General features: G+C 42.5%; 1 protein-coding gene across 2 annotated transcripts; it reads left to right on the top strand.

The window, feature by feature from the left end:
* Window positions 1-8,988: 8,988 nt before the first annotated feature.
* On the top strand, window positions 8,989-243,422 carry LOC311503597 (cadherin-12-like; the record flags this gene model as incomplete). Of its 2 annotated transcripts, XM_084566411.1 has the most annotated exons (11): window positions 8,989-9,201; window positions 16,184-16,478; window positions 18,276-18,395; window positions 19,685-19,852; window positions 19,978-20,159; window positions 21,046-21,299; window positions 22,119-22,255; window positions 22,336-22,457; window positions 22,604-22,712; window positions 23,499-23,750; window positions 27,441-28,171. In XM_084566411.1, 11 exons carry the CDS (start codon window positions 8,989-8,991, stop codon window positions 27,929-27,931), a joined length of 2,343 nt encoding a protein of 780 aa, XP_084422537.1. In that variant the 3' UTR covers window positions 27,932-28,171. The 2 variants fall into 2 exon arrangements, with proteins under 2 accessions (XP_084422537.1, XP_084422538.1); XM_084566412.1 differs by lacking the exons at window positions 8,989-9,201; window positions 16,184-16,478; window positions 18,276-18,395; ... (6 more) ...; window positions 23,499-23,750; window positions 27,441-28,171 and adding exons at window positions 174,466-174,510; window positions 197,942-198,236; window positions 204,529-204,696; ... (5 more) ...; window positions 238,693-238,944; window positions 242,497-243,422.
* Window positions 243,423-288,358: the final 44,936 nt, after the last annotated feature.

Here is a 288,358-nt window from a genome sequence, read left to right on the forward strand (position 1 = left end):
CGCAACCATATTTCTACACCTAGCAGCAACTTCCGAAATCTGTCAAAAACTGCAGTTCCTTGAATGTCCACTTGAGGGTTGCAATCATTTCAAAAACGTAACAACTCTACTGTGAATATTACTCACTCCTTTAAATTGTATCAAGGTTTAAAGCTATTCCCATTACGTCGATCGCGATTGACCGTTAGCTCGCGAAGATCGTGTGGGTAGATTGCGGGCCATTCTTACCCCTGCACTAGAGTCACGTACTACTAAGATGGCCACAGCCATAGCTACTATAATGAACTTCAAAACTCCCCTTTGAGAAACCTTTGGGTCGCAGAGGGTTAGTCTATTTTCATATACAGTCAATGGAGCAATAGAATCACACCACTCTTCAGCAATCTTACGGTTGGCTTGCACATATCATTGTTTTATCTTGAGATAGGACCTTAGTCCTAATCCTAACCTTCTTTCATGGCACTGAGCGCTGTAAAATGATACGCAATAGCTTAAAATGCACAACAGCAACGCATTAAATGTCCTGGAAACGGTATTCATACGCTACATGGAAGTGGTAGAGTAAGAAAAAAAAATACTTTCCTTAAGTTTCTCAAAGTTGACGACAATGAGTTAAAGTCAATATGATCTTAGAGAAGAAAAAGGTCAGGACTGCTGTAAGAAAACTTCAAGGGGTACATTTATGTAACACGCAAATTTCACATCCTCACTACAAGTGAGGATGTGAAATTATTTATTATTAAATATTTAATATATTAAATAGCACTCTGTATCTTTAAACAAACAAAACAATGTCAAGATGAGATTGAAATTCTGGCTTTAGCGTAAACAGACTGCAGTCTTTTGATGTCAAACGGGTAAACAGCATGAGACAGAAATCTACCAGACCTATACCTCTTGCAAGTTTCCAAAAGATCTTCAAGTGACCGCTAAAAGCAGCCCCCAGGAGACGGGGATTTGCGCCTCCAGTCGTCGACGAATGCGGTCTCGTCATTGTCATCCGGAGAGCTGTATCAATAACCTATCAGCGGCTGCATTTGTTATGCTAGCATGGCAAACAGTGGGTAGACATCCGCACTTGAGCGATCCTCTGGGAAGGCATGGGAAATCAGAGAGCTAATCAGCGGCAGCTAGGACTGTGGAGGTGAATGCAAGTGCAACAAGCCGGTGACGCTGATGGGAGCTGACACGGGGAATTGGGAGAGGATCGGGAGACACCCTTAGTTAAGGAAGCTGTTTCCTCCGCCTGGAAAACTTTGATTTAATGTAATGGAGTCCTCATCAGGAGGAGGAGGAGGAAGAAGGGAAAAAAAAAAAAACAATGGGAATTTGAAAATGTGTGTGCCTGGAAGGCGTGTGAAATTAAGATGGGGGGACTGGGGGTTTTGTTTGTGTGTCTTTATAAGGTAGAAGGGAACTTTGACTAGGAAAACACGTCTCTTATATTTCCTGAACCAGTTGGGTACAATGCTTGCTCTTGTTCTCTGATGTTTGCAGAGTTGTTTGGGCTGCGTAACAACGGCGTAATTAACGTCCCAGGGGTGTAAATAGCAAGTAAATTAATACTAATTCTATGCAGAGATGTACAAAATAGCCTCCTTTTTTATAGCGGCTTGTTAGTGAGCAACACACACAGGCGTACGCACGCGCACGCCCATCCGACACACACATGGGTATAAGTAAACATGACACACCTCTCTTCCCTCAGTCACACGTACAAATAAATCACACAAGCCGACCCGTGCACACGGGAGCGAACACAAGCACACACCTACTTCTTAATCTCCCAGCACCGCGGAACACAACGAGGGAGTGAATTATGAAGTGCGAGGACTTGGCTTGGTATCAGAGGGAGGCTACCTCGCTGCTCGTTTGGATGTTAATTAGTTTGGCCTGTTTGCATTTTTATTTATCTGGCGCCGAGAGTTTGAGCTGATAATCTGTTCACACTGATATCGGGGAGATAAAACTTGAGCTCGGGCGAGGTTGGCCAGCGAAACGGCTGCTTTTTTTTTCTAAATTATTCATCGTCAGCGGCACGGCTCTGAGTGGCATCCCGCGCATTTCAAAGTCACTCCGTCCGACCGTTTATCCGCTCAAGGTACATGTTGGGGGACAGATATCGGCATCCCGTAATGTATCGCTCGCAGTCCGACACTGCCTCAGCCCTCGGCATCAAACGGCTCAACGATGTATTATTCCCCCTTTTTTTTTTTTCTCCACCCGCCCCCCCCTCAGTTGAATTAAAATGCCATATCACCCTCAATAGCACGTACTATATGGAGACGTATTGATATGCATCCAGCATTGGGCATGTAATGAGAAGAGATGACAGAGTGCCGGGGCTGCATGTGCACCTGCCACACACTGCCGGCCAAGTCAGCGGGACGAGAGACGAAGATGAAGACGAACAGGGCAAAATTGGACCCCTCACCCCCCCCCCACCCCCCCCCCCCCCCACCTCCTCTTCCTCTTCCTCCTCTTCACAGCCCTCACTGTGCGGCTGATTTACAAGTTATGGCCTTTTTCTCCTTCACTCCGCCGCCATTGAAAGAAGATTAGATGGGGCCGATTGCTTTTGACATCAAACGCCATACAGTCGATCTGTCACTTTTCAGAGCAGCCTCTTATGTGCGGAGCTTTCTGGATGCATTCACAGAAGGAGAAAAGGGAGGGAGGGAGGAAGAAGGAAAAAAAAAAAAGTGCCATCCCAGAGTCCACCCTCTTCTTCAGCCTCTAACCTCCTCCGTTTCTCTATTCCTCAGTCAAACTGATGCTCACTGGGATGTAAGGGCACTATTTTCCTCCTTACCCCTCCCCTTCCCTTCCCCCTCCGTTTTCCTTTCCCACTCCTTTTTTTGTCCGGTTTTATTTTTTTTCCTTTCTCCCCTTTTCTTTATCGCTAACTTGTGAATGGCAGCCAATCAGGGGCAGAGTCGCCTCCGCTTCAGCCTCTGTGACATCCACCGCCAGAAGTGATGCACTGCTAGAGAAAAGAGAGAGGAGGGGAGAGAGAGAGAGAGAGAAAGAGAGAGGGAGGGAGGAGGAGGAGGAGGAGGAAAGAGGGAGAAGGAGACAGAGGAAGAGAGACGCGGGGAGAGCGAGAGGAGATGATAGAAAGAAAGTGTCGAGGAGGAAAGGGGAGAGGAGCCAGAGAGCGGGGAGGAGAAATGGAGCGAGGGAGGGAAGAGAGAAAGAGAAGCACAGAGTGAGGAAGGGAAGCGAGCAGGAGACTCTCTCTCTCTCTCTCTCTTGCACACACACACACACACACACACACTCCCGTACACATTCGCACCAGCTGTGCTGTTGTCAGTCTTGGAATGTAAGCACTGCCGCGAGGAGTCAGATTCTCCACCGCTAAGCACTGCTAAGGAGTAGGAGCACAGCACCGTGCACTCTGTGACACAGATGGATGCTAAGCCGTGAAAAATCAAAGGTAAGGGCTTTTTTATTTATTTTTTATTTCGCCCCCCACCCTCCGCCGCCCCCCCTCCCTTAATGTTTAAGAGTATATTTCTATTTTGTCTGCCTCCAGACTCCAGGGGATGATCTGCTCCTTGCACTGTGACAGAGCCAGACTAAACGCAGCGATGTGAATGTCTTGTGAAAAGAAGAGTTGCAAGTTCAAAGAGGTGTTGATAACGCCTAAATGGGTTGCAGTAGCTAAAAAAAAAAAGAAAAAAAGATTAGATTTGTGTTTTAATATTTGTCCCTGTGATTTATTTATGGGGTGCACTTGGAAATGAAAGAAACTCTATGTTGCGTCAGTCGAGCAGATTCTAAATCACTCAGCTTCTGGCAAATTGAACTTGAGGCTCATTAATGGCTCTTAATAGATCAAATCTGAAGTATTTTATTTATTTATTTTTCTCACTATTTTAACATTTGCATTAACATTCGGCTCATGACACCTGTCACACACCGGATAGGGCTGCATATGTAACTTTAAGGTGGCTTGGAGCTCAATGCTGTGCTTTGACTGGCGTTAACTTTGTCACCGATTCCGAAGTGCCACATCCAACTGTTCTCCACGATGTGCACCAATACACGCCTGTGGAGACTGTGTGCAGTAGATGCACGCCTAAGCACAGATGTGCAGCATGTGTATACATACGTATAAATATATATCTGTGTGCACCTGCATGTGTCGGTGCGTGCGCCTGTTCCGGTGTCTAGCTGTGTGATGCGTTCGTCTGTGTGCCTGAGAGGCGGCGAGGGCGAGTCGCACTTGTGATGTGATGTGCTGTGGGCAGATCTGATGGAGAGGCACCGCGCCGTTCATATCTCCAAAAGAAATATATAAAAAAACGCACGGAGGTGTTTACCGTGGCGCTCGAGCACCGCGACAAGAGCGGACGGCAGTGTTACAGTGTGCGTACATGTGCATATCCTCCACAGCACAAACTTAATCCTGCCCCGACTCTCTCTCCCTCTCTTTCCATCTCTCTCTTCTTTCTTTTTTTTTTAATTTTCTCTGCGTGCTGTCTCACACACGGGCGGCTTTAGTAGCCAAAGTGATATATGAGGGGTTTTTGTAGCGTTCACCGGGTCATCCATGTAACGCCATTATTGTTTAGTGCAAATTAGCCACTAACATGCTCCCTGAATTATTGTCAGATATGGAAGTGACCTTTCAGCGGTAAAATGAAAAGAGGTGTAAATCCATTCTCCCACACAGGCAAAGAGGCTCTCATGAGCATTCACACTGCTGGCTTTAGAGGACTAGACATGAATATTTATTTGGGAAGCATTATAGGGTGGAAATAATAAACAGAGAGGAGGGAATTTGGGTATTTTCTTCCAGCAGAATAATGAAAGTGATACGGATGTTTGAATTAAAATCTTTGGACAGGGTGCTATTCCTTGTAGTGTTGGTTCACTACCTGGGCAGGGTGCGTTATTACTTTAAGATGCGCCCTCCCAAAGGCATCCCAACATAAACGATTTTTAAACAATGTGAAGCGTGCACTTTGCCGTCAACATCCCCTTTTCAAGAAAGAGCCACCCCATCCCTCCTCCGCTCCCGATACCCCCTCGGAGTAGCTTTTCAACAAGGAAGTGAGCACTGTATCACAAAATTGCTTTGAGGATTTCAAAACATGAGTAAAGCTCGCTGAGGTTTGCCAAAGACTGCAGCCGGGCGAGGGGGCCGACTTGGGAAGGTCTAGGGCTCCACCAAGTGGAGGCTCGCACCGGTGCTGCAGCTTGGTGCATCAACGCCCCTCATGCTAGATTTATACTCTCTGTCTGTGGCGGCCTGTCAATACCAGCGAGCAATCACTGGAGCCACTCAAACTGCCAATCAGACAACGCTGCTTTCTAGCCCCTCGCTCACATACATGATCTGCGTTTGTCATTGGGGGGGATTTAAAAAAATTAAATAAAACACAACATCTGCCAGATATGAATCACGTTACCGGACAAACCGTGCTCCAAAACATCAAGCGGGACTAATCACGACGGCGGTCTGGTGACCTTGCAACCTCCCCGCGCCCTCTTGCCACCCCCCCCCCCCTTCCCCCGATCACTGCACCTCTCCGCGTTTGTTTACGGCTCTCTCAGACAACGCACTCACTTGTTGAGTTCTTTGATCGTGCGCCGTGAGACTAGAATTTAAATGGCGTTGGAAAGCCAGCAGTTTCAAACTGGGTCGATATTTGTGTAGGAGGTTTTGGATAGTCTGCGGTTAATTATATCGTCCCACCCTTACGCAACACTGCATCTGTGTACGGGTGTGTGTGTGTGCGCGTGTGATAATTTGCTCGGCTCTAGAGGATTGTGCCAGCATGATGATGTGCATTATAAATTCAGACTTGGACCTTAATTCAGTTCGGTTTACTTTTATAAAAACTTGGGTTTTGCAAATCCTCCTGAACGACGTTTGCTTTTGCAGTAAATAACAAACATACTCAGGAGCCAAAGTTTGTAGAATAGGCATCGCATTTCTGAATTTATAGAGGATTATTCTCCCTTGCATCAGTTTATCATGCATACATTTATTGTGCTGAGATTTGCCAACCAGGCTCCTGCTGCATATTGCACCTACAATTATTGTCCTGCTCAAGTCAGAAAATCCACAAAAGTGCTTAGTGCTCTCTTCAGGGTTTGTATTTTTGTTTTGTTTTTTTTGGAGGGGGGGTCCATTCATTTCAATTTAGGGATGCAGGTGCATGGATTTTCAGCAGACGAATGTGCAAGGCCGTGCTTTTCTAGGAAGCATATCCCTATGAACAGCTAGTTCATATCTGATCAAGGATATTCTTATTCAGCAAAACAAGAATGTATAATTTGTAAATTGAAGAAATGGAGCACAGCGGAACTGGTGCCAGCGTGCGTCTGAGCCAAGATTAAGGATAACAACCCTAGACAACACTTAAAAGCATATTTAACAATTTCGCCCCTTCACAAGTGTGAGTTTTAATATAAAGCCATATAAGCTGCATAAGACTTCATCTAATCAAAAACTTTTTTTTATTTTTAAAAAAAAATAAACCCCACTGTTTAATAGGCTGAATAAGTTGAGTTAATTCAGCTACAGTCTAAAGCCTCTGGCACGGATTCAGCGTGCTTGCTCATCCTTTAATGGAGTGTTTGGACGAAATTTTGAAAAGAAACACTGGCCCCGGCGCTTAATAGGCGCACCGCATCAAAGATTAATATCCAGAATGCCATTAAAACTCAAGGACAGGCTGGAATGATAATTAGAAAATGCAATCACAGGCATCAGACTAGATTAATTGCGAGGCGGCGTTTCCTGATTTCGGCGACGCACGTGCCGCTCCCGGGTCACATTATGAGCAGGGGGGGAATAAATAAATAAATAGAAACGTGGCAACTGATCTGCAACTTTCAGCAGATAAAACGGCGGGTGAAATTTAAATCAGCGTATTGTTCCAATTCATGCGTGCAGCCTGCGCCTCCCCATCTCAACGGACACCAAGAGGGGGTTATGTGGTTTGCTCCCAACAAGACTTTGATCAACTCGGATATTACTGCGATCACGTGAAAGAGACTGAACTGAGATATTAAGAGTAAACACGGCGGTTTAACGCTGAGATCTCGTTAGCTGTACGTTTTGATTTTCTACTAAAAGGATTACGTTCATTTACATTCGCCACTTCACTTTTATCAATGGAGGCACAACGCTAATTCCTTCATAGACAGTCGCGGGCCCTTTGTGCGCGCAAATAACCCCGCTGACGTGACGGCCCTCGCTTTGGCGCTCCGAACAAAAGCAGAGGGATCGCTGAACTCGCGTGGGCCTGCGCCACAGCAGTCCCCGAGGTGCACGCTGAATGCTTGTCAGGATAACTCTCGCGCCCTTGCCTTTTGCACAGAAACCCTTTTTCCGAGTGGGTTCTTTTTGGAAAGAGGGGGGGAAAAGATTTATTAGGATTAACTTCCAAAAGAACATAAATTATGCATGCACACCCAAATTACCTATCAGGGCCGGTCCTGGTGGGGACACAGCCTCGGTGAAGACTGCCAATAACGCAGAACGCCTTATCACTGGCACAAAGCTCGACACATACCTGGGGATGATTCTGCTGGTTTTTGGCATTTCGCTACATGTCTATATGGATTTGCTCTTTTTAGAGTACATCATAACATCCTAGGGGGATAGAAAATCTATGAAATTAACCGTCAGTAATGGATGCAGAAAATGAAGTGCTAAAGCTAAAAATTGAGAAGTGGGTAAGGGGGTGGGGGGTGGGGGGGAGAGAGAACTGGATGGAGGAGATGAAAAAGACATACTTCCCTGTAGCAAGACAATCCATTTCTACATATGTTAGCGGAGATTGCTCTGCAGCTTTGCAGAGAGGCGAAGCAGAGAGCATAAATCTAACATTTCTAAGCAGAGGTTCGGTCTCCTGCTCGTGTCAGATCATCCCACAGACGCCAGTATTAAGCTATTCAAACACGCTCACCGGCTCTGCGGCATGTCATCAGTGTTTGCATATTATTAGTAATGCAACTTATAATTAGCGGAGTGCCGCCCACCCCTTTGTAACGCACGGATGTGGGGGAGAGTCGGAAAGTAAGTTTGGGATGCGATTTCCGCTGGATTTACCAAACCGAAGCGGCCTGCCTTTACAAACATTTGCGGGGAGGTTCTGATCAGCACGGTTAAACCGATTCAATTCTGTCAGTGGCAAAAGAAAAAAGGCCAATGCACCAGAGAAAAAGGGGTGCAGGGTGGCTCAGCAAATAAGTAAGACACAAAGAATAAAATGGTGAGGATAAAACCCTAGCACATTATGTCAAAGTGAGACTATTTTAATACAAAACGCAGGGCATGAGTGATTAAACTTAATTTGAATATGCCATTCACTCTGTTGGTAACGCAGTCGGATTATTCAAGTCTTTGGTGACACATTTATATTGCAATGGCTTTAACCATTATCGCCACGTTAGAAGTTTGTCTAATGACTTCTGCTGCACACTTTCTTCTTATTAGTTCATTTAAATAAATAATAATAAAAAAAGTACATCTAAGTAAGCTCCAAAACGGGGTCGAAATAGCTCCCCCGCAGTTGTTACTTCATCAGTTTTTTTTATTTTATGATGACTGCATTTTAATCCATCCTCGACCTCACCTTGCACAATGCACGCACAGAGGCACTCCTGTTTGCTGATTGCATGATTCCCGTAGCTGCTGCACGAACTGAAAGAAAGACACAGCAAACAGTCGATCAGCGCCCAAGCTGCTGCGTGTGCAAGTGAGGCCCCCACTGTAGTCTGCATGTTTTTGCACTTCTTCTTCTTCTGTGCTAGGATTTAAAGTATATTACATTAAGAGATGCATGAGTGTCAGAACGCGCCTCTTGACCAGCGTTTCCTCTCTTTGCAGGGACCCAAAGGACGTCAAAAGGAGGGAATACAATGTCTGTTCTGATGACACCACCTTCCAGTCTTCACCCCCTCGCAAGCGTGTCGCCATAACTCAGAAGTCACCCAGGACATTCCCCAGCTGACTTGGATACCATGATAACCAATCGGGCTCTGCTTCTCCTCCTGATGCTCTCCGTCCCGTGGCCCAGCGCGGCCCTTCCGTTCGCGCCTGGGAATATTGGGAATCTGTTTGGGGCGGCGGAGAGCGATGGGAAGGTTCTTCAGCGGTCCAAACGGGGATGGATGTGGAATCAATTCTTTCTGCTCGAGGAGTACACGGGAAACGACCATCAATACGTCGGCAAGGTAACGTGTCCGGGCGCATTGTCGGCGGGCTAATTATGGAAGGTTTAGCTCGTTGGAGTGGTGTTTGATGTAATTGGCCGAAGACGGATGGGCCTGCCAGGAAACTGGCTGATACAGGCACGGTTAACAGGAGCAATCAGCCATCACTAGAGCAAATGAACTCCCTCTCCCTTTCCACACGAGCCTTCCACAGCCGCGGTCGAGGAATTAGTTCTAAGATTAAAGTTCCGCCGACACCAAAAACAACGCTTTATTAACAGTCATTTACGCAAGAAAAGCCTCATAATCACTGATCAAATCAGCCAAGGCACGGGCCAAAGGAGCTTAAGTTTCCTTTGGACAACACTATGGAGTCTCCTTCTTCTAGTCAAAAGTGACGCCTGGAGGAAGATGGAAACTGGTTGGCACACACAAAAAAAATAAATAAATAAAAAATCAACAGAAGCTAAATAAGTAGACAGTGACACCTACTGCTCGGCAACTGAAACACTTGAATACATATTCTGTCAGCGTTTTCTCACAACTTCACACGTCTTAGAGGTGGAAATATAATTGCAGGAGCCCAACTCTCCGTAGCTGCTGCCGTTTGGCGCAAGCTGTAATTCCGCGCGTGATGAAAAGCACAGCTAAGGTGCAAACTTAATCAGTATCGGGTCAAGGTCGGGGACAGGGAAGTGGGTAAGGGGGGGGGTGGGGAGAACTGCAACTAAAATCAAGACGAGTGATTTGAAGGCTGAATTAAAAAAAAGCCGCAGCTCAACACTATTCCCCCCTTAGAGTCCCTAAAAAAAAAAAAAGAAGAAATTGATACTTTTGGGACAGCGCTACCTCTCTCCAACTCACCCAGATCAGAGAGGTTCTTGTCAGCTCACCCGTGCCAGCACTATAAAGACAGGTGTGATGAGCAACGCTACAGTTATCAACTCGAGGGAGGGAAATGAGGTGACTGTCGACAGCCAATTTTCTCTGAGGAAGCTGGCTTTCATCACACACCTCATTCTCTGGAGTAAACAAGTGTCTCGCGCGAGGTTGAGTAGGGGGATATGACAACTTCTTTTTGCAGGAACCATCATCCTGATGTGGCGAAGAGAAAGGAACGGTGGAGAAAATAAATGGAAAAGGCAGAGGGGGGGGGTGGGGGAGGTAGAAAACATATCAATCAAGGAGGGGCCAATGAAATCCACCTCGCCGTGTTATGTGATGAAGCAGCAAAGCAAATGCTAACTATAAATGGGGCCATCCGGTAATATGTCACTGACTGGTGTCTTTTTTTTTTTCTCTTTTTCTTCTCTCTCTCTCTCTCTCTCTCTCTCTCTCCTCTTTGATGCTTTCTGGCACCCAACTTCTGTGGCATGACAGCGATCCCATCCGCCAGTGCCCCACTCTTCTTGGGTCCAATATCATTCACTGTTAAACTGTCAGAAAAACACGAGGCTGTAATAAATTACCGGCGGGAGAAAATAGGGCAGGCGCTAGCTGCCATTCTGCTTTCACAGAAGAAGCAGCGGCGATACAAATCACTAATTCCATCAGTTTGACTTTGGAGGTTTAGCGGCGGAGTCGGACCGTGGCGGTGACAAAGAAGGCAGACGCGCCCGGCTGCGAGATGGTTTGAAATATCGCACAGCCGGCGCGCGCACAGTCACGGGGTGAAAAATCTGAATCGCGGTCTTTCTTGAACTCGGAATTAAGTTCACGGTTCTCGCCAGCGCGCACCAAGGACAATGTAAACCTCAATCATGGTCCCTTTTAGGTAGCCAGCTGTCAAATAAATCAACTCCGAGGCACGGTTATTTATTCCTCCTACAACCCGCCACGGTATGCCGGTGCGAAATAATAGTAAAACGCGAGTGACAAACTGTTTATAATTCTCAGAGCAGCAGTAACGTATCACAATCTGACATATTTTTCTCTTTGTTTCACACACACACACACACACACACACACACACGCACACACACTGGATTCATATTAGAATCTTCTCCGTCTCCTTGCGTAAGTCTGTCATTTGTAGAAACGGCTTAGGGAGATAAGGGAGCGCTTAATTTTAGGCAGCGGGCCTCCCTGCTAATGCAAACACGGCAGAATTGTTGCACACGTTTGTTAAAAGAAAAAGAGAATTTAAAATTGCTCAGTCGTGCAGAGAATGAGTTAAGGGATGGTTTGATAGAAACAAGTACCTGCAGCAAGGATAAGTTATTTAATCAATCAGCTGACGGTCAGAGAATTAGAGAAGAGCGAGGGAGAAGGGAAGAGAGAACAAAAGAAAGAGAGAAAGAAAGAGCACTCTCATGCCCAGCACAAAGCCATCAGAGCACCGATGGTCTTCCACATAAAGATCACTTAATGGCCTTTTGCAGTGCACTGTGGGAGACCTTGTTTATTTCACATTCAATCAAACCTCTCCAATCAGCCCACACACACTCACTGGCTGTCACTTGAGGTTGATTTCCTGATTATGGCAATCAAATAGGATGTAAAGAACAGTCACACTCGCGCGGGCCCCCGCTTCTTGAGCGCGCGCTTCGGCGACTGCACCCGCAATGAACGCGGCTCACGTTGCTTATCGAGGTGTTCAAAAGACCTGCTCGCTTTGAGGCTCGCCCCCCTCCCCTCCCCCCGAACAGTGCTGACTCAGAGAACGACGGCGACAAATAACTTCATTATTAAAAGCCGGATACTCTGTGCTTACGCCGGTTCAGTGGCAAATGTCAGCGCCGGAAAACAACATAGTGTGTTTTGCGACTGTAAATATTCCATGCCGTGCAAGTGCTATGGAGTGCAAGTGTAAAACCCCTCAAATCTCATTTTAACTGACTTTCACGGGGCCATTAATGAGTGTGAGCACTCGCTGTCTGCAGCTGTGCTGCCCTACTTCTTAAGCAGGGCTGTGAAGTGTGAACACTTGCAATGCTGAGCAATACAACCACAAACTTTGGATTCTGGAGCATCTGAGTGGAGTGTTTGAAGTGAACTAAATCCTATTAAATTCCCGGTACACTGCATTGTCTCCTGCCTCGTAAACAAAATGAGCTGCCCCAAATTAAAATATTCAAGGTAGCGCACTTTGTTGTGTTAATATACTGACAATAAGTATCCTTGGAATTTTGCAAGGCCCTTTCAAGATACTCTTCTGCATGAATTTTCGTACGAAAGTTAAATGCAAAGCACATTAGAGATACAGTAAGCTGGAACTTTAACCTGCATATTGTACATTACAGTACAGTGCTCCGGTAGTAAAGAATCTTTGCCCACGTCTTCAGAGACAGAGGCAGAGAGGAGGAAGAGTAATTATTCTGTATCCGTTCTGCGCTCTATTTTGCTATCTCCTCTTTGCAGCAGCAAGCAATGCTTACCAGAGACCTGACAAGAATTGCCAATGATTTCGCTGCTTTCCTGACAATTCCTCAGTGTTTGTGCAAGGCGATTTAACTCATCAAGGCTCTCTTCTGTGCTTCTGTTGTAAGGCCTTGAAAAGGCTGTGTTTGTGCTGCAAGGCCTTGAAAGGGGAGCCACTAAATCTCTGCAAATATAGCGTGCTAGTGCTAACATTTGATTTTGTTAGTGCTCTGAGAAAACACTTTGTGCCACACTTACTCAAGAGTATCACTGCTGCTTTTTTTTTGTGTGTGTGTGTGTGTGTGTGTGTGGATGTACCGGATTTATATTACACGTTAGATGTTCTGCGATGAAAAGTCCATTCTGGCATATCTCGGTAAAACCCTGCAGTACATTACCCTGAAAGCCTTACATTTTACAGTATACATGGGATATATGCTGCTGGCCCAGTGCCTCACTGATATAGATGACCATAAGCACTATTATTTTTAGGTGCATGTTCTCTCAAACTAACATTGCTTACTTGTGCAAGAATCCCTCCTGATTTACAGTACCACTCAGAGAAAAAAATAAAAAATGCTATGTAGATATCCTGTTACTGCCACAAGTGCACGGGATTAAGTGCTTGCAGGCTTCGATCTAGACGAAGGGAAATATGTAAAATACAAGCTGCTGCAAAGACTGTAAAATTCCCATTATCTCGCAGACAGCTCGGCTGAATAGGTATTGGCTCCTTTGATGGCTTGTTGTTTGTTATTCTTGCTTCTCAGATTCCTTTTTACAGGATTAACGACCAAGACTGTGGAATATGGTAATAATCAGATAAAAAAAGAAAAAGAAAAAGAAAAGAAACTTCCTAAGGATATAATCAAAGGATTCCGGGGAAAAAAAAAAAAATGGAAAAAAATCAGGTGGTATGACTTGGTCTGAGTTCACGTTGGCCTAATTATTACTCAGACGCGTGTTTGAACAGTCACAGCTCTGAGTAAGAGTAATGAAACATGCGAGGAAGAGGAGTTCAGTGTTGCAGAGTGAGCGTGCAACGTCTGCTGCAGGCGGCGCGACGTGAGGAGTTGATTTCGAAGTAGGGGGAAATGGTGGAATTACGCGAGATTTAGTTTTTTTTGAAAGGGACACGGCTGTAGAGCCCGGTGGGAGGCGTAAAAAGTATACATCATAGAAACAAAATTAGCCTGTCATCCACAGTCAATAGCAGTGGAAGCCTTCACATCCAGCACGTCTTAAATCCTAAGGTTTGCTTGTCCACGGTTTAGCGGGGAATCCGTATTCGCAAACAGCTTGCCTCAGAACACAAATATATGTAGGAATTCAAGCCGACTGATATTCCTCTTTAATAGACTTTGGATAATGGAGTTCATCTGCATGAAAATATTCTCAAACGCCGTGCCAAGCGCCGTTGTTCATTTGACAGCATCTTGTTTTCGCAGGCGTCCCTGTTTTTTAAAATTCTGCCTGAGAATAGCTACCACCCTGGCAATACGTTTCTGATTTCCATCCAAAGTTTGCACTGTTGACATCACTCTTCTAACTGCGGGGAAAAATAATTAGTTTCCTCACAGCATGCAGACATTAATATTAATAAGTCGCTGACGTACTTTCTGTGTCCCTAACTACTTGTCATTTAAAATGTGAGCCCGTGAGATAGTGCTCTAAATATATCTGCTGACAGATCCAGTACAGTAATGAGCTTGAATCAAGTGTCTGTCACAGCGAGCCGCCATTACTCCTCGGTGACGCTCGGAGATGCTTCAAGGTGATGGATAGGTCAGAGGTGACTAATTTTAGCAATTGTTGCTGTAGGTCAGGTTTTTATCATTTCTCAAAGACACAATCTGGAAGAAAAATCTACGACTAATTTGATCTGGAGGAATGGGGTATGCCACGCTTGACGCTGGGGGCGTTGAGGCACTGCTGTATGCCAGAGGTCCTGGGACTGGAACAGACTCCTCTCTGAGTTTACACCATTATTACATAGACATTGCTTCTTCAACCCAGCTGAAATCATTCGGATTGGAGATTTCAACTCAAATGGTTATATGGATACTCAGTAAAATGATCTGTTCAGAACACAGACTGTATATAAATATGGACAATACGTCCCCACTTCTTTGCATTGGCCAAACCAACACTGTTATCCCGGGGACTTCTGCCAGACTCACTTGCGTTTTTGTTTACTACGAATACTACGCTCTGCTCTACTACCAGTTACAAGGATATATTGGATTATACACCGTACTTATTTATTTAATAAATCTGCTTTACGGAACGGTTGGCATGGCAACTGACAACTAAAACGAAACTTATGCAAAAAAAAAATGACACTTGGACATTATATCAATGACCTAAAACAACAGAAACCATCCTTGAAAAACATTTATTTGACGTGTTTTTTTAGTGTTTTAGTTTGGCCCAAGTCCCATCCACTAACATGGAGGAGGTGGAGCTTATGACCTATGCTGCAGCCGGTCACCAGGGGGAGCTCTACTTGCTTTGGCTTCACTTTTGAGAAGTTGTTCCACCGTCCATCTTTATACAGTCTACAGTACAGATATATGTGTAAAGCTTTACGAAAAGTGGCCCCACCCACGCTGGAGCATCAAATCAGCTTGAAATATAACAGAAAACCTGAATTCATTCAATTCAAGAAGATGACAGAGATGGACCCAAGTTTTCAGCACTGCTACCAATATCGATTTTGGCTTTGTCTGTCTTGTGAAACACTTGTTCGAACAATTCGTTGTTTTTCTAGCGCCACATTTCTGTCCCTCTTGGAAACTCGTGCCCTGATACCTTTACCTCACATGGAGCAAACATTTATTCCAACAAGAAAGAATAATTTACTTCAACAAAGTCATAAAGGCTGATATTTTCCTTTTGAACAGATAATGAAAGGTTTAGATCACCCTTTTCAATCCAATTGAAAAGGGTCAATCCGAATGGGTTTTTTGCTCTCGTTGAGGCCAATTTTTAATTAATATTATTGTGATTAGTGGAATAAACCACGTGACAGAACCAATGTTCACTAAACTGCCACAGCTTTTATTCATAAAAGGTGTAAACGTAGTCTGTAAAGCATACGTCTCCATTAATCCTTGGAGACCAAGTTCCATTAGGAGAAAAATAAGGAGGACGTAAAGCTGGCTGGCTTAATGCATGCGACGAGAGCACAGAGTTAAAAGTTCACAGCTGTAACGCAGCAGTGCTGCTTCTAATTATTTAATTCAATTTATTTAATTCAAAAGAGGATAGAAAATTGGTAGCTAGGTCGTAAAACGACACAGTTCTTTCAATGTTTCCTCAATACTCTTAATACTCCTGTATTAGTTTTGGAAAGAGATTTGATGTTGGGATGCAAGGTTTTGTCACTGTGTAAAGACATGTTCAAGGGCAATTACTGCTTGCAAATATTCTGTGTAATTGTCTTTCTTTCTTTCCAGTAGAATTTATCTCTAAATAGCTATGTAGCGTTGCCACTGGTTACAAAAAATTGAGGTCGGACTGAAAGCCGAAGCTGTGTGTTTTCAGCCTCAAGAGCACGGCAGAAGATTGCGCGCAGCCTCCAATTACAAACAAAATTTGTGCGGCTTTATTTCTAAACTGGGTCTCTTTTTTTAAACTTCAGCTGCACTCCAACATGGACAAAGGCGAAGGCAACGTGAAGTACGTCCTCACCGGAGACGGGGCGGGCACCCTGTTCCTGATCGACGAGAAGTCGGGGGACATTCACGCCACCAAGAGGCTGGACAGAGAGGAGAAAGCCATGTACACGCTCCACGCCAAGGTTCTGGACAGGAACACCAATGCAGAGCTGGAGCCCGACACTGAATTCAACATAAAGATCCACGACATCAACGACAACGCGCCGAAGTTTGCGAAGGAAATCTTCTTCGCCAGTGTCCCTGAAATGTCTGAAGTTGGTACGTGGTGGTTTGTTTTGAACAGATTAGTTGATTAATAGTAAGAGATTAATCATCTAATATTAATTTGCCAAGTCTCTAATGTGATGACTGTGATCTCTCTCTATTTTTGTGGCATTGTAAACTGTTAATTGGCTTCATTTAAACATGTCACCCTAGGCTCCTATTCACGCACAAAAGAATAAACTGTAAATCAAGAAAATAATTAGCACACGGACCTATAAGGACAGCCATTACCCCTTATTTATGAATTGATGCAATTATATAGTCAGTTGAATGCAACAAAAAGACTTTCGAGGCAATAAAAAGCCAAAAAAATCTGTACTGTGTTGCTCGTTGGCCTGCCGGACCGGCCTTATGTGGTGGGCACGTTCACTTCTTCAAAGTTGTTTGCTGTTCTGTGATTGTTATTTGTTTGGTCAGGCTCATTGGGCATTCATAACAAGCTATGCCATTTGCCATTTTTTAATAGGCAGTAGAAATATTGAAAGTTTAGATTGTCACAATCTTTCCAATTAAGGATTTGCTTCATTGCGCCCCCCCCCCCCCCCCCCCCCCCCCTCCTCCCCCCTTTCAATCCATTCAAGTAATATAAATAAACCAGCTGGCATGAATATAAACAAAGCTCATGAAAGTAATGCATGCGACTTGAAATCAATCCGCAATTATGCAAGCACAAATTAATACACGGGAGCAATCAAGGGTAAATCAAAACCCAATTGCCTATATGACAAATAACAATACTCTGTTCGGGATTCATAATGCATTGGCCTCCCCGGCTGCATAGATTCTAGTTGGCGAAAAATGGGTTGGGGTCAGCAATACCGCATTAATAAACTGCCCTATTCGTTAAAAGTGAACGCAGTGCTTAATCAAGACAGCCAGTCATGAGAAATCAGCAACCCCACCTCAATTTTTTTTAATTTCCTTTTTCTTTTACTATCAGTGCTGGGACTAAGTGGGACAGATGTTTCAAGGGTTCATTAGTATGCACGGAGACGGTCAGACCCAAACAGGACACAGCAGAGGTCTCCTGAATGCCAAGGACAGTATCCGCAGTGAGGCGTTATTGAAACGCTTGGTGGATTATGCAGGACTTAATATGTGGGTGATTTGAGAGGAACAGGGCACTCTTTTTTTTAAGTTAAGATATTTATTACTTTTTTAACACTTATTCAAGCACCTTGGTGTACATTTGCTGGTGTGATTTTTAGATGTGGTTTCACATACTGCAGCCAGATAACACTGCCGGGTCCAGCTGGAGGTGTTAATAAGAAAGGTTGTGTCCATAAGAACATACTTACGTACAAACATGCTGTCCATAAGCACAGAAGAGCTAAAGGCAAAAGACTGATTCATCATACCTATAGCCCAGTGATGCTGAAGGAGAAAGAATCATTTAAATTCTTGAACAAACATCAATTGGACTGAAAATCTTTCAGTCTAACTGATGTCTAAAAGAGAGCCAACACCAGGGTTTCATCAAACAACCATTTGCACTCAGGTGCCAGAAGAGACGTAGCCACGGTCTGAAAGTCAAAGTTTAGTAAAATGCAGCAGCTACCTTTGCGTCACTGTCCTTTTGTAGCCAACTGATTAGATTTTTCTTCATAGAGCCTTTGGTTCAACATGAAATCAAGGCTACCAGTAAAAAACCAGTGATGCCAGGGCACGGCTGGCATTAAAGGAGCCGCTGCGACGCTACAAAAACATCCTCCGTGTAAATGGAAATTGGAAGTCTCGGGCTGAACATGTGCAGAATCACAGTCAATTAAAAGTGACTGGTTCTTTTCGCAGGTACATCTGTTGCCACCGTGACTGCCACCGATGCCGACGATCAAACGTATGGGAACAGTGCCAAGCTCGTATATAGCATCCTACAGGGACAACCATATTTCTCCGTGGACTCCGAAAATGGTAAGCCAAGCCCAGCGGGAAGCGTTGGACGCGGTGCCTAATGTTTTGCAAACAGACCTCTCGCAACGCTCCGGAAATATGTTTGCGAGAGTTAAATAAGCGGAATAAGAATTTATTTATCTGATTCCAAGTCCTTTTCATCTTACTGAAACCAAGATTTTATTTTCCCTTTAGGAGCACATCAAAAAGATTAATATTTTTAGCATCAATTTCACATCCCGATGCATTAATTCTCAAAGACTGTGGTGCTTGTAGTCCTGAAACTTTCATTTCTATTAACCGCACAACAAGCCACATGAACATTATCCACCTTTTTGATGTGACTATCCACATTATTTAGTTACAGCGGGTCCAGAATTCGAAGCAATATATGAACTTTTCTTAAGTGAGCTGAGTGGCTTGTTTTAGCAGGAGGAACGCGGGATGATCATTTTCATCTCCAAGCATTCACCGTTGATTGCACATCCTCCATTATCAGGAAACAGTAGCCGTGTTTACATGGGCACTAATACCCCATTAATAATCAGAATAATAGCCCAATCAGAACGAAAAGGGGCCTCCCGTAACCACAACAATCTGATCAGGACCATTGACTGGCCCAATCAGGAGGAAATCAGAGGGGTGGGTGGGGTGTGGCAAGCCTGTTATGATGACCCCGTCATTTCTCCGTGATTGGAATAAATCCAATCTCTCTGCACATGTTTGCCCCCGAAAGGATGGAGTTTCCAGGAGGGACGGAAAAACGGAGGCAGCAAATCAACCAGTTGTTCAAACAAGTGAATGGAGCCGAAATGAGTTTGTTTTCAGATGTTGGTCCATCTTGGTCATCTTCTACTACTGAATGTTGTCAGTATATCCCAGCCCTTCTACACATTTAGAAGAAAGGAAATTATTGGGGAAAAAAAGCAGATGACTGCTTGGCTCCATAAAATCGCCAATTCCATACTTCTGAGGCCCTAAACCTTGAAACAGCCACAAATATCCCTAAATGTTACACTGTTGTAGTTATATATCAAGAACAAAACTCAGTAACAACTAACTCCAGGCCAGGGACTCCGAACTTGAGCTCCAAATTGTATGTGGTACTTAAATGTTGCATTGCCAGGAAGCCTATTCCAGCCACTGTTTAGGTTTGCCTTCACAACGACACTGGCATACTAAGTCAGAAGTGTTTAAATGTAATTTCCTAGGAGGGCTGGGAGGCAGAATTGATCTTAGACAGCAAATCATTTCCCCCCCAAAACACAGTTTTTCTTTAGGGCGGTGAAAAGCTTGGTGTTTCTTTCCAGGGACCATTAAGACAGCCCTGCCCGGCATGGACAGAGAAGTCAAAGAAAACTACCAGGTCGTGATCCAGGCTAAAGACATGGCCGGACAGATGGGCGGGCTCTCAGGAACCACCACGGTCAGCATAACCCTCTCCGACGTGAACGACAGCCCGCCACGCTTTGCTAACCGTAAGAGACCGCTTTCTCCCCGCATGCCGTATTGATTCGTATTAGGCTTTTCCGAAAGACAAATCTCCACATTACACGGCCAAGCGAGCCTGCCATGAATCCGCCGCGTTCGCTGTCATGTGCAGATTCGTTCCGCGTGACCACCGTGGAGTCCACGGAGATCGGAGGCGCCATCGGCCGCATCAAGGCCGACGATCCAGACGTGGGGCGCAACGCCGAGATGGAGTACAGCATCGTTGGCGGCCATGACACATTCAACATCATCACCGACCAAACCACACAGGAGGGAGTCATCATAATCAAAAAGGTACCTCACTTTCTTTTTTTTTCCCCCCCTTCTTATTCCATTTTCTTTTATAGACCGCAATCAGCAACACAGACACTGTTAGCAGTCATGTAACTTGACTGATAATGGCTGCGTAATCAGACAAACACGTCTTGTGGCAATGGGTATGTTTAGAAACAGCTGTAATTAACACTCCTCTGTATCTTTATTCAAACTATCCACATGGAAACCCAAGGAAATAAAAAAAAATAATCCATTATTATCTGGAATATTCATTTTGACAGATGTGTAAAAACTATGATTTTTTTATTATTTTTTTTAAAAAAAAGACCCAGCTCCTTTATTATTATTTTTTTTTTTATCTCAGCCATAACCTGTTATCATTGTCTTTAACAGGTAGTTTAAATACTTCAACCTGTCACAGTTGGAAAATATGTTCAACATGAAGTCCAATTTTAATATACGTTTTTATTTAAGCTAACTCTAGCTCCGTCTTGATGTGTTAAACCTCTCTTTCCCAATTATAATACTTGAGCGGAAAGACAGAACAGCGCAGTTCCAGATTAGAAACATCCCCGTGATAACGTTTATTCATGTAAGAAAGATATGACAGACTTTATTTTTGAGCTGTACTGTAAAATCAGATACCCTAAGCCTGTAAAATGAATTATATAAAAGATTCTTTTGCTAGAAACTCTTTTTAGTTCTCCCCTAAGATCTCCCCAGATCAGTATTTCTCACTTGGATTTGTAACTTAGAATTTAGAGTATGAATAAGATAAAGGCAGACAAATGAAATGCTATGAATTGCCTATCAAAATCCTGGAGGCGGCCTGTTATTTTCTTTTTTCTTTTTTCTCTTTATGGAAAAGTCTACAGCTTGACTTCTGATGCTCTTTCATCTTCAGGCGCTGGATTATGAAAGCAAGAGGGACTACGAGTTCAGAGTGGAGGTGAAAAACACCTACTTGGATGCGAGGTTCATCCACGGTCTGCAATTCAAAGACTACGCCACGGTCAAGGTGACGGTGGAGGATGTGGATGAGTCCCCGATTTTCACCAGGAACCCTTACATCATCGAGGTGCATGAGGACACGGCGGCCGGCAGCTTCGTCGGGGTGGTGTCGGCCAGGGACCCCGACGCCGACAACAAGCCGGTCAAGTACGCTACAAGTGACGCGGGAGCAGCGTTTAGACCTTGGACTGTTTAAAGCTTCCCAGCATTTTCACAGCTAATTCATTGGGAATTCAATTCTCGCCGTTTATAAAACTTAGAAAGGAACCGATGGCCTGTTGAGCCAAGACCTCACCATACACATGCTTTTAACGCTTTTTTGTAGTAATATGATTGTTAACACATGGTAGAAACACAAAGTCTCCTCTTAGTTTTATAGAGTGTGGACAAAAATGTGCCCACTTAGCTAAATCTAATACATCAGTCACGCCATGTGTCAGGGTGGGGGTGGGGGGATATTATTCACGGGTCCCTCCTGGTGATTTCCCAGCGGAAGATGGCGGCGGCCGTGTGAAGTGAATACAGACACTGTTTATTTCCCGCAATTATGTAAGCCCTCTGTGGCGCTGCACAAAGTCAAAACGAAAGAGCCCAATTTGCCGTATCGATTCACACAGCTCAGCGCCCGCCGCTCCGCACACACATGGCGCCCGGGCGGCTCGTCTCCGACGCACAGATACGCCGCTCTCGGCCCGTGCCGCGCGGAGCATTGCGTTGCGTATTCAGATTTCAGGTGGGTGACCGTGACAAATGAGCAGGCTCGAGGAAAGATGCATCATCTTTTGACAACGGAGAGCACCGAATACATTTTCTTTTGGGGAGAACAAGTAATGCACTGAGTGAAACTGTTTTTTAAGTAACAATGCACTTCATGTTTTTAGTTATCTTGTATGTGCCCTTGAGAGTGTTTGTAAGGATCGGAATATATTAATGAATTAGTCACAATATCTTGTGATCTTCTTGCAGATACTCCATTGATCGACACACTGATCTTGAGAGGCTGTTCAACATCGATTCCGTGAATGGCACGATCACGACACTGAAAGCACTGGACAGAGAAATGTCCAAATGGCACAACATCTCCGTGGTGGCCACCGAAATAAGTACATTGGCATCCTTCGACCGTAATTGACTTTTATCAAGATGTATATCATCATTTTAATTCCGTCTTCATTTGTTTTAGACAATCCACGTCAGACAACTCGAGTGCCTGTGTTCATCAAGGTGCTGGATGTCAATGACAACGCCCCCGAGTTCGCCATGTCCTACGACACGTTCGTCTGTGAGAACGTCAAAGCGGGACAGGTGACTGAAATTCATGGTTTACAATAAGAAAGTCTTAAGAAGAATTAATAAAAATCAGTAATTATCATTTAAACAATTAGAAGAATTATAAGACGGCATGTGCTTCCGTAAACTTAGCCTTCATATTTGTTGTTTGTTCCTCACAGCTGATTCAGACAATAAGCGCCGTCGACACAGATGAACCCCTGGTTGGACACAAGTTTGTTTTTAGTATAAGTGCCACCAACCCGAATTTCACCATCATTGACAGGGAAGGTAAGACTTTTGCATTATTCCTGCGAATCCATAGCTTGGCATTGCCAAACTACTGGATAATTCTACAACCTGTCAGAGCCATTTTGATGTAAACTAAGTCAACCCAAAGGTGCTCCTGTCCATCGCCACATAAAGCCTGTCCAACTACTTAGACTGGCCCATCAGATCTTTGCTCTCCTGGCCAACTTTCCCCCACAAACATTTTATGAGTAGGGTAAATTTGGGCTGGCGTTCAGGTCAATATTCCCACAAAATCCCAAACTTTAGGATTTAAAGATGGATGACATGACAAAACCCTGACTGTCCTGATGATACAGGTTCTTGAAGAGATCTAGATAAGCTGTGAATTCCTCTTACAGAATACCATTGTGAATATCAGCCTATATGCTACCATTCCTTGTCTGTCTTACCATAAAGAACATTGGTTTCACAATTGCTTTTTCAAGCAAGAAATGCCATGGTAGTTCTGCAGCCTTGCAATATCAGGCTGGGAAACTTCAGATGCTGGATCTGTATAGTCCCTTTTTATTTAGGCTGATACATTAGTATGCTTAGACCTAGGTTTAGCCCAATAAATAGTAACATGGTATGTATTTCAGTAGGCAAAATGAAAAGACTCGAGCAGAGACTCCTGATGGCGACTAAAAAGCCTGTTTTAACCCTATCATTACATCTGAATGGTCCTGCATATCAGCCAGAACACAGATTAAAAGAAATAAAGATGTCATTTCGCTAACTCAAACATCCCATCTTTGACAAGCTTTGCCCATCTGCATGTTTCCGCAGATAACACTGCCAATATCCTGACGCGGAGGGGAGGTTTCAGCCGGCGAGAGATGAGCATGTACTTCCTGCCCGTAGTGATCTCCGACAATGACTACCCCATTCAGAGCAGCACCAGCACGCTGATAGTGCGCGTGTGCGCTTGTGACAGCCGTGGAAACATGCAGTCATGCAACCCCGAGGTCCTGCCCTTCTCAGATGGTCTCACGACTGGGGCTCTGGTGGCCATACTGCTCTGTGTCATTATTCTCCTCAGTAAGTCCCCTCGTCTGTGTGCATGTGTGCGCCCTGTTGTTATTCTTGTGATGTTTGGTCCAGCCGTGGAAGCAGTTGGTGATTTTTTTTTCGATGTATAGGAACAACTCAGACCTTCTACTCAAGCCAGTTTAATTTATATAAGTCACAAATTGGCCAAAGTTGTGTTTCTAGTTTTTATTCTCAGACATTCAAAACATTTCCTACGTCCTGCTGATAATCTGCAAATGCAATGCGATATGATGCATCCATTACTGTGATGCCAATATGGGGGGCTAGTTGCACAGATATAAAGAGCAGATGGCACAATTGAGGGCTGACCGTTACACCAGGGTGGAAGAAAAGCGTGCAAGAGAGGAGATGTAAGCTGGTAGTTAGAGAATTGGACTTGCGACTGTAGAGTCACTGGTTCAAATCCCCACTACATCCATGGCTGAACTGCCATTGAGCAAGGCACCTGCGCTCCAAACTGCTGCTTGGGAGCCGCTTGTGTGCTCACTGCTACTAATGGATGGGTTAAATGTAGAGAACTCATCCCTTGTATGTGTGCATACTTGGCCAATAAATAAAGTTGACTTAAATTGTACATTGTGTAAGAGCAAAGGAGAAAGTATGTAGAAAATATAATGGAAATGTGTTGTATGTGTTTGTTTCCTGTCTTTTAAACAAACATCTTGTAAAAGAGGTTGAAGCATCCACTTCGTGCCTGCGTACTGAAGCTAAAGTCCAAAAAGTCACTCATTTTATGGCCCCTCTAGAAAATGGGGATACAAGGAGTAGCCCTGCATGGCTGGTTGGCAAATCAGGCTATTTGCGTTAAAAGAAATACAATGGTTCGATTTAAGCTTTGTTGTCCATATTTCTGTAGAGCCTTATGTTCTGACTTGGGCTGCTGCAGAATGAACTCCCAAATAAAAAGCAAGACATTGCAGTTAATTGCCATCTACATATAGGCTCCAAAACATCAATAACAACGTCCCTTATTTTGTATTGTACCCCGCAATGCCACACATTAATGCAGTTATCTAAAGGTTAGCCATGTGGCTTGGAAGTACCACTGTGTTCTGAATGATTTGCAGCTTATGTTAGAATTGACATAAACCATTTAATCCACCCCTCACACTATGGCTCCGTGTTTATGGTCTTAGAAAGGTGATTATTAAAAGTCTCTTAAAGCCCTTTTGAGATAGTTAATATTGCCCTTACTAGAGCCCAATGCACACGGCTATGCATGGATGCAGATCCTAATTTAAGTTGCTCGGCTATGATTGGAAAATTATTCTTCGGGGATGGGTTTTAGTGGGCTGTCACTTCTGTCAAATCAACAGAGATGGTGCCACTTCCTATGACAGAGAGTTTTTCCAGACAGATTCACCAGACCTTGAAGTCACGCACCAGGGCCGCACATGCTAAGCTATCCATCCATACCACGCCACTGGATGGTCCTTTCACTGTTTTAGCATAGCCCCTGGGCCTCGGTGGAACATAAGCCAGAAAAACTATCTCAGTGAACCCACTATAGCATCTGTTGGTAGGGACACATGACAAAATACGAAATTCCCACTCCAGTCATATGCTTTGTGCTGCCGCCAATTCAGGCTGAAAAAAAGTCAATAAAATAGACCAGAGTGACTCGCTTGCTCAAGTGCAGGCTCCTGAGGAAAAAGAAAAACAGAAAGAAAAAAATAACTGAACATATCTGCTATTACAGGGTCTATAACAAACAGGTCATCGATTAAAGGCCTGGACTCCCAGCTCACTTCAATCAATACAGAGTTACTGAAAAGATGTCATTCTGTCAGTGGTCACCACTTTGGCCGACGGCAGTGGAGCATCTCAATATATTAAAAGAATGATTAAAACAGCATCATTGTTGATGCTAAAATGACCAATTCACAGGGAATGACTGTGAGCCCTTTGTGATGTCAGTTGACCATCAAATGGCAAAAGTTTTGATATGGATTTGCCTTTGAAAAAGCCCAATAGGGCCATTAGAGGGATGACTCATGTGAGCAAATTATACTAGCAAAAGTACCTCAGGCAAAAAGTACACTGCAGCTGGTAGAAAATGAGACACAGACTTAAGACACTTTGTAAGGCAAACTATGCACTAAGTTGTGACACAAAACGTTGCCTATTGGGAAACCAAGGAGTTTCTATATTTGGACAAATGTCAGATGCCGTCGGTGTGTCAATAAATCAATGTCAAGGCCACGGCAGAAACCTTTAATAACGACACAACCTGCAGCCAAGCGCCGCGGAACGTCTTATCGCGTTCCTCTTAACGTGCTGGCAATCATAATTATCTTCAGTCAATGACAGGTCAAGGTCAGTTTTACGTCGGGAAGTGGCGCACCGGTTCTAGGTCCCTTTCGTTAGCAAACACATCCACTTAACAAAACGGTCTGTATTGCCTTTTCTTAAGTGGGTCACACGTGACAAAGCAAAGCACCGCTTCACGGCAGGAATTGAGGAATAACAGCAGCAGCAGCGCCTAATGTTTCAGCCAGCAAAAAGCAGAGTCCTTTGGGGCTTATGGTCAGTGGCATATCAATAAGTCATATCGATAGTTAATGTGTTTCACTTGTCGTTGAGGCCTATCTTGCTTGGGCAAGGATAAATCTAGGCAGGAAGCATTTTAGGCTTACTAAACACAGTGAACTGCAGACTGCTCAGGGTAATGCAATAAAAAGAAATCCACTAATGAGTTGACTCGTATAAGAAACCCTAACCCTTTCCATGTGTTGAATTTGACCCCCTGTCCATCTGCCACAATGTTGCTTGGGACTAAACTAAACTACTGGTACAAGCAGTGTAGTAGCGACCAGCTTTTCTTCCATCTGCTTGTTTTAATTCCAAATTTCCAATCCTGTGCAGATCTCCTCTCACATATCGAGCCTGCCGAAGGTTAAACTCCGTGATCTCCTCTTGAGCAAAATATCATGACATCTGCTCATTATCTGACGCTTCTCGCGCTTGAACCCCCCCCGACAGACCATCTCATTCACCTCTGCTTGACTCCGACGGGCAGGCGCTGAGCTGTAACGGCTCGCCATATCTGGTCCTCCTCACTGCAGCCCTCCGAGCGGGCTGAAGCCATGGCACTGGTCGGTCACAAATGTTCGTCAAGAACAGCCACCCCCACCCACATCCAAACCATGTTGAAGGGGTTGTAATTAACGCCCAGGTGGGAGGCAAGCAGGCGACTGCAGAGCCTGAAGTGAGGACAAAAAAAGGAAGCAGAGGAGCACAGGTGGAGCAGGATTTTGTGCTCGTCCTAAATAAGATACAGTTTTATCTCTTTCAGAAAAATTCCGGGTTTAGTGCCACTCCCTGAAACATGCTCACTCTGCAAACCCTGATTGTCTTTAACCACTGAGAAAGAAAAAAAGGAGGAGACAAGATATGAGGACGAGAGTTTGACAGCATGAAAAAGGATCCTCCAAACGTAGTGCTTTCCTTGCAGTGAATGTGCCATTCAGGGGGAGAAGAAAGAAAAAGCTTTTTCTCTGAATCTTTAATAATGGGAGGTGAATGCCTGAGGCAGTGTTGGGGATTTGTCACTGGCAGCAAATATGTCTCCCCTCTGCGCCTTTACTCCCCTGCGCACTTTAATGCATGACACATGTTAAGAGACGCACATCTTATGCTGCACTTTCTCTCTCTGCATATCCCACTGTTTTTGTGTAGTGATCGTGGTGCTGTTTGCTGCCCTGAGGAGACAGAGGAAGAAGGAGCCTCTGATCATCTCCAAAGAGGATGTCAGAGACAACGTTGTCAGCTACAACGATGAAGGGGGCGGAGAGGAGGACACTCAGGCCTTTGATATCGGCACACTGCGCAACCCGGAGGTGATGGATGCCAACAAGCTACGCAGGGACATCATACCCGAAATGCTGTTTCCCTTTCGGAGGACATCACCTATAAAGGATAACACGGATGTCAGAGACTTCATTAACGGGAGGCTTCAGGAGAACGATTCAGACCCCACGGCACCCCCCTATGACTCCCTGGCCACGTATGCTTATGAGGGCAGCGGGTCATTGGCAGAATCCCTCAGTTCACTGGAGTCCGCTGCCACTGAGGGGGACCAGGATTATGATTACCTCAGCAACTGGGGACCACATTTCAAAAAGTTAGCGGAGATGTACATAGGGAGGAGCCCTGACAGAGAGACCTAGACAGAGCCATGACAGTCTCTCTTTTTTCAAGCCCATTTTCTTTCCGTCTGTTTACCTAGCTAGCTAGCTAGCCAGACAGCTGTTTGTCTAGTTAGTTAGCTGGCCAGTTAGTTGACTGTCTGTCTGCCTATCTATCAAGCTATCTATCTGTTTTTCTGTCTAGTTTGCTAGCTCGCTAGTCAACTAGTTGTCTATTTGATTCTCACGCACAGATGCACAAATACACTCGCACACACACACTTGCACACACACGCACTCAGACAGAAAACTCCACAATCCACGTGTGGATGCTGAAATGGAAATTAAGACTTGAACCGAGTTGGATTTTCTCATTAACGCAGATACAGTATAAATCTCAAACTTTTACCGTTTTTGGTCATAATCAGTGAAGATGCCTTTGAATTTTAGGATTTTTTGTGAACAATGGTGTGGACAATGTGTTTTGTAATTGACCTGAGAGATAGTAGTATTGTATACTATCAATGTTTAATGGTACTGGACTGGGTTTGGTGGGGGAGGGGTGGGGGGGGGCAAGGGAAGGAGTCGAACGGCTTTTCCGGCCAACTCCATTAAATACTGTACATGTACATAGTTGTTTTTAAATGATGGACATCCTATATATACTATTTGCTATCTTCGTTTGGCGAGCAACGTCCACGTGAATGGTTGGTGCGGTTTATTTGTCAAACTGTGAATTCATTTCATCATATAGGTGTAACATGTAATGGAAAGTGTATGTCGTAGGAAAAGTGTCATACACACGGAATTCATGCTGTTTGAATGCGGAGTCATATTGTTTTATATTTATATTTTTATACTTATTTTCTTAATAAAATGAATGGAAAATGAAAAAAAAAAAAAAAAAAGTAGCAACATTTCCAGTCCGTTGCCTGCTTTTGTGGTTGCCGAGAGGAATTTGTGTGAAAAGAAAAAAGTTTGCAAGTTGGGAACTTTTGTGTTATGTTAGATATTGAAAAGCTGCCTGAATTCAGAAAATACATGAGAGGTGGCGAAGTGTCAGAGGTGGAATATGAGAAAGCCATTTATTTGATATGAAGTTTAGATTGTGTATGAATATTCAGGTTCACCTCAGCTGTATTTCTAGCAACATTCAAGGTCCAGGACACAGCACACCATCCTCTACATCTCACTTTTACAAACCTTTAATGATATTTTGAGCAACAACTGTAATGTTCAAAGGTCAGTATACTTTTTTGAGTGTGAAGTGTGTGCCTCCTACTGTAAATACGGTTTTTAAGTGGAATGGTTGCTAAGGTGTTTGAGGCGGATTTGCTAACCCCTTTTGGACAATACAAATATTGACTGAAAAGCAGCACAGTATTTCTAGACCACATCAAAGGATGAATCTCTATCATGTGCTCCATTTGTGCCGAAAAGCCCCGTGGAGAATTCCAACAAAACTACTCATCGGTAGAAAACGGTATTTCCCATCTTAAACTCCATGTGGCAAATTTCACAGTCATCCGCAAATGTTCCGTTAATCAAAACAGAACGTGCTGATAAGTGGGCGGCCGCGGAGATGCCTCGAATCAATGCCCCCCTCACGTTGCTTCAAATCTAAACACCTACTGGCTCGCTGCTGCGGCGCTTGACATAGTGCCGCTTTTAATTCCCAAAATACATTTTTAACTCATCAAACCTGGATTGTTCCGGTGTTGTTAAACGCCTGTCAGCCGTTCACATTTCAGATAAAGTCGGTGAGCGCTTTTACAGTATTAGTTTCTTCTTCAAAAGGAACATTGTGTAAAACATATCCACAGAGGACTGCGGAACAGAGAGTCTAGCCGAAGTTAACAATAAAAGATATGAAAAGACAAGCTGCTGCGGCACACAGCAGTTCCACAGCAATGACTGCTTCATACTATGCATCACTAACAGCTATCCATCATCACCGCCAGAGCACAATATTTCAGAGCTCACTCCACAACAGAACTAACAGGAGGTTGAAAACGTTGTTGTTCGAAACTTTTTGAAAAGACATGTCTGAATACGTCTGTACAAGTAATTAGTCTACCTCTCTGTCTTAACTCTGTACTACTAATCAATCAGCAAGTGACACTTGATTTTCAGAGTTGAATCATTTGTCTATTGACTGCAATTTATGGTGTAATTTAGAGTTAAGTGGTGGCAACGCGTAGAATAACAGCCAGGCAGCAACTCGGCCAACAGTAATGGGCAAGCATGTGTTATGCGAGGCCACAGTGACTTTGTCCACCAACATTTAATCGCGTCGTCCTTCAGTCCAAGTGGACGTTCGTGCTAAATTGAAGGTATTCCTGCAAGGCCTTCGTGGCATATCTGATATTCTGTGTTCAGAAAAAATGGGTGGGGCGTAACGTGACAGTGGGCTCTGACCACTCGCTTTTCATCAGTTCGTCTTTCAGTCTAAACAGACGTTTGTGCCAAATTTTAAGAAATTACCTGCGAATGTTCCTGTGATATGGCGTTCACAAGAACGGGATGGACTAAGGGTCAAAGCTGACGTTGGCAGATGCATAATTAGAGATAAGAAGTCCGATACAGTATGTTTTTCTGCCGAGATTACCTTCATGAGATTATAAAAATGCTGAAATACATTCACTTTTCTACTACATATAATGAATTGCACATTCCGAACCGTGCTTCTTCCCTCAGAAGTGATTTATTCTGAAAGTGTGAGCAGACAGAGACCTCTGGAGCCTCTGGAATAGGAGCTCTGTAACGAACCCACGGCATCTCCATGTCCTGAGGGTGCTATATCGATGTCCAGGAGCCGCCACAGCCTACTGTACAGGAGAGATTATTGTGTTTCCTTATTGATCTTCTCTTAGCTTCTAATAATGGTGAAGGTTATTCATGATATTATGTATTTCAGCTTGTTGTCGTCTCAAGAATGGCTGGTCAATACCTCCGATGAATGTGGAAATCACAAGCCGCTAGAGTCTTAACCTTACCATTTTATATTGTGACATTTACCCCAAAACCTGGCAGTATAATTAAACCATAAATGGTTTGAACAAACCGGTCATGACTAAAAGTGTGATGTTTCATCCACGGACACCGTTATTTTGAGTGCCCGTGAAGAATCTTCATTGGAACTTGTTGTGTTGAGCGGCAAAGAGGTAAGACCCAAAATGCAGACACAAGGGGAAGCAGGAACGGGAAACAAAATAACTTTCATGAAATTTCTAAGAATCTGGAACAAAAAGCACCGCAGGGTAGGCAGGGTAATCCAAAAAAAAACTTAAGGCAATACAGCAACTCGGGAAACAAGGAACCACGAGGAAAAGAGCAGAAAGAGTAGGAAAAACGAGGCTACGGGAAACTCAGAGAAAACTTTGCGGACATAAGTTAACGGGGTGATTTACAGACGGCTTGGCAAAGGCAGGAATATATATACGTACACACAGAGGCACTGATCATGGCAGCACAAGAACAGGCCCTAGATACAAGAGCCATAGAGGCCAAGATCTACAAGAGTAGATCAGACCCAAGGTGCAGACTATGCAAAGATGCCCCTGAGATAGTCCAGTCCAGCACATAGTAGCAGGGTGTAAGATGCTAGTCGGGTCAGCATACATGGAGAGACACAACCAAGTGGCTGGAATAGTGTACAGGAACATCTGTACCCAGTATGGAATAGAAGTACCCAAATCCCAATGGGCCGCACCACAGAAGGTGGTTGAGAACAACAGGGCCAAGGTGCTGCGGGACTTTAGCTTCCAGACTGACAAACAGGTCCTGGCTAACCAACCGGACATAGCGGTGATAGACAAAGAGCAGAAGAAGGCGGTGGTGATAGATGTGGCGATATCAGCTGACGCCAACATCAGGAAGAAGGAACGCGAAAAGGTTGATAAGTACCAAGGGTTGAAAGAACAGCTGGAACAGATGTGGACGGTCAAGGCGAGCGTGGTCCCTGTGGTAGTAGGAGCACTCAGGGCAGTGACCCCTAAACTGGGGGAGTGGCTCCAACAGATCCCAGGAACATCAGAAGTCCTAGGTACAGCTAAGCTACTGCGCAGAACCCTCAAACTCAAGGACCAGAGCTTGAGAATGATACAGATACCACCCCAAGGGGGTGAGAGGGGCATTTTGATAGAGATATATATATATACACACACAAAGGCTGAGGGGTAGACGAGACACAGGTGAAACCAATGAGGGAGGAGCACACAAGAAGAAACCAATCATAATCAGACGGGAAGCACAGCCAGGAAGCGAAGCAGGCCACGGAACACCGAGTAAAAGCTTACAAAATGCAAACAGGAAAGCCAAACAGGGTTACAGCAAATATATAAAACTCAACACCATGACAGGACCTCTAACATGTAAAAATAAGCTGCAACGAAAAAGATTTGGTTCTCTGTCCAGTGGGATGATTCAAAGGAAATGTGAGTCTATGTGACTTGCAATGCGGAGATTCATGTATCCAGTGAAAAGGGATTATTCATTAATAGTGTATCACCACTATGTTTCATGTCCCTACACTGGTTTGCCCACAGTGAGGTCACTGTGGTCAAATTAGCCGAGCGCTGAGCCTCCTTAGGGCTTCTGCTAGCTTTGAGAGCTTCTACTCACATGTAACTGCATGATTAGCGCTTATATGGAACATATCCCACTTGATACAAGAAAGGCATCAGGATGTCACATGGAATAATACATCACAAATAAGGCTGGATAGCAAAGCAACTGTGAGCTGCCGTGGCTTTATTGGTTCCAGAGTTGTTCACATAAGACGGGAAGCATTTCTGACGTTTCTTCTGCGACGCACGCTGCAAGCAGCCACTGCAGCCAGGAGCCGAGGTTAAAGGTTGTTCGAATGCCATTTACAAGACTTGAAATAGTGAAGTCCGTGACCTTCTGCAGATGGTTTCCGAATGAGTCATTTCAGCTCCGACTTGCCGAGGCTTTGCCTCGAAACCGGTAATGCACAGCTGCTCTAAGATTATCACAGACCGTCTGCAGGCGCCAGGTTGCAACTTCAAGACTTTGTTTGTGTGCCCCCTGCAAGGCTCGAAAGAAAGCAGGCCTCATGTCACGATTCATAATGCATGCTGGTTTTTTTCATGGGTCTATTGTGTCTGGAAAACACTAAAGGATGCAAAGTACTGCAATCAATAATGCAGGTGAAATATTGGTATGCAGACGAGACATGACAGCGCCAGCGGACCGCCTGTGGCTTTTTTTTCCTTGTCCTGTGCCTGGACTATTTAAAACAGTCTGTCCTTGTGCAACATTTCCCCCAACAAGTTGCAAGCACATACCCAGTTTCTTATTCCCTTGATAACAGCTTAATGTGGCTTCATTCAGAGGGTTTTATTTTTAACATGCATTGCTTACATAAAGGACCGTTTGGCTTCTTGTAAAGCCTTGGCTTTTTTTTTTTTCTTTCATTAACTGACCTTTAGCAATTAAAACACCCACATGCCATCATAGGTGGACTCCAGAAGGCAGTCTGAGAATAAATCATGTTATTTAAAGCTAGCGCTGGAAAGCTGACCTATAGTCACTGTATATACCTTAGATCTTCTTTTCATCTTATTTCCGTTGCTTCAAAGCTTACCGCTTTACCTTACGTCTGACAACGGCGAGTCCGGATTATGCCAGTTTTAGCCAGGCTGGACACCTTAGGACAGACTGTTACACGCCTGTGAGCCAAAGAAAGTCGCAGCATGGCCAGACACCAGATCAGTACACCGCGAAGCTTAGTTGAATCCTGGGGTCTTGACATGCGATGACACCTGCTTTGTTCGACACTCCAAGTGTGATGAGAATGTGCTTCTCGGACAATGGACCACTTAAAGAGGCATCTAATTGTCAGGAGAGGAACAAAAAAAAAAAAAAAAAGATTTCCACCACTGCACATGTGTCATAATTTTATGACATGAGCACGTGTGTAATGGTGGAAATCTCTGAGCCACTTGCCCAGGTTTAAAATGATTTCAGTGCTCCGCTGGCTAGTGCTTACGGACGTGAGTTGAACGTAAAAAACAAAACAAAAAAAACAACACATTGCAGCTTTTTTTTCCCCCCCAAGGAAAAGAAAATTACTTCTGAGCACAAGGGAATGCATCAGTGACATGGCATGCTGCCTAGTTTGTTATAATTACAAGCAAAAACAGCTCTGAATAGGCATCTTAATGACCAAACAAATTGTTGCATATTTCAAACCCATCTGGATAATTTTCTTAGGGAAATCGTAATTGCTGCTCAGAAATGGGTGGACGCTATCTTTGTTGCGGCGGGAACACACACGCGCGCGTATAGCTGCATACGTAGGACCTGAGATGGCGCATAATGACACTTGACACTTTTCCGCTGCCAATGAAACGTTGCGCTGCCAGGTTTCATGTGATGCAGGTGCATGTCGCTATCTTCCTCCTTCCCTGTCGATTGGGCCCGTGAGGGTTCATTAAAGCACGGTTTGAGAGCCATTATATATGTATCTGTGGTACTGCAGGCTACACTGGGGCAAGATACAGCTTTATTTAAGATTAACCAGTATCATGAGCGAAACTATTACAAAATGTTGCGGCTTTTTCAGCTGCCACCTGCTAACAGGTTGTTCCATAGTGTGCTTTAAGAGTAAAGAACATGGAATATTACCATGAGAACAGGAGACTTCTTTCATTAGTATCTGGCTCCATCTCCTGGAAAACTGAAAACATAACATGCTGCAGTACCTCTGTTATTTGTCGTCATGGCCATGAATTACACCGATCAGGCATAACATTATGACCACCTTCGTAATATTGTGTAGGTCTCCCTTGTGCCTCCAAAACAATTGTGACTCATCAGAGAATGGACATGGGCCTTCTGAGGGTGTCCTGTGGTGTCTGGCAACAGGATGTTGTTGGGTCCTATGGGTTGGGGAGAGGGGCCTCTGTGGATCAGGCTTAATCCAGTGCACACAGATACTTGATCAGTTTGGGATCTAGTGAATTTGGAGGTCAGGTCAACATCTTGTGTTGTTCTTCATGTTTTTTTGAGTTGTTCCTGAACCGTTTTTGTGTGTGTGCCTGTGTCAGGCTGCATCCTGCTGGGGATGGCTGCTGCCATCAAGGAGTGTCATTGCTATGGGGTGGGGGTGCCTGGTCTGGTCTAGGTGGGTGGTACAGGTCTAAGTAACATCCACACAAATGCCAGGTCCAAATGTTTCCCAGCAGAACATTGTATTGTCACAAGATGGTCAATGCTATTCATTTCTACTGTCAGTGGTTTTAATGCTGTGGCTGATCAGTGTAGTATGATTACTTAAATAATTAAATAATGGCTGAAGTATAGTAAAATATACAGACCTGACATGCAATAAATATCCTATGCATATTGAGAGACCTATATGGTGTGCAGTTAGGAGCTGAGTTAGCTTCTAGTTGACTTTTTACATTATGCAATATTAAATTCATACATGAATATTGTTTATTTCATGCATTTTGACTGCAAAAGGTTTTATTCATTTATTTATTTTTATCCCAGGAAGGCAAGCCGTCAGCAGAGGGCAGCAGAGCTCTTTCGACGTGGAAAGGGGAGCAGCACCAAGTATTTGCTGCCACAAGCAGATCAACACGCACTAACCCAAATCAGCTAAAAAGATACACGTGATTTCAAAACGACAGCATCTACAAACTTATGATTGAAAATAACGATGCGTTACATTGCATTTTCTCCATATCTGTTCCATATACTGTATCAAAGATTGATATTTAATTTTAGCCCTCATTTATAGGTTAAACCTTTATTTATTTCATTATTTTAATATGTCAGACTGTTAAGAAGAAATGCTAAAAGCTGCAGCAAAAACATGTATCATCTGTTCAGACTGACAACTGATAAAATAACTACATGTCTGCTATGTGAAACGAGTTGCTGGAAAAGATTGACCCACATAGAATTGTCATAAAGAGTATTTTTGCAGCTTCCAGCTCAAGGTTGAGGTTTTGATTTCCAGACTATAAGAGGTTAAAGGTTCTAGCCACGTAACAACCCTGCCTACAATGGCGACGGAACGGTGCATTGAGATTTTTACTCCTCTGACCTTACTGGTGCTCGTAGGTAGATTTTGTCACCTTTGGACAGAGCGGCTGTTTCCTTTCCTGTCTTTACGTGAAGCTAAGCTCACCGCCTTTCGTCTGCAGCTCCGTACAGTATTTACAGAGTGGTATTGATCACCCCGTCCAACTCTCGGCAAGAAAGCGAATAAGTGCATATCCTATTCCTTTAACGGATGACAGCTGTTTGTCAGGTGTGATGAATATCAGGCGTACAAGGACCCGAAAAAGGGCTTTGGCGCATTTTCGAATCCCCGTATTCAGAGGACCGTTGCTCCACTGGCGGTGATCTAAGCTATACCTGCATGAATTCACGCTTCATTAGGAGCATGCTTCAGTTAGCAAACAATGACAAAGTGCTGCCCATACAACAGGAGGTGCTGAGACTACTGCAACAGTACCGGATGCCTTTTCATTAGTTGTGTTACATGAGGTGCAGCGTTTAGCCTTTATGATAAAGGACATTTTCTTCTCAGGTTGCACAGATGAAACGCTCCCAAAACCTTATACCCTTGGCGGTTACATGGGCGATTGCATTTCCTGATTTAGTTTTGCCCTCTCTTTCACCCTGCTTACTGTCAAAATAAACAAAAGGCACAAGTTCATCAAATTTTTTTTTATGTGAGCTCTCTGGATTTTCCTGGAAGCCAATCCTTACTGACCCACACTTAACCCCCAGAGATCTACAATGACTTCATATTTGAGATCCTTCCATCCATCACAACACTTTGTAATTCGGCAAAAGCACGGAAGGCAAAGTAGAACAGACCGCGACATATTAAGGACGGCCATCAGGTTGGTGTGTTTTGCTGCGCCGGCATTTGACCGATTACCAAATGCTCATTCCACCCTCTTTAGATAATCTCTGCGACTGCAGCTTCTAGCTTTTGTGTGCGTGGAGTGTGATCCAGAGGTCAGCTCCGATCTCATCTTTTATTTTCTACATTCGTTAAGCTCCATTCTGCTAAGCGCGTCCAAATAGGGTAATTCTGTGTTCAATTAAGCAGGGCAGACACAGGACATTCAACACAATGTCAATGAGATGCCACGAAGAGTGAGCTATCAACTTGATAGACAGGCAGAGAGGTGGATAATAAGCTGTTGTATGTCCCCTGATTCTGCACCACCCAAGGCCATCGCTACAATTGAATTACACCGGTGCCTTGGTAAGTCACAGCTGATAGGGCCTCATGCATTGCAAAAAGCCACCTTGCAGTGAGTGACTGGCTATGTTGTATAATTGTGCGGTTGTCTGTAGCTATCATGGCACTGTCTTCCCACCAGCCATGGCCATGAAGCCAGTATAAAGAGACCCGCTAGGACACACAAAGCACTGCAGTTGTCCTTAGGCAAGTGGCCAGTGAGCAAGAGTGAGAGGGAGAAAGAGAGAGAGGTAAAGAAGGGAATTAGGGGGATGGGGTGATTCTGCTACGCGCGGAGAGCCAAATATCCCTGGGCCACAAGCCAAGTGGCCAGTCACAAGGATGGCATGCCAAGAGAATGCCATCCGGCCAGGTTGCACAGCCAGATAAAATGCTCCGCGGGTTGCCTGTAGCTCAACACAGACATCCCACGACACGGCAGTGTCTTCTCTTCTCTCTAACTAGCCTCCTTCACAGCCCCGCACGCTGCACGCGCCGCAATTGCAATGAATGACACGCGGGAAAATAACAACCAAATAACAGAACATTCCTATGATCCCCAGGAAACCGTGCCCAGGTGTGAAAAAGAAAAGGAAAAAAAAAAAAAAACAACACAATTTTATCCCAAGGTTGGCAAAAAGGAAACAACACGATTCAAAGCTTTGATTTTGTTCAGACACAAAAGCCCAGAGACGGCACACTGACATTTCAGTTGCTGAGCTTCTGAACTAAAGTTCCTTGAGGTGTTCAGCATCTGCCTACTGTACCTCGGAAGATACAGTGGAGAGATGGATGGATAAAATAGTTCGGGGAAAAACTTTCACTGGAGCTTCTTGACCTCAGATGCCCCGTAACCTTAACTCTGGAGCAAACTTTTGAAATTTGGCAAAACAGGAAAAAACAAAGAAAAGGAAAAGAAGTGTGAACAGAGTTTGTTTCCCCAATCAGGTTTGTAGGGAATACACTTAGCTGTGAAGTGCTGTCTGACATTGGTGAGGCTATGTTATGTATGGTTGTAAAGATTGAAAACCAAGACACTAATTAAAGCCTTAGAGAAGAAGAAGAAACCAAACACCTTTGCCATTATGAGAGAAAAACAAGAGTGTGTCATGCTTTATGGCAACGACAGAGACCTTCTCTGATGACAACAATGGGTAAAGTCTGAATTATTTAGACAATGTGTCGCCATAAGACACATGAACTTTTTTTTTTTTTCTTTTTTCAAAAAAGTCAAATTTCAAACTTTGCCATTTCTATCAAGTGGTTGATTGGTTGAGTAAAGACTAGATTTAGGTATAAAAGTGATAATTATCCATAACCCATGATGGCGTCTTCTGGATACATTGTTCGTCTTGTCAAACAGCTAAAAACCCAAAAGATACTCTAAAGGTTTCCACCAATCAGTGTACAGTATTTACTGTAATGCAGAAAAACATGCAACAGTAAAACGTGTAACATCACCTTACACCACTCGGACTTTATATTATGACCACCGTCCTAATATTGTGCAGCCCTCCAAAACAGTTGTGACGTATCAGAGAATGGATATGGGCCTTCTGAGGGTGCCCTGCAGCAATGTTGATAGCAGGGGCCTTTGGGTCCTATGGATTGAGGGGAGAGAGTATTACCTTTGTTGTGGATCAGGCTTGTTCCAGTTCAGTTTGGGATCTAGGGAATTTGGAGGCCAAGTCAACACCTTGTGCTGGTCTTCATGTTTTTTTTGAGTTGTTCCTGAGGCTGCATCCTGCTGGGGAAGGCTGCTGTGATCAAGTAGTGTCATTGCTATGGGGTGGGGGTGCCTTGTCTGGTCTAGGTGGGTGGTACATGTCTAAGTAACACCCACATCAATGTCGGGATCAAAGGTTTCCCAGCAGGACATTGTATTGTCACAAGATGGCCAGTGTTTTTTCTTCTTTTTTCAGTGGTCATAATGTTGTGGCTATGGCTTATTCAATCAAGCACTTCAATTTTTTGTTTGAAACTGCTTCTGAAATCATCTTGTGTATTAGTGAATGGCCTAGCCTTGGTGCACGTATACAGTATTGTGCAGGATGAGTCCTGAAAGCTCCTCCTCACTGCTAAATCTCGCCATTACACAGCTAACCCAGTGCCTAATCCTTTAGCGCCGCCCACTGATTTAAACAGCGCCTTTAAACAGGACATTAAGCCTAGATGTTTACCTTTTTTCTTTTTTAAGCGTCGGCTTGCTCGGAGAGAGGAAAAGGTGGCATATGAGTGCCAGGATGATGTCGAGGAAGCAGCTCGAGGGTGGCAGGGGGAGCAGCAGGAGGGTGTAATGACAAAATTGGGAATGACAGAAAAGTGACAAAAGAGACGTAGCAGGGCGTCGGAATTTGCCGCTCACGAGGCTGGCGCGCTCGGAAAAAAAAGTCACGATGCAAGTGCGGGAAAAGTCAGAACAACGCAGCTCCTCACTCTAAAAGGGATTATGCGAAGACACGAGGGGAGGGAGTAAACTAAGGAGCATCCTGCAAAGTAAGCAGACAAACGTTCGCATCAGCTTGTTCAATTACTGCATGTGCCTTCTTTGCCTACTTCATTTGTTGCTATGGGAGATCATTATAAAACCTACATACTGTGTGGCATTTTGACATTTGTGGATATGTTGTATGGCAGAATATAATCATCTGTGTTGCAGGGGGAAGAAGGAACGCTTGCAGCAACACTAATGTATTTAAAGGATTTACTTTTTAACAGTTTTTAGCATACTTTATTCTAGAAATAGACCTCCACCAGATAATACAAAAATAACAATCAACAAAAACCCAAAAACATGTTTAGATTCCAATGGCAAAGTCAGTGATTGTGTCTGATAGATAAAAAAGGAGGGCAGGGTGGATGGATGGGTCAACTAAACTGCTATTCATTTATTACGCTGTTGCAACCCTGACAATAAAGCACTCAAAACGTTAATAAAGCAATCATTGGGTGCCCCATTTAACTAAACACTTTAACTATAACCTCACCAACTGGTTGTTGTTGTGCCGCAACCTACATTCAATCACAGGACAGCCACGTTGCAAAAATGATTCCTCCTCCGCTTCCCAGCCCCGCAATGTTCCGTAACAGCCGTCCTGTTGACAGGAGTGTCAAATCAGACCATTACTTCTGTGTGCTTCCTTGGACAAATGCCGTTGTCGTTAAATTTGGAGGTCTTTGACGCTGCGGAAACTCGGAGACGATTATATTGCCCGAGCACGCGGTCCACCCGCATTACCTTTGCAATCTACCGGTCGATCGCGATCGACTTAATGGGAACCCCTGGTGTATGAGATTCATGTCATATATCAATATAATTTGAAAAAAGGTGTTTTTCAAACGGTGCAGACGCATGGAAATTCATTCACTGCGATAAAAAAAAAAAAAAAAAAAGACTGAAACTGAGGCTTGCATAGTGCCTGAAAGCCTGAAAAATAAATCGCAATAAATATATCATAAGTTTTCCTCCTTCAAGGCAGCGGCACTATTTTTTAAATTTTTGTGCATTTTCAGACTGATACCGTTATCCTGGTCTATAAGTTTGTGTCCCAGGTTTGAAAGCTTGTAAATGGTTATCCGAAAATGTCTGTGCATGCGCCTTTGCAGGCTTTCCAGTTGGGAGTTCTCTTGCGGCTCTGGTTGGAAACCCTGAAACAGATGGCCTAAAAGAAAAGCCAGGATCCTAAAGGCGGGTTCATTTACTCTCGACATATTGGTCACTCTCCGGCGGGGCGCAGTTCAATCGCATTTCGCATTTGCTGTGTACCGACATGTGACAGATTGGCTAGTGCAAAAGATCCAAAAGTATGACAGGATTTGGATTGTTCTTCTGCTTATTTATTTTTTTTTTACATGCGACCCCCCCAAAACCGTCTGCGCCTATTGGCCTGGATGAATATAAATATATGAATATGAATAAATGTTGAGCTTCCAAATTATGCACAGAATGTTTCTGAAGAAGAAGAGCGTGCATGAAAATTCCAAAATTAGACGAGTGGAGAGTGTAAGCCAATTTGGGTCGCTGGCGGACATTAAAACAAAATTGCCTCATATTTTCTCTGACATACAAATACCCAAAGGCACTTTACAGTTACCACTAATGCGCATTAAAAGAATAAAAAAATAAATAAAATGCATGCCATGCCAGTGGCGGTCCTGTTTAGCTTCCACCACCAGCATATCAGTGCCTTTGTATTCTTTCTAACGGGCCTGTAAACAACTACATCTACAACCTACCCAATATTCCTTCCGCATGCTGTTTGCATGATGCATTCTTCATTATTTAATTAAATGCTCCAGATCGCTTGTAAATTCCAACGTGACCATTAACGCTCCTTGATTCATTGGACAGGCAGTTATAGGCGCTGAGCTCTGTAACTAGGCTCGGTTTGTGGACCATTAATCTGGCTTTACATGTGCCCCCACGAGTAAAGCAACTCTCCGGCTCTGTGACTGGAATCGTCCGGGCCGGGCGGTGAAATATCATCGATCCAGGTAACAATTATCTCTTGAAGGCAGCTCAAAAACCATGGCAGCTCCTTGAATTCAAATAGAGTCCTATTCCCTTTCCAATTAAAAGTATCGAGCAAGTATCCGGCTGTTACGTTTATTTTATTTTTTTTAATATTTGATAGCCATGATAAGACAAAAATAAAAAAATTGTCAGCCAGGTTGCTGTTTACTGTATTAAAACAGACACACGGGGAAAAACATTCATATATTACTTGATATCTGGGGGCATTTACTGTTGGCCATTATGAAGATACACCTCATTCAGAATTCCCAAAACATACCGTGGTTTGAAGAGAGAATCAAATTACTTTATATTAATCACAGAAAGCTGCATTTGGCAAAAAGCACGATGTGTGCAGATTTCACCTTCCCCCCCTCCTCAAAAAAAAGTGCATACCTATGTGACTTCCAGAGGTCCTATCCAGGAGCAGAGATGATAGAGGACACTTGTCTGTTGTTTCACGGGAAGCTCTCCTGCTGATGACGGGTGCCAGCTTGGCTAGGACTTGTCAATACAACTCATATGTTTCATATTTATAACCTCCTCTCCTTTTTACCCTAAGAGCCTTAATGCATTATTTATGCTGCCAAGACGATTTATCGAATTTTTCCCCAACACTTCAATAAGATATTGTCTATCCGACTTAAGAGGGATATGGAAAATCATAACATTAATGTTTACGATGCTCAGTCCCTCAGTTTTTGTTGTAAACTGTAATAGGCGGAATTTCTGACGCTGATTGAGTGCTTTGCTGAATGACTTTACTGCGGTTTTCAACACATACTGCGCGCCATGCAGTGTCCTATTGTCCTTTGTCATGTTTAACATTAAAAGTCCATGAATTTTTAATCACCAACATGGTAACAGTTGGGCGTCTTTATTGGCAAAGTGCTATCTTTAGCGCTCGGCTCAGTCGGAGAGGCAGATCGGCTGGAGGTAGGTAATATGACCTTAATGTGTCAGACCCGGAGACCTCTCCTGGCTCAGCGCCTGTCAATATTACATCAGGATCAGCACTTTTGAAACACCGTCGAGCCCCCCCACCAGACTCTCTGCTGCAGCGTAAGGTAGAGAGCTGTCCTCATTTACTGTTTACAACCTCTAGGCTATATTTGTCTCTGATTTTGACGCTTCTTCGAGAGTGTGTGTGTTTCAGGTCGGCCGCGATAAGGACGTGTCAATATCAGATTCACTGGATGCAGGATATAAAAAAAAAAAGGTGGTGCAAACAATAAGTCAGATGATGCGTCTTGGCACATGCTATACATCATGTCTCAGTTATCTCAAACCACATCAAATTGCCAGTTAGATATTAAAAGCGCAATATTAGGAGCGGCCATATGCTTTACATTGAAGGTTCGACCTTGGTTAAGTTTCAGGTGTGTTCCTTTAATGCATATGTTATCTCGTCGAGTAATCAGAACATGAGCAATCTGGTCGCCTTTATATTCATGGTGATGAGATGTACCGCGAGCCGCAGCAGTGTATTCATTTCAAGACCGACTGACACACGTGGACAGATTATGAATGCTAATGGGTCTCGCAGCCAAGGTCTCCGTAATGCATCGTGTTTTCTTGCGCTCCTATCAGTCTGCTAATATCTTGCTTTTAGCCGGCACAACGCGATCCGGATGAGAGTCGAGCAATATTTATGTGCATGCAGAACGTTTGAAGATTTACACAGTCAAAGCATGTGTAAAAGATAAGGGTGGTTGTAATGCCCATTAACTGCTGAAGAAATTTAAATATCTAGCTTGAAAAACTGAGTATAAATAAATATATATCGTCTATTGACGGATTTGATAGAGTCGTCAGATCTAAAATCCCTGATATGCAGCTACACCGATCAGGCATAACATTATGACCACCTTTCTCATATTGTGTGGTGTCCCTTGTGCCTCCAAAAGAGTTCTGACTCATCAGAGAATGGACGTGGGCCTTCTGAGGGTATCCTGTGGTGTCTGGCAACAGAATGTTGTTTGAAGTTGTGACGTTCGCGAACGAACCGAATCTACTGACCAGCTCTTTAAAATGAACGACTGTAACCGAGTCGCAGTTGCGAGCTCCTCCTTCGCTACTCAACTGAGCGAGGCGGAGAACAGGCACAAGGAGAGGAGTGCAGCAGAGTACGCGTGCGGTGCTCATTTGATATGCAAATATCGCACGGGGTCGTCCGAGTTGTCCATGCTTACTTCACGTGTGTGTGCCTGAGTATTCAGCGGGCTAAAGAAGGGCGAGGACACGCTTCATTTGAAGTGGTTGGCTGGCGACTCAAAAAGACGAAATGAGCCAAAGAAAACGCGGCAGCATCTGGATGCGCTGGTGGCGAGTACAGCAGCGTTTTGTTGACCGGGGTTAGGTTCTTGGTCAACGCGAAGGTCTTTACCACTTGATAAATAAAGTATCTATCTAGAATCAATATTTCTGAATAATTCAAACTCAGATATCCCACCACAAGAATATATATATTGGTGGTATGTCTAAGCTTGAACCATCCTGATCCAAATCTTACCCTATCATTCCTCGCATGTGATTATTTCTCAGATAAAATGAGTTACCCCCACGCTCTTTAAAAGGAACTGATCCACAAGATCCGGCTCCCTTCAAAGAGCCATAAATCCCATCTCTTGTCAGCGAGGGCCTTTGGGTTGAGGGGAGGGGTCTGTTTCTGTGTGTGTGACTGTGTCAGGCTGCATCCAGCTGGGGATGGCTGCTGCCATCAAGGAGTATCATTGCTATGGGGTGGGGGTACCTGGTCTGGTCTAGGTGGGTGGTACATGTCTAAGTAACATCCACACAAATGCCAGATCCAAACGTTACCCAGCAGAATACTGCATTGTTACAAGATGGTTGTTTAATTGTACTGTCAGTGGTCATAATGTTATGCCTGATCAATGTATGTTGACTAGCTTTACAAAGAGAAACATTCCTCTACTTGGAAATGACTTGACGTGATTGACAACAAAAGCCTCCGCTTAGTGCATTTAGAGAGCAGCGGTGAGCGTAACAACGCTGCGACTGTCTAAGAATTCAATAAAACACGCCGAGGCATTTACTTGCAGAACTATAAAAGCAAACAAAATGGATGCCTACCAACACTGAACCTCAGGAACAGGCATGTTTGCAGAGACGGTTTATTAATAGATGCGTAAAGGCTGCGAGTCTGAGGCAAAGACGCCGGCAGCGGCAACAACACCGCCTCCCCAGTAAGTATTAAAACAAATAACATCTGCTTCTGTTAACACCACCTTCACTGCAGCTGTGTTGATTCCCGATAATCCCCGATGAATATAACCCAACGCTGCTAACGCATTCACAACTGTCAGAACTGTTTCATCAACACCGAAAGCATTTGTTTATCCTGAACCTGTCATTTTCTTTTATTACAGGTGACAATGGAAACACTTAATAACCTGCACCGGGTAAAAAGTTACATGCCATTTAACCCTTGTAGTGAAAATGTGTTTATTACAACTAAGAATATTCACAATGACAGACTAAAGTCAAATCTATATCTAATCTATAGCAACAAAGTTACTCCGTTATATTACGGGACGTCAATGATGCACAGTCTACAGCTGATGTCGGGCAAACACATTTTATTGACAGTGACCCTACTTGTTTTTGTCAGGTCATATACAATAAAGTATCGAACATGTCACACAGCTCTGAAAGGATATTGGAATATTTAATGAAAAAAAAGGCTCATCTGCCAAGAATAGCGGCAGCTGATGTATTTGAAGACGTGATGGCCTAGATAACGGTGACCATTAGGTACAGTATGTATATTCCACTGAATATAATGAGAATTCACTGTTGGCCTCGTTGTGCTTTAATACAGACACAGACTTTGTGATTTGCCACGACATAATTAGAAATCTGTTTTAAAGCTACTTTCCTGGGCTGTCGCATCCACAAAGTTCAACAATATGGAGTGTTTCTTTAAACATCTAGGAACAGTGATGATGCTATATCTGTCTGCACAAACAAACTCATTAACTCGCACAGTTTACAAAAAAAGAGTAATTTCCACCCAACGAATGTCAAGATTCAGCTCGTGTTTATTGTCACTTCTGCAAATTGTTAATGAAAACAAACATGGTTGTGAAATCCTCTTTCGGCAGTCTCTAAGTGCTTCATATGTACTAATGACACAGACAATTACCACATCTGAAGCTACTGCAATAAAAACCGCGCTACCTTTACAACTATAATTACTTCGATATTGTGACTGTGAGTCATATGTGTGTGCGTTGTCTGTGTGGCACTGTGCTCCCTCCCTGCCTGCAGGCGTTGCTGTTTTTCCTCCTTTGTTTCAGCCTCCTGTAGGCCGGCCAGTGATTGGAGGAGACCTGATGAAATGGTGCCTTTTCCTGTGACCAACCAAGAGCTGAACCAGGTCTTTTATTTCTGTCATTTTAGGTAGTTAATATGATACTGATGCATGTTCAAGTGTCAATTTTTTCTTATAAGTTTCTTTTTAGTTAGTTATTTGATGCTATAGACACAGGATGTGACATCATGATGACTACAGATTGCCATGCCAAACACTTTTAAACCATGAGAGTTAAAAAGAAAAGTCAACTAAATAAGTACAATGTATAATCCAACATTTGTTTGTAACTGTTGGAGGTGGAGCAGAGTGCAGTATTAACTAAATGAAAATGAGTCTAGAGGAAGTGTGGATAGGTCATCGATAACGTGACTCCACCAAGGTTCCACTCTTGGACCGTACTGCGCAGACTCTGGCTCCAAACTCTCAAGATGGAGCCACCCCGTAACCCGGGAGACTATCTTCAGATTGGCCAATGCAATGAAATGGGGACGCTTTGTCCATATTTATATACAGTCTATGCTCAAACCACAATAGGCAAGTGAATGGACTGGGCAAAATCCATGCACAAAATACAAGCAGCGCACCTTAACTGACGCTTGTTCCATCAACCAGCGTTTACCTTTCTGCCAAGGGTGGAAGCAGAGCCAACACAACTATTTGTGAAGCAATGCATTTAAAGTTAAATATAGCTATGGCAAAACAAACCGAGAAAAGTCTGATCACTGTCATACTACTGTTAAGGAGGCGAGGCTAGGTGCTAACTGACAATCACACAAGCAACTTTGGGAAGTGAGGTGTAAAAAAATTTCTCAAATACACTTCTCATCCTTGGTGTTGCTAAAAAGAACGAATGTGAGGTCTTTTGGGTTGTCTTCTTAAATTACATCTACAATTTCATGGGCACACTTTAGTGACAAAAAAGTGTGCTAACAAACTGAAACTCTTCATGAGGAATTGGTGGATTTAAAACATTTTTTTAAACCAAAATGATTCTGTTCTTACCCAGTATTTTAAATGCTATCTATTGTGTGACAGTATATGTGTCAGGGCTTACACTGTGTGTACAGTATCAGGTTGCATCGGGAAACTCATAGTTGTTTTCGGTTCACTCACCTGAGCCACCAAGGTTATTCGACTCTGACCTCCATTTCTACAATCTCCAGCGTGTGGATATTGCCCCTGCTGCCACAGTGGCTTTCTTTGGAACCCATTTTTGCCCGTGCTCGACGCTGCAAATAATTTAATGTGGGTGAATCCCAGCAAAGCTAATCTCAGATAAACTCACCGTTTCTGTAAAGTGTGAAATATTCTGGTCATCAGATACAGTTTCCTGTACTGGCTTTCTGCTACGGCTTACCTCAATGAGGAATGCAATGAGGACGCCCTTAAAAAAAAAAAAAAAAGAAAAAAAAAGAAAAAGGGTGGAATGCATCACTGTGTGATGCCCACAGCTGATTGCACCTCACTGAGCATTCACCTCCTATTTGTGATGCACTTCCGTGCCTCAACAAGCAGTGAGATCCCAGAGCACTCTGTAAATTGGACAATCAGTAATGCTATTTGATGGCATTAAGAGTGGAGATGAAAGGAAGGACACTTCAGTTATCAACAGGATAATGGGGCTGCTGCCTTGCACTTTGTGTCCAATGAAATGGGACTCAGTTAATTATCCTTGCCATTAATTAGGCCATCCTATCAAGGAGAAAGGGGTTACTCTTCATTGACAATATACCGCATTATATTGAATTATTGGCCCCCAGAAATGTGGCCTCTTTTGTTCTTTATTGCATTTAAATTGGCATGCTCTGAATGAATCTTATAGGAGTGCCCACACGAATAAACCCAAATAAATCCTTGATTCAGTTAATTTTATATGTATCAGTCCGGGATACTAAGCAACTGGTTCACCATAATGGACCTGTGCGGGAGTAGGACAGCCGGAGTGTACCAGTGGTTAGCTTTGTTATGTTTCTGTTCACAGGAATTATTTAATGTCCCCTTAACAATGTTTTTTTCTTGAATGGTCTAACCTCAGTTTTTGATATAATTTATGGTTGCTTTCTTTCTCAGTATTAGGGCGGAAATTACACCTAATTGATTGGTCATGGGAAACAAAACAAAAATGCCTCTTGCCTGTGCACGCTTTCAATAAGGGTAGCCTTACTGGCTCAAACTCATTAAAGTAAGCATAACAAGCTAGTGCCTGCAGCATGTGAAATCCTCTTCCTCAAACACTGCCTGTATTAAACAGATTTATCCTGGAAGACCATTTACAGAATGTCACAGACGGCATGCTGCACAGTACTGGTGGTGCCATTCCTGCATTTGATTCAGACGAGGTGTACAGGTACACAAGATTCATAAGAAATAATGCATGCATGTCCTTCCATCATGCATTTTGTAATCTGACAGGATCATGTCCCCGTTGGTACAAAACAAGCCTTTCCTCATACTCCAGCATCCAATCTGTCAACCACTAGGTGCATTTTATTGTGAAGCAGCCACACACACTGATCAGGTATAACATTGCGACCACCTTCCTAATATTGCGTAGGTCACCCTTGTGTCTCCAAAACATTTGTTGTGACTCATCAGAGAATGGACTTTGGCCTTCTGAGGGTGTCCTGTGGTGTCTGGAAACAGAATGTTGTTAGTGGTTACCTTTGGGTCCTATGGGTTGAGGGGAGGGTCCTCTGTGGATCAGGCTTGTTCCAGTGTATCCCACAGATATTTAATGAGTTTGGGATCTAGGGAATTTGGAGGCCAGGTCAACACCATGTGTTGTTCTTCATGTTTTTTGAGTTTTTCCTAAACCATTTTTATGTGTGTTTTGAGGCTGCATCCTGCTGGGGATGGTTGGTGCCATCAAGGAGCGTCAATGTTTTGGTGTGGTGCATATCTAAATAACATCCACATGAATGCCAAGTCTAATAGTTCCCCAGCAGAACATTGCATTGTCAGTGTTATTTACTTCTCCTGTCAGTGGTTTTAATGTTATGCATGATCGGTGTATAATTCATTTGTCATCAAAGCTAGTGCAGACTGATACTGAGTAATAACAATTCAGTCAGTCACTGCAAGGTGTCAAAACAGGACTGAGATCTTCAGCATTATTACTATAAGATACTTTGAAACACTCTTCACTCTCACCAGATCAAAATCCTACCTGCAATATGCATTCCTTTAACCTCTTGATGAGCTGTCTATTTTCAGACAGCTAATACTAATGGGCTGAGGGGGAAGGATGCATTAGCTGCACTTATTCCTTATATGGAGGCTCTCTATATCCAAAATAATCCCAGTTCCACCAACAGAAGACCATAAAATGAAGCAGTGTTTATTTGAAACAATACATTATTACAGTGTGTAGCTTCATCTGTATTTATCTCCCATCACAGCCAATAGACAGGGGTGACTAAAACCAAAAAAAAGCAGTATTTGATATTGCAAGATACATAATAATCTTGTTAATCTCATCTTCTGCTTATTTGACTCCTTATGTGATTGTTTCTGTTGGAATAATTGTACTTTTCTACAGTCACAATGCGCTCAAATTATCATAGAACACAGGAAAAAGTTAAAAGTGTTGGTTTTTTTAGACAACAGCGCGAGGGTTACAGTAGCTAATGTTGAATAATACGCCGTAGATTTAAGGGTATCTGGTTATTACACCGAGAGCCACAGTGATAATCCTCATTTCACCCTGATTGTGCGAGTACATTAGCTGAAGGCAAAATATCTTTATGCAAATCACGTTCTTTTCTTGTCAGCTGAAACAGCACGAACTACACAAAAAGCCGACTGTTAAATCTGAGCTGGGTGAAGTTGGAGCCTAATGTGACTGTGTGCTTCAAATGGAAATGCGCATTTTTTCCCCCTCAAGTTGAGTCGCAAGCAGTTGTGCAATGCGAGATAATGTTCTTTAGGGAGTGACCGTGTGATGGACAGACGTGGCAATTACAATAATGAAAGGCTCTTTAGAGGACTCCAGCTCCTGCGTTCTCAATCCACTGACGTGCATATATGTTGCCCCAAGTGGGTTGCCAAACATGGGAGAATAATTCTTTTTTATTGTCAGCTACCATAGGGGGGTACTAAAGGTGTGTGCTTTAAAGTCTCCCTTTATGTCTTCATTTTATGAGATAACACCGCTGGTACACAGCCTAATGAAGCAACATGCAAATGAAATATATAATAAGCGCTTCATTTTGTGCTTTGCAGGATGATGCAGTGCAGCGTGAACTTTCCGACAAGGTTCGACTTAGGAGTTGTAGCAAATTAACACCACAGTTGCTTTGAATTTAAAACCACTAGGAGTATGCTAATTTAAAGTTAAATTGGCCCCAAGAAACATCATAGATTGTTTTTCTAATCTGTTCTGCAAGAAACCATTCTGCCAACCTCGGGTCACATTATATCTTAATTTGGCTGCATGACAGAATCACATTATTGAGGAAGATGGGAGCAGCCATCGGCAAAAAAAGGGGCAGACAGATTTACCGTTATATGTCAACTTTATTATCCTTTTTGCTGGCTAAAAAGATGGCTTAAAAGGCCATGGTATAGCTCATCCATGACTGCATTTACCAAAACTTAACAGTACCGTTTCACAGCCTAGAGTCATGACTTGATAATTAATGTCAATTTTCTTTAAAGACAATGTTACACTGCCTGGCCAAAAAACAAAAAAAAAGTCGCCACCTGGATTAAACTAAGCAAATAGGTACGAGCCTCCTATTGGATAATTACTGCATGGGTGACTATCTTTCAGCTGGCAACAAGTTATTTAACCCCAACTGATGCAATGAGTAGCTTCCCATTTCTTAAACAACCATGTCAAAAGAAACATCATGTGGTTGTGGAAAAGATGTTAGTCTGTTTGAGAAAGGTCAAATGATTGGCATGCATCAAGCAGAGAAAACATTTAAGGAGATTGAAGAAACTACTAAAATTGGGTTAAGAACTGTCCTTAACGCATTATTAAAAACTGGAAGGATAGAGGGGAACCATCGTCTTCAAGGAAGAAATGTGGTCGGAAAAAAATCCTGATTGATCGTGATCTGTGATCACTTAAACGTTTGGTGAAATCAAATGGAAGAAAAACAACAGTAGAATAGTGAAAGTAAGAGCATGTCCACACGTACAATGTGAAGGGAACTCAATGGATTGGTACTGAACAGCTGTGTAGCCTTAAGAAAACCACTAATCAGTGAGGCTAACCTGGAAAAAAAGGCTTCAATCTGCTAGGGAGCATAAAGATTGGACTCTGGAGCAATGGAAGAAGGTCATGTGGTCTGATGAGTCCAGATTTACCCTGTTCCAGAGTGATGGGGGCATCAGGGTAAGAAGAGAGGCAGATGAAGTGATGCACCCATCATGCCTAGTGTCTACTGTACAAGCCTGTGGGGGCAGTGCTATGATCTGGGGTTGCTGCAGTTGGTCAGGTCTAGGTTCAGCAACATTATGTAGCCAAAGAATGAGGTCAGCTGACTACCTGAATATACTGAATGACCAGGTTATTCCATCAATGGAGATTTTTCTTCCCTCATGGCACAGGTATATTCCAAGATGACAATGCCAGGATTCATGGGGCTCAAGTTGTGAAAGAGTGGTTCAGGGAACATGAGACATGATTTTCACACATAGAGTGGTCACCACAGAGTCCAGACCTTAACCCCATTGAGAATCTTTGAGATATGCTGGAGAAGGCTTTGCGTGGTGGTCAGACTCTCCCATCATCAATACAAGATCTTGGTGAAAAATTAAGGCAACACTGGATGGAAATAAATCTGGTGACACTGCAGAAGCTTATCGAAACAATGCCACAGCGAATGCGTGCTGTTTTCGAAGCGAAAGGCGCTCCAACGAAATATTAGTGTGTGTGACCTTTTTATTTTGGCTAGGCAGTGTAGTATGTGCAAAATTGAAAACCAAATCTCCGGTTGGCTAGATTCAATTATCTGTACGTACTTTGTGTTTTATTATTTTTCTATTATAACCACTGTTGCCTATTGATAACAAGTTATTTCATTTCAGAAGCTACTCAGAGTTTCCTTTAACATTTACAACAAATGCGTGCAAAAAAAAACTTCATATGTGTTCGTTCAAATTTCAGTATAGAGTCATTTCAAAATGATCCATGCAACAAAAGCAGAAGATCTCTAAAAGTAGGCAAAGTAGTTTGCTAATGCGGCTGACATTTTAATTGCCCCTCAAAAGATCGTGCACTTGAGCAAATGCTCACATTAACGGGAATAAAGTTGGAAACCCAGACAAACAGCCTAATAACAATAATCGGAACAAAAGATGTGCTTTCCTGCTATTAAAGATTCAAGGTCCTTATGAAAACTAACTTCTGTAATCTACAGCAAACAATGAGCTTTCATTGTTCTCAACACAGACATCACCACTCTCCGCTGATAATTAATTAATTCACCCGTTCATCTGGAGACGAGGTGATCAGCTGCCTTCATTTGCTCTGTGGAGAATATGGCAATAGGGTTTTGAGAAAATCTAAATTTAATGGCATTCTTTAATTACACTGCAGCAGCTAAGGCTCGGGAAGTAACATGCATTTTATCACAGGATGGGTGGTTTGATCCCCCCCCCCCCTGTCCACTTGATCCAAGTGGCCTGAAATCTCTCTTGATGGTCAGGTAAGCCACTTGCCCGGTCCCTCTCAGCCGCTCATGTTAGAAGTGAGAACAGGTGAATGAGACGCAAACTGTGAAGCACTTTGGGCAGAAGTGCTTCGTAAAGGCAGCTATTTGCCGTTTGACATTTTGCAGGGGAGCCACAAATCTAAGGAGCTGCTGTTTCCCCAACACTTGTGAGGAAAGCAGCTCAGTCCCTACCACAGAGGATTCATACAGAAGGCTCGGCGTTGCTGTGTTGGTCGTTCGTCTGAGATATCAAAATCTCAGGTTAAAAAAAAAGTTAACACTACACTACAAGTGACAAACAGCCAAGCATGGCCAGCTACGTTGTCATGAAGCCAATAGTCTCTATTCCTAAAGAGTACTCTTCTTGAATGAATGTTTTGCTGAGAGGAAGGTGCACATTCCTCTTAGTCCAAAACAATCATTTAAAAAACAGAAAAGCGGAAACACGCTACGACAAATCACAGCTCTTGTGCTCTGCGTCGCCGCGGCACGTCAGTCACGGCGCTAGGCTCTGCGAAGACTCCGCGTAGGCGTCTGCGTTGTCGAAGTAGCCTCTGCGTCAACTTAAAGCAGAAGCGTAAACCGCCTATAAGAATTAAACTCTTCACACTAATCCAGCTGTAGGGTCTCTCGAATAACTTCAAGCTCTGCAAACCCATCTGACGCCGGTCACTGTACGCTGGCCGACTGCTCTCCTCCAAAGATTCAGTCGCACATGCTTTCGCATCATCTTCTGGGTGTGAATATGCCTTAGGGGTAACACACCGGGATTTTTTTTACTGGTGCGTGTCAGCCAGTCCTTACACAGTTATGTTACTCCTGCTCTTGTCAAAAACACTGAAATGTGGAATACATTTACAACAGCTGACCCTTCTGTCAGTTCACCTGCTACATTTATTCCACTAAACGGCGCCGAATGAAAGCGTCCTAGCAGAGAAGCAGAGCTTTCTCCCTTTGCTGTACTATTTCCATCTCTCTGCAGGAACCGCGTGTCGCCGGGGTGAAACAGTTGAAAGTGTCCTAGTTGTTCTGTACACTGTGCAGCCTCCCTCCCGCTGTTTGTGTATACCTTGGCAACATCTGCCACAGCGCAGGGAAAGAATGACACCTGACTGCCTCCCCAGACCTTTCGCAGTGTTATTTGCCGCATCCCAGGGACAGCTGCATAGCCACTGCATAACACCCCGACACTGGCATTCCTATTTAAACGAATAATGAATTATCCCTGCATTAAACAGAAGGCGCCTTAGGTTCCTGCAAAAACCACCGGTGGATTCTTTAAAAAAAGAGAGGAAATTGGAAAGCCTTCAACGCCGGTGGAATACGGCGAATATTTCCGCAAATGAATCCTGCTCGCTGCAGCCTCGCCTGTCCGTCCACCTGTCCGTCCGTCCGTCCATCCCACTGCAGCCTTGGAAGTGTGTTAGTACGTGCGATGAATCATGCACCCGGCAGCAACTTGCAAGGCCATTGCCTAGATGATGTGAAATGTATTTGCCAAACTAAACGGCACACACCGGTTCAGGTTTGACCCAGCGGAACTTCCGCGTCGCCGGCATTCATAACGAGCAGCTTGGAAAATGCAACAGGAAAAAGGGAGACCACAGTGTCATATTTGTTCATTACGTTTCCATTTTTCAGAATTGATATTAGTGTTGTTAGTGTATGAGTTGGAGCTTTTGGCTCTTAGTGATGCACAGAATATTTTGGGCCTAGCTGCCAAACGTCAGACAAAATACATAAATCACTATAAATAACAAACATTCTGGACAAAGGCTCTTTTGCGGTACAATTTTCATTGTTACAAGTTTGTTCAACTAAGATTTTTGACTGTTTTTTACATATCCATGCTTAATTAATTAAACTTGAATTGAAATACCTTTTGCTTTTTTTCGTCCAGCTACAGACCGGTGTGTCAGTGAAAACGCAGGATGTGGGAATCAGAACTACGAAACTGCACTCAGCAAAAAACAATTTTTCAATAAGTGCTCAGGGAGAACAATGGCTCTGCATCCTGAGTTTGCTTAAGAAGCGGACATCTGTAGCTCATTTTTCTCCTAATGAAATGATATGTGATGACTGCAGGTTGCTTATATAAAAGGTCAGGTTCTTAGAATATTTGCTTCGATATGAAGAATATGAAACCTGGACATAACATTGTGTCTAATACTGTAGGTGGGAGTATGATGCTGTCTCAGTGTATTTTTATTCTTTCCCTCAAACTACCAAATGAAAGGATGTAAAGTATCTTGATAACTCAAGATTTACACACACTTGACTTAATAAGGAGTGATACATAGATCAGAGACCACAGTGCACAAGGCTCCCGATGGCTTCTTGACGGTTGTCCAATAAATCCAAAGTTCCCGTTCTTCCCGGTGGTCTCCATACATTGAACCGAATTTGTCTTGGTTGTCCGCCAGTGCCATTGATTGAGGAGGACATTAGAGTGAAGGGCATCTTTAATTGTACATAAAATAAAGCTCCCCGGATTGTCTACCCCCCCACCCCCACCCGAAGTACGTCATTGGATGGGAAGGGATTAATTAAGCCCGTCTACGACAGGCAGGGTTGACTGTGCAAGCAGTCAGTGATTATCTGTGATGGGTGTCGAGACCCGGGAGGGGAATGACTGGATAGCTGTGCGGCTGACACAACGGTGGAGACTTTAAAGAATTACCTTGTTAGTTCGCTGTTAATCTTTCTCCACGTTAATTTGTATTGTAAACCGAGCGCTTCATGAAAGGTTCGACTGTACTGTCATGGGATCATTTTGCTACGGTGCGCATGCATTAATGGCAGTATGTTTAAAGTATGTTTCCAAAACCAAGACAAAATCTCAACTTTTGTTCAAAATTTGTTTGAATATCCAAATATTCATTTTGCCGTTGGCATATCTTTTTACTATGTTCTGCGCTTACCTCTACGTAGGCGCTTGGCATCCAGAGAACACAACACTGTGACATGTTAAGTGCAGACAACATGCTGAGGACCTCAGTTTTTAATTGGGCGATGACAAGACAGAAGGAGGGCGCCGAACATGCAGTTTGAAACTGACCATGGCGCGACAATCACGAGAAGTCACACGAAGTAGTCTACTGTGTTGTCTGATGGTGTAAAGAAACCAAGAACTTACAAGCTAGCAAACTAATAATGTCTGTTGTCCAGTCCACAACCGACTGGCATTTTGCATATATCTTTCATATTAATCCTAGAAGTATGTGAAGATTCTCATTGACCAGGTCATTGTGTATACAAAACAAAGACAACTGGACTTCTTTGAGGTTCCATCACTCATTCAAGTGGCTCCTTTGGTTCTAACCAACTTTTGGAGAGCTTGGGTTTTGTTGTTGGTGCCCACTCCACGACTAAGGTCTGTAAACAATGGTAATAAGCCAGGAAGTCTTAGGACTCAAGACTTAAACAGGGATGAAAAATGTTGGTACAGTTACCCTCGTTTGAGTTTGGTTCATTGTAGAGAATATAAGAGTTGCTTTGGCATTTCAGGTACTCGTGGCTGCAGACAAACGCGGGACTGCAACCACAGTTGCCAATGAAGGCATGTCATTGAATTAATTACAGAGATTATGTCACGCTCTTCTATCTCTTTTTACCTTTCATTTTACTTATTTACAGATCATTTGTCAAGATGGCAATGTGACGCCGCCGCCGCATGTCCTCATGAAACAGACAGAGAACCGACACCTCCGCTGCACACTGGTGTTAAAAGTCCCCCCTGCATAATTCATCACAAATCATTGTATTCCAACGGCTTTGATTCTCCAGCTGCCTGTCAATCAGCATTCCCTCAAATGCATTTCGTTCCTCTCATGGCGCCACAATGACAATGATGGCCTTGAAACGGTTACCCTGCAGTATTTCAAATGTGCACGTGGACTTAAGTTGTTTGACAATCTATATGATAAGTCTCACCTTATTTAATTTTCCTACCCCTTTTCTTTTTTTTTTTCCAGCTCTTTTTTCTTTTTTTAATCTCAGAACATTATGCCCGTGGCAATATCACAATATTTCACCTTGAGAGAGGCATTCTAAAAAAGACAAAAATGAAATTTCACAAGATGAACGATTGTGGCCCGCAAACCACTTCAAAGTCACATACCTTAACGTGAAAAAATGAGAACGGTACCCTATCAGTGGAGGATGACTTATTGCTGCAAGGGAGCCTATAGACAATCTGTCCTGTGGTATAATATGTGTGTAAATGATAATGTTAAAGGTTATTGTCATGCTTCGCTGGTGACTCAAAATACATTGCCTCTGTGGGAGCCGGCTGATCATTAACTCAAGGTGTCAGGAGACACACATTTGCTCAGTGGCATTCTCCAAAGCCAAAAAGGTATGTAATGCTTTTCCTCTGGAGAAAGGCACAGAGAAAGGTGTTCTGGTTGTCTGATCTATATCAGCGCTGAATACCTCAAAACCAGTCTTTGGAATATCTGAAGATTTTGGTTTAACCTTGAGGATGCAGTGTTCTATCTCTGACTGTCAATAACACTAATTCCTCAGTGCCGGCTCAATGCGGTGTTTCACATTTTGTGTCTTACTATCATTAATCTGGTAGCTTCTAAATGTGGTTCCCAGATAGCAATGTATCTAAAAACACAAGAAGGATGGTTTTGAACCCATAGATCTCTCCTCTATGCAAACATTGATTTAATGTGTAACAGGGACACTGATCAACATCCGAAGGTGAGACGCCGACATGAACATTATTTGTCAAAATCAAAGCCAATGAGGGAACATGGTGTAAGGAACAAGGCACTGGTAATTACAGAACACAACGTAGCTTTGAGCTTGACCTTACAGAGGTGATGAATGGCGCAAGTTCTATCCATGACATGCACGCAGAGAGTCATCAATGTTTGTGGGCAGCTGAAAGGTATGAGGTAATTAATCATGCAACGTGGGCCCACTCCTGATTTTAATTAACAGCTAAACACATGTTCTTGTCTGTCTTTGGGGGAAGAGGGAAGCACTGGCCTGAGCCCAACTGTCTCGGCCTTTGCAATATTTATGATCTGACCATTGCAGCTTTTTGACTGCAATTTGTAATACTTGACCAAGGACTGTCTACACGGTTTGACGCGGAAAAAGGCCCCTCTGGGTTGTGCCGCTTCCAGAAAACAAGTTCAAACTTCAGTTCAAGGTATAACAAAGCATCCGATACACATTTCCATGCAGCACATAGCAAGTAGTGCGACTATTGAGGTTCACGTTAAATCAGTGCTTTCTAGCCACAATGCAACTTGACTGCAACTGTTCTGCCACAGATTCTGCAGCTATGCTAGCAGCTGATGTAGCCTCGATACGCAATCCTCAATTTCTTCCTTCTAGCCCAGCAATCTCAAATTTCTTTTACGTTGTTGCAGAGGTTCCGTGCAGCCCTTTTCTTATTTGTTACCACAAAAGGCTTAATATTCCCCAAACCCCCCCCCAAAAAAGATGAAGGCCGAGCAGAAACCCCAGTCCACAATGGTACGGTACGATAGAAAAGAAGAGAGCTACGTTATGAAATCCATGACAAAGAAACCCAGAGGCATCAAACAGAGAAGACATCTTATTATATCTGCACTGATGAGACGGCACCCAACGTGGGTGACCTATTACCCAGAGCAGGCCTTAATGACAAATGTCAAGGACCAAGCAAAAAAAAGGTTGAATGGATTGTCCTGATTTTAAAAGCAGCTGTAAAATAAGGGCCCAAACTCAAAATACGGTCAACTCAAAAATAGCACAATTAAGGTTTAGGTTTGTCTAAATACACCTGACCTAGCAAATGACACTCTAATTAAAAAAAATGTCCTCTCTAAGCCATTCTCTGGCCTTGGTCGACATAGCTTTCTTTAGAGGAGAATGCACAATTCTCATAATAAGGATATGAGAATGTTACAAATTGCAACGTTTGACCAGACTCTCTCTCCTGATTTGCTGGAGTCTTCTATTTCTTTAGTCCAGACGACATATGAACATACTAAAAAAATGCTTGGATGAGACTTTCAACCAAATTGTACACAGCGGCACACTAATGAGCAATGAGAATCCTTATTGTTCACCTGAGCAGATGCCAAGAGCATGCTTCGGCTCCAGCATTCCTTTCATTCCTTGTGCGACAGCCGGGATTGGTTCGGGTCCAGGCAGGCGAAGGATCTTCTGAATGTCCCTCTGCTTGGCAAGACGAGAGTGGCGGAATTGTGTAGCACACTCTTTTAGGATCACAATGATGTCCGTGACTGCTCTCTGACTTGACAGTCCATTGTTCTCCACCAGCCGTAATGAGTGCGCTGTGCAGCCGAGGTTTGGCATATCGGCGAGATTCGCTTCTTTCGCCAAATTTGCTCGGCTGTCTCGGAGCACAAGTTTATCTTACAACCCTTACCCAGCAAAGCCTAACATTGTGGAATCCATGCATCAGCCTTGTATTCCGAACCACCTACTTTCTGGCCCATTCACTGTCAATACAGTGGTATGTTTGGATTGTCACCGACTCTGTTGCCTAAGACCAAAAATCGTAAAAGAAATACAGCGATTGCCCTTTTCTATTTCATTTATTTTTTTTACCTCCAACATTGAGGTGAATATTTCTTGGCATTTCTTTGTGGTAATACTGTTTTTTTTTTTAACAGCGAGTATCTTGGTTTAGCTGCTAGCCCTAAAATCCAGCACAAGAAATATTGTAAAAAAGTTGGTTTTCTTTTCATCTGATCTTGGCCGCGCTTGCTAGAGTATCACTTATTTTATTCGAGGCTTTATTTGCTTCATTCTGTTTCACATGATACAATGTGCCCAATCCTGGGTGGCTGAAAAAAAAACAAAAAACGGTTCAGACTTTGCTTTTCGTCCGACACTGCCAACACATCTAATATGCACAAACACGGCCTTACTTTTCCCCATCACCCACAAATATTCTACCCGAAATCTCTCATTTCCAAAAGTGCTGCAGCACTCCAAAATGTGGCAGGACGTCTGCTGTTTATTTCTAATAATCCTTGAGCTGTGTCTAGACTCTGACCAGATTGACAATTAACCAATGAAGAAACTGGTTAGTCGAAACCAAACGATGCGTGCGAATGTTTGTTTCAAGGCGGAGTGTGCAGCACTTTCCGTGGCACATGTCCTACTCCCCAACAAAGCATTTTCTTCGCGAAGAAAGCAGACTGTTTAACACATTGATTTATCACAGCGGGGCTCCAGTCGACAGAGCACTTTTCAAAGACAACTACATTACTGTGGGTCAGTTCATCACACCCATATAATCATTCATGTCATAATATTCCAGCACAGACAGAGAAGATTCCTGGAAACACTGGGATGCCTCCCAGCCACGTTGTAGGTTAAGTTACTGAGCCAGAGGGATAATTGCATCAAGAATGAAGGTGTTTCACACTGCGACTGATGACACCTGTCTCAAATATAGGCAGCTCGGCAGCTGGAAGAACAGAAGGCCTCGATATGAAGAGAAAGTAGACGCTCTTCAGTTGGCTGACCCCAAAGCTTGTGCCAAATTATTTACAATAAGAGCGCCGTGTCATATCTGTTTAACATTCAAGATAGGAGTTATATGCCGCAGTGGTGCTGAATGTCAATTGGAAAGACATTCTGTTCCGAGTTGGAGAGCAACGAGGAGAATGCTGGCAAAAGTCTTGACAAATATGAGGCGTAATAGAAAGCAGCAGATGTAGTACTTTCACAGGGCATTAAGGTGACAAAATGAAATGTCTTGACTTTTGTTGTCAAGATGCACCAAATGTTATTTTATCAAATCATCTGGCGACGATGTTTCACGTGAGCCAGTCAACCTTGAAGAGGCCGCTTTATCATACATACATTACGGCACATAAACATGCACATAAGCAAAACATTTAATAAAATAAATAAATAAATAAATCACCCTTTGGCATCATATTATTTGCATTTATGAAACCATCACATTCATGATTCATGCATATATTCAGATGCTTGATATATTGGAGACAGGGGAAACTGGCTAAAGAAGGAGGGAGGGGGGAAAAAAGGTAAAGTGCGAGAATGAGGGATAGACCATGTTCCCTGAAGCCAACCAAGTCCGGCTGCCTAGAAGTGAGTCCCATGATTACACCCCAAGTGACGACCTCAGGCAAGCTTGTAAAATGAATACAGCAAATGTGGGGGAAATATCAAAATAATTTACTCGCTTACGGAAGTGAATAATTTATAACTAATGCACATTGCTTTGCCATGTAACGAGTCAGACCTTGCTACCAAGATATTCTTTCTTTGCAGTAATTTTACAGAATTTGTCTGCTAACTAATTCCAGCTAGTGCTATTACGGGAATGACTAAAGACCCTTTCACGCATGCACTGCACTGCAGCCCACGGAGGAGATGTATGGGAGAGTGCAAATGTTCAAATCACTGGAACATTAAAAAGACTTTATCTTGTCTGTACACAAACTCTTCATTCTCTGGACTTTGTCCAGAGTTTGCATGTAGATGGAGCTTAACAAATTAGTTCTAAAATCTACTTAAGTGTTCATTTAAAGACATTATGGGGGAAGTTGGCAAATATAAATGCACATCTTTAAATATTTCCCAGAAAGAGCTCAGTGTAATGCTGGCTGGCAAACCTTTGCAAATAGAGAGCAAGGATTGCTGTGAAGGTATCTATTAAAGCCGTGTTAAACAGCAATGAGTGAGAAGTTTGTGGCCTATAGCTGAAGGAGATGTGTTGCACAGCTCTCATCGCGAGCACATGGAGTTCAGCTCTTTGAGTGAGTGGGAGAGAGTTTGAGGTTAATAACTTTTGTGGCGTTTCTGTCTTGGGTAATTGAAAGTTGCAAGTCAGCGCTGTCTGAGAAAATGGACAACATCAGCCCGCGGGGCAGTCATTTGCTGCCTCTGTCTCAAGGGCTTATCAGCCGAGGATGTCCGCGAGGATGTGGCGGCAGCATTAAGGGATGGTGCCCCTTTGTGCAGCACAGTGGGGAAGAGAGAAACACAAGAGAGAAAGCCTTGGAGATAAACTTTGTCCCGGGAGGTAGATCACCCTCACCGCCATGGACATGATGCCTGCTTCTGCAAAGACGGGAACTGTGTGGTCTTCGAATGCTGGACTAAGTGTGTAAATGAAGGAGGAAACAATGACTGTGCTAGGTTTTCTAACCTAGCACTCGACACCCTACACCTTAGGCTGCAAACTTATCAGCTCCAGAGTGTTTAAGTGTTGACATCACTTGCAGGCTCCCTAGCAAGTTTTAGCATTAAAGCTAGACACATTCTTTCTGCCTACAATATGTTTATGGAAGAAAGCCGGCCTGGAACCCCTCAGCTGAGAGGTTATTATGATCCAGGAAAAATCTGCCAGGCCAAACTAACTGTATGGGCTTCATGTAGTAACAGCAAAATAGTCCTCAACGTCGTCGGAGACTTGAAAAGACGAACAGTAAAAAGCGATAAAGACATTTGTAAAGACTTCCTTTACCTCAGGCAACTTGAATTACTTTACTCAAAAGGTGAAACACTTGAGATTCGAAGGTGAAACATTTCTGACTTTAACAAAGTTAACGGGAAAAAAAGTGGCAGCACAGGTACTTCATAACCACCCACTATCTCCTTTACCTTCCTTATAGCTGTAGACTTTCCTTTTTAAAGCATCTCTGTGCAGCTGTTATCAGAGTCATGTCGTTCATTTCATGTCATGTCTTTCACTTCAGCTCTCAGTGTTTTACATGCTTTCCTGAATTGCTGCAGTTTCGGTTAGATACACAACGGACGTTTTTGTAAAGACTTTCCAATGAGATGGCATTGCAGGAACAGCAGCTATTGGGTACTTCTTGGAATTAATCTACAGGTTTAAGGCACCCTGTGGGATTTCCGACCGCCAGAGTACTGGAGAGTAATTGCACAGTTTTGACAAGTGGGTCATACTGTCTCAGTTGTTTTTCATGTTCTATCAGGACATATGCGAGAGTGCACGCTCATGCCACAAACATGTGACGCGAGTTCGTACCTAACGCGAAAGGCCATACCTTTCAATCCTTTTTGCTGTGCCCATGAGACTTCAGACACGAGATTAGCACCGTCACCGTGGCTGTGAGCTTGTTTTGCTCCAGACGGCGTTGACTAGAGAAGTACACATAGCAACAACAGAACAATGAAACAAAACAGATTCCATTCTTTGGTAGGGAGTCATTTGGCTGTGTTGTTCCGGGGCCGAGGCCAGCAGATGGCGGATGAAGGATTTGAACAAAGAAACGTGTAAACCTAGACGAGACAAATGTGAAGCGAAAAAAGAAAAAAAAAAAAGAAAGGAAGAAACTGCATAGTTTTTGCTTGGAGAAGGAAATCACAGATCACAGAGCAATTTATGAATCTGGGATGTCAAATAACGTCTGTGCTGCATCTAAAATACAACCACACGCGAAAGAGGATAACAAAAACAAAACATGTCGCAAAATGTTCAACAATGTTTATCATTGAATGAAATTTTTGACTTAACTCAGTGTGAGGCTAAAAATCTGTATTTTACTACCATCTCTGACTGAAAGGTTCAAATCATGGTTTATTGACCACACACGGGAATACGCCTACAGATCTCTGCAGCAGACTGCCCAGTTAAAGTAGACACAACAAGAAATAGTGTTAAGGTTATCAATATGTTCATTATGGATTTCTTAAAATGGAGATGTTGGCAAATTTTCACAGTATTCCGAAAGATTAGTCGCTACCCAACGTCTGCTAGTCACTTAAATTAGCTGGCAGGGCTAGCTGCTAATGCTAGCCACAAAGATGAACAACCTAAGCCCTGGTAGTTGAATTGTCCCCAATGCTGGAGATATTTTCTACAATTCATGAACCAAAAAAATAGGAACAACATCCAGTTTTATAAATAGTCCAGTGTTTCCCCTAGGTTTGCAGCTTTAAGGGGCGGGGCTTGTGGATGGGGCGTGGTTTATGTAGGGGGCGGGGTTTGGGGAGACACTTAAAGGAATCATGGTGTTCATGTTGGTAATTTTTTCTCAGTTCGTTCGGCAATTTTCGTCTCTTTTTCAGGGGGTCGTCTTGTAGAAAAGAAATTTACTTGAACGCCAAGGGGTGGGGGCGGGAGGTGCCGTAATACGATGGTAATATTTCGCTGCTGCATTTATGCTATCTTTTCAAAATACATAATCACAAAATGCCACATAAGTAGTGTAAACAACAGGACGACAATCAACTTGAATCAATTAGAGGTCATATCAACCACTTCTGTGAGGTGTTACCCCCTTTATTTACATGAGTATTTTCAACTTTGAAAATGATTTCCTGTGATAAAATGGTAATGAGTGCATTGAACCGTCAAATATATTGTCACGAGGCGCGCAGCTTCCAAAAAAATAAAATCTTGCGTCAGCATTATAAATAATTGCTTCCTCTTATGAACTTTTTGCTCGATCCATAGTGTTGGTCTGCCACAGTGAGATGGCAGTCCGAGATTTTCCCATTACCCTATGCAAAATTTAGCCATTAGCGCTAACCACAATTCATTCCGTGGAACATATGAAAGGGTCTGTAGCAGTTCATTAGCATAATATAGACACTCATCATGCATCAATCTGCGCCCATTAACACCCCACATCCCCCCCAAGCCCAAGCTACTTACCCCTCCCACCTCGCAACAGCCAAGTGACCAATGGTGAGAACAAACACGAGCGCCCTGCTCATTCGGTTTGAGGCTGGGATGATATGGCAGATGGTGGAATGGGGGAGAGGGGCATGACCCGGCATACTGATGAAAATAAACAGAACGGAAGCATGAAAGAGCGCGACATTGGCAGAGAAACCGAGTTAAAGGTGAGAACGGTATTAAAATTGGGCCTTTGTCCAGAAACAATCTACATCAGGGTCTATAGCTTAACAGCGCCGGCTTTATTTTACATTATTTGATTATGTAGATTAAATTTGTTAATCTCTGCCTGCAGTCTCATAGCATATCGGTTACATTCCTATCACATCTGGCCGCACGCTGGCATCGGGGGCTTGTGAGAGACATCATTGCACAGATGAAATTCAATAATGCAGTTTTAGGGCTTGAGTAGGATCTAATTTCATGCTAGGCCACTCATAAAATTGTTGTATAAGCTATTGTAATTTCAAAAGTACCATTATCCTTTTTTACATACCTTGCAGAAATAGTCTGTGCAACGCCCTGCAAGACAAGCTGATTCAATATCATTTACATGCATTCTTTACTGTTGCTCACAAAACAAATACACAGAACAACAGGATACTTGTTGTTGTTTGGTTTTATTTACTGCATATTTCCATGTTATTTCTGTTCACTGTAGCTCCGCGAGCAGAGGCGGAGTCCTCGAACGAGATGACATCTTGCTGATGTGCGGCGGATGTGAAAGCAGCAGCATGTCAGCTCACAACACCAGCAGCAGTCTTCTGTCACTGTGTACACTGGATCAGTCACACCGGATGACTTCAGCCACAGTACCGATGAGCACTCAGACGCATTCTGACAGAGCTTACAGCCCCCCACGCAATCATGTAGTGGATTTCAGTGTCATTCTTTTTAATTTAAAGAACTCGGTCCTTGTCCTGTAACTCGAACGAGACTATGGCATCCTTAGGCCCCAGTTTCACAGAGACAGACATTCTGAGCCATATCATTATTTTTACTACATCAGTGCCTGGCAAGATTTCACAGTTGGGCTGCAGATCTTCAACTTGCCTGGGTAAAAGGAGAGCCAGGAAGGCTTTAACACTTGCCTCACACAAAAGATCGAAATAAGTGTTCCTGTATCAAACTTTATTTACAGATTAAAACACAATGGAGTCAACCGTAGAACACGCAATCCAATATCTACTCACTTGAGTGTAGTATCAAGTGTTGTGTAAAAATAACGGAAACACAGCAAACTCTTTCAGAAAAACCCTTAAAAAATGTCTTTAACAAAAGAAAACTCAATGCACTTTTGTACTAGAATGCATCCATGGCTATACCCGTCTGAAAACTTACTCAAACTATAACCTGCAGATTATAAACATTGGAAATGCATGAATTTCCCAGACAGATTTGAAGGGTTGGATGCGTCGCTCGGGGGAATGCGCTGCATATTGACCATTCTGGGATCTGAACCGATGACCCACTGGTTCATCCCCATGTTAAGCACTTTATTCTTGGAATAATAACCAGCTTCAGGTGACTCCATTGCATATACAAGCAAGCCCTGCTGTGAGGTCAGCTAAGTGACAGCCCAATACATAATCCGGTTATGTCCCAACAAAACACATTAGGGAAGGAAGGTGCACCGATTAAATCTGAAACGCATCTGTTCCATCAGATATTGCGCCACGTTCATGAAGCCAACCCGTACGTGAAAAAGCGGTGCTGTCATATCTGCTGCTTCCTGACGGCTCTAACTAATGTAGCTACATTTACATTTATAAAACATTTCCAGATCTGCGTGAAGACGCACATTTATACACAAGTGAAATATTCCAAACAGTGTTGACACAGCCAGCCTTTACCTACCATGTGTGCATATTAGTTATTGTAGTACCATAGAGCGACTGTAAGGTATCCGACTTGCGGCATCTCAATATCAACAATCCCTCACGTTGCACAGTGGATCGTTCCCCTTGCATTTAAAAATAAAAGAGTTCTTACATGAGATTTAAATGACCTTGTTTGTGTAAAAACAGGAAACTGAACTCAGAACAGGAAGTGGCATGACTGTGCCCTCTGGTTTTCTGAGCAAATGTGACAACCTAGCCATGTGACAGCATGCCCTGCTGTCCCTGGCGCTACTTCAACACTCTGAACAGCAGAACACCTAATATCACGAGTAAAGAAACTGCTCCATATATAAATGGAGGAGTGAGTTTATTGTTTCACTGGCGCTCGTATAAATCATATAAAGCATAATGTAATGGAAAGCCTGAGAGTGTTCACGGCCGTTTGTATGGCTGCGTTTAGATCAAGTCTGTTTAGAAAATATTTCTAGACAGCACTTTGTCATGAATCTTATTTACTGCAGCGAGCCAAGTGTTCATCTACATCAGTGAGTCATCATTTAGTTTCCTGAAGCAAGAAAGTGAGGTGGTATTTGCTCATTCATCCTATGCACTCGGGATGAGGTCATCAACTAAATACCTGGATGCTAAAGTGTATAAACCAGAATGTGGAATTAGAAGAAGACTCAATGAGGCCAGCAAGGAAAGGTATATACAGTACGTAAGGAGCTATTTAAAGACAGGAGAAATCCAAAGAGTTTGAATACATGTTACAATACATTAATTCAAGGAGCGCATTAATCTACTCCTTGGTTTTAGGAGTTGCATCGAGAGGGTAACAATAGTTTCTGCAGATGCCAGCGCAGTTAATATCTGACATTGTTCTTACTCCGGTGAAATGTAGGTGAGCATGGATCTGAGTTAATTATGAAAGTGCTGCCAATCTGCACTCCAAGGTACTCAACGAGATCAAAGTGAATTCAAGACCCACCTACACTTTTATTTCAGCCGAGTTACAGAGCAGAATCGCTGCAGTAAGCAGTTCATCTGTTTCAGTATCAGAATGTGTTTGAGGGGTATGTTTTGGCTCCAAACTGCACTGAGACATGGTTAATGCTTAACATATACACCAATAACATTAAAACCACTGAGAGGCGAAGTGAAACACATTGATCGTTTTGGAAACCTTGGGTCCTTTGACACGTTCCACCCAACTCAACATTGCTGAAGCGACATGGGGACAGCTGCCCCCGACAACAGCGGTCTTCCACAGTCAGACAATGTGCTCTGGTACACCACAAAAACGGGTTAAGGAACAGCTCAAAGAACAGAACAAAGAGCCCAAGGTTCTTTCTCAGCCTCCAAAAGTCCCTACATCCCAATCCGACCGAGCATCCGCCGGACGCGCCGGAAAAAGCCCGATCCAAAGAGGCCCTACCGCCAAACCCATATGAACCAACAGATCTGTTGCCAGCGCACCAGTGCCAAACACCACAGGACACCCCTAAAGGTCCCGTGTCCATGTCTCACAGTTCAGAGCTATTTTTGCCGTCACAACAGGTCCTACACACTTTCAAGCAAGTGGCTTCGAAGTTGTAGCTGATCTGAGTGACACCCCTCGTACATATATTTGTTTGTTTATTACATTTGAACAGGTGTTAAGTGTGTCTGCATCTAATAACTTGTCACGCCATGAACATCATCGGAGGCCAGAAGAGGCTGCACACTTCACAGACTTAAATACCACCCACGAGATTAAAGTCTGGCAGTGGAATACTAATGGTAACCGTAATTAAACTCATGATAAGTTGACTGTTAAGTGGATGGACTGGCTAACGCCGAGTCACTTATTGGTTCGTTAGTGTGACCTTCGGCTGGCAGAATAATGAGGAGCCTAAAAATAACTGGCAAGGAAATCCCAAGAAGATTAATTATCAAAACAGCAACAAAAAAAAAAAAATACCAAGTGTTTTACAGACATTAGACTCATCTCGCCTCCATGGTCCAGCCGCCCAATTAACTTACTGTAAGCTGCTATATCATCTCTGAGGACGGCAATCTGCACACGGTAATGCAATAAGTGCGTTTTGTTTGGAAACATAATTGCTCTATATGTAGCCCAGAACAGACCAAAATGTAATTAAACCCTAAAGAGCCGCTTTCGCTTACTATCGGTGTTTATGCTACCGGTTGAGTGAGGCGATCCGGCACATATGGGCATATTTTCAGTAGAGAGATTACTACGCCCGTGATGGCTCTGCAAGGCCAGCATTTATGAGGTGGCAGAGGTGAGCCTTTTTCTAGCAGCCGCGTGGATCAGTCTCTGAGGCGTGCAGTAGGGGATATCTGTCTCAGATCTGTCCTATCAGCACATGCCAAACAGACAGCGACACCAGAGTGTGACAATCACAGCTAGAAAATGAAAAGTGCTGTGAGGCAAACAAACTCCATTAATACATATAGCGGCATGAAGTACTCGATGGACACAGATGTCAGAAAACATTGATTCAGATGGCTATTTTTTAAATGCCATGGCTCGGGGACTTGAAATTCCCTTGAAGAGAAAGAAAACCCTAAATGTCTACCCACGGGCTAATTCAGTATAGGGTAACAGCTTTACTAACTGTATGATTTTGTTGATCACTGACGGCTGTCCACAGTAATGACTTTTTCAATGCTTGTTATGGGGTCTCAAAGAACATCTAGAGAAAAGTTTTCTAGCGTCAGTTCTTTAAAGTCACTAATGTCCATTGCAGTGCCACACAAAACAACACTTTAGTGAAGGCATTGACTGCTTCATTTGAGCACAAGAGTGCAGAACGGTGCAAAAGTCTGAAAATGTTTAGATTTGAATCCCTTAAACATCATCAAGATTAAATCAAGCAGAGCAGAGAGTTAGGAAGAGTAATACTTAGCAGCAACCTAACCCAGAACCCCCTTGACTTAGCCTCTGGGGTTTACCGGCCAACGTTGCGGGGTCTCGGGTGAGGCAAGCGGATATTTAGATAACATTTAAAGGATATCTGGGACAAAACTGTCAGTTTGTCCGACTAGACAGAATTGAGAGACGACATCTACTGGACAATTTAAATTCGGTTTAAAACCACTACAGCAGCTTTGTTTAAGGATTTAGCTCGACAGCTGTGACTTACCATCTTTTGTGCGAACCACGTATGTCCGGATGTTTGCCTCTTCTGCTGCCCATGCTCTACACTGTGTACTTGCATGCAACCGAACCCAACTCGCATGTGATTGCTCAATACTACAAACAGTACAGGTTGAAACCTGAAAGCTTCCAGTACCAAGACCATGTACCTACAGATTCTAGACATGCCCTGTGATAGACTGGCAACCTCTCAAGGATGTACTACGCCTCTCGCCCAGTGATAGCTGGGATAGGCTCCAGTCCCACCAAGGACCACCCAGAGGACAAGTGGTTACGGGTAATGAATGAACTAATGAATGAATAAATGGATATACACCACTGTAGAAAGGTTCAACCTGAAACTGAACAATACAGGGCTTAAACAAAGCACCATTCACCACGATAGCATAAAATCGGAAAGTGTTCAGCACAGCTTAATAAAGCGCATTTGAGAGCTGCTTCAAGGCTATGCCAAACTTTCCATACTTCATCCACGACCAAACATTAACTCAAATATTGTACAACACAAGCTACAATATAAATTTAACCAAGATCAGGGTCGTGTGTTAAATTAACATCTCTCTGACAAAAATGTAATTACTTTCTCTCGTTTATTTACTCGGTAAGTAAATGAATGTCAAACTTCTTCTCTTTTTTTTTTCTGAGAACAAGATAAATCTTCCGACAAACACGACAGAAAAGCAGAAGACGAAGCAACGACACTGATGTTTTAATTACTCTTAAATTTTATCCCCATAGTGTTTCCTTGTTCCTTTCAGGCCTTGTGAATGTGCTCCAAAGGTCACATCTGCAAATCAAATCCCAATAAACTAAAAAATGAACACTTTTTTTTTTTTTTGGGAGGGGCAGTTTTCTTTGTTAGCGTCGTGGTTTTTGTTGCTAGGAAATAAATTTGACATACAGTGTCCTTCTGCTCCAGCTGGCTGGCTGCCCACAGGGCCACCGTGTCGTCTGTGATTAGTCAAAAGTGAGAAATGCAATTAAAGTGGCAGGTAGCTGCTTCTTCTTGTTACGGCAACGGAAAAGAAATGTGGGGTGTCACAGGCTCTGGCGCCTCCACCGCTGCAGAGGCTCTGCCTCCCGAGAGGACTGGCAGTACTTCTGGAGGACTTAGCTGTGTTTATCCCCACTGGGGATCCTGATTTCCTTGTGATTTAATCTGCAAGTCAACAGAAAAGTTTAAACCCAGGTTTTCTAGAGTTCACAGAATATGAATGTGAGATGACGCAGTTAAAGAGCCTGGGAAGCTGTTGTCTATGGTTACCCATAATGTCAGTTTCATCCCACATCTCAGCTCATGTGACATTTACGAAAGGACATTAACATCTCATCATGATCACGTCAGCATTAATGATTTTCTTTCAACCATTAAATTAAATTCTCTAAATATAAAGGGCCATGCAATAAACAAATGTGTTATTTCAAGAAAATAGAAACATGATGTCTTAAACTGGGCTCAGACTATAGGAGTGTTAAAATCCCACATGTTTGTGAAATCCGGTTGCATCTAATTTTGAACTTGGGGGAAAAAAAATAAATAAATAAACAAACATCTGTCCTGGACAAGCCAATCGCAAGTGGCCAGCTTAATGTATAGGTGTGAAGCACAGACAGTATAAAGATGGACGGCGGAATTGTGTCAGTTTGGCCAATGCAAGGAAGTGGGGACGCATTGTCCGTATTTATACAGTCTGTGGTGTAAACACACCCGGGACTCGTTCATACGGTATGTGTACACCATCTGTGATTTTGTCATAAAAAAACATATCTGCATTATCAATGTGATCATGTTGCTGTATAAGGAGTCGCATGTAGTTAAGATACGTATTTCCTCAAAAATCTCCGGTGTCTCTTCCCTTTTCTTACTTCTTTCTTTCTTCTTAGATTTTTCTGTCTCTGTTTTCAACCGCACAGTGGTGCATATGGAAACTTTCAGGGTTACACTTCTAATTGGAGCTTGGTGCAAGTCTATAAATTAACTTACTCCCGGGCAGAGATCAGTAAATAACTAATAACTTATAATAATGTAATGATAATAATATGTGTTTTTTTCAATGAGAGAGAGAGAGAGACTTCACAGCTTGCTCCAAAATAATTGTCATTTCCCCCGGCGTGGAGCACACACAATAAACATTTGTATGTGATTGTGCTACTTTGAGAGCAATTCATTAGAGACAGCAGCTGTATACAATCATCATACGTGCCCCAAATGATGTTTATTTGCATACAGAGTGCGAAACTGACATCGGATCACGAGTGGTGGCTGGGGACGCTTGTGCGAACATGGGTACTTAAAGCTGGCCACTTGCGTCCGTGTTCTCCTAGGACGGATGTTATTGCAATGAATGGGGCCAGTGAAGGTCGGGTGTAAACAAAATCTACTGATTCACACCCGAGTCTGGTAGGTGGCGGTAGCAGTATGTTAGCTAACGCTAGCCTTAATGTCCATGATGTATCCCACTGCTTGACAGCACTGTCAGCTGTTGAGTCTGCAAGTGATTTAAGCATGTTTAGGAGTGGATCTGCAAACACTTTGGCATTGCCAGGCAATCTTGGTCGAATGTCAGTGCCAAGCCTGGTCTGGACCTGGTTTCTCCTCCACTTGTTGGGAGACTAGTGAATTTGGTAATAAATTGGCCCAAAACAATCTTGAAATATGAGCGCAGGATTAGCTTTGTATAAATATTAGACATATTGGTAATGCCTAGCCTTGCCTTGTTCAAAAGTGACAAAATCTACCATTCCAGCACCTCTAATGCTCACGCCTGTACAGTCACAACCAACGGCTCATGTGCGGGCCTTAATTGTTCAGGATTACAACCTTGATGTATATCACAAAAAGGGATTAAAAGATGTTCTAACCAATGCTCTATCAAGAATGTAATGGGAATTGTAGTTGTTCTTTGTCAAAAACAAAACTACGAGGGGAGGTGTTATGGCTCCTGCCAATAATGCCCTTGTGATATTCTGCATCAGCTGTTTTGTATGCAGAGGTTTCTCCCTCGTCTGTAACTCGCCATGCTTCACCACGCCTCTTCGACAGGACGAGCCGCCTGTGATCGGTTCTGGATCCTGTCTGCACCTCGGACTGGTTGGTGTGTGTGCCATCCAAAATGCTGCAACGTCATATTAAACGAAGAGATATGAGACATGTATTGATCTCCTCGTCAAGTCATTGCAAGAAAGCAAACATGGCCATTTAATGCGCCCGTTCCCTTTCAGACAAACATCGCTGAAACCTTTTAAACAAGGGGTCCCCAGAACAAGTGCGAACGCATCAACATCATGTCCTTGTCTTGTTAATTTCACGAGACGGCCGCATCAGACATCATAACATCCCATCAAATTCCCATTGACAAGGTAGGAGGCTGCCCCATGTTGTTTGAATGCGCGGTCAGTGGCGAACTGAATCAATGCAGACACTCCTCTGGCAGCGTAAATGATGTTCTGGTTGACAGAGCTGCACTTGGGGGTCTAATATTTATAAGCATGCAAGGCTGTCATTTCTTATCGGGATGCTTTTGTCGTCCATTAAATCTCTCAACCTTTCCTCCCAGCGTGTGCTTTCGGAGTGTGTGCAATTTTGAGAAAGCTTCTCTAACATGACTCCTCTGCCCCCTCCACTCTTTTTTTTTTTTTTGTCTAGAATACATGGGGCCTGTGCGTTTTTGATTTCTTGGTAAACAACATGCACTGACATTTATTACAGCCAGAAAATGTTCAATCTTTAAGTTAATTCATTATTAACCTTTATTACTTTTCCATTCCCATTAATTTTTGCTTTGTTGTGCGTTCTTTAAATCCACGAGGCTTCCACAAGAATCAATAGTTCATCTTATCTTTCCTTATCTAAAATAGTTTAACCATGGCAAACAAAATTGCCTGACCATGTCCTTCTCTTAACTATAATACATTTCGAAGACACATTTTATTTTCAAGGCAAATGCCAGACAGAAGAGCACACAAATTGCTTTGGAGCTCATTGTGTATTGTAACCTTTCAGACTGGTTCTATACTTTGATAAGTAGCGCTCTTTAACAATAATTGTACTTTAAATGAAAGTCATAGAAAATGATTCATTTATTTATGAATAATGAAACCAGGAGAATGAATAGAAAACATGTAAAGTTATTATTTTGTTTGTACCAATAATTGGGTGTCTGTTTTTCATCCGGTCAACTTTAACTTAACAAGTGTTATAAGAACAATCCCAGTTCTTATAACACTGTCTTGTTGAGTCCACACTTCAGTACAGGTGCGTCTTCCGCACTACATGAACCTTGAGTGTTGGACCTGTGCATCGTGTGGTTGAATATATAAGTGCAGAGACATCGTTTGCAAGAAAATATTACGAACGCTGGTTAAACTAGTGATGTGCCGTTCGTGAACGAGCCGCCTCCAAGAGTGAGCGAACTAGAAGAGCCGATTCCCGTTGGGGAGAGCCGAAGCTTCAGCCGCTCCTGAGAATTCATGCAGGCAGGAGCGGGACTTTATATTAATGGGCACCCCATGCGGCCAGTCACATGTGAGGACAGACAAGGATCATACCATTGTGTTAAAAAAGAACGGTTCAAAGACCTGTAGTGGTACAGGCCAGGAACACACAGAGTGACAGTTAGACAGGGGGGAGTGACATTTAGATAGAGTCTTTATTGTCCTATAAAGGATATTCGTCTTCACACGTCATTCCATTCCATAAAAGACAGCAGCATTGATGCTAACATCACAGTCTCATACATATATCACACATCACATATAACATATAACATAATATGACACACCATACCCCCCCCCCCCCCCTCTAGTTACCCTCCCTCCTCAACATGCAAGTAAATGCAAGTGTGTCGGAAAAGGTGAAGAAAAGGCATCAGGTATTTCCGAATGCCAACCTGCACTAAAGACTTTTACCTAAAGAGTCATAATGTTAAGAATTTATTTGTTTATTGTGGTTCAGTTGTTCATTGAAAGCTTTGATCAAAATTTTAATAAGATGATAAAAAATAATGCTTTTATGAAAATGGCAAATGAAAAATTGCTTACTAAACTATTCACAATTGCTAAATTAGGATAAAATAGAAGGCTCAGAGTGAAACTAAATGAAGAGCCATTTGGGAGCCGTTTGGGAGCCATAAGAGCCGACTCATCTACGGGAGCTGAGCCGAAAGAGACGAATCCTTGAAAAGAGACGGAAATTCCATCGCTAGATTACATGTTGATGAAGTATTTAGTTCTTGGGGGATCTCTACAGTGGGTAGTTACCCTCAAGATCTGTTTGGTATGGAAGCACCTCATGACCAGTGCTACACATGGGCACAGTGTAGCCATTTTCTTATTTATAACATTGCGCAATATGCGTTTGCTAAAGAAACAAATCAAGCTTTGCACACGATGTCTCCATGCCAATAAACTTCTGATACTTCAAGAACTCAAGGATTTTTCTTTTCTTTGCTTGCCACATATACCACGCTGGATGTACCGGGAGTAACACTATACGAATAATACATACAGTATAAAGGAAAACGTAGTAAAAAGAGGTGTAGACAGAGGGTTTATAGTTCAACTCATTTTCATTTTATCACAACTTGTCTCCTGACAGGTGGTCTCATTTGCTTTTGCTGCTTAGCCTCCGGTTAAAACTAGTTATTGGGACACATTTTTGTATGCTTCTGGCATATTTCAATGATAAACTGACACTAAAATGAACTGTTTATAGAGGCAACATACGCTCACATCAGCAGAAGCAGCTATGCAGGACAGAACACGTGGCAGTCTATCCTGGCACCATAATGGATTCACCGCATGATGAATAAATGGAACCGCTGTGATCTCTTTAGTGTTTATCTCAACGGAATATGAATATGATTTTTATTTTATTTATTTATTTATTTTTTTTTAAATTTTTTTTTTTAGTGGCCTCAAGAACCACCCAATTCAAACGTATGGTCTGCTCTCTTTCAAAGAAGCTTATCTGCAGCAGATTTGAACTTTGCCCCTGCTTTTTGTATCACTCAATAAAAAAATAAAAAAATAAATCCCCAGCCCACAGCTGCGGCAGTGCGTTCATTGTGTTGCTGCTCTTTAATTCTGCCCATCTCTTGTGACTCCATTTATATTAGTGCAGTCTTCCCTTTACTATCTTGGTATTGTCATGTGACCCAGCCGTAATTTCAATTCTAAATTTAATTAGCATTTCAAACGCCCAGCGATCCCCTCTGCCAATCCACGTCTCATTAGTGGTCCCTGTTGAAAAAAAAACTCTGAAGTTGATTCATTAACATAGGTGCATCCCTGCGAGTTCCGATGGTTCTTGTTGATGCTGCGTTTCTTCTGGTGTTAAAATGAATATGAATAACATTTGTTGCTTGAAAGATGAAACGCAGTGGTTTTTTTTTTTCTTCATTTTGTTTCCTCTAAGGGGCACTATGTCAGTAGGGGTAACTGTTGCCTTAGACTGTTAAAACACATGCTGACAAAACCTTTTGTCTCTTGGCATTTCAGCAAGGGATTATTGTTATATTTCAAAATAATGTGATAATTGGAAGTAGAGATGTTTCATTTTTGGCCTCTCTTAACATGTAAGTGATTTTTTTTTATTTTATTTTAATATTTTAAAGCTATTGGACTCACCAATGCGTGGTAGTATAATAGTGCTTTATTTGAAATAAGCACGTAAAACAAAACAAAAAAAAATAAAAATACTAAAATGCGCCATAAACCAGTGGAGAAACATGAATAAAAAGATGTATTTGTGTATGTATTTTTTGCTCACTTGAATGCAATTATCCTTTATCCTAGCCAACAACATTTGTCACATTCTAAGGTGGCGAGGTTAATTCTGTGTAACGCAAACTACCGGAGAGCTGACCGTACATCAGGAGCAGCAAAACACTGGATTAAATCGGGGCAGAAAAAAAAAACTAAAAACAGGAGGATGGGAAAGAATTTAGCAAAAAAATGGTTTAAAAAAAAAAAAAAAAAAAAAAAAAGAAGAAGGCGGATTAGAGGAAACATCTGTTTATATATATAGAGACAGATGCCCTCAGAAAGTTTAATACTCATGAAAGTATCTCTCATCATCTGCTGATTTAGTGGGAGATTATGTAGTCTGTTTGAGGAGTGACGCTGGATGTTTCACATGGATGCATCCTGAAGTGATGGCACTGGCTGCCGGGGTTCGCAGGGGGATGGGGGTGCATATGTGCAAAGCCTTTTTTCCCCAAAACGTATTTAGGTGGTGATCGTAAATGGCGGGCAGATGTTTGGGGACGAGAAGAAGATTACAAAATCAAATTAAGTGTGGTTTTAAAATTTGGGATGTTAAATGCATCTCACATCCTTTTTAACTGTTAATTGATGCCAATGTCAGATAATAAGTGGTTTGGTAATGTGGGTAAAGTAAATTAAGTAAATGTTCACTTCAGGGGCGAGATATTCTGATCCCGAAATTCCTAATGAAATAAACTGTGTTCTTTTTCAAGTCCACTAAAAGTTATATATCATATGCAATATCTTTAAGTTGGATCCCAAAATAATTTTTTAAACAATGTACCTCTGAGACTCACTGCACAGCAGAGCTGTCATTTTTTATTTAAGACTTCAGCAAGCTCGGCTGAAGAGAAGTGTGATAAATTGCTAATGTTCCATTTAAATGTCTTTCTTTTTCCGCGCTTGTATCTACTTCAAGTGTGAGTAAAGTTCTGACATAAAAGAGCTGAGGATTTAAGAAGTTGTGTCCCTGGAGTTCCTCGGCTTCATCCAGCACTGTCACTCCGGTACCGTCTGGCCCGTTGCTCTTAAACCTAAGCTCATTATCCCAAAGACTTAAACTGAAATGCAATATTACCACAGGACCTTCTTCTTCTACAAGCAGATTTAGAATTCGCTCATGGCGTTTTCTCCAGAGAAACCAGTGCCCGTGCAAGACTTGTAAGAGAAGGTAATTCAATTAAATCCAGTTTCACTTTACGGTGTGACTGAGCGACACCCTTCATAAAAGTAGTCCCGCAAACGGAAAAATAAGTTGATACTTAAAATTATAACTGAAAGGATGTTGGTTGTTGTCTTTTAAAAAGTGGCCTGTTTATTTTAATTAATACATCTAAAAGTCTCCACCTGCCAATCTAGATTTTAAACCGTTTTTTTAAACTCCACCTGCTAAAAAATATTGCTTTTGTGGAATTATGGAGATGCTTTGTTGTTACAAAACAACACATTTCTGTCATCAAAGAGGGTTTATGGGGGAAAGTGAGTAGAAATTTGCCTTTGTTTGACATTTATTAAATAAAGGACAAATCAAGGCGAATGGATGCCCCACTTACTGCAATCAGCAGTTCTTTATTGACTTTTTATCCGGGTTGAATTAGGGACAAAGAACATAAATAATTCACTATTGATTGTGTGTGCAGTGTGCTGCAGTGCTGTATGCACAGGGGAAAATCATAGGCACTGGGGAAGCATATAGCCAACCTGTTTATTTGACCATTGCTGCTGACACCAGCTACCATTCAGATTTAACTTGAGTGTGTACACCAATCAGGCATAACATTATGACCATCTTCCTAATATTGCATCGGTCTCCCTTGTGCCTCCAGAACATTTGCGACTCGTCAGAGAATGGACATGGGCCTTCTGATGGTGTCCTACGGTGTCTGGAAACAGAATGTTGTTAATGGGGGCCTTTGGGTCCTATGGGTTGAGGGCAGGCGCCTCTGTGGATCAGGCTTATTCCAGTGCATCCCATAGATATTTGGGATCTAGTGAATCTGGAGGCCAGGTCAACACAGTGTGCCGTTTTTCATGTTTTTTTGAGTTGTTCCTAAACCATTTCTGTGTGTGTGCCTGTGTCAGGCTGCATCCTGCTGGAGATGGCTGCTGCCATCAAGGAGTGTCATTGCTATGGGGTGGGGGTGCCTGGTCTGGTCTAGGTGGGTGGTACATGTCTAAGTAACATCCACACAATTGCCAGGTTCCAAAGTTTCCTAAAAGAACATTGAATTGTCACAAGATGCTCAATGTTATTTACTTGTCCTGTCAGTGGTTTTAATGTTGTGGCTGATCGGTGTGTATACACAGTGTCTGAAAAACAGCAGTAACTAACATCTATATTGTTAGATAAAAAAAAAAAAAAAAAGAATGATAATACAAAATGCTTTTACAGCTCCACTTAAATGTCAACAGAATAAAACCGGATGGCGGTAAACAGTTATCAAGGCGATTTAATTCTTATTTGGCACAATATTTGCTGCGCATGTTTTTGCCAAACACCGCAGTCACTGCAAAGTAATTATTTCCCACACGTCCTTATCTCAAGATGACTGAGCCGACTTTTTCCCTTCCTCGTCATAGTTTAAGCTCGAGTAAAGACACTCCGGTTTGGTTTGGGAAGGCTCGCGTGTTCCCATTCAACGGGAGGGAAATGAATAATTCCGCCTCCCGGGCAGAACAGTGTGCCAGGCCTGTTAGCATTTTGACAGTTTCATGTATTAGACCACATGCTCCTGCCAACAGTTCTCTGTGTTCTCTGACAGCGGGGTTGCCCGAGATTGAGAGCAAGTCACAAGCCACAACTAACACCCCCGTGTTCCCCGCTGGCTACTAATACATTACGGCGCCAAGTAGCCAGTTTGGACACCGGTGTCGGTGGCAGTTGCAAATGACTTTTGCCGTACTGTACATGTGTATCGTCTGGCTCTGGGGTTTTGTTTCACAGATGTAACGGGTCGAGCATTTCGGGGAAAATAATAAATGTTTAAACCATTGCGCACATGATGAATCCACGTGTAAGTGTGGGCACATAAGATAATTCTGAGACGATGACATTTGTATCAGCTTGTACTGTAGAGTGAATATAGACAGAACAAGTAATTCCTAACAATGAGACGTGTACAGACCTTCAAACTGCAGTTAAAGATGGAATTTTTTGTTGTTTATTCATTAAATTCACATTAATGTCTACTTGAAAGCCAAAACGGCTTAACAGCAAATCTGCCACATTATATTTTGCCGACTGGTGCGATCTCATAATAACGTCTTTACTTTCGCTGCGATTCCAAATAAGAGAAATCCTAGGGAAGCCTTTAACGCCGATCGTCGCAATTACAATTCATTTGCTCATTTCGTCTCTGTGTTTACCGCGTTTTGTCTTTATTTATGAGTAAGGATTTGTTGATGTGTTTGCTCCAAATCTCTTTGGCTTCAATTATTGAAGTATAGCGGCTTTACGTGAGGCTTGAAATCTGAATTATCCACTTACTTCATGTATTTAAGCCTATAGCCAGAAATCGCTCATTATGTACGAGCATGTGATTATGCAAGGTTTCCATACGACAGCCGGAGGTGATAGTGTTCTCCACCTTTGGCATGTAATTATTTCTTTTTTTATTATTCTTCCACATGCATGGCCTTTTCCTAATCTAGATTTCCCAACACAGGAGGGGGTCTTCTTAATTGGATGCAGCAAATAATGTAGGACTATAAATGAATATCCGATAGCTTTCGGGTGTATTGGTACTTGTAGCATTCGCTCATTAATAGGCCCACTGTGAAATTAGCTGTAATTACACATTCTAATACCGTGACTGTGGCACGCTGTTATCAGCGTTTCTGCTTTTATTTGGTTAAGATTTGGTTCTGGTTTATTTGCTTAATTGTCTGAACTGCTCTCACCTTTCTGACCCGCACACACAGCACAAATTACATAAGCGCTTGTTATACAGTATCTAGCTGAAAGTCTGGTCGAATACATAACCGAGATTATATTCACTGTCTAATAGCTAATCTGACCCAGGACTTAAGTACTTTGTTCTGCTCTTTGAGCTCAGTGGTTTATGTCATCTTATATCTGTCTGTATTTTGAGCTAATTGAGATTCTGACTTACCAAACCTGGTATCGGACTAAAAACGATTTTTCACTTTCCTCAACAACCATGTACCTGGTCTGCTTTACATTTGGTAGGTGTATTCCTAGGGACCCCGGTAAACGCAGTTGGATGAGTGGCCATCATGTTTCAGCAACACGTCGTTTCTGTCCGTCTTCATCCTCAGGAGGCTTTGACGGCACATTCGTCACACCTTTAATTACCGTATTTCCTCTATTAAAGTGGTAATCAGTCTGTTCCTGACAGGTTTAACCAGGAGCTGCACTGTGAGAAAAAAAGTTAATCGCAGTGTAAAACCATTCAGATGAGTGGCCGTCATGTGTCGTCATGTGTCATCCTCAGGAGACGTCAACGGCACGTTCGCCACACCTTTAATTACCGTACTTCCTCTAGTAAACCATTAATCAGACCATTCCTGACAGGTTTAACCAGGGAGTGCACGGCTCATTGGCAGTTACCTAGAAAGCAGCAAGTCGCAGTTGAACCATTCTGAACTGGTGAATATTGAACGCAAAAAGCTCAGAATTGTTCTCAGCAGATCAAAGAAGCTTCTTCCACTTTATGTCAGTGTTTCTGAATCTTTCTGAGAATGTGCCTCCTACCTCAGAAATACCTTACCTTAAATCTCTCGTCACACCCTCACTACACTCACTCATCCTTTCAAATCCCTTCAAAAAGTTAACCATTCTTCATTACATATTTGTCTTTGAGTCGAAGTAGGTCTAAATGATTCTGGTCAGGGTTCACACCGTCTTAATTTGCTGAAACAATTCACACACCTGCCTTCTACAAATCTTTGAGGGAGAAAAATCTGTGGGAACGGTACATGGACTGCACTTAAAGGGGTTTTCTACCTTAACTGAGAAAATATTTCACCATTTACCTGCCATTCTAGCCTCTCATTCTCACCATACATGGAGTTGGAAACAATACCACAATCATCTGTCATAAAATCAGACTGAATCCGCCACAGTGGTAACGGACAGCACAGACTGTAGATATGTGATCCATGGTGTTTTTGGGGTTAGTTTAATGCGTTGCTATTCCAGCGAGACTCTTCACACAGAGGTGAGAGGTCCGTATGGACTGGAAATGCATGGTATTGTGTACACCCTTGAGTGTAAAAGTGGATGTCAGCCGTGGCACGGACTGCAGCACAAGTGAAAACGGCCACGAGTTCTGTCATGGTAAATGTCTTAAAAGAACGCAAGTCTCACATTTGTAAAAAAATAAATAAATATACTGCCTTCAGTGGCTCTTGCAAAGGAAGAGAAATAACAGAATAGCCGTCTGACAAATGTCAAGTCTTGAAATCCTCCACTTTGGGCTATGTGTCATTGAATGATGTGCTCCACTCCCCTTAAATATTGCTGGGCACTTCATATTTAAAAAGTCTTTCTCAACAATTCATTTTATGACAGGTTTAGTGTGTATGCCCTGGGAGCAACATCTGAAAACTATGACATGTCTGTGGCAAGGCGAAGGCTTGAGTGACAGAATAATTCTCCATTAATAGAGCGGGTCACTCAAAGATCCTCTATTTGTCTAGGCTTCACATGACAATCACTGCAGACTGTAGATATAAAACTGCAGGAACTCACGCTGTGAGGAAAACAAGTGTGGAAAAAGAAAACACAGAAGGTGGTAAGTTGGCTTTCAAAAACTGCCCTTTGCAGTCCCACTTTGAGAAGTAAACTATTTTTGATCTTTTGTTTAGGTCACATTACTAATGAGGCCTTAAAGGGGAATTACTGTTTTTTACAACCTGGACCTTATTTCTGGCATAAAATACAATTGTTTACTCACCCATATAACTTTTGTGTAATTTGTAGTCCTTCGGGAGATATTTTGATCTGTGCATATCCATATAGTGCGAGTGACTGGGGCACCGAAACACAGCCTCTAAATAACGCATTATCTGCCGCGAAACTCGTTCATTTCACCAATATTTTGCTATGATACGCTAGTGCTATTCCCCGTTGAATCCAGAGTTACCTGTTATCATCATCCGGGGTCTGATGTCTTCTGACCTGAAAATATTCAGCCATGTTGCAAAAAAAATAAAAATTTCGAGGCTGCGTTTCGGTGCCCCAGTCACTTCCACTATATGGATATACGCAAATCTAAATATCTCCCAACTGACTACAAATTACACAAAAGTTATATGGGTGAGTAAACGATCGTATTTTAGGCCAGAAATAAGGTCCAGGTTGTAAAAAACAGTAGTTCCCCTTTAAGACAGTGACTTCCCGTTTCAAACGCAGACTGCATGTACAATCAAGTCTTCCTAAATCCTTAGGTTTTCCATGTTGATAGCAGTGGGCTTCATGTCTGCACATATTGACTTGTATGTAACTTAATGTAAGCATAATAAGTCAATGCAAACACATGATGTGACTGGATTTTTAACAGCAAATCCGGAGTCAGGTTTCTGTTTTATATTACTGACACATTAATTTTGAGGCAAAAAAAGCTAAAGCTATTGCAACACCAGTAATCGGGTCCTTGACTAATTATCGTTAAATGAAGTGGCTGCATTTTCACTTAATGTGTTTGAGTTGCTGAAGGTTACAATTAAATCCTGAAATTACGGCGACGCCTTGACCTTTTCTATTATGACTTGCATCTGTTGACAGTCACAACTTGAAAGGCATTTTTATCAAGAGATGTAGATTGCAATTAAATTCGTAGAGTGGACCGGGAAGGAAGAAAAAAAAGAAAAATGCTTTGACTGCATGTCAAAAAAATACTACGTTTACATGGACCTGGCTGAAAGCCTCCTGGCTAGACAACTGAACTGATAAGATGTATGTGTTTACCGGCCCTAAAACATCTATCAGATTAGAACTTTTTTGACATGTGCAAATTAGTTTGTGCCTCCCGTGGAGTGTCATATTTCCTGGAAATATGACTAAGGAAGCTCTCTTTTTTTCTACTGCAGAATTTATACAGTAGAGGAAGACGGATCTGCGTTTTCAGCGTTGCTGCCCACTTCGACTCCCGATTTGTTTTGCTACCTCTATAGCCCTGTTCACACAGGATTAGTTTTACCTGGGGACATCATGCGATTTAGAAATTACCCCCCTACATCTGTTTCGTATAGCGCATTCGCACGGGATAAGTAAACTCTGTTTTCCTCTAAATAACTATACATGGTTAAGATGTCTCTGCTACATTCTTCTTCACTACTTGTCAGAGGTAATATCATACATTTAATACCTCTACACTTTTAGACAGCTTTAGTTACTTGCAAATTTGTATTAATGCATTTTTTAAACAAGACGTGATGAGACTATTGATCCCAGGGGAGAAATTATAAATGACCTGGCAGTATTTATGATATGTAATGATGTCTGGATGGGTGAATGGGTCATTTCGACTTTGCAACCTAACAGCTGTCCCCCAATCACAGAGATGCCGATTCACACTGGATTAGTTTTACCACAGGACCTCTGTGTTACGAGAAATAGGGTAGGTAATTTGCGGTGTAATTCTCACTTCACTGATTAACGTACAAGGCCGATTCGCACGGGATTAAGATCACAGATGACCTGCGCAATTATCACAAATACTGAAGGTCCCCAGGTGAAACTAGTCCTGCGCGAATGGGGCTTATGTTTCTGTAACCTTGTGGAATCTCGTCGCTTCACCTGATATTCACCGCAGGTGGGGCGACGGTGTGCAGAAAGAATGGATTTATTCCAAGCGGGGAGAAGCAATCGGATCAAGCATTTACATGGTCATTATGTGCTACGTGTTTTTTTTCTATTCAATGCATTATCAGTTGGTTACACCATGCCTCTTAATCCCTCAATCCAATTCATTCTGATTGGTGGCTTCTGGCTGTATCAGGCCAGCCTGAGGTAGTTACAGGGGACATTTTTGTTGTGATAATCAGAGGTGGTTGCTGCTTTGCGCATTTTCACAAAGTATTCAGACTTTATTTAACTACACTGTGAAGTCTGTTGGTGGACTTTCTAAACTGTGTCATGCCTTTAAAAAAAGAAGGCAGAGAACCACTAGTTAGGGGGCGGAAAAATATGGAAATCTTATGGATGCTAGCTGTCAACCACTATATATGGAGAGTGTTACTTGGGAAAGGTAAACAAAGGGAAAATGAAATGGGGATTCTGAATTCTAATTGAGAAAGATTTCCTTTTGATGTAACTTGGGAGATCTGAGAAGTGCTTTTTTTGAGCTAATTACGGAGCCACGGCAGAGATCTAATTAGAGCGATGCTAATGAGCCTTGTTTATCCTTATCTCATGTCAAAACGAAATTGGTTGAAATCCCAATAAAGGTGCCAGCATTAGCATCTTGCCAACTGGGATAAGAAATGTCAGCAGTTTTATTGTTTTTTTTTGAAGTGATGGAATAAGTGTGTAGTCATTGCATTTTAGTTTATGTAATCTGTATGGAAAGCTCTCACGTGGCGTGCCTCAGGGAAACGAGCATGTCCCCCGATGATGATGGTGATAATGATGATGTGAGGGCAGCAATACATTTAAGGTGTTACTTTCTCCACCTAAGCTGCCACTTCATTTATTTCATAGAACCAACCTTATGTCAGGGTTGTATAGCACTGCATCTCATTTGCATAAAACTACTGGTACATTAGTCGAATCCAAAAATAAAGACGCTTGTTTTTCCCGTCTCTGTAACCTCCCTAACGCGCTGTATGTTGTGCGTGTGCAAGTAAGTGATTATGGTTTGGTTTTGGTGGATTTGATTAAAACGCCCTCGGCAATCTGGAAGATGACTGCCGAGGTTTCTCAAGGGGTCCGCAGATCAGGCAGAGCACCAGCTCCCTGCTCCGGCCCCAGTCAATTTGAACCTGACTTCAAAAGGAAAGTTTATATTCTCTATGACCTTGAGCAAACACGTGCGGCACATCCTGTATAATGAAGGAACCAATTTTCATTAAGGAAAAAAGGAAAAAAGAAAGAAATATTGAAGATTTCAGGCTGCCCCATTCAACTTCTGAGGCTTTGTAACTAAAGACACTGCGGCGTTTAACATTTGATTCAGAGAGTTTAAAGAGCTAGAACGGAGTCAAAGCAAATATGAATATACACTGCCTGGCCAAAAAAAAAGTCACCACCTATATTTAACTAAGCAAATAGGTATGAGTCTCCTATTGTTAGTTATTTAACCCCAACTGATGCATTGAGTAGCTTTTCATTTGTTAAACAAACATGTCTAAAGACACATCCCGTGGTCGTGGAAAAGATGTCAGTCTATTTGAGAAAGGTCAAATCATTGGCATGTATCAAGCAGAGAAAACATCTAAGGAGATTGTAGAAACTACTAAAATTGGGTTAAGAACTGTCCAACGCATTATTAAAAACTGAATGAACTCACTGTTTAACAGTGAAAGAAAGAGCATTACCACATGTACAATGTGGAGGGAACTCAAGGGATTGGGCCTGAACAGCTGTGTAGTCTTAAGAAAACCACTAATCAGTGAGGCTGACCAGAAAAATAGGCTTCAGTTTGCTAGGGAGCATAAAGATTGGACTCTGGAGCAATGGAAGGAGGTCATGTGGTCTGATGAGTCCAGATTTACCCTGTTCCAGAGTGATGGGGGCATCAGGGTAAGAAGAGAGGCAGATGAAGTGATGCACCCATCATGCCTAGTGACGACTGTACAAGCCTGTGGAGGCAGTGCTATGATCTGGGGTTGCTGCAGTTGGTCAGGTCTAGGTTCAGCAACATTATGTTGCCCAAAGAATGAGGTCAGCTGACTACCTGAATATATTGAATGACCAGGTTATTCCATCAATGGATTTTTTCTTCTCTGATAGCACGGGCATATTCCAAGATGACAATGCCAGGATTCATCGTTCTCAAATTGTGAAAGAGTGGTTCAGGGAGCATGAGACATCATTTTCACACAAGGATTGGCCACCACAGAGTCCAGACCTTAACCCCATTGAGAATCTTTGGGATGTGGAATATTATCTTTGTCATTTTCCCAATTAAGATACAAACACTAACACATAAGGGTAAATTGGTAAATGTATTTTTTATGTATTTTCAAAAATTACAGCAAATGTGTGCAAAAAACAACTTCATACGTGTTCGTTCAAATTTTAGTACAGAGTCATTTCAAAATGATCTATTCACAAAAAGCAGAAGATCTCTAAAAGTAGGCAAACTAGTTTGTTAATGGGGCTGACATTTTAATTGCCCCTCAAAAGAAGGAATAAAGCTGGAAACCCAGACACAGCATAATAACAATAAGCAGAATAAAAGATGTGCTTTCCTGCTGTTAAAGATTCAAGGTCCTTATGAAAACTGACTTTTGTAATCGACAGCAAACAATTAGCTTTCATTGTTCTCAACACAGACATCGCCACTCCCCGCGATAATTAATTAATTCACCCGTTCATCTGAATATGAGGTGAACCGAGCTCTCTCTTAGGCTCCTGGCAGATCAGCTGCCTTCGTTTACTCTGTGGAGAATATGGCGATAGGGTTTTGAGAAAATCTAAATTTAATGGCATTCTTTAATTACGCTACAGCAGCTAAGGCTAAGGAGGTAACATGCATTTTATCACAGGATGGGTGGCTTGATCCCTCCCCCTGTCCATTTGATCCAAGTGGCCTGAAATCTCTCTTGATGGTCAGGTAAGCCACTTGCACGGTCCCTCTCAGCCGCTGATGTTAGAAGTGAGAACAGGTGAATGAGACGCAAACTGTGAAGCACTTTGGGTAAAAGTGCTCCGTAAAGTGGTCAGACTCTCCCATCATCAATACAAGATCTTGGTGAAAATGTGATGCAACACTGGATAGAAATAAATCTTGTGACACTGCTGAAGCTTGTCGAAACACTGCCACAGCGAATGCGTGCTATAATCAAAGCTAAAGGCGGTCCAGCAAAATATAAGTTGTCACTCAGCCTACAAGTGAAAATGATAAACATATACATCAATAGTATATTGTTGGAGGATTAATCACGCTGCGTAGTGTTTGATTGCAAACAAATACAGATGGGCTGCAACGCATCATGGATATGATAATTGACTGGCCATTAGTTAGACAGCAGTGGATGCTATTCCTGCTATTCATGAGCTACTCCAGTACTGCTGCCTCTGAAGCTTTTTATCAGCTGTACACTGGTATCAGCTGATCGGTTGACATTGGACCAATCAATATAATATCAATTCACAACACACTAAGCCCAAGAACCCCAGAGCAAGCACTGTGGCATGGACTGTGGCGAGGAAAATTTGTCTTTTTTTAAGCAAGAAACCTCAGGATAGGATAGGAAGCAGATAAAAAAGACGAGAATTAAAGAAAAAGCTAAAGTTTAGAAACAAAAAGGAACTAGGCAAATTCAGATTTCATATAACATGGTACAAACGTGACGATGACATGACATGCATTCGTGATCTTTTATACAGGCAAGTCTAGTGAATAATATACAGTAGCTGTTCAGCAATTAACAGACTGACAGAGTGACAGAGAGACCGAGCCGGATTTAAATGCAAGGACGCTAAGAAATTATAGAAAACTGTACATCCAAATTGAGGCATCTGTTTTTTTCTGAATGCCAACCCACACTAAAGACTTTTATCTAAAGTGTCATAATGTTAAGACTTTGGCCTGTCTTTATTTGATTTATTTGCTGGCTGTGATTCAGTTGTTCATTGCTCAGCTTTGATTAAAATGTTAAATAATAGTAACTGTTTTTTTGTTTTTTGGTTTTTTGGGGTTTTTTTTGTAAAGATAACAGCAAATGAAAATTTGCTTACCAACGCACAAACCATTCATAATCGCTGAATTAGGATAAAATAGAAGGCTCAGAGTGAAACTAAATGAATTTGGGAACCGTTTGGGAGCCATAAGAGCTGGTTCTTCTAAGGGAGCTGAGCCAAAAGAGACGAATCTTTGAAAAGAGCTGGACCTCTCATCACTACAAAAAATGCTTTCTAGTTGAAAATTTAGTGAGTTTTATAGCATATTTTTTTCACAAAAGTAATTTGTCATAAGGTTATATTAAAGGCTGATAGACTTTTACATAAATCGATTTTTTTTCTTGTTTTTAAATCAAATAAAAATATGAAAATATATATCATATATTTGACCAACTACACAGAAATGAATAAAAAGGGGAAATACAGTACATGATTGCTTATTCACTGTTAATGTTTTTATATACTAGGGTTGCTTGGGAGTTTTTTCAAAGATAACATCACAATGCTGGCTGGGGTGGAGAAGCAAAAATGATTTATGGTTTGCATACAGCTGAGAAGCTGAAAATTCTTGCCATCTATATGTTCGAGTAAGATGTGAACCACAGTGATTTATACAACAGCTCCTTGTGGGTCTCAATAAATCAGGACATCTAATTTGTACAGGAGTGAAAAATGTACAGTACACTCAGCCATTTCCCGTAACGGAGCCATGTGGCTACTGCAGCTATAAAGAGATTACAATGACATCCTTTAAACTTTGGTGACAGCTAACCCGGACACAGCCTTGATGCTCCTCTAAGAAGGTGTCAATGTCGACATAAGAAATACTTTATGAAGGTGAAAACATTACTTGACAGCTACTGAAAAAAAAAAAGAAAAGTCTTCAGGGGGACAGTGTGATCTCAGCAGCATTCTGAATGGCGGTTTGCATACAAGGTTTTGGGGACACAGAGGAAAAGGCAGCTCTCATATATCACAGTCAGGGATTACTGGCAATAAACATTCATCTTCTTACCCTCTTAAAGTGATATTTTAAAGTCAATGGATTAGGGCAGTGCATGCTTGTAATCACTAGAAGGAGATAAAAAGAGTCACATCTTCGAATGCCTCCAATTAGAGGAGATATACTACCTGTCAGACGTTTAGTTGCACTTATCATATCATTTATATTCAAGAGTAAGGAAATCCAAATAATGGGGTCATTTCATTAAAGCATACCGAGGAACTTTAATGAAAGTTATCGCCGCCCGTGAAAAGATGGGAAGAATTTCAAATGGGGCCGCATGTATTATGAGGAATTAACCAAGAATCTTTCTCGAGATCTAGCGGGTGCATAATTACCCAAAACGCGCCGATTCAATACGGCCTGACAAAGAAAAACAACGACCAGTGTTGCATTATAAATATGTGTGGTTTATCATGTCTGAGCAGCTGATGATTATCGCACCGTTATCAATCTCGCCGTTATCAGGTAAAAACCCCCGCTGTGGCGCGGCGCTCGCTGAAGGAACAGTGTTTCTTCTCATTCCGAACGGCGTCGACTACAAGCCTTTAAAGATAACCAGCAAGGTCTGAAGCACACATTTTCATTTTTTCCTCTGATGTTATTTACACAGTTTGATATAGAAAACGCGGGCTGAAATCCCTCAATCTGATAAACCCCGAGGCTGTGAATTATTATTCCGAATTGGTACAGTTTGCCGTCTCAGTTAAATCACACAATGATGGTAGTTGAGGTGTAGATTTTTATACTTAGCTTTCATTTTGTCGGTTTGGTTGATTGTAATTGTAAATAGTTCTCGTTATTTAAGGCTCATTTAGTACCGCTGCACATAGACGGTGTAACCTACGCACGTAGCCTACGCCGGTGCAAGCCAGTTATACTTAAGCACTCGTCACTCTGGTTTGCTTTGTTAAAACGTCATTCATTTTTGTTCCTACTTCTTGCTTCACTTTCAACAGTGGCAACTGAAACTTCCGCCGGAATTTCAGCCAAGACAAGTCGTACAAATGTTTGTATCTCTGAACCATTAACCATTCCTCTATGTGTTCCATCTTTATTGATTCAAAACAATCATTTCAAAAATTGAGGAGCTGGAGAAGAAGGGAAAATAGTAAATTGGAAACACATTACTACCAAGTGGAACAATCACAGCTCTTGCAGTCTGCGCCACTGCGCCGCCTAGTTACATTTCCGGGGAGGTAAGGTAAAGTAAAGGTAAAGTGCTTTATTTGTCATTATACAACATTGTAAAATGAAATTGCGTGGTCGGATGGAGGGTCAGTCCTGAGGGTTAGGTGCACGTCAGGCTACGGCGTCAGGGTCTGAGTCGATGTCGTAACTATTGAATAAATTATGCATTAATGGAGAATAAATACTCATTGCAGTTCATTTTCATTAATTATGCGGGTAAATATGCTGACTTCAGCCACACTGCAGATCTACTATCCCTTTGCGCTCCATGTACGGAACCTCCATTGCTGAAAATGCATAAACATCTGAAAAAGAAACAACAATTCTCTGAACAGGTGGAGTAGCAGTCCAGCAATAATCCCTGCATCTGGCCTCTGTATGTTAAGCAAACTGCCAGAGTTCCGATACAGATGGAAGCAATGAGGTGTGCGGAGTATTTCTGCTGACTGAACAGTTTTCAAGGGGGCATCAGTCATCTAATGCTGCATGCAGCACATACAATAAACGGGGAGGCTTCTACTGTGGTTTGTATGTAGAGAATAATGACTTATTGATTTAGACTAATTTCAGATGTCATTATTGCACAAAGAGAAACGAACACATCAACAATCAACCGTTAATTGAAGAATCTTCAATCTGGGTCTCTATGCATGGCAAAATGATTTATACTGATTCCTTATGCATAGCATGTTGTAAGCTAAGATCATCAAGAGAAGTATTTACTTTTTCCATTTTTCATTCTTCTTTCTTCATGTACAATATATGTGAAATGTGAACATATGCGCAAAAAAAGTCTAATTTATGTAGAAAATGATCAGTAATGTGGATTGGATAACACAACTGTCAGTAGAATGTATTCCTTCACACTGGCTCAGATGTTGTTGTTTTTTTTAAATCACTAATATGTAGCTTTTTTTATACGAAAAAAATAAATAGTTGAGCTATATTATCTGTTATTATCACAAAGCAATTCAAACGACAGTCAGGGTTGCATTGCCCTGTGCCACCAGACACCCAGCTGTTGTACAATTATCCGTCTTCTGTATGCAAAGATATTCACAGTGTAACCCAGCCAACACTGACTTGTGGCTTAAACTCGGGCAAATGGAAAGAATCAGTGCCAGGTAGTTAGGCGCCGTTATCTGTGATCCCGTTTGGTCGATTCTTGGGCTTCATTTTGAGTTCAACAAAGAATTATTTATTAGTCCTACCGAAAGGGCAAAACTCAAAACGTTATAAACAGTGGAAAGTTTTCTCAGCAATTCTTTCAAACTTTCAGCAGTAGCATGACTTAGAGCTTGTGGTTATGTTGTGGCAAGGCGTGTACGACAAACGTTTGCAGTTCGGATGGTAGCATGAGCCGTGAGAACACGGCTGCTAGATGACTTTTGGTGTCTAGAAACCTCCAAGGCTAAAGCCTCACCACTGTGCTTTGTAGCTCACAGCTGGAAATTCCAGACTCTCTCTGTTTGAACAGACGGTCGTGGATGGTGTTTCCTTTCGGTAAATGTTTGGTGAACTCTATGATTACATCATATGTCAATCAATATTGTGATACACCAATCAGGCATAACATTATGACCACCTTCCCAATATTGTGTAGGTTTCCCTTGTACCTCCAAAACAGTTGGGACTCATCAGAGAATGAACATGGGCCTTCTGAGGGTGTCCTGTGGTGTTTGGCTACAGAATGTTGTTAGTGGGGGCCTTTGGGTCCTATGGGTTGAGGGGAGGGGCCTCTGTGGATCCCACAGATACTGGATTAGTATGGGGTCTAGTGAATTTGGAGGCCAGGTCAACACCTTGTGCTGTTTTCATGTTTTTTTTAGTTGTTCCTAAAACGTTTTTGAGTGTCAAGGAGTGACATTGCTATGGGGTGGGGGTGCCTGGTCTGGTCTAGGTGGGTGCTACATGTCTAAGTAACATCCACATGAATGCCAGGTCCAAACGTTTCCCAGAAGAACATTGCATTGTCACAAGCTGGTCAATGTTATTCACTTTTCCTGTCAGTGGTTCGGATGTTGTGGCTGATTGGTGTATGCTCACAAGGCCATCTCCACAATTGTGTTGCCTTGCTGTTGAGTTGAGTGGATTATTTCAAGTTAGTGCCCGTCCACTTTGCATTAAATGTTCTGGGGCTTTTTTGCTCATCATCGCTACAACTCGCTAAACTGTACCCATAATTAAGGCAAACATGTCACAACTCTTGAAGTCCGAAGATTCCCACTTGTAGGGTTGTGAATACCACAAGTGGGCGTTGGCGGTTGTGATCTCAGAAAAACACAACCAAGCAGCATGAGAGTAGCACAAAGCCTGTAGATGACGGCTCAATTGCAGCCGTCTTTAATACATCTGTTCTTTTGGCCCTGTGACAAGTCAAAGTATCTGCTGTAAAAAACTATAAACCCTAAATAGGTTTTTTTTCCCTCTCTCTCTAAATCAAGTTATGTAATTAATTTTTGCACTTATTTTTTTGTTGCATCCATTTTCCCCTGTGCACTTCCACACATTACATTGATGAACCGCACACATGGTTACATTATCCCTGCGCCCTAATGAAGCTGAGGTGTTGGTTGTTTTGACTAGTGTTTAGTATGGTACAATCAAGCACTGACAGGCATTAAATTAATGTAATGAAATGGACGGAAAGCTTAATCACATCTTGTGAGAGCGCTCTAATAGACCAACCAAGAGGACGAGGTTCTGTTGACTATATTTCCCAAGAAATGCAACTTTACAATAAATAAATGCATATATAATGTCTTCATTTGTATGAAATGAAGTCGATTTGCCCAAGCTAACATGATAAATAAAAATCGTTCAATAGCAAGGGCTTAGCAGCGTATTTGCAAATGCGAATTAAATGCATTTTAAATCTAAGTTTCTAATTTTACAGGACCCAAATGCAACACAGCACTATCCTCTTTTCGATGTCCAATCATTATCCCGTCTAAGAAAACAAATCCTCGGGCAGTTCACAGCATCCCAGTCTTAATGTGCTCTCTCATGAACGGACACATTAGTCGAGCAGCAGACAGGCCATTTATATTTGATGTGCTGTCAGTGGCGCTCTCCTTTCGGTGAATATTTACACACATTTCTGCCTTATTACTGCGGCCGCATCTCCCCCGGGAGATTGTTTTACGGGGCTGCGACTGCAAGGTGGCCGACAGGGCCATTAGAGCAGCAGCGAGGGGTCTGGAGGTTGGCCGACAGCTGCCTTGCCCACACTCTCAGCTGTTTCTGCAGGCCCTTCCACAGCGGGGGGTTTGAAGTGTCCCTTGTATAATTGAGGCAGACCTTTCAAGGCTAATGGACTCGAGGTATCATCGTAATTGTGGAAGAAACTCTGTCAAGATGAAGACTTAATGTGTTTCACAAACGGATCGCTAGTGTCACAGGGATACACAAATATGATTATGAGGGTCTATGCAGGTAAAAACAGGGAATAGATTTTCCAATCTTGATCATAGAGGCGGTCCTGCGATAGACTGGCAACCTGTCCAGGGTGTACCCTGCCTCTCGCCAAATGACAGCTGGGCTAGGCTCCAGCCCCCCCGCGACCCTCCAGAGGACAAGCGGTTACAGAAAATGAATGAATGAATGAAATTAGTACCAAAGTAGTCAAAGTATTGCCCATGCTATTTTAAATCCAGGTCTATTTTCTTCACATTTTACAAAATAATTCAAAAATTTTGTTTCAGTAATCGCGTATGGTCATCTGTAAGAAACACATTATGATGCCCAGATGTTATTAAATCCACGGATTATTCCTCCTATCTCCTAGAATATAAAAAAAGGCATATATTGGACAATATAAATACATCACATTGAATCTAATCTAAACTGAAAATCTCAAAGCAACTCCTGACAGGATATTGCATTTCACGCCGACCAAGTTCTTTCACCCCAAGATGGAGCTTCCAGGATTTTATTGGCCAGGAGGGAGGGTTTATTTAGATCCAGGTTACGGTCGGGTTTGACACAAAAAAAAAAAAAGGCAGTACACAACAAGGCGCTCATTCATCACTGAAATGTCCCCCGGCACTTTCCTATTAGAACCTGTCAGGTGGGCAGGGCTCATTATTACATCATCATAATGGTGTCATCCTTGAACTTCATCAGAGTAATTGTGGCAATTTGTCACAGTGAGAAAGATGGGCCTCTGGACGAGTGCTTGTAGACATGCGAGACACAGCGCAATGCAAAATAAAACAAACATAAAAAAGACTCTGAAGTTATATGATCATTTATAAAGCCGTACTGGTGACTATGTTAAGAAATAACCTGCCGGCTTTGACACCATGCCGACACGTTGGTGTTCCGGGCTTTTTTTTTTTTTTTTGGTTCTGTTTTGTTCCCATCTTCTGTTCCCATCACAGTCTTTAGCCACCAAATACTCTACTGGTTCAACAGCCGGTTGCTAAAGGATGTTACATACTCTGCGAGAAGCAAGAAATTTGTTCAAGCACCTAGGGCTGCGAGAACAAAATGACGTAAACAGTCCTTGCTTGGGAGATTGTGATTGGTCAGAAATTGGAAGTGGAAATGCTAGCGGCCACTCCGCGAGCTCCCAGATGCTAATATTCTTGGTGTGACCACGAATCTCTCTTGGGTAGAGATCGGCATACTGTGTGTGGGTGCATCCTGAATGTAGGCCATGATCCAACGGACACGGTCGCCAAAATGACTGGCCAACGTTGCCTCTCGTCGTCCATCTCACGGATCTCCCAAAATTCTTAGCGTGTGCGACGTATGCTGCAGTGGGACGGCCCTAAGAGGACTTCCCCGGAGTTCGGCACTTGAGTTTCTCGTGAAGTATAAACAAACTGGCCAGAACTAACTTTGTTCTTGTTCTTACAGCCCGAGGAGCTTCTCACAGAGTATTTTAGAAGCTTAACTCTGCTGTCTGGTCATGGGAAGGTAGGATAGAGCAGTTTTTATCCCTTCTCTCTGCTACTGACAGCTGCCTGCCGGAACTTGTAGCATCCATCAGATTACACATATGTGCTTGATCAGTTGTTCATTAGAACAGTTTTAATGGCCCCATTGAGAAGCATGAGAAAATATAGACCCTAATTAGCCTATTATTAAAGAAGTCACTTTCCTTTTAGCCAAATATACAGCATCATTTTTATTTTATTTTTGTGTGTGTAGATAGTCATATATAAACATGCATGTATACAATCGATTTGTGCAAAATGTCAAGTCTATTACTGCATATTCAAACATGCAGGCTCTTACAGTTAGTAGCAGAGATTAATACTGCACCATCAGTGATTCTAACAGACGAACAAAGAGTAAACGGAGCAACCAATAACTGTCACAAAGGGACCAATGCACAGCTTTAAACAAATCTACACTGACAGGACGCCGTGAAGTGTGCAGAGGGAAAACAGGGGTTAGATGCACTCAAAGAACCCATTTAGATATTGCCCCCTGTCACCAAAAACACTTTTGTGCTCTCAAAGAAGAATAAATAATGAATGCCATTGGACACAGGCAGACGCTGAGCCCCCCCCTCACTCGCCCTCCCCTCCTGCCTTAAATGGCCACGCAGGATTAAATGCACACACCTAATACGGTTAATGCACTTCCGGCCTCACGCTCCAGTCGTGTCTTTCAAAATGAGAATGTGAAATACAAAGCGGATGGTTGAACGACTGCATGGAGTTGGGCAAGCCAACAATTCTGAAATGTGCCAGCCTCTATGAAAACACAACGGCAATTGATAAAAGTGGCTTTTATGTTTAGTATACTGACCAATATTTAAAAAAAATGCATGATTTTAACCGAGTTTGTTGTGCTCTATGTTCAGATTTAATTAACTTCTTACAAGCTTTACACAATGATCTGTTCCATGTTGGACCTTCTGAAACCAAACAAATTCCACATCATCGGAGAGCAACATGAAACTTTTATTTGGTATTATGTCATGGTATTCAGCAGCTGCAGTGGCCACGACTCAGGCTTCTTGTGGATCGGCAAAACTCAGGCATGCCAGTGGCACATAGGAAACCACAAAGCAACCTACGTCACTGCAGAGAACTAGCCACTAAAGAGGTGCAAATAATGGTGATTTAAACATTTTATCTTTCTAAAGACCAATAGTCTAATTATTGATATATTGCCCAAATATCGAAAACACACGGCAAAAATAAATGTAAAATATCATATACAATGTGTATAAATGATGATGGATGAATTGACAGTTGCTTCGTGGTCTCTAAAAGTAACATGAGCTTGGAACGTATACGACACTTGTTTTCTAAACAAACTGTTATTCCTGAGATAGAAGATGCAGTCTGCAAGACAAGGCACAAATGTTTTTTTTTTTTCCCCAAGACTGGAAAGTTTCTCCATGCTTGGACAGGTTGACGTAAGTTACTCTGACAGGAGGGACAAGCCAAACTGGAGGCGTGTGCTTAAGCTCGCCATTATGCCACTGAGAGGAGCATCTGAGTGGTGTTATGTTGTCCAAACCCAAAGCTCTAACTGCTGGTCTCATTTTAAGCAGAATGTCCAAAAGTCTACAGCGAGGATATGCTTTAGATGTCTAAGGGCTTTAACAGTTAAACAATATCCTGATGGTTTTGGATATTAAAACGTGCGCTCGTTATTGAAAGCCAAGCTTTGGTCTGTATCTAAGTTAACATCTCCAAAGGAGATGACCTGTCTCACACTATTCCTGTCACCGATCCCTAAGTGAAAATGAAAAACCCAGTGAGACAAAAGTTTAAATTGCTTCTCACAATGACTCTTTGAAAATGTGTAGGGGGGAGGAAGAAAGGCAGCAAAGCGCCGGACCGGCTTGGCTCGTTCAAGCAGCCAATATTGTAAGCACGCCAGCACATTTACAGCATTAGTCACCTGACTGCTCGTGCGTCTCCCTGACGGAGGAAACCTGCAGAGAAGAACGCAGCCGACCCATTTCTTTTCCCCACCCCCTCCATCTCTCTCACTCGCCATGACTCTCACCCTTTATAATAAGGTCAGCGGGGAAGCAATCATCCATTCAAAACAAAACAGGTAAATACATGTTGGAGTTGCAGGTAAATGGAAATCGTCAAGTTGTACGGCGCAATGAAAGATGGGAGGATATTTTTTGGTTCGTTTATTTTGTGGTTTCGGCGCCGTCATGACATCTGTTATTTACTTTGTGAGTACAAGAGTCACCGTCCTCTATCAAAGATTTCAATAAAACATCAGTTTCCATCAGAAACCGGTATTACTTTGTATTCTTGGCTCACCGTGCAGATATTTCATTGCATTCTGTGGTACGGCTTCTACATGGCTGCCAGTCATACAGATTTTCAGATCTTGGTTTAAAAATTAAAACCATACTCTTAATAATTAATTCCATTTGTATGCGGTTTTGGCTGCTGCTGTGAGACATGCGATGTGGTGTTTGTGTGTACGGAGCTGGACAAGAGTTAAAACCGCTCACAGCTTAATATCAATAATAGCGTAGTGAGCCTTACTCCAAATGACAGCGGTTAAGAACTGCAATCTGCGATAGAATAGCAAATGAAGAAACATCCTCAAAGGAAGGTTCACTTACACAGAGTCAACTTTTGGCTTTGCTCTCACAAAAAAAACTTGGTTTTAGGCCAATTACCTAGCTGTGCAAGCGTCAACCACGCCCAGCAAGTCATTCACAAAGTCAAACGCGCGAAATTCTCATGGTCCCTCATTAAACACTTACGACAGCCAGAGCCAGAACAGCAACAAACAATAGAAAGAAGATGCCTATTCCGGTTGATTGAAATAAACGGTTGAAACAGCAGTTCGGTTTGATTGTACGGCGGCTGATGAACAGACGATTCGGAAAAACAAACCGAGCACGCTTAATTAAATCTTTGCTCTGGGAATTACCTCATGAAAGCGTTTGCTTTGAAGCATTTATACTTTCAACAGTAAAGGAATTGGCAGAAGGCAAGGTGCTTGTTCAGCAAAGGCCTCGAGCAGAGAAACAGTAGAGGTGTAGGAAGACCAAAGAGCAGAAGTGGGCATTGGATTTACTGCATGGCACCGGCTGCATTAAATCAAAAGCTCCAAGTTCCCATCCCAAAGTGAACCAGTCGTACAGTATGTTTCCTGGTCAACTAGAAAGGAAGACAAGGTTCAAAATAGGTGATCTTTATCAATATTGAAATCTAATTTTCAAACAATATTGGTTTGCATCCATTATACACCAATCAGCCACAACATTAAAACCACTGACAGGTGAAGTAAATAACATTGACCATCTTGTGACAATTGAATGTTCTGCTGGGAAACTTTTGGCCCTGACATTCGTGTGGATGTTACTTAGACATGTACCACGCACCTAGACCAGACTGGGCACCTCCCCACACACAAAGGGGCAACTCAAAAAACATGAAAAACAGCACAAGGTGTTGACCCGGCCTCCAAATTCCTTAGATCCCAAACTGATCAAGTATCTGTGGGATGCACTGGAACACGGGTGCCCACATTTTTTAGCTTGCGGGCTACTTTTACAATGACCAAGTCAAAGTGATCTACGTATATATGTACACCCTACTGCAAGTCATATTAATTGTTGTTACACTGTTAAAAGTTCTACCCATCTTCCATTAAAAATTGTTGCACAGCACCTTTAGAAAAATAGTGCTGTCCCTTTAAGAAATACGCACATTAACCATAGACAAACATCTAAAACATTATTTCAATGGCATGCAATCTACCCGCACTACCTTGGCGATTGAAGTGTTGGGCACTGGAACAAGCCTGATCCACAGAGGCCCCTCCCCTCAACCCACAGGACCCAAATGCCCCCCACTAACAACATTCTGTAGCCAGACACCACAGGACACCCTCAGAAGGCCCAGGTCCTTTCTCTGATGAGTCACAACTGTTTTGGAGGCACAAGGGAGGCCTACACAATATTAGGAAGGTGGTTTTAAAGTTGTGGCGGATCAGAGTATGTGTACTTGAGGAGGCACTTCTATGACTGCGAGGGGTTGTGTGGAAAGATTTTTGAGCAGCTCTGGGAAATTCAAAAAGCAGAAATAACGGTGGTCAAAGCCGTCACGTACGTACAATAGAATACAAATGATGGTATTGATTAACTCCCACCAACCTACGTCAGATGCACCATCTTGGATGACCCGATGACAAGTAGATGAATGTGTGAAAGTACACGTTAGGCACTAATGAAACACCGAGATCCGAACACTCAGACAACCACTAAGCAATGTGAGCCCTACGCGTCCAGGGTAACATTAACATGAGTTTTCCCTCATTGATTTTATTCTACAATTTCAAATCTGGCTCTGAAGTATGTCTGGGACTACATCAAATTAATGTCTTCTTGTAGCCGTTTACAAACCAACAATAAATAAATGAACAAATAAAATGATTAAATATTAGTAATCTGTGTGTAATTCCATGGCAAAATGGCATTTGAGTTTACTCGTCAGCGATGTGTTCATGTCGATGTATGTAAAGTAGCGATGCAGAGTTACGTCAAGTTACCATTCTTCCTCAACAGGGACCACTTTTCCTCTGTTTTCTTTTTCCAGAATCGATAAAGAACATTAATGTCGCTGCTGCAGACAATGGCCTGATGACACTACTGTGTTTATTGATTCTCGGGAGTTCTAATCAAAGCTTTGTGCGCGTCTCTAACCTAAGCCAGGCAAAGTTAATGGTGGAGATAAATTACTAAATATTATCTTGCGCTCTTCCTGTGAGCTCATTGCATGTTCCACGCTTTCCGCAGGCGCTTACTCCAAAGGCAACAGGGCCTGGCCGTAACACTAGCTGGCAAATTGATCAAAACGATTGAAACGTATGCCTGGTAGTAAGCTGTTGTGCCAACTTTGCAAGCACTGCAGGGTAACGGTAGGAAAATAATATTGTCGAGCAATAATCTAAAGAATGGGTTGCATTTTTAGTTGAACATTTGCAGGATAAACAAAGACGAAGAGAGAGAATCTGGAAAGAAAGTCCATTTCGTTAAAACCTCCGGCTACTGCACTTCCAGCCAGCATGAAATAAAAAAAGAAATAAATGAATATGAAAACATGCAATCTGATAATAGCAGAACATAAAGGCCTACTTCACGAACAAAGCCATTAAGGAGGAAAAAAATAAAATAAAAAATTAGAAAAACACCTTCTTTCCCTGCCCGTCTTCAGTCCCCGCGGTGATGTGCAAGAGCACTTAACCTGCCAGCAGGGCGCTCGGCAGGGTTTCCACCCAAACACGGGGCCTGTCACGAGAGGGAGGTCCGCGGGGACTTAAAACAAAAGGCCACGGGCACGCTAGGCCGGGCACAATCTGTCCACCTCTGCACTTACACAAGTAGACAACGGTGACAGGCGAAGGGAGTACGCGTCCGTAAAGAGTGCTGAGCTGCACAAGAGATATGCCAGTGGCACGTATAAACATCTGACCACTGCTCTGGCTCTTCTGCTTTTTTTTTTTTTTTTTTTTTGAATGACGCACAACGCGCACACACACCACTGCTATTGTGTGGGTGGTGAATGATGAAGAAAAAAAAAAGGTTAAATGCCAGAGACTCTTGACGGCGGATACAAGAATTAATATTCTGGGCCTTGTAAGTATGCCAGAGGAATATTCAGGGAGGAAATTAGAGCCTGAGAGAAAATGTATAAGTCTTTTTTTTAAGATAAAAAAGACCCAGAGGGAAAGCATGCATCGCCTGGGGTGATGATACTAGCAGTTAGACTTCCTAGAAATAGTTTAATCTCAATACAAATGTATAAATGACTAAATTAAAAGTAAGCACATGATTCTTTTTATTCTGGCTTTGTTAACAGGTTTTAAATATGAGACGGTTCAAACTCCTAAATTTAAGACTTGTGATTGCGTCTTCGCAATAAACAATGCAGCGGCGATGCTGCACAGCGCCGCTGCATCACACTCCTCCAAACAGAGCGCGACGGCATCCAAATCTGTAAATATGGACGATCACACTCGGGCGAAGCGGCAGGGATCGCGACGTTGTAACAATGACTTAACCGGCTTGGCCCCGGTAAACGCTCCCCCACATCAAACCGTCCGCCGGGAAACGCGATACCGGGGCGGCTGAAGTGCCAGCATTTCTCAGCGCGAGGCAGAGATAGGCGACGTCAACTGCTCCCCTCCTGCCAAGACTGCAGCAGAGCAAGGGGACTCTGGGGAGGCCCGACGAGGCCATTCAATCGCCGAGGCAGACAAGTGACAATGAGGATCATGTCCAGAGGATAGAAATAGAAATTAGAACAAAGGAAATAAAGGCAGAGCGCAGCCGGCTGTCTGTGCCCCCTATCCACCGTCCCTTCCCCAATAAGCCGGGGCCGTTAAGATGGCACACTGCCTCAGAAATTACAACAACCTTATGATTCACCGCACATTCAAGGTTATTGACACAGCAGACAAGCGCTCTCTCTCTCTCTTTCTCTTTCTGGTATACTCGTGTATATGGCCGTCCATAGAGACTATCAAGCCTTATGCAACATACCGTGACTCATACTGACACACTGCCGTTTTTGCCATTAGCAGCTGGAATTATGTGCATTTTAAATACACATTGTTATCTTGTCCGGGCAATGTATCACTCCTCTCCTTTTTGTGGCTACAAAGGGGAATAAATGAGCGCTTATCAGAGTTCAAGAGGTCAAGCGATCTGTAATATGCCTTGACTTGGTAATAGGAGTAATTAGAGCAACAACAAACATCAGAAAAATATGCCTAGCACAGCCTCTTCCCATCTTATCCCTGTGGGTTATGGTAGCCTGTAATTGACACTTTTGTTTTTCAATGCAAGTAAGAGCTGAGTGATATGAACTAATTAGTCATTATACTTTTTTTTTTTTTATTGGAATTGGTGTCTAAGTATCATATGATGCAAAGTACTGCAATAATGCTTGGTTAAGTACCTTTCAGAGCTTGAAGAAATTGCGGCAAAGGCTTTCTGTGAAATCAGTTGTTTGCTCGTTGTGTTATACCATTGCACAAATGAAAAACAAGCACAATGAAAGAATGAATGGAGTTTGAGGTGATATAATGCAATGCACTGCGTTACAGGTTAATGAATTGCAAATTACACAGATCAACCACAACATTATGATGAAGTAAATAACATTGTCACATCTTGCGACTTCAACGTTCTGCTGGGAAACGGATGTTACTTAGACATGTACCACCCACCTAGGCCAGACCAATGACACTCCTTGATGGCAGGAGCCATCCCCAGCAGGATGCAGCCTGACACAGGCACACACACAAATACAGTTTAGGGACAACTCAGAAAAACATGAAGAACAGCACAAGGTGTTGACCTGGCCTCCAAATTCACTAGATCCCAAACTGATCAAGTATCTGTGGGATGATCCACAGAGGCCCCTCCCTTCAACCCATAGGACCCAAAGGCCCCCACTGACAAAATTTTGTTGCCAGGCACCACAGGAAACCCTCAGAAGGCCCATGTCCATTCTCTGATGAGTCCCAACTGTTTTGGAGGTACAAGGGAAACCTACACAATATTGGGAAGGTGGTCATAATGTTATGCCTGATCGGTGTATATCCCCAAATAATGGAAATGTGTTTTTTTTTTTCCTTTAAGCCACCATTTCCCCATTCCACCATTCTATTGACCATTCCAGGAAAATAAAAATATATATGATATGATAAAAAAAATCATTGCATGGTGTATTTGGCTTGGAGTTGCATGTTTCTGCACTTTTTATCTGTGGTACTGGCCTGACCAGCCTGCCCAGTGATCAGTGGTTACAGTTATCTATTCCTATCTAAATATGCTGCATAATTCCCAAAACTGCTTAAAATACCTCATATATTTGCATGTTATGACATAATTTTATGTCATGCATCACCTAGTATCATGTTTATATGTTGCATGGATGCTTTACCCAGATTTATCCTTTATCTGCTTCTTCCTCCTCTCTTCCCTTTCGCTTCTCGCTGTCTCCTTACCCAGCCAGCCTGGAGCTAATAGGTTGCCCCCATTTGAGCTGGGTTCATAGTTTTCCTTCTGTTAAAAGGGAGTTCTTCCTTACCACTGTTGCCTTGGTGCTTGTTCTATGGGTTTCAGGCTGTGGGAACAATCTTGAGACTGATCAGTTGAATAGTTTTGTGTCCCTGCCTATCTTGGCTACAACTCGCTGATGTCATTAAAACCGGCCTCTTTTCATCACGTCGCTGCTAACCACGTCCTGCGCGTGCTCCCCTTTAGATGCAGCCCTAATTTTATTGTGGAGCCAAACGACTCCGGCTAACACGGTGGGGAAGGCGCGACAAAGCTTTAGGATGGCTTTGAGTGCATTTTCACTCGTCTGCACAGGCACGTGTTAGCCGTTACGAACGAATTGCAATCTGTTTTAAAGGCACTACGGCGAGGGAAGGAGATTTCCATTCTTTGTGGTTCAAATGACAGAACCGAACGCTCCGTGCACATGTTGAAGGGTAGCATATTGGAGGGCATTGTGCCCTAATAGAATGGATAAGGCACACAAATCTTGGCTGAGCAACAGACAAATGGGAGAGGGCTAGAGGGCTCGTAAGTGGGCAGCCAAGTCTGATTCATCAACTTTTACAGTTCAAATAAAAGTGAGCGCAGCTTGCCAGCTTGATTATCAGATGGCTCCTGCTGCATTAGGGAAGATGACATGGTACATTTTCTCTGATGTCTCCGCGCTGCCTTGGAAGCGCTGGTCTTTTTGAAGATGGGCAGCCTCCCAGATTATAATGCACTCCCTGTCACGGTTTGCAAATATACAGTATACTCACTGCTAACCCCGCAGTGGAGTGCAGTTTTCTATAGGCTCCCGGTTTGACATGAAGGGCTTCTTCGTACTTCATTTTGAGACGCTTTAATGTGACGAGAAGCTTGCAGTCTAGGGGGTCGACATAGTGGTGAATATTAAAATCTGAGTAACCATCAATCACAATGTTATCTCATTTTAGGTGTGGACAGGTGTGTGTGTAGGTGTGCATAACGAAACAAGCAAAATCATCAGACCAAAATCAGTTTGTGTCACTTAAAGTGTGGCAAATGCTCCCGCAAACTCCTGCAAGCTTTTAGCAACGTTAAAAAAAATAACATATTCCTCCGACAAGAGCCCTGGCTTAAAGGACACCAGGTAAACATCAGCCTTTCTTAAAATCACATCCCTTTGATCGCTTTGGCGCAGCTGCCTTGTTGCAGTGACGGCACTTATGGAAACATAAAAACATTAACTTGACATGAGACCATTACGACATCCTTAAGCACATCACTTGGTATAGATCACTGCCATATATGGGCTATTGTGACTTAGCATCAACTGGGCGTATTGACTTGGTAAATGACTATTTATACTGGAGCAAAACGGCCCGCGGGGCATTTAGAGCAATAAACGAGACTAAAGGTATGAAGACAAATAACGCCAAGCACACGCATACACGAGTGCCCTTTTTAACGTAAGTGGTCTCAATGTCTGCGCTTCAAGTTTTACTGCTGATACCTTTGCTTCACGAAAGAAAAAAAAAAAAAAAAAAGAAGTAGCGGCTTGAAGACTGTTCAAGTGTCTCCAGAAGGGTGAAGGTTGAATTGAAGAGGATTCTCAACACCTGCTCAAGGTACCATATTACAGTTCTGCACTATGGTTTGTATTAGTGTCTCCACAGGCATCCGCACCAAACACAGTGGGGACCTGAAAATCACAGCCCTGAAACCAATGCTTGTCCAGAGAAGGTCATGGAGCGGAGAGTATATCTGCTCCAAAGGAGGCAGGATTACCTGAATAGATGAATCACAAGTGGCCCGACCAAAATATATATATGCGTGTGTACAGTATTTGGACACAGGTTAAGTTAGGGATTACAAACAAACAACAACAAGTATTTTATGTATGTGTGATAGAAAGTATGCCTTTCCTGTATGCGAAATTGTATTTTTTAATATATTATTTGTTTGATTTACTGAAATTATATAGTTCATACCAAATATAATCATATTTTCTCTTGCTTTTTTCTCCTAATATTTGCTTAGCACAACTAAAATGTTTTTCTGTCAAGTAAACTTAAACATCAGGTAAAAGGTTCAACTGTCAAACGCACATCAGACGTCATGCATTCAGTAGAAAATCTTTTTAAGTTGGGAGGATAACGGCAAACTTTTGTAGATGCTGTCAGCAGAGTTGGTGATATTCTAAGGTCGCCTTTGAAGGAGTGGTCTTTTGAGTATTAGATTGTGTGATAAGTGACAGGGTAAATTTATTTTATTTTGACCCAGTTCTGTATTGGATTCAAAAATACTCACTTGAGACAATAATAATAATAATAAAAAAAAAAGGCATTAAAAAGTATATACACGCACCATCCAAAATATACACTTATTTCTTGTTCATTATACAGTATCTGACATTTTGTAGGTCACATCATATTGAAGATTCATATATTTACATATTTACAGTCTGCCTGGTTTAGACCCAAGAAAAGGACCCGAGGGTGCTTTTTCACTTCGTGAGTGTTGAGCGGCTCAGGCATTCCTCTGATCTAAAATCTCAAAAAATCCGAGACTGACTGAAATCCAACTGTTCAAATCCTCCTACAGAGGTAGTCTGTTGAGACATTCTCAGGTTGTTGGGGGCAAGCACGGTATCTCATGTCATTTTCACTGCAAAAATAGGATGCGATGTGCACTCAGTCATACCTGGACCAACACACCCTCACACACAAACAACAAAATAGGTCAAGCGCCATTGGCTCCCCAAAATCACATATGTTAGCGTTTGCAAACATGCAGACAGGTGAGGGTGTGTAAAAAGCGCCAAAGTGAGCGTGGTGGTGGTTATAAATCAAGTACAAGACTTTCACCCAAGAGACTGGGGCTGGTCTCCCATCTCATACCATCTATTTATTTTATTTATTTATTTATTTTTAATATGCTTTACTTATTATTACAACAACCATGGCATTATGTTCTCAGGTTGTCTTTTTTTTCGTTTGCTAACCTGTCTCACGGCGGTCTAAACCCAGCTCACGTTCCCTATTAGTGGGTGAACAATCCAACGATACAACGGGAACGCTTTGAGGGAATTTCTTGAAATCTAGCACACATTTTCACTTGGGCTCAAAGATCAACTGACCCTAATTTGGCGATCGAAGGTCACTTTGACCTGACAAAGCACATATTTGCCCATAACTCGACATATCGTACCGTCTGATGACGAAATGACTGTATACCCAAAATGTCTGAGAACAAACTCAATTGGACTTCTAGAGTTTCTTGAGCACTCATCCGAGTAGCTTCTTCAGTTCAAAAGAGCCGGCGGGGACTTGGGTTTTACATAGACACATCAAAAACCCGCTTGACTAGTATCTGTTAACGACTAGATACTTATTCCCCAGAAGTTCTTCAGAACTGAAGAAGGTACTTGGATAGGTGGTGAAGAAACCCTAGAAAGTTCACTTGCCATTCTTGCCAACGTTTTTGGATAACCAGAAAAATCGATTTTTCTTGGCTACTAAGAGTCCCACCCCGCCCAGGGCAACTTAATACTATGTAAGCCAGTACTCTGTATCCATGCCATACCATGACCTAGATGACTGAGAACCTTCACAGACATACTAGTACTCTGTGGCATCTGTGAGCCGTCTGTATGCAGTTCAAGTGGATGTTCAAGTGGCTGTTACATGTCGAAACACTGCCATTTATTCATATTTCAGTGTGCGTTTTGAAGAGGCATTTGGAAAGGTAATGAAAAAAGGTAATTGAAACCTCAATAAGTGGCAAACCGATAATGAAGGGTGAAGGCATTGCACTATAATTTAGGTAAGAACTTCCCATTACGGTTTATTTGTATTGGCCAGATAACCATGTTATATTGATACTAATGTGCTCCCTGAGAGGCAAAAACATTTGACAATTGAGCAAATACGCATTGTTTTATGATTCCTCAAATTCCAAGCAGCTCCACATGGGGCATACCGATCATAAAAAAAATAATAAAAAAAAAATACATGAACCACAGCGTGAGCACTCTTGCTCAGGCAGCACAGGAGTACATGCACTGCTATCTTGTCACCTTAATAATTGCAGGACAAACACAATTGGAACCAAGACACCAATGGTCCCCAATCTCAGCAGCTCGTTATTAGAAAGAAGCCCAGTGGAGCTCGTTAGAGGATGAGGGGAGATGCGGTAAATAAGGTTAATTGGCTGATCTGTCAGACCCAGGAAGATGCTCACGCTGACACGGAACAACCGGAACATGATTTCACCCTCCGTGCGCCAGCCCCCCCTCCCTCCTGTTTGTGTTCATTAGCATTTTGAAGGGGTTATGCGGTAGCCGTAGTGGTGGAGATTGTAGCCAAGTGTGCTGTGCTGAAACCACAGGTGATCATCCTAAGAGCTTAAACCGTCTGTAAAACCAGCAGTCACATACACTTAGATAATGGTCTGTTTAGAATACCTTGCCTTTCAGCTCGTTAGCATTAGCGGCCAAGCAGTATTTATACCAAAGTATAAAGAGAATGAACATGTTTCAGACCAACACTTATACTGTTGTTTTAGATTTAAGTTGGTTTTGTTTTTACTCACTGTTACCCAGTATATCAATGCATTACGGAAAGGCCGTGGGTGCCTTACAGATTCAAGTACTCTTAGAGCAGTAACACAACTGCAAAACAGTTCAGAGGGCAAACACACTTGAAAGAGGTGGCCTTGGGGTTAACGAGGCCGATATGACAATTACTTCCAAGGGTGACCCATAAGTATAGAGTGAAAAAAAGGAGGACAAGACAGTTCAATATGCATAACATCAGCATTTTCCGCTTTTTTTCCCCCCACCATGCTTCGTTTTGTTTCCACTGTCACTATTGCATGGTTATGCCATTGCACCAGCTAATGGAGGCCATGCAGTAGTTTTGGATGTCCTCATCAGCCAGCACTTTTTTTTTTTTTTTTTTGGCTGCTCCCTTCCCGTTAATGACAATAGACAGTTAATTAAAGGTCTTGTCTTGAGGGAAATGTATCCATCATCAGGTTTGCTGAACCAATCATGGCCCTCCAAGGAAAAGGGAATTCTAAAGGAAAAAAAAAAGGGCACTGCAGCTCATATGTCTTGATTAGCGGGATATAGCTGTAACAAGATGGTGATTGCACAAAAACCTCTGAGAAAATCGTCCACCGTGGATTGTTACTGATAGTAAAATGGAAAAAAAAAAAATTAAAAAAGAAAAAAAAAATGACCTAAAGAAAATTACCAGTGTATCTGTTAGACATACTGAATTACTGCAAAACTGATTTACAACTGTGCACAGGTTTTCTCCCTATAAATGCATCAAGCAAGGTTTGTGTGTGGTCAAACCAACTCACACTCGAAGACATTTAATTATAAAAGGACAAAAGCACCATGTTAAACTTGCAACTGTCATCTGTTGCGATATTTGGTTTAGGTTTTATTTATCCCCTGTGCAGGTTCTTTTGACAACTTGAGATTTAAAGGGGAACTACCGTTTTTTTACAAGCTGGGCCTTATTTCTGGCAAAAAATGTGATCGTTTACTCACCCTTATAACTTCGGTGTCATTTGTAGTCGTTCGGGACATAATTAGATCACCGTATATTACTATAGCGGGAGCGACTGGGGCACCGAAATGTAGCCTCTAAATAATGCATTATCTGCCGCAAAACTCGTTAATTTCACCAATATTTTGTTATCGTACGCTAGTGCTATTCCCCGTTGAGTCCGGCTTGTTTACCTGTAATTTGCTACTGCTACGGTTCGTTCACATACTCAGAATCGGAAAAAAATATTCAGCCATGTTGCAAAAAACTATCAGTAGCAAATTACAGGTAAACAAGCCGACCGTTGGGGGTATGATGATAACAGCTAAATCTGGACTCAACGGGGAATAGCACTAGCGTACAATAACAAAATATTGGTGAAATGAACAAGCTTCGCGGCAGATAATGTGTTATTTAGAGGCTGCGTTTCGGTGCCCCAGTCACTCCCACTATATGGATATAGGCTGATCTAAAAACAGTAGTTCCCCTTTAATAGTGTTCTGGCCCGTGAGCAATGTTCAAGTTTTCATCATTTGCATTTCCCTGAAATTTAATGTTATGAATTATACAAGTTACCACGCAATGTTTCAAAAATGAGTCCTACAAGAGATGAGTCCTATGGCGGCCTTGTTATGATAATCAAATCATGATATATGCTCACAAATTATATACCGGTGCATAAAACACAAAGAAGAATCTTAACTTTTAATTCTTTGTTGTTCCAAGTGTATATTTACACCCCTAGAACCCCTTGGTATTACACATTATTTACACAGAACACCAAGGTGCGTGCTCCGTTCCCTGTAAATATGATTAAAAATCACACTAAAGCTAAATAATTCAGAGGAAAAGAAACATTAAATTTGCTGAATTTTAACAGTAGCTTCAAGCCATGCTCTTGAATTTTGTAGAATAATTAAAGTAGTACTGGTACAGTATTTTACTTCCTCTTGGTATGGCGCAAGCAGACCTTTCCCTATTAGCTCATCTGCTTTTGATGTTAATTTATACTGCTGGATCCCCTTGTCTCCGCTGAGCCAAAGTAATGGATTTTGAACCTGCGATCAAAGCACCCTCAAGAATTATTTTTCTCTCCCTCCAGCCTGTAATCCTTGTGCATTTGAGCGGTCTATGTTGAACAAACCACTTGGTCGAATTCTAAACTCCGTGCTTTAGTTTCAATCTTTGGAAGCGAGGGGCAAATATCGTTTTTAGATGTAGCGTCGGGCACCTAATAGAACAAGCTCCCCTCGAATTACTGGCAAAAAAAAAAAAAAGAAAGAAAGAAAGAAAAGAGATGCAGAGATGGATGCGTGTCAGAGAAAATAAAAGATGGCATGCCTATGTTGAACAGAAACATTCTCGCCACTTCAGCAGACATCTTAATCAGACGCTGTGAAACGTGCACCTGCAGGCGGATACCTTGCCGTGTTCTCAAGACACTGACCTCTAAAATGATGACTCCTAATTGATGAAAACCAATTCACGTGTCGACACGAGGTTTCTAAGCTATACGGTTGTGTCACCACAGCAAGGCCTGACAAATGCATTCACCTCCAACAGGACCTCGGCGTTTTAATACCTCCCATTATGTTCCGTTGCAGTAATGAGCCAAGCAAAATGTCCCTCATCTCAGATCCCAATCTAAATCATATTTTAATCAAGCGAGTGCCCTCTCTAATAAACACTTGTGCGGAGAAGTGGTAGACCGCCTTTGACCTTGAGCACCGATGCATCAGTCAATGGTTTTATTTATGCGCCCATCTTATGACGGCGCCTCAATAAATTCTTGGCAAAACCTTAGACACACTTGCGTTCAAAAGGCTAAGCTGTCACCTGACAAGGGAGGGGGTGACTTTACGAGCGTGGGGAACAAAGCCACATAAAACAGCCCCTCGTAGTCAATTGAGGGGGGTGCATCAATTGGCCTATTATGGCCGCCCCAATGCCGAAGCTGCACGGCTGAAAATAAATCAGCTCTTTGCCATAAAACAAGCTCGTGCCAGTTATTCCAAGTTTAGTATTCAATGTTTTATGTTCCGAGGCTGCTAACGCCCAAAGCTTGAAATCTCAGGGAAAAGAAAAACACACTGATATTGGATATTGCTGTGGAGTGGTTTGCATCAAATCTCTAACAAGGGTCACAATCACAAACACTACATTTCCACTGCTGCTCAATGATAACCAATAAAATTCAAACAAACACCTTTATGTTTGCCCTTTTGTTGCGTTTTCAAAATCACATATTACTAATAATTAAAGGGGCAGTCTCGTGTCAGTCTTTTCATCTTGTGGAGAAAGAGATTGAAGACGAAATGGCTCGGCGCAAGCGTCATGTTGCCCATCACAAAAAATAACACTTGAGTGATAATCCATCACCACGCCGCCCGACCGTTTTGGCATGGTTTGCCGTTCAAAAGGTCACCGTCAAAAGGTGTAAAAGGTCCTGGCTCAGTTAAATGACAGGAAGACAGTCAGGGTCGGGTGTAAAATTCTGGCACATAATGAATCTCACGCTTGCTTATTGGAGGCTATTAGGATCTTTTTATAAATGGGATTTTAATATTCTTGCACAGAATTGTTTACCACCTACCAAACCTACTTCCACGATACTCAATTGGAGTATTTGGTTTTTCTATTCAGAGGCAAAATTGTTGAAGATGTGGTTCTGATGAGTGTCACGCAGAGAAAAGACAGGGGATATTGTACACTCTAATATTTCGCCTTTAGCTTTGATCACAGCACGCATTCGCTGTGGCATTGTGGCATCGTTAAGCTTCTGCAGTGTTACAAGATTTATTTCCTTCCAGTGTTGCATTCATTTTGCACCAAGATCTTGTATTGATGATGGGAGAGTCTGACCACTGCACAAAGCCTTCTCCAGGATATCCCAAAGATTCTCAATGGGGTTAAGGTCTGGACTCTCTGGTGGCCAATCCATGTGTGAAAATAATGTCTCATGCTCCCTGAACCACTCTTTCACAATTTGAGCCAGATGAATCCTGGTATTGTCATCTCGGAATATGCCCACGCCATAAGAGAAGAAAAAAATCCATTGATGGAATAACCTGGTCATTCAGTATATTCAGGTAGTCAGATGACCTCATTCTTTGGGCACATCATGTTTCTGAACCTAGACCTGACCAACTGCAGTAACCCCAGATCATAGCACTGCCCCCACACGCTTGTACAGTAGGCACTACGCATGATGGGTGCATCACTTCATCTGCCTCTCTTCTTACCCTGACACCCCCCATCATTCTGGAACAGGGTAAATCTGGACTCATCAGACCACATGACCTTCTTCCATTGCTCCAGAGTCCAATCTTTATGCTCCCTAGCAAATTGAAACCTTTTTTCCAGTTAGCCTCACTCGTTAGTGGTTTTCTTAAGGCTACACAGCTGTTCAGTCCCAATCCCTTGAGTTCCCTTCACATTGTACATGTGGAAATGCTCTTACTTTCACTATTAAACATAGCCCTGAGTTCTACTGTTGTTTTACCTCGATTCGATTTCACCAAATGTTTAAGCGATCGCCGATCACGATCAATCAGGATTTTTTTCCGACCACATTTCTTCCTTGAAGACGATGGTTTTAATAAGTTTTTAATAATGCGATGGACAGTTCTTAACCCAATCTTAGTAGTTTCTTCAATCTCCTTAGATGTTTTCTCTGCTTGATAGTGATTTAACCCTTCTCAAACAGACTAACATCTTTTCCACGACCACAGAATGCCTCTTTAGACATAATTGTTTAAGGAATGAGAAGCTACTCATTGCATCCGTTGGGTTTAAATATCTTGTTGCCAGCAAAAATGCAGTAATTATCCAATAGGAGGCTCATACCTATTTGCTTAGTTAAGTCCAGGTGGCGATTTATTTATTTATTTTTTGACCAAGCAGTTGTATAAACTGAAAGAGTCAAGAGAAAAATTCACACAAGCTTCTGACAAATAAACTCCTTAATCCTCCAGAGAAGGAAAGTTTGGGGTAAAAATCTATGTGTAGTATTTTGAGAATAAACACCAATCAGCCACAACATTAAAAAAAGGAGAAGTAAATAACATTGGCCATCTTGTGACAATACAATGTTCTGCTGGGAAACAACTGGACCTGGGATTCATGTGGATGTTACTTAATAATAATAATAGCTTTCACAATTAACCTTGTTGAAACATTTTTTCCCTGAAGATGGGGAAGACAACCCCCAAGATGTTTTTTGTTGAGATGCTCAGTTGTGTTGCTGTTGAATTCCTACACATTGATGATTGGATAGTGGCTTTCTGGATACAGGTATTTTAAAGTATTATCAATAATTCTACATGCTTTAGTAAGCAATCACTCCATAACCACTGAAAGAGCACATTTTCAATTTAAATGTCACCTATTTGAACCTTAAGTTCTAAAACCATGTATTCACACAAACAAATAACTGGACAAGTCAGGGGATATGACGAATTATTCAGCATCTACACAGCACTACGATACAAATGGTGTCATGCTGCTATAACATGTGCATTCCAACTAAAGCACCATCTGTTGAAAATTGTATTCCGTATTGAGTTATGTGGAGCCTGATCGCTGGAAGAAAGCATTGGCTCCTTGCAGATCCTGCCACTGTTTTCCAGTCAGCCTAAAATGGAACACCCTTGTGCTATTCATCATGTGCTACTCAATTATGAATGTCTGAAAACTTGAACGTGCTGCAGTAATATATTTGCGAGGGATAAGAGGAGAAAGAGCTGTGCTCGGAAAGCCAGGGCGAGTCATGGCACTATTAGAATGCAGAAAAGGGCTTCCTTGGAAACTCGACTTTGAAATAAAACCCCTTTCTCATCTCGGAGACAGAGCTCGATTCACAGTAAATACAAATCACACACTCGTTTACGGCATCTCATGTTATTGATTCTTGAAAATGTTTGCCATGAAATACTGCTGAGCCGGTGGGTGTGACTAATGGAGCATTTAAAAGCTGGTTAATTTCATTTTTGACACCATACCATACGGCTGAAGAATCAGGGCAAAGTTATTATTCCGGCCTTTGTCCTTTTTGCGAGCCTAACTAGCAACAGTGAATCAGCCAAAGCCACTGGAGCTGCCGGACTTAATTACCCAAGCTCTCTTTGTCTAGGAGCTCAATAGAAGATCTAAAGGAGCCTTAGATGTGTCCAATCTGATCTGCTAACTGTGATGAGATTCTACTTCCTTTATGGCTCTAATTACTGAAATTAGATCTCCAACAGAGAAGTCTACTGTATAGATGTGCAATAGGCAGGCCCTTTATCTCTGTGTTTGCAGCCAAGTCTTTGTTCTGAAGCCTTTGCTTCTTTGGAACACGCCCATTTATAGAGACACACACACACACACACAAAAGCATCTCAATCCTCAGTCATAACACAAGCTGTAAAATGATGAATCACAGTTGAAATATATATATATATATATATATATATATATATATATATATATATATTCTACTGAGCATTTTGGCTCCTCACCGGCTCCACTTTGTCCTACTTTTCCGATTTGAATAATAAGGGAGAAGGGCCGGCACTTGGATGTGTACAGTTGTACTAGTCCTTGACCTGAGGAAACAGAACCTTGCCATAAGCTCAATCATAGGGTCTCGTTATCTAGTACATGCATAATTAAAACCCCAAAAACGCCTGCTTCAGAATAGGTTTGTCCTTGGAGGTTTAACACTTTAATAACATACTCATAGGCCCATCCAGGGGATACTCCCTGCTGACTTGCGCCCAGGAATGACAAAATTTTAATGCTAACATTTGATTTAAGACTGTTTATTAACATTTCAACTTTTTTTCCCCAATCATTAATCAGAGTTTGGTAATACTGTGAGATTTCATTGAAGTTAAACTGCTTGGTACACCGTGAGAGAATTTTAGACCCAACGGAACATATTGAAGTTGCACTAAAAGCACACTTTACTTTCTGGAAGCGTATAATGAACATTAATGGAAATACTCTTTATCGAGCAAATTTTTCTGAGGCCGACTCACGAGGTACCTCGAACGGATTACAATTTCAAATGAAATTTACCACAGGCGTTTGAGAAAACAGCCACTAGCTTTGCCGTCGGCCAACACTGTAACGCGTTTGGCAAAGGCAGCGGAGAGATTCGCGTTTTGTTTGAGGACGCTCTAATTAGAATTACTCCCGCGCGGCGCAACGGCACAAGGCGGCACGCTGAGAATAGCAAATATTAACGATTAACCGTCAAAACGCGCACAGATGTCCGGTTAAAATGTGTATTCTTCGTTCTTGGATGCATTTAGAGAAGAACTAAATAGTGCTCCCTCTGCGGGGGAAAAATAAATAAAAATCATCAATCTTTCTTTAAATGCAGGCTGAAAAACTATTTTATTATCTGATAATTGATTAAATGCTGCTCTCATCGCTCCATAGAAGCTCAAGCTGCTATAGACGGTTCATTATTCACAGACACACTTGATTCTGTACTGGAACTGCAGTGACGCTCGAAGGGAGCTGGTGGAATACACTAGGCATATACTTGATTAATAATTTAAAAAGCGGGTTCTGAGAATTAATTTAAGTCCAGTTTGGGATCACTTTTGAGAAGTTAAATAAAAATGGCAGTGAGAGGCAGGTAGCCGCAAACAAGGCGGAAAGGTGAATATTTGGATTATACAGCTCATAAGGAGGCATCTGAAGCGGAGGTAGCGCACTGCACCAAAAATGTCAGGTTTTATTAGAAAGAGACTGTGACTGTTAAATTGATGTCAGATATGATAATAAACTGAGCACACACACCAAATAATGAAACTGTTTTCACCATCGATTTGACAAAAAATGAAAACCAAAACAAGCAAAACTATATTTGACTCGACCAAGCTTCTCAAAGACGCCTGGTGTTAGGAGTTGTGTAATTAGTCAGACCAATCCTTGAGCTATGCTCGGAGTCCTGTGCAGTGAAATTTAAATACGAGTACAGGCTCTGGGCTGAAGAGCTTTGTCAGGTCTGGATACATTTGTAAACTAAAATTATGTAAATCTGTCAAGGGGCTTTTTCAACAGGAGCCTTCTGGAGAAAATTTATTGCTTTCTTATTTTCTCTCTCAACACAGGAAAAAAAAATACAAGATTTATTTATTTACCTATTTATTACTACGCTGGGTAGATATATTTGCAATATAAATGTGTCATTGATGCATGTTTACCACGGCTGACTTTGCAATGCAGATCCCAATAATGTCTTCCACTGTGGAACAATTCTGAAAATTGATAGTATCAATATTAGAACACCCCACCCCTCCTTTAGTTCCACTTTCCCACTAGGAATGAGACAACACTAGCCCTTCTTGGGCAAACACCGTAGGTATGAATGAAATGAAAGTGTCCTCAATGAAGAAGTGGTGGGAATGACATGCCTGCCGCTAGTCCTCTTTCAGCTCTCTTCAACAGCCTGACCAAACACCAGTGACCCACATGACACCGTAGTGTCCCAGATCTTCTGGTGTAAGCTGCCGCCTGACTTTGCCCAGAGATTACATTACGTTGTTTGGGTTTTGCTGTTGACGTGTTCAGAGGATTACTGCCGTTAGCAGTCAACGGGCCCTCAAAGACAGGCTAACCAAGACTCTACGGTGGGATTACGACCCTCACACTCACTGTGATTATCAGGACGTGCAATCACGTGGCACGTTCTGATGAGTGGTAAATGAGTAGAAGAAAAAAAAAAAATCACAATAGCAACCTACTCGTTTTATTGGATTGAAAAGACTTCAGACAGCCATCTGTGGCCAGAAGTGACGAACCGCATTTAAAGCCTTTTTGATTGTACGCTCATATTGACGGCAGGAGACGAAGTGACTGATTGTAATCTATTTGGAATGAGCGCTGAGAGATGGGGGCAATATATAAGAGCAGAGGCGCAAAGAGACTGCCGGCAACAATAAGTAAACCTTTCACCTGATGGCTAAACAACATCAGGAAGTCCGAGGTGGTAGGTCGAGCAGTAATTACAACCTTTGTTACAGAGGGAGCTATGAAAAAGAAATTTAGTTTACACATTTGGCTTCCATCCACTTTTTATGTAACACAACCCCCAAAACAATATTCAAGATCAGTGTCCAAAAACTCCTACAGCCAAATGCTACAAGAAAAAGAAGAATTTAGTTTTAAAAAAATGTGAATTTGGATTTTAATATTTCAAAGTATTTCATTGGAAATACTAACACGCAACCTACAGCAGTAGGTGCGACAGACTGAAATTCATATTAGGCAGTACACGTTCATAAAAAAACCATTAGCTCAGTGTGTTTTACTCTCTATACTACATTCATAGAAAAAGGCCATTAGATGTAAAACAGCAATCTGTTGCAGGAAACGGTGGCATGAATTGTGTTTTCTTATTTAATTAAATACACACAGTGGATAATCTGAATAATGGAACACAATCTGGCAAAGGTTGCTGTTGAGCTTGTTGAGCAGTTAAAACTGTTGCGCTCATGGAGGTAATTGAAAGGGTGTTGCTGTGCTCAGTCGTCAGGCCTTTTTGTCTGCAGCTTCCAAAGATATCTGGTGCGGTGTGATTCCTTTCAGTTTTACTACACATCAAAGCAGTCAAAAATATTTGAGGAGTTTAGAACCGGTGTTGTGAAGTAGCAGAGCTCCAAAACGCATTCACTGGAGAGTCAATGAAAAGCACGAAAGAAATTGAAACATAAAGCGACACCAATGATTCATGTATGGCACAGAAATAGAAGCTATTATAAATAGTGTTTAAGACAGCCAATGGCCTCTGAAACTGCGCCAAGACTAATTATGCTATATCACTGCAAAGCTTGCCTTAATTTTAAAAAGGCCACAAGGGAAAAACAGGTGTAGCTGGAAGGTTTGAATAAAATGCTATTTATACAGAGGAAATGCCGTCATTGTCTGCCTCCATGAACAAATACAGACAGCTCTGGAAGAGCTCATTACTTTGCTGCCGTGCCACTTGAAGAAAAACTGTAAGGTTGTCCACAGTGGCGCTGATGGATGAATTACTTCTTCATATGCATCGCGGTATGAACGCGCACAACAAACACATCACAAAAGGACTGTCTGAAACACTGCATTCAGACTCGGTATGCAAACATCTGAACCTTGCAACTTACAGGACTTAAAGGACGTGCTGCTAACACCTCGGTGCGAAATACCACAACACACCTTCAGGGATGTAGCGGAGTCAATGCCTCGACGGGTCAGGGCTGTTTTTGCAGTATTTGTTCAGGCAAGTTGTGAGAGGTGAAATCTGCTCATCCTTTGCTGAATCGTGTCATACTGTTCCAGATCAATCGATGATGATGACGGAGACTACAACACTGAAGAAAGGCTAGTTCGCCACAGACTGCCTCGTGTAACATGTCCTTGGGTTCATTCTTTGGATGAATGGCAAACACTGTCAAGCCCTTCAGACAGTTCTATATAAGCACTTGCAATTTACCCTTGTTTCACAGCCGCATTATGTGCAAACGCTCCCGTCTAACGCTTCATGCAAACTACCACAAACCCTGTTCTAACCTTTTTTGTTGCCGTTGCTTCCCATGCAGTGTACACAAACAGAACATTGTATATTTACAACAGCGGAAACGTACTTTCTATACAGCAATATGTCCATTGTAATCATAATGTGCTTTGGGGTTCAAACTTTCTTGGAAGCACTCAGTGACTTCCGAGTGTCAGCAGCAGCACGACGGGGTCGCAAGATAATGCCCCATCTTCTCAAATGCTCTTTCTCCAGTAAAACTTCACTTTGAAGTCCAGTCAAGGGATCAAGCAGAACATTTTAAGTCCTTAATCCCTCATTTCTAGTCAAACACACACTATCCGCTTAATATTTACCGCAGAGGTTTCTAATTGTCCTGCTTACCAGTTCAAACTTAAAGTGTCATACTGATATTTTATGTGACCACGCGAGAGCTTTTAGCTGCATGTCAAAAAAGAAAAAAAAAGAAAAAATGATGAAAGGGTCCAAAATATTTTCAAATGATATAATTAGCATACCTTTGAAATACGAGGAAAAAAAAAATAGCACCTCCTCTTTTCTTTTCTATTTGCCGCAAGGTCATGGTGTGCAAGTATGGTAATTTAATTAAATTTGCTGTCCATAAAGTTTTTGAGGAACATTATGCAAATAGGATTTTAATTATTGCCCGTTCCGAGTGCCATCAAAGTGCTCGTTGAAAAGGGACTGGAACCAGTCCTCTGTGATTTCACTTCCCTTATTTCCTGTCACAGAACAGAGTTAAAGAAATGAAGTTGTTGCAGAACTTATATATATATATAGTTATGACAATCTCCTGAAAATAACTCTAAATCCCTTAAATGCTCACTGCCTCACTAAACTGAAAAATGACCATCCATTTGGTTTGGTTCATTAGCACTTTGAATGTGCTTATGCGAATTAACATACATGAAAGAGTCCCATCTGTAAAGTTTTTAAAACCAGTGCCACTTTCACAAAGCACAAAGGCCATTAAGGGAATCTTTAATCTGACATACTGACAAATATTTGTTTTGATCAATGCTGGCCGGTCTTTAATTGATTTAACATCATCTGAATGAGCTTCAATACTATTTCCACCAATCGGCTTCCTTCTCCACATGGCATATGTGTGGGAACATGGCTTGAATATATTTATAGATTACAATCATTTGGTCAATTCAAACTAAAAGGAAGGTACTCAGGCCTGAAATTATGCAGTTCAAAGGGCACCGACTGTGGCAGCGCACTTAGAAAATCAAATATTGGCAAACGCTGCCATCCCAGTTTGAGGGAATTACACATCTGTGTAGGGAATTGAAAGTCAAAATAGAGATGCATAGACTCTGATGACTTGGGACCTTGATCAAATATTGATCGCGCGGCACAGTGGGGAAGGTGAAACTGCTGAGAAATCTCGAATCCATACTGTGGAATTTGTGAGACGTGGGCCTCCATTATTTAATTATCATTTCCTTGAGTGAGATCAGCTCTCCAGTCAAGCCCTGTCAGCTCCTCTTGAAAAGAACCTGCCAGAGGAAGCAACGACTTTAATTTGCAACTTTTCGCTTTTCTTTCATTTCCACATTACTGGTTCACCCTGAAAGCAGAGTCAATTGAATCCCTCCGCAGTGAAGAAAACAAACCTATTCCGGCATGAGTAATAGGCACTGGTATTGGGATTTATCATCAGAGACAGAGTGTAAAGAGAAGGGAAATGCCTAGTTCAGAAACTCTAAGGAAATCGTTTAAGGAAATCTAGAATTCAAATAAGAACCTTTTATTGTTAGCGAAGGTTGATGCACCTCTTTATATTAGTGCGAATCCATGTAGCGAGTTGCATGCGTAAATACAAATTTTCTTACGACAATGCTTTGTCCTTCCTTTGGTATGCGATATATCAACTCATAATCAGTCACATAGAAGTTTTGGAAGGAAACCCCAAACAAAGATTTCCTTGAGCTCACGAGGCATTACTACCACGCTCTCTCAGCTACGCAAACTCAGAGTCAGTGAAAACTAATGATTGCCTCGGCCACATGTTTTTCGAGAGAGGTCTAATAAAGTTGTTCCATACGCTACAAGTGCTGCTGGAGTCTTGACCTTTCTACAATTTCTTTTCCTCCTCCATGCACCTTGGTAGCAGGTGAAGTTGCCCCAGAAACACATTTTTTCTTCTAAAACAGATGGACAGAAAACAGTTCTGTTCACCCTTCGATGACACCGCAGATCAGATCAGATAAGGAAAATTCATGGACTAAAAAAAAAAAAAGGTTTGAATTAGGAAGACACAATCTGCTCCTCCTTTAATACCCAAGCTGCAAAAAGACTTTACATCAGCTGCTCAGCTTAATATGAAACTCGCTTCTCGCTTCTTCAGTGGTGGTTGTGAATGAAGAGAGCCAATTGAGTTATTTTGTATTCTCGATGTGTATAAGCATCTCCATATGTCAGAGAAATATATCAACGGAAGTATGCCTTAAGCCCTGTTCTCGTGAGGCCTTCATTATGTGGGGACCTCAGGTAATTAATGAACTATGAACAACCTCTGTGGGTTGTGAATTTTAAAATCTCATAAGAAAAACTCACTGAAACCACCAGTGCCCTGGATAGAACACCATTTGTCATTGAATGATTTAGCAGAACAAAGTGCCAAGATTGTCCTGCAAATACAGTCAAAAGCTTCCTTTATTTCACCTTGGCCTAAATGTTTCAAGTGAATTGAGATAATTAGGATGAGAATAAGGAAATCTAGAATAAGAAAATCTTTTGCAAGCAATGACTTTTGTCGGGATTCAAGTCGGGAAACCATGGCCGTCCTCCTTTGTGATGCTTTCCAAGGCCTTTCCTGCATCTGTCTCCACTTGTTTTTTGTAAGCCTTTGTGTGCAAAGTTTTGTCTTCAGCCAGTGAAATGCATGCTTGAAAAGGTTGAGATCAACTGATTAACTCATATAAATTTCCACTTATTTACCTTAACAAGTAACTCCTGGGTTGTTTTCACACTACGTCATCATCGTCCACCTGCACCGTCCATTCTGTCCAACTTTCTTCATTCTCGTGCAGATTGATACGGGTTTTATCCACCCAGCTACGTTGCTTATTCAGAAAAACTCTAATGTGGACATTCTTCTTGTGGTGAATTGTCTGTGTTTGGTCTTGGGAAGTCTTTTCTTTATGGTATCCTTGGATAATTAGGTAATGATACACCAACTGGAGAGTGCTCTTAGTAGTGGTCAAATGCAAATATTAGCATCCGGGAGCTCACATAGTGACCACTAGCATTTCTACTTTTTCGCATTAAACACACACACACACACACACACACCAATTTCTGACCAATCAAAGAATAGTTGCTGGACACGACGCAAGAAAAAAGTTCTGCCCGGATGATAACAAGTGTTGAGAACAAGCTGTGAGAATGAGGGCCGCAAGAACTGTCCTTGAAGTCTGAGGAGGGAGAACAAATTCCTTGCTTCTCACAGAGTATGTAACAGCCTTTATTTGGCCTGTTTTAATGAACTGAGAGCTCTCATTGAAAGCAAGTTGTAAAATAACAGCATGCAAATGCCAATGCCACACTTTGATTTAACTCCAGACCTTTTAACTGCATAACTGATGTTAATGATGATACTGATAATGAAGGAGAACATGTCCACAACAGCTTTTGAGTCGGCTGTCTAATTAGCTTTGGTCTTTTGAAAAAGAGGGGTCTACATTTTAAAGAGCTGTAGTAGCAGCAGCAGCTTACCCTAACCCTAAACATTTCACCTTTCACCTTGAATATCCTCAAACTGAAGCTAAAAGTTTGAAACTTGCACACAACTGTGACATTAACCAAACCACTCATGGTCTAAAATAACTAAAATTGTGCCAGTGACCAGATATTTACGGGCCTAACTGTGCATTCGGATAAAAATGGCAGTATAAAACGAGGCTGTGTCAAATAAGCACAATAATCAATATCATGGGGGTAGAGCTTAGTGGCCAATACTATGGAGGGAAAAAGTCAGCCAATACTTTTTTTTTTTCCTTCTTTGTGGTGGATGCAATCTTCAGAGTCAGCTTGTCAATCAAGACAAAGGTCAGGAGAAAGCCAATAAAACAATAAGGATGTCTCGAGGCCTTTGGATGTTTGAAGTTGGAGACCAACTCAGGAGGAACTCTCAATGTGTAAACACACACATAGAAGATGCATTACCTTACTGCCATCAGTTATTAACTTTTCTGTCGTGGTCCTATTGCATTGTGGGTTTTAGAAAGTTTGTAACTTTAGTCATTATTTCCATAGTAACCTACATTTGACACCAGCCGCCATTCCGTATGTGATAGGATAGAAAAAGTAATATGTTAACTCCCAAAGGAGTGCTGAATTGTCGTCCGAGAGAAAGAAGTTACCGCTGGCGCACAACACTTATTGCAGTTTATGAAATATCCTTACCCAAAAGGCTCAGATGTCCATCTTGCACTTCCTGTGAACTGAGCCCTAAAAGACTAAATGCATGAAACAGATAAATAAGTAAACACACACTCAGCTTGATATTCTCAGTACACACCCACCTCCTTTCATATTGTTGGGACCGGCTTCAAACAAGGTGAAAAGATATACCCCTTCAAGACTTCAAAAGTGCATTTGATATCCCAAGCTGGACATTTGGCGCATAAATAATAGATTGTGTGATTTTATTATTTAAAAATGAACGGATGTCTCTTCTTCTAGGACCGTTTCCTTTTCATCATCTTTACGTGCGAGCAGGCCGAACACCAAGAAGGCAACATGGAGTGTAATAAAAGTGGAAGCTGTCAAAACGGCACAAACTGACCTTCTTTATTTTTTTCAAAGGCTCTCCTGAGCTGTATACTGTGAGAGGCGTAATGCATTTGTTCCCCGCTACTATGGAAGGAGGAGGAGAATAAAGGGCAGAGTGACTCACACAGCAACTCACCCCCAACTCTGCACATGTGTAAGCATTCACCTGTCTCACCCACAGGATTTCCGGGTATTTAAGATTTATTTTCTTATTATTGAAACTATTTGTCCATTTTTCTCATGTACACCTTCGGACAAGGAATCAACAAAAACAAGCTACAAGGACAATTAGCTCTTACTATTTAAAACCTACAAGGTACGAAAAGGTCCAACTGAAAGCCTTCATAAAAGGACATTAGAATTTTTTGCATTCTGCTACGCGACTGTCCCCCAAATCCTCAATCCACTCGTCTCCTTTCATGTGGACTTTTGCATTATTGATTTATTTTTATTATTGATTGCTCGCTTTCTCTCCCTCTATTTCCCCGAAGAAGGGGGGCGACTGCCCAGTTTGCAGCCTCCACTCAAGAGAACAACAAGAAATTAATCACATGGAGATGTATGCCGATGACAAGAACGACACAATCAGCCAAGAATAATAGCTATTGGCTGCACAAACGTCATTGAAAGACTCTAAATCGCAGTTGTTTGTTCTGAGGTTCAGACAAAGAGAAAATGGAATGTTTTCTTTCTAGTAGAGCAGAACGAGACCACCCAGCATCACACCCAGTGTATGATTACCAATTGTACTTTTGTTAAGAACAGAAACCGAATTACAACATGCATACTTGCGTTACTACTTAAGTCATCGTTAGAATGAAAACCATTAGCCTGGGTGCCAGCCGAACTTAGTCCCGCCCACAACATTTGAGGTCTGGAAGTTCGGTCTGGCGTTGCTCCGTTGAGGCGCAATTATGCTCGAACAGGAGCTGTTCGTACCAATCAGATTCTCAGGGCGGGCTTTATACGATGATGGACAGATGATCAACAGTAACGTAATCACGTCACCAAAGAGCGCTTGGGTTGCATTTGTTTACAACAAAGATGGCTGCCGCTGGAGAACTGAGATGTGTAGATTCTGCCATCGAGTCTGTTCTAGAAGATATCGACAGCGCATTAATTTTAAAAGAGGAACAGATAAATGCGATCAAGGCATTTGTTAATCGGAAAGATGTTTTTGCCGTCCTTCCTACGGGATTCGGCAAAAGTTTAATTTATCTGGCTCCGATGGTCGCTAAGAAGATGGGACACAATTAACATACGTCACACACTCCGTTGCTCTGATTGGTTATAGGTCTATCCAATTGAGTGCAGAGGCATTTTTTGTTCCTGGTGCGGTTGAAACACGCCCAATAATCACAGCCCAATGGAGCGGTATCAGACTCACATTCTGACTAGAATTGAGTATGGCTACGTCAGGCTAGAAAACCATGGCATTGCAGGGAAATTTTGCTTTGTCTTCTTGTACTTTCATGCCTGGTTGCTGATACTACCACTACTGCTCACCTTTTCCAGGTAAGGACTACGGATTCACTTATTTTAAAACATGGCGGCCTGCTTGGGTTGGGTTTGTTCTGCCATACTAGACACTCACCTGCTCTGTACAGTATTTAACCTCACGGATAAAACGGCACGGACAACTCACATAGCATGTTAAGCTAAGTGTTGTTCACTAATAAAAACTGACGTTATTGCCACTTTTTAAAACCCGATGTTTGTGCGCTAGTTTGTTTTAGACCATGCAGACAGTTGAGAGTTGGTCAAAAGCCGGAGGGAAAGACTCAAGGTGTAACGTGAACTAGCTTAATTTAGCGGCGCAAGGTAGCAAAGTCAGACTGAAAGTCAACTGTTGACTATAAATTGGATTTGTTAGCTGATATTTAATCTTACAGACAAACTAATATTTTCATTAATAAAGGAAGTAATCATCAGTGTAACCATATTCACGACTACATTAGGTGGGTAAAGAGATCACAAATTATGTTTTGTGGTTCATTAGTCCATATTGTTCATGTCCACTAACACGGAGCCCACATGCGAGTCACTTCTTTCCGCTTCTTAAATGAGTTTCATTACCGGAGTTCCTCCCTGAGCTTTGAACACTGTCGAGCCGACACATTCTGGCCTTCTTGACAGAGAGCAATTAGTGAGCGTAAGGTTGAACAGCTTGAGGCCTGAGGCTGCCAACACCACTCTTTGCCTGTGCCTGGTGCAAGAAACCATTTGATAACGGTGTAGCGCTCAACATTACTGTAAAGTCCGATAATGACCAGACCCCTTACCAGGCAGGCAGCACCTGCTCTTGACATGTCACAGGAAAGTATGTGTTAGGTGACCATAAAAATGACAACTATGCTTTAAAGACGTTGTGCAATGCCACATAATAAGCCCCCAACAGAGGCTGCAAGTATTCACAGCAATTTATTTGGTCTACTTCAGATGTAGTGTGTGCTTTTTTTATTTATTTTTTGACTAAATAGAAAAGCACACGCAGATTTAAATCTCAAAGAGCATTCAAGCGGGAACAGCATTATTTGTCCCGTACAAGCACGTTGACATCAGTGAAGAATGCCTTGTGATTTCCCCCCTTCCAAGAACACATAAAATGCGGAACATCTGAAAACCTAATTTCCTTTGGTAAAAGGAGAAAATTCAAAAAAAAAAAAAAAAAAAAAAAAGGATTTGCATATAAGAAGATCACACACTGTATTGCCTCAAAGAGCCTGATTTCAATAACCAAAGCTTGTATCCTCCTTACCACGATGCACAAATGTGCGTCAGAAAAGAAGAGTACTATGAACTACGAATTATGTTCACAGCCAAGGACCATGTCAAAAGATATTCCGTTATTAGCTTACATATTCAGAGGCAGCAGCAAGTCCCAGTAGCCCCTGGTAGAGATTACAGAAAGAAATGCGGTGCCATTTTTAGCAAGCACCCACTCCATTTGTAGCATCTTTTTTCCAGATTTCCCAACAGAAATTATATAAACAGGGAATATCCCTTCATTTAATTTACCACACATGTTGACCACTGATAAACCCATGTATGCCTAATGGATCTTGTGTATCCAATCTGCTAAATGACACAGTTAAACATAGACCACATGATACCGTGCAATTCGAGGAATTTGAAATGCTACCACCGCGTTTTATGGTCAGAGGATATGGCTCGATATAAAACACAAGCAACAGCTGGCGGATTCACGCGCTAATATAACTAGCTGCACGCAATCTGATGAGTTTATGAGTCGCACTAATGAAATACAGCAGGTGATAATGCGTTTATGATGTTTATGTATGTATGTATGTATGTATGTATGTATGTATTCCTGGGATTTTAGGATCCCTTATTATTCACGGTGAAAGCAGTCCCTGAAGGAGAAGGTAGAAGGGAGTCATTTGCTCGTGCCAGTGCTATAATTTTTAAATAATCTGTGTGTCTCCCGCTCTCTTTATCTGCCTCTCCCTGTGTGTACCCGCTTGTGTGCATCCAAACCAATCCGGCCAAATATTAATTTAAGCCCCGCTTGCCAAGAGTGGCGGATGCAGCAGCACTACAGCAGCATCATTCTGGCTTTAATGACACAGCGCCAAATGAATTAGACTGACAGCAATTTATTGACCCAATTTTGAAACAGGAATTGCTGGAATCATCATTTAACTGCCGCAGAGCTAGTGCTTGCATTCGTAAATACCCAAGCTACGAAAGGATCGCGTGCATCATTTTCCTATTTCTATGTTATTTTTGAAACAAACTAACTGGAAAAATAACTGGGGCACTAGTTGCCAATTAGTCCAAGAGGCACGGAGCCACAGCATCTTAGGTTTAAATCATGAGTAACTTGCCCGTTTGTTTTATGCCTATCTCGAAGAGAAAACCATTTTCACTTTAGTAAAAAAACGGTTTACTTGCTGCATGACAATAAATGCAGATTAACCCTCTGAGGTCTTTCGTATAACTGGTCATTTTTGACTACTTGTGGTTTTACCTTTATATTTCACCTTTAAAACAGTTTACGTTGCCTTGTTTGGTGTCATTCTTGTCAGCACAACCTCATGTGTGACTTTACAGTTGTTTATTTTTTTTCCATTTTGACATACTGTATTAATACATTTAAGCTAAAACCACACTAAAAACATAAAATATAGGAAAAAGTTAGATTTTTATTTTTTTATTTTTTAATGAACCATGTTGATAACTTCAAATGCAAATCTAAACTGTAAATTTCAAAGGCTAAAGCTCAAATTTAGCAAACAACAAAGTTATTTACAACTATTTACATTAAAATGTAGGGAAATGAGTCAGGCATTTTTTGTACAACTATTTCCAACCATTTGCAAAACTATCAGGCTTGACGCAACTAATGCAAGTAATCAAATCTCAAAACTCGTTTCTCTCTTTCACCGTCATCACTCCATAGACTGTATAGCAGAGTACAGTGTATGTAGCACCACTCCCTCTTCCTTAGCAACCATTGCCATATAATTTTCTGATTGGCTGATGTGATGCATTTTTTCCACCAATAGGAAAGCAGGTGTCATTTTTTTTGTTTTTTTGTTTGTTTTGCTTTCGCACTTGAAGCCAGCTAGCGCTCCCCACTTGCTAGCGTTTTCTTTTTCACCGCATCTTCCCGCACTAAACGCGCACCAAACATGACGAAAATATTTGCGAAAAAGCATGGCGTAAATTATTTGTAAGTTTATAGTTTCACTTGGCCTATCAAGACAATTTAAAAACTGGTATATAGGCTGAAGTTAGCACTTTCTACACAAGTTAAAACTGAGAGTCAGTGAGACTCCAGAGTGTTAAGTGTTACAAACTACTTAAGTTGCCTGAATCATTCCCCAGGGGTCACATGGAATCGTGGCAATGTTTCCAGGAAACTGTACGGACGGTTGTTGACATTGCGAGGCCTGATATATCGTGTTTGTTTTATGGAATTTGCAGCCCAAGAACATGCATTCGGTGATTTATTCTTTCTATAACTATACATATATTGCATTTTAAGTGTTCCGAGAGTATCTCCACATCAGACGTGCGTAATACTAATATATGACTTTGTGTTTAACAATCTGTCTTGCTTGAAGTGATTTTTGAATATCGGTTCAATTGCTTATACAATAGTATAATTAAATGTTCGAAAATTGTACACCACAAGCTATAATCAATTTGTACTATGGTTTCATTTTAGAACAGACAAGATACCCCTCAATTACAGTTCCTACAGCCACGCTCCATGCACTCACCCACTTGTTGTAGTTGTCATAAACTAATAATTATCCATTATTGATTCATCCAAAGGCTTTCTAAGACCACAAGGGAACTAAAATATTGCCATTTTCTGAAATCCCATACAATTTATTATAGCTAAAGAGGCTACGACTTCCCTTTTGTGTTTATTCACGCTGCAAAAAAACAGTGTCACTGCCTAAAATTACACGTTGGCTGTCTGTAAGTGGTTGATCAAAAACAACAGTGCGGACCAGCTGACCAATCAGATTTTCTTTTTATACTGCAGAACTGTTATAGACACTGGTAAGCCACAACATTAAAACCACCGACAGGAGAAGTAAATAACATTGACCATCTTGTGACAATACAATGTTCTGCCGGGAAACGGATGTTACTTAGACATGTACCACCCACCTAGACCAGACCAGGCACCCCCACCCCATAGTAATGACACTCCTTGATGGCAGCAGCCATCCCCAGCAGGATGCAGCCTGACACAGACACACACAATAACAGTTTAGGAACAACTCAAAAGACATGAAGAGCAGCACAAGGTGTTGACCTGGCCTCCAAATTCACTACATCCCAAACTGATCAAGTATCTGTGGGATGATCCACAGAGGCACCTCCCCTCAACCAATCGGACCCAAAGGCCCTCATTAACAACACTCCAGACACCACAGGACACAAGGGAGACCTACGCAATGTTCTACTGTCTCAAAGGTAACAGTCGTGTCATGAATCGCGCCTCACCAGCTTTGATTTTACACAGGAATGTCTCCACAGACACCCACTTAATATTACAATAAAAGCAAGAACTTTCATTCAATTTCATCAGTGGGCTGTAGACTCTATCAACATTGTGTTACTTTACTTGGCAACCAACACTGACATTTATTTAAACAAAAGTCAGCGAGATTCCAACTTTAATGTGTTGCCTTTATAATAATTACAACACCACTGCTTCACTTGTCCATAGAGCTAAATCCTCAGCTTGATATTTCAGCGGGGGGATTAAGGATTTACTTACTGTCAGGTGTACACAAGCCTCATTTGGAAATCTTGGCAATCCTGACAAATTTGTTCTGTTAGACGAGATATATATAAAAAAATAAAAACTAGCCGAGGCGTTGTACCGAGGGAAGACAAACTCGACGTTAAAACACATCTGTTGATTGACTACACCATGGAAATTCAGAATAGTAACCCCGTGAAGGCAATGGAAGAGAGCTGGGATGAGGGGATCTAAATCTGTGCCGTGGACAGGCAGGCAGGAAAGCCGTTTCTCTGGCGTCGGCCTTCCCTCCGAGATTACATGTCTCTCGTTTTCATCATAACATCCAAGTTGGCTTGCCACCATTAACAGGAGAGACCTCAGCACTTATCCCATCGCGTCGGACTGGCCGGAAAAACAGTGGCGCAACTGCGTCATGTACACACCACCGGGTCTTTACAAATGCACAGCATCCCAGTACAAATACGCGATGAGACGTACAAGCATTGAACTTCTTTTCAAATGAGAAAACAATACAAAATCCTTTTCACGGCACCGGACTGGAGGCTCAATTATCCTATACTAAAATGCTCTCAATAGGCTTTAGTGTGAGGCTGTAGGCTGCATTCAGGTGGACAGCAAGAAAACGTAATATACTGTAGCTGCAGAGCACAATTCAGAGCCTGCGGTGAGCCGAGGCAGTTTCTGCACCACGGCCCTCCCGGCTGTTCAGCCCCGTCCTCGTTCGCTCGCTCAATATACCTCCAGCTCTGCAGGCTGGAGCCCATATACCGGCCGCTTCATCTCTCCACAGTATTTAATGTGTTCCTTCCTTCCCACTCTTACTTCAAACCCCGGCCAAATGCTTGCCTGACAACACATCCCCCAGCCTTTGCGGCAGACAAGTAATATGGGCTCATTCTGCAGCAGCCTGTGGAGCTGACAGGAGTGGGCTTGTGTCTGCCAGAACTGATTACTTGCTAAGATTGCTGATCAAATTGTCAAATCGTCCAAACTTTCAGACAGTTTTCACTCCTACCTGCTGGAAATGTGACCCCATTTTATTTGTAGGGCAATTTCCGTGACATCCACATTTTGCAGATAGAGCCTGATGCGACTCTAAATCAAATTGCATGTGGGTTTTTCTCCCATATATATATATATATTTTTTTTCTATGAAAATGAATTCCATTTTCAGTATCTTAAACCTTGGTCGAGAATAATTCATCTTGTGTTATTACCTTGCTTTTATCTTCATCTGGAAGAAGCAAAACATCATCATCAGGGAAACACGCTTCAGCCTCTCTCAAATAAGCATTTTTAATCTCTTTCATTAGGCCGGCATTACAGCTTTGAGAAACTGATTAGATGTCTCATTCCTAGTGCCTGCACTGATTGTTGTTAATGGCAACCTGTATTGCAGGGGCATTGTCAGACTGAGTGCCTGGCTCGCTGCGTTTCGAGCAACTCTCCGGAACACATGGCTGTTTTAATTACCGCTCCATTCAGATCAATGCGGCACTGGTACCGTGATCAGTATTCAGTATTCCCTTATAAACGCCTTCGTTGTGCCTCGGGTCTTGATTGTGAAGGGGCTGTTTTCGCGAAAAGGAAAAAAAAATAAAGGATTAATGAAAGATTATTCTGCTCTGATTTAACACTTTGAAATGCAACTCTGAAAGCAAAGCACTTAAAGGACTCAGAAAGGAGATGTAAATCGAAATGTTTTCCCGCTAATTTCCAGTTGATTTCCTTGAACAAACAAGTCGGGTGCGCACCGATGGTAAGGATGAAATGTTACCCTTGGAAAGCATTACATATAATGAATAGGAATAGCTGAAAAGTGCAGCAACAATACATAATACATTCACATATGTAATCAATGTCATACAAAGACATGGCACGTCTTATATATTCTTGTGGAATATAATGAAGCCGATGAACAGATATATACCGTGTAAAGAAAACCTCATGTAAGCTTCATTCTTATGACTGTGTAACAAAGAGTCGTCTAAAAGTAGAAATCGCACTTCGGTGGATTTGTGTTCTTTCTCTGCCCCACTAGTGAATGCAGCGAGCCAGAGAGAGAGGATGCAGGCCGAGGCTCCAGATGCCCACTTCTGGGCCAGACCTCCCCCAGGACAGAGTCGTCTCGTCTTGAGCCGCATGATCCAGCGAGAGGCAGACTGGTGATTCCATTAGCTTAGCCCCCTAATAAGAGCTACACCTGGGTCCTTGTTGTCCTGCAACACTTCCCCTTTCCATCTGCCCCCACCCCCTTCGCCTCTGTCTTCACAGCCATGCTCCAGGAGGACACAGTACGAAAGAATAGAAACAAATGATTTGTAAATAATCAGTGCATTTTGCTGCTGGAGAAATTTCTTAAGCACCAAAAGGTCACCACAGCCATATTTGGTTCAGTTTATTAAAATATCTTTCCCTTCCCCTGTTTTATTTTATTACTTTGATTGATATAAGGCACTGTCCACACATATATGTCGATGAGACATAACATTATAACCACCTTTCATATATTGTGGAGGTCTCCATTGTGCCTCCAAAACAGTTGGGACTCATCAGAGAATGGACATGGGCCTTCTGAGGGTGTCCTGTGGTGTCTGGCAACAGAATGTTGTTAGTGGGGGCCTTTGGGTCCTATGGGTTGAGGGGAGGGGCCTCTGTGGATCATCCTACAGATACTTGATCAGTTTGGGATCTAGTGAATTTGGACCTTGTGCTGTTTTTCCAATTCTTTGAGTTGTTCCTAAACCATTTTTGTGTGTGTGTCAGGCTGCATGTGGCATGTGTGTCAGCCTTCCTGGTGCAACATTCAGCTTTTTCTGGTTCCTGTTTAGACGGCACGTTAGCACCGCATCGGCTGCTCCAGTTGACCCATGCAATCCTAAAAAAGGGGAAAATGAGCCAATGCACTCCACCGGTGGCCAATTAAAGTAAACAGATAAACCAGACGCAATTAATTCAGAATTATTAATGTGCATCAGTTTTACAGTGCGCGCACTCCCCTAGCTTATTAACAACACACAGATATTAGCCACGGCGGTGTTCGTACGGAGCCATTCAATAAATACATTTCTGACCCCCACACTGTTAACCGCGAAGGCCTCGGCTCAGATTCTTCTCCGTCAGAAACATGTAAAAAAATAAATAAAAAAATAAATAAATAAACACCACAGAATAAAAGTCTCATGGGAGTTGTGAAATAGTGAAATAGCAAGTGGTGATTTGCGTCCTTGGACAGGAAATGGCTTTTTTTTTCTTTTTTTTTGGTCACTCGGAGGACAACTTTCAAATGAATATATTTCAATTTCCAATAACATTTGTGCCTGACCCTCTTCTTTCAAACTGTGTATTTTAACGCAAGTCGTGATCTTTAGCAGCAATGGAAGGACACAGACAAAAACCTTTTTTTCCCCCAGATGTTTTGATCAAGGCTTCCGCACCAAGGTATTGTCACTGAGTAACTATTGTTATTGCAGACCATGATGTGGGTCCTTCACCACGCTACCCTAAGGTTACCTACACAGATTGTCAACATGCACACCCTTGCACACTTGCTTAAATCCCTGACAACTTCTTGGTAACTAATAAAGCAGTCACGCTTGGTGTTCATGCAGAAGTGGACCTTGCAGACCACATTTCACCTGAGAATGTTGCCTTGATATTGGCTGCTTCTCCACCTCACGCAATTTAAAATGTGTGCAGAAGTTACCAAACTTCAGTCTATTTTACAAAGAAAGCCCTTTCCAGTGACTTCAATCAATCTTTATGGGTAACTGTTGCATGTCCAAAATTTGATCTTCCTTCTTCTGTCTTCCTTTCGCCAAATTCAAGAGTTATGTTGCTCATTTTTGCTCAAGTCGACAATGCATTTCACAGTTCTTTGCAGAAATGAGCTGCAGTTAAAAGTCGAGGTCGAAATTTTCTCCATTTGCTCCAGAATGCTTTCACTGCTGGAACCTCCAATCATATCAGCAGTGACATGCCAGTGACAATGTATCATGACCTTCAATTAAATGTCAGTCAATCTTTTGTGCAGAACCATGCCAGCTTCCTTTCTTTTCCTTTTTTTTATTTTTTCTCAGGCATACGCTGCATGCATGCCAGTGTGGGGGCACTTCTGTGCCCCCTTACAGCAGCGGGCCAGTCTGAAATGCCCTGATTGACGCCTGACTCCGAGCATCCGTTCCACCTCTTGCTTAGCAAAGCAGCTGCCAAGAGGATTAAAAATGGAGTCCTCCAGGGCCATGCCATGCCATCTGGACAGAGTTGATCTGGGAGCGGGGTTGTCAGCCAGGACGGCTGAGTGAATAATATACCGCATAACTACATTTAAATACAGCTTTTGGGTTTTTAGAATGCCTTTTTTTTTTGTCTCTTTTTCTATTGCAGCACTTCATCTGAGCAGCGGAGGAAGATTATTTGATTTGATTTTGGCCGTCGTATTAAAAGACGATGAAAGGGAAATGGGATGCCTGACAAATTATCAGAGGAGCCTTGACTCAAACCACTCTGTTCTTTTACATTTTGTGGACCATCACCAATACTCTCAAGTATACACCTAAATTATCTGAAAGAGAGGAAAATTATGTATTCACAGATACAATTTGTATAATTTGCACCACCTTTCTTGGAGTGAAATTAAAAGTAGAGGTTTTTTACCGAAAGAAAAAAAATGAAAAGGGTAAGAAAGGGAATTTAGTTTTACTGAGAGTCCTGTCCATCTTCAAGACAGTCAGAATGAAATATGGTGAGGACTAAATGCTAATGCCTCAATAACCTTTTCCATAGAGTGATGTGTGCCACCGCTGATTCCCCCACGGTATCAAGGTCTAATTTTAAAGGTTAAAGCAGGTAGTTGTTCTTCAATATCCCAGAGAGGGGTGAGATGACATCAGTGATCTGTGCATGACCAAAAAAGGCAACTGGCAGCATATTAAAATCATGCACAACATGAAAATAAGAGAATTTAGGTCACCATCAGTGACAACTGCCAGACTTCAGAGGAACGCCTAAAGTTTTGATGTTCAGATGATGTAATTCTCTTTCTGTGCTGTTCTCTGTTGGGAATAGAGTGGGGGGAGCTGTTGGGTTTCTTTATTAGCTCCTTCTCTTTGAGAGGTTATGGGTATTATCAAGAGCCAGCTGATGCCTCCTTTTCAACCGGGCTTCCCAACCTCCGATCCCCCCCCCCCCCCCCCAAGACCATTCCCCTCACCCATGTGCCGTATAATCTTTTTATAGATCCGTGTAAAGACAGATTTCACAACGCCAACAGTTTCCACCTGCACACAACTCCAGTATTGCTCCACATTGGAATCCTCCATTAGCAAACTGACCATCAGCTAGCGTTAGCCACGTTCACCTTAAAGGGGAACTACTGTTTTTTTTACAACCTGGACCTAATTTCTGGCATAAAATACAATCGTTTACTCACCCATATAACTTTGGTGTTATTTGGAGTCAGATATTTAGATCCATATCCATATAGTGGGATATAGTGGGAGTGATTGGGGCACCGAAACGCAGCCTCTAAATAACACATTATCTGCCTCGAAACACGTTAATTTCACCAATATTTTGTTATGATACGCTAGTGCTATTCCCCGGAGTTCGGAATCCGGAGTGACCCGTCACTCCCACCAGTTATATGGGTGAGTAAATGATCGTATTTTATACCAGAAATAATGTCCAGGTTGTAAAAAACAGTAGTTCCTGTTTAATCTAAATATTTACTTTAACATTAAAACCAAAACATGGCCTTGAATTAGTCCCAACCTGTCCTAATTTGAAAGTTTTAGCTTTATAGTTAAGATTTTTTAATTTGAATTTCATTATGTGGCGTGTTTCAACCGACATTGAGACAAGGATACCTCTGCATTAATTGGGTAGTCCTACAGCCAATCAGAGTCATTGTGTTGTGCCAAACAATTTGATTGGTCTGGCAGATCTTTGCCTGAGCATAATCAGTTCCCAACGGAGCAACTCCAAACCAAAATTTTGTGGGCTGGGAACTTTGGGCCGGCTCCCAGGCTGTATAACATTTCAGTCTAGCAGAAAACTAAGATTGGTTTCTCTGCAAATTCACTATGCTGTATAAATGGCGTTACTTATTGCCTCTCTTTAAGGTGAAAAATGGTCTGACAGTAGAGCTGGCCTATGCCCAAACAAATGAAGACGAGGCACGATATGAAACACAAAAATGGCTAAACAGATAAACAAATAAGAATAAAGCAATATGTCCATTGCCTACTGCAATGTCTATATTTGGCAAATTGACAGTATATTCGACAGCTAAACAAATGTCCCGAGGGTTGAAAGGCACTTGTTAATGTCATTAGGTTGGATACACAGTTAATGGGTAGTCAACTGTGGCAGCTTTAACAAGGACTGGCACATTCTCAGCTTTTGCTGCTGCGCGGCTAACAACGCTGCAGCATATACCGTAGCGCCACTTCTTCGGCGCAGGCAGAGCCGCAGTCCCTTCGATTTTTGCCCAAACTGTCTTGGTTTGAGAGTTGCAGTTAGCGGAGCATGTTTGTTTGCATTTCATCCCCTCCCCTCCTTCACCTTCCTGCCTCAGCTGTCAGTCAGTCAAGAATAACGGACCCTCCCGACGCCGCGCCCGTCACTCCGATGTCCAGCAGCCCTCAACCCTTCCCTGCAGATTGCTGCTGAGTATGTTCCAAAAGAATAATTCTTTCCAAGAAGAGAGTCATTAACTCACTTCTGGCTGCAAAGAGGGACAAGTTGTCTAATTTCAGCTGGACCTTAAAAGGATCAGCAGCCACATGAGCTCTTGACAAAAGAAGCATCTCCAAGCGTCTCTGATTAGAATATCCCTGGTGACCATAGCACACACCACTGGCTCTGTGTGTGTCGCCTGCCGGGGGGGTAAGGGGGGGGCTGCTAGATGGCTCTAATCTGCTTGATGATGAAGATCCCAAGTGCTCAGGGGACCTAATGGGGGGGTGGGGGCTTCAGGGCAGTGGTGGTGGGGTGTTGCGCTACTGTCTTACGCCAATGCAATCACGACTGCCGCTCTCCACTGAGCCAGCAGCGCTCACAATCACATTCTCTCTCTCTCTCTCTCTCTCTCTCTCTCTCTCTCTCTCTCTCTTTCACACACACACACACACACACTTCCTCTCTCGCTCACTCCCTCCGACGCGCACACACACAAGCTTCTTTCTCTCACTTGAGCGCTCGCTCCCTCACTCTCCCTCACTCAGTCTTCGCTCTGCAGCCGCACGGACGCACTCCACTTTTGGTACCAGCTCTCGTGTATTCTCCAGCTATTCCAAAGCCGCCGCCGCCGCCGCCGCCACTACAGCCGCCTCGGGTACCTCGCGCAGCGCGCACACACTCCCAGGCATCTGCTCCGTTCCAGCGTGGGCTCAAAGTGTGCACGGAGAGCGGGATAATGAAAGACAGGCACCAAAGAGGAAAGCAGGGTGAGAGAGGGAATTGAAAAAGGAGTAAGAGGAGAGAGCTTGCGTAAAAGGTGGGAGGACAGTTTGATTCAGTGAACATTTGGATTAAAGTGGCTTCGTCTCTGCCCTAAAGTTACCACTAAAGGTAAGTGCATCTGCACCTTTACTCTGCCTCTATGCGTTCACATCCGGCCGCACAGAAATTAAACAGATTTCCCGCAACTCCTCTGTCACTTGGATCGTGTTTGTTTTATAGCTTGTTGACAGAGCTCTACGGAAAGGAAGGCGGCCTCGTTCAATTAAGCAATCGGTATCATTCCCTCGGCAAACACGGTGAAAAGATTTCCGTCTAGCAGCTGGTTAAGAGCGAGGATGTGTGGATCGGCTGTGCCCTTGACAACGTTGCAATGCTGTTTAAGTCAGAGGACCGGAGACACTTCAGCGGTTATGTTCCTCGCTTCTGCTTTCTGTCATGACTTGTGGGATGAAATGGGAATCCGGTTAAGAGTCAATTAGACACATGTCAGGGAACACTTCGCTTTGAATGTGCTGACCTCATTTGTAGGTTCTTTTTTTTTTTTTAAGTTCATCTGCATTTGAAAGGCTATGCAGCCTTTCAACTCTCTGATGGAGAGCGTTCAGCACCGATTATCACACCAGTGGCTTTGGCAAGTTGATCTGAGCTGTGCCACCAAAAAAAATTAAATAAATCCTCGTGTAATTCTCATAAAAAGGACACGTTGGATAGAAATTACCGGCTCATTCTACATGGAAATCATGTCATCAAAGACAAGGCTTTGTATCTAATGTAACAGATGCATCACATCTGTTTACACAGCGCAGCGCTATTAAAAAAAAAGTGTCTTCAGTCGGAAGGAAGAGCGCACAAGGTCTGACGGCTCAATCAGAGGCTTGAGATTATTCCTTTTGTTTGCCCACAGTGTATATCTGCAATATTATTAGCGGCTAAGACCATTCTTGTGGCTTGGAAAGGGATTAGAGGGAACAATCTGAGAGGATATCAAAGAGGCTTGACGGGATCTGATTTGCAGAGAAACATCGGATCACAGATGCAACTTTGCCCCCATTCCGCAGAAGCAGATGCTTATTCGGATGAGTTAGAGAGGACGCACGGGGACTCGAAACGCAGACATGCACCTTCAAGCGGCGTCACATCCACATCTGCGACGAACATATATGTTTGAGTGTTACATCAGCGGTCTCCCCCCCCCCCCGAGAGATGCAACCACGTCAAATTTGCATCTCTTGAAAGTGTGAGCTGCTGGCAGCCAGATGGACAGGCAAAGTCCTCTTATTGGACTTTTGAGGCAACGTGCCTCATTACGGCCGCAACGGGATTAATCCAGATCACTCACTCCTCATTCTCTGTATGCATCTAATATTATTCCAGTTTGACTAAAGAAATGCCTTGTGAATTCTAGCAGAGCATTTCAAAGTCAACTCAATCTTCACGTACAGATTAGATTTAAAAAAATAAATAATAAAATAATAATAAGCTCTTGCCTTCCACTACTTTAACCACATCTAATGTAACTCACTTTAGCGTCAGAGGCAGTGAGTGTTCTTATCAGCATTCTGCTGAAAACACCTGCTTTGGAATAATCAAATTACGCTCCGAGGACTCCACTTCCAGAGGAAAAGAGGAGCTGGACCCTTTGAGTACACAGAGGCGACTGTGCAGGGAAAAAAATGAGCATTCAGGGCATGCAGCCACCAACCACTCAGGTATTATAACTGCATTAGAGGGGATAAATGAAGAGACACGCAATATACTCGCACTATATTAAGCGATGACAGCGATACCAGCTGACTCAGTCGCCTATCGTGGCCGTAAATTCCAACGATCCTGTGCCACGGCAAGGTGAAAGAAAACATTTCTCTGAACGCGGCTAACCTGTACGCCGACTTTTTTTTTATAGGTTTGTGTAATTCGTCCACAGAGTATTTTCAGCACTGCCCTTGACAGATGAAAGTTCTCTGCAAAGACAGGAAGCGGCATCCTATCACACTGCGTTAGACTGAATAGCATTACATCAGATTGCGTTGTTTCACATGGTCTGTCTTATTCACACAGACTTAGACAAGTTTAAACGCTCATTGAGCATACTCTATTTTAACACTCAAAGACACCGCCACTTATTTTTGATTAATTAAAGGTGTTACATGATCATGAAGTGCCTGAAGAGATTTAAAATGACAGCATGTGACCTGAAAGACATGTGCCCCAGGCAGACAACATGCACAGGTTCAACCTGCTCTTTAAGCCTTTAGCTGCACTGTGTCCATGTAAATTTAATGGGGAGACTGAGTGCTTTGCGGTAAATTACAGCATGCATCCACCGAGCTGTCATCATGTCTTCAGATCCGCTCGCTCTGTTTGATTAGAGCGCAGCGGTTATTTATGGACGGTCTGCAACCTTTACCGTAAGCACAACTTCAGTGATCAGTCATAGCGATATGCCACCTATCACAGCATTTTAAAGTGAGTGTCCATCAAGGGCCCTGGGCTTAAAAAGAATCGATACTTGAGATTATTTGGAGTCTCCAGACTCTCTTTACCTTGGACTCTTCAATCTCCGCCCCCCACTCAATGGACTCATTTTGACATCATTCTGCTCCAAATGAGGTGTGTCCGAGTGTGTGCGTGCGCGAGTCGGTGTGTGCGTGTGTCTGTCTGTAGCAGCGTAAGGTGTAATAAGCCAACTGTCAGAAACTTGCCCGCACGGGTTTAAAGCATTTGGATGCAAATCAGACAGTGGGTTTGTTTGGTCCGTATGTAGTCTCAAGGCCAGTCTCAGGCGAAAGTATTGTACTCGTCTGAACAGCTTCTTGCACGGCGAGATACACTCGGCAAAGACCCCCGCAGACCTCAAAGACCGGGCTCTCCCTGGCTCTCAGACAATCATCAGCAAGACTCCTAAACATCTCAAATTAAAGTCTTGCAGTGATGGATGACCCTCAGTTTCCAGGAGATATTGCGCAGGCTTTTGCCCTGAATGATGGGCAACTCCTCTTCACTCCACTTAGCAATTATTTATATAGATTTGTCTGGGTTCATTTGTCAGATTTTGAGAGACAGCGTTTCTTCCCCTCCGCGGTAGAAACACCCTGCAGAGGTAAAACCACACGGTTTCTGCAGCCCACTGACGTCGAGGCTTTTTCTGGAAAGCAAGCGAATATAACCTTCCTCTGTGGTACACGCGCGTTGTCTGAAGCAGCGGTGAAAATAGAAGGAGGAAGGATGCTGTTACCTTACTACAGCATTTTACATCGAGGGCACAACTGTCTTGGCTTATGAAAATACAAAACAGAGAGCTCAGTGTGGTGTTGTGTGGGAGATAAAAGGTGAAGCAGATCCAGTGGGAACCGACTGCGCAGAGTTTGGACATTGATTATTACTCATATCTTAGCACTGCTGGGTCTTATCTTGGAGTGGCCACAGTTGGAGGCTGTCAAGGAAAACGGCATTTTCTTTTGAACATCGTTGACATTATTAAACTGGTTTTAATTCCAAAGCTAGGTCAGTTAATTAGTCTCTCCTTTTGTAATTACGAACTTTCTTATTTCCAACCCTGCACGGCAAAGTCTTAAAATATCCCAAAGAGACCCTCGGGCCTTTGCGTCTTTGAATATATTAGTGCCATCCCTTTGAGGAATACACCACAGACTCCAAGCCAACGGTGGGCCAGAACAGTGGCGGTCATAAAAACGACTGGAGGCTACGCACAGGCACAAGTACAAGTGGATGATGGAGGGTGTCTCTTCGCCAAGGCATTCACTCCACTATTTATAAAGTTGTTCTTTGTTGCGTGTCCATATTTGGCGAGCACTGAATAACAGGTTTTCAAAGCTTGCCAGGTTCGGAAAGGCAGGCAATTAGCAGGTTATATATGTAATCGCCATCCTTTGCATTCGGGATGAAATACTTTCGATCCGACGCGCATTTAATCATCGGGATCCGTCCAAACAATAAACAGACTTCTCTGGCCGGACTCGACTCCATAACCTTAAACACAACCTCACCGGCCCCCAATGGCAACTTGGGAAAGATTTTCTGTCACACAGGTGAATGACTATTAGTTTACTGACCCTAGAGGTAGAGGGAGATTGTAATGATTTCTAGAGAGGGTGCTGGGGGGGCCTTTCATTATAAGGGCAGAGCAGTGGTGTAGTGCTCCTGCAGGAAAATGTACGGGAAAAACACACATGAAACGTTCCATAACTGCCATCCTTTGTATCAAAATGTTAGTATTTTCATTAGAGCTGTGACGTACGCGAACGAACCGAATCTACTGACCGGCTCTATAAAAAAAAAAAGGATGGGAACCGAATCGCAGTTGCGAGCCATTCTTTTTTGTTGTTGTTGTTGCCGTGTGTGAAGGTTCTCAGTCATCCAGGTGATGGTACATCCAAAAATGTTAAAGAAAGGCAACGGGACTTGTATAATTCACACAGATGCACAAAAAAGCTCCTACTCCTAGCTTTGAGATGGTGTTGGTGATGGAGATGGTATAATGGTGAGCATAGCAATGGACCAGGGTCCAATTCCCGGTCAGTGCAAAGATGTTTACCGAATCTCTTACAAGATAAATAAGACATAAGACATAAGACGTTTATTTAATCCCACGTGTGGGAAATTTCCTTGTTCCAGTAGCACAGAATTTGGCAAAATAAAAAATAAAGCATCTGTCTATCTCAAATCTATATATTAGATTTACATAGACTAGTACTGGTGGGATGTCTAAGTTTGAATGATTCTGATCCAAATCTTACCCTATTACAGTGCTTATTTTGAGGATAAAAGAACTTAGGCTGGCATTGTAAAAATAAACAAATATCAAAATGAGCCACTCTTTTGAAACGGCTCCTTGAAAGGAATGGATCCACAAGATTCGTCTCCTTTCAAAGAGCCATAAATCCCATCTCCAATTTTCATTTGAGCATGTTGGTAGTAATGATAAGACTACTAAGCTCCAGCACTATTTACTGAGCCTGCAACTAATTACTATTTGGATTATCAGTTTTTCAACTTGTTTAAAATGTGACATATTAAATTTCTTAGATGTCTTTGGTGTGAAGTCTTCCTAATATCCCAGCATCTTTCTATCACTGTGTGATAGAGTAGGTGGAGGGAGACTTTGAACCTCCTTAATGTTTAACACAACACCATATGGTCACATCTCATCGCTGCTAAAAATACACTGATGTCAGAAATACACTCAAGTCTGTGATCCAACGTAAAAACAACAACGGCGGTGCTGATCGCTGCCACATATTAAAAAAAAAGATGCTCCCTTTTTTCTCCCCATTTTCAAGAACCCTCTGCAATTAATTCCGTCCTCTACTATATGCCACATAAAATTTTCCCTTTTATTCATCCACGTCAAAACTCATCTTCGTTTCATTAAAGGAAGAATGTGCTCCTTAAATTAAATCTTTCCCCCGATGCCTTAGACACCACCTTCTTGTGAAGTACCTCTCGCAGAATACAACGATTCACATTTTGCTTAACACACTCAAGCAAGCAACCCTCCCTAGCATACACGCTACTATAAATGCAACCAGTGCAGCGTGAATGTTTCAGTCTATTTCCCATCTCTTCACAGTGTCTTATATCAAATTCAGGTACCGACAATATTGAACAACGCTGATGAAGATTTCTGAAGAACTGGCAGAACAAAGCGGGCACCCGCAGCCATTCACCGCTCCGAATGATTTACAATATACGAGGTGTAATTCTAAGTCCGTGTGCATAGAACGGGCTGTGTCTGTGCGCTCCAGGTGGAGTTGAAATATTTACCCACGGAAGTCGCTCCTGCCCGGTATCTCCTCCTCTTATCGTTATCGTAGCAGAGAGGAAAATTACATCATAACTTAGTGAAGTAGAACAGAGGCTGAGCTAGCACGGCAGCAGGCGCCTGTTTGATATGGGAGCTAACCGCAAAACTCACTTACACTTATCCGCAAAACATCAGCCGGCTCGTTTATATTATTATCACGCCCGGGAGCATACGCGGGGTTTAGACGCATATGCCAGTCCTGTCGCCCGCTGCTGATATAATGGAGGTTCCGCTCTGTGAACCACAGCTACAGTACAACACAGGCCTTTAATTGTACTTTATTGTATTTTCTTTATTCCTTTTAATTTTTGGGGGGATTAATTGATTAAAATACAGATTTTTCTTTGAATTAATATTAATGTTTCACTTAAAAACCAAACCGCGGCAATGACTTCCCAAATTCAAAGCTGGCAATGTTAGCGGCACAACAACAAAGGAGGCTGCTGGATGTTTGTAAAATGTTAAAATTGAATCAGCATTCGTTTGTTTTGCCAAATTACTACTGCTTTTAAAAATCCGACAGGGGTTGAGAAGAAAACGAGTAAGCAAAGTCAACGTGGTCCTGCCAATCAGTCCAATCGTAATCTTTCGTTGCAGCAAAAAAAATAAAAAAATCCAACTCTGAAGTGTGTCTACGTTGAGAGCGCAACGACAAAGAAACACTTCCCTTTGTATTCATTCATGCTTATCTTCCACCAAGTGCCTCTGTGGAAAATGTCACAGAGGAGATAGGAGGGGTACTCTCGCCCGTTTCTTAGTTTACTACTCAAAGTTGTGCCAGTTTTAAAATTAAAATTACCCATTCACTCCTCCCCACGCACAAACCTAAATCACTCTGACTCTTTAAGGACATCCTCTTTGTTTTGCATGCCACATTTTTGACTTAACAGCTTACCATTTCAAATAGGTGGGGGCCCTCACGCCTTATATAAACCATGAACCTGGGGAGTGATAAAGCGTCGCACTACTTCCATTAAATAGAATAAGAAATCATCCTGACAGACCCCAGATCTTGGCCTAGGTGAGCCTTCTCATGAGCGAGACTTCCTCAAGGTCAGCCACGATCGCACTTTCTTCAGCGCGCAGCACCAGCGGCTGTGATGAATAGGCCGCAGCCTAACGGGGGGGCGAAGAGGATGTGAGGGATGACAACCCGGGCGGTTAATGTATAGTGTTTACGTGTAAATAGAGGCCATGGAGAGCCGCGCGCCTCTTTGTGACTAAGATTAAAACGACGGAACGTCCCATTAAAACTAATCCATAGCGACGATCAGCCATTCAGGTCAAATGACAAAGGAAAAGTGATCTCTGTTGTGATTTCTCCACTGACGTAAAAGTTTATTGACAAGAGTAAAGGCTGGTCAATTAATGAATTAATCATATCCAATGATTAGAGATGTCAACACTATTTAAGGTTACAGCCGAGTCATATCATCAAGGAGACTAGGGCAGCTAAATAAAGTATGTTTTCAATCAATGAATCGATTGATTACCCTGTGAGTAGACTATTGAGGCTTTTTGGTGAACTTACCTCCACATGAGAATCATAACTACCACCATTAAACTTTTGTTTAGACGCATTCATTCATTAACATGAAATCCATGAAAGAATGAACCACTTTATATTTTTACCTAACAACACTATGCATCACAAAAGTTACGATTTATGCAGGGCAGGCCTAATTAGGAAAGCTGCCGTTAACTATATTCTGTCATTAATTAGCATACATAGTGTTGAGTATGATTCAGTTTCAATGGCAAGTGCAGATTGCAATTGAACATGCAGGTTTCTTATAACAACTTCAATTGTAAAGGATATGGAAATTCAGTTTGTGTGGTTTTAAATGTTTAAATTTACAGAAAGAAACCACTTATAACTTGTAAATGCACTTGAAAGCGGCATAGCCTTACTAGCCATCTGCCTTAGGGGTTTTTGTTGCTGTTGTCTGTAAAACAACAGATGAGGACACAATAATGACTCCCAATCACTCACCACCAACCAATAATCAGCCCAGATTCACTGTAGTAGTCCACATACTGACGTCTTGCTGTTGTTCCAAAGTCGGAAAGCCAGCAGATCTTCTTGGTTGCGGGCCTAGAGTTTGGACTGTAGTCCATTTCCGTCTGTTTAAAGAATTCCCAGACTTCTTACAATTGGGTTAGACAGTAGGAGCCTCAATAATTGGGAGTGTTCGCGAACCAACATAATTACATAATGGAGGTCATCGATTATGTTGATGCACGGTTGCACCCCCAGAGGAGACCAGTTGTTTAAGTGTGGTTTGGAATTCAGCACAGTGAAATCTGCTTGAAAGAAAAAATGTGATGCTTTACTTGTGTTTACATGGTCCGCATCCTGAGTGTAGGCTTATCACTGGGAGTCTGTTTGTCTCACTGGAATTTAAGTCGAGTACCAACACTGTAAAAACAGAGTTTTTAGAGTGCCACAAGACGGCAGCCTGACTACGGAAGACCGGGATGTTGCTCTAGTGTGCTTCAAAGAAAATAAGAAGGAGAGAACAGCATTTGAAAATGAGAGGATATGAACAGAGTGTGGATTTTGAAAATCAAATGCCACAGACAGATGAAACCGTGGCAGCAGCATCAAACGGTCCCTCCTGCCTTGAACTGGTTGTTGTAACTTGTGCCAAGAACTGAACACAACCAAAAGGAGTACTCTGCTGGACAAATTTTAGTCATAGTTTTGTTGTCGGTCGCGAACACAGCATTTAATGACACATGAAAGCTTGGGGTTTTTTAAAGGTTGATTAGCGACAGCACCTTTTTCTGTATCTCGATGGGGCGTCAACAGTGCATGTTAGCCTAGACAGATGGTGGTGGTTGCACAAGTGCTGCGACACCTTCTGGGTGCCGTATATAAAATGATTTATTATTCTCAGGTTTTTTTAAGCAGTGCCAAATTCTAGCTATTTCCATTTAAGGCTCGACGTTTTATACCGCGTCTATTAGCTCCCACACTTAAGCTTAAGGGTTTATCAATGAAAAGCAGATATGGCACCTTGAATCCAGTATTTAGTGGAAGAAAACTAAAAACGTCCTCATCTATGTAATATTATGCATTTATGATCCAAGCAGGTATCTGTCACTCTATAGTTTGGATGTTTTTCTCAAAATTAAGTCCTCAAATCAAATCGAAGCAATTCCTCATGAGTGACGCCTCTCATTACTAAACTTCCACTGTTCTAACTTTTCGCCAATGGACCAGATAAGAACAAAATTTCAAACAAAGCTGGGCAGCCTTGCGGCTCTGTATCCAACAGCTGTGACCTCGCCTGCTGAGTGCTCCTGATGAGCAAGGGTCCGTTGACTTCATTGTGTAGAAGATAAACAACAATGTGCTCAGTCACCCTTCTGCAAGAAAGGCCTCCTCCAGCTCAATTTCTGATCGTCTCCACAATCCAGCGGACTGACAGATCTATCATCGTTCTTATATAGAGCGATAAATCACTTGGGGAATGTTTTCGGTAAACATCTTAACTTCAAATTGGATAAGTTTTTGATACAACAGCGTGCAGTGAAACCTCAGAGCTGCACTGTGTTATTGAATTATAAAAGGGTCCATGCCTCAACATAATCAGGTGTATGTAGGGTTGAGGAACACGACCTAAAGATTGCAAGTTTTTGTTTTAATGGATGACTTGTGATTGCATGACAAAACATGACTTAATAATAGTTTTCTTTATTAAGAGTCCTTATTAATAGTGCAAGAAGTAGGTTTATATGACTGCGTATATGACAAGGAAAGTAAAGCAGCACAAGCAAGGCTAATATACCATCAGCACAGTTTAATCTGTAGGGATGTCTGCAGACTAAAATGACCTCTTTTACTGCCAAAGCGGAAATAACTTCATTAAGTGTTAAAATCAAGACCGCAGTTTATTTGAACATTTTAACATTGGACATTTCGGGTGTCTTTAGCCACTATTGCCTTCATTAAAGTATATTTGACTGGTAGATGTGCACTTATTTTCAGGAAAAACACAACAGCTTACCTTACTACAAGGATTCCGTAGAAGGGTTAGGATTTTGTGAGAATTGAGAGCAGTAGCCAAATTCAATTCTTGTGAGAATGTGAGTCTGGTAACACACCATTGGGATTTCATTATGGGCCGTGTTTTAACCAATACAAAGGAGAAAAACAACAACAACAACAAAAAAAAAAAAAAAAACACATCTGCACACAATTGGATAGTCCAACAAGTAATTTTTTTGTTAACATTGAGTGTGTTCTTGTTCTTATGAACTTTTGAAACAGTTGAATCAGTCGTTGCCCAAGAGCTTTTCCAAATCAGGTGTGCATCTGACCAATTGCTATCCACTAAGGGTTGAATGACTTCAGATATTTAAAAGTGAAGTCAACATCAATGTCATCTAGTTGCCGATGCCGTCACTAATAAAAACAGAGTAGAAAGTAATGCTTTGGAGCAATGAAATCTATATTCTTGACCTGAATACATATTGTAGCGTCTCACACGAAGGAAGCTACGGAGACTTTTCTGCAAGTTTATTGAAGGTTGAACACAGGCTACTGTCGGCCGTAGCCCATGGCAACGCCACAAACACCGTCAGTCTGACACTTCTAATATGCGGCTCTCACTCGGCAAACTCTCAGGTCTACCATAACCTCTGTCTCTCGCATGGTGCGTTTACTGACATTAAGGACAAAAAAACACTCTCTGCAACCACAGCAACAATGTCCACCAATGGAACGCAACAGAGCTGAACATAAACACATAAGCTGCAGATATGTATAGCCTACTGCTACCGTCAATAGGATTTATCAATATTTCACAGCGTGTTGTAAGATGGGATATTATTGCCAGGATAATATACACACATACATACATATATATATATATATATATATATATATATATATATATCCGAAGCCTTTTCCTTGTACAGCACTTAAAGGTCTAATAACTTTGACAAAGAAATTCACTAACAAACTGCTGATTTGCAGCCTCCTTCTCTCAGGGGCATTTGGTGGAGTTGTTAATTGACTGCTGTCGAGAGGGTTTGAACCGTACCTGTGCTAGAATTAGCAGATGACTTTTCAGATGAGCATGCAGCACAGTAGTACTTTTGTTGTATTTCAAGACTGACTTACATATGTTGCATGTCATGGTAGTATGGGCTTCATCTTCATGAAGTACTTCCACACAATTGATGAACTGCTAGTTTGGGGCAATGACTGACTGGGCTCCTCACCTGTCTTCTTGGCAGCGTCAATGTTGACCTTGTGCTTTAAGCGTCACGACACAGCAGTAAAGTCAACTAATCAACTGCTCTGTACAAACCTTACTATCCACATGCCTGGATGTGTTTTTGCCCTGCCTGTATTATTGAGGATGCATACATGGTGGAGCAACTTGTGTGGACTTGGGACAGCCACACATCTCAGGATTACATTTAGTGGGCACCATCAAGTATGCTCCTGTTCCAATTACAGTCTCACCTGTACTCCAGATTACAACTTGTCAAATCATAACTAAGTACGCACGTCCGAGGTTTGCGTACCTTGCATTAATAAATGCCCAAATTGAACTTAACAGTGCTTAGACTTGCATTACCATCTCGTTGCTAACCTCGTTGTTACTCCTTTGTTCATCACCTCATAAAGCCTGCCAAAAAGATCTGAATTGCCCAGCAGATCGTTGCTGGGGCGTAATCAGTTCTGAGACAAAAAAATGTTGTGGGGGTGGGAAGTTTGAGCTTGCTTACAGGCTAGAGCAGTTTTGGAGCAAACACAGTGACTCACATATTAAATGTGTTTAGCCAGAAGCCTTTGTATCTTAAAGGTCAAAAACTGTTGTATAAATGCATTACCTTCCCCATTCCTTCATTAGTCTTAAACTATGCATGTTTACATTCTAGTAGCTGTCTTCTACATTTCCTGGTTCCTTCCACTTGTAGATCAGTGGAGTTGATATTACCATGCTCTTCTGACTGCTAATGCGTTCCGCCATGTGGCACATTTACTTTGAATCTGCAATGCATTCATAACACACACTCTGCAAGTATCACAACTATGTGGTGCACTGATATTTTGAGATGAAGCTAACAAGACAAGGTCACTATGGTTATGCTGCACTGGTTACATCGCCACCATGGTGCACATAATAAAATGTGGACTTAAACTTCAGTTTAATAATAGAAAAAAAAAAAGAAATCGATGTAGTGTAGGTTCAACAAAAGACAACAGCTCTTCTAAAATGCCTTTTTATATTTGGGTGAAACATTGCTGCAGGAGGGAAACAAGCAGATGTTTTGGAGAGAGTGACGATCATGAGCATGTCATGATAGCGGTGCAAAAGATAAAAAAAAAAGGCAAATAACTTCTACATGTGACTCATTCAAGAAACACATGGACGATCTGTTATCTTATCACATGAGCACAAAGTACATAATTAACAGTTGCTCAGGGGAAATCACGATTTGACGGCTGAAGCTGCTGGAAATGAAAGAAAAAGAAAAAAGGAGCAGCTCTGTGGCATCACATTAAACAGATGATGCCTCCCAGTAGCTTCATATCAACCCTTAATCATTTTTTTCCCCTCGCGTTGAAAAATCAATTTTAAGACTCGTTTCTTCACATGAGCAGCACATGGGTGTCTTACACTTAATGTATTTTCAAGAATTTTATGGATGCTATTTTTAGTCTTTAATAACCTAAATCCACCTTATACATGTTGGGGATATTTTCGGAGGATGATTGATCATAAAACATGTTTAACATTCGGGATCTTCTATTAAATCATCACCGCGCATGTTGAGATTGAGGTCAGAGTAATGCAGCCGGAAGCAAAGAAGGATTTTCCCCCGTTTCAACACCTGTGCATATTTTACAGCCTACTGTGAGAGCAAGCGTTGGAAAAGAAACAACGTATAGGAAGGTTTAATATTCACTGCAGCTCACAGAATTATGGATGAACAGTTTGTATTGTCTGGGGGAAAATTTTCCCATTTTTAAGAAATTCACTTTAACCTGAACCAGCCTGAACACATGGCAAGAGCTTTTCAAAGTTTACTCGCTAACTGGGGCTGAATAATGTAGAGGAGATGAAATGTGGTATGTGAAGTTATTCATAAGCCTTTTACAGCCATTGTCAGCATTAGACTCCGTCTATTCAATATTTCAATACGGCTTGCAAAGAATAAAGTACAAATAGAATGAGAGCGAGAGAGCTCCTCCCGATGGGACTTTTAAGGCCAGCACTGTTGCCACACAGACCAAAGATGATATTCTGTCTGAAGTACTGAATAATCCTTTTCTAAAATTTAGCCCGTGCAGCACGAGGGAGGTTTGCATTTCTAAAATGCATTTGATTCATTCAGGAGTTAATATATGTGACTTTCTGCTGGCAAATATTAACTTCTTAACAATGCAAAAGACACACTGATCCATCTGTCTATTTTCATCTACTGTTTGCATTGACATCAAGGCACACAAGGTACACCAACTGTCTTTTCTAGCAATGTTTTCTAGTTCCTTATGAGGGACCCAGGCCATATACGATACGTAATCCCAGCAGCAGTTTCTGGGTCAACCCCCTGATCTCGGGCCGGCCGATCTACTCTGACCTCCCTCCGAATGTCCGAGCTTTTCAACTTCTCTAAGGCTTAGCAGGATGGAAGAAAACAAATTGTAACCGTTTCTGCAACGTCATTCTTTCAGGCGCCACGCGAAGTTCATGACCCTAGGTGAGGGCTGAAAGGTGGATGGACTGATAAATCGAAAGCTTTCCCTTACGGCTCAGCTCCCCCTCGGCCTCGGCGGTCCGCCACTGTGCTCGCATTACTGCTGACGCACCAGTCCGCCTGTCCATCTGTCGCTCCGGTTTACCATCCCTTCGTGGAAAACGCCGTGCTCGAACTGCACACAGATGCGGTGGCAAATACAGCTTTTAAAACCCGAGGAAACCAAAGTGACACCGACAGACTATCAGGCAAGGTAAACTGTTGCGTCTGCAGGAAAACACTCAGCTCCTGTACTCTTTGCTTTTGTGCCCAGGACAAATCAGATCCATTCTCTTCCCATCAGTGCGAGTCGGGAACAGTCAGGGCAGCATCCTCAGATCTTCTTCAGCACAGTTTTGTATGCCATACCATTACGCACCATTGACCCAGTGAGACAGAGCCATTACAGAAAAGACTAATTCTTAATCTAGGATATTGCTTTCTCATTATTCCCTCTCCCTCTGGCCTCTTACGTGATAACTGTTTGATTAAGGCAGTTATGTCACTTGAGAGCCTGAAAGAGCACACCTTTTAATATTACCTGGCTGACTGATTATGCCAGCACTGCTTGAGGCTAATAATGTTGAACTGTGATGCTCGATTACGAATGCTGATGGGCCCTCCGTGACAGCATTCAGGGTTACCCCTTGAATTCTCAAATATTAATCAATAAACAATGCAGATTCATTTCCCAGACCCCACAACTTGGATGTATCGGTGCCATTCCCTTTTTAACGGTCCAGCCATGTATTTGTTTTAACTCCAGGGTAGGCTACGTACAGTAGGTGGCAATTTATGCTGCAGCCTTTCAATCCTCATCAGCTCCTAAAACTAAAACGGGGAAAATAAAGGCCGTCATACCTTCAAGAATGCTCTGATTAAACACTTTGGGAATACTGCTGCTTGTCGCTTTAATTAAGTGCTGAAAAACACTGGTGCTTCAGAAGCTTTCTGAATGTCTTGAGGTCAGACCACTCTACTTTAATAGTGAGCATCCATTAGGTTAACTGTGATTTGAGACGGGGGGCTTGACAGCCTGCAAAAGGAGTCTCGGGAAGGGGGAGAGGCATGGCAGTCAAACCGTGCTCAGAAATGGAAGACTCTCAAAGGACCAGATTACCAGACAATGAATAAAGACGCATGCGGCATTGTGTTATTTACTTATAAATCCGTTTTCGATTTCAGACAAGCATCCGCCTACGGAGCCATGCCGTATATAAAAAACACTTCCTCTTTTAATTGAAAGCGCGTCACCCCTGCCTGTCCTAATGCTCTCTGTCAGCTTTGTGCCACACATTGTTTTCAGTAATCAGAGCCAGATGACAGCAGGCAAGGGAAGTGGCAAATAAATGGGATCACAAAGATAATCCCGTGTAACAGCCACCTCAAAGTCGGTCGACTCTCAAAGTGGCTCCTCTCCTGTTTGCACAAAAGGCAGCACGGGTTAAAGTGGACCTTTTTGCCGCCGCTTATCTGAGAGTAATATCAGCCAGCAGTGCCGAGTGCGAAGCTGCAAACATCAATAGCTCGCAGTGCAAATTGCTAAAGGGGAGGAAGATGAGATTCCACGAGGCGTATCGTTTATATCACATACGGCGGTCACCGAGGGCCGCCCAAGGCAAAAATCCTAAACGCATTTCTTTTTTTTCCTTTTGCTTGCTTTCCTTTGATCGTCATTAATTAATTAGATAATTATTGCGCCGAGTTTCCAGTGTGGGAAATGTGCATAATGGCCCATTAGTCTGAGACGATGCGTCTGGACAGTTGGGAAGTCAGTGCAAAGCTTTAGGGGAGTGTTTACCGCTTTGTTTGCCCGTCGCTGTACATTAACACTCAAATGGTCATACACGGCCGTGCACACACGTGTACCGCGCGCAAATGCGTGCACTGATGGGCACGACCGTTAGGCTGGCATGTAAGCACGCGTAGAACACAGGCATCCATTAGCATAAGCAATGTGATGAGCATACCCATACATGAGTGAGTTCCAACCCTGATGCTTTTTGAGTTTATCTTTGCCCTGGTAATGAGACTCATCTTAATGTGACTCTGTGTGTCTAATAACCCATAACGCCATGAAAAATATATTTGCTTTTGTCTCTCCTTTTCTTTTTTTTGTCACTTTGCAGCACAGTTGAGCAGAAAATGCACAATATGCAAGAGAAAAAAAAAGAGAGACAAATTAAAAACCAAGGTTAAAGCAAGTTAGATGAGGAGTTGAGGTTGACTGAAGGCCACGGCACGGTAACCCGGGGTATCGGGGATTCACTCCCACCCCCCACCCCCGCCTTCCTCCCCTTTTTGACAGAGACTGGAGACCGGAGAGTTCAACTGCATCATTTTAGGTTCACTGACTTGGCAAAACCTAGCGTTTAATGAAATTAGGTGCAGAGTGCTTCGTCTGGAGGTTTCATTTCAAGGACATGAAGAATTACGGCAAAGGAGAAATCGGCCGTGCTGCACTCCTGATATGATATTCGTGAACATGCTTCCGGCTCATGCTTTTGGATTTATTTTTCCATTTAAAATAAAATAAAAAATAAATAAAAATATATGTGCACGGAAGGGATCCAAATAAGCCGTAACACATATCAGTATAACGGACAGTAAGTAGATTAATAACTGAATGTAAACCAGCTTTGTGTCTTTCACATCAGAGTAATATGCCACTAAATACATTAAACTATCTTTTTTAATTTTGCCCTAGACAAAAATTTAGTAAAAGCCGATGACTCAGCTCATAAATGTAACTTTCCGGAGTCGGCGGATGCGCCTGTGTGTCCAAATCACAGGACCAGTTTAAGACGGCGTGGCAGCAAGACACAGTCTCACTGAGTCTCAGTTTCAGCTTGTGTAGAAAGTGCTAAGATCAACCTATACACCAGTTTGTGTTGATAGGCCAAGTAAAAGTAGACTTATTATAAATAAGTTATGCCATGCCTTTTCCTGAATATTATATATCACCATGTTTGGTGCGCGTTTAGGAAGAAACGGTGAAAAGTCACATAAACCAATCAGAAAATGATATGGCAATGGTTGGCAATGGCTACTTGGATTTTATGTTTTTAGTGTGGTTTGAGGTCCAATGTGTTCATACAATATGCCAAAATGAAAAAAATAACTGTAAAGTCACACATGTGAGGTTATGCTGAAAAGAATGATGCCAAACAAGGCAAGGTAAATACAAATTCAAAGGTACAAATGAAATACAAAGGTAAAAAATAAAGTAGGAGGGTTTTCGGCTCTAAGCGCTAAACATAGTTGCCCGGATGACCCAAACAAACAGATCTGAATCTGTGTCATAAAAGTGATGTGTGATATGGGCAAATCGGGCGCAAACAAAGACAACAAAAGCAGTCAAAACTTAAAGGAAGGTAAAGTTGGGCTGTTAAGCTGGAGCAGACAATTAAAGAATCCAACAAAGAATAAAGCATCACAGGTCCCTAGGTGGATCTAGAGGAATTTATGGACCAAATCAAGGAAACCAATGAAGTCGAATCGGGACGCAACTGAAAACTGCTTGAGGTATACACGGTGGGGAAGACCTGCCTAACAACGTTTTTCAAGATGAAAGCAACCAACAAAAAGTCTACCTATCTTACCTACGTGAGAAGGTGTAGAGGGTACCCCAATCTCACCTATACTCCGCACCTTCTACCACAACATTTATATACAAAGAATAAAACTGCTGTCAAGTTTTGAGATGATTTCATTTGACTCCTTTTAGAAACAAATGAGTTAGTTAGGGTTAGGGTTCATTCTGATGCTTTACGCTGAAGGAAATATTGATCTCCAGGCTGAAGGGACATTTGATTATCTGTCCACAGTGCATCCTCCTCTCACTCTCTAACACACATCAACACGTGTAGAGCGGAAAATGCATCCATTTCACATGATTAAAGCAAGACTAGCAGAGCTGTCTACTTCTGTCAGACACCGGCCCATTACTGCCTTTATTAGGGCCAAGGGATGTCATCCACCGCACATTCAGTGGAATGTTTACCCTGGCTCCAACTACATAAAATCATCCGGCTGAACCTTCACATTATATTTTATACCGGCCTATAAGGGTGATTTTTTTTATTAACTTGTCATTAGCGCTCGTAATGTATAGCCGTGCTCTGCCGACCGAGGAAGAGATGCTGTGTGCATCCCTTGCCATTTCTTTCCTTGCACTGTGGGGGCTTTGTTCTCAGTTTGAGGCATTGCGTGCTGTAATTAGTGTAAAGTAGGACAAGCAATAGCCGGTTTAGTGCAAAACTCAACTTGAAGTACTGTATAGGTTGAACACGACATGCAGTGGCCACCAGAGCTGGGTCATGACCTTAGGTCCACAGTGACCATTTAAATGGAAAATACTTTTTAAACCCGATCTGATTAGAGAGTGTGTTATTCCAACCAAAACTGAATCAACCATTCCATATTTGCACGGCTATTAGGTGCTAGTATTTTCCTACTCACCATCGCTCTGAGTCCAACTGTATGTTCATTGTGATCGTACCAGATAGTGCCATCTGTCTGTTTTGACTGACCTGGTCGCATGAGACGTTTTTATTCTGATTATTAGTGGACTACTACCAGCCATGGAAAAGCAATAAGTAATGACTCGCCAGGAAAACTCTGCATATCCTGATAAAGGTGCGACATGCCTGATAGCTTCGATCCATATTCATCTAAAATGACAGTAATCCACCTCAGCGAATCCTTGCATGAGGGGATGTGGTCAAGATCGATACTCTTAAACTGTTCCTCATGTCGGAGGTCGTGCCTTCCCGAAATAAAATGTCAAACATTCGATCCGCGCTAAACCCGTCAATACTTAAGTTCTGAGTCACGCAAGGCCATAAAGCAGCACACTGAACCAATGTACACAATGGTTCTGCATAATAAATCTAAATGTTAATGCGCTGCTCTCTGCGAAAGGATTATAGTGGACTCCCTGCAGTTACAGTGCATCTTTGTCGCCATTTGCGTTGACATAGGTAGGCCAACAACACCCGCCTCATCTTAAATCTGCAAAAATATGCAAAGACCCAAGCGTAATCACAGCTTCTGTTGAATTTGCAGGAGTACTTTTGTGTTATTCTGGTCGGCACAACATTTCAATTCCTCTCTCTGCAGTCACGGTGGCCGTATTTTTCAAATGACTGTCTGTGTATGTGCAGTTCTGTGGTGAAATAATTGTCCTCTCCTTATCCTCCCTTTGATGGCCGTCCATTTATTGTAGGCGGCAACTGAATCCATTTGAGCCATTAAATAATTAAGCAGACCTTTCATTGCGATAAAATACTCTAAATGCGTACTGGACTACGTTAGATGTGAGATTAGAAATGATTAAAATGTTTGTAAAATCCCATATCTCCCCATATGACAGCACAACATGGGGACATCTATAAAGATTATTGCAATATTGTTAAATCCAGACTAATACGTTTGCTGTGGGACCGGGTTGTAAAACAATACATTTAAGGAGTTAATCTTTTAATTCGGTGTTTCATGTCACGTTAATACTTAAGGTAATAATTCTCATGGCTTATATAACTGTAAATAAGTTTTATTAGAGATTTTTAACTAACCGTAAGTGTACACCGATCGGGCATAACATTATGACCATCTTCCTAATATTGTGTAGGTCTCTCTTGTGCCTCTAAAACAGTTGTGATTCATCAGAGAATAGACATGGGCCTTCTGAGGGTGTCCTGTGGTGTCTGGCAACAAAATGTTGGGGCCTTTAGGTCCAGTGGGTTGAGGGGACGGGCCTCTGTGGATCATCCCACAGATACTTGATCAGTTTGGGATCTAGTGAATTTGGAGGCCAGGTCAACACCTTGTGCTGTTTTTCATTTTATTTTGAGTCGTTCCTGAACTGTTTTTGTGTGTGTGCCTGTGTCAGGCTGCATCCTGCTGGGGATGTCTGCTGCCGTCAAGGAGTGTCATTGCTATGGGGTGGGGGTGCCTGGTCTGGTCTCGGTGGGTGCTACATGCCAGGACCAAATGTTTCCCAGCAGAACACTGCATTGCCACAAGACGTTCAATGTTCTTCACTTCCCAAGTCGGTGGTTTTAATGTTGTGGCCGATCGGTGTACATGGAGGCTAAATAAAACGGAGGCTAGAACAAAGGGATTCTGCCCACTGCGGAACATGAAATCTGCCAAACGTATAACAGAAGAAATAGTTCTTTTTTCTCTCCCCCCCCCCCCATCTTTTTGACAGCACAACATCTTTGAATTCCTTTGACAACAGAAGAGGATGAATCTACGTTTCCGACGGTGCCCGCAACGAATTCAGCTTTGCTTGACAAACTGTTGTTTTGCAACTTCCATGTTTCTGTTCCTCTCCTGATGTTTACCCCACGCGAGCAGAAAAGATCAGATCAAGGGTTTGCATGGTTATTAGGCGCCAACATTTTCCTATTTAGTGGATTCTGAAATGTTTACAGGGTTAGGGTTAGGGTTACCCCTCTCAGTCTGATCTCATTCAGGCATTTTTGTTCTGACTTTTGTTCCGATTATTCGTGAACTGCTAATATCCATGTAAATACCACCAATGTCACTTTGCAGTAAAACGGTTATAGGAACATTTAAAATCACTGACAGTGGCAATGCTTGCTTCCATCCATGAAGCCAGTTCGAATAATTAATTCATCCCTTTCAGAAAACATATGCCGCATCAGAACTCCAACGTCAGACCCCCTCCAGCCACTTCTTCTGCTGCTACTGGTCACGCAGCGGTAGCAGAATGTGAGAAGGAGGGACTCCACAGGAAGCCTGAAACGTCCCTCTCAAAAGATTTATTAGAAAATACCTTTTTTTTCTAATCCTCACTAGCACTTTTACTAAATATTGGATCGTGTGATCCATTCTCCCCCTACTTCTGAGTTATAGTTCCGAGTCTGTTCAGCATTATACCACTAAATGCCAGAATGTTAATTGAAACATTAAATCCTCCTTTACGTTCCGACAACAACGCTCAGGCGGCACAGTGTGTCAGCACAGGCGGTAAAACGTATAATTAGCTTCAACTGAGAGAGCACTCACGCCCGCACTCATCAGTCTCTTATCAGGTGCCTCTTGCAGCGCCCACGGGGCTGGCATTACTCTGGTCTTTGTCTCTCTTTTTTTTTTTTTCGTTTTAACGAAAAATGGCAAGGCGTATTGGGAAGTCTCCTTTTCCGAAGCCCCTCGGAAGACTGAAACGATTTTGAATTTCACAACAAAAACCAAAATGTACCCCACACACACACGCACACACCGTTTTCCTGCCACATGCCGGGCTATTCAGTCACGTATTCTTTGATGGGGGAAGCTTAGACCCCCTGGTGACAACAGACAAAAAAAAATGTAATATGAAATATGAAAAGAGCTTTTATTGTTAGTTTTTTTGGGGGAAAGTCAACAAAATTGACAATGTGACGTTGAGCAAAATGGGTTCCGACCGGCCGGTAACACGCGCAAGATATCTTCAAAAAACTGGAGGTTTTGTGAGATGGGACAGGAATCCTTTGTGAAAACCAAAGATTGTAAACAAGAAGAAACGCACTGTCTCTTTTAAACAAGCCATTTGAATATCCCAGCTCTCTTTTGCCGCCCTCGGGTTATGATCTGGCATTTTGTTCCGACCTACGAATAAACTTCAGCGCTTCCTGTCGCATAACTCTTGACAGCTAAAAATTATTGGTACGGACACAGGAATCTGAACTAATTAGCATGGACTGTGCACTATTTCTAAAGTGCAGGGTAACTTTACTTTGTGACTAAGGAGGCAGATGTGCTGTAGCCCAGTGAAAGACAGTGGACAAATAAATGATACAGATCCAGATATTACATAGCCCGAACATCTATCTACAAAAACGACAAGAAAAGGCCACGGCGAGTGTCCATGACCACGATGACTGACTACAATTGAGTGGCATTTCCAAAGCAGCAACGTGCCGAGGAAGATTACTGGTATCAGACCACCAGCACATGGGTTTAAAAGTTACACAAGGACAGGCACGTTCGGCTCCGGCGCTATGGATGTATTTACGGTGCCACGGAAGAGGACAGATAGGAGAAAGCAACTCGCCAGGTGTCACTCAGGACCATATCCATGCAGGGAAAATTGATGACTGGGCAAAAAGGGAGGCAGGAATGATGAAGACTTTCATTGCCACCAGCTCGTATCAGTGCACCTAGGACGTCTGTGGCTTCACACCGAGTGTGCGCATAGTGTGTGTTCCCCGATTCCCGGTGCAATGAAAGTGGCACCTTCAGTGAGGGGGAAACTCTGCAACGTTTACCTTTAAGTCCATGTGAAAAATAGAGAATATTCCTTTAGGATTACATTTTAAAATATGTAAATTGATTTGATGAGATTTAAAATCTACGTCATGCATCCTTGACTCAGCTTATTCTAGAGACGTTCTACTCTTCAGGTGACCCCGTGCCTATGTGTGCAAACAGCTCTCGGCCTCGCGTGTGCAGATCTGGACAAAAGGTATCACAATTTTTTATTTTTTTTTTTGGTTGTTGTTCGATTAGTGACATATCTTCTTTCACAACATGTCAACAAGATAAGCAGTCTTCATTGGAAGTTAAATTCCCGTGTAACAGAGGTAGGACGGGAGGGGAAGGCACGTCTCAATTCGAGCGCACACGCTGTGCCAGAAGCATCATCCTGGTGGAAAAAGGGACAGTCGGAATTTGCATTTAGATTACGGCGGTAATAGAAAAACCATGGTGATGAATCTTGTTTTGAAAAAGAGACTAATGCGGCTGTATTTTGAATGAAACTGTAAAGTTAAACACTCGGATGCATTATGACGAATCCATTACACGCCGTTTCATACAGATTCACCCCCATCGTGGTTAAACAGCAGCAGTTAAGCCGCTTATTAGTATGTAGAGGGGAAAAAAAACACATTGCAAAAAAAAAAAAAAGAGAATAAGGTTGTGACGATGACCCCTAAATGCAGTTAAGATTAACCCGATCAATGGTCGTGAACTCTATCATTTATTCAGCAACGCCATCATTTCGAGTGTGCTACGGTTCCTGCTGAATGTGGTTCTGGTCACCTAAATGTGCTTTTGGAGCTGTGATGAAACACTACAGTGCTTTTGTTAATATTAACATAAATGCCACACTTATAAAATGTGGATTTTTATGCATTTAAATTCAGGTCACTGAATTTACATACAAAAAGAACATTAACATCTTCTTCCACTTACATTGCCTCAGCTCAAAGAGCCATTTTACAGGTGAATAAGGCCAAAATCGCAGCATAACCATTGTCTGTGGCTCATAGTGCAGAGTGACTTTGCTCGATGACGCCATGGTTATAAAAAATATGTTTCCAGCAGTGCAGAGCAGCAGCTCGAAAATGTCTCCGAATACGCTCGCTGCTTATCATGGAGTTTTAATTGGCTCTGTTTCAGTCTCTATTTCATGCCCATTCAGTTGTCTGACAAAAGAAACTGACAAACATGCGAATGACAACAGCTTTGCCTTGGAATTCAGGTGCACAAAACAAACAAAACATAAATTACGTTATGTGTCGGCACAGAGAGCAGGAGCAAACTGATGCAAAGAGCCGACACCGTCTCACACATCCGTGCCCTCCAGTTTAACTTTACCCACAGACTCGATAAAAAAGGCGCTTCCACCGGTAGGTTTTCTAAAGAGTGGTTTTGAAGTGAGGTGTCTTGAAGTGAGGGGTTTTCAAGTGCGGCGGCTGTCGCCATCCACCGAATGACTGGCTCAATTCAGGGTTGACTCGAAAGTGGGCAAAGGGGTAGAGAGTGCGAGTGGAGTCGACTCGATTTGATTCAATTATCTCCATTTAGAGAAACTTAAGCTCTTCCGCAAAGCTAATGTTGTCGCTGATCGTGTAGTATTTCCACAAGATTTTCCGTCTAGTCGGCCACGTCAACTCTTCTCTGTCACGCTTTTCACAAATGACGACACACTTTAGCTTGTGAGCCCGACTAAACTTGCTTTATAACATTTAAATGAGCAAGAATAAATGAAGAAATAAACAAATTCAGCCCTGTTGAGTTGACGTGAATGGGGAAGTTAGCTGTAGAGACTCACTTTCGGAGCCACCCTCAAGTGGCCGTTCATGGAACTACAGCTTTTCTGCTCCATAAGTTGCCACTTCCTTTTTCCATGTGTAATCCTTCACTGACTGAAACTATAGCAAGTTGGAAAAGATGGAAGATATGGATCAATATTTCTTCAACCTTCATTATCTGCTTATGATCTCTCCACAAGGAAGAAATAACGCCATTTTTGTACAGTATAGCTACATGAGCCATGTTTAATCTATTGTACTTCAGTCATTTCAGGAATTCGCCTCCCACCAAATCAAAATGCTGATTTTCGTATTCATGAGCGCAGCATTGTTTGTCAATAGTGCACAGCAAAGGGGACTTAATTTGTTTTCAGTTCGCACCCGTCCTCCGCTCCCAAAAAGTGACGGATCCGCTGCATCGGAGCCACTTAATTAAGCATCACCAGGCCTCGGCACACGCACACACACACACACTTTTTAGAGCTGTCTGGAATAATCAAATAATAAGGCGTTCATCGGGTGAGAATTCCCCCGGCTGACTGTAGTCATTACCGCGGAAGGGAAAATGTAAACAAAAGGCAAAGAACACAAGTGGGAGAAGACGTATTCGGCGTGAACTTATTTTATACTTCCAAGTTGAAAGAGGAGTTTATATTCTTGGCCCAGCATGGCAAGAAGCGAGCAGGCTGCTTCTCCATGCCGTCTCTATTGCTGACTGCGGGCGGCGAACGGGAGTTGCGGTTTGTGATTTCACCGTCTCGTCGCGGTGTCAAGACGCGTTTCGGTTGACTGCAGAGGTGGAGACGTCGGCTGCGTTCGAGTGAATGACACCGCTGAGGAGCGAGGAACGCATTCGCACTTTTCTAAACACTCAAAATGATACAGTACATGCTTGCAAGATTTTATTTTTTTCTTCTCTTCTTTACTTGAACTTCCAAAGAAACCTTTTTCACTCGGTGAGAAATCTCTACGTACTGGATCAATGTGATAAGCACAACGGAGAGGCTTTTGGTGGATTTCGAGACATCTTTGGGCGAAAACCTTTTGACCTGAATGTTCTGAATATAAGAGCTGTGCTTCTTAAGTGTATATTCTGACCTTCAATAGAAAAACAACAGTAAAAAACAAAAAAAAACAATAGTAGAGGTGTGGTAAGACGTGGAATTGTTCACAATCCACTACTGTTGATTAGAACAGACGCGACCACGTTCAAATACCAGAGCGCGGCTGGCTCGTTTTCCGCTTCCATTAAACAGGAGTTCAGAAATCGTTTAGGCCGGTTCTCCCTCTCTCTCTCTCATACCTAATTTATTGCCATCTGCTCGGCCCGGGTATAAATCTGAACGCAGACTGACTTGCTCGCCCAAGCTTTATCTGTTAACATTTAGCACTGTCTAATTAAGCGAAAATGAGAAGCGCGCCGGCTGAAAAATGCCACGGCCGGGTAATGACAGTCATAACAGTTTGGGATATGTGTCTGTCACAGCAAGCAAATGCACTTATTAGATCAGGGTAATTAGAAGGAGACAACAGCCATAATAGGCAAACGCTGCTCTGCTGTGATTAAAGAGGCACACTCACAGTAAATCAGTAGTTTGTTTTGTTTTTTTTCCTTTTTTTGTTAATTAAGTTCAGCAAATGACCAATAAAGGTCGCAAAAGGAAATAAATTTGTCACTTTAACACATCTACTGAAGGATTGATCAACATTTACAAATGCTAAAAATCTACTTGATCTGACGAAGACAGCGCTAATTAGCCGCGCAGGAGCCGCTACACGATACTGAATCAGCACCTCATCGGTAATAAAGGGATTTAAGGTGATGTAACACCCACAAAGCAGGCGGAATTGAGCGACCGAGTCGTTCTTTTCGACTCGAAAATGATAGATTAATTGAAGATTCGTTATCCTGGCATGTCTGCGACTGCTAACTGCGCACTCCGCCTCTAATACGCCGGATGAAGTGCCGCCATTATGTCTGCCAAATAACGGGATTATCTGGTCGCTCGTAAGAAACCATTCCGTTGCATATTTAAAATCCTTTAACTGTAAATTGCGCAGATTTAGTTCCTGCTGACTCGAATGTGAAACTGAAGTTGAGCAGATGTAAAAAAAAAAAAAAAAAACACAACATCGGAAAATAATTAACCCACCATTTACTACCCAGTCAAAGTGTTTATCAAAATTATGTTAAGGCCTTGCGAACAGGGCTGAGAGAAGGTTCTGGAAACTTTTAAATGACCAATTTTGACTGGTTAATTAATATTATTTCTTGATATGTTGCATTTTAGTATTTAATTATAGCATGGTGGAAGTTGTCTACACTTCATTTTATACACTAATGGGGCAATTTAATGTTTAAATTATGCTGAAGTTGGCATGCTAACCAGCAAGCATCTACATGGCACGTCTCGTACAACAAATTTGTGACACAAGCTTATATAGTGAGCCGCCAATGTAACACCTTGCCTTCAGTCCAGATTGAGAGGAGGAAGAAGTAGCTCGGCACAGACAGCTTATTTTTCTTTTTACAGTCTTACGACTCATACCTCTTGTCAAGGACAGGTAGTCAATGAGCGAAACCGTAAATGCAACCATGACCGAAGCTCCCCGCAAGAGACCTGGATAGTAGGTCGATAGTAGGTCAGCTGGAGTACGTTTTTAGCCTTGCATGGATCTCCATCCCCTCTGCATGCCTCCGCTTTCCCGCGCAGCAAATTGCCTCCCTCGCCTATCGGAGTCGGGCAACACAGAGGCCTGGGGGGGGGTGGGGTTCCCGCAGGAAGCCGAGATCACGTAGCTTATGCGGGCGGATCATCATGCAAGCTGCTTGGTGGATGATTTATATGCTGCGGCAGTGTCTGACGACGGTGGGCGCAAACACCAGTTGCCACCAGTGTCCGTGTGCAGTAGAAATGGCACGAGCTGAGAAACAAAAAAATGGCACGGTTCCATGCTGTTGCGGTGATTTTTCATATGCATGCCATGCAGTTAGTCAACAGTTTCTAGTTTTGCACGTAATCATTACTTGCAACTTGCACAAGTAAGCATTGTGGTGGAAGTGGCTTCAATATTTCAGGAGTATGTGACAGAAACTACCCTTCTGGAAACTGGAACCACTCATTTTTTTTTTTATTATATTATTATTTATTTCAATTTTTTTCAATTCCATATAACAAATTGCGCTTTTAAAACTCCACTGAGCTCAGAGAATGATAGCGGTGAATTGCTTCAGAAGGGGGAATTTAAGGGAACTAACAGCTAAATGGTGCCTAATGACTGAGCCTCGATGTCATCAAGGGGTTTACTCCATGACTGACTTTAATGCACTATATTTAAGGGACAAGTCGCCCGCCTCACAAAGTATGGGGGACTCTTCATTTATGTGGCATTAGGGATAATAAAGGCAGCTCAGACTGTCTTTTTCCACAGGAACGAATGGTCCTCCACTGAAAACTTTGTGAGTCTCACTTTTTAAACAACTCTCCCGAGGGTGGTTCGAGATCTGTGAACCAACCAACCGCGTCCATAGTGGGATATATGCAGGATACGAATGCACATCCGCCACACTTGTGACAGCAGAAAAGGCAAAATTATTACAATATGTGACTGTCTGAGATGTTTACAGCCTGGCAACTTGGTTAAATCGTTCATTGTGTGGAATAAAGCAATAAAGCAATAACACTTTTTCAAAGGATGCCTTTTTTTTTTCTTTCTCAAAAAGCCCCGGCTTGCTGCGCACACAAATGAAAAGTGTTTATTTTTGCAAAAGAGTTTTTTAAGCATATTGTTTACAACCTAATATCTCATTCTCGTTTAAGTCTTTTTGGAGAAGCACTTATGATAAGGACAGCAGTTATAATAATAAAAAGAAAAACATCTATAATTTAGGTTTGATTAAGTATCTTTCTTTAGAACCGCAAACAGTTTTCTTGCTTTTTTTTTTTTCACCTGGAGGAGAACAGGTGATTGACCACTTGCCTGATGCCGTCTATCTCTATAATCTGACTTGCCTTCTATAAGCTTGTCTGTCAATGCTCGGCATTGCCTTCAGCAAAATTTAATGGCACACTCTGTGACAAGATTCAGCGTTCAGCCTCAGAATCTTTCTTTCCCGAGTTCAAACTGAAGCAGCAGGGGCTGAAACACTATCTGAGTTTGCAGTGCATGCCCCGTAGTAGCAGGTTCCCCCTACTGTCAGTTTGGCTTCTGGGTTTGCATTCAAGCTGAGTACTGACGGGCCTGCACAGTCACACCTTTTATTTTAATGTACATTCATTCAGTTCAGATCAGAGAACAGCAGTAGCTGTGACACACACACAACGGGAACCGGGCATTAGTTTTGAGCTGCTCTACCTTCAAGGGTTTTTTTGGGGGGGGACGTGCACATATGTGTGTGACACGTCGCAAATTATCCACAGCATCTAAGCTAAGGGAAGAAAAATTTTAATTCCGATCTTGAGTGCATACCTAAAGTTTTATATATATTTCCCTTTTAATCATAACCTTTCACTGGAGGAATATCTGTTGCATCATAGATTTTGTTGGATGGGGATCCAGACGTGCTCACGCTGGGGAGAGCTGAGTCAGTGTGGAGCTTCTTTATTGCCTGAGGCCAGTTTTGTCTGTACAGCTAAGCCTTCCATAACTTCAGGGGGGAAAAGTTCAGTTTCTAACAGAGAGGCAACCTTCGTTCAGTAGAACACGTAGCTAATTTATTTTTCATAAGCACTGGATTATAGTCAAGGTGATATACCATCAGAGGGAGCATTCAATGTGAACCTCCTAAGACGACAGAACTGAACTCATGAAACTAAATATCCTTGATCTACTGTCATGTCTGCTTTTTCCTGAATGACAGAAAAAAGGAAAATACTTTATTTAACCTCCGCTTACTGCAGGATTCATAAAGTGGACACAGGCCGGAAGTGATGGTGCGTCTCCAAATGGGTTCTGGTGCGCCTGCCTGAGACAAAAGCCACAGCAGATTTTTATTCCCACTCCACCCCTGTGGTGTTGCAACCTCTAAGAGGTACAAAGCATAGGCTGTATAAAGATGGGCGACGGCACAGCTCCTCAAAAGTGAAGCCAAAGCAAGCAGGGCTCCCCTTGGTGACTGGCTGCAGTATAGGTCATAAGCTCCACCTCCTCCATGTAAGTGGGATGGTTTCAGTCATTTTAGATGGTCAATATAATACTGATGTATGTTCAAGTGTCCATTTTTCTGATAAGTTTTGTTTTAGTTAGTTATTTGATGCTATAGAAACAGGATGTGATCTCATGATGACAACCAGTTGCTATGCCAACCGCTCCGTGAAGCGATCCTGTAGGACCGTGATAGCTGGAAAAAACAAATCAATAAATAAGTACAGTGTATGATTCATTATTTCCTTGTAACTGGTGGAGACAGAGCAGAGCACAGTATAAATTAAAAGAAAACGTAAGTGAGTCTGGCGGAAGCGTGGTCGGGTCATCGATATCAAGGCTCTGCGTGGCGCCACTCTCGGACCGTACGGGCAAACTTTGGCTCCAAAGTCGCATGGTGGAGCCGCCCGTGTCCATATTTATATACAGTCTATGCTACAAAGAGCCCTACTTGCACTAAGCTAGTGCAACATTGTCCCCCATATAAGGTAATCATTACTTTTGATATCTATCAGGGCCTCTTGAACCTCAAAAGTCAAAAACAGCCAGCTTGGAACATTCGAGGCCACACACATCTGGTGTAGACATGGACGACAGTGCTACAGTTTGGCTTCTGCTTATTCCGATTAGATTCTCTTCCACATGAGTTATGTTTAAAGAAAACACAAGGATGTTATCGGATGAAACTCAGAGTCCCTCCTTTCAAGAAAGAGCCCCAATAAACCGCTTTGAAGCAGCATAAGTAATAGGGTCAACAAAATGTGTCTGCCTGGATTGTAGCAGTTGCCTGTGCACCGGTTGCCTTGGGGCAACAGGGGTGTTTTGTTTCATCTCACTAGCTGCCTGTCTTTCAGTGCTCCAGAATGAGAACAGGCATCTCTCCTGACTCCGAATATTTGTATCTGTCAAAACTTCACATGTCAAAGACATGACAAAAGGTAGAAAAGCTGCTTTATCAGGATATAGGGAACTTAAGGGAAAACAAATACTCATTGTTTGGATTCTTCGCTGTTCATAATCGTTTGCCAAGTCAGTTTTCTTCAATTTGATGATTACCCCTAGATGTACCTATAATAAGATGGGAGTGGATTTATTGGAGAGCTAAAGCATATCAGTTTGAATTTGATGCAACAGCAAAGTTAATGTTGCTCTCCCCCTTCAATATTTTCTGTTCATTTCGAACAGACCACTCATTTGTTTTGGGTTTAGATCTGACACACTCTGGCAGGACTGTCAGCAGAGTGGCAGCCATTCCATATGAAAGCAAATTTGACATCAATGGTTATTCTTGCTGTGACGAACCTAACTGTGGCTTTTATTTCCAGACGCTGCTTTGTGACAGTCACTTGCCAGATGGTTTCTGTGCACATTCAAAAAAAAAAACCTAGGGAGTCGATAAAGATTCCAGTTAGATTGTGATCAAATGGCTTTTTAAAATACAAAAATAAAACATTTTACCTAAAAATATGGATCTGAAATAAGTGCTACTCAATATGGCAAACACTGTTTGTAACAAGCTGCTTCACCCAAATATCAAAAGTCAAGGTTAAAAGCTATTAAATTGATAAGCAATTTGAAAGCTTCAGTGATATCTCACTCTGCTGGAGTTATGAGACCCACAAAAACACTTAGGGTTGTAAAATAATGTGGAGATCCTTGCGGCACACAAGATCTTTGGCTGAGAACAGACGCCGTCCTGCAGAGTGCACCTTGACACCAGAGGTTCATTTTGGACCTGCATCGAGTTTCTTACGGAGTTTAATTAAAGGCAGCAGCTATGAGCAGTTGATTATGTATGAAGTTATTATGCCTGTCCAGGTGTCAGAGATGAGACTTATTGGATTTGGCGCCTACAAATCCACATCTATGCAAATAGGCTGCAGCACTGCAAAACCTGGCAGACTGAAGTGGACAAGACACGGCATAATGCAATTAAAAACAAATACAATCCGAACAGCTTTATTGTATCTGTAAGCAATCCTTTTTTAAAAACAAAAGTCGAGCCGTCACGATCGCGGCGACAGCAGGCACAGAGCAGCGCGCATTCCGTCCGCACAGCAGCAGCAGTCAGCCTCCCCCTGCTTGGCAGTGTCACATCTCCGCCGTGCCCGACACTGGAAACAACGGAGACAGCGGTGGCAACTGCTCACTGTTTGGAAAGTACCTAAAAAGTTCGCAGCTTCCCCAAACACCACAAAAACACCCTGCAATGTCTCTTTCCAGTGATGACTTCTTGGTTTTGCCGACGTAGCGCTTTAGTAAGCATCAAAGCACATTTATCACAGAAATGGTGTTGGCAACGAGAGCGGTTGCCATTTGTCACTATTAAAGGAATGTGTTTTGGCCCACTGTCTTGGTGTTCTAATGAACTCAATGAAAGATAGAGGTATTCTTCAAGAGTCCAAATCTATAGTTCAGAAGAAGCACTACTGGCATTTAATAGTGGTATCATCTCTTTTAAATGGCCGGGGTTATTTATCGCTGCATCAGTTTGCTGGCAGCGTATCTAATTCAAAGTGCTGTGCTGGTGGTCAAAAACCGAGATGCATGCAGAGGGGGTGGATAAACAGGAGAAACACTTGTCTTCATACGCTACTATCCTGCAAGTGCTGAAGTGCAGAGTGAACTTTTTATTAATGACTTCTAATGGCTGGAAAATTGCGCTGGTGTAGATGGAACACCACGGGCGCAGTGAGGGGCAACTTTGTCTAAGAAAAAGAACAACCTGCTACGGTTGCCTGCAGCATTTCACGTCCGCCGCGAAATTTAACAACTGCTCAGCCTTGGTATGAGCTGAAAGCGCGTCTTTGGCTTTCCCCTAAACGCAGTGTGCACGGGCTGCAGTAAAGGCGAGTGCACGTCATGCTAGAATTTCCACCGTTAATGAATCCATAAAAGAAAAGATTGTTAAGGCCAGAATTATTTCTTTTCTACACATCAACAAGGGCGCTTTGCATCAAACAGCACCTGTTATTTCAGGCACGAATAAAGCCCCTTCCAACAGAATGGCTAAAGCCAAATTGCGCCGCAAATGAGGAAACGTATCCGAGTAACTAACCCAGCCATTTTATTCACTATTCATTACTTTGGTTGTGCTATAACCTACGCATGAGGTGCTCTTTGATAATTTAGCTCGACTGGCCAGCTGTGTTGTTACTCCCATTTTCATTACACGGCTTCCACCTACACTCCTTTCCTCCCACTCTTTCCCCGAAGGCTTTCAATGATATTACCGTCTTCTTCCGCCCCAGCCATCGCAAAAACAATGTCCTCGCAGTGATTTGCCCTCACCGACTCTTTCTCCCCACATCACCTCGGCCTTGGTGCACATATTTTCTCATCAGTCAGGGCTATAGTTCAATTGAGGTTGCTATCTTGACTATTGTGGTGACAGTGCAAAGAGAGAGAGGCCTTCTGTTGCAATTACACGCCGGAAACAATGTTATCTTTACTCGTATGCCTCAGGTCCTTTGGCGTACAGTACGCGGCGTCTAATGTATTTCGCCAGCCTTTTGTTTTTCCTTTTTCAATTTAATTGCATGGACGGGATTCATATTTTAATAGGCTTCCCACTCTACCTTGATGGAGAGCTGAATGACTCAACACAGTGGGGAAACATTTAAAATATATATTCATTGACAGTCACATTTAAAAAAGGGGCAGGCGTAGGAAACTGAAGTAATTGTGAAGGAACTGCCAACTGAGGACCAGGCTCACTAACATTCCAGTGCAATCAAATTCTTGAAGTGTTACTTCTTGGGGAACAAACTGACAAATGTAGACAAGGATATTCTGAGTTGGCAAAGTGTGCAAAGGATATCAACAAAGAATTCATTTAGTTGCATCTGCAATGTTTCTGCAAACGGACTGAAATCATTCTGATCCGAGATTTTGACTTTTTGATTTTAACTGTTTATATGGACGCAAAACAATATCCAATAAGATACACCAATCAGGCATAACATTATGACCACCTTCCTAATATTGTGTAGGTCTCCCTTGTGCCTCCAAAACAGTTGTGACTCATCAGAGAATGGACATGGGCCTTCTGAGGGTGTCTGGCAACAGAATGGTTTTTAGTGGCGGGCCTTTGGGTCCTATGGGTTTGATAGGAGGGGCCTCTGTTTGGGATCTAGTGAATTTGGAGGCCAGGTCAACACCTTGTGTTGTTCTTCATGTTTTTTGAGTTGAGTTGGGGATGGCTGCTGCCATCAAGGAGTGTCATTGCTATAGGGTGGGGATGCCTGGTCTGGTCTAGGTGGGTGGTTCATGTCTAAGTAACATCCACATGAATGCCAAGTCCAAAAGTTTCCCAGCAGAACACTGAATTGTCACAAGATGGTCAGCATTATTGACTTCTACCATATGCCTGATCGGTATATATGCGTTTACATTCCTCCAAAATCTTTTTGACAAGTGAAAGCGGTTCTTCCCTCTGTGAACCATCAAATCTGCCGGAAATAAAAGAGAACGTGTTTCTTTACCCCAACACTATTGGAAAAATATGACTAAGACAGACTAAGACCACCTCCCTTTGAGAAATTTACACAAAACAGAACAGCTCATTTCATTTAGTTCACTGGACTTTGCACTAATGTCCGTTGTCCGAGTTACAGTAAGCTGTTAAAATATTCTTCACAAGAAAGACACCTGTCCCAGGCGAGCTCCAACCAGAGTTCAAGAAGCCGTCTGAGATGCCATTGTTCCTTTGCTGTAGAGAATGCTTCATGACACCAATGCCTATTCAGTATGTGTAATTGTAAAGTATGAATTGTACCACTGTGGGTCCAAGGTCAGTTCTGGACTGGCAAAACAAGCGCCCACCGCAGAAGTCTTGCACAACTATCAGTGTCCAGAACACGACCATACATTCCGGGTGATATCCATACACTCAACTGCATCTTATCTCGGTTATTAAATGCATACTGTTTGACACAGTTTATTGAAATATCTATGCGATATTCCCATATTGCACGGCCATGATGCATTAATGCATCATCTACTTTACATATGAAATTACACCCAGTTTTATATTCCTCTCTGAATCATGAGTAGGCAGTTCCCGAACCTTATTAAACAACTTCTCCTGCGTCTCTGAATGATAATGCCAGTTCCTAATGCAAAACACTACAGTTGTTCAGGCAGGAAATACAAAAATCTCTGCCCACTTACCTATCAGGAAATGAAAGTGCATGCAAAACAACAACTTGATCCAGGTGACTCATTTCTCCCCTCCATTCCAGAAGTCAATGCCTACTTATTTGCTTGCCATGTTTATGGCAGCCTTGACGACTAATAACTTTCTGTGGGAGTTTCTTGTGGGTGGTAATCTGCAGCAGCAGATCGGCTAGCCATATGTTCTTTGATTATTGAAGGTGATGTGTGAGAACACTGTCAGCCCACCGCGTTGTGTTATCTGAAGTAGACAACCCAGGTCAAGGCTCGCAACCGAAGCCCGACATATGCTAATGAACTCATCTCATAAAATATGCATCAGGCCTTCCCTGGACCATACAGTGGCAGAGACGTGATTTTGCAGGAATTATGGGAACAGTCATTTTCCATTATGTCGACGCTAAATGAGGAGTGACCTGCGGGAGAAGCATGTCTGACCCATGTCAAGGCAGTTCCTGCCAATTTTGCACCGAGAACTTTGCAGATCAGTTTTGACTTTTAAGATACTGCCGTGACAGTGAGAATAAATGGATCTGGGAGTACACCATAACCTTGTTGAAGCAATCTTCCTCTGAAGCCCATGTTCCAAGTCTGTATAATTAATCAAAGACAATGATGTCAATGAGGGCTCCGGTTATGAAATTAGACACGCTGTCTTCCATTACTGTACAGCTTCTAAGTGCATTAGGGGGGGAGAGACGAACAATAAACCAGGTGTGGAAACCATTAGCTCCATTCTTCATCCCAACCATTTGGAGGTCCCTCTCTCTTGTTTTCAGTGCAATTAGGGTCTTGTAACAAGGCCAAAGCTGAATGCTCGAGTGTTGATATGGTAGTCAAGAGCGTAAACAATATGGGAACAGTAACAGTGGCGTGCTGGTTTGCTCAATAATGAATGAAGTTGAACAAATTAGGCCGGTACTGTAATATTTCAAACTGTTCTATGGGATGGTTTGTGCAATGATTGATTGTTCAATTACTGACAGGGTTTCTTAATGAAAGCTCACCTGATATCATACTGCCATACTTATCCTGTGGCTTCAAAGCCATGATAATTGATGTCTTTCTACACGCAAATAGGTTATACACAAGGAGATGAAGCTATATGGACTATAGTTGCCAGTTTCCATTCACAATCTCTTGTTTTTTATGAATGCACTCAGGTAGACATGAACAGGGGTGAACTGTGAAGACGGAAAACACAAGCAATTGTTTGGGGACCCATGAAAGAAATGAGACAGAACCTTTCGGTATATTGTGCAATGACACAGTATACACCCTAAAACTTATGAAGTGCTACAGTGCATCAACAATACCTATATAGAGTATTGTTGTGTAGATAGATAAATCATTCATTCATTCATTCATCTTCTATACCCGCTTATTCCTGTTAAGGGTCGCGGGGTCTGCTGGAGCCTATCCCAGCTGTCATCGGGTGAGAGGCAGGGTACACCCTGGACAGGTCGCCAGTTCATCGCAGGGCTAACCTACGGCCAATTTAGAATCACCAATTAACAACCATGTCTTTGGACGGTGGGAGGAAGCCAGAGTAACCGGAGAGAACCCACGCAGACACATAGAGAACATGCAAACTCCACACAGAAAGGACCCAGTCGGCCCATGGATTCAGACCAGCGACCTTCTCCCTGTGTGGCATCAGTGCTAACCACCTCGCCATTGTGCCGCCCTAGATAAATCATGTTTTGTTTTTTTTTGTTTTTATTCATCTGGAGGTATAGCACTAGGGGTATAGCACACGTACATCTTTGCCAGGGGGCCCTCAGAACCTAGGGTTGCAATACAAACTTTGTTATTTTCAAGAATAGTCTACTACAAATAGCCTGCTTAGAAGACTGGAAGATCATTGAAATTATTCATAAATAATAGATGGTATAAAATCTGTTGAAAAATAAGCCTTTGATATGCTATTTTATTTTACACTACAAATGTGCTTTACCCTGTCATACAAAATCAGACTCAACACTGTGACAGGATAATGTTGTAACATGCTGTATTCTGGCGATGCTCAGGGCTCATTCTATTGAATTATGTGTCCAAAGCAGAGTGGAAATAAAAACCAATGGAAATATTCAATTATGCGTCTGTGGGCTGGATCAAATATTGGTTATCCTCTGAACGAGGTGCCACTTTCAAAGAATGCATGTCTATCAGATGACATGCTACAGCAATAGACTCCATCTCCCGTGGCCACCGGCTGTCAAATTGCGCTCCTCAGCGGAGTGATGTCTGAGAGAAAGCAACACATCTTAAAGAAATCACCACGAACATGCCGCTTTGCTTTGACATTTCATACAGTACACATGTCAATGGGATATATGAACTGCCAATGCATCACGCTTTATCTTCAGACGATTGCCTGCAATGGAATGGTTGCACGTCTTTGTCAATTTTCTTGTTTAAAAAGGGTTAACCACTACTCTCGGGATCTTTCTGATAGGTTTGATCAAAAATACTAAGACAAAACTTGTGAAGCGAACCATGAAGCTCACCGGCACCCTCTTATTAAAGTGTCATTAAATAATACATGACTTTCAACTTCTATGGGCAATCAAGGAACTGCCAAGACTGTGGAACAGTGTGCGGTGGCCTGTAATTGACAGCAAAAATAAAGTCACAATTTTCGCTACAGAGACAAGTAATCTAACCAATTAGAGCATGCATCCATGGGAACCGCCCGGTGTAGAGGTAATCTATCACCAGGCAAATAATTACTACACTTATTTTCATGCTTGAGAACTAAAATACTATCATTTATCATTTGAGCGGTTAAAGCAGGTGGGCAGGTGGTGGAAACAATGCAGGTCACAAAGTGGCTGCACGGCAAGCTATTATACCCACTGTAAGATTTGGGATGGGTATTGTTTTCATTCATACTGAAAAATAAATAGTAATAGCAAATGGCATATTCCAGCTAAGGATATTCCGATGTAGCCAGAGTGTTTGCTAACACAAGTAAAAATGTGTGGCTAACGTCGCAGTACATCTTCCTTGTGCCAAGGTACATTATCTGTATGCCCTGGCACGTCATCGGTATATGCCGCGGCATGCCATTAGCCACTTCTCAATCTTGGTGCTAGCGCTTGGATTTCAAGCTATCAAATAGGGCATGCATTTTATAAGCTATATCCTGTGGTTGGCCATATGTTTCCTCTGGTTAGATGCATTGTCTTGGCTTGCTATTGAAGCATCTGTTGTCTGCATGTATCAACACTGATTACTTTCAACTCTCACTCTTACGGATATGATCTCAGATACTCGCTCCGGTAGCATCAACACAATTAGGACGGCAACCATAAAAGTACTGAATCGGGTATGATCACAGGTGCTATGAGATGAGAATGGCCTCTAAGCAGAATAATAATGCTGTAATGTAGACTTAGGTATTGCGAGCAATAGGGAATCGGAAAAAAAATAAAAAAGACCTTTCTAACCATGTTTTTGTGTTCTTTCCTTCAGGTGATGAGCTCCACAAATCTCTAGTGGATATCCTGACAGACCCGGGAAATCTCCTTTTGGGTTTACTACACCCAGTGCAGCCCCAAACGTCACCAATTCCCCATACGCTCTGTCACAAATCGTTTCACTGTGGCTCAGTTCTCGTCACTGGACTTTAACTTGGGGACCTGAACCTCACAGATCGCCAATGCTAACAAGGAACTGCCTGCTGCTGTTCCTGTGGATTCTTGTCAACGAGGGTTCAGTCTCTTCTTTGCGTCCGCCTTCACAGCCACTGGGACGGAGCAGGACGGGGAGGGAGCACGCCAGGAGCTTGGTGGGCCCGATGAAGAATGGGGCAGCTGGATTTCAGCGGGTCAAAAGGGGCTGGGTGTGGAACCAGTTCTTTGTGCTGGAGGAGTACATGGGGTCAGACCCGCAGTATGTGGGCAAGGTAAAAAGCCCTTTATTTTTTTTTTTGCAGTTATTTATGGTCCAGCAGAAGTCATAAATCACATTGTAAGGAGCTCGGGAGAAATTGAATTGGTGGTAAATGGAGGGAGCAATGGAACGTGAGGGAGATAAAATGGGAGAAAGGGAAAAGAACAGAACTCTAATGCGGATTAAGTTTAAAAGTGTTCAACAATCTTTTGGGTATGGCAGTCCTTTACAACAAACTACTCTTAAATAAAACAACAATTTACATAAAACTTGTGCATGCAATTACATCTGAAAGCAAAGCCGTTTTCATCTCGTACCTGGAGCCATTGCACTTTAATAACGCTGTTATTGTAAAACTGGGGAGAAAGTACGTACATGCTAGTGGAAATGTACAACATTTCTATGTTAGAGCAGCCAGAAACACATGACACTGAAGCAGTGGGAGAATCGATGGTGTGGTGGAAATAAATTTGAATTACAGTCCTTGTAAAGCTGTCAGGACATCATAGTTATGAGCCAGGGAAGATGCTGACAGCAATAAAAAGACAGGAGAGTCCCAACAGCTCAAACTAAATCCAGAGATATATATATATATATATACACACACACATCATATCAGACTCCTTTTTGTACCCCCTCAAACCTCGGCCATGTCTCTTTTTAGTATAGAATATTTTATTCACTGCTGTGGCTCAAGACATTCGTAAGCAAACTCTGTAGGGGTTTAAGGCTAAAGTTGTAATTTGGCACTCCTAGCTTACATAGGATAATGGTAAGACTGACTTATCTGCCCCAGTGCCACTGCAATCAGCCCTGACATGCCATGCTGTTTGTGGAAGTCTCTGAGGCTCAAGCAGGAGGAGGGAGGCTGCTGTCTGCTGCACTCGTAAGTCACTTAATCCTGGGCTGCTGCACTGCTTCAAAATAATTGACAGATACCCCAACATATGAAAAGCATTCGGAGATCCTCGGACTTTCGTCGAGACCCTCTTAAGGGAAAAGATTTTGCCTCTTAATGACTGTAGCAGTGACATGATCAAAAGTTAAAAGAGATCATGCCTAGATGCTGTGAGGACAGGGTGTGGATGGCATATCTACTCAAAGTGCCATCACAGAGGCCTTAGGTACGGGTTTTGTTTCCGAGGCTCATGAATGGATCGTAATGAGCGGTGAGGCCGCAATAAATGCCTGCTCTTATGATACATCAATGCCTTATTGTGGTAATGTATTCGTTCAAGAGCGTAAACACGATTTCCATTCACTGACCTGCAGAGCACTGGGGCAACAGTGGCTCATGAGATAGTTACTTTCTCATGAGTGGCAGAAGTGCCCTTCTGGACCAATTGAAGGAGTAATTATCTGACAGCAGCGGCTAAAGAGAGGCAGCAGAGCCAAAAGAAAAAAAAAGAAATGATGGAGGCAGTGATAGGACATCTTTTCTTTTTTTTTTTTTTAGTAAAGCTGAAACATTAGCCGGTGTTTAGCATTAGCAAAGTGTTGTCATCTGGCCAGTCGGTCATACAAAAACACATATTCAGCCCAAATAACTGTGTCAGGGTTTCCCATAACATATTAATACTATGGAGATTTACATTTATTTTAAGAGAATTTGTCAAAAAAAAACAAAAAAAAAAACAGAAAGAAGCCACTCTAGACGTAACGTTAGCTAGCTTAACTTTACAAGCGCTAGCTAGAAAAGTTCAATTGAAAGTCAACTGTTTACTATGAATTAGATTTATTCGCCGATACTTAATATGTTATTTAATCTCACATACATTCGTCCATACAACACTCTTAACAGCATTATGTTTAGTATTCATGTAAATTAACTGCACAGGCTGCTGCTATTTGTCGCTAAATCCAATATTTACTTGGGATAGCATCATAATTTAGGGGCTTTTATTAAGACAGTAGAATCAAACCAGGAACTGTTGAAGACATTTCCACCCATGTCCTGTGACCTCTCTCCTCTGCCACTGTGCAGTATATGTCGTTGTCGTATATATATCTTTCTGCTTCAATACATTGATAAAAACCTATTATTTAAGACCTCTGCTTATAGGTCATCCTTAGCACCCCTAATAGCGGACTGCAATACTATCTGTGTAGCTGCTTGAAATATGAATAACTCATTTAGTCATTGACCTGATCACCTTAGACACATACATTTATGCTTGCAATCAAACGGCATTGTGCTTCTATTTAACGGTTAAATAAACGCTGACGATTCAAATCATCAGTCATTTAGCTCCGATACCCGAATCACAGCTCATTCCTTCTGCTTCACACACACACACAGAGCAACACAGGGTAACAGCGTAAGAACAAGCCGGGGAGACTGAACTGGCTTCAGGGCCGCTGGAGAAGCAAGCCAATTTGTCTGGAAAATCTAAAACTCTGCAAATACACGGCCTATTATCCCACCAGTTCGTCAGCTTTTCTGCTATTACCAGCATCCTGCTAACCTTGTTATCGTTTTTAGCATAACGACTTTGGGCGTTTTTTTTTTAAGAAGCTGAAGATATTTTCGTATTAAAAGCTCAAGAAAGTGGAAACAGAATCACCACTGCGACAGTTAATCAGGTGTAAAGTTGAAACAGTTGGCCGTTATCCAGTTGTAATTTCAAAGTTGTGATGGCTGCTAGATTTGAGGTCTCTGGATGAATGAAAATAAAAAAAGTTCCAAGCTTTTAGGTTGGTTTCCATTTTGCCAATTAAACTAGCTAAGAAAATTAGATAATATTACTCACAAATGTGTAATCCTTCACATGTTTTCACCAAAATCTGACCTTGTCAGCAATAATAAAAATCTATCCCAAGAACGTAGCATTAAATGCATCACTGCCAACTGTAATTGCAACTGCAAAGTCTCTACTAATTAGTGCTGGCCATTAAAACCATAATTCACACTACTAACAAGATGTGGTTAGTTTGTCAGTCCTGACAGCATACAGAATTCAAGACAAGGAGGAGGAGGAGGAGGAGTAGAGGGGACAGCCACTGATGATGGAGCACACAGTCAGTACCGGTGTTACGGATCAACTCGTCCGCCTATTAACTAGCGACTTTCGCCTGAATGCACCAGCGGTTGTTTGTGGAGGAGGCAGATGTTTCAAAACAGCGAGATAACATTTGGTTGTCCTTGTGAATGCTTTACTGCTTTCTTTTTTATTAAAATGTCAAAACATCCCGAGTCTTGGAGACTTCACTGAGCCTATATCAAGCACAGAAACAGTATTCATAAGACGTAATGACACCGGTACCAGTTCATTTCACCACTCAACTCCAGCGCGTATCCTAGTTTTAAAGGCACCTATCTTGTATAAACAAATAAATCATTCTGAACGTCCCACTTCTTCGAAAGTGGACGCAATTTCAATAGCATATTTTTATCCCAAATCCATAGAACAAAACCTAGTTTGAGATCTGTGTACAGAGTTGAGATACATACATACAAAGATGCTTCTGCAATAAATGTATCAGTCAGTGTATCCGTTCAACCAATCTAGTTCTAATTTATTGCAGTTTCAGTGGTGTAACTGGTGTTACTGTTACTTGGCCATGACACACAAAGCTAACAGTCAGTGTTTGGGCAACCATGAGCGTTTGTGGCCCCAGTTTTGGCGGTGTGTCCTGCACCATTGGCGCCAGTTCAGCCGCCATTGGCAGCTTTGTGACAGCACGTTGAATCAGTGGTTCAATGAGTCACCCAGAAAGGCATCTTTGACTGGCTGATGAGCCTTGTGAACCAGCGCATCTCATCAGAACATTACAATTTTCAAAAAAATTCACAAGAACTTGATGGGAGACTACTGCTGCCTGCTGGTATAGGAAGTTCCTTTCATTCAGGCACACAGGCCATTGGTTGTAGTCTCTGCAGTGTGTTAAAGTGCAACCCTTTGGTCCAGACACCGACGACGTGAGGAGGCTTCAAAACTTACCTTTCACGGTTTGGTGTGTCCTGGCCTTTACTGAAGGCGATATGACTTATAGTGCCTACTTATTTCATTTGCAGATTACAGACATTTAAAAGTCAAATGTGTGTAAACAACTAATAGAGTGCACACAAGTAATTTAAGTCCTAGTTAGGGCCTTTCCAGACTAACAACCTGGTGTGTGTGTTGAGGTAAATATTAGTATAGTGCAGCGAATTGTGAAGGGAAATAAACAAGAGCAAACCGTAATACACTACAGAAAGCACTACTTGCCTGGTCTGGTCTATTTTGGATTAATGAGTGCAAGCAAAGCAACATTTCTTTTCTTTTGCGACACAAGTAGAAAGATATGCAATGTTAGCATTTCCACTTAGGAAATAAACAAAGGTAATTAATTCTTACTGAGGATTTTATTACCATTTATTGCATGCAAGCTAATTTGAGAACCGTGGAAAACAAAAAGTACAATAATATATTCGCATTGATTTTTATCTTAATATTCATGTCAGAATGAATATATATTCTTGCTGGGACTGCCTCATGGTCGGAAAAGTTGAGGTGGCAGACGCGGAACGTGAAGGGAATGCTAGAAATGCTACGGTCACAACTCGGAGCTCCAGCTCACACAACTTACTTAATTATCCCCGTTGCTCCCTGAGGTGCAAATAAGGTCACGACGAGATTCACCGTTGTTTTCTGCACTAACTAGTCCCTTCTGCCAGCACTGATATGAGAACAAATGCTCTTCTCTCGTGCTCAAGGCCAGCAAGAACAGTATTTAGAAAAAACATTTTTTCACATACAATTCACAATTTCTCAAGAGTCACTATGTCACTAAGAAACCTCTGTGGAAGATGCACACTATTGATCAAACTGAATCAAATTTCCTTTTCAAATAGCACAATGAAGGTATTATTACCACATTTGACTCACACTGTATATAAATAAAAGCCGTCTGCCAAGGACATAAAAAGAGAAGAAAAAGAGGCTGCTCTTCTGAGTGAAAAGAAATGTGAAACTCCCAAGCTCCAAAGACATTAAGAAAACCCAAAAGAAAATAACATACTGTTAAAATTGTAATATTCCCACTGCGGTTTAAAAATATAAATACAAATTTTCGGCCAATTACAACACTTTACAAGCCTCGGTAAGGAGTGTTTTCTCTGCAGGACCATTCCATACTGCTATCACTCTCTGAAAATAATTCATTTGTACGCTTAACGTTCAGTGTTTTTGTTCTGTTCCTGGAATAATTGTCTGTTAATGGTTATGCGCTCATTGAAGTTACGCATCCACACCATCATCGTGTTTACATTCTCTGGAATGTGACATAAAATGCTGCGAACGAGGCTAAAAGAAACCCACAAGCCAACGCTAGCTGAACAATTACGTATAATGGTACAAAGTCAAGCTTTTCCACAACAGATTCACAACCACACAACCAGTCAGTTCATGATTGTGCCTGTGCCTGATAAAACCATAGACAGTTTAAAGGTGGACGGCTTAACTGTTTTTCAAAAGTGAAGCAAAAGCAAGTAGAGCTCCCCCTGGTGACTGGCTGTAGTATAGGTCATAAGCTCCGCCTCCTCCATGATCAATTTTTTAGGCATTTTTTTATTTTACAGTGTATAATCCAACATTGTGTTGTTACTGGTGGAGGTAGAGCACAGCACAGAATTAATTAAATGAAAATGCGAGTGAGTCTAGAGGAAGTGTGGACGAGTAATCGATGTAGCGAGTCCACGTGGCTTCACCATCTAACTGCATGCAGTAGGTAACTGGCAACCATTGGTACTTTAAAAAGAGGCATGTTATTATATACTTATATTCCAAGTCTGACTACACAGGGCTAATTACCTCTAGAAGGTACAACATTTAAAGATGCTGGCTTTGGTAGTCCCATCATCTTCCCCCTTTTGATCTGAAATATACGACGTACATCCCAAAGGCTTTCTGACGTCTAATGTTATACCCGTCTTGAAGCATCTAAGATACCTGTGCACATGTGTTAGCTCAACGAAATGAGCCCCAGGTTTCCCGTTTTCCCATAACATCCATATGTAAAACAGTCGTTGGCAGCTTTCACACACACTAAACGTCTCAAGAACAACCATACGCCCTTTAGATCTCTCATCCCATCACTGAATGATAGAAAGCCAAGATCACTTTGCTTTTTTTTTTTTTTTTTTTTGTTATAGAAAATAAATGGCTATGAAGAAACTCAAGCAGTTGTTCACGTACTTATAAATTTGAATCCCATGAGCTGCAGCTCTATTGACTCAGGTAATGATAGTGATAAAACCCTAACATAACCATCTCCACACTTAATTCAAGAACTGATGTCAAGAAACTTAAGAGATTCTCCTTATGAGAATGACATTATTGCAGTTCAGCGAGTAAAACCCGCAGGTTTAAAGGGGGTTAATGTAACAACCCTCAGCACTCACAATTAGATAATGCTGAAGCCTTTCCTGTGCTCAGCAGTGATTATCTGCAAAAAAAAAAGAAAAAGAAAACCGCCATTAACGGCACGGCGGTATATCAAGCCAAGCTGCTTCCTCTCACTCTGTATTAACTCTGCAGTGAGTTCAACAACTATTTTCCAGGATGTGCTCTCACATCGTTGATTCAGATTTATTTATTTTTTTTCTCAATGTGACGCTTCACAAGCCACTTCAAAGAAAGAAATATGATGATCACATCTCTGAGGCCTGTCAACTTGTTCTGCAATTTTCTGACTGGTCGCGGTTCTGTATGGACAACATAGTACAATACCAAAAAAGGCTCCAACTTATGAGTTAAGTACATATTTTGAGGATGGTATACAGCAAAAAGGGATTGCTAGAAGGTTTGCACAGAGCACAGCCCATTCAGAAGTAACTTGGCATCTACATTTTCATGAACCTTTATAAAAAAAAAAAAAAGAAAAAAAAAAAAAAAAACCTTTGCATGCCAGAAGGACTCTGCTGTTTTACCTCCCACAGGAAGTAACACTAAAGAGAACCGTGATTTGTTTTTGTGTAAGTCATGGAAACATGACAGCAAAGCAATGTGCAAGATGCTCTCGAAGGATATTAAACAAATTATACACTTGGCAAGAAAATGCAGATGGGGAATAGTTCCATACAAAACAAAACTCTACAGCTATTAAGCTTAGAAAGCAAATATGTCACCCACGACGGCACAAGCACCGAAGGAAGAAAAAGACAATCAATTAAGGGTTAAGTCGCACTGAGAACCTACAAAAAGCAAGGAAGAGTACCCTTCATTGCAACACAGAGCATGCAATGGCATGCTCCAATGCCCCGTTTCTCACACTTGCAGACAAAAGGTCACCTATTTACTAGGGCCGGGACTCGATTAAAAAAATTAATCTAATTAATTAGAGGCTTTGTAATTAATTAATCGAAATTAATCGCATTTTAATCGCATATAAATATTTTACCTGAGAACAGTGAGAAGTAATTTTTTTATATGGATTTTTAGTATACCATTGAATAATGACTAAATTTCCCATCCACGGGGCCAACCAAAGCGGTCTCATCAGCTTCTTCTTTCATGTTCACTGTGGTTTGTTGTTGTCTGAAGTAATGAACAGTGTTGCCAACTCTTCAGGAAAGGAAAGTAGCTATTGGCTGTCCTAAAAGTCGCTAGAAGTCGCTAAATGACGTCATCGGCTAATTTGCATAATTTACCTTTTGGATGTAATTGTGATGGACGCTGTATTATTAACGCGCCTCCTTTATCCGGGCTTGGTATTGGCAAAATGACTCTAAAGAGACACTCTGGCACAGTAACTTAAGTTTTTTTTTTTTTTTTTATTTAGTTTTCTTAAGTTTGGTTTAGTTTCTAGCCTACAAGTCACAGGCACAGAAGAACATGAGCATTTTTTGCCATAACTAGAATATTTTTAACATTTTTTGTACAAACGGTTTTTACTTGACAAAATTAACAATCTAAATGGATTATTATTTTATTATTTATTTTAGTGTGACAGTGAAGAAACATTTACATCCCGCTCTGTAAACCAGGGCGCGATCAGCGGCAGCTTTGCGCATGCGTCATTCGTTTGCCGTCTGGACGCGGTGGCGTGGTTCTCCCTCTCTGCTCTGACCGCTGCTGCGCGGGGCTACTGTGAGACTGACCGCCTGTGAGTGCTTTGGGACGGGAGAGGGGCTCACGGCAGCACCCGCTGCTTGTTGAGGACACTGGTAATGAACGCTAGTTGGTGCTCCAGTATAATCGGTCCGCCGAAACTCATCCAGTGAGAAACGTTCCGCGGTGCAAAAATAAGTGTGATTAAAATGCGTTAAAAAAAATTAACGCGTTATTTTTGTGTAATTAATTAATCTTAATTAACGCGTTAAAGTCCCGGCCCTACTATTTACATATAAGTCAATAAGACACTTTTGCTGGAAAGGGCAGCCCAGGTTTCTCCTACAACTTGTTTATTCCCTTGCTTCCAGCCTGACAAGGAATGGCCATCCTTCTTTTTATTGATGGCTCTACCTCCCAGTCCCACCCCACACCTGGATGAGATTTATTACTGACGGGGAGCCCGCAATTTAATCTTCCAATGAGGGCCTATAAGAAGGACATAAAACCCTTTTCAACAAGACTTATACACCAGGCCCAACAAAGACAGATTCCATCAGCTGACCACATGAAATTTACAAGAGTTCCCGGCGATAGTGCGTTCCACGTTGTTAAGTATGATTCAGTTTAAATGCTCAGGAATTTAGCTGTAAAGCTAAACCCCGAGGAACCTCCTCGTGTGCACGCATCAAACCTGTTTACATGCCACGATGATGACAGCCACAGTTGTAATATACTTCAGCGGGACTGACTGCGGGATAAGACGGCAGTTAATTAACTCCGACTCCAACATCACAGGCGTCGTTGCTTGATTGTTCTGCAGCGAATTACGCTCAGTGACCTGCAGCTAAGTGAGGCCACAACATGCAGAGTCCGAGCGAGGCTCCGAACGGTAATCCTGTTGGTTTATCACGACATCCTTAAATCACGTCCAGTGCAAAGACTAATTGCCTGATACCACAAACACTGATAATTACAGCACACATGTTCAGTTACTGTAGATTCTAGCATTATGTAATTCCGAAAAAAATATATATAATTAGAAATATTTTATCCAACAGCCCTTAAACGCATCTAAAAATCTGTTGCCTATATTTCACTGTCATGTGCAAAGTAATTTGAAAGGATCGCCCTCCTGAAGTTTATGCATGAAGTGCATTGGTGATCCAGCTGCTCGTTAGAACATATTAAGAGCCTGAGAGCATTTACAATCGTAATGTGTGCTCATGATGAATGCTGCGGGGAAATTCGGCAAAGAACAGCTGAAATAAAAGCTAATGACGCCATTCGTCTGTCCTGCCAACGTAATATTTTTCATATATTTCGTCCTCGCGGGTAATGGACTTTTCTCCTGAATTGCCTGGATCATATTTCCAAATGGTATGCTAATGCCCCAATCGGTATCACTTATGACCACGGTCAACATCTTACATTTGTCCGTTGACATTGATGGGCAATACTGTTGTGATTCTGGGTGGAAAATTGCATTCTGTATGTTGTATCAATATCACTGCGTTGCTTAATCAAGTGTGATATAGGAAAAGGGAATCAAACCTTAGCTCTGGGCTCTGAGATCAATAACAATCATGTGCATTAATGCGATATGTCACAATCTGTCTTGCATCACGATACGTGCTTTAAAGTAATGCATCATCAAGCTGCTGCTTATCGCATCTTATTACTTCTCAGACTGTTGACCTATAGGCACCATTTACATCAACAGTGCAGCTCATTGACTTCTTTCTTTCTGTTGTCATACAATCAAGCCTTTATCTGTTAGTCTCTTCCTCACACCCACATGCATGTTCTGGGGTTGCATATCTACCAGTAGGGCGTCACGTGTGCATGTCTGCATTTTTCCCTCCATCCCCATTACCTGACTGAGGCATGACACAACCCTGATAGGTAGCTCGAAGCTGTCAGCGGCAAAGAAATGGCTCGCAAGCTAATATCGATCAGCTATAATAAGCTTGCAGCATTTGACAGTGTTGTTTTGTTTTTTTTTCCTCCTCCCCCATCAGCTGCTCACCGCTACACCAACTGCCCGCAGAAACTTACCGTGCCACCAGCAACCGTGGTATAGTGTGACATGGCAAGTGAAAATGTCAACGTACTGCCACTATGTCATCATGCTACTGAGCAGGTAGAAGGGTTGTTTCAGACTTAATAATGAATAGCAGCATAAAAAAATAAATTCAGGACAGCAGTAGTTCAGGGACGCGTACAAAGTGCTGATGGATACTGAACGGTTTACGCTCATTAAATGTCGCACAGTGTGAATTCTGACGGGCGGCATGCTGTACATGCCCTGGTCTTGCTCATAGCAAAATACGCCATTCAGTGGCACATGTCTATGAGGACAGGCAAACCAAGCATTTGTTGGTGTTCATGTGGAAACAAAATGTGAAAGGAGACCCACCGATGACCCCCCCAGATACCTTTTGGCACATACTGCAATAAACCCCCTTAAACCTATGAAAGTACAACAGCACATCAACAACATTGCAAAACGCCAACGGGTAGGAACCTAGGAACCTAGGATCGCCCCTGACCCCATTTAATGTGGATCAGAATCTATTTATTTACTTAAGAATAACACATTTAAAATACAGCAGTCATGTCCATAATGTATAAAAAGAAATATCAGTCACAAACACATTCAATTGCACTACTCACAAATTGAATTAAATCTAAAGACAAGTAGAATGTCCTAACTCTTTTCCGAATGTTTCCGGATTAGTAAGAATGCACCTGCTGGTGAGGATTGCTGGACCACTCGAGGAACAGCATTGGCTCGGTATCAGCAAAGAGTTGCAGCTTTGATATGCATTCCTGAGAGGAGCTACACATAATCCTGGTTGCAGAAATCCAATTACAGCAATTTCTACAGAGGTTGGCTACGTTCTCCTCTGAAATCACTCAAATTAATCAATATGAGGGTTTACTGCATAGCCAATGAGGAGGCCGTGTGCTGCAAATCCTGAAAGTAACTGCGAACACCACCCTCCCTCAGAGTCGAGAAATCCCTGTAAAGCATAAGCACTATCCTTAAGAGAGGAGGAGTAAGAGGAGTTACCATTCCCACCTGTTCTACCTTGGGCGAGTAGCTTCAGTCAATAAAAGTATTTAGCACTGATGATTAATAGTTGAGGAATAATGGAATTGCCAATAGCCGTTTTGACAACACTGCTGATGCACTGAGTGACCATCTGCATTGCCTCATTGGTTCAGAGATTGCAAGCTGGTGTAATGGTTAGAGAGATCTTCACAAAGATTCTAAATCAGCTTTTAATTTGTATCCATACAAAGCCATGTGTCCTGCAAAAGTAAGTCTGACCAGGGTTCTGAACCGCTTCATGATCACTGAAACATCTGCTCCACAAAAGCAACCATCTCAAATCAAATGTAAAATGAGTGACGGCCCTCGTTTGCACACCTTGCCGCTAGCCATTTTCCACACCGGATGAAAAATCCATTAACATCTGGCTTTTGTCATCCGGTCCAGTCAGCAGTGATTGGAAACAGGCCACACTCATGCGGCTGTGAGACTTTACCTTTTTCCTCATCTTGAGCGTTGCCATGGTGCGCGCGGAAGTTCTGGACGTTAGCGCCTAAATTACCTAGGACATTTACGTCTGTTTTTACGGTATGGGAACAACGTGTAACGGCAATTTTCTCCTTCGCATGTGGTTGAAAAGAAGCGAAAGAAAGGAAAGCATACCACAGTTACATCTTCATTGGCCTCCATGCTGCTTTTCCTTTATTCCAGCACATCTGTGACGTTGATCAAAAAAAGTAAATGGAACTCACCTCCTGGTAGTAAGAAAGCCTATTTAATCGGTTTACCCATGTTCTAAAGTGTATATTGTAGTGGACACTATGGACACAATTCACCTCGTTCCGTGTTTTAGGGACGCTGTCGCTTTAAGAACACGCTGCTGGTTTGTTGTTGTTATGGGCAACGCTTTGTTGGTTTGGAATTAATATAGTTAGGATGAATAAACGACACGCCGTTGCGTTGTCAACGTGAGACTCTTTCTCCACCTCATTTATCACATCCTACATTGGTGACCCCGACGTTTATCTACTGGACGCATTCCAGTGACATAAAGACCAACTATGTCAACGAACGCTGTTACGTTAAAACTTCCAGAGTTCTGGGAGTCGTCGGCTTCAGCCTGGTTCGCTCAGACCGAGGCGCAGTTTGCTCTGCGGGACATCACCGCGGACACAACTAAATACTACTACGTCGTGTCAGCCCTCAGCAGCTCAACAGCGACAAGAGTGGTTAGCCTCCTAAAAAACCCCCCCGCAGTGGATAAGTATACAGCACTCAAGGCTCACCTGTTAAAGACATTTGAACTCTCTGATGCTGAGAGAGCTAGCCGGCTATTTTCTCTGCGAGGCTTGGGTGACAGCAAACCCTCTGAGCTTATGGACAGGATGTTGGGTCTGCTTGGAGAACACACACCGGATTTCCTCTTCGTCCAGCTTTTTTTGCGACAACTCCCTTCTCAAGTCCGTGCTGCGTTGGCCAACACCACCATCACTGACTGCCGTGCGCTGGCTGAGGAGGCTGACAGGTTTTTCTTGGCTGGTCAAAACTATGACATGACTGCTGCTGCGCTCAATGCTGCCTACGCCGCCACGACTGCACCGGCACACGCTTCGCACGCCGCCGCCCCACTCCCTGGTGATGCAGCGCTCGCTGCAGTGACGGCGGTTTCTCACCGGGAGCGTTCTGACAGCGGCCTGTGTTTTTACCACGCTAAATTTGGATCCAGAGCAAAGCAGTGCCGATCGCCGTGCAGCTTCAGGGGGACGGGAAACGCCAGGGCCGGCGCTCAGTAGTGGCCTTGAGCGTCGGCCGCACCGGCAGGCTGCTGTTCATCCAGGACTCCGCCTCCGGGCGCCGTTTTTTGTGTGACACCGGCGCGCAGAGGAGCATTCTGCCTGCATCGAGACTAGACATCCTGGCCGACGGTCTTGGCCCCCCCCTGGAAGCTGCTAATGGCAGCCCCATACGCACTTATGGCCTTCGTCATGTTGAACTGTGTTTCGGCGGCCAGCGGTTTAGCTGGGACTTTATCACAGCCAAAGTGGCCATCCCCCTTCTGGGAGCTGATTTTCTATGTGCTTACGGACTACTGGTGGATGTCAAAAACCGTCGCTTAATTGATGCCACCACCTTTTGTTCATATACCTGCACTCTTAGCGGGGTGGACCCCATTCGACTCTCCAGCGTGCGCTCGCCGGCTGACGAGTTTCATCGCCTGCTCGCAGAGTTTCCTGTGCTCACACAGCCCACCTTCTCATCACCTGCCGCCAAGCACGGGGTGGAGCACCACATCGCCACCACTGGCCCGCCTGTCTACGCCCGCGCGAGGCGACTGGATCCAGCCAAGCTCGCCATTGCCAGGGCTGAATTCGATGGCATGGAACGCCTCGGCATCATCCGCCGCTCTAGCAGCCCATGGGCTTCACCCCTCCACATGGTTCCCAAGCCCGCCGGTGGGTGGCGACCCTGCGGCGATTATCGCCGTCTCAACGACGCTACAACGCCAGATCGCTATCCAGTGCCTCACATCCAGGATTTTTCAGCGCACCTGGCGGGTAAGGTTGTCTTTTCTAAGATAGACCTCGTCCGTGGATACCACCAAGTTCCTGTCCACCCGCAGGATGTCCCGAAAACGGCGGTGATCACCCCTTTTGGCCTGTTCGAGTTCCTGAGGATGCCTTTCGGCCTTAAGAACGCCGCCCAATCCTTCCAGCGCCTCATGGACTCTACGCTGCGTGACCTGCCTTTCCTGTTTGTGTACCTGGACGACATCCTCGTGGCCAGTGCCTCCAAAGCCGAACACCTATCCCACCTGCGGCTCCTTTTCGGGCGTCTCAGCCTGCATGGCCTGATCATCAATCCAGCTAAGTGCCAGTTTGGATTGACCACCATAGACTTCCTGGGACATCGAGTAACCAAGGACGGGGCCATGCCACTCCCGTCTAAGGTTGAGGCTGTCTTGGATTTCCCACGGCCGGTCACAGTAAGGTCCCTGCAGGAGTTCCTGGGAATGGTGAACTTCTACCACCGATTCATTCCCACAGCTGCTGCTCTCATGCGCCCCCTGCACGGGGCCTTGAAGGGGAAAGCGGCTAAACACATAGTGGATTGGTCCTCGGAGAGAGAAGCGGCATTCACAGACGCTAAGTCTGCTTTGGCCAAAGCGACGATGCTGGCACACCCATCACCTGACTCGCCAATTGCCATCACCACAGACGCTTCGGACTTTGCGGTTGGCGCTGTGCACGAGCAGTGGGTGGACGGTGCCTGGCAACCGCTTGCTTTCTTTAGCCGCCAGCTACGCCCCAGTGAATGTAAATACAGCACCTTTGACCGTGAGTTGCTGGCACTTTACCTTGCCATTCGACACTTCCGTTCGCTGCTGGAGGGCCGACAGTTCACAGCTTTCGTCGATCACAAGCCTCTAACGTTTGCCATGGCTAAGGTGTCTGAGCCATGGTCTGCCCGCCAACAGCGACATCTCTCTTACATCTCTGAGTTTACCACGGACATACAGCACGTCGCAGGGAAAGCCAACCTCGTCGCGGACTGCCTCTCTCGCGCCATCGTGGGGGCCGCCCACCTTGGGCTTGACTACACCCACATGGCAGCTGATCAGTCCACTGACCCGGAGGTACAGTCACTCAGGACTGCTGCCACTGGACTGCAGTTAAGGGAGGTTGCTTTTGGTGACGGTGGCGCCATGCTGCTTTGCGACGTCTCCACCGGACAGCCGCGGCCCATCGTTCCCACGGCATGGAAACGACGGGTTTTTGAGGCTGTTCATGGTCTTTCTCACCCAGGTCGGAAGCCATCTCAAAGGTTGGTGGCAGCTAAGTTTGTCTGGCATGGGCTCAAGAAAGATGTGCGGGACTGGGCAGACTCTTGTGTGGAGTGTCAGCGTTCCAAAATTCATCGCCACACCAAAGCACCCCTGGCACATTTCCCTGTGCCAGAGCGGAGATTCGATCATGTCAACGTGGACCTGGTGGGCCCCCTTCCCTCTTCTCTCGGTTTCACTTACCTCCTCACCATGGTGGATAGGACCACTCGATGGCCGGAGGCGGTCCCACTGACAGCAACGACTACTGCTGAGGTGGCTCGGGCGTTCGTCGGGTCCTGGGTCGCCCGGTTTGGCACCCCATCTGACCTTTCTTCTGACCGAGGCTCACAGTTCACCTCGGAGCTCTGGAACGCCGTTGCGAACAACTTGGGTGTAAAGCTCCACCGCACCACCGCATATCACCCCCAGGCTAATGGACTGTGTGAGCGCTTTCATCGTGCTATGAAGGCCTCCCTTCGGGCCAGCCTCAAGGACAGTGGCTGGGTGGACAGGCTCCCTTGGGTGATGCTGGGCCTTAGGACTGCCCCTAAGGAGGACCTCCAGTCCTCATCAGCAGAGCTAGTGTACGGCCAGCCACTGCGGGTTCCAGGGGATTTCATTGCCGACACCACAGTTCCCTGGTCCGCTGCCCATCAGCGAACTGTGCTCCATGATACGGCTAGACTTTTTGCGCCTGTACCCACTTCGCGCCACGGCCTCCCGCAATCCTACACTCCCTCCCGTCTGCAGTCAGCGGACTACGTTTTCATCCGTCAGGACGCACACCGGGGACCGCTGCAGCCTCCCTACGACGGGCCGTTCCGCGTTTTGGAGACGGGGGAAAAACATTTTGCGGTGGACATGGGTGGTAAGGCGGAGCACATTTCTGTGGACCGCCTCAAGCCGGCTCATCTGGATTTGGACAGGCCGGTGAGGCTCGCCCAGCCTCCACTACGGGGGCGCCCTCCGGCTCGGCCCAAGTCCCGACCCCACCTCCCTCCCTCCAATCACAAGGCCTCCGGAACACCATGCCTGGGTGCCTCAACCCACATTCCGGTGCGAAGGAGCCGTAGCGGGCGGATCATTCGCCCACCTACTCATTGACCTTTGTTGTTTCTCTGTTCTGGTGAATTCTGGGGGGACGTATGTAGTGGACACTATGGACACAATTCACCTCGTTCCGTGTTTTAGGGACGCTGTCGCTTTAAGAACACGCTGCTGGTTTGTTGTTGTTATGGGCAACGCTTTGTTGGTTTGGAATTAATATAGTTAGGATGAATAAACGACACGCCGTTGCGTTGTCAACGTGAGACTCTTTCTCCACCTCATTTATCACATCCTACAATATATGCATTGATGCAAACCTAATTACTGAAAAATAGTCAGTTTGGATGGTTTCAAAATGTTTCATCTATGTAATGTCTGCCATGTCAAATGATTAATCCCAAAAATAAACTAATACATTAAATATTATAAATAAATCCGAAGAGGAAGGACATTCTTACCATACAATGCTATATACATATCACCATACAGTCACTACGAGGCAGCTCTCATTCACTTATTCTTCACATACAGGTTTACTCAGAGCTATCAAGCCATTATTTGAATTCTGTACACACCGACCATTTTGTTGACTCATGAATCGGAAACATCACTGCATAAAAGGAGATATTTCCCCTTTTCAACCTATTTTCTTTGGACATAATGCTAAGAAGGTTACGGCAACGGTTTTTGCCTCTTGTCTATCGAGAGCAAAGGGTGGTTTGTAGTTTAAACAAAGCCCTTGTCTGCCTCCTTAATGAATCTTTTTCATATAATTGATTTCTATTGTAAGCATAATGGAATTTTTAATTAATATCAGTCAAGTTTCAGTTATAATTAATGAGGCAATGCGCCCGTTCATTTTAGATTTGCATTTCTTTCTCATCTCTAATTGCGCAGCTCTGAATCAAAGTGCAGGTGCCTCCCCTGAGTGCCCGTATTGAATCAACTGCAAATGCGGGGGGAAAAAAAATTCAACATGCTAAAGAGGCTTCTTTTTCTTCTCTCGTCTGTCAAAGGAAGACGGCAAGTTAACTCTCCATCAATCATAAAGAAAACAACAAACACGAGGATCATTGACTAGAAATGCGGATGCTGTGTATCACGTGCCTGCTGATTATTATTTGGAGTGAACGCGCCGTTAAAAAGAACAGCGTTTTGACTTGTAGCAATCAGTAATCCGTGTCATTTCTCCCTGCGTTTGCCTTTAAACGCCCGTGCGCAGCAATGGAGGACACTGTAAACATCTCATCCATCTCACGCAATCCGAGACGACTGCTCGGCAAGAGATGCCGCTGTGAAGCTCATAACGCTTACGTTTTGAGAGTGTGTCAAAAGATGCCGATTCAGCTCCACAAAGTATAGACATCATTATAAAGTGCTTGTTATTTCGCCCAAACCTATATTAAGATGAACATCTTGTAATACAGTGCAAACCCAATCACAAACGTCATCGAAAATTCTCGACAGAAAAAATGATCTTTATATATTTTTTTTTTTTTTAAAAACACCATTTTGTTGCAAGCATTTTGGATTGGATTGCATAAGACTGGCGTTTATGTTGGTGTATGCACCTCTGGTATGTGTTCTGTCAGCAGTGTGTTTTGATTGGCAAGGTTTAACTAGCAAAAGACTACCATGACTGCAATGTTGCAACAGTCCACCTGACACTATACTCTCGCCGGTACATCACAAGCAAAAGGAGCAACTATTTTACCAATGACTAGCATTTGTATCACGAGTTTAGTTTTCCCAATCTCGTACAGTTGGTGCGGTAGATCGTGTGATTGAATATTACGGGTTAAGACATGGGAAACAAGATGAATAATGGCCCCACAGTTACACAACACAGCCAAAGGTTCCCCTTTGTATCTGACTAAACAAACAACATATTAAGTATGTCATTAAAGAATGGAAAACCTTGAAGTTTCTTGGCAGCACTTGAGGGCAACAAGACTCGTAAACCATTCTACCAAGAGCTACAATGCCCTCAAGAATCAACAAAATGTAAACACTCACCATCGGCCTTGTTTGCATTATATAAACCCATGAAAAGCAATCCATACCCGAGAGTATGTCGATTTAAGTTAAAGTTAAAGGTTACAGATAAGAACACTGTTGTTTTTAAAGGTTTAAACCAGCAAGGCTGAAATCCTTGTGGTTTTGTGCTCGTAATTACTGTCCTGCCACACTACACGTGACATCTCACACAGTCACAGAATGATTGGTAACCATGATCGTTACAGCTCGAATAAGTGCTTCTCGGACGGTTTAATTAGAGTGGGAGCTCTCTCCGTGGAGGAGATTTGACAGGAGTCCGCGTCCAGCGATGTCAGACCTGAAAAGCAAGCAACCGCAGCCAACAAACACCGTAGCACCGTCGACAATTCATACGCGCACGGGCGAGCACACGTGCAATTGCAGTGGCCAAGATAACACACGATGGCATCAATCGAAGCAGCATAGAAAGAGAACAGAAAGGACCACATTGCTAAAATGATGAACGTGTGGATTAGGAAGACAGGCAAACAGAACAGTCAAGTCAAATCCATGTGCATTTCACAATCAAGAGTCCCAATGCAAGAGAAAAGATCACTAAACCGCGTGTACATTGCTGACTGCTATACATGCATACAGTTAAACCAAAAACCATAGTGTCATCATAATTCAGCTTTGTGCCTCATGTCTCACGTGGTGCTACATTTACATGGACGCTAGTGTTTCACTATTAATTTGTATAATAGCCCAATCACAACAAACCATATAACCGCCTCTCTTCTTCTGGAAAACACATTGAAAAGAAGTTTCTAATTTAATTAAGAGGGGTGTCGTAAACCCCTCAATGGGAACAATATTAGCGCCTAATAACAAGACGGGCAGAAACGTGAAGGTAGCAAAACTATGATTTGGTCAAACAAACACAACTTCTATTTATGAATTCCCAATAAAGCTTGGGAAAGAAACCGTCATCCTCCGTTATAATTCAGAACCAGAACCACTTTGCTGTCCCGATTTATGTTTTGAGGCATGTAAACACAGATATCTTATCAGCTGTCTTTACGTAGCGTCCATGTAAACAGCTATTTGGGAATCTGATGAGCGCCACTGGCGCCAAAGTTTACAGAAAATCATTCCAAAAATAGGCCACCCACCAGCCCAGCAACAGGTGGAACAAGACAACAGATCCAGAATCCAGATACCGTTGGCTCACAGGAATGTCAAAACAAAATACAAGTGCAAATAATCACAAATTTTACTTTTTTTCTCTCTCTCTCTGCTCCCACACCAAACAAATCTGTGTGTGCACACAAACACACATGCACAAGCACAGGAAGGAGGACAACAGAGGAGCATAGAGGCACAGCGGCCTGCAGCCAAACAGCACAGCACAGAATAAAATGACACCAACCTGTGCACACATGGTTCGCGATACATTTGAAATAACATTTTTATCATCAGATGTATTCAAAGCCACTTTCAAATGAGCCCAACTGGAATCAGAGATTTTGACTTAATGATAGTGACTTGCCATTTGTCCACTGACAATGGAAGCCAGACAAATCAGCCAGCCCATGCACTCACACACACACACACACACACATAGGGGGACTCAAACGAGCAAATGCAAAACAGCACCCAGCATTAGAATAAGGAACACTGCAGAGCAACAGAGCAAATAAAAGTAACTAGATTGCATTCCTACCTTTTTGCTGTCATCTGGCACCTCGGGATTGTGTTTCCATCCGCTCCCTCACAACTTCATGGCAATCCAAACTCCACAGGAACAGCTTCCAACTTCCGAGCCATCAGGATATTTGGTCATGTTTCATCGAGACCGAGCTCCTGGCTCGAGTTCTTCAAGCGTCCAAGTGGAGGATAAGCCACGCGTTTAGTTCGTGTCACGCAGTAGTGAATATTGTTTATCAGAAATGTGTGGCCACATGCACATTAGACCGTTAACGTACAATGTTGCTAGCAAACACGGTCTTGTGATTTGCGTATCAGTCTTTCACGCCACTGTTCGAAGAGGCTCATGTTCGTGCTCAATATTCTATAAGTCCTCAAATAAATGTTCATTTAAAGTGCTGGATTTATATCCAAGTTGTTTTGGCTAACCTTTTAATTACCTGACACCAGCGGCCTCACCTGTGGCGCCTGTCACGTGACCTGTGCCTTGCCCCGCCCCCTTTTTGCGCAAGCGTCCAAATTAAGTGAGCACTTCTAAACACATTTGAGTTTACAGCCTCAAAACACATAACTAGTACTATATTTGATTTAATTTTTTACCGTTCTGCTGACATAAACTAATAAGGTATAATGTAGACAGGCTGCAATAAATGAAACAATACAAATCTCAACGTATTTTCATTATTTTAATTCAGGACACTTGAAAAAAAACAAACGAAACAAAAATTAAGTGGAAAAAAACATCAAAAAACAAACATGAGCCCTTAGTAATTATCATAAAAATGATTCCCACTGGAACTGCAGCCGTATTTTCAAATTAATCCTGCAAAATAACTTTGTGGAGCCTCCACTCCTTTTAGTTTGAACTCACAATGCCAGGAAATGCTACATGTTTGTCACATATTTGCATTAAGGACATTGTAGGTCATGGGCAAATTATGTATGTCACACAAGCTAGGCCCACACAGCTACTGATTTAAATAATCCTGTGCATCATTATCTTTTTCTTCTTGTTCTGTATCTACCATTGAGATCATTAAGATGGTGCAGTGCACGCCGTTTGTCAGTCATTTAAGTGGCACGTCACAACTCATTTGGCCTCAGTATGTAACACTGTTAACAACACAATAGTTCTGGTAATCTTTTGCTCGACCAAAGAAACATTTGCAGAGCATACAAATTAAAAATAAGTGGTACAAAAATCCTAATGCAAACCACAAATAAGCAAAACGTTTAAATGCATAACTTTAGCAGGTGTTCGACTTACTGTAACTGATGATAAAACTGAGTTCTACTGTCAGACTGTCTGAGAGAAACACATTGTCTGCCCAATTTAAACAGACAATAAATAATCTACATTTCAGATTTCCTGCTCCATGCAAAAAATAATAAGAGGTCTAGCTGTCACCCAACAAGGGTCATGCACTAAAAATATTTCTCATTCATTTGAATAGCGATGCATAATGCGCCGTGGTTGACAACATTATAATGCCATGCTGTGCTTGCGTGAACTTGACAATTTGCACTGAATCACCAATTACTCCCACTGTGTTTGTGAGCGTGTGCGCGCGTGTGTTCTGGGTTCTGTTTTGAAACCGCAGCCTACAGAGAGTTCCTATATTTCTTCTCGTTCTCCCCCGGCTGGCACCGCCATGGAAGTTCGCTGGAAAACTGTCTATGTGCAAATGAGAGCTTAATATTTACCAGTGGGATGGAGGGGAAACGAAATTACGAAAAAAGTCAGCGTCGAGAGTGTGAACCCCCGTTCAGCTCATTAGGCGGTGCACAAATAAGAACGTGATTACAGCACAGTAATCAGCCCATATGGAAATGAAATAATAATAAAAAAATGATAATAATTTCCTATTACCTGCAATAGCAAATGTTGTACACTGCATTGTGTGAGGCTTGTATGCGTTCCACACGCGTTTCATATCGTGTTTGTGAATAATAAAAATAATACAATGAAAATTTTTAATTGAATATTTAAAATGGCAGTAGTCACAAAGATAAATGCTTTTTACATATTTCATTACATGCATGGCAAATAGTTTGCACTTGTGGAGCAGCTCTACAAGCTCAGACTAGAACGTTTGTCATGCACCCATTCAGTCAGTGTGAACTAGTCGAACCAATAGTCAAGTTCATTTAAAAATGTAAGCTTATGAGCTCCTGTATAATCAGAGTTGCAAAAGCCATAGAACTGCACAGTAAACACAGAGCCAGTGTCGAGGAAGAAACTGAAAGTACTAGTTTAAAAGAGCACACACAATCAGAAAAGAAATGAATGCAGCTTTCATATTGAGTTAAACACCAAGGAATTAATTCTTCTTTATTTTAAGAAACAAAGAGACGGAGAAAGAAAGAAAGAAAGAAAGTGTCAGGGCCAGCTTAACGTAGAAAGGCAAATTGTATTTGTGGACGGCAACCGGAGGCGATTCTAGAGTCTAGTGGGGCCCTTGGGCAAAAATTTCCACACGAGACTTGGTCAAGGGCGACGGAGTTGGACACGCTGCTCTTAGGAGATGATGTAAACCACTAATGTTAACCGTCAGCGAAAGAACAAACAAAATACTGTCATGTTAGCGGAAGTTGTTTTATTCAAATGTCTCCCCACAGTTATGGCTAGACTAGCGTTAGATATTATTATTCATTCATTCATTCATTCATCTTCTGTAATCGCTTGTCCTGTGAAGGGCTGTCATCAGGCTAAAGGCGGGGTACACCCTGCATAGGTCGCCAGTCTAGCGTAGGGCTAACACAGAGAGACCGACAACCATTCACACTCACATGCACACCTACGGACAATTAGAATCACCAAGAACCCACGAGAGACACGGAGAACATGCAAACTCCCGGAACCTTCTTGCTGTGAGGCATCAGGGCTAACCACCACGCCACTGTGCCGCCCCCAAAGTCCATACTGACTTATAGAGTTATAGGTTGCTCAGTGCAAGTTAGAGAAGATATTTTTGGGCAGGGGAAAATAAATCCTTGTTGCTGCATGGCAGCAGGTAACCTAGTGGACCAGATTTACCCTATGCCTCTCCTTTAGTGCTTATCTGCTTTTGTCTGCTGGAAAAAAGACTGCTGTGTTGGTGGAAATCCCATGCGATTGATAAGAAGGCAAAAATCCATATCCATGTATGGTGATGATTACACTGCATTAGAGCCCTTAAATATTTAAAGAGCTTCGAACTGTATGACTGATCTCCGCAGCAGGGCACACAAGAGCCCGTCAATAAGCTCCCCACCACCGGCCCAAATTTGTTTGCCTTGTACGGAGAGAGCTGGATCTATATTAGCAAAAGACGTTCTCTGGAGTCGGGATATTTCACAGTTATGCCGAGAGTACTCTAGTCACTGTCAGGTGAAGGCGTTACACATTCCTCTCTCGTGGAAAACAAGTGTTTACGGCGCTCAAGTCGGTGCAGCCTGATCTTGGGTTTTTTCCTCAAAGAGGCAAAGAAAAGATTTTGAGTTCGAATAGAAGTGGTTCCGTGATGTTGAAGAGTTATCACTGGGCTGTAATTGCACCGAGAGAGAATACATTATTTATGAGAGATTTAGCCTCATTAATCTGTGAAATGTTCTGAAAGCGCGACCATTTTAGTTTTTCTCATGACTTAGTGTTTTGCAGATCTTCGCAGAGAAATGAGTTTGCTCTTTGATGCGCAGTCAGTTTCCTTGACTGTCTTCGCGAAATAGTCCTCCCTGACAGCTCCTCCCCAGCGCTTTCCATGAATCATTATCTGTGCCAATGTTTGCACTCAACCTGTCTTTCCCCTCTTTTGTCTTGCAGCTGCACACTGACCTCGATCAGGGGGACAGTGCGGTGAAGTACACTCTCTCGGGGGAAGGGGCTGGCTCCATTTTCACAATTGACCAAACAACGGGGGACATCCATGCCTTAAGGAGTCTTGACAGGGAGGAGAAGCCTTACTACACCCTGCGCGCCCAGGCTGTTGACATCAACTCCAATAGGCCCCTAGAGCCTGAATCAGAATTTGTAATCAAGGTCCAAGATATCAATGACAATGAGCCAAAGTTCCTGGAGGGACCCTACACGGCCAGTGTTCCTGAGATGTCACCAGTCGGTAAGTGACCATCCACTAAAGATAGAGAAGTCAATACTCTCCTTAATGGACTAGAGTTCTGTGCAGCCAGAACTTTGTTTTCTCTTCTTGAACTATTGAACGCAAAAAGTTCACTTTCAGGACCATCGCGGGTTCTACCAGAGGGGTAGGGCTGCTGCCTCCGACAGATTTTTGACATCTCAGAGAAGCGTTTATTCTTGGCGTGCCCTGAGTATATTTCACAGCTTTGTCTTTACACGTTTCCCCCCCCACCACCCGAGGGAAAACAGATCAAGGTGATTCACGGGGAGAACGCTTCCTCTTGATGTGAATTGCAATGAAGCCCTCAAAACTCCAAAATCAGCAGTCTCCGGAGTACGGCTGGGAAGCAGGGGCAACACTGCGTCGCCCCGGTGAACACCCTAAATCACGGGGCTGCGGCGTAGCCGTTCGCAAGGGACGGGATTTGGAGTTCATCAAAAGACATCTGTGTGTGACTGTGGGATAATCACCTCCATGAGTGACAGACAACCAATTAGCTTTCAGACGGAAAATCACTGTCATTGTGCGTCTGTTGGAAACTGTTGCCTCCCTTTGATTTATTATAATTTTATCATTTTTTGCAGGATAGTCCACAAAAGACAATTCGAAATGTCCCTCACATTCCCTATCAAAGACATTTTAAAGGCATAATCCAGGGATTTAGTGAGTTCTAATATCACTTCCATTAAATTGTTGGACACGGAGGAAGTGGTGGAATATAACTTATTTTCCACTTTTTTTTTTTTTTTTGCATTTTTCTTCCAATGCTTTAAGCACATTTTCATGATTTCACAGCTTTTATTCAAAATTTGCATACAAGAGTTTTCCCTTTAACTGTTTTACACTGTAATTTTAGTACTTTTACTTCAATAAAAGATTTCTATTGGATTTACCCGTCACTACTTGTAAGAGACAAAAAGGAAGAAAATAAATGGCCTAACTCAAACCAGAGGAGGTGGTGAAATCATGACTTTTATTCGGCAAGTAGGAGTCATGCCCCCAAAACTCCTACGCTGCCCATAAAGCAGATGGATAGCATCTCGTATTGGTAAATGAGACAAATGGCTACATCTACAACACACCCACCGGTTTGTTACGCTGGCTTCCCGCCACGAGTGTAGCTCGAGCCGAAGTATCAAAATGTCATCGTCTGGGCTGAGAAGACGTTTTTGCAGTCGTTTTTCACGCACCGGCCGTTCTCCTTGCGGTCCGACGAGTGCAATGAACTTGTCGTGTAAATAAGCTGGAATGGCCCTTTAACCGGTGAAGGAGTTATTTGCATAGTATCTAACATAACTGAACCAGTTCCAATGACATTTATAATGCCTGTAATAGTCACTCGCGTGCCAAAACATTAGGTACACCAGTGAAAATGGATGCAATTTAACTGCCCTACGCTAAAACCTCCTTTTATAACTGTCACAGTGTTCGGTTAAGGGTGAAACGGAGTAAGAATATGAATAAATGAATGACTATTTTGGAGTCTGTAGTGCTGTCAAACAAACACAAATAGTTTCTGTTGTTCAGCCAAGCCCAATGACTGAAATAAGCTTGTCAATATAAACAGGAACGTATACAGTGCAATTCAACACATATCACGGCCTTCAAAATGAAAGCACAGTTGAATTGACAGCTCTCTCAGCTATTTTAAGCCAATGCTGTATACCACAACCTCCATCAAGATAAGATATAGCGGAGGACTGTTTTCGGAGAAGAGTTAGTGAGTGTATTTTTTGTGTTGCAACTACTATGCCATAGCAACTGAAATATCATTCACCCTGCCACAGTTTGAAACCATAAAAAATATCAGTTAAACCATTATTTGACGCCAAATTATGCAGAGCAGCACCCCCTAAATTAGCGTGTCAGAGTTTTCTTTACCTCCCGTGCAAACAACACAGAATTTGCCCATAATGAGACGTAACCATTATACTAACATCAAACCAGCTAATGCCATTATCAATATTTACACCAGCAAGTGATGTGTGATCAATGTGCTAATTAACTGCTACATCCTGCCCGCTTTCTCTGCACACATTAAAAAAACTAAAAAGATAAATGTGCAATAATAGTCGGTAAAGGCAGCTAATCTATCGCTAAACGTAACACAAAGTCACTCGCAGCAATAATCCCTTGTTGATGGCGAATGTCTTATCTCGGAATAATTTAAAGAAAGCGACAGAAAACTGTTTGCGAGGTATGGCCGGGAAAGATGTGTAATTACCGCGAAATGCCTTCATGAATTTGTTGATTTCGCTCGCTGTCAACAAACTCGCATTTCAGGTTGCTAATATCAGTTGCTAATGCCTAATCGGATCAGCGTTTGGGTTGCACTAATTCTCATCTGTTCCGCTTCATATTTCAATATAATCTGTGCACATTGTTCTGTCACACGTAGTTCTCTGTTAATGGGTTTTTTAATGGACACCGATCAGCCACAACATTAAAACCGCTGACAGGGGAAGAGAATAGCATTGTCCATCTTGCAAACACACAAGAACGGTTTAGGAACAACTCGAAAAACATGAAAAGCAGCACAAGGTGTTGACCTGGCCTCCAAATTCACTAGATCCCAAACTGATCAAGTATCTGTGGGATGATCCACAGAGGCCCCTCTCCTCAACCCACGGGACCCAAAGGCCCCCACTAACAAACATTCTGTTGCCAGACACCACAGGACACCCTCAGAAGGCCCATGTCCATTCTCTGATGAGTCACAACTGTTTTGGAGGCACAAAGGACAATATTACACAATATTAGGAAGGTGGTCATAATGTTATGGCTCATCGGTATATGTCTTGCTAAAAAATGTTGAACATATGGACTATTTAGTTAAAGAAAGTTAAAGAAAACATTTTTTTTTCAGACTTTTTCTTTATCCTTTGAATTTCTATAATCGCGTACAATTCAACTTGTCTATAGCCCCGCTCCTATATAAAATATGTCTCCTTTGTTGCCTGGAAACGCGTAGGTGTCGTCTGCGCTTAAAGCCCTTTAAACTTTCACCACATCTGAGCTCTCGCGGCTGCGGATTTCCTATCCTCGGATGAACGGAAACCGAGTTAATGTTTTATCTCGCCCATTGTGCTTTACACGCTGCGGCCCTTCTCTGGTTTTTGTCTAATCGGGGATGTGTGACTTTGCTGGGGAGGATTGAAACACTAATCTGTCTCACCTAACGTTTTAATTGCATTGTTGCCATCTGCTCGGACCGGAAAGCCTGTTTAATATACAGCCGGTTCCTTTACAGGCAACAAGGAGCTTACCGGAATTTAAAATGACCGCGTAAAAGGCGTCCCTCTGGTCAGTGGCTGGTGATCAAACTCACATATGCTGCTGTTGTATTTTACACAGGATAGTTTTAGGCTATCCAGATGTGGGTATGTGACTGATACATGGACATATGTGCACTGAGCTGCCTGCCTTTGAAGGCATCCATGTCAACATGTCTGCAAGTAGTATTTTTAAATGCCATCTGCCCAAGAAACCCCAGGCTTGTGTTGTTAAGTTCTTAAATAGTCCATCTAATTTTTTGTTACTTAAACTGGGAACTTTCGATTGAATCTGCTGAAATAGAGCTGTGTTAGTGAAATTGTGTTTTCACCGCCAGCTAGTTAAGAGGGATGCACTAAACCTCCAACAAGTAATTATTCTGTCCTTTGTACTGCATGACTTTGGAAGAATGCCATCTTAATGCTATTCTTCCCGTGGCTTTGTTTTCCTAATGGTAGAATTGTGGGAATAAATGGTCGCACAAGAGCTTTTTACCACTCCTCTGTTTTGATTTTTCCTTTAAATAATAGCCAACTTCTAATGGTGCAAATGTGCAAATCCAAACGTACAAATGGGGAACTGAACGACTTCCCCGCACATTATTTCCCCCTCCACGCTCCTCTTCGGTGCAATCTGTCTGAGTGATTAGCATTAGCTGTAGTAGCTTCCTCAGTTGCGATTCGCCATTCATTAGTGTCAGGTGAGGATCGTTTGGTAAACTGATGAAGTTCAGAGAGTTTGGATTTCAGTCTCACGGGACGGAGGCGATTAAGTCGAAGTCAATATGTCTTCCCACTCTTTTCCGCAGGGACGTATGTGACGCAAGTCACAGCCACGGATGCAGATGACCCGACTTATGGAAACAGTGCTAGAGTGGTATATAGCATCCTCCATGGCCAGCCGTACTTCTCTGTGGATCCCAAAACAGGTAAACTAAAAACTAATATATTAAAGATGGTAAAAAGATGGTATGATTTTTTTTTTTTTAAAGAGGAATACTGTATCAGTAAACAAACACCATGTATTAATATTGTATAAGACAAACTGCAACATTTTTATAGTCGAATAACAAAATCAGTCGCTTTATCAGAGTCTTAAATTTCCGTTCTGTTCAGTTGGACTGGACTGCAATTACAACTGTTTAGTTTTTCAGGTGCATGCAACATTTAATGGCAGGCAGTGCCATTTGGCAGTAATAAAAATCAATTGAGGTGAGATGAGCAGAGTTTTTCTTTGGGCATATAATTTGCAATTGGAAAATAAATAAATAAATAACTGTATATCGCAGAATGTACTGTTGCAAGACATAGCATATTGGAAAAAAATGAAAATCGCATTATATTGCGTGTTAATCTTGACAAATTTCCATTATACCTGTTTACTTTTTTGATTTAAATAAGTGACAAAGAAGCGTCAGAACCCTTCGCTTTACGTGCACCTGGTGTTTGCAGTGAGGCCATCTTGCGGTTAAATAAGGTCATGTAGGTCATCTGGATTGAATGAGACACCCAAGCGTCGGCTTATAAGTATGCACGACCTAATGTAGAACAACGCGAGCGTGTATGAGAAGAAGAAAATAGGGCTCAGAACTGACCCCTGGGGCACGCCACAAATCAGTGTGCTAGAGCACGACACGTGTTCTCCTTCCGAGGCTCTGAATTATTTATTTGACAGGTATAAAACTAAGGGTTACTTGGAGAAAAACGGCGCACTTAAATCAAGCAGCGCTAATATCAAGCATCCGCCAATATCAACAGGCGTCACGATCTACTGTGATGCATTCAGAATGTCTTTTTATTTTCCGAGAAAGCTGTATTTCAGAAAACCTATATGTGCAGTTTCTTTCAAGTGCAGCTTTAAATAATGTAAAAACAAATGAAACAGTCCCTGCTGATAATATTAACAGTGTTGGTAATATCCCCCTTATTTATATGTGCACTTTCTTGTAGCAGGTAGAAGGTGTCATAGGAGGGAAATGGCACTAAAAAGGTTGTGGAGTGGCAGCAGGGGTGGCATGGCGGATGACTGCTCAAAATCTGAAATACCTTCACACCGCCAGTGTTTGCTGGTAGTGGGCCGCTGCTGGCTTACTATCTGGGGCAGTTCAAAGTATATGAAAATAGGTTCATACATATCACACAGCCAGATACGGCGGAATCTGTTGCTGATTATGCCGCTCATGCCGGAGCTTTGCTGAGCGCACACTGCGACTGTATTTCAAACTGACGCGGGGAGAAAAAAAATAAAACAAATCGAACTGTTAAAGCAAATGTTTGCCCCGCTGGAGCTGCAGCTATCTCCAAACGCACATAAACAAGGGGAACAGACGGCGAGATGTAAAAGGTGAGCAAGGGGAGGGAGGCAACAGCTACGTAACACAAATCGCTGCGAATGTCACGGACACATGTGAGGGGGGAAAAAAAGTAAAGATGACAGCTTTTTTGAAAATAATCATAGTCTTTGATTTCTGGATTCGCACATTTGAGGAGTTTGTGGATGAAATGGAACATCCTCACCATATTAAATGGAATCAGAGAAGGGGTGGGGGCGGCGGGGGTGGGGACGGGGGGGAGCGGATCCACCTATGCTGCCTGCTCCTTTTTAGCCTGCCAACCTCCCACTGACCTAGCTATTAATCTGCAGTACAAACGCTCTCTGATCTCAGGGTCTCTGATCCTCAAGTGAATCATTATATGGCTTCACCAGAGCTCCCTATTGAATGTCAAGTGTTTCAAGTTTGTGAGATGACCTCTATTTCAGGCCCGGCCAGAAGCACATGTGCGGCTTTTTTACCAGCGAGCGAGCTCCTTCGCTGGAAAACGTGCATTTTGAAGTAAATTGCACATGTGGCATTGGACGTATTTCCAGATATTTTATGTTTACCTCCGTTTCTTTTGTGTCTTATCTCGCCATTTCTGTCTCCCCCCCCATCTCCTCCTCTTCCTATTTTTCTCCCTTCTTTACTATCTGTATGTCTCATCAATCTTCCTTCCGCCAGGGGTTATAAAGACGGCCTTGCCCAATATGGACAGAGAGGTGAAGGAACAATACCAGGTATTAATCCAGGCCAAGGACATGGGGGGCCAACTGGGGGGGCTGGCCGGGACCACCACCGTCAACATCACCCTCAGCGACGTCAACGACAACCCACCCAGGTTCTCTAAAAGTGAGTAGCTCATTGTAGACAATAAAAATATTAACACGATAGCAGCATTCACTTTCTGTATTAGAATAAATACACAAGGCCTCATGCACATTTTTTTTATATAATGAACTAAACAAAGTGCAATTACAACAGGGCAGGGGGCATTCATCATATCTACTCTTTGTAATTGGTTTTCATTATTTGTTATTATGCGCTGTCGTAAGTGATGGCCTGTTTATCTAGCGTGATTGCATCTACAGATACCGCTCCTGGCAAATAAACTAGGTTTGGTGTTATTACGCTCACAGGGCTTCCTACTATATTTAGATCAGATTTGAGCACGGTTGGTGCTGCATCAGGAACTGAGTCACTGTATTTAAACCCTGCATTTTATTCAGTATTTCATATAAGCTGCTAAACCAGATTAATTCAATAGCGCCGTTCACCAGGTCATGTAAGAAGCCGAGCTGGAAATAAATACACGGAATCATTGATCTGTGAAAGCTCCTCTACATACGCGGAGCATAAATATTAAACTCAGAACGCATTCTCCTCCAAAAACAGCGGGCGTGCGACGGGAAAGCAAAAATCCTGTTCTGTATTGATTCGGTCTCTTCGGGTATTTCGAGGTGACTCCGAGTGGTCCCCGCTGAATGTAAATACGGGCAGTCAGACGGTCAAGCTCCTTTGGCTGCGAGGAAAAGATGATATTTCCATAATGCTGTCACAGCACAGAGGTTTGGGCCAAGTATGGCGGCTCCTCTGCCCCGTCCCAAATCCCTCCTTTGTCTTCTTCTCCTTTTCATCAGTTGAGGGCTTACAGGTTTGGAAAAATATGTGGTGGTCATGTGTGTGGGGAAAAAAATAATTCATAAGGGGACTCAGTTCCTGTACACACACAGATGTCTTATTTTTAGTCTTGCCGATATAGATTATGTATTTGTGAGCTGTCAATCCTCTGTCTGCAGATGTCATTACCAGCAGTGGTGCATGGTGACTGCACCCGTCTGTCCTAGAATCTTGACGGTGCAATATTTGTTAGGTTATAATAACCTGCTGCTAGGGCTTGGTGATATAGCCAGAGAAAATAAATAAATAAATAAATAAATATTAATTCTTGTGTTTTCAGTTTTATGGGCAATTTACAAATTTAATTGTTTTGTAAAATTCAATATCATATTAGTGAAAGAAAAAAATAAATCTTAAATAAAATAGCTCTACTGCAAGGCAATTAGTGGGGAAACATTCATAATGAAAACGTTTCAAGAAACCGGTTTTATTTTGAGTTTTTGTTCATCAAACCTACGCTCTCTTTCACCAGAATGTGGAGCTATGTGTAGCAGCACCACGCCACTCTAAGCCAAATGTCATCGCTCTCTCCCATTGGGTCGCTGCAGAGAACGGAGCGGTATCTGGGTGACAAACTTTCGTTTTCGCGTTTTAAGGCATTTTCCCATCATCCAAAAATGTTCCGATTTCAATCAGATCCGCTCGTTCCCCATCTCTACCTGCACTCTTCCAGTTTTGGCGCTGGAGCTAACAAAAAAGATATTTTTTTTGTCCTGTTCTTAACAAATGAAAGACATTTGCACATCCTGGTCCTAAACACTGCACATGTTTAGGACCATTTTTTTGATTCTACTGTATATCGGTGACCACTATCCCCAAATTAGGCTCACATATCTTTTTCATCGACACCATTTCTTCTTCTATGTATCAGTTTTTCCGAATTAATTTGTCAAACAGAGGGTAAATAAATTAAATTCAAACAAGTGGTGATTTATTCATTCTTTTCTTGAACTGTTCTCGGATGTCTTTCAGAGGAGTATGTCAAGAATTTGCTTAATTAAACAGATAAATGTGTTGAGATCAGAAAGAGAAGCGGGTCCAGCGGTCACACGCTCATTCAGTCGCTGAGAAACGGACCCGAATAAATACTCGGCAGCCTTTTGAAAAAAAAGTGAATGCTCGAAATGAATGTTACATTGATGTCCTGACATTTCTTGAACTGACGAGATTGTGAGGATAGAGCAGTAATTACCTGAAAACACCCTGAGTCCGGCAAATCATTTCAACACTATTATGCTGCAGCTGAATTGCCCGCAACACCGCTGATAGCGGCAGGTGGAGACGCCATAAGTTTTGGTCTCTGCGGCGCGGGCATAAAGCAGAGTTCAAACCATTCTCAGGGAGCGAAGAAAGGCGTAGAAATGATTCATTTTTGTCCGCTGTCAGGTGTAAGCGATAATCAATCGGCCTGCTGTTTTGTAGATTTCCTCGGCCGTGGTCTCTGCTGTAAGTGGTATCAAAGCCTTTGGACTCTCGTGTTTGTTGGTCTTACAGGTTGAGCCAGCCAATTACAAGGAGCTGAGCAGCCTTGATGTCCACACACGTCAAAATTGAATAATACCATGCCTGTAGCTGCAGTTCTGACTTCATACAGCGAGAATATCAGCTGCTTTGCCTGTGGGTTGATAAGACATCCGCAGCTGGGGGGGGAGGCGGGGAGAATACATAAAGGACAGAGGATGTGAGGAGCTCAGGGTTTCCATCTGATGTCAAGTGATGATATAAAAAACGAGCCTGACTCCCGTGTGATGCCGTTTCCTTGGCAGGTTTCTTTCACCTGAGAGTCCCCGAGTCCTCCGCAGTGGGGTCCGCCGTGGGGAGAATCAAAGCCCACGACCTGGACATCGGGAGGAACGCTGAAGTAGAGTACACCATCGTGCCAGGCGACGGAGGCGCCATGTTTGACATCACCACCAACGAGCACAACCAGGAGGGGATCATCATTCTCAGAAGGGTACTTTGTCTCAGACACTCTCGTAAAAAGTAATGGCCTAGTCTGAAATAATAAACAAAAAAAATAAATAATAAAAGTCTATAAAGTGTGCTGGAAGTACTGAGCAGCGGGCACGGTAGCTCAGCATCAGTCGGGCTGGAATTAATTGGCTTATGGACACAGAAACTCTCTTAGATGAGAAACTGAGAGCAGCAGAGTGAAGGGTACGCTATGAGTCTCTTATGTGGATACTATGGAAATATGCATAATGCTCACTGCCTTCAGATGGGTTTCTTTTGCATGTGTTTACTTCACGAGAAGAAATGAGCGCCCCACTTCTCTTGGCAGTTTTCACAACTTTTGTGAGTGGAAATGTTTGGAAAGGAAAGAGTCTGCCAGTTTTGATGCGTTTGCCGATGTTTCCGGAAATGGTGGCGTTGGACGATGAGTTAAAGGGGAACTACCTGGACCTCATTTCTGGCATAAACTACAATCGTTTACTCACCCATATAACTTTGGTGTCATTTGGAGTCGTTCGGACGATATTTAGATCTGCGTATATCCATATAGTGGGAGTGACTGGGGCACCGAAACGCAGCCTCTAAATAATGCATAATCTGCCGCGAAACTCGTTCATTTCACCAATATTTTGTTATGATATGCTAGTGCTATTCCCCGTTGAGTCCAGAGAGAGGAACGGCTGGCAAAATATTGGTGAAATTAACGAGTTTCGCGGCACATTATGCGTTATTTAGAGGCTGCGTTTCGGTGCCCCAGTCACTCCCACTATATGGATATACGCGGATGTAAATATCTGACAAACGACACCAAATAACACCAAAGTTATATGGGTGAGTAAATGATCGTATTTTATGCCAGAAATAAGGTCCAGGTTGTAAAAAACAGTAGTTCCCCTTTAATGTTTTGTAATTTTATGTCTGAGGGAAATGTTGATATACCCAATCACCTCATCTGACCCAATCATTGCCAACAGTTGCCTAGGAGCTGTGTTCTTTTCACTTACAGTCGATATATCGTAACCGTGAGTGAAGCAGCTGGAGGTTCCTGGCTGCATTAACCGCAGTGCAGTCATTATAGAATATAAGAAAAGCCTGCTTTTCAAAGTTCAAAATGAACATTTCCTTCATATTCAGTGCATGTGCACCAGTGCCATCCAACGACGCGGGCGCATGCTTTGAGCGCTTTAGCGAGGGAGAGTTGTCGCTCAGGACACTCCAGCATTTCGAAAGTTTTGCTGTCTTTTCAACGCCGCAGTTGAACTCCTGCCGCGTCTCTTTCATGTGGAGGCTGTCTGAATCCTGTCCAAAACAACTGAACTGTACTACGGGAAGCATCCGCAGTGATTTTAAAAATAGAAAAGATATTTGCAGGTGACGGGGAGCGGGAGAAGTGGGATGTAACACAACGGGGGGAGAAAAAAAAATAATGAAAAAATCTTGCAACTGTGCATATATATAAATAAACCGCCTACCTGAGCCACTCGGAGGAGGGACTGCGTGTGAGGGGGGTTGTTGCAGTACCCCCAGCACCCTTGCTTCCCACCATTATCACTGTGTTATATTTACACCTAGAATCCTCTCATTGCTGCTATTTCAGCTGCACGACTGCTGAAACTTACCTTTGCGGTGGTGGAAGTTAAATTTAAATATGAATACCGATATAAATAAGTGACTATTAGCGTGCGGGTAGCTTCTCCTTGCATAGTGCTGCACGATACCAGCGGGGGAAGTAGGAAGATGCTGAACCTGTGATCCTTCAGCTGTGTGATGGAGCTCTTTGTTTAAGTCCTCGCTGCCCATGCCTTAAAGCGCAGATCAGAGGTATTGCATAACTCTCTCCGAGCGTCCGGGGCTATATAAAGCACTCACTCAGCATGTCAGGGCTCATTTAGCATGCCACATGTTCTGTTTGCTAAATGGATTAAAACATCCGCAGCACGGTGACCCGCAGCAGGAGGCCTCCACCTTTTAGTTGCGCTTTCTTTGAAGCATTTGATACCAACTTGTGCCACATATAGCATTTGTGGGGGCCACGGCGTCGCTGCACGAAATGCCAAGTGGCTGAAAAGCGCTAGAGATATTAGAGGGATGTATCACTATCAGGATGAACCCTTTGAGATCTATCATCTCATTTTCAAGGGGGGCGAAGGAGGACGTTACAGCCAAAGACTAAAATTAGAAGGAGAAATATAGCGGCGCAGCCACTCTGGTGAGGACTAATCTGCTAAAAAGCTCTGCCGTAATAAGACTGATTACGAAACCAGTTATTACCTTTGCCTATATGTTAAAAAATTAAAAAACCTCTGCTCCATTATTCAGCTCATCTGTAAAAAAAACAAAAAAAAACAAAGCAAACTTTTTTAATTTCAGCGCTTCTCTCGAAAACAATTCCTCTAATAATCAAACCCATTTGAACTTGGACGAGGAGACACTGAGTGAACTCCTCCATCAATCTTAACGTCAGCTTTCCTAATGCAGTCATGTCGCTTTGGTTTATGGAGGCAACAATGTCCCCCATTAAAAGCGTTCCCCCTCCCTCGTTTGCGCGCTCTCTGTTGTGACCCTCTCCTCGGGGTATGCCTAGTTAAAGACTTGCAGATCCATCATGTCCGAACGCACTTAATAGAAATAATATCACTCCGTACCCACGGGCTTGACTAAAGGAAGCAGCAGAGAGCGTGATGTTATTTCTCTTTGGACAGCATTTGGCTCAATGACAGTGGGTGGGTAATGCTCATCTGTGAGTGCTCCTTGGGCAGAGGATGAAAGAACCTCGGCATAGTTCATGGATGTTTCAGAGGTGCAGTGGCATAAGGGGGCACTGATAGAATTATGTATAAATGGAAAGCTGACTCCATTCCTTCAATTGGATGTTTAAAAATCTGAGTCAGAAAAGAGGATGCCGGGCTCCCTGACTTGTTTGTCTTTCTAATCCGTCTGCTGTGCGACAGAATCCAGAATCATAGGCCAGTCAGGTTAGTAAACAAAACTGTGCAGCATGTTGTTTACAGCATTTTCTATCTTTCTTTTTTTTTTTTTTGACTGTTGCCTTTCACCGCCATTCGGAAGCCACAGCAGAATAAAAGAAAGCGCCTTCCCACGTCGGCCAAAAATACATCATGTCAGTATCACCGCAACAGCTGGCAAACGCTTGGCCCGCCCGGCGTCTTTGAGCGCGCACTGTAACAGTAAAGAAGCGATGTAAACGTGTTAAAGTGAGCCACACACACACACCAAACCCCGCACGCACGTACTGTATGGATATTCTCACATACTCTCTGTTTCTCGGCACAGGCAAACAAATAAAAGCGTTCAACCTGCTACCGTGTTACACTCGCAGTCTGACTTCCTCGCACAAGGCGCCGCCGCCGCCGCCACACGTTGACACCTTCGTATTCTTGTCTGCGTCTCCTTTAGTTAGGATGCAGCAGACCCCTGTGGTGAGTTTAAATGCCATTTGTTGTCAGTGGCACTGAGATTCTAGTGAAAACTGCAAAGGAATGCTGGGTTTGCATAATGCAGGAGCCACAATGTCCCCGCAATGTGAAAAAGGAAAAAAAAAAGTGTAGATATCAGAAAAGAATGAGGATGCTTTTCTGAAAGGAATTTCCTCAGAATGCTGTTTGGGTTTTGGGTAAGCATTGGTGTCAGAGAGTTCTGTCGTTATATTCTCAGAGTACACATGCTTCACAATGTGAAGGAGAGCAGCTTTTCTAGCTTGTTCTGCTCAACCTTCGCGGCGGCCGTAATTTTGCCTTGAGTATTAATGGATTTTATTTTCTTGATCGTCTCGGTTGCTGCTATACAAAACCAAACACAAGTTGCAATAAAAGGTTTAAATCAAGTATTTGGTGAGAGTGGTGTTGCAAGAATTTTAAAAACATTCGCTGTCACCCCAAAAATTAAAGTGCGGTTTATGCCTCTGCGGGACATAGACGCCGTAACCTACATACGTAGCCTACGCTGGTGCGAGCCATTTATACGCTCGTAAGTCTGGCTGGCTCTGTAAAAAACGGTAGTGTGCGCGGTGTCTTTTTTACCAGTCAGGTTAGTTATGGTTTCTACTTCCTGCTTCACATTCTACAATGGCGACTGAAACTTTAGCCCACAACGATTCGCTGAAATTTCACCAAAATTTTGCCAAAAATTTCACAGAAGACAAGTCGTACGACTGCTTGTACCTTCGAACCTTCTCAGTTAATCTTTCTTCGGTGTGTTCCTTCTTTATTGATCCAAAACAATCATTTGGAGATGGAGAAGCAGCCAGAAATAATAAAACCGAAACACGCTACTACCAGGAGGACCAATCACAGCTCTTGCGGTCTGCGTTGCCGTGACGTGTAAGCAGAGCTTGTGCCTCTGCGGGACCAGGCTGGTGCGAGCAATTTATACTTCTCTGTACTTCTCACTCTGCTTAACTTTCAACAATGGCAACTGAAACTTTCGCAGAAATTACGTCAGAGACAAGCCCGACAAATGTTTGTATCCAATCTTTCCTCTATGTGTTCTATCTTTATTGATCCAAAACAATCGATTCGAAATTGTAGAGATGGAGAAGCAGGCGGAAAGTGGAAATATGCTATTACCAAGCGGACCAATCACAGCTTTTATGGTCCGCGTTGCCGTGACACGTAGTTAAATTTCCGGGAAGGTGCACGTCAGGCTACGGCGTTAGGGTCTGCTTAGGGTCTGGGCTGTCGCCAAAGCTACAAAGCATGAGCATAAACAGCGTGAGAGCCAATTTTTATCAATGATGCAGCCATGTTGGAGACGTGGCGGAGAGAAAAGACACATGGCCCTGTTACTGTCTGAGATATTATGTACCCAAGTCACGTAAAGTGCTGAGTTTTGGCAAATGTGTATCACTGAGAACTGGATACACAAAATCTAGAGCTAGAAGTAAATAAATATACTGTATGTTATGGATCAATTGAGAAATATGAGATAAGAATTCAAGAGGAACAAGTCGAGTTGAGTGAAATGGGAAAAACTGACTATATATATATACAAATCAATGACAAGAGGAGGACAAAGATATGAATATGTTCAGAAACAAACTGTAGAGGTGACGCAATCTGGATTGTTCATGATCAAATAGTCTTTCTGTGACTTCTTTTACTGCTATTACATAATAATGCAGTATAAAAGTTTTATAAAGGATCTAAGGACATAATCATAAGAAATTTAGATTTTCTTAATATAAATGTTGCTCTGTGACTCAACATGGCAGCCTTGTCTCTTTTTATATATTTCATCTGATTGCAAAAGTAATAGGAGGAAAAAAAAAATACCTGCAGCCATTTTTTCTCTGTTTTTGTGCCTTTCAGGGTATTTCTGATGTAAGTGACTAAAACGTTCTCGGGGGAAATGCAGATGAGCGTTTGTTTTTCCCTGATCTATCAGGCCGAGGCATTCGTTAACCGGTACATTTTTAGCACATGCCCCGACGCACAGGTACACAAAAGGTGCGCCATCCTTTGATCCCCAAAAATATGCAGCTGAGTGAGTAATTGATTCCCTGCTTAGTGTAAGAGCTCCCTCGGTCTGGCGCGTGCGGGCGTGCGGGAACATGTGCAAACCTTTCTGTGCGATTCGTACATGCAAAGGAACACGTGTGTGTGTGTGTCGGCTGAACGTGTGTTTATAGACAGAGCTATAGATCACTCTATAGCGACCTTCTCGTTGACAGCAAAGGAATAACAGAACGAGACGGCAAGCAATTGAGATGTAAATGACGACAGTTATTTGTTTACATCATGTATACCCTTGATGGATGGCATGGATGCGTCTTTCCTCCTATTGTTTTACTTCCTAGGTTTGATATGCTGCCACGACAACAATGAGGCATTGTGTCGTATTCCCTACAGCGGAGGGTGACTGCACAAAGCCACTGCTGTTGACAGGGGATATTCTGAGCCCCTTCAGCTGACCAAGCCCCCCCATGGTGTAATTTACCAAACAACATGTGCTCCCACCCGTGCGGGATTGTGATATTAGCAGGACACGGACATGGAGTGGTACGGGGAGAAGAGATAGAAAGAATGAGCTGCGCCTGGGAAAGGTGTGGGGAGTATAGGTAGCCGGAGATGAAGCCTTTATGAGTTGCTCACTGTGTTCCCAGAATACTGACCCGCCCACAGACTTGTCTTATTTCAGATTGGTAGCATATCCCCTGAGACAGGTGTGCAAAGTGCGCAGGCAACCCCTCTTTCTCCCTTTCTCTCTCTCTCTCTCTCTCTCTCACTGTTCTCCCATCCTCCCTCCGCCGCTTTCCTTTCTCTTTCGACTTCCCTCCCTCGCAAAGCGAACGAAAACGCAGCAGGATGAAGACGAAAGCCGCATTGTGCACAGAGCAGAGTTTGGCAGACCCCAAATTAGAGACTCGGGAAGGTTGCTTATGATAAGAGGATCAGGCTGAGTAATGGGTTCAAAGGATGCTCGTCTGTTCCCCAGTCTGCCGATACAGGGGGAGAGGGGGTAAAAAAAAAAGAGGCGCAGAGGCACGGAGGGGGTTTGCACATCCCATCTGCAAGACATAAGATTATGGGAGACAATAGGTAAATCCACCAGTAAACTCCCAGGGAAACGCACAAACAGATGTGCGCACGCCGAGGGACATACTGTACGAAACGTGGAAAGATAAAGCGGCATTAAAATACATATATGTAGACCACCTCCACGCAATCAGACACTCTGCGTGATAGCCTCGTGTGGCGGTGGTGAGATCATTTTCAGCGAGATTAAATGGTATGTGCCCATTTGCATGTTTATTCAGGAGATGGCAGATATGCGTAATTGAAATGCGCGGCCCTGAGCCTAAAGGAGCGGCATTGTTTCATGACAGCGTGTGTGTCATAGTATTTGCTGGCTCGCATTCAAGGAATCCGTTGTAATGCGGGACCGTCTCCTCACTGTACAAACGGAACGCCACCAGCAGCCGCGGTGCACTGAATAAAGAGCATCCGCTGCAGACCTCTGGCACAGCTTCCCAATCTCTTGCCCCTGCAATCTATTGAGTGTCAGAGGGGTTCAGGAAACGCTGCAGAGAAGTGCGGGTGACGTGCGGACTGCAGATTCCAGCAGGTACAACAAAACTGAACCAGAATATGTCTAATGTTTTAGAAAGCACGTGCACTTGGCCATTAAGCTAAAGTCACTCAATGGTTGCTCCGTCTTCGGCATTTGTGTTCTTTTCTGAAGTGTTATGTTGCTAAGGTTACTTCGTTGATTGGTGGTCCTTGCTATGATTTTCCACAGCTGAAGCCCATGGGCTGCCTGTGACTCAGAAAGCAGAGCAGGCCCATTAATTGCTGGACTAACTCTGCAAGACGTTGGATCCCAGTTGCTTCCAACGGCCAGGCCAACAACTTGCACCGGAGCGCTGCCGAGATGAAGGTGTGAAAGGGTATACGAAAGGGTCGTAAAGAGATTTGTCCTGCCCAGCTTTAATACTATAGTCCAATTACAGGGGGGAGTGGTTGCCATGGTTTGCAGAGTTGTCACCTGGATTGGTAGGTTATTATTAGGGTGTTCGTGATGGTTGCTAAGGTCAATAGACTACTACCATGAAACATCTTCAGAGTAGCAGAGGAAGTATGATTGCGTCAGAATTCCCCCCTCACGTCTGTGTTTCATGTAGCGCATTCGCACAGGATAAGCAAACTCTCTTGCACCCCGGTGTACCCCGCTGACAGCTGGGATAGGCTCCAGCCCCCCCCCCCCCCCGCGACCCTTCACAGGACAAGCGGTTACGGAAGATGAATGAATGAATGACGAGCCTATCGATCCCGAGGAAGAATTTACGAACGAGCTGGCGGCATTTAAATCAGCCCCTTTGTCGACGAACACATCAGCGCTTGATTTAATGACTTCATCCGTCTAAATGGGTGAATGGGTCAGCGGCATCTCGGCGTTGCACCCTAACATCTGTCCAAACTTTGATTTACAGCAAATCCTTCATAATTGACAAGTGACAAGAGGCAGAAAAATCAAACAAAAGTCTTGAAAAAGTAAAAAAACGCACCCCCAAATCACAGAGACGCCGATTCGCACTGGATTAGTATTATCACAGGAACTCCGTGTTACGGACGGGATTAAGATCATAGACGACCTCCGCTAGTATTACAAATCCCCCCGGTAAAACTAGTCCCGTGCGCCTTTGTCACTTTAATTCCAGTCATATAATTCAGAATGTGAATTTGCAAATTTCCACAAGTGAACGGGAGGCGTGGTGTCAAAGACAATCCCACGGTGCATCGTGTGTCGGCTTTGGATGCCAAAATAGCGGCGCGGCGCCGGGTTGGGGGGGATCTCACTTTATTGCTCGCTCTAAAAAAAATTATACGGTTACACAGGGAATAATGAACCGGCGAACAGAGGGTTCATCTCTGATAGCAAGAAACGAGCGCGAGTGTTCCATCGCCGTGGACGGAGACAGGAAAGAAAAAAAATAAATAAATAAATGGTTTGAAGGGTTCAGACGGAGCACACCGACTCCAGGCGAGCTTGATGATTTGGTGTATTACAAAGGGATAAACAAATAAGTTACAGATGTACTGCCGCAAACACGTCTCTGTCGAGATTTTGCATTAATCAGGTAAAACTATGAGTCACCTCTTTGCATAAGGTGGCATTTCTTGCTGCTTTCTTCCACAGCACATGCAAGGAACAGAACCGCAAATGGCCTGAAAAACAGCCACACTCAGACTTTTCCCAAAGTCAGTCGACAGTCTGGAGATAAGAGGTTGTTTTCATCCATTCTGCCATCAATTAAAGGCTTAATTTTGGTAAATCCATGAAGTGAGTTGAGTCTAATTTCTCTGTCAGACATGTCATTACTGGGCTGTTTGAGCGGCGAGTCATTTCAGAGGAGGAATTTCGTTGCCGCCGCTCAGTCTTGCTGAGATACTACGGTCAGATGACACCGTAACGAGGAAACTGCTAGCTCACTCGAAGGCCAGGAAACGGGGGAGGAATGTCGAATGAACGCCGCCAGAGAACGCTGCAGATCTCACAAGGACACATTCGTAGACGGTAAAATAACAAAATGCCCTCATGATCTCATCTTTAGGCCGCTGTGGGGCAACTGCGGTCTCCTTTATGCCGAAGCCGAGCCGCGTTCGTCTCATGCAGTAGCGCGACACCAGCTGAGGTCTGCTCAAAGACAGGAGTTGAAACTAATCTATTGATTATACTGCTGAATGTTCCAGTGGGAGGTGAAATGAGTTATTTTAGGCCCCGGCGTGAAAGGAGTCGAAAGAAGGAGGGAGGAGGGAAACAATACCTCAGAACAGCGGGACATTCAGGTGCCCAACGCAGACGAATAACACCTCACCGAGCAACCAAGCGGGGAGCAATGTGTGCCTCCTACGTGTGTGTGTGTGTGCGCGCGCGCGCCTTTGTGTCCGTATGCATGCGCCGTTGTGCGAGTGAATAAGTACAAAGAAAGACACAGAGGAAAGAGAGAGAGAGAGAGGGTGACAAAGAGGCGGCTGAGGTGGCGCTAGCAGTCGATGAAGTGCCTTCTCTCTGGTGGCCTGCGGAGGCGTGGGTGTAATAGATTAAACTAGTGTCTCGGGGCTCATCCCATGGCTAACCCCGTCCTATTAAGAGTGGCAGCGCGAGTCTTTCGCAGTCACTCCCCCCCGGCCGGCGGCGCGGACAGGGCTGCCGGCGAGGCTCTCGGATGACACTCCACTGTTGTGAGCACTGGGCAGCCAAGGACACAAGCCGATGTGAGTGATGGCGGCACAATGAAGTGAGCATATCTTCTTCACGGTGTTAAAAGGGACTTGGAATAGTTCGACGGGGCATGCAGGCTTTTCTTCGCCGGCGATAGCGGTCAGACGGCGGCAGATGGCGCAATAGATCTTTTAAGGGTCTTTTAATATGCACGTGCATGGCAACTGTCAGTCAGTGAGAGCGGTGACCTTATGAAGAAGACCCTCATTCGAAACAGACTCGAACAACGGAGTCTTAATTAGCTCAGAACATCAGTGAAGCTTCTGCATAAAAGCATAAAACCCTTTTTGCTTACTGCTTAGGACTATTAGAGGATGCTGCAACCCAATAGGGAAATATACTTTTTTTTTTTTCAGCAATGGGCGCTGTCACGTGGGATCAGAAGGTCTCGAGCCCACAAAGTATCCAGCATCCAGACGTGAAGAAAAAAAAACGCCGGCCTCGCGCAGCTGCAGTTAGAGGCACGCGACATTCTACGCATGTTTGGCTTCCCTTTGATTCGCCCTCAGAGGAGAAATCATGGGAGTGGGGACGTTAATGATTCATAAGCGGCATTGTAAATATATAATACCGTGGTTAAATGGATTTAAGGGCTGCTCTGCATATCGCCGATTTAACAATACCGCAGTATTTCTCGCCCATTTAATCCTTAGCCTCTTCAGGTAATACACGTGTTCAGCACAAACAGGTGAAACCGGCCCGTTAATGACTTGCTGTGCCGCGATAGCGGTTCTTCAGTGGGGAGAGACTGGATTCAGTCGTTGGCAGAAAACTATCCCTCGTATTAATAGCCAAGGGTGGAGGAGAGTATTGAACTCTGGTATTGTAATACTGAACTGAACACAAAAACAAACTGAGAGCCTATTAAATATGCATATGATCCTTCTTCTCCCATCCCGAAAATAACCGGCGAGATGAAAAAGCAGCTGCAAGTAACACTTTAGATTGTACAAAGAGAAGGCTGCGAGGGAGGGAGCAGAAACAGACAGAAATGACTAATAGGTTTCAGTTTCTGGACTTGCAATATCTCCGTGTAAATCTTCAACCATAATCGGCCATTGTTTTGCATTCGCAGGGGTGAGTCCATACGTAGGGGAATCATTAATGCGCGCGAAGTACGCTAGCGTACCCCCCCCGCCCCCCCCCCCCCCCGAGACTGCGATCCCTTGATTAGTCCCCTGTTCTAAATTAACAAATTCCCTTGCAACATAACAGGTTCAATTGGCAAGAAAGAAAAAAAAAAGAAAAAAGTTCCTTCATTCAGTATCACTGCCAGTGCAATGAAGGTGCACATTTACATATCAAAGGGCGCGGCGCCATGTCTAGAATTTCAAGTGTGTTCTGTTGTGATGTTGAAGAGCAGCAGCACTGACATGAGAGGAACTCGGTCTGTCCTCCTTACAAATTCCACCGTTGATACATTTCCTTGTTGTGTCCGCAGTAACTCATAAAAGGTGCATAACAACCGGAGCCCTAATGAGACACTTCAAACGGGTAACTGAACGTGCATATGCGCGTGCGGCTTGTTTAAGGATGATATATGTGTGGATGTGGTTAACACTTAGTCATACAGCGCCGGTTCGGAGCGAATAAGTAGGTCATCTTCGAGGAAGAGGGGAAAAAAGTAGTGAAATGAAACATGTAGTCTGACAATGAATGGCCGTTTTTTTTTTTTTTTTTTCTTTTTGGGATATTTCCCCTATGGCCTAGGGATCTGATTTGATTCTCCCTAAGTCAAGCGCTGACACATTAGCACATCTTCTCATTAACTCAGAGTTTCTCATTACCCCCTCCTGGTCCCATTTTATTCTAATTTAACCACAGCCGTCCCAGACATACTTGGACCATCTTGTGTCTCGGACACATTTAAAAAGCAGCCAAGCTCTTAACATTAATGTTTTGCACCCGAAACATTAAAATCAATCTATGGAATTTGCTTGACAGTTACTCATTCGTTGTTCCATCTCTCCTCTAGTTGTTAAGGAAATGAGCTTCACTTTGTTCCCGCGACGTCATCTCTTTTCAGTGCTCCACTTTCATGACAGCCTTTAAATCCCGATGACGCACCGCGCCACCACGCGCTACGCATGATAAGCGTGCGGGTAACGTTTTTCAGTGAGTGGAATGTGGTGGAATATTTGGACGAAATCCTTTCGGCGCAGACATTTTTCAGGTTGTGTAACTCACCATCTGGTGTACACACCGGCCATCTTGACAGATTTTCCGAGATAATGTCAGTTTGTTAGCAAACTAACCGGAGCATCTGGTTAGCTAAGAATTATTCTCGCAAACAAAGCTGTTGAGGAAAAGAGGGGATCTGATTTGCAAAGCGGCGACAGCAGTGGCATGTTAAAAATGGCCATGGCCAACGCTGGTAATTGTTTCCGTCTGGAAGAAGTAACTTCAGGTACATATGAATAAAAAAAAGTTATTACGCAAATATTGTAACATTCTACGGCCTCTGTTTTAGCCCTTTTTTCCCCTCAATGCAAAATCTGTTGAACCTTCCTAAATGAAAACTACAATGTTGGAGTGTTGACTAATCGGCTTGTGCAAGAAAATGCAACCTCTTCCTTATTTTTAAGCTTTAGCAACTTAAAATGATCAAATATTTATGCTGCTGGAGGCTGTCAGTCATATGGCCAATGGTCTATGCAAAGACAAAGCTAAAACAGAGGCAACTGGACTTCTTGGGTTATCTTGAAAACAAGATCAAGACTTATTCCTCCAAACACAAGTGAGTATTGTGTGAGTTTCAAGTGGACACCACACTCAGATGTTATTAATAAAACACCTAAACCTGGACGAGTGGCAACATACCTTCCCAAAAACCAAACAAGTCCAGTTGCCTTAGTTTAAACTTTGGATGAATTAAACATGTGATGACTTGCAAACCAGTGACAGCGTCTCGTAGTTAGTGGCTTTTAGTAACACGTTAAAAAAGTATAAGAAAAAGATTTTACTTATTTAACAGCAGACACTAGAGGTCAAGGGTCACCGATCAGGCATAACATTAAAACCACTGACAGGTGTAGTAAATGACGCTGACCATCTTGTGTTAATACAATGTTCTGCTGGGAAACATTTGGAAATGGCATTCCTGTGGATGTTACTTAGACGCGTACCACCCACCTAGACCAGACCAGGCACCCCCACCCCATAGCAATGACACTCCTTGATGGCAGCAGCCATCTCTAGCAGGATGCAGCCTGACACAGACACATACACAAAAACGGTTTAGGAACAACTCAAAAAAACATGAAGAACAGCACAAGGTGTTGACCTGGCCTCCAAATTCACTAGATCCCAAACTGATCAAGTATCTGTGGGATGATCCACAGAGGCCCCTCCCCTCAACCTATAGGACCAAAAGGCCTCCACTAACAGCATTCTGTTGCCAGACACCGCAGGACACCCTCAGAAGGCGCATGCTCGTTCTCTGATGAGTCACAACTGTTTTGGAGGGACGAGGGAGACTTAAATGTATGCCAGACAAACTCGAACTGAACCAACTGCGTAGCTGCATTTGGGGTATTCGGTTCCAGACTTAGCCGGCCACAAACTATGAGCCAAAACAGCAAGTAAACCGTTTGAGATAGACAAAGCTGAACACAAGTAAGTTGCTAAATGTCTAATCACGCAGGCACTTTTAACACTTCTGAAGCCACCTGGACCTAAATGGTATTTCTCATGCTCAGCTGTTTTCAGGCATTATTTACGCAAAGTAATTTGTCAGCTGGAACTCGGAGACGCCAGCTGTGCTTGGTGGGAGATTTGTGTCAAAGCTGTGGCAAAGTCAGCGCGGGAGGAGCGCATTTTCCCCGGCGCGCTCCACGACACCGTCTTCGGCTAGTTGAGGATTACACGAAAATTAGACAGTTATAAAGGGTGAGATTTTCGGGCCTGTATCCCCTAATTGTGGCGATGCGGCATGTTGAGATGGAAAGCCGAGCCTCTCCCGCGTCCCCAGCGAGGCTCTGGCTAATGAGGCCTGGTGCACACCTCCTGCTGTCCACCTTCCCAGCGTCGCCTTCCCTCCTCCTCCTCCACCTGTGCGCGCATTTCCGCTGAGCTATGCACGGCTGTCTGCAGGCGCTGGTCCGGGAGCAGTAGAACATGCAGAGCCCGTTTATTATTAGCTATTCGTGTATTAGTATGTCTTTTCAGTTTCCTTTATTTGTGCCGGTTTTAAGTCCAGTAAACTTCGAGAGGGATTACTTTATTGAAGTACAGGGAGTTCCTCTTGAAGCTGATTTCCAGGAACTCACAGGAAGTGGCCGCAAACTCACTGCCGTACGTTCCAGGCTGCTTTGTAGACGCTCGTTGGCAGCGAGTCTTTTACTTTGATTGCGGGGATCATCATTTGAATGACGCCCACGGTAGATTCCGTTTTTTTTTTTTGGTTGTTTTTTTCCTACCCACGCAGGACTGTTGCTTCGGGGAGCTCTGTCTTTTCTCTGTGTTGTCACTTCATGAGAGTGATTGAAAGGGACAGAGTGTATTTCCTGTTAAAGGATCTTATAGCTGCGCCTCGCCAGTTGCATCTGGTGCACTGTAATCAAACCAATCACGGTGGTTGATGGTCAATGATTGCTTTCAGATTGGCTCGCCTTCACATAGCTCCCTCTCTCTCTCTCCTTCTTTTTTTTCTCTTTTTACGGACACCTGCTGTATAGCTGCAAGACTGCGAAACCATGGAGATGGAGGGGAGACGGAGGGCTCGGGAAGCATCTGCTATCGTGGCGAAATCATGCCTCTGATCATTTCTAGTGGCTGGGCTCTAATTAGACGGCTAATTCATGTGCATTTAATTTGGGCAGATGATTGGTCGCATTTATCTCGCGTCGCACGCAAAGAAATGAATAAATATAATAAATAAAATGCGCTCCTTTTGTTCTGCATCCCCGCAGCGCGCCTCCCAGCTCACGTCCACCCTTCACGCGGGCGCATTTCGCGGCGCCATTACCAGCCGTTTTCACTCGGCGCCCTTTCTGAAACAACGCGCCGGAGAAGTCCCGGTTCCTGGGGCGGCGAGATAGCGTTTGCTGCCACGGCGGTTACATGTTAGTCAATTTGAAATACACAGAAAAGGAATGTCTCTCATGTGACTCCGGGCCAGCGGAGCGTGACTGGCTGCGAGCTCGCCAAGTATGGTCGGTCACACATGAGAGGGCAGGAGACGGGCAGAAGCGCGAACGCGGGTGTCACTGCTGTTGGATGTGTAGACCTCAGCCGCAGACAGGCCGAGGGAAGTTGATTCCTCCCCCTCGCTTTCTTTTTTTTTACTAATTGACCCTGATACGTCAAAAGCCTGAGGAGGGAGAACATATGAACCCCTAAGCTGCTGTTTGGAGAACTCTTGCGAATGGGCTGAAGTTCAGCCGAACCAAGTAAGCGCAGCTTGACTTTCTCGCTCTGAGGGGGCGAAACGTTAACCCGGTCAAGGCCCACCGCGCCTCCCCTGCGGATTCAGTTCCATTTAAACAGAAAAAATACTCACAATCATCATTTGTTATGTCGTATCAGGATGTTTTACAAGCGTTTACTCGTTCAATCTGCTTTTCCGGGCAGGTGAGAACAACGCTATTTGCATGTGTTCCGAGTGGCAACTTAAACACTGGAAATCACCCAAATACTGTTTGATATGAGTGGGCCGCTGTTGACATCTGATAGCGGTTGCTCATGCTTGAAAATGGCAGAATAACAGCATAAATTGAGGGCAAACTGCTGTCAACACTGATGCTCATATTGCCTTACAGCATTTCCTCAAGAGCTCTCAGCTCGTACATGGGCGAACGCTACAGGGGAAGCAAATTAGAGGAGGAGTGCTCACACATGACACAATAATGACTTGGAAATAAGCTGCAGGTAGAAGTAACTTTGCTCTTTTTCTGTGTTTTTTTTTTTTTTTTTTTTGCAGCCCCTGGACTATGAAACCAAGAAGGCATATACCTTCAAGGTAGACGCCTCAAATGCTCATCTGGATCCACGATTTCAGAGCTTTGGGGCCTTCAAAGACACAGCAACCGTGAAGATTAACGTTTTGGATGTGGATGAGCCCCCGGTGTTCAATAAGCCCTCCTATGTGATGGATGTGTATGAGGACACACCCGCGGGCACCATCATCGGAGCAGTGACGGCGCAGGATTTAGATGCCAGCAGCAGTCCAGTCAGGTGAAGTTAAACTCCTCGGCAGACTCTTTACACATAAATTTCTGCGCACGGCGTTACGCCATGGCGTTATATCAAAAAGCACTTTGTTAAATCTCTGTCGCAGCGATTTATCAAAGTGAAAGCAAATCTATGTTTGTGGATGGTATTAAACTTTGATAAAATATATGTTTCACTTTCAGTAGTTTTTTTTTTTTTTATTTAGTTTCACTACAGAGTTTCAAAGACAAGCCGAACATGAAAACAAATTGCTTTCACTTATTTCAATTTATCATCCTAATCGTTTCTACATTCGCCAAGAAAAGTGAATATAATTCTTTATTTGCTTAAATACTCAGATAAAGAGACCTGCTAAGAACTAATAAAGTAAGATGTGTTACCTCCAGTTTAGGAGCTCTTGCAATTTTTTAGAAGCACATTATTTATAGCAAGAACGCGTGCCAAAGTGTGTCATCGTTTGCATATTAAGTTATTTTGCACGACCCATCGCGAAAAGCTTTACTACTGAGCCAAACACCCCTTGTTATTCCCTTGAGGGTAAAAGAACTAAAGGGAGACGCGCAGTGATCCTGCAGCTGAAGGTTTCACACGTCCCCGATGCATTCATCAGTGTCTCCGGTCTCCATTCATCAACGTCATCATAGCTTTAATCTTGAGAGTTTTGTCAGTTTCACTCATCATTCTGAGGACTAATCAATCCGCCGCATGTAGAACATGTGACGGCGTCATGTAAAATCCCGCTGACATCATCTGATATTCAGTGACACGGAGGCGATATTCCATTAGTGTCCGCGTTATTATTTAAACCAAGAGTGACAGCTTAAGGCTTGTTTTAAGAGTTCACCTTTTATAAGACTGATAAAACTTTTTCCTGAATTTATCTGACATTTGATGGTCCCTAGTTCAGTTTTACTTTATAGATGATGTATGGGAATAAGGCAGTAGAACCCCATTTAAGTTTTCTAAGAAAGCAAACAACATTTAAAAAATAATCATTAAATAATTATTTTTTTCCTATGTATATAGTGTATATTTGCTTATATTTCTTGTAGATTTGTACATATGCAAATCTTATAGATTTTAACTTATACTCTTGTATTTATTTATTTCATTATTTTAGTTTTTTAAATTTTTTAAATTTTTATTTTTACTATCTTACACCTGTTTTTCTTTTTACTAGCAGTTTTTTTATTATTATTTAATTTTTTTTATTATTATTATTATTATTTTTTTTTTATGTGCAACTGAGCTACTATGACCGAGCAATTTCCCTTGCGGATCAATAAAGTCTATCCAAGTCCAAGTCTAAGTCAAAACTGAAGCTTCGGGGGCAAAAGCCTTTCATGATTCACAAGGAATTATCGCGTTGCCTCCATTTCGGATCAAGCGTGTCAATGCCACATTTCAAACTGCGCAGTTTCAGAACACCTACGTTAATGAGATCAAGTGTTTAACGCGTCACGCGGCACTCAGGTTAACCCATTTGGCTAAGGGTCAGAAGAATGCTCTACCTAATTACGGAGTATATTACGTGGTTATGCTTTAGATAATTAGTTTGCAAAGTGGCAAAGTGGTTTGAAGGTAAATCGTGGGTTAGTTTCATATGAATAACATGGTTTAAATGACATTTATTAAGACAATTAGCATTGTTTAATCAGTCGTGATTGTGGATATTTGATAGTTTCGCTAAGTGGTTTAGTTGGTGGATGGGTTTGCCTCGACTGAGAGGAGAATTCTGTTGTACAAACTAACATCGTAGTGATTATGTGTTCCACAGACGAGGTATTACAGTAATCGTCACTGCTAAAGCCTTGTCCAGATTGTCCAGTTAATAACTTGTTGCTCATCTGAGAGTGATGGACATTCCAGTCTCTGGTTGCCTAGGTAACAGTTCTATAACCTTAAACTCTTTCCCATCCCTTAACCCTTACCCACAAGCGAAACACACAAAATGGACAGAGCTAGCTCTTTTTGCCATCACTGCTCTGTCTGTGAAAATCCTGAAAAAGCAAGAGTTGCTCCAACCGGGTTCACCTGGTTCTCCATGCTAGCTGCCAGCGTGGTGAATTTGGTAGAAAGTTGTGGCCTTGTGGTAAACTTTAAGCTAGCTCTGTGTTTGCGTTACATGTCAATTCACTTGCATGCAAATCTCTCACTAGTCGTTGAATCAGTTGCATCAAGTTGCAATCAGTTCACCTCGGTGCCCACCCACTTTGTTACCTCAAAGGTTCTTCACCCATCAGTGTTATAACTCGCTGTATTCCATTAATGTTCAGTCGTCTCTTGTCACCACAAAGCTGTTAGTCTCTTCCTGTGTGCACGGCTCTCACAGAAACCAGTGTTACAACATGTAACCACTTCGATTTAAAGTAGATCAGGAAAGCAAGAGCTGATATTTAAACAAAACTAGTATTTTATTACATAAAGCAATCAAAACATTGCTCAGCAGTAACTTATAGAACTTATGGAACATGACTGTAGAAAGTTCATGCAGAAGTGTTGTGCAAACATAGAAGAAAAAGGCCTGGAAATGAACGTAAACACTTTCCCTCTGCTGTCTGACTTTATGCATTAATACGGACTACTTACCATTTTACCTCTCTGAGTGCATTAATTATCAGGTTGGACATTTTAACACCGCTGTTCAGTTTTATAGATCTTAGATGTCTCACACACACTCCTGATTTATACTCGGGGCAAGTCACTCTCCTTCGCTCTCACTTTACATGTAAGAGCAAACCCACACAACGTCACAACCCCTGTTTTCCGTTGTAAAACCTAAGTGGTAGATAACAATAGACCGCTCCGTGCAAAGACAAAAGAAGAGCGTTCTTAAAAAATGCATGAGGACCCTTGCGCTTTTTTAAAATCTATTAGCTACAGATTGCTTTACAGTAATGGTTCTTAAAAGATGAATCACCGGAGCGAAAAATGGCAAACGGAAAAAACAACAACAAAAAAAAAAAAACCTGTTGCACGGACCGTGGTTGTTATACTATGAATATTTCATCCCGCAGAAAACAAACAGAAGAATAGCAGGGGCAGAGATTTGTACAACAGAAAGCTAATGTCCTCCAGCTCTCCACTTTGTCTCCCACACTTTAAATATTCATCAATACCGCAGCTGACATTGTTCATTTGTGCGCCTCCACGGAGCAGCCTTGCGTTCCTCACTTCAAAACAATAGACCCAATGACCCATCATGCATAGGGAATAATGCTTTTAGACTTTTTTTTTTCTTCTTTCAGCGGTATAGTGTTATCTCTAGCTGGGGAGACAAAGGCATCATGAATACTGCATTTTTGGCAGATTCTAAAGAGCTTCCTAAAGACTGAATGTGTTCCGAAGAAGGAACTTTTAGCCTCCATCTAAAATGGTAATATCTCACATCACATGAAACTCAAGATTGGCCATGGGCTTTAAAAGGCAACCAAAGGAAAAAGCCGTAAACTCTAAAAACCATTGACTGTGGAAAATAAACTAAAACCTACCTTCTTTTTTTCCCCCTTAAATCTCCATGTTCATTGTGCGTAATGCTCACTGGAGTGATTTAACATCACCGCAGTTCAAAGCAGGAGATAAGGCTGTAATTAATTTTCATATCTACAGCTGTCAGTACTGAGTTGGGCTTAAGTAAACGCTTTAGAGCTGTGATTTTTTTCTCGCAGCTGTTGGTTTGCTCTGTTGTGTCTGAAGATAACTTAGAGATGCAACTAATTACAAGTAAAACTGATTCGCTTGAATGTAAAATGTATGTTTTTTTTTTTTTTTTGAGAGACTGTGACTGAGCTGATAAGGAGTTGTTGTCTTGTCGGACTGGATTTCAGCGCCGTTTGTTATTTAATGCTTTATTCTCGAAATGCCGTGGTCTCTTTGACCCCTGGGCCAAACCGTCTGTGAAACATATGCTTGACTAGCAGCTTGACTCCAACAAAACTCTAAAAAAAAAAAAAAATGCGCGTTTGCCCCGAGGAAAGAAATTGCAAGCCATTGATCTTTTGAACTCTTGATAGGAGTTTGGCTGTAATATTTATCAAAGAGACTCACGCTAAACTATTCTGACACAATCGTGTTCACTTCAAGGCCGTACGCGGAACCGCGTTAAAGAGGGGACGTGGACAAATCAAAACTGAAACAGAAAATTTGATGGAACCAAAAAAAAAAAGAAAAAAATACTGAAGGGGTTTTGTTATCATTCTCATTACAGTAAAAGACCTCAGGGTGTGAATATATGCTAGGCCTGCTTCTCTTAATGACTGAGTCAAGTCCAGTTTGAAGCTCTGTAGCGTAGAAAACAAGCGTGATTAATATTCATGAGAAATAGCCTTTTAAGATCAAATGGCTTACCACGAGAAAGAAAAAAAAAAATGGAAGAAAAAGCAGAATGGTGACATGGAGAGGCTGTCCTTTAATAAAAAGTCCAGCCTCAACCCCATGAGAAATTAAGCATCAGGCCTTGAGAGGTGCTCATGAGCAATGCATTAAATCCCTAAGCGCTGAACTCCTTGGGAAAAGGGATCCTCTTGCTGGAACTCAGACGATCACAAAATTATTAATGAAAACTGGCTTTTAAAGATCAAATAGCATTAAGTGATGAATGGCGCCGTCACTGCCGTGCGGTTCGGCTTCACACCTCTTCTGTGCATCACAGTTTGCCCTCAGAGAATCCGTGTAAGAACCGCGAGGACACCGCACCTTTGGTCCTCAGACGCCAACATTTTACGCCTTTGTTGTCCATAGACCGTGAGAGATTGATACGGTTCCAATAGTGCCTCAAATTCATTCATGTTCCAGAGAAAACCATTAGCTCAGCATGGCCGAAGTGCGCCCCATTACTAGATTGGACATTATGTGCAATCCTCAGCACATTTACTGGAAATGACCATTCAGAATGAGTAATGAAGGCTACGGCAACATTACATTACACCTGACTCACATGGGCCCGGAGGGAAGAATCGGTGCGCTTTCACTCTCGTGGTTTGCGCCGGAAATGAACAAACATTTTCTTCCAGGTATTCCATCGACTGGAAGAGCGACATGGACAGCTACTTTGACATCGATCCGGTGGAGGGGACGATTTCCACGAACGAACTCCTCGACAGGGAGACCATCGCGCAGCACAACATCTCCATCGTGGCGACCAAACTTAGTAAGTATGACGACCCGATCAATTATGATTCATGCAGGTGTCGTCGTCCTTCCCGAGCCATAATGTCTGTGAAGGATTTAACACACTTTTACTCAAGTCAATACTCAATCCCATTTTGCTGGGAAAGGTTTATGGGTGACTATAAACCATGATGGCTCTCCCGGAGGGATGTATCTTCAGGACATTGTCTCCTCTAGCGCACTTGTCTCGGCTCTGTTTTCATTTTTAACGGCCTTTTTTTTATTATATATTTTTTTTTTAACACGTTTGATGACATTGGCATTGGAAGGGAGCTTTTCTTGCCAGAGTCAACTTTTACTTAAACCGCAGTTAAAAATGGTAGAGTCTACGCAGCGAGCAGACGTGGCGGCACGGCACAGAATGGCACGACACGGCACGGCTGCACGTTGTGAGCCCGGGCCTCGAGGAAAAAAAAAAGACGGAACTTGCGGCGTGGCTGTGGCTTTAAGACATGTCATCAAGCTAATTATGTTTTTACCGAGGAAGTGGAGCAAATTTCCGGATAAATAAGCAAATCCATCGTCATCAAGTCATCAAATCTGCTAAGAACCGTCAAAGTCATTATCCCGGAGGCAGGCTGGTGCTCAATCAAAATTACCCACGCTGTATATTCATTAGGACAGACTATGAAATATGGGCTGTTAAAACTTGAGTCAGTGTCGCCTTGGAAACTGATATTACTCACTTCCCCTCAAGGTCATGGAAGTCACATGCTAATTCTGCTTTCAGTGTGTGTGTGTGCGTGTGTGCGCTTCTTTGAGTGGCTTTTGTGCACAAGAGTCAAGGAATGGGAGTTAGGCTGAAAGGATGCAGGAGGAGTGAGGAGATGGAAGTTTTGCATGTTCAGGATGCCATACGTGCACACGATGGCAGGCATCATGGAGGATTTTGGCTTATCTTGACCTCACCTACCTGTGTTTTACTCTTTTACTTTTTTATTTTTTATTTTTTTTTTATCACCTCCCTGCAAGTCGGGCTCTGAAAATCGCTCCTCCGGTGCCCCTCTCAGAGGTCCGCTGTTCATCCAGAGACAATTTTACTCTCTGTCAGAAAAGAAAAATACTTCCAGAGTCTGTGTTAAAAAATAATAGTTGGACTGGTGCGGCAGGAGAAGAGATAAAGCCGGCACTCCAGAGGTTCTGTCCCAGCTCGGGTTCAAATCTGTTTTTGACCTTGAGTCAGATTTGGCAGAACTTTGTGTTCTGGGTATTGGATGGCTGTTATGGCTTCGCTGCACGGCACTCCATTGTCATTGTTGGACGGCGGGTTTTAAACCATGAAGAAAGGCAATAAACTGGGAAGCAAAGATACCTTTAACACCCATCCAAATAACGCATTTGGTGAGGAGAGGTCACACGCACACATAAAAATGTTCTGACTTATCTACAATCTCTCCTGCACCTACCATGTGCCCTTGCTGCTGGAACTTTTTAGCATTCACCCGCCCTCAACCTTTGTTTTGCGTTGCAAAATATCCAACGACATGTGCGGCTGAGCTAAATTTTCCTCGAACAAAGGCGCCATTATTCAGACATCTGACCAGAACAACCGAGGTGGAAGCTTTTACCAAACCTTGGACATCTGTCCGGTCATCTTCAGACACCGCAGTCATGCAGCAAAATGAGAGCAGTGTGCTCGGATCTCCTGAGACACAGTGCAAAGCAGAAGGCGAGCTAAATAAGAGCCGGGGCTAGATTAACTGTTTGCTTTTTGGCATTCATGCCCAGTGGCAATTTTTATTTTTTTATTTTTTTATTTTTTTTTAGGAGTCAAGGAGAGAGAAAGATCTATTAAATGCAATAACAACCTTGGCTGGAGGCAATTGGATAGCGCTTTCGCTATCTATTTCCAGCAAATGAATTTAGCTTCACACTTATCAAGGTTTTTTTTTTTTTTTTTGTGTTGCGAGTTTGCTTGCTTATTCTGCATACAGTTGCACTTTTTTAACGGACCGGTATCCTCGAGGAATCGCTCTGTCCTCGTTCCTCGGCCACGTTTTTATAGATTTGTGGTTGATTGCTCGCAGAGATTAAACCCTTTTTTATTAAAATGTGTTAATTAAAAAAAAAAAAAGAAAAGAAAGTAATATACAGCGGAGAAGCGGTATAAGGCACGGCCAGCCGCTCAAGCATTCTACAGCATTACAGGATTCTAATTCAGTGAAATAAATAGAGCATGTGTTATTGGGCTGAAACGCTGAATCTGCTCAGATTTGAATGCAACTACCTCTATACCATTGCTCCATCTAGTGGGCTGAAGGATGTATTACTCTTTGCAACGGCCATGGAGATTTTGAATTGAGAAGAAAACTGTAAACTTCAGTATCTCTAATTTTGAAATGTTAAAGACCGATGCTAAACTATTTTCTGTTTAGATCTAGATGAATTTGAAGTACTCAGACTTTTTTTTTGTTTGATTTTATTTTTCAACGGCTGCCACAAATAGTATTTCTCCTGGCTGAGCCTCAATGTTAGCCGTCCGGGCGGCCCAAAGCAGCAAATCCCATGCTCTGTGTCATTTTTACCTCGGTGGGAAGATTGCTTTTTTTCCCATCAAGGTCAGAGACAGGTTACTGACTGAGCCGTGGCTGCTTCTCCAATCCCCGTGAGAGGACTTTACAGATCCCCCTCCCTGCCCTGCATTCTTCTCGACCGCCCACCTACACACAAACCCACGCACCTGTGTGCCTGTGCACCTATGCACCGGCGCTCCCCCCAACAAAGCCTCCCACTGCACACACAGCGCCGCAAAACCAATTCCCACACTGAATCCATAAAGTTTACCTTACTCTCGCATCCGCACAATTTCCCCATTGTGCCCCTGCAGTGAGGGAACACGGTAACAAACAACCCTGGCTTCAAGTTAGTCCCACTCAAGGGGGCCTTCACAGTATAATTAAAATAGGCTGCGCATCTTATCCTTTCAGAACGGGAATAAAAGAGGAAATTCTCTCTCTATAGAGCCATACTCCATAATGTGATGTTTTATTCGCAGGCACCGCATGGGATGCATTTGCGGCGTGTATTTATTTAACTCTCCTTTTCATCATCGATCAAAAGCACCATAAAGCGCCCGGCATCCAGGTGCGATTCATGCACCGCCACGTTCCAGACGCATCAGTCCGGCGGATGGGCGGCCAGGCATCCGTTCAAGGACACTCCGGCTGGACACTCGGGCATGGCAGCCTCTCTAACCACTCAGCCATCCTCCTGCAACAGTGATAAGCCTCTAAGCACCGGCTTGTCATAAGATGGTAGTACTTCAGATGTCCACATGGTGTCAGTGCCGTGAACAAAAAAAACTAATCATGTTGTGCTTCTCTCTCTCTCTCCCCCCCCCCAGACAGTCCGGTTCTGACCAGTCGGGTGGCCGTCACCGTCCACGTGCTGGACATCAACGAGTTCCCCCCTGAACTTGCCAGTCCTTATGAGACCTTTGTGTGTGAAAATGCCAAAGCTGGACAGGTATGTTCACGGTTTACCGTCTTCCCCCGACTCTTCATGTGCAGGACATTTTCCTCTGTTAAGGAGTGCTGATTTTTCATTGAGATGACATCTGCTGATTGGAGCGTTTGCGCTCCCGCAGAGCCTGACGTGGCTTTAAGGCGGTTGATGAAACCTATCTGAAGGTGTTAAATTGAATCTGAAAGGTGTGGATTTATATTAACTCTGGCAAAGTGTTGAGCAGAAATACACTCTGAATTTCTGGAGTTTAAATTGACTTTTATCTTCTATTTGGAGCACCATATATAGAAGTAGTAAACACACAGATTTAGCTCTCGCATTGATGCCTTTCCATGGGTCGGTTTCTAAGTGTTTCACTCAAGGTCACTTGAGTGAAACCTCTTATTTCAAAGGATTCTGCGGAGAACCCTTGAGCACCGTGCGTGAATCAAAACCTCAGACTGGCTGTGTCGCAGAGTTCGATTCGGCGGGAGGAGCAATCATAAAGCGCGCCGTCGCTTTGCATGTCGGCCTCCGAGAGTACATTTCAGATGATGTATTCGAGATGCACCGGAGACTTCGCCTGTGCGCATTGTAAACCACCTGCGCTTGTAAATTAGCCCATTAACCAGCATCTATATGCAGTTAGCGTTGTGAAGGAACAGCTTCTTTGGCAGTCTATCAAATCGCTGTAGACGCCTCATCACATTGAGGATGTCTTGCCGGTCCTCGGGCCTGTTGCTGCAATCAAAAACAACGGCTCTGCACTCCCTTTGAAGGCTTCACTGTCTTCCTTGGCGTGTGAACGTGCCATGTTTTCTGCCGTCAAGACTAATGCGCGGCACTTTGATGCTGGAATCTGACAACAGTTCTCTTAATTGTTGCCTGCTTAATTTCAGCCTCCACTCAGAGAGAAGCAGTAGATGCTATTTCAAGAATTTTGAACTGGAAAAATCCACAATACATAACTAATTATTCAAAATAAAGTCATAGCATGTGTCATAACCCAGACCTAGTTGTGACTTGAAAAACCAGCAGTCCTTCATATACTGCACATAACTGCTAAATATGCTTTCCTACCTAGCTTCATGAAAGCATAAAGAATGGAGGTCTGTGGTACAGAAAATTACAATGGTTATTCAATCAAATGTAAAAAACAAAACAAAGAAACCCTTATATATTCAAGCTGCAACCGTCATGCAACATGTTCTCTAAAATGCAACATCTTATCTCCTCTTCCAAAGATCTTTTTATTCCCTTAGCCTAATCCGCTTCTTTCTACCTTTTCTTCCTCCTCCCTTGCCCTCCGTTGCAGAATATACGCTTCCCCGCAGTGTCGCCACAGCATGATTCCACCAGGTGCTGCACACAGCTGGGGGATGATAAAGAATTGCAGATCCTCTCTTGTAAAAATCCATCACACCCGTTTCCTTGGATGATTATCCGCACTCGCAGTGCCGGGAAAAAATAAAAAAATAAAAAACACATACAAACCGCTTGTTTTGGAGTGCCTCACGCTGTGGCGCAACCTCTGATTGAAAATAGTCCGCAGCGAGGATGAAACCAAGCGAGAGAAGCAGTTGGTTATTTTCATGTAAATGTGTGCGAAGAGCAGGGAGGATAGTGGCCTTTAAGCCTTCGTACATAAAGGAAGATCAGGGTTTTGTCTAACTCATACAGTAGGGTTTCATAATTTCTCAGAGTCAACTGGTCAAGTGTGAAATGGGAAAACTCAACCACAAAAGAAGCATAAAACAAGTTATTTCTTACCGCTGTGCTCTACATACTAAATATATAAGGTGCAGCCAGTGCTGCGATGTGTCCCTGCTGTTTAAAGTGTATGCTAAGTTTTTTTTTCTTTTTTAATATAATGCTGAATTGCAATGCCACCCCATTGAATCCATTTGTTATGCTGGAATAATTACATTTACATTGACAGCATTTAGCCGGGCGCTCTTATCTCACTTAAGTTACAAGGCAGTTGAGTGCAAAGGCAGAATGCACTTGAAGCCATTTAACATATACAATAGCGCCCAGTAATAAGCAGTCACTGCAGCAACGGCTGCACTTGTCATCGTGAAGAGGCGGGAAGCACTTCTGAGTGCGAGAAAGGCAGGATTCGCACATGACAGATGCTAATTAAAGTTGGAATTGAAAGAAAATGTAGTAAATGTTATTGTTTTAAAAAAAGCTGATACCACTTACTGGGGTTTTATCACTACACTTGTGACATTCATATAATGAGATGCAGTAACACCCACTGGTTCAGTACTGATAGTGGTAATGCATTTGGAGAATCATTTAAAAAAATATCTTAGCAGCTTCATACACTAATCAGAATATGGGTCTTGTAACATGCCATTGGGATTCATTATGGGATGTGGTTCAGATAATACAGAGGAAATACATCTGCATGCAACTGGGTAGTCCAACAACCAGTCAGAGCGATGTTTCAATAAAATCAGCTCAACTTCTTTCAAATGATGTGTATGACTACATCACTGTCGTTGTTCCGTCCAATGGGGAGAGAAAACAGTTCATAAAGATCTTTGCCATGGCATAATCAACTGTGCCCTTATTGTATTATTGTAAATATTGTGGATGGGAGAAGTTTGGACTGGCTTCCTGGCCTTATAAACTAAAATTTGTATGTTAGTCAGTGGCAAAAGTGTTTTAAATTTTTGTTTTCATGATGCTACAAATTACACATATGATGCTTGTAATGTAAAAAAATATGATGTAGAGGTCGTCAAAATTGCGACAAAGTTGCACAAAGTTTGTCATAAACTGTTGACCAGCTTGGGAGAATACCTGATCAGACAGTAACGTCGTCATTTCTCCGTCTACAAGCTACTCAGAGATGCCGATGGTAAAGATAGACAGAGTAGGTTACATTGTTCAAAATAAGGTCCACGAGATGGCCCACTGGAAGGCTCAGGACTTTGCCTCTCTGTATCAGGGGTGGAAGCACACCTACAGTAATGTACAATCGGCAGAGACGTTAGTAAGCTAAGTTAGGCAATTGTTGGTCATTTGTCCAATGATTAATTACTGACAGGATAGTCATTTGTTATACAGAAACACAAACAGTTTGGTGGTGTCAGCTTGTAAAAGTAGTAACGATGTGTTGTTTTTCCTCGAACTGAGAACCAAATACATTTAGCTTTTGGACAAATGCAAAGTTCCTCGGGTCGAATCTGTCGCCAGGCAGGGGCCTTTCTGTGTACATGTTCTCCCTGTGCCTCGGTCGGTTTTCTCTCCAGGTACTCCAGCGTCTTCCCATTGTCCAAAGACATGCCAGGTTTAGTAACCTGAATTGAATAAAGTGCCAGCAACTGCCAGCAACAAAGAACAACTGGTTACCTGTCTGGCAACTGGCAACCGGGAAGACACTGCAGCCCCTTGTTTTTTTTGGATAATTTCCTGGCAGTCTCACCCTGACCTTGACAGGGACTGTAGGGTGAGAGAGGGGAGTATGGTATGAAAACAAGTATTTTTTCAAAGGGATATTGTTATTTTATGGACAAACTGATCTTCCACTAGGATACCTGGTAAAATATCGCTTTGGGCTGTGGTACTCTTTGATGGCCATTAGCCATTATTTCTGACAAAACTGACAGAAAAAAAGGTCAACACACGAAACACTAATGAAAACAACTATTAGGTGGAGCTGGATGTATTCATCACAAAGCTAATTTGACTGCCGGAAATCAATAGTGTGAGCTGTGCATCTGCTGCAGGGAACGCGACAGAACACTCATCACACCTGGTGTCAGGTTTACTCCCCTGGAGGGAATTTTATTCAGACGTTGAGAAGGGGGAGGAGAGACAGCAACATATTCAGGGTGATGTAACAGGGCAGGGGGTGATGATTAGTGGCTCCCGCACGTGTGGCGGATCCGTGGCCGAGGCATCGTTCTTCCAACTGGTCAAGTCCAGCGGGTGAGGAAGAGCAGACTGGTTGCACAGCTGGGCTGGCAGGACAGTCAGCTGGTTCCGGGCAAAGCTCTGAGACGTTTGGGGAACAGAGGAAAGTAGGAAGCTGTCAGAGGTCTGGTACATTGGCAGCTGAATCAGGAGTGTCTATCTAGGAAGGAGGAAGCGCAGACGAGATTGCAATTGGCTGGCTAGTGAACCCATCCATTCATTTACACAGTAGTGGGTACACTTGGGCTGCCACTTGGGCTGCAGCCTATGAAGCAATTTGGGGGTTAGGTGCTTGCACAAGGCACCTCAGCCATGGACACGGGGGGATGTAAAAACCTGTGATCCTTTGGTCCCAAGCTGCTTCTCTAACCACTGTCCTCCCTATACCGGGAGTCGAACCCGGGCCCCCTGGGAGAATACTAGGAATCCTAACCCTTAAGGCTCATTTAAAGTACTCCGGGACTAGACGCCGTGACCTACGCACGTAGCCTACGCTGGTGCGAGATACCCACCCAAACACTAGTCGGCACTGTGTGTTTTTTGCTACGAAGTCAAATTGACGCAGAAGCATAAACTGCCTATTGGTGTAGCAGTAAAAGAATGTGTTGGATTGTTTGAAACCTGTGCTGTTCCATACTTGCTGTGATATAAGTTCAATATACATCAGCTGGTCTCTGTTCTTGACCACTGATAAAAGCTCCAGCGGTTCTGAACAGAGTTAATCCATCATACCATCCGTTGAGGTGATCTAGAAATCTCAACAAGTTTTAAATCAAGTGCTCAGCGACTGTGTCCAGAGGACCGGGAGAACCATTCACCGCCTTGTTTCGGCGCTGACAGGTCTGACACGTTGTCAGCTGAAGACCGTTCAGTGCTGAATAATTTTAACCTTCCAACTGTGGAAATCCACACACAGTTTTCTGGGAGTATGTAGATGGACGGGTTGCAGTCCTACTAGCAGCGCACTCCAGGCAGGACCATAAGTACTACGGAAGTTTAAAGTAGATAATAAAAGTACAGTAAATGCCACTTAAAAGTACGTGTTTTATCTTTATTTTTCCTATTTTACCAGGTCATTCAAACCTTCAGCGCAAAAGACCAGGATCTGCCAACTGCTGGACAACAGTTCTCCTTCAGATCTCCAAAGGAAGATATTAAAAACAAGAATTTCACCATTCGGGACTTTGGAAGTAAGTGTTTATAATCTTACAATGGCACTATTTGATGTATCTGAGAGCACTGTGTAAAAAATCTCATCTTTACTCCCTAAAATACTGAAGAAAGATCACATTGAAACATGTTCTTTGAATAAACCAGATGATAAATTACTTTTATTCTTAGCAGCAACAACACCAAAATATAGTAGAATAATGGTGCAAAAATTAATTAAGGGGCCAGATATTGCAATAAATGGATCCGGTATTAAGTGTCTCCAGAGTCTACCTGCAACTAACTGGTCTTTGGGGAAAGAAAAAAAGATTTAAAAAAAAAACCCTCCCTGGAATAAGATCAATTATTGGTTGAAAGGTTTGCTTCTCCAAGCTTCTAAGAGCAAAATGCCTCAGTGCTAAAAATAGCTTTAACACATACAGTGAGACCTAGTCTTATGATAAGGCCACATATGACACTCTGCAGCGTGCACTGGTCGAGCCCTTTGAAGTCCTACCAGAAAGATGGGTAATGAAAAGTGGGGCATGGCAGGATGAGGCCACGGAAACGAATGCATTTGCCACCCTTGACGAGGCCCCGGTCCGAACCTCTGATCCAGTTTTACCTTTTGGACACACTCCCTTGCAGTTTCCCGCCCGCCAGGAGCCTTGGAGGCGCACACTCCAGACACAGAGTGAGATCTGATAGGCGAGGACAGGAAATGCAAACACCACAGGCACTGCGGACAGGTTCAGCGAGAGAGAGGGAGAGCGGGCACAGACCAAATCGCAGTTGCGCACCACATGCAAGGTGTGCTAAAATGCCTGACCTCCTGTCAAGAAAAAGTGCTAGGCTTCGTCAGTGGAACAAACCCGGCTTGACAGGGGTCAGACAGTCTAGCTGTAGCAGACAGAACCGTGCAGGTTCAACCTGACACGTTCCCAACTCCCCCTGTATGCATTGTCGACCTCTATTCAACTCGCCATCTTTACACCTTCGGCTGTCTCCCCAAGTGGTTCCCTTTGTGTGTTATTTATTTATTTATTTAATCTACCATCTATCGTTGCTAACACATCGTTTCTCTGGACTGACCTGCTACCTGCACAAAGTGATATCAACAACAGCAGATCCCAATAGCTCCCGCTCAGTGAGACAGAAAACGCTTTGCAGTGTTTCAAGGAATAGTGTAGTGGGTTTGGTTAGGCTCCTACAGCTTTTAAACTAAGTGGTGTAAAATGAAGAGAGCTTTGATAAGACAAGTCTTTGATATGTTGCAGCTTTTCATTCAGGGAGGCATATTTGGAGAAGATCTGATATCGAGCTTGAAGAGATAACAGTCACAGAAAAAGTTTCACTTTTCTCACACTTGGACCTCCAGACTTATAGTGTGGCTGACAGAATTGTCTGATTGATGTGAAGTTCTACCGGGGGGAATATTTTCTTTTGCTTCGGTCAGAACACTTTCTAACCTGTAAGGATCAAGGAATAAGCCGGCGCCTCAGTACTTCAGGCATTTCCATGCAAATTTTCACGATTCTTTGAATGTCTGTTTTGAGGATTTCTTTGTGCTTTCAATGGAAGTTTTCAAAATTCTCCCTGTTGCTTGTCTTCCAGATAATACAGCCGGGATTGTGACTAAGCGGGGTGGCTTCAGACGACGCCTGCAGGAGATCTACTTCCTCCCGGTGTTGATTGAAGATAATGGCTACCCGCCCAAGAGCGGCACAGGCACCTTGACCATCCGAGTGTGCGGCTGCGAGTCGGATGGTTCCCTGTTAACGTGCAGCGCAGAGGCCATCTTTCTCCCTGTGGGCCTTAGCACAGGAGCTTTGATTGCCATACTTCTGTGTATCATCATCCTGCTAGGTGAGATCGGTCGTCTTTTTGCTGAGACACGTTCTTGAACAGCGTCAGACTTTTGAAGCTGCACTTTGGCAGCTCCAAAACTTGTGAACGACTCCCCATTTTGGGAAATATATGTACTCTGGCAGAGCATTAGATGAGATGATTTATACCATTCTCACATCTAGCAACACGGCAGCATAGGGAAACTCCTAGCCTGACTCTGTCCACCATTGCCAAACTAACACACGGCACAGGTCTCATTTGCTTAATCCATATAAGCATAAATATGTTTACTTTTGTTGGCATTTATACGGTGAACTATTTCTTGGCTGCACGCACTTAGAACCTGGCATCTGCTCTGGTTGCTTGGCAAACTTGTAGCGACAAGAAGCAGAGTGGTATCGATCTTGTCTTCTCAACTCTCTTCACAAAGACATGAGTTGACATTTTACGAAATGCCAAACTGTTGACATTTTTTTTTCTGTAGTACAACTATGCCTTTATTATTGTTAATTTTAGGGTCTCCTGAAGTTGAAAAGATGCATTTTGAGATTCTCTGCTTTTTAATTTAGCCGAAATGAAAAAAAATCCATAGTGTCTCTTTAGATCTTAACAATAGTTCTAAACGTCTTGCTTCTGCAGCTACTTGACCCTGCTTGGCTTGTAATATCATAAGATAAGAGATTAATACGTGCGCTGGTGTACATCTAAATCCCCTTTCTGACAGTACTGGATTCCACATCCACAGAGCTGAAATCAGATGTGCCGTCTCCCTAGGAGTGTCCACAATTAATTATAGCAGTCATATTAATTTTGTCATTCAGTGGGACGTTAAAGATCGGAGGGAGGGACGCTCGGCTCCATAAACTAAATCCCATCTTGCTGCCGTGTGGCCGCCTACAAAGCTGCAGCTTTTACACTTCCCACAAGGTCACAGTTGTAAAACTCCCCCCTTAATTCTATACTATTATTGTCTGAACTCATCTGCATGAAGTAAATGCAAGTTTATGGCGTCGTATTCTGAGTTGTAACTCTGAGATGGGCGGTTGTTAAAGAAGTTCTCGTTTTCCGCTGGATGTCAAGGGTAGCCGTGACCTTTGAATTTAGGTGTATTTACGCTTCTCTATCTCCTTCTAATTTACGGTCCGACAAAGAATCCATTGCCGAATTCCAACGACGTCTCGTCATTAATCCCCTTTCATTACCATCATGAATGCATTCATGTGAAATACGGTCTTGAGTTGCTTTGTCCTATATGTGATTGAACATGAAAGCACACAGTAGATTGCAGTGTTGTGCTGTAGAGCTGTGTCGGCGGTGTGTTCGCCTCATCTGAGAAGACTGTCTTCAAAGCTCCAAGTCGACTCGCCCCCAAGGCTGAGGCTGACGCCAAACTGTCACGATGTCCCCGGGAAGTGAAGTGGCAGAGAAAATCAGAACTCACACTGAGAACATTTCCATAGAGCCACTTAGTTTCTGTGCAGGATTTGTCAGGATGACCCAGTTGTCCTGTGAGTAAAAACGATGAGGTAAATTAAACAAACCACCACTGAGACTTTCATCTGCATTGCTATTTCTTCCAAATTGCCGTGCATTGGCTGCAGTTAATGACAAGCTGTGTTCAACCAGCGTGGCCTGTAATAACTGTCTAAAATCTACAGAGGTGCCACTGGGGGGAGCTGGCACACTACGCTATGGCAGATTAAAATCACTCGGGGAGTGAAGGAAGGCATAAAGGAAGAGAGATACAGAGAGGTTGAAAGGAAGAGACCTACTTAGGGTTTTTTTTCGGTCTGAATGTATTTATTGAACTCTTTCATTTGAATGATTTCCGTTTTATCCTGGCCGTTACTCTTCCTCCTAGATGCAACCATATATTAAAAAACCCAGAGGAAAAAAAGCACATATTTTACCGGGTTATTTCACTGAGCAGGCAGAGAACGGGACACAGGGGAAGATAGACACAGAGAGACAGATCGCAGTGACAGGAGAAAGGGGAGAGTAGGATATTTACTGCAAAACTATGTGTTGAAAATAACCCAGTGTTGGTACAGTGTCTAAAATATGCAGAATCCCTCGAGCGATTGCTGATGGGTTGCGTTCTAAAACAATAAACTGTTGCTTTGGGTATGTTCTCAGCAGGGCAATTTTACCCTCGACAATGTGTACAGTACTTACGCTGTCTATTACAAGTATGCATTGTTGTCAGTACACTTCAGTTTTTAAGCCACCAAAGCAACAAAAAATAAAAAAAAATCCCAGAAGGCACTGAATTACAGCTAAGGACATGTCAAAACATTTGGATGAAAACGGGGGTAATATTAAGTGAAATACTGTTTTCAATTGATACGCCAGACTGACTATGTAATTGAAACAATGGAAGAGTTAGAGTCTAAATGTCTGAACAGCACTGAGGTCTACAGTCATGCTAGTATAGTAGGTTTTACACCTTCTCAAGGAGCTCTGTAGCGGCAAAGAACGACAAGGCGTATCTGTCACATAGCGCGAGCGAGGCTTTTCTGCAACTGACACACACTTGCTACTGACTGGCTAACAACCTGACGATGTTTACAACCCATCACACCATTACCATTGCATTTCACAGTTTGTATTGTCAGTTACGCACACCGACATATTTCCCGCGTCAACGAATACGATGGCCACGATAATGAACGGCAGTACGATTTAGAATGTAGCGTACGTAACGTTTGTCACACATCTGACAAATTTCTTAAAATAAACTTAAAACTAATATTACGAGACTGGCGCTGCTTGTAGCGCTAATTTGAAATGATCAAGGTAGCTTTTACTGTACCTGTACAGGTGTTTTTGGAAGGAAGCTGACCGTTATTTGTACACTTCGGCTTCGGTCGTTGATCTGCGTGGGTTGGATCGCGGACTACACACAGTAGAGCTTTCTATGAGCCTGAACGGCAGCCTGGCTATCCTAGAAATGTTCTGTATAAATGTCCTGTAATAGCTTAGAAATCCTAAAAGGGCTCTGACCTCTCCCACATTCCGTGGCTCTCTGTCCGTCAACACTTTTACAGATTCAGAGTCTTTAGGGTCGATCGGAATACCTTCACTGGTCACTAAGCGACCTACATACCTGACCTGATGTTTAAATATCTCACATTTCTTTGTGGCTATACAGTATTTAGGCACACTGATAACATGGCTACACAAATGGTTATTGCTCGGAGAGGGAGAAGTGTGCTGGCATACTAAAATGATCTAATAAGCTAATGAGGACTGATGGGAATGACATCGGTTTTGTCCTGAACCAACGTCTGAAGCAAAAAACTTTTAGATGCGACATTAAGCACAACGTGTGTAGTATTGCCAGCAGGTGACGTTCACCATCTTAGTGATGTCCAGACCAGTTTCAGTCAATAAATGTTGAGATATCTGAAGCTTAAGAACTAACAGACGGATCAACCTTGTCAGATGTTTTGAGCTGCAAATCATTGAAACCTTGCCTCCAGCTGTCTCTTCTTCACAGGTAAAACTGTTCAAGGTGCAGCAGTCTGGATCTGTAGACTGACACGTGATTGTCTCTGTTTGCTCCTCCAGTTATTGTTGTTCTCTACATGGGCTTGAGACGGCAGAAGAAAAAGGAGACCCTCATGTCATCCAAAGAGGACATCCGGGACAACGTGATCCACTACGACGACGAAGGAGGGGGGGAAGAGGACACGCACGCGTTTGACATGGGCACGCTTCGCAATCCCAAGGTTGTCAAAGAGAACCTGTACCGCAGGGATGTCAAACCTGAGCTGAAGAGAGGTCCCAGGCTGCCTGTCTCGCAGGACAGCGCTGACATCCGAGACTTCATCAACCAGCGACTGAAGGAGCATGACACGGACAACTCAGCCCCGCCCTACGACTCCTTGGCCACGTACGCTTACGAGGGTGATGGCTCCGTGGCCGAGTCACTTAGCTCTATTGAGTCTCTCGCAATAGACCTCGAGGAGGACTATGATTACCTCAGTGACTGGGGACCCCGCTTTAAGACACTGGCAGGGATATTTGGGGAACAGTCAGAAACTCAGTCGGACTCAACAACAACAGAGAACACACATTGATGTTATTCACTGACTCTAAAAGCAAATATGTAACAGCGTTCTTTCAGTTGGTTGTGACACTCTATGTTTTACCATTATCTTTCTCCCATGTTATCTGTTTCCGTTCTCTTCAAGCTCACTGTTCACTGTATTTTATGTGGTACTTTACCATGCTCAGTCCCAAAATTGTAAAAAAAAAAAAAAAAAAACGAATACGAGAGAACATGCGGTAACATGACTAGATGAGCAAAGCAGCCACTCAGTTTCCTTTCAATTGAAAGTTGTTTCTTGTCTTACATCTTATTTCCTCTCTGGGAATACGAAAAACACACGGAAATGCTGCCATTTCCTCGAACATCCTTTAAAGTGCCTCAATATGATTCTTCTTTCACTCGCTATGTCATGCCACATGTCCAGCGTTGTTTCTTAGAACCCCCACACCGGCCGAAGCATCTACCAAGACCAACGTCAACTCTGTGGGGACAGTGAGGTGGCCCAAGTTTGGCCAAAGATGTTTTGAATGTTATTTATTGTTATTATTTATTTATTGACTGAGTTTGATTCGATTTTTTTGTGTATTTATCTATTTATCTCTCAGTCATCGATCTGTATTTTTTATTTTTGGAGACACTCGAAGATTTTGTAATTAATCAAGGCCCACATGAAAATGTATGTTTCTGTTTGGTGGGTCATGTGAATAGACTTGTACTAGAGTTGTAAAAAAAGAGAAAAAAAAAAGAATTAGGGCTAAATACTGCAGTTCAGTCGTGTAATAAGCACTGTTTTCTTAAATAAACCACACTTGGACAGAAATGTTTTTCATATTTGATTTATGGAATTTCATCCGCCACTGCTAAAATACTGTAATCTACACCGATCAGGAGTAACATTATGACCATCTTCCTAATATTATGTAGGTCTCGCTTGTGCCTCCAAAACAGTTGTGACTCATCAGAGAATGGACATGGGCCAGAGGGTTGTGAGTGGGGATCTTTGGGTCCTATGGTGCTGATGGGAGGGGCCTCTGTGGCTCAGGCTTGTTCCAGTGCATCCCACAGATACTTGATCGGTTTGGGATCTAGGGAATTTGGAGGCCAGGGCCACACCTTGTGCTGTTCTTCATGTTTTCTGAGTTGTTCCTAAATCGTTGTTGTTGTGCCTGTGTCAGGCTGCATCCTGCTGGGGATGGCTGCTGCCATCAAGGAGTGTCATTGCTATGGGGTGGGGCTGCCTGGTCTGGTCTAGGTGGGTGGTACATGTCTAAGTAACATCCACGCGAATGCCAGGTCGAAAGGTTTCCCAGCAGAAAATTGCATCGTCGCAAAATGGTCAGCGTAACAAATTAGGCTCTTTGGGTGGGATTGTTGGCCAGATGATGGTCCATTTCTTTGGTCAGCTGTAAATACGTTGTAGATTTGACATTGCAGTCAAAATACAGACAGTACTGTACGTCAAAGAATATTCTCTTCAATTACTACCTATCATTGTTCATCGATAACATGATGTTTAAATTGCATACTGTTTCCCCAGACACCAACAACAAGACAGCACAGCCTCCTAGGAAGGTGACAATGTCTTCTTGCTGCACAGCTGGTTGCTTTTCCTTGGACAAATCAATAAATAAATATGTTTAGGAGTGAATGTTTCCAGATTCAGGTGAACTACCCCACGCTGAGGAAAGGCAATCAAGGCGGATGAATTGCAAGTCACACTTAGGCTTCGGGGAGATATCAAAATGACCTGTTTCTCCAGTGACCGAATAGAGTGGCTCGGGCCTTTCTTGCCATGGTCCAGTGACGACATAATGGAAGGTCTGGATGAAAGCCAAAGCAGCGACACACAATGCGGAGCTTTGGCCAATGGCTGTGAAACGATTCCCTTTTCCGCCTCTCTCTGTTACACCCAACAGGTATACCAAGGCAGAGCTTCAGTAAATGTGTAGTGATGTGTTTAAATGGACATTAAGTAATCCATGATGCTTGCAGGCGACAGGAATTGCAGCGACAGCGATGCAAGCTATCTCCTACCCCCTTTCCGTCCTTTTGAGTGATGGTGCTGTACAAATGACACCAACAGGAGCGGCGATAATGCTGCACATTTTTGCTTTTTTGTCATGCGACACTTAGTTGTGGAACTGAGCTTTCTGTGGCGGACGTATGTGCTACTGACTGTTCCCGTCTATTTTTACGTCTTGAACTTACGGGATCTACAAATTTATCAAAACTGTGAGAAATTGCCAGAAAATTGTAGGCTCCAGTGTGAGAATTTGGGCTTCTCGTCTGTCACATACAGTAACAAGAGAAATTGCTTCAAGTGTGGGTTATCCCAGTGATTTATGGCACCAAAATTGGTACAAAATGTCATGGTTCCCAAACCACCCAAATGACTCAAATGGTTTTGAGTGAAATACCTCAACAAGAGATTGCCATGGAATTTAGCCCACGTGCACATTCGCTCCGGTTTCTGTCAGGATTCATTTTATCATTATTTAGCTTCTAACACCATTACCATCATGAGTATAGATAATTTCAGATATTTTAATACATTGGTTCATGACCAAACGCCTGAAAAAATGTATGATGTCCTCATCAACCTCTGCTGTACTTTGTGTTTAGGGCTACTTAGAAATGTCAGGAAGCTAAAGGCTAAACTATGAACATGATTAACATTTATACCTCCTTAATCTTCACTCTGGGACTATTAGCACACTGACGATGGCATTTAACTCAAAGCACCACCCAGTCTAAGTACATCGCCACAGAGCTGTGAGCATGGCTGTAGACTCCGAGAAAAAAGGGAACAATTTCAAGACAGCATCTTCGGATCTGGAATTGTGGACATGAATTTATTCATCTTTTCTTGAAGGGAAAAAATAGTGAAAATAACCACCGGCTTTGCCCCCATGTGAATGGTCATTTTAGGTGACAAAGGTCTTTGAATTCAGACAACGGGCACTTGCGATCACTTAACTTCCTCCTAGCATTTCATACGCTTTCTCAGAACACACCATTTCTCCGCCACTTATGACTCACCCTGTCTAGTGGCACTACGCTGTGCAGACAGATCAAACAGAGACATCAGCACTAAAGCGGGAGTAGTGGTGGGTGTGGGGGTGAGGGTGTCTACCATCCTCATCCTGCATAAACATGAGAGAACTAGCACAATCTATCCAGTAGCTCGGGAGAGGGTAACCGTTACCAGCCGCCAAAGCAAAAAGAAGTGAATGCATTGATACTGTTGGACTGGGTACAACTTTATGCACCCCAGAGAACAACGCTGTCCAGCCTCACTGTTCAGTCTCCTCTCTAGCCTTTTTGCTGCAACATTAGTGGAGCGACACTTTCCTGTAAGTCGCTTTCAACGATTGTATCACAACCGCAATTTAACTTTTGGAAACGTCACATTTTATAGGGCACTCATATTCACCGGTAGCATTGTTTGCAGCGTTCAATTTCTGAGTCACACAAGTCCGCACAAGCGTAGCTGTCATGATTCAACGAGTTGTCAAGGCGCCTTTTGAATAAGCCCCTTCATTGTTGTAGGCACTGAACAATTTGCTTAGACTGAAACAAATGAATACGCAGCATCACCAATAGCACAATGTTATTACTTTTCCGTTTGCTATGGAAATGTGCCTCAGTTTCTAATGAACCCCCTCAATGGCACACAGCTGCAGGTTAGGGATTATAGTTCTGATCCATATGGGTGCTTTTAATTAATACCAGTCACTTTGTATTATTCTGGATGCGGGGTGTTTTCTGAGAGACTGCTGCATATGCATATGGAAATAAAGCTGTCACTGCGGCTGGCGAGCGTTCTCTAAGCTGACAGGTCGGCTGTGCAGGATCCTAGCGTGCGTGCGGCATTTCTTTGTTAACCTTTGTTAACCCCGTTAATTATGCAGCGGCGGCAGCTATGACTAACCTTGAGACAGAGGCATGTAAGTAAACACAGCAGTCATTACCGCACTTTAAGAACATGTTGACTGGGTGTAAAGCAATAATGAAGACATTTAGTGATAAGAAAAGCACTTTGACTGGGGAACTTGCAACCAGAAGTCATAGTTTATTAGGTTAATCTAAGCGGCCAATGTCCTGTACAAATAATTATAAAAGTTGTTGGGTATTTATGAGGCTTTAAAGGCTGACTTTCCGCTCACACTGTGTTACAGAGGTGTTGATTGACAGGTTTATTCTGAAGGACACAGTTGGCATTTAATTGTATCAGACTGTATCGGGGAGGGTGAACAATGCGCTCATTTTCACCGTGATCCATTCAGGGTGTCACACCACCGGTGACACTATAAAGGTACATGTACAGCTCATTTAATTGGAAATCCCTTAAGAAGTCTCAGCTACCAAACACAAACCTATCTCGGGTATTACACTAGAGACAGGGTTGAAAAGAACAAAGTGGAAATAGTCAGCCTGGGAATACAAAAAACATCGTTGTTGGTTTTCTATTTTTCCTTTGAAGGTATTACATCAAAATTAAGCCACCAAATAACTTTTTAAATCCGTCCACAAATTTCCAAAGAATCGAAATGCTTCTCCCCTGTGAAGCGAACTTGTCACTGTTCTCCAGCAGCGATGTGATCCCCCTACAAGTCAAACTAAATCTCTTTTTCCACTCCGTACTTTATTTTCCTGCTCGTCAAGAAAAGCCGAGAGCACACAATACTCGGGATTACTCGTTTCATATTGAAATGTCTGATAATACGTTTTGTTACCTGGGTTGGTAAATTTAGCTGCATAGTTCCAGCATCTCTGTCCCTGCAGTACATTTGTGCCCTGTAATTCAACTGCTGCTTTTAGCCCATGGAAATGAATACTGACTGAATCCAGGAGAAATAACGCATCGGAAAAATGAAAATGAAATTAAAAAAAATAATAATAAATGCATGAAATTGAATAAAATGAAAAAGCACTTTCACAGTGGTGCGTATAAAAACAAACCTCAGTACAAGAATATGATCTTCAATCATATCTTGTAATTTGACAGACAACACATTCTACGAGTAAATTGTTCTATATTTTTGATCGCCGATTCTTCAGAAGTTTTGATGATAAGTATCAAGAGTGGGAGTAGTTGTGTCATGATATTATGTTGCGGTACATTTTGTTCCCAGTTTGGTCTCCTAGTTTAACTTTTAATCGTTCTTCTCTTTGCATTTTAAAGTTTTCCTTCCTGTCTTTTCCCGCCTCTGCGATCACAATCACCTGTCCTGCCTTGTGTCTTTTGTCTGCGCCGTGCTCCTCCCCTCATTGGTTTCACCTGTGTCACGTTAATCCATCCACCCGTGAGCGTGTATATATAGCCCTGTCTTTATGTTGTCAGTTTTTCTGTATGTTTGTTTATCTATGCTTTATTTCCTTGCCTTAACTATTTTGTCTGCTGTGTTCATACCTTTGCACCCCTTTTTTTAAATTTCCCTGCCCTAAGAGTTAAGCCCTTTTTATTCTTGTTTTGTTAAAGTTATTGTCTTGCCTCCTCTTGTGTTTGCATTTGGGTCTCAGTGTTGCCAGATGGGAAATGAAGAAATATCGTATTTTGACCCAAACTATAAGTATGTGCGAAAACAACTTGGGGAAAAAAATCACACACTAGGTGCATTTAAAATCAAAGCTATAACCTAGGAAATAAACATGGAGGCTTGGCCATTTGAATGAAACAACTGCTTTATTCATTGTCAGTCAAATGCATAGACTGTATATAAATATGGACAACGTCTCGCCACTTTCTTGCATTGGCCAAACTGATGTTATTTTTCTGGGGATACGGGCGGCGCCATCATCCTGTTTGAACGTGCATCAACATTATATTAACTGCCTAAAATGACAGAAACCATCATTGAAAAAAATGTATTTGATGTGTTTTAGTTTGGCCCAAATCTCAGCCACTAACATGGAGGAGGTGGAGCCTATGACCTATACTGTAGCCAGCCACCAGGGGGAGCTCTACTTGCTTTGGCTTCACTTTTGAGGATCAGTCCTGCCGTCCATGTTTATACTGTCTATAGTCAAATGGCAAACTATCGTATATTTGCCCTTTTATATCGTGTAGGAGCTAAAACTATCGTATAAATATGATCATAATCGTGTATCTTGCTACACATGAACTAACAGATTGCAGCCGACACACTTTCGCATGCTTCAATATGACAATGACACAAAATGGAAAACCATCGATTGCGGAAATGAACGGAAATTGAAAATTCTGCGTTCTCCTTCTACTGGAATGTTAACTTTATGGTCATAAACTACTTTATTTCAGAAATAATCTGCCACGCACCATTCCACAGATTTAGATGGTTTGATAACTGCTTTCATGACCAGAAGCGCGAAACATATCCGTAACCATCGGGAATCCATAAATAGCATTTACTCAGTCGCTATTATCCTTGCCAGTTCATTAACCAAGGAGAAGCACCTTCTAGTTTCACCACCGAATGAGTTAAGGGCTGTATGCTCTGTGCTGTTTCCAGACTTAACATGCAGAGTGCACATGGCTCCAACTCATTCTCCTTATTCATTCAGTCAGATGCCTGTGTGCTTTACTAACATCAACAGACACGGACCATTTCCAACGTGGTGTGTGCCCCGGGGGACTGAGCTTGTGCTATTTTTAAAGCCAATACAAAGCAGGTTAAGCTGCCCGGCGAGATATAAATGTGCATGTTATTACCAAACAAACTACTGCAAAGTTGTGGCCATGTAATTTGTGATAAAGAAAGTAATAGTGGTAGGGATTCTGTTCCTGTTGTCATCTTCCTCCTCTTTAAACTTATTCCATCGTATTTATGAAAATACATGAGAAGCTGTTTATTCCAACTTTCCAGACCTGTCCATTCTGTATGATTCCAAATTTGCAGAGCCTCCAAATAACTGGGTCAAGATGATTTAAAATGCAATTCTCAAGTCTTCCTCAAAGGCAGCAAACACATGTGCTACTTCAGTACAAATCTTTCACCTTTCACTATGACACCCAGTCAGGGTCTGAGTCTGCTGAGAGTGAAAGTATTGAATTTAGCAGAGCATCCTTGCCTGAAGCTTTCCTTCTAAGCACTACTGATACAGTAAATGTGTGGAAGACCCAGACTCCTTGAGAAGATTTGACCACAGTCCTGTAAAATTAAATAGACTGCTGATTAACAGTAGAGAGTGCATAAATCAGTCAAGACATTACCTACGTCTGTTTTTTTAGTAAAAGCTGGATTCAGTCTGGGGATATTGAGATTTGTATAACAACGACCGCTAATGTTAATCAGTTAACTTCGCCTAATGCTGATCTAAGAGTACATGACAGTGGTAAGTTAAGCAGAGAACTGATTGCTGCTAGTCTAGCCTTAACTGTGGAAGAAACATTTGGATAAAATGTGAAGTGTTTGCCTATTGGGCACAACAGAATCTTGAACCGCCTCTGGTCTCTGGTATAACTTTAGCTTCAAGGGATCGAATGCGTATTGGGGTCCGTCAACGGCCACTCTGTCTCCTAAACAAGTCGCTCATTGGCTAAATCCACCTTAATCATCCAGATTTCAAGGCCTAGAAGTTATGTGTTTGAACTGCTCACAGAAGCTGACATCAGGGAAACCCTGTTAAAATCAGAGGGTTTAAGGCTGGATCTGTAATACACTCAGATTAGCAGATAATCTGGGCTTTCAGTTTCGGTTAAGCAACAAAAAGTTTTAACTATTTGGGGAAAAAGATTTGAAAATGAAGTCATTTTGCTAAAAGGTAATAAGTAGGGGTGGGACTGATTAAAACAATTCATCTAATTAGAGGTTTTGTAATTAATTAATCTCGATTAATCACATTTTAATCGCATAACAATATTTGCCCCAAAAAGCAATTTAAATTTAATTTAAATGGATTTCTGTGGACGACTGAATCAAATAATAGACACAGACATGAATATTGTAAACTCAAGCTTTTTTAAAGTCTGGAAAAAATGAATTTAATTGCATTTCAATTCAAAACAGTAGAAAAAGAAAATATCCCTGGCCAAAACTGAACAGACCTAAAGTTAGTGCAACTGTAAGTACTTTAAGTACTTTTTTCAGAACAGCATTGTTCTGTTTTAAAAAAAAAAAAAAAAAAAAAAAAAAGTTTGGGTTGCCATACTCAAACCGGGGCTGTTAGCGTTAACAGCTCCGGTGGTTTCTGTGCTCACTGAAACATGCTTTGCATTTAGATGGCAACGCAGGGTTGAAGTGCTAGTATGCAAACTATTTTTTTTGCAAAATTTGTACAAAATCCCGCTTTTATCACGCAGTTTTTTTAAACAAAATTTGCCTTCCGTCAGTCCTAGCAACGTACTTTCATCCGACTCTTCCATTTTGGAGGAATCAAGCTCTGACTGTGCATCAGTGTAATTGGTGTACAAGGTAATTGCGCACTGACAACAGGTCCGCGTTGTTTGGAAACTGCAATTAAATGCGTTCATTTTTTTAACGCGTTAGTTTTTTGTAATTAATTAATTATAATTAACGCGTTAAAGTCCCACTCCTAGTAATAAGACAAAAGTTGTTAGAACGTCTGAGTTAATAGAGATCGGCCTCACAGTTCCGGAGTAATAAGCAAATACCTAATAAGAAACCTACAGTCCAAAATGCTTTTATGCCTTCTTTACCGTGTACAAAAATGTCATTTATTTCTGAAAACATTACCTCTGGTTCACAAGGACCTGTCAATGAACTAGTCACAAACTGCTTGAATATCCTTTTGTACCTCTTCTGAGCTCACTTCATCACCTAATACACTTTTCCCCTCCTTTTCCCTCTCTATCTCGCTCTGCCAAATAAATTTGCCGTGCACTTACGCGTTACCTCGTGCACCTGCAGCCTTGTGGCACCGGTGGAAAGTGAAACTGAGTGTGGAGGCACTTTATTTCAAGGGCTTCTCTTTAATTCGCTGCGGCTTGGACTGTGCTTTTTCTTGTGCAACCCCTAGGAGAAAAGAGTCTGCAAATATGTTATACTGGTCATGTATTACTAATAATTTGTATGATCTAGTGTACGTGTTGTAAAGCTTTCATGTTGTCTGACCGAGCTTATCTGATGTTGAGTTACATAAAGTCTCAGATTTAAATGGTGACTATTTAGCTAACACACAGCTGATATGTAACTGCTGAATAAAATGCGATGGAAGCCGACTGAGCCGGATCTTAAAAAAATCAGTTTTAAACGTTATAATGCATTTGCTGTAGCAGAATGAAAAGAATACTGATGTCGTGGTGAATCCAGTGGGGTCAGTGGTGCAGCATTCAAAAGCTCCGCATTCTATTGGAAAAACAACCAAAAAATGATTTTAGCCATACAGTATGAAACACTCACTCGTGATTATCCCTGCGCTCTGTGAAATGGCACATCTATTCAACTCTGCGGTGAAACACAGGTGTTCGGGGACAACAGGAAAAACACTCTCATCATAAATTTCAGCATCAATTACCATAATCCAGTAATACCGCACACACACACATTTCATAAATCTCCTCTCTTGCCCCTGTGGGTGGTCTTCTCCCTTCAAGTCCACGTCCTGGAGGGTCCAATGCAGAATCACCTTCCACATCTTCTCTTGCTCTTAGTTCAGGCCTTGATATTTCACAAGCTCCTCGAGTTCCTTCAATCTACCACGGCCTTCTCCGGTTGGTTTGCCATCACCACTTTGTACATCTGTGTCTGGAAGTCTCCCGGTATCTTAGGTCAGCCATTCTCCCACACTTTCGGAGGGGCCTCTTATTTGAACCTTATGACTTCGAGCCTGTACTCAACACTGACGCTTCTTTACACTATGCCAGCAACTTGGTCATGGTGTTCCATGTATGCCCTGCCTGCTAGTATCTTGTGCCCCACTCTTATGTGCTGGATTGTCTCAGGGGAATCTTTGCGCAGCCTGAACCGGGAGTCCTAACTGGTGACCTTAGTTTTCCCATTATGACCACCTTCCTAATATTGTGTAGGTCTCCCTTGTGTCTCCAAAACAGTTGTGAACCATCAGATAATGGACATAGGCCATGCGGGTGTCCTGTGGCTGTTGTTAGTGGGGGCCTTTGGGTCCTATGGGTTGAGGGGAGGGACCTCTGTGGACCAGTGCATCCCGCAGATACTTGATCAGTTTGGGATCTAGAGATTTCGGAGGCCAGGTCAACACCTTGTGCTGTTCTTCATGTTTTTTGGAGTCGTTCCTAAACTGTTTTGTGTGTGTGTGTGTCTGTGTCAGGCTGCATCCTGCTGGGGATGGCTGCTGCCATCAAGGAGTGTCATGGCTATGGGGTGGGGGTGCCTGATCAAAAAAGGAGGGCGCACATTCACTCTCAACGTTCTCATTCCCCACTTTCTTCTACTGTAGCATATAGTTTGATTCGGAATACTTGCTCTAAGAATTAAGGGTGTTTCCTGAATAAGGGCCTCAGACTTGAATACTGTTTGGCTGTTCTACTGTCCTTATCAAGTGTCCAATTCAAATGAATTTACTCGTGATGCATCAACTAACTAACTGTTTCTCCCAGAATCATGTGTAGATGTGCAACAATATGACTTTTTTTTTATTTCAGTGTATTTTTCAACCAATTTTCATGATGTCATCCCATTTTTTTTGTGTTTTACTCTGAATCTCCTGAATATAGATAAGGTTTTATTTGTCACATGCACCGTTATACATAGTGCAATGCACAGTGAAATGAATTTTTGTACCTGCAGCCAGTAGTAAAAAACAAAACAGTAATAATGTCACACAACACACAAGGTTAAAAAAAGAGTATAAATGTATAGAGAAAGGAAAAAAATAAAATAACATAAAATAAAATGGAAAACTTAAATGTAGACTTGAAAGGGGTAGCTCTTGTATGCATATGACTGTTTAAATGAATGTTCATAGCAATATTTTAAATGGCAATGAAAAGCCAGTAAATGCTATCAATTCACCTCGTTACATTATGTCGCTAATGGCTGCCTTTCCCAGTTACTACACAAAGACATGGCATGTTTGCTTTCATGCACTGTCTGCTTCACTTGTCAGTGGAGAAGTGACACACGCTGTCAGTTTAATTCAGAAAGCTTGATAATAGTAATTATGTCTTCACCATTCGGCCGAGTCATTTATGAGCAGTGAATAGATTTCAATTTCTCCCCACACTCAGACAATTTAATGTTTTAACTTTTACTAAATATTTTTTCAAAAAAGAAAAAAAAAAAAAGCAAAGAAAAAGGTCCGTATGCTACTTCAAGGATTAGCCAGTCTTGAGGTGAGAGTGTTACGGATTTTGGTCTGCATGATTCCATCTTCCATCCGGTTGTGATGTCTGTTTGACCTTCCGTAGTCAAAGATGGACAGAAAATCCTTTGATTCAGGTTTTAAGATCTGTGTTGCCTCGGTCTGGCTTCAGTCTAACAAGATTCAGGCAAACTGTCTTTTTAATCCTGTCAGAGGATATCTTCAATTTAGGCTACCTCATTCACATAATCTCTCTTGGAACTGTATGGATATAATCCTTCTCTATTGTCTGCTCATCATGATTTAGTTGATATTGTCTCTGTATTTGTTCATACTCCTTAATTACTACTCCTATCTTCTGCTGCACTGATTGTGTTTGCCGACCTTAAAAACGCCACCCTGTGCAACAACTGATTCAGCTCCACAGATCCACACTAGCAGCATCTCTCATTCACACTCACATTTAATTTCTAAAAATAATTCACCCAGACTAATTTTCAAAAATCAAGCCAGCTTAAATACAAAATACTCCACACTAATGACCGATAAAACCTGATACTCTGATTGCTTCCACACTTTTTTCTTTTTGTCTTAAATTTCATTTTCTTTCAGTATACGAATATGTGAACTTTCACACATTCAGCGTGAGGCTTCCTCCTGCAAAGTTTCCCCTATGATTGCTGACTGGTGCATATGCTCTAATCATCAGTATCTTAGCCAAGCCTTATATGTTTCAAAGCACGTTTTCTTTACCAGAACCTGACTGATTACAGGATATGCACCAGTTAGCAATCACAGGTGCCATTGCTAAATGTGCGAAAGTTCAGGCATGCTCATGAGTGCTGTGATCAAGAATGAATTTAAAATTGCAGACATATAAAAGCAAAAAAAAAAAAAAAAAAAAAAAGTATAGAAACAATCGGCGTATAAGGTTGTTATCAGTCATTAGTGTGAGTATTTTGTATTTAAGCTGGGATGATTGAAAACTAGTCCCGCTGGATTGTTTGGAGAAATTGATGCAGAAAATACCGACACACACAGTGACACAAGTTCAACTCTAATGACTTTGCCAAAAGCACCTTCGTTGCTGAAATAGATACACGCCAAGAGAAAATGAGGAAACTCATTACCCGTGTCAGTTTTGTTCACTGATGAGAGGCGCGCTGCTCTAACTCAACAATCGCCCAGGGCGGAGAGGGAATGAAGGAAAGAATATAGTAACCCTGAAACTAGCCACTTCATTCAGGTGTAAGAGCGGACGTTTACAATGTAATTCTGTTCTCATTACCACCCCGGTAAAGAAAGATGGAACTTTTACCCAGGAGTGCGAGCAAACTCAGCAAACGGGGTGTCCTATTGACTGAAAAAAGCAAATGTTTATGTGGGGATTTAGATGGACCTGCAAAGCCCAAGCTATCCTTAAATAGATATTCTTCTGGACCAAAGGACACTGCATACAACATGGTCAACAGAGCCCAGCAGTACCTCTCCACAAGTAACCCTCATATGCACCGTCTACCAAAGCACCATTTAGAGCATCCTGACCAACTGCATCACTGTGTGGTTTGTAACTGTACCACCTCCAACCAGAAAACCCTGCCGTGCATAGCAAATTGAGCAGGTAAGATCATCGATGCTCCATTAACCTCCCTCCTGGACGTCGACAACACCTGCCTAGTCTGCAAACCTTTCGCCATCGGGGTTAACTGCACCCCCCATGCAGCTTTTTCAGTCAGTTGCCATCTGGGAGGAAGTTCTGTAAACTCCAGGTCGCACCTCTAGACGAGAAAGAGCTTCGTCCAGCAGACTGTCAGTAAGTGGAACTCTCTCTTTGTTCCCTGCTTCTGTGATTTCAATCATCTGTATGTCTTATGTGTGTGTATATAAAGCAAAGCTGACAATAAAGTTGACTTTGACTCATTCAACCCTAAATCTATACATTCATTTTTATGATAAAAACTAATTGTTGTGTATAGTGCTTAGTCGTAGGGATGGGAATCTAGAACTCCTTCCAGTTTATAACTGGTTCAAAATTGTTGGATCTGTTGTCACTTTTTCTGACAGCTGTCCATTGCATAAAAGTGATGTCAAACCATGCATCTATTCTTTTGGAAACATACAAAACGAAGGGGTTCAAAGCAGAGTTTCAAGACAACCAGGCTAGTTGTAACTGTCACGTTTCTGGTGAAGTACAACCCACATGCAGCACACGGAGGGAGGCAGGAGTAGGAACTCAAAGTAAAATTTAATAAAAACTAACAAACCAAGGACCAAATGGAACTGCGGGAAAGGGGATCCAAAAAAAATGACTGTAAAAACAGGCAAGGACCAAAACCAAGATGAGCAATTTAACAGCAAGACAAACGGGGTAACATCACAGAACGAAGGGAAAGGCAGGACTATAAGAGGGCAGAAGGTTTAACGAGACACAGGTGAAACTAATGAGGGCGGAGCACACAAGGAGAAACCAATCCAACAATCAAAGGGGGGAAACACAGGAAGTAAAGTAAGACATAGAAACACCAAGAAAGACCAAACAGGGTCAATACTCAAAAGACCATACCATGATAGTAACATCTGTAAAAGGGTTATGTGAAAGTGGAAACCACCAGAAACATGATGAAACATCTTACTGCAACACATACTTTTAAACTCCACGTACTGGACACATTGCTGCACACATTCCAATGCTTTCTAATGCTTTCTAACCCAGCAGTATGACTTGTCCAAGGGTAAATAGCAGCAGCCAAGCAAGCTTGCTATACTAAGAAAACCCAAATGCTCTACAGATCTTCTCTCACTTCATCCATTTTAGATGGTGATTCTACGCCGTGTCCAGATAAGAAAACTGTTGCACTGATGTTGAAAAGTTGCACACAGAATATTGACAAAGAATCTCACAGATGAACAGAGTCAATGACACTCAATAAAAATGTATAATCTCCGTCCCTGTGCTGTTAAGTGTCTTATATATCAGTATTCTTATTCTTTTCGATGGCTAAGGAGAACACTTTAAGTGATTTCCTCAGGAAATGTGGTTGGTTTTCATGACACGGGTTGCAGGATTATTCTGTTAACTGGCTCTGACAGGATATAGACATTCCACATGAAAGCTAATTATTTGCTCTAACATTTATAACCCCGTTTAACCACCACTAAGCACTAATTTGTCCAGTATTATACCATGTTAGTCATTACCTTTAATATACATTCTCTTTTTTCTTCTGTCTTTGGTGCTGACAGTACATAAAGAATTCAAATGAAGTATAGGGATTGTGGAAACGAGTCGTTATACTTAAATTTATTTAAACTGACATCAAAAGTGCAGAACTGAGAATATTAATCTCAAAACATTTAAATGTTTAATTGGCTACATTTGCAGTCTGGAGAGGACATTTCATTTTTTTATTTATGACATGTCATCGTAAGTGTCATAACTACAATATTAAAGACAACTCTCCAGCTAAATACAAGACAGAAAAAAAAAAGAACCAAATGAGACATCCGTATTTCTCAGTGTCATTAAAGTACCCTGCTGAGAATACCAGACCTTGAGAGTTTTAATAAAGTTTGAGATGTCGAGTGCAGTTTTGGAAGCACATGTAAGTCCTTCGCGTATCCTCTCACAGTTGATGGTGTTTTTAAAAAAAAGCACTGAACAAAAATGTAAAGAACAACAGGAAGCCCTTCAAAGCAAAATAATTACATGAATTTTGCATAAATGTGTTGCGCATGGTAGTTTGTTGTTTGACCCTGCATACCAGCAAAAAGTTAAGTTTAGTTGCCCTGTTTCTAGGCAACAATGAAGTGATTACTTGAATTTGTGATGCTGGAAAGTGCTAACTAGCAAGGTCAGAACTGTGAGAAAACAACTGATCTGAGATCTAAATCTAAGAGCTAATGCTGCTGAAATGGAATCTATTTAAATCTTGTTAGTACTGTATCATAGGGGTTGAACGATGCAGATTTTTTTTAAAGTTGACAGTTATGTGATGAAAGTCAAGTCGACAAAGTAGAAAGTAATGCTTTGCAGCTATGAAATCTATATTTTTGACCTAAACACACACGCTGAGAACAGGCAGCTCATGCGCTACAACACGCGCTGCAGATATGTATAGCCTGTATAAAAACAGGCTACACTTGAACCGCTGCTAGTTTGCTGCAATGACCCATTGAGCCCATCACCCGACTTCTTCTCGAAGACGTCCAACTTATTGTCACGTGATCACTGACTAGTTGACGCGATGTGTAAAGCATCATGGCAAAACAGTGAAGTCGACAAACCGACTGTACAACCCCTACTGCATTGTAATGTATTATTTGGTACAATATATACTCATATTCATATTCATTCATGTTATATAATTGACTGTGTTAGGTATTTCTGAATGTGTTTTGATGGAATAGCGACCTAGCCAGGGTGTACGCCACCTCTTACCCATTGTAGAAAGGAATAGACACCAGTCCCTCCATAACCCTCAACGGATAAACGGTTAAAATGGATGGATAAACAGATTTAAAATTTAGAATACTTCACCACACATACAGTACAGGCACCCAAGCTTCTAAACATAACGCCAAAGCAACTGCCCAAACCAGCAAAGCTAAAGGGCTGAATGTAAGGTGATTTGATTAGCACCAAGGAAACATGCTTTAAAGAAGGTCACCAAAGTGCTATACTGAGTAAACACACACGCACACACTCAAGTCTCAGAAAAGACAGCGCTTCCATCATTGAATGCCGGTCTAGTAAACGAACTGGAAGAAGATGAAACTACACCTTTGTGATGTACTGTAAGAAATGGTAAAAACTCATAACAATAAGGCTAATTACAATAAATCTATGCGTACTTTAAATATTACATGTCCACACATAAGGCTATACATTGTGTCTTTTTTTTTTTTTTTGATTCAGAAATATTCGTAATTCTATATTAGAGTTAGTCATAGGTGGCAAATGCTGATGACTCATCCTGCTCTTTGGGGCGTGTTCTAGTTTTGCGCCCAATGAAACGCTACCTCCCCCTGTATCTTGTTTTCAGAACTGCTGACTTTGACCCTCAACTTGAAAATGGGCTGAGCCTGCTCAGGACATTGGAGCTGACCAATCAGAGCAGACTGCACTTTTGAAGTGGTTTGTTTTTACAGTAAACACATAACCATGCAGAAAGAGATAGCACTTCACTAGCTGTTACATGGGTATCTTGTATTATTCGCTGTTAAAGCTTCAAGTCATTATTGAAACAAAACTGATATGCTCGTGTCATGACACGAGCATATCAGTTTTGTGCTCCATGTGCTCCAAATGCTCCATGCTTTGATCACCAACAGTCAACTAAATTTGAAAAATTTGCTACGAGTTGTGTTAATGGGTGTATAGTGTGAGTACAACTGGATTGCCTGCATAGACGGCTGAAATGATTGGTTTCTGTGAAGACATGCTATAATGAGGCAAGAACAGCCAGTCTTGGTCAAGGCATGGCCATTGGTAACCATAGCCACATTGAGCCTTTAGAAATTATTCTTCATTTTGGATGTTTACCCAGGTAGGCCTTTTGAAGTGAGAAAGACATGATTATTTCGAATTAGTCATCCCTTCATACTCGTGATGCACTTGGTGAACATGAAATTCACTCAGGGTTGCCAAAGGATACAACTTTTTCTCCATATAAATCGTGATGCGCGTGTTGTTCGTCACGTACTGCAGATAGAAATCCTTAATATGCTCATGGTGCAGTCAGTTTTCTTTTCAGAGAGTTCTATAACCACTACACTGGGAGGCAACTGTTAGATGAATGTAATGGTGGAACAGATCAATAAACTAATAGATGACTGCCGCAGTCAATAAGCAGTACCTCTGTGAAGTAAGCATGTGTGAAAGTTCTTTGACTAGTAGAGCCCGTGGGACAATTTTGAAGGGAAAACCATGGTCAGGAAACGAAAGTCCAATACTATTTTATTTTGAGTTACACTGAATGTCTTTTCCCTACTGCTGTATGTGTGTGTTTTATCTGTGTGGGCCATAAATCCTTCATTTTCCTATCTTTCATACACCTAGCTAAGACTAGACCAAGGTACTGATCCCACAACAGAACCTCTAATTGGGCCTCCATTATTAAGATGAATTACACATCTAAACATTTATAACACAGAACAATAAAGACAGAAACAATGTTAAACCACTACAGTCTAGTTAGTTTCCAGCCCGTGAGAATACAAACAAAAAGTACCAACGCTCTATTGTCGACAGTGTGGTTTTGCAAAAGGTTATCGAGTCTCGTCTGAGTTTAGTCGAGAAATCTACTTCAATGCTTAACACCTACATAAACGGATTTCTGCATGTTCAAATACAGATACGGAGGCAAGGGACTGGGTTTTTGGTAGGATCATGGAAGCTTTCTTTGTTCTGTCCTTAGCCTAAGTAGGACAGAGTAGTATTGATTAATCACACTTGAGCAGGTCTTTGCCCCCAGAGGCTATTGGATGAAGAGAATACACTACAAATGGTTTGCGAAGCACATTCATAAACATGAACCAATTATAGTATTTGAGAGATATAGGAGGGCCTTTAGCGTAGCTCAACAGCTCGAGGCTTTGCTGGAGGCCTACTGTTAATATTGCAGGGGTATGGCATATTGCAAATGGTCCCCTATTTATATATAGCGGTTTACAGTGTCAGGGAGATACATCTACCCACATGTTCACACAAGCACGCGCACATTCGCACACCTTTGCCCAGCATTGGAAGCAACTCAGCGTTGAGTGTCTTGCACAAGGACACATCGGCATGTGGTCAATGCACCGGGATCAGATTGTGGACAACCTACTGAGCCATAGCTGCCCCGGATATCATTATGGATGAAAAATATAAGAAAATACAAAAATACTAGAACTGTACTGGCAATAAATACCAAATGCTCAACAATCATTATTATTATTTGAACAATGACCAATATTAGGTCATTAAATGTTGACCCACGACCTGATTTGATATAACACTGTTAATGAAAGGTAATCTCAGAAAAATGTTTTAATTGCTTGTGTCCCCGAGGTAATATTTATAGGCTAATAAATCTTCTCCACAGTATTAATCTAATGTTGCAAGTTTGTTTACCCGAAAATCACACCAGCAACACTCATTCTGGTAGGATTTCACACAATTCATGCTAAACCACTTTGTAAAACATTAAAAAAAAATAATTATACTTGACTATAATCCATGTTCTCACTTCTCCAAGGCTACATGCAAATCGTTTCAGTGTAAGACAACAAGTAATTCCAGCTTGATCTGCATGCGTCCCTCGTGTGTTCAACCGGTCACACGGGTGTTTTTAGACGTGGAGCAACACGGGAACACGGGCTTTGCCGGCATAACGCGAGCTTTGTGTGCCTGTAAGCCCTGTGTTTTTAGAGCATGCTAGTAAGTGGCGGATTATGCACGAAGCCCCTTTCAGCAGAGCAGTCAGACAAGGTGACCCCAGAGAACGAGGCTGTGTTTGGAAGATACGGAGATCAGTGTGGTCGTCCATGACTGCCCGTCTCTTACTTTACACACCTTTTTTTTTTTTTTTTTTGCCAATATCGGCCTAACGGTTAAATTCAAGATAGGCTTCGCTGCATTCCCCCACAAAGCATTGACACAATTTTATCTCCCGCCAGTATGTGGCCTTGTATTCATACACAGATGGTTATTTGCCTAATGAAGAGAGACTCATTCTAGTTAAAAAGAAAAGAAAAGAAAAAAGAATATATGTAATCATGGTTCATATATCCAGTAGGGCCGTTGCTTTAACCTAGAAGCATGGAATGAATTAAAATATATTTTAAACCAATTTTCACTGGATTTGTGGCAAGTTTACACTAGTCACATTGCAGTTACAGTTTTGTGAGTCAGAAATCTCTCATGGCCAAAAATGTGAGTCAGGAAAAAAAGTGTTTGGGGCTTCAGAGCTCCACCGCCTGTGCGCTTGCTATATTTAAATAAAAAGGTTGGTCTGGGGCATATGGCACAATGAAACATGCTGAATTTGGTATTACCGTTCTTGTCATTTCCAGACATACTGTAGGTGTAAGTAAGAGAGTGACAGCTGCCTATGGCCTTTCTATTTGCAGTCAGATAACGACACTGGGTAGCTCAGGTAGTTCATCTCGACAAGCTAACATATTCTTTGTAGAGGACGACATTGTAGTTGAGGCTAAAAAAAAACAAACACACAAAGCTTTGTCCGTCAAATTATTCCATGACATGCATTTTGATTGTAGAGTTATAGTGGAAAGAAAACTGAAAATGAGGAAGAGAGAGACAACAAAATCCCCGGCCACAAGTGGAGATGCTGAGATTCATGATTTGGAGTCCGGAGGACCCCAAGGACAAGAGGCCCATGGCCCTGCTGCTAAAAGAACCGAGTCAGTTCAGTCAAAAAACGCGTTTGGCCAGTTGTGCTCAACCATACGTAATCATTGTTAACGCTATTTACACGCACAAACGTCAAAGCATCTGCGCAACAAAGGAACATGTCAACTTCAAACATCAACTCAACAGAAATTCCAATTAGTACTCCGTAACACACTCTCGCATTCTGAAACAGCTGGTCTTCTTTGTTCAACCACTTAAATGGGCCCCAGGCAAAGCTTTTGATTTGCTTTTACTCACCAATTCATCTATGCACATTGCTGATCTGTAGGCATACAGGAAATCACACGGTTTTGCAATTATGTTCTTACAGTAGGTCCCTGAAAGCTTGACTGAAGTTTGTGAATGCTATCTTGCATTAACCCTTCTTTGTCTGTGTTCTTTGAGGCCAGTCACTGTTGCAATGTGCTAAGGAAGGTATTACAGATGTCCCTCTCCGTTGCAACATTTTCTAGCTTCAACGTGAAGGATCCTGAGGCATTCCCAGGCTACATTTCTAGATCTACACTGGGGGCTACACACAGCTAATTGGGCCCAGTAAACCTCCAAGGGGACATCCGTCATGTGAGAGCAACCTCAACTGGTTCCTTTGGAAGCCAAAGAGCGGCAGCTCCCTAAATATGTCCGAGCTCCTCACCCCATCTCTAAGACTGACCACAGCCACCGTGAAGGAAACTCATTTCAGCCACTTGTATCTGCAATGCTATTTTTTGGGTCACAATTCAAAGTTTATGACAGGTTGGAACATAAATAAACTGGTAAAAAAATTTTTAAAAAAAAACAGTCCGGTACATAACCTGCATTACAGCTGATGGATCCACCTATGTATCACTAGCTTCATTTTACAGTTACTGGTGAGCAACATCCCAAGAGATTTGAAATCCTATGCTTGGGGGAGCAACTCATCCAAACTCAGAGGGAGAAATCCTTATTTTTAATTTTTTTTACTAAGCCAACAAAGATCCTATTATTCTGACGAGAGCAAAAACAACCTTATACATTTATTAATAATAAAGTCTCCATTTATGATTCAGTGCATACAAATCCAAACAGTGAAACAAGAAAAAACAACCGTACAATTTTATTTAAAGCTTGTTTAAACCACTTTGTCTAAGTATACGGTGGTAATTTAAAATCATGCAATGCTTCTAACTCAGTTCAGTTTGCATGATTCTTACTAGACTTTCATGATATAAACTGTATATATAGTAAATTATTTTACAAATTACATATGAATAAATTAGTATAAAAATATCATGGCTTAATGGATTAAAAAACCAAAAAAAAAAACAACATCAACATGTTCCTACAAAGCTTTACATCATTAGAGTTGCTGGAAGTTTTCAAAACCCTTCTACAGTTACTCATGGCCGTGTTCCTCTGCAGAGATGAGATCCAGTTTCTGCCTGTAATGGCTATCACGCTATGTTTATGCTCGTGGGCAGGTCTGTATACTAGCCATCGACACCAGTCAATTGTTGTGCAGCTGAAAATAGTCAGGCATTGGCTCCAGAGCAATAAACTTTCAGCAGTCCTCAACTTTTCGCCTTTGTTCCAACACCTTTGAGAGATAATTTCTTACATTTCTGCTCCCTTAAGATGCCTCTTGAAATCATGTCAGAGTGTTCAAAGCAACTCAAGATGATGCTGCCCTATTTCAGTGACAAGACAGGCAAGGGAGCAGTATTCTTCTCAAAAAAAAAAAAAAAACAGCGATCTGCTCTGGAGATACACACAGCGCTGCCTTTTTGTGGGTTGTGAGTGTGCAAGAGTGGATTCTCTCACGGCGCTACAAAGTTGAGCCTCGGTAAAGTTTAGACGTCAAGAAGGGATCCCCTCACTCAAGCGACAATCTCTGAAAGGGAGGCTCTTATCCTTGTCTACTGGTGGCTACTTAAAGTGCGATATCTTTCAAGTCAGACTTCCAAATGCCCACACTTTGCGAAAGAGAGACCAAAAAAAAAAAAAAAAAAAACAGTTTGTGAAGCTATTTGAAAGCAAACAAAGCTGACTTAGCCAACTGCAAAGCCATTTTCTGATGTGTCATCACAGCCCGCTCCTAAACCTTCACCCTGCTCAACCCCCATATTAGTCTTGTCTGAAAATCACCTTATCGCAGTGAATTTCACCACAGGATACCCGCTGACAGTCTTCTCATGCAGGAGAAAATTAACAACTGAACACAGCTTCCCGAAAGCAACTTCTAAAGCCAAGTAATTATTGATGGAGGTGCAAGCCAAGGGCGGCAGTCTCTCAGTGTGAAGGCTGCTGAGGCTACAAAGCCTGGTGACCTGAGCAGGTTCCTCTTATGCAACGCCGGTATTGTAAGAAAAATGGAGGCAGTGTGCCGCAGTGCTATTCGCTGTATGATTTAATGAAACAGCCCAAACCCCTCAAGACTATCATGCTTCACTCTGAACTGGCCAAAGTGGTAGATTTTCTCCAAAATGCAGCATGGCAAGAAAGAACAGAAGTGTGGACTCAAATGATATACATATCCAGTCATTGCTTTAAATTAGTATAGGTCAAACATCACATTATTTGTGAATTTATGGAAATGGTAATGAATGGAAATATTTCCTTTATTAATAATAAGAGTACTGCCCCAGTCAGAGTAAAAATGCATTGTGGAACCACCTCAATCAGAAAAGACCAGCCCGATCAGAAGGAATCCTAAATCAGACTCAGAAGGGTGGTGTATACCTTTGATAATCCGATCACTTGGAAAATGGTAGCGCCTAATAATCACGTAAATGCTTGAAGCATTTTTCTCTGACTGGGGAAGAAATTCTTTCTGTGGATGCTTGCACCACATGTGGCGAACATGAGAGAAGATGAATGAAGCTGGAATCGACACGGGCAGTCTTGATACACACTGATGTTTTGGGCATGTGTAAACACATATACTGTATATCTCTGAGCAGAAATATTTCAGCTGTGTTCTCGTCATATTGTCCATGTAAATGAATCCACTATGGATCAGCTCCATCAAAGAAATATGGTTCCTCAGTTGTTAAATGTTCTTCACCGAGTGGTTCCTAGACTTTGCTCATTCTTGTCAGACAGTCATTATGGATTGGTGTTGGTCAGAGCTCCTTTCTTTTTGCTGTAAGCAGGGTTCATATGAGGAGACACATCCAAGTCATAATGGTGCACAGACAAGATCTTATAGAATGTTTTAAGATTACAGTGGTGCTGAGGCGGCATGACGGCTAAAGCTTGTTTTATTCTCCAGCGTTGGGTCTACAAATAACCTATAGCATAGGAGGCATTTATATCTCTGCGCTGTCGGCGTCATTCCCTAATTACACGTTGACGAGTCAGTCAGAGCCGAGTTCCTCTGTATACTCTGCAACCGAGCAGCTCATTTTGAGGATGAAGTTGATAAGTGTCAACTTTTACCGAACGCACTGAGACACGGAAAATAGAGAAGACACCTGAGGGAGAATGTTCTGAGCTTGTCCGACCGCTGAGATATGTGGACAAGGTAATTCATTTCAGACCAGTCACAGCAGTTGGAGTCTGTATCACTGTGACATGTGGTTACAGTTCTGGGGAGGTGGTGGACGTCAGGCCAGAGCATAGGGTCAGCAGCTATGCAAGCACGTAGGGTGTAGGAGTCGTTAGGGGGCCCTCAGCAGCTGAGGTCTCAGTTTGAATGCCAGACCTCTGCTGCATTTAATTACCCTCTTCCACGGTAAAGGGATAACAATCTATGAATAACTGCATGCATTATACACCGATCAACCACAACATTAAAACCACTGAAAGGAAAAGTAAATAACATTCACCATCTTGTGACAATCCAGTGTTCTGCTGGAAAACCTTTGGACCTGGCATTCGTGTGGACATTACTTACACATGTACCTCCCACCTAGACCAGACCAGGTACGCCCACCCTATAGCAATGACACTCCTTGATGGCAGCAGCCATCCCCAGCAGGATGCAGCCTGACACAGGCACACACACACACAAAACAGGTTAGGAACAACTCAAAAAAAAACATGAAGAACAGCACAGTGTGTTGACCTGGCCTCCAAATTCCCTAGATCCCAAACTGATCAAGTATCTGTGGGATGATCCACAGAGGCCCCTCCCCTCAACTCATAGGACCCAAAGGCCCCCACTAACAACATTCTGTTGCCAGACACCACAGGACATCCTTAGAAGGCGCATGTCCGTTCTCGGATGAGTCACAACTGTTTTGGAGGCACAAGGGAGACCTACACAATATTAGGAAGGTGGCCATTCTGTTATGTCTGATTGGTGTATTTTGTATATATTATATATACCACCAAGTTTCTTGCTACCATTCAGAAATAGATCTCAACAACAAGAAAACTGATGCAAAGGAAACTAATTCCATCTAAACAAAGTCGATGAAGCTGAGAGAAAAAAACTGGTAGTTCACAGTTCAGAAATGACTCCAAGTCTCTTGCTAAATGTCACCCTGTGGAAGATAATTGTTCTAAGTTGCAGTATACACTGCAATGTCACAAAATAATGTCACAGCATAAAGTATTTGTTGTGTGTTAAGGCTGCGACTTTCAACCTGCTTAGATGCAGCATGCCATTTAAACCTGCACCAAAGATCTGTCATTGTCTTGAAGCCCACTATTGCAATTACAGGAATGCTCTCTTTGTGATTTTCTTCAAAGGCATTGTTTTTTTTTGCCGTAACCTATGGCGTAACAAGGTCATGTGTCTGCACACTACTCTGAATTACGACACACATTTACTTCTGCTGCCGTGTGATGCTGCTCAGACCCTCCGCATTGTTTCCATCGAACTGTACGGCATTAAAGAAACACATGAGGCAGAACGCAGGGACACGTGATGTCCAGCTGCATGGCGCGCAGAGTGTGCACACCATTCGATGCTGAACGCACATCACATCTTTCGTCTGAAAGCGGGAAAGGAACTGCTAACAGGCGGCTTTTTATTCTTTTCCAAGCGGCTCACTGGTTAAGGCACATACCATCAAATCAACCACAAAATCCTGGGTTTAGTTACAGCTGGAGGCCTTTGTTGCGTGTCATATCTGTTTCTCTCTTCTCTCCCATAGACTACACTGGAGGAAATGCTCTGTGTCTGTGAATTTCGATTTTCCTTTCAGAAATGGGTCTTAAAAACTAAAAAAAGAAAGGGATTTTTTTTAAATTTTTGGGATCTTTATTGAACTGATTTGCTTATCAAGGAGTTCTTGTTCCACATCAAATCTGTCCAAAACACTTGTCCTATAGGAGGGACATTGTCAATAGGATCACTGAAGTAGGAAACATTTACTAAATTCATCAGTATACAGCAACTGCTTATATTCCTGGTTAATAACTTATCAGCAATGGGAAATCATTCATTTTTAATTAATTAGGTTCATTAGACTGGATCAATTGGCTTTCCGTTCTTTTTTTCTTTGTGCGTTCTTTCTTTATGTCTGTGAAGTCCTTTCTTTCTTTTCATACGGTGACCTCTTCTGTAATCACAAATAATGGGAATGAAACCCCACACCAATGTTTACTTTGAGATCCAGACGTTTTCTTTTACTGTTACTTTTGGTGGTTCTAAAATACCCTCAGAGCCGTTTCATCGTAATTACCGCAAACGTTAAATCAGTTTCAGTCAACTCGGAACACGACTGTGCAAATGTGACTGATCGCTGGATTGCCCCACTGCCACGTATCATGGTGTATTTACACAGAACAGCCTTCCTTCTCCTTCATTTTCTACACAGCACAGAAACCTTTTAGTTTTTCTGTTTTCAAGCAACAATATTTCTTGTTATTTAAAGTAAAATGAAAATCTAATCATATTTGACCATGAAACCGACATATTTTAATTATGCATTTTGTAATATAAAACCAGAAATATCTTATTTGCCTTTTAATGCCTCTAAAATTGAAATACTAAATGATTCAAGACCCAAAATATTTTTGTAATAAATACCTAGATGAGCACAAAACAAAACGCCAGATTGCCAACATCAGCATGCCCACAAAAATGAGAATGCTTTACCAAGTATAAAGTTAACCACAGAAATATACTTTTAATGACATATTTGAATATGTCAAGCGTGCACATGACATTCTATTGATAGTTATCCCTAAAATACGCGGACAATCCATGCAACATTAATCGACCGCCAATTCTCAAGCCCAAAAGATAAATTTAAAAAATGGATAATGATTTACCCTGTCATTACACATTTTCATTAATTTCAGGTGAAAAGAGATTAAAAATGGTAATAAAAACAAAATGTATTATTTTCCTTCTCAGCATAAATTGAAATCTTACATCATGCTGCTTCATTTTCCATAAAAGAAAAAGAAACCTCTACTGCGTCACGCTATCCGTTCAGCCCTCGTTCTGGGAAGACCCGAAAAAGAAAAACTCATTTCATCTCTATCATCTACCTCATTGGACATACTAGGGGACTTTATTGCCAGCACTGAATAATTAAAATGAAACTTTGCGAGTGCACCACTTCCTTTCATTGTAACGCCAACATGCAGCGATGTACCTAATGAGATTTTGGAAATGGGCCGAAAGTTTCCCACAGGTGCCGTAATGGCCGTGTCCTCATCGGTTTTGGTGGAGCCAGGAAATTGCCTCGCCGCGAGCTCCGTACCCTAATGAGCTTTAAATTCTTCTAAGGAAATGCAACACCATTATGATCTCCCGTCTGCGGGAACAGTTGTTGCATGTTGTGAAGACTTGTCACTTGGTTTGAGTGCTGACAGATAATGCTAATAATAGAGATGTGTTTTCGGGCTTATTTAAGCTTAAAGCCGGCGTTCCGTGTCCTTTCATACTGTGAGGACTGTCAGATGCAATTTCAACATCAAAGATTGTTGCGTCTGTGCGATACATCATATGTGTACCTCGCTCCTTGCCTATTCACTGTGAAACCACTGTAATATATTTTAAATAAATCATATGTGAAGTTCCTTTTTAGGTACTTTAAAACCCTGCGGTCTTTGATTTCTAATCAGTCACGCTTAATTGTCATTCAGAGAAACGTTTTGTTGTGTTATAAATGTAACATTTGTTTTAGATTTCTTAACGCTTTCATGATAAATTCCCTCGGATGTTCAGGAGTAACTCGCGGACCTGAATCACACAAAGAAAAAAAAAAAAAAAAACCACTAGAAACATGACAGGTCTGACAACAACTGTCAAACGCGTCATGGTTTTGTAACAGCGACACAAGTCAATGTAGAATTAGGTCAGAAAAGGGAGGAGGAGTTTGTCAGTGTGTTCACAAGCCTCGTAATCTCTAAAATCTTTAATTAATACGCTAACCACAGGAAATTGGCTCACACCTCCTCACAATATAAATAACACAATACATTACACACTAAATCTCAAGTTTCCCTTTTGCAATTGGACTCCCTTGTTTCAAGGAGGCTTTCCTTTTCTTCGGGAGGTGGGAAGTATCCCATTGAAAACTGAAAAATCTCTCTAGAGCCGTTTCTGCTAAGCGAACAAAATTAAAATTCGCCTCACTAAGGGCAATAATTATTCGCTGAGGGGCTTTTGCTGAATGCCAGCGACTGCACATGCGGCTTGAATTCAAGTTTTTTTCAAATGGAGTGAGGAGTGGCGATTAGCACTGATGCCTCACACCAAGAAGGTTCCGGGTTTGAATCCTTTCTGTGTGGAGTTTGCATGTTCTCCCTGTGTCTGCGTGGGTTCTCTCCGGGTACTCCGGCTTCCCCCTGCTGTCCGTTAGGTTAGCTGGTGATTCTAAATAGGCCGTAGGTGTGCATGTGAGCGTGAATGGTTTTCTTGTCTCTCTGAATTAGCCCTGCGATAGACTGGCGACCTGTCCAGGGTGTACCCCGCCTCTTGCCCGATGACAGCTGGGATAGACTCCAGGACCCTTGTGACCCTTCAAGTGGTTTCAGAAGATGAGAGAATGAGCATTGAGCATTTTGGGAGATGTATGCAAAAAAAAAAAAGATCTGACTAAGAGCTGGAGAACAGGCTTAACGTTTAGTGTGCTTTGTCTTCATATACACAACACCATTAAAATTACACGCTGGAAGTGGGTATAACAACCTGTACGAAATATATTTTGACATAACTAGTGTTGTTTTTGGCGGCCTGTTTTAATTTTAGTTTTAGTCTAGTCTTTGTGTCAAGCTGTCATTTTAGTTTTTATTAGTTTTAGTCATGTTCATACTCTTTTTAGTCAAGTTTTAGTCAACTAAAAGTCTGAGCATTTTAGTCTTATTTTAGTCAGAATTATCCATGACTATTTTCGTCTAGTTTTAGTCGACGAAAACTGATGACATTTAGTCTAGTTTAAGTCAATAAATTGTATTTTAGTCTCTTTTTAGTAATGCAATTCTATTTAACCCAGTCAATATAGTATAAGTAGCCTACCTTGTAGTATAGACAAAACCAAAATTTTCTTTTAGCCAAACCTATTTCAAACAAGGTTCTTATTATATTATTGTTACCTTATAGACTCAAGAATACATCCATTCCAGACACGGAAGACGCTGATTTGAATTTACAACATATTTATTTTACTATTTATTTACTATTTGCCGCACTTCTCCCTATCTTTCACCACAAGACATTCGGTTTTATTTTCCACTTCGATGTATTTAAAGTTTTTCCAAATGTCTTCTCTTCTTCTTCTACCAAAGACCCCCGGCTGGCCGGCCATCGTTCCCTTTCTCTGTCACGCTACTCAGTAGCCTACTCACAGTTCTCTCGCTACTCAGTACTCACGCAGAGTCGCAGACTCACTGGAGCAGAGCATCTTCTAAATAATACCGCGAGTGGAGCTTGAGGAAGTGACGTCGCCTGCGAGAGAAACGGGCTCTGGACACAGGAAACAGAAAAACTACAAAATAATAATAATAACGCGACTAAACAAGACAAAATAACGTTTCTCCATTTTCGTTGACCGAAACGAGACGAGACGAAATGTTACGACATTTTAGCATAGTTTTTATTTTGTAAACCACATTTAGTCTCGTTTTTATTCGTCAACAATATTGCATTATACATTTAATTATAGTTATCGTCGCATGACCAGCATTTACGTTACGTCTCGTCTCGTTTTAGTCACGTGATAAAGGTTCGTTGACGACAATATTTAGTCATAGTTTTCGTTGACGAAAGCAACACTAGACATAACACAATAACCTTTCCGAATCACTAGCTTTGTTAAGTGTGAGATTTTAGATTGTACCGTCGTTCTCATGGTTTGCATCGGATTCTAAGATTTTGTCTTTGCACCACAGATCTAAGAAAAATAATCTTTTCCCAGCAGAGTTTAGGTTTTAGCAACCTCCTCATGTACGTGTCAAGAAGCTTAATTATCTTTCAGACATAACAGACTGCACTCGAGCATATGGGTCCTGCAGACTAGTGTGCAGAAGGTGCCAACACATGGCCATTACAGGCGCCTGACGGAAGAGAAAATCCTAAAGAACGTGTGAAATGGCTCCGACGCCGAAACCGACAGCCCCAAAGCTAAGAGAGAGCAGGTGCCTGTCCTTTTGCTTAACCGAAGATAACTAATTAACAGTTGTGTGAAAGTATAAATGTTCCAGCGCGGTTTTGAGTCGGTGTTACGAAAGAGTTTTGCGGATACATGTCCGATGCCGCTTGGCAGCAGTGTCAAAAAGCACGTGTCACAGGTGGAACAGCCGGCTGCGTTTGTCTGGGTTTGTGCCGCTGTTGCTAGTTTAGCCTTGGCCCTGCCGTAGAAAACACTGAACAAAGAATGTCTTTGTAGCCGAGTGAACCTGTGTTGTGGATTGAAACCGAGTTTTAAATATGTAGGAACTGTCTGGGCCGCTCTCTTGCTGGTGCTTCTTCATTCTTTTTGTTTTTGGCGCTTCGGGTGGCAAATTCTTGTGTGGTTCAAGCTCACTCTGCTTCTGCTGTGAGTGAATTCTTAGAAACTCTTTTGGATGGCTTTTACCCTGCAGAGTCAACAGCAAAACTTAAAATAAATAAATAAACAGAAGGACTACTTAAGGGTGAATATTGACATTTTTGTTTTGGAGAGACTAAAATGGAACCAGGTTACCATTGTTTCAAGGTTCAGGTTTCTGTCAAATGGCATTATACACAATTCCTGCATACTTAAACTGTGCAAGGCGATCAGAAGAGCATTGAAAGATATTAAGAATACAGTCTGAATAGTTAGTTATATGCAAATTGACATTATTAGGCAGTAAGTGTGGCATACTGTTTGATACGTGTTTAGCTGCAGTATATATCCTAATATTGAAATTGATAAGGGGTTAGTGTGCACACAACTAATGAGATCCTTTCAGGATTGCCTCGGGCTCTGCAGGTCCACGAAGCTCACTGCATATTATGTGTATTCACACGTCCAGAATATTACACCACATGTGAATATGCATACTACTGAACCCATATGTTGGTCATCACAATTATAATTTTTAATTGGATCTGCTGCATTTTGCAGCAGGGTTCCATGAGGATCGGCAGCAGATTGAAATTAACTCCATAAATCTTTCCTTCCCTGGAAATGCATTTCGAATGCTCATTAGTTAGTGTGGTCATTAGAGCAACACAGACTTGAAAACACATATGAATCCCACACGATCGTTCATTTTTCAGTTGCGTTCTGAAGTAAAAGTAATTCAGCATTAAATGCTGCATACTTCCTGTTGTGCACACATCCAGATCCAGGCGTCAGGCAACACTGACGAGATTTACTAATGGCTGCTCTCCAAACTAACAACAACAGATTACAGTCATGCCAGAAGCCGTAGGTTGTTCACAGGCTGATGGAGCTCAGTATAACGCACAGAAACGTACAGGATCAATAAGCAAGAGAGACAGGTATTGGTTGAACATGCAAGAGAGTATGTGAAGTGGCTGTGGGGGTTGACCAAATAAGAGTTTCTAAGAACAGAACTGTCGAAGTATTGACAATGTTAGCAGTGTCTTTAGGCTTTACCCTAATCTGAGATTTGACTTACTGATTGAAAACTGGAGCTACAAGGCTTTTATAAGCCATTTTCAACCTTGAAAAAGACTTTTGGTCCATCATGAGAGTCTGTGGTTGCGTCTGAGTAAATCAATTTTACTCTTGAAACATTTAAGAGAGGGTAAAAGAGAAACCTCGGCAACAATGTGTCTGAAATTGTGTCTTCTCATGGGACAAATGAGTAAGAAGAAGTCTTGATTTGAACCAAAGTGGAGTTACACCAAAAAAGGGTTTTGGGCTTTATCCAGTCCTTGTTTTCAAATGTCACATCAAAATATACTTCAACAAATTACATTTTTGTTCGGGCAGACCCGGACATGACTTCACGTGTCCCTCGCTTAGACTTGGGTAATTCTTCTAATTCAAAGGGCAAACCCTAGAGATCTTTAATAATGAAGAACCCCCCCCCACCACTATTTCAAAGAAGCTTTTTTCACGGTTAGTTTCACTGAGATACGTCTGTCAAAAAGCCGGCAGCGTGTCAAAGGCTTACATTTTTTATGAGCTTTCATTAATTTGATTGAATAATTCAGCGTTCGCTTTGATGAGAGCGACATCCTTCTCATTGCTCTTGCGGTTGCCGCTTTCTACACTTTGTCTAAACAAGATTGCCCAAGTGCATTACGCAACCCGTATGTGTGGCATGTGACGAACCAGGTTCTCCATCACGTGTTGTTTGTCCTGTAAACATGATAAATTTGGGTTTAATGGTTTTGAAATGGCCATCAAATTTCAAATGAATATTAGTTCTTCTGAGGAATTCTGCAAGAAAACAACAAGGCAACAACTCTTCTCTGGTAATTGCCAGCCTGTGAGCTTTAATTTCAGGTTTTATCAGGTTTAAAATTGGAAACCATCGTCATGTTTAAACAATCGGCTTTTTGTTGTTTCATCCTCTGAATACATTAGTATTTCAGATTCATTGATAGGAGAGCGGCGGATTGTAAATGTGAATTATTAAAGAGTACTTGACAAATAACTGTCAACCCCATTCAGTGCATCAAATCTTTGTTTTCCCGCAGGAATGCATTTGAGTGTGAAGGTGACACTGACTGCTGTGCATCTGCTGTAACAAGCAAACTACAGCCAAAACAAATCCAGACTTCACTCAAGTTCTTTTGAGTCACACTCGCCGACCGCGTACGGTGTTGTAGGTTGCATTGTAAATAACTGAGGAACTTACCCTGTCCAGGGCAATAAACAAGGCAAAGGAGACACTTTTATGGACTTTTTCCTCAGAGTTGCAGCCAATCCAGCTGCAACCCTTGCTCTCCACACAGCTCACCTATTCGGAGGCCTCTAAGTTGGTTTCCTCCAGACCTCTTGAAATGAGCCGGTGTTGTGGCTACATCGGTTTACCGCTGGTGTGAAAGATGGCCGAGATGCTCATTGAACGGATTCAAAAGTGCATTTTTCGAAGGGGACACATAAGCTTTGATCATAGGAAAAGGTCGAACTATTCCCTCCTTCACTTATTATTATTATAAAATCAGTTTTTATGGAATAAACACAAAAATACTCTTTCAGGATGGCATAGTTAATGCTTCATTTGAACGTACGCTAACTTATAACCTTTCGACAACTGCAAAGCCTCTTCTACCTTGATTGTACGAGCAGATTGAAAGTGCTTTCTGTTGAGTAAACATAATTAGGATGTAATTAAAATCTGCAATAACAAACAATTTAGAATATGTGCGGCAAAGTGATTATACATTTCAAAAAGCAATTTGGTCTGAAAGATTTACATTTTTCATAGTGCCATCGTCTCCGGCTTCAGCTCAGCAGCCTCCTCTTTCGGCCTGGCTTAATGAAAGTAAGGGTAGGCTGAAAAATGAAATGCACTTTTAATTATTTAGCAAACTGTTTGATGTTGAGAACAAGCTCCATTCAGCAGAGTGATGCACGGCTTAGGTGAGTGAGGATCCTCTGCGTTCAGTTACGAGCAGACAGTCTCTCCTCTCCGAGCTGTCTGCTTAATGAACTGCCTGTCTGGTCCATGGGAAGTTCTGTTTTATTTGATTCTTTAACTCACAGTCATAGCCCTGCCCGTAACCTTCCATCCCCGGCGCACATTGCACGTTGGCGGGGTATTCGTCTGGTTTCAGGGTAAAAAAAAAAAATGGTGAAAGGGAGAGTTAACAAGCAGCACGTATACTTATATTTTTAAAGATCAACTTGAGGCCGCGGCAATAATTACGGTGTTGAGCCAGTAGATGATTAAAGATCAAAGTTTCTTTGTAAAATGGACTTTTATGAGATATAAAAGCAGCTGACTGAAGACCTCAACCAGTGGGTAAGGTGATGGTGAACAGTTTTTGGCAAGTTTTGATGCATTTGGCAGAAATGAAGTCCTCGAAAAATGCATCTTTATCACTGAGGTTACCAACAATCCGTCAGCATTGGTTTTGTGTATGATACTGACAGTATTGTCAGTAATGTCAAAGCAATATTTATTAGTCTGTCTTCACAAGCCATAAGATTTATTTTTCAGGGATGCCCCGATCGGTGGATTGGGAGATTGGTACCAGGAGATACATGTTCAAGCCTGATCTTTTGTAGTTATTTGTTTTGTTTTCGGTAGCGTCAAAAACTATTCTTCTGTCTTATTGGTGACTGGCTAGCATCAAAGCAGCCAAACGTCTTCAAAGAAGAAGCAGAAGTGTTTTGAAGGAGGGTGGCAAGCACCAAAGCCACCACAAATCGAAGAAGAAGAATCTAACTCATGTCTGCAGACTAAAAATGTCGGCTGCGTGTACCTTACTTGGGAAAAGAAGTCAGTCAGACAGCAATTTGTAAATTGTACAATGTGGATGTTTGGCTAGGTGGTAATAGGAGATCAGTATTTAATAAAGCAAAAATCACGAAATGGAACACATGGAGGCAACGCAGGCAAAGGCTGCACCGAAACTGCGACAAAAAACACTGAACGCTATGTTTAAAAGAACAGAAAGTTTTCCTCAAGACAAAATATAACAGAGAGGGTTATAGACTTTACTGCGTTGTATGACCAGAACATTTCTAGTAGAGAACCGAGGTTTTCACCATTTTGGAGCTTCTGGAGCCAAGGTACGAGCTTCCCTCTCAGCACTACACTAACATTGACAGCGCTATTATCTATTTATCGCTATTTACAGTGGCACTGTGATAAGAAAAGCTTTTATGAATCTCCAGGGGAGGAAATTATGTTTGTTTAAGATCAGATCGGGAATGGGACTGACCGACGCTGAATATTAAAATATCAGGATTGGATCGTGGGGGTCTTTTTTTCTGCAGAGAGAAATAGTTTCCTATAACCTCATCAGTCTGTTACGTCGCAGACCAACCGCTGCTTGCACCACGTCTTTCCTTTTCTCGACCACTTGAAAACGCAAACAGATCGTTATCAGAATTCAGCAGGTCAGAGAAGCCTCACTGCGAATAATTAATTTGAACAATACAAAAGTGCAATGTGTGTATTGCATCAGAATGACTTGTGCAGAGACTTGGATGTTGGGTTTGATGTACCTTGCATTCTGATTCCAGAAGAAGCTGTCTCTCTTCAAAGACGACTGCAAATTTTAAAAGCTCAGGCTAATATGTCCGATAACTGATTAGTGAATTATATACTGTATATAAATTATGACTCCAAGCCAATTCCAATACAAATAGAAAGGATTATGGGGAAAAAAAATGAAAAATGTGAATCAGTGAAGATGAGGAATTTACTAAAAACATTCATAAGACATTTAAGATCAAGGCTCATTGCTGTTTGTGGAAATTACATTAGCAGCAGAAAGAACAGAAAAGGAAAAGACAATGGCCTCAGGCTGAACCTTTGTCTCAGTGTGACATCTTGAGCGTCCCAGTTTGCCTGGAGATGTTTGTATCCCTGGGAGCTTCAGGAAAAGACTGCGATTCTTATTTGTTCATAAGGGAGTGTTTCCCTAAACAGATTCTGTTCTCATTCCATTATTTTCATCTCGGATTCCCAGAGGACTCCAAGAGCTTCTTAATCTCAAGGAGATGCAGGGAAATTTCTGATGTAGCGGAGCAGTTCTTTTGATTAAGAATCAATAGAAAGAGTCTGATGACGGTGTTCTTTCATATAGTGGCAGCAGGTTAGATCAGGTTTTTTTTTTGATGCACTATAACTCGGCCTTGTTCCTACAAACGTGACCATAGAAAGAAACAAGCATCCTCAAATATGGACCCTCAGTGATGTCAAGAACAAAAACATGCATCAAGGGATCTACGTTGATGTGTCTTTAGAAGTAATGACTATAAAAGGATAAACCGTAAACTATAAACCTTGTTTAAACTGATGACATGGTACATTACCTCTGCTGGTGGTTTCTATGGCACAAGCACGAAGCAATTATAAAATATACCCTGTATCCAAAATATTCGGTTTGCTGGATTGCAATGATTTGATTATCATTTAAACCCTGCAGTGAATGGTAAAAAATTCAAATAAACTAATTTCAGCCATTTGTGTCATTCAGCAATCTTGTCTACCTTGCAGCCAGCCCACACTGGTGTTAAAAACGGTCCCAGTGCCTGCTGAAGGTCACAGCCCACATCATCTGCGGAGACGTGATCCTGAGGTCACCAAACCGGACACACACACACTTCAGGTCACAGCTCTGCTTTGACATCCTGTCCATGAAGTTCAAGAACAAAGGGGACACAACTCAGCCTTGGTTGAGCCCAACGTACAGACGCAGCTCTTAAACAGGAGGAGGACGTGAGGTAGAAATGACCTCAGCACCCTCCAACAAATAATGCAGAAATCGCCTCTCCACTACTGCGAGGTTAAAAGGCTGATCCACGGTTTCACGGCCTGTACGGAATCTGCAATCCCAAAACAGAGGTTTGACATTGACCAGACTCTCCTCTCCACCACCCCGGCGGTGCCTCTTTATTAGTTATGAGGACCACCACTGCTGATCCCCAGGTGCCGTCACTGACCTCTGTGCAATATTGAAAAGGTGTGTCAACCTAGTCGGTCCTACAACGTCCAAAGCATTTCAGGAGGAATCTCATTCAGCCCTGGTTCCTTGCACCCGCTGAGCTTTTAACCAAGTGCGTGACCTCCCATAGGGAAGCGGGCAAGCCTTCCCCCCAAGCCCCCAGTTTGTGCCTCTTTCTTCTTGGAAGGACATGTCAGAGGTGTTCAGGAGATCCTCAGAGTGTTCCTTTCCCTGTCAGACTACATTTGATGTTGACAGTTCTCCTTCCTTGCTGTCATAAGAACCTCCTTGATGCAGACCAAAAGTCTTTTCTCTCCAAATTCCTCTGATGTACTTTTTTTCCTCCCCCCTTTTGTGGCTACAGATGTTGCTGTGTGAAAACGCATGAGTGGCATTTGTGTCCTTGACCTATAGCTATATATTGTCAGCGCAAGTTACTCGGTGATCAAATAAACCCTTTGACTTTGTCATTTTATGGGAACTCAGCCAAAATAAACCCTCATCTATTCAGCTTAGAGTGCCTATCGGGGAAATGTACAGACATTAACCAGCATGACTGTACTGCACGTAAGGGACATGTTTCCTGTGTCTATGTAGGACAGATATTGTTGGTTTTCTTGTGGCTGCCTGTACTTTATCGGCTCCGTCCTTGCACACCGAGACAAGGAGGGGGAGGTCACATATAAATCCCAGATGAGACCATCAGTGGCAGGATGCATTTGTGCAATAGAGTGATGAAGCGAGAGGGGGCGGAGAGGGGGTAAGTCTGAAGGAATCGAAGAGGGACCAGAAAGGATGGTAGGGGAGAGGGAGGAAGGAGGGGTGCTGGGGTGACCTCTCCTGTCCCTTTAAAGCTGCAGTTTACTTCTGTAATCCCCTACAGAACAGCTAAGGGGGATATCCACACCGCGCTTCCCTTGAGGAACGAAAGGTGACGGCTGAAATGATAAATTTTTGCCTCCATGGGTTAAGTGTGAGATTGCAGCTCAAACAGTCACACCTGATTCTTATAACTAGCACAAAAAATACACCGACTGACTAAACTTAGACACCCAGATAACCTTTTACTGTATGTAATGGTGATATAATATGAAACTAGAAATGCCAATTAAAACCAAGATCTAAAAGCAGAAAGTATTTATTTATAGTGAGCTACCTACTCGATCTGTGCCGTGTGTGTGTGTTGTTCTTTTTTAGCAGAACCCGAACACTAAAGCGCAGGCTAATGGAAACCTCCTCAAGCTTGCCTGTAGCTAAAGATGCCCAGGCAAGTCCTTAATGAACTTGTATAGTGTTGCACGTTGGCTTGTGTTTATTCAGCCACTTCAATAATGTGAGGGATTGGCAATCAAATTATTCCAGAGAAACAGGACTGTGTTTTCAAATCGATCTACCTGGCCCGTTTTCTATTCAGCCGTTGTTTAACTAGGTTTGTCCCATTGTGATTTTATGTCTTTTTTTTAATGTTAATTCTCCCTTGTAAAATAGATCCAGGACCTCAGAGTTGCGTAACAAAGAAATGCTCAGGTAAATCATTTGCACACAGACAACAGATTTCACCTTTTTCTAAGTTGTCTTAGTCTCGAAGTTTGAGCTTAGACGGTAGGTTGTTCCATGCAGCAGGAGCAGAAAACCTAAAAGCTGTCTTTCCCAATTCAGTTAGTACCTTAGGAACCACAAATTGCTTTATATCCTTAGAACGGAGAGTGGATTTTCCACATTTCATGTTTAAAAGAGAAGATAAATACATGCCAAGATTACATCTGTAAATAAAAACAGACCAATGACTGAAGCGGTGTGTACATAAAGCATGCAAGTTGACTTTTCAACATAACATGCACTGGTGACAAACAGATAGGCAGTTTGTGATAATATTCGGAGCCTTAATGCCTCTATGAAATCAGACAGTTTTAATGGCTGTCATCCCTGAAATTAACAATAACAAAATTTTTTTGGAAAACTTCATTTGTAGTCGTCTCTTCACTGCCCTATTCTTGTTTTTCCAGCAAGGGATGCAGCAAACTATTTTGCAGGCAACTGCAAAATAGGAAGGCGCCGGAGTTCAGCGGCGTCAAGGTGTTGCAATGAGATATCAGAAAACTCAGCGAGGTTGATACGTCGTACTGGGGAGAAATAAGAAAAATCTCTGAGAGCAGATCAGATCACTCTCAAGCTGCATCACCCCAAGAATCAGCTTCAAGAAAGAATGTCAGCGCTGGCACAACTTGACATCAAAGTAGAACCGCCCCCCCCCCTCAGATTCTCCTCTTACCTGAAAAGCCACGAGATGTTCCTACTGTTGCAATGAAAGGAAAGTTGACTAAAGGCGTGTTCGACTATTAAACTGTTTAAAAAAAATGAAACAATCACAGAGAGAAATTAAACCGAAGCATTTTCCATAAGATTAGATATTGATCTGTCTTCTCAATGACTATAAAGTGATCTCTCTCTAGATGATTAGGTATTTACACTAAATGCTGTTATTTCCTTTTCTCATGCGCCAACCATAGGTTAGAGAATTTGAAATGATTGCGGGGGTTATGGTGTGGAAACTCCCATTAATAAAAATCAATACAAGGACTCTATTTAAATCTATCATGCGTCATAAGCTTTAAGCGCTCTGTATGTAGCTTCACTGAATGGAGACAGATTTCCTGTCCCTCCTCCTTTGTTTGGTCGCTTGGTTATTTACCTTTTGACAGTCTGGCCCTGGAGCTCTCTGCTGTTTAAATCTCATTTCTCCTGTCTGGTAAAGAAGCACCCACTCTGGAAAAAAAAAAAGTAGTAAAAGCCACATAATATGGTGAGTCATACAGCTAAAGCACACAGCGGACAGTAGTCATATATCGATGCATGTGCAAAGCGCTAAAGATTCAATCCTCCTGATGAATTACAGATGAGAAAATGTGCGCTGAAAACACCTACTACCCATAGCTTCACATGCCCTGGGTGATTGATTGACTGACTCATTGACTGATATTGTTTTCTTGCTTTATTTGAGCCACTATATGCAAAGAAGCACTCCAATAGTGGATATACCTACCCTTCAGCTGTTTGCATATTATGAGTCATGAAACATTTTGGCAGGTAATTCTAAGAGACCTAAGGTCCATACATTTTTCATATGATTCATATTTCCTGCAGCAGCACGGTGTCTAAATAAAACAAATTACTCTCCTTCAAAGGGAACTTTCTTATGTGCCTCAGTTTGCGGGACCGGCTCTACTCCTGTTTCCCCATTTCCACTGGTTAAAAAGGTGAAAATAACAAAAGCAGATCAATGTTTCTCATGAATGTACAAACAAATATATGTAATTGGTCAGCAGCATTAGGGTTTGGACTGGTTTCGCAGCACTGACTGTGGCACAGCCTCCTTTCCGGCATGGATCAATCAATTATATTTCCATGTTTAAACAGTGTTGCCCTGCACTCTTGTATTTACATGAGGCCATTCCCCCCAGGGCAATGAATATTCTCACACCATCGTTAGTTTTTCCACCTAGAAATTAAACATGTGCCTTTGTCTTTTTCAGTATATATATTTTTTTTTTTTTACAGAAACTCTTTACTCTTTACAGCAGATGATCATTATTTATTTAAGTGGTAATCTCACACGTTTCAGTCTCGGTTGATTCGGCAGCACCTGGTCTTAACAGGTGGTTTAAGTCACAGATTTCTCGGTGCATCGAAACAAACTAATGGCGTTATAACGAAGAGGTCAGGCAACAATTTAACCACGTATACGGTGGCGGGCTGTGCATTTTCCCACCTTGGCCTTCAATGCCCTCCAAAATCATTCAAAACACATCTTGATACGATCATTAAGACGACACTGCTATAGAAACCATCAACAGTCTCAGCAGAAGCATCAATGTCGACCCAATTCCTATTTAAAGTTCTCCTCATAGCGCCCATAGTTGCTGGCCTGAAAGTGGCGGACACACCCAGTCCCGCTGCTGGGTCAGGCATGCTCAAAATATCCAGCTTTTGCTTCAAAGTTCGCTGTAGAAATGGCTTTCTAAGAACATGTGCAACCAAATCGATAGCCTCTCCTTGTTTCTCCGTTGTGGGTTCAAAAAATACCTATCAAAACGTTAACAGGGATGATTTGCTTGTGCAGCTCGCTTGGCTTAAACGGAGCGACTCTCTGACCGTCCAATCAGAGGACGCAAAAGCGGAGATGCTACCATAGGCCACAGAGAAGTCCTAAGAATACAAACTTGAAATGTGATTGGTTAAAGGAGCAATGTCATTACAATGTGTTTCAAGCTTCAGCCGCCTGCAGTTTTAATTGTGAAGGCCCAGGCAAGTTTCTTTGACTATGGCAACGCATGATGGCTGAAATATGATTGGATAAAAGCTCTAATGCAAAGTTACACTGCCAGAAACACTGCAGCTGAGAGACAGGCAAGACAAAATGAATAGAATAGGCTATAGGGAATAATTTAATAAGATTAACAGGAGAATATGCTGGCCCTGACAGCCCGCAACTGCATGTATATATCCATGGTCTGGTTTTATGCTGCACACCTCATGAGTTTGCACTTCAGAGATCTTCATCTAGCAGCTTCTTGTTCCACCATTTCCACTAAAACTTATATTTGATTATTATTAAAGTCTCAAATCTCTATAATCTGAATGGAACTACCCTGCAGGCTTGAGCCTCTGCAGACAGTGACAGCCGCCTTCGCAGCTTTTAACGAGACCTATGTGGGTCATACATGTGTCTGCTACAAGCGTGCTGGTACAAGATGCGTATCTCAGGATGTATCTAACAGCAACATCCAAACAACAACAACAACAACAAAAAAAATAAATAAAGTGTTTTTCCTGTGTGTGGGTTAAACCCCAAACCCTTGACAAGGTATGTTCCATCCGTCACTTTATTTTACTAAAGAGAAAGTGGCAACAGAGATATCGTCCTTCTCACGAGCCTGATCTCATTTCATGGCGAGTGTCAGACTTGACAACATGTGCTTGTCTGGGCTGCGCAGTACTGTCGAGAAGTGCACAAGTGCAGACTACTCAATTGAGAGAAGAAGGGGGGAAAAAAAATAGTACATATGCAAAGTGTAAATAAGAAGTGTGACATCCTGTCTTCAGTACAGAGGCTGAATCATGAAGCGTTTGTTTCACTGCGGTGAGTTTCGCCGCTGAAAATGGAGAAACAGGGGATTTGTAAATGAATCCTAATCGTGCTGAGTGACTGCTTCTGAATTAACCAGAAAAAAACAAATAATGAAATAAATAAATAGAAGAAACATCTTCCATGATTTCATTTATTGCAGCGGGTTAGGGGGAAAAAAATAAAATAAAATACATTTGACACCTGTCAAAACCTCTGGAGGCGGAGCCTTTGTTTGCTGCCTTCAGTTATGTCAGGAAATGTACCCCCTCACTCGCTGGCACAGTTTCAGCAGCGCGCCAGCCTCGATGAATATTCTTGAGCTATTTCTGTAAATTTGTTTGCTTATTTATTCATGTGAAAGCAGATGCGGAGATGCGACGCGTGGGTTTGAATGGCAGATGATAAGCAGGTGTTTGTACACGAGGTGAGCAGATTACTGATATATTTTCTTGTTGTTGACTATCAGTGATAGGAAAACAACCCCCCCCCCCCCCCCCCAAAAAAAAATACCTCTGCACTTCAAAGAATAAGTGGGGTGTACAGAACCGTGTGAAAGACATTTATCCACTTGACTTTTCACATATTGGGTGTTGAAAACTAGAAAAAAGAGCCAAATGTTGCCCTGTGATGAAGATTAGATTTTCAGTTAGAGGAAAGATACAGTTTTGCAAAGCTTGGAATCTGATCCAATTCATGTATTTTATTTATTCATGCAAAATTAGATTTAAGCGAAGCCAGTGCGAATTGCCAAAGAAAATCCTTGGATGACTTTTAATAACGAGATGAAGAAATAACTTCCAACAAAACACATATGTGACTAAATAGTTGTCTGTGCATCCCTTGCTCAGTCTCAGTGCGGAAAAAAAAAATAGAAGATTACTCCTGTGGCTTCTGCAGGGTCAGTTACTAAATGAAAGGGCAAGGTCGTTGAGGAGGAAGTTAAACAATCCACGGCAAGCAGAAACCCTACTATGGGCTTTCGTTCACATCTGAACTTTAACCCCTGCTGGGAGAAACTTACCATTAAAGCACAGTCTCCCTGCCGCCTTCATCATGATGCAGTTGTATACCACATGGCCCTTATAGATTGCTGGCATTCCTGGAGAAAAACACGTTTAGGATAGCGCATTGGTGCCAAATGACAAAAACCCAGCCTCGGATAACAAATGAAACCCTGAATGCAACTGTTGAATATCAGATACTAGGGCTGAATAAATACAGACTAGGCATTCCCTGGTATAGGTGCATTATTCACTTTGAGACATTATCTTGTACAGTGGTCAGTCGGTGCAGAGCACGGATTTGCAGGGTGACCGGGCTGCTTCAGAGGACATCCCAGTCACACAGCAATCTGAGGAGCGATCCCAGGGAATATCATCCATGTGGACTGTGGATTTGAAGGGAATGGGCCGGGAGAGGTATCCACGGCTTTCCGGTTGCATCCAGCAACCCTGATGAATAAATATGGACTTTTGAGTTAAGGGAATTGTGTTGCGTACATACCATCACAGAGAGATATTTGGAAGACCTTCAGTGTAGGAACATGCATATACTGCATATCAGTGGCTCTGAAATGGGATATGCATACCCCTGGAGGTACTTGAAGGCACTCCAAGGGATACGTGAGATTTTTAAATAATATCAATATCAATATCAAATCAAATATCTTTTAAAATAGTTATTTAATAAATATTCCAAGTGTACATTCATAAAATTATATTTATTTTCAGTAGGCTAAATTTCATTATCTTCAAAAACCTCCATGTCCCTCATACCAGGATGATTTGGCCCAACCTGGCACATGCCACATGGCCAATGGGCATCACCTGTCAACCACTGCTCCCTTGAGAACTAAAAACAATGGAGTCTGGTTAAAGCGTAGCAGCAATGCTAATGAAAACACAGAAGCACAAGTACCAAGGAAGGCGAAGCCAGAGTCGTAAAAATTCCGGCAGTATTCAGAGGAATATGTTTTGATGGGATTTGAGTTGCAACCCACCCATGGCATTGTGTTGTCTCTGCGGGGAGAAATCAGCCAACAGTGGCATGAAGCCAGCACATCTTCAGCGTCATGACATGACACGTCATGTCAGTAAGCCACCTGAGTTGTTAAGAGGAAACATTCAGAATTCAGGTCATCTCAAGACACGGTAGGGAAAACACAAGGAAAACTAAACAGGATCACAGAAAACATTCAAAACCATGACTTCGAACAAAAGGGATTGGGGGGCATGGGAGACCCACAAAGATGCAGGGTTGCATTACTCCTCCCTCATTTCATTTCTGAGTATACAGAATAATAATCCAATAATGTTATATTTAGTTCTCAAAGCTTAGGACGTGATCTTTGACTTGTTGCAAGTCATTAACAAATCAATTTTGTGTTATTTATCATTGTGAGAGACTTGGTATTTTAGAAAATTTCCTAAAATCTTACAATTTTTTTTATTTCAAAAGTAAATTAACCAAAAGGTGTTTTGAAGCTTCAGAGCACTAGCATTAGCTTTGATTTTGTGGCTCGTTTCAGTGTCAAGCTGCAAACAGCGGGGTTTTCTCTGTGACACAGAAATAATGTAATGCTGTAATTTTCAGAACTGCGTGAAAATATAATACGGGGCTTAATAATCTTTGCGTATAGGGACACTTTAAACAAGAAACATTAAGGGACACATTTCTCTTGGATAGGAGACTTTAATAAGGGTAAGGCTTTATATTTTCCTCTATATAAGTTCAGAAAATAATCTGTAATTGATGTATGGGCCTGGGTTTCATTTTTATTTTTTTAAAGAAAAGATTCACCTTAAACAAACCTTTACTCTACATACTATATGGATGGTTAGATGTACGGATAGAGACAGAAAGATAAATTTTGAAGGTGCCATGATCCTCTGCATCTCCACTGGCCTGGCAGTAGCAGTGTTTAATTACTTTAATCAGCCACACCTGAGAAAATGTGAATAAAGGGTGTTGTTGAAGAGGACTAAGACACCACTTTTTAGCTGCCAAACTTCACCCTGTCTCACCTGTCGCCTTTTTTATTGTCTTTTTAATGAAATAAACCCTTACTTTGGCAACTCCATCGTGTGTCTCCACTCTATGTTGAGGCCCTCGAGCTGGGTCATGGCAAAGGTCTGATTACATACATGATTTTATACTGTCCAGCCAAATACTAACACCTCTCCATTCTTTGAGCAGGAGTACAGGGCATCAACTGCCTTGTCTTCCCAGAGATAAAGGCCCATTTGAAAACTGATCCTCTGGACATAACACTGTCCAGAGCCATCTGTATGATTTAAGAAAAAGAAAAGTAGTAGAAGCATTTTTGCAAATAAGTTTGGCCATTGGTTGAGTTAACTTTTACAGGAAGGTTAACCCTTAAAATGACAGGTTTTCTTTTTTCTTTATTTGCTGTACACACTTTAGAAATTGCTAACTATACCAGTCATACCAAGCTTGCTACTGAATTACATGGTTTCCCAGACATTTCCCTCTCGACCAAAATGTTGCACTGACGACCCAGTGGACCAGCAAACTGACATTTCCTTCCCTTGAGTCATGCCGCAAGCATGACTACAAAGTCCACTACCAATTACCATACTTCAAGTAAATCGTGGTCAGCAGAGTCTCTTTTGGGTTTATAACCTGGAGGATGTTACAAAACAGTCTCGTTAAAAACAATAAATAATAATAATAATAATAATAATCCCGCATTTTCTGAAGGATATCCAATATTGCATCAGGATTTTGTATGTAAGCAACTGTGACCAGTAAGTCCAAGTCTGGCGGGATGTGTCTGCACACACACATAGTCCTTCAGACATAACAGACTTACTCAGGACAACATTGTTGGTGTCAGTTTTATGATTTGTTTTGCACTTCATTGCAACTGTTTGCACTAACACTTGTTTGAAATTCATGGCACGCAATGGAATGAAGTGTGCACAGCTGGGTCAGATTGGCCCTTTAGGGAGGTCTCCTAGTATCACTAAAAACTTGACACTATTGTAGTTCGTCTGCCCTCAAAGGCCCTTAAATTGACCGGGGCCCCAACAATTTGCCTTACTTGCCTGGTGACAAGCTGCATTTCCCAATAGAGTTGTGACCTTAGAGAACAAACCGGATCTAATGACCGGCTCTTTGCAACGAACAATGGGAAACGAGTCACAGTTAAGTATTTATTTTTTATTTTTTTGCTGTACTTCACACAGATGCATACACAAGCTCCTCCTTTGCTACGCCAATGAGTGAATCACTCAAACTCAGACATCACACCAACAGAATACATACTGGCGGGATGTCTATATCCTGATCCGAATTTTTCCCCTAAAATTCCTCCCAGTGATTATTTCCCGGATAAAATGAGTTACCACCAGACTGGCATCTTAAAAATACATATCAAAATGAACCAGTCTTTCGAACGGCTGTTTGGAATGAACAGATCCACAAGATCCGGCTCCTTTCAAAGAGCCGTACATCCCATCTCAAGCTCCCAATCCACAGAAACCGGATACATTTAACTTCAAATTATCCCCAAATTGTGTTATTTAAATTTTCTGCATTCTTGGCTACCCAGGTACAGGTATTCCAAAGAGCCATCTCTTTTTTTAGTGGGTCAGGACTTCTGGAGAACTGCATGCAGTCATCAAGGCCTTGCTTGTTTAGAAAATCTGCTGCTTGTTCAAC

Source organism: Chelon labrosus (genome assembly GCF_963514085.1).
Source record: "Chelon labrosus genome assembly, chromosome: 18".
NCBI lineage: Eukaryota > Metazoa > Chordata > Actinopteri > Mugiliformes > Mugilidae > Chelon > Chelon labrosus.